Genomic DNA, 258676 nt, shown 5'->3' with positions numbered 1-258676 from the left:
TATCTTTATCACCATTAACGTTATTAGATACTATGTGTCAGGCACTCTGCCAACTGCTTTCCATGCTTTCCCTCATTTCCTCTTTGCAAAGACTATTATTACCTCCATATCTCAGGTGCATAAACCGAGGCTTGGAGAGTTGACTTGCCCAAGGACACTCAGCTAGAGAGCTCCTATAGGACTGTGCAGCGACTCCAAAGTGGGGGCAGCAGCCACTGGCAATATTACAGCTCCAGGAGACAGACAAACCCACTGAATCCCAGCTGTGAGCTCAGCACCCATGTGAGCTGGCGCACGCTCTGGCCCGCGCGGCCCCGCGCGGCCCCGCGCGGCCCCGCGCTCCCGGAGACGTTTGGTCATGTGACCAAGGCCCCGCCCCCGGTCGGCCCCGCCCTCTCCCGCGCTCCCTCCCTCTCTCCCTCCCTCCCCCTCCCTCCCCGGCCCGGTCCGGCCCATCCCCCTCCCCGCCGGCTCCCTGAGGCCCAGCCGGGTCGGGCTGCGGGCGGCCGGGTGCCGACGGCCGGACAGACGGGCGCACGCGAGGACGGACGGACAGACGGACACACGGAGGGCCGCGGGCACGCACGGCCCGGGCCGGTGCTCCGAGGCCCGCCCGGGAGGGCTGGGGCCGCGCTCAGGTGAGGTGACGGCGACGCGGGCCCGTAAGGGGTGGGCCCGCTGGGCGTCTGCGGTGCCGGCCCGGCTGGCTCCGCGGGAAGGAGGCGCCGCCCGGGCCCGGCGCGGGAAAATGGCGCCGGCGGACCGTGGAGCACGGCCCCTGTGCGGGCCCGGCCCGGAGCCGCCCCGCCCGCCGCGCTCGTGTCCCCGTCGCCATGTTGGGGAGCGGGCCCGGGGCCTGCGAGCGCGGGTGCTGGGGAGAGCTGTGGGTCCGGCAGGGCTGGGGAGGGTGCGGGACACGGTGTCTGGGGCGCTGAGGGAGTGCTGAGCCAGCCGAGGTCTGCACAGGGTGGCGCTCCAGGTCCGAAGAACTGGTGGGAGCCGGACGTGTGGTCGTGGCCGGGGTCGCGGAGAAGGAGCGTTGGGTCCAAACGGAACCGGGGTCAGGATCCGTGGGGTTAGGGGTGCAGGACCTGGAGCTGGGTTAGGCCGTGGGACCCCAGGCTGGCAGGGTGCGGAGGGGCGTGGGATTTGAGTTCAGGCTGTCAGGGCTGGGACAGTTCTTTGCGGGGGGTAGTGAAAGGGTTGATTAGAATTGGGGGCCCTTTCGGTACTGAGGCGGGTATCAGATTGGGGTAGTCCTCAGAGTCGCGGGGCAAGTCCGTGTAACTCCCAAGGGACTGAGGACATATATGCCCCCAGGATCCTCTACTCCTTATTGGCGAGAGCAACAGAAAAATGTAAGGCTTTGATGAAGAAGAGAAGGGGGATTGAGGTTTGGGTGCAGGAGCTGGCCAGCAAAAGGGATGCAGAGTGGAACTGGTGTGCAAGATGAGAGAGAGCCTCCATCAACTTAGGGAGTTGGTGTCTTTAAAAGGAGGGACCAGGCTGTTTGTGGGCGGTGACCCAAGGTGTCTTCCCAGGAAGGGGACAGCCCACTGTTTTTTAAGAGCAGTGTCACCTGGGGAGGTCATCAGAAAGGCATTATCGAAGCTGGTGAGAATGGTAAAGGAGTGAATGTGTAAAAACTACAAAGTCCTTGGATCATGTAACTATTGATTTCAGGTCATGTAGTGATTTTCGCTGAGACACAGAAAGGTAAAGTTGACTTCTCAGGATCTTACCAGTAAATGGCAGAAGTAGTACTGGAATTCAGGCCTGTTGCCTCCTCATTCACCACCACACCTTAGAGGAATTTGCCAGGTGGGAGAAAAGTGTTAAGAAGTCAAGTATGGCAGCGTATAGCAAAGAAGTATTAAGTAATTTATTTTATTTTTATGGTGAGTTTGTCAGTACAGAAACTGAGGGGGATACAGGAAAACTATAGGTAACCAGCTGTTTGATCATTTCTAGTGCACTTCCATTGGTGCAAAGAAGTTATCTTCAGGATCCTTTTGACTTCTAACTTTGTAGAGTTTTAAGAGATGCTCCTTCTCTTCTAGGTGTTTGCTGTACAGCAAAGGGACACAGAAAGCCTAAAAAAGTAACAGTGAACAAGGGTTAAGACCCAGGATCTCTGTCATGACTAAACTTTTTTTTTTTTTTTTAATTTTTGGCTGCATTGGGTCTTTGTTGTGCGGGCTTTCTCTAGTTGCGGACAGCGGGGGCTACTCTTCCTTGCGGTGTGTGGGCTTCTCATTGCGGTGGTTTCTTTTGTTGCGGAGCACTGGCTCTAGGCGTGCGGGCTCAGTAGTTGTGGCTCGCGGGCTCTAGAGCGCAGGCTCAGTAGTTGTAGCGCACGGACTTAGTTGCTCCTTGGCATGTGGGATCTTCCCGGACCAGGGCTCAAACCCGTGTCCCCTGCATTGGCAGGTGGATTCTTAACCACTGCACCACCAGGGAAGTCCCTATCATGATCAAACTTTAATTGAAGTTTGATCATGATAGTGAAGAGTTCAAAGTCCCCATGGCTATGAGAGAGTTCTCAGTCATGATATAGTAGTCCCAGGGCTCCCATATAATCAAAAAAGACTTCCAACAAAAAGGTTATGAGGATGTTCATAACAATAAGATTTTCAATATATGTGCAATACCCTTATACAGCAACACAATTCATTTGTTTTGGGTCTTTCTAATGCAGGAAGGCCTAATCTTATCTGTACCATGGGCCCCTTTAGCATCTAGCGAAGCTCATGAATCCCTCTCAGAATAATATTTTTAATTGCATAAAACAAAATATATTGGGTTATAGAGAAACCAATTATATTGAAATACAGTTACCACAATATACAAATTGTGATATAGTAATATAGATATACTTCTTTATCAGCAAATTAAGAAATCAGATCTAGTGGTGGGTCTGATAATTATATCAGATGAACATAAATAATTCTGTAAGACATCTGCAATAACTGTAATATGATCTAAAGATATCTATGATTACTGTGGCAGAATCACAGATACTGCTAATACCAGAACGGTTTATTGCCTACATTCATATTTGAAGACAATGGTAACTTTCAGTTAGAGGTTAGTGAAAATAAAGAGGTAATTTTTTTCCTATCCAAGCTCACAGACCCCCTCCCCACCCGCCCCTCAATTCTGTCTGTGGACTCCCATCTATGAACCCCAGGTTAAGGAACCACAAAGGATGTCTTCCATTCAACAGACATTTACTACGTGCTAAGATATCTATTATGTCAACCATTATGCTAGGCTCTGAGGAGTCAAAGGTCTTTAAGGCAGGACAGGGTCTTTTCAGTTTGGATATTCAGTCCCATGAGAGAAGTGAACAACTAAACAATGGCAATTCAGGATGTTAAATGCCAAAGGAGAGTTATCATAGGTTCTGAGGACACAGGTAGGCACGTCTCTGCTCTAGGAATCAGGGATGGCTTTGTAAACGAGTGAGACTTGAGATGTGTCGTGAAGGGTAGAGGAGTTTGCCAGATGCAGAATTGGAAAGAAGAGCTTTCGGGTAAGGGCATGCATTTTCAGGAAATGTAATTTAATGTGGTTGGAGTATAGTGTGTGTGTGAAAGAGTGGTTGGAGATGAAACTGGGAAGGTTGTTTGGAACCTGGTTGTGGAGGACCTTGCTAAGGAATTTGGACTGAATCCTTAGCTTTTAGAGAGGCATTCAAGGCTTTCAAGAAGCAGAGTTACGATGGGAGTTACGATGGGAGTTACGATGAGGTTAATTTTTAGGAGATAAATGGATGTGTTTTGCAGGGAGGGTAGACTGGGAGATCAGGGAAGAAGTAATGAGGGAATGAGGGCCTGAACCAAGGCAGAAGCTGTGAGCATTGAACAGAGTTAGAATTTTCAGGTATTGATATAATTACATTGTGAGTGATGAGAGAGAGGGGGAGTTTTTTAGATTTCTAGTTTGGGGTGGTGGCTGTCAAAGAGGTTAAAAAAAAGGGTGAAAGGAAAGTGAGTAAGAATTGTCACAGATAATAAGGAAGAAGATGGTTTTTGGTAGAATAATAGACTTTTGGAAACCATTGCAAAGCTGTCAAGTGTGATGTCATTTATTGCTTGAGGAAATCATATGTGTCAACAGTGAAAGACTGGGAAAGTATTCCTAGAGTATAGGAAAATCATAGCTATCAATGTCAGGGGTTGGCAAACTATGGCCCATAAGTCAAATCTGTTCCACCACCTATTTATGTAAATAAAGTTTTATTTCAACACAGGCACACTCATTTACATATTGTCTTTGGCTGCTTTCACAGTACCAATGGTAGAGTTGAGTAGTTGTGACAGAGAATATATAGCTCACAAAACTGAAAAATATTTACTTTCTGGCCGTTTACCAAAGATGTTTGCCAGTTCCTGATCTGTGTGTCTGAATGTTGGACATTAAACTTCTGATTTACCATCCAGTTCCTACATGAGAAGAATAACCATCTTGACACTGTCTTTCCGGCTGGGTTCCCCATGCTCTGCGTATCTGCAGCATGACGTAGACCCCTGAGTATTTTATTTGTATTTATTTAAATCTTTACATTTATTATTATTTTTTAAATTTATTTATTTTATTTATATATTTTTGGCTGCATTGGGTCTTCGTTGCTGCGCACAGGCTTTCTCTAGTTGCGGTGAGTGGGGACTACTCTTCATTGCGGTGCACGGGCTTCTTATTGTGGTGGCTTCTCTTGTTGCGGAGCATGGGCTCTAGGCATGCGGGCTTCAGTAGCTGTGGCACGCGGGCTCAGTAGTTGTGGCTCGCGGGCTCTAGAGCGCAGGCTCAGTAGTTGTGGCGCACGGGCTTAGTTGCTCCGTGGCATGTGGGATCTTCCCGGACCAGGGCTCGAACCCGTGTGCCCTGCATTGGCAGGTGGATTCTTAACCACTGTGCCACCAGGAAGCCCCCCACCAAGTATATTATATTGGTCAGTGATGCCAAGGTTTACTGTTTTGGGGTCCACTGTGGCAACTATGGTTAGTGTCAGGTTTTTACAGTTCAGACCTTGCTGGGGCTTGTTTTGTCATTTTTCTATTGGGTTGTCTTTTTCAAAAGATTTCTTTATATTTTCTGATTATTAATCCTTCCTTGGTTATATGTATTACAGATACCATTTCCCAATTTGTTGCTAATCTTTTTAAATCTCTAAGCTGTCTTTTGTTAAGAAGAAGTAGAGACACAGAGACACAGATGTAGAGAACAAACATATGGACACCAAGGGGGGAAAGTGGTGGTGGGATGAATTGGGAGATTGGGATTGACATGTATACACTAATATGTATAAAATGGATAACTAATAAGAACCTGCTGTATAAAAAAATAAATAAAATAAAATTCAAAAATAAATAAATAAATAAAATGGGAAAAAAAGACGTTCTGAATTTTAATAAAGTCAAATTTATCTACCTTTTCTGCCCCCAAGATTTTGAAGTTATTCTTTATATTATCTTCTTGAATCGCTATTGTTTTGCCTTTTATGTTAGCTCTCTATCTGGAATTGACTCCTGTGTGTGGTGTGAGGTAGGGTCAGTTCATTTTTTCCTAAGTACAATTAATTTTCCCAGCACCATTTATTGAATGGCACTTATTTTCAAATTGTGAGCTCTTTTTTGGTGAAGTCTATCTAAGGTCCTGTTTCCAGCTCCACTGCTTGCTAATTGTGTACCTTGGACAAGTTGTATAACCTCTTTGTGCCTCAGTTTCCTCATCTTTAAAATAAGAATAATAGAGTTTTTGTCAGGAGTAAGTTAATTCATATAATGCGTAGAACAGTGTGGCATCTAGAAAATGTTCAATAATGTTAGCTGTTATTTAGCATTATTGTTCATTTCAGATTCCTAGGCACAGAGTGGAAGCTCAATATGCTCAACACAGTTGTAGAATTAATTTGGTTTTCAGGTCAAAACAGAATGGCTGAGAGATAAGTGTTGCAGGAGATGATTCCAAGTTGCTGTTTAATTTTAGCTGCTGCCTTAGACTCTCTGCTGGAATGGAACTCCTCCCTGTAGTTCTTTGCAGTCCTCACTACTCTCTTGCTTTGTTCATTTACTTTATCATCCTATAGGCATTTGATTTTCTGGTTCTAACTTTACCAAAGTTTTAAATATTACCTCTCCTAAACCAATAAATGACATACTGGGATATTGTCAGGATGGCCAGAAATTGACAGATGAGTTTGTGAGCAAGTAAAAACTGAAATCTGTTTCTAAGGCTGAATCATTCTTGGTCATAATGAATAAATTGATCATTGAAATTAAAAGATGAGATGAAATTAAAATCATTGACTCTTTAGGCATCTACTATGTGCTGGGTACTGTATTAGAAATTACCACATTGGTAATAGAAAAGAAAACTAGCTGACCAGCTTTATGAAATACTACAGAAGAGATCTTTTTATTTGTGATATGGAGCTATTTTCCAAGAGAGTATTTGGATGACAGAGAGGAAATATAGGCATTTATTCACTTGTCAAACATTTATTGAACCCTACCACGTACATTGGGCTAGAACTTTGCAGAATACAAGGATTAATCTACCCAGGATTTCATGTGGGGTGTATATATAATGTGTTATGGAGCTGGGGTATCAGAGGATGGTACCTCAGAGGTGGCCTTTAAGCAGGACTGCCAAAAACGGTTAGGATCTTCATACGTAGAGATGAGACAGTATTTTTCCAGGCTAAGTGAAAGCATGAGTGTAGAGATGGGTGTTTAGGAGATAGTAAGGAGTCTAGTTTGGTTGTTGATCAGGACTATCACAGGGCTGTTGTTGAGGGTGAGGCTGGAAATGGAGATTGAACAACAGCAATAATAATAGCAGTAGCTCTCATTTTTTACATGGGTATTACTTGCCAGATAATGTGCCAGGCATTTCATAAGTGGCATTTCATTTAATCCTCACAACAACCCTGTGAGATAGGCATCAATTTTTATCCCCTTTTTATAGACAAAGAAACTGAGAAATAGAGCTAACAATTGACAGAGAATGAATTTGGGTCTAGGCAGTCTAATTCCAAAGCCTGTGTTCTTAGTCTCTTCATGCTATACATGGAAGGCTTTGAATCCTTTTCAGTTGTAGGCTGAGAAGTTTGGAATTGTTTGACTAGGTAATGGGAAATCATCGGAAGTTCTTGGCCATACAGTGACATAATGAAATCTGTACATTAGGAAAGTAAGCCTGGTCATGGAGTGTAGGAGCATCATGGGGAGAAAGGAGAGATGTGGAGCTAGTTTACTCTCTCCCTCCTCACTAGATTGTTTGCTCCTTAAGGGCTGGGGCTATATCTCTCTGTCCCTCTCTCCCTTCCTTCAGCTCTGGTGTCTACTTATTGTGTCGTCTGGCACATTTATTTATTTTTAAAAATTTAATCTTTTTCTACCTTACCGTGTTCTAAAAAGGACTTAAGGTCGCTGCCCAGGAGCTCAGTAAACATTTGCTGAGTTAATTAATAAATGACTAGAGGTATATATAGATGTGTACATAAAGGGAGTACTATGGCTTTGTTGAAGATAGTAAATGCAGCCTTATAATTTGGTGATAAGCTATGTTTTATATATAGACCCTATAAAAGCAAAAGGCCAGAACCACATCTTTTTTAACTTGTGATGAATTGTATATTCTGTGTCAGTTAGAGTATTAACAATCAGTTAATATTAACTATGTTAGTTAGAAACCCAAAAACCAATAGAAACAGAGAGTAGTATAGAATGGTGGTTGTCAGGGGCTGGGAGATGGGGGAAATGGGGAGATGTTTGTCAAAGGGTATAAACTTGCAGTTATAATATGAATAAGTTCTGGGGATGTAACGTACAGCATGATGACTATAGTTAACAGTACTGTATTATATACTTGAAAGTTGCTAAGAGAATAGATCTTAAATGTTCTCACCATACACCTAAAAATGGTAATTATGTGATGTGATGGATATGTTAACTAACCTTATTGTGATAATCATTTCTCTATATATGTGTATCCATCTCATTGTACACCTTAAACTTACACAATATTGTATGTCAGTTATATCTCAATAAACCTGGGAGAAAAACTGTGTCAGTTTTAATAATATTAATGATCACCAAATTCAAAGGGTATTCATACTTTAAATAGATATTTAGGTTTGTATTCAGCATTAATCAGCTGCAAATCCCCCCATACGCAAAGAGGCAACAAAAGTTACCAGTAACCAGCTCCTTTACTGACACTGAACCTGTTGAATATTAGTTCCATAGTACCATTTATGTACATTTTCTAAAGATCAGTCAGCAGCAGTCTCTCACAGGAAGAAATACTCGTTGCAAATTTGTGAATCAGATTCCTGTTTTGGATTTTACTTGGGGAAATTATTCATAAGATTAAGTCCCTTGCCATAATTTTAAATGTTATTTGGAAGTAATTCTGTGTCCCTTCTGTAAAATACAGACTTTAAAAATTCAAACATTTGGAGAAATTCAAAGACACTGGTTAACTACCAAATACCAGTAAAGGTAGGAAGATGTTAGGTAAACCAGCATTTGAGTAGACTTAAGACAAGTCAGTGGACCTTAAATAGTGGATTTATTAAATAAACATTCTTTTCCGTTGTGGATATTAGCTGTCAGTAGTATGTACATATACATGCATGCACATATCCATGTGAAATATATTGATATAATTAATATAAGTACATTTGAATTTAGAGATGCTTCCTAAAGAAAATGAGCCTTCATCTGAGTTCTTTTAGGTTATGTTTAACTCTTCAGTGTATGTGGAGATAACTCATTCAGAAGCATTACAATCAGAATGATTAACTGTGTAGAAAAAGTCAGTATATGTTGACTGCCTACCACTGTTGAGGGCTGTATACAGTTGATTAGTTTCTACCTTCCAAGAATCAAATTCATTTGGGGAAGTGAAGTGAACATAAAAAGAGGGGAAAACGTGTTTTAAATGAAATAGTACGTGCTCTGGGAGTTCAGGAGAGATCACTTCTACTTGGAGAATCAGGGAAGGCTTCTAGAAAAGGTGGTGTATTAGTTTCCTAGGGCTGCCATAACAAACTAACACAAACTGGGTGACTTAAAACAACTCTCACAGTTCTTGAGGCTAGAACCTGAATTCGAGGTGTCAGCAGGGCCACGTTCCCTCTGAGACTTCCATCAATTCTTTTTAAATTTATTTATCTATTTTTGACTGTGTTGGGTCTTTGTTGCTGTGCGCAGGCTTTCTCTAGTTGCAGCGAGCGGGAGCTACTCTTCGTTGTGGTGTGCGGGCTTCTCATTGAGGCGGCTTCTCTTGTTGCAGAGCACGGGGTGTAGGCACACAGGCTCAGTAGTTGTGGCTCACGGGCTTAGTTGCTCTGTGGCACGTGGGATCTTCCTGGACCAGGGCTCAAACCCATGTCCCCTACATTGGCAGACGGATCCTTACCACTGTGCCACCAGGGAAATCCCGAGACTTCCATCAATTCTTGACAATTCTTGGTTTGCGACTACATCACTCCAGTCTCTATCTCTGTTGTCACAGGCATTCTACCTGTGCGTCTCTGTCTCTGTGTGCAAATTTCTCTCTTATAAGGGCACCAGTCATATTGGATTGGGGGTCTACCTCATCTTAACTAATTGCATCTGTACTGATTGTATTTCCAAATCAGGTCACATTCTGTGGTACTGGGAGTTAGTACTTTAAATATCTTTTGGGGAGACACAATTCAACTTAAAACAGATGACATGATACAGAAGTATTAAATTAAAATTTACTTATTAAATGAAAGAGTAAAATTGCAACGAAATGAGTTAGGGAAAAAAGAACCAGAGGAATGATGGACACAGGAAAGCATAAGGAATATTTAGGAAATGAGACAGAGAAGTCTGGTTTGCTGGTGTATTGAGGAGTTGTGAGGAGATGAAGCCAGAGTATTGTATCAGGTCCTAGACACCAGATCTAGGATATTTGAATGCTGCTGAGTGGGTAGTGTGTGGCAGCAGTGTAGCCCTGCAGAATTTTGAAATGGTGGATAACTAATTCAAACTTTGTATAATTAATGCAAGCTTTAGGAAGATTCTATGATCAGGTGAACATGGATGAGTAGACACCCTGAAGAAAAACAGATGGTCAGTGATTTAACACACCCAGCCTCCCTTATTTGCCTATGCCAGTAACTTTTCACCAGGAGAGTCAAGATATTCCTCATATGTAAAAAACAAAAACACCACGACAACAAATGAGAGTTTTACTAGCCTCTTGGTCAGTCATCTGTGGGCACTGAGATACATCTGCTTTTTAAGATCTCTATTCAAAAGCCTCTCTATGGATTTAAATATTGATAATCATGTTCTTCATTTTCTTTCAAACCTTTCTTCAAAATCACCTATTTTCCATCGTATTTTTTACCTCTTGATTGTTCTCTGAACGCTTTTCAGTTTTTCCATCTCTTTTTAAAACATCTGACTAATGGAAAGAATTGAGGAAGATTACGTACTATCCAAGCCAATGATACTTTCTTTTTCTGTGTCCTTTAAATGATAGTTATGTTGACTTTTGTCCACAATAGGACTGTATTCAAATTGTCAATATTCATTCAAATTGTGGTCAGCAGTGCTCAGGTGCTTTTCCTTATTTGTGCCCAGGCATTTCTTCCTGATTCTATGTTTGCATTGCTTATATTTTCTCTAAGAGCGTGTGTTTTCATGAAATTTCTAAAATTATGTTTAAATATTACAGACAAATAAACACATAACGTCCTAGTCATCATATGCATACGGTCTTTTCATATAGTATTTTTTTTTTTCCCCAGTACGCAGGCCTCCCACTGTTGTGGCCTCTCCCGTTGCGGAGCACAGGCTCCGGACGCGCAGGCTCAGCGGCCACGGCTCACGGGCCCAGCCGCTCCGCGGCATGTGGGATCTTCCCGGACCGGGGCACAAACCCACGTCCCCTGCATCGGCAGGCGGACTCTCAACCACTGCGCCACCAGGGAAGCCCTCATATAGTTTTTTATAGTCTTCTTTCATTTGGCTTTATATTGATATACTTTCCACATGTCTATATAGTTAGCATTTTTAATGAGTAGATAATAAAATTTAAATACTCTCTGGTTATTTGGCATTTGGATGATTTCCAGTATGTTTTTATTTTTGATTTGCAATTCTAAATTATACTACTGTAACACTTTTTTATAAACCCCCCCATTTTTTTCTTAGAGTATATTCCCTAAAATAATTCAGTTAGGTCTAAGGATATCATTTTTTTTTTTTTTTTTTTTTTTTTGGCTGTACGCGGGCCTTGTTGTGGCCTCCCCCATTGTGGAGCACAGGCTCCGGACGCGCAGGCTCAGCGGCCATGGCTCATGGGCCCAGCCGCTCCACGGCATGTGGGATCTTCCCGGACCCGGGCACGAACCCGTGTCCCCTGCATCGGCAGGCGGATTCCCAACCACTGCGCCACCAGGGAAGCCCGGATATCATTTTTTAGCCATATTGTTATTCTGTAGAACAACTACCAGTTGTTAATATTAGATTTTATAATTTTTTTCTTCTAGTATAATAGTGGTGTGTCAGTTTTGTGGGAGTTTTGATATTTTAAATGTTTTATTATGAAAAATTCCAAACATACCAAAAACACTCCCAGAAATAGTATAATGAACACCCTTATTCAGCATGTTGCCATATGCTTACTTATATACTTACTATGTTAAACCTTTTAAAAATAAAGACATTGGACTTCCCTGGTGGTCCAGTGGTTAGGACTTGGTGCTTCCAATGCCAGGGGCGTGGGTTCGATCCCTGGGTCAGGGAGCTAGGATCCTGCATGGCGTGTGGTGCGGCCCCCAAAAAATTAAAAAAAATTTTTTTTTAAATTAAAAATAAATAAATAAATAAAATTGACATCATAGTATTATGCCTTTAAATACTGTAAGCATGTATCTCTTACAAATAAGAACATTTTCCTACATTATCACAACACCATTATCACACCGAACAAAATTATCGTAATTCCTTAATGTTTCTAACGTTAAGTCTATATTTGTTTCTCCAGTTGTCTCCATAATGACTTATAACTGCCTGGTTCAAAGTGGAATCAAATTAAGAACTATGCATTGTATCTGTATTTTGCTGTTTTTGTAGTCTTTTTTTTAAAACCTGGAACAATTCACATTTCTTGTCTGCTTCCTCGCCTTTTTCTCCCCCATGGCACTGATTTGTTGAGATCGGAGCAGTTTTCTTGTTGTATGTCCCACATCCTGGATATATCTGATTGTTTTCTTTTTTTAAACTTTATTTATTTATTTATTTATGGCCGTGATGGGTCTTCGTTGCGGCACGTGGGATCTTCGTTTACATGCAGGCTCTTTTTTTTTTAATTCCTTTTTTAAAATTTTTTTATTTTATTTATCTTATTTTTGGCTGTGTTGAGTCTTCATTGCTGCGCGTGGGCTTTTCTCTAGTTGCGGCGAGGGGGGGCTACTCTTCTTTGTGGTGCGTGGGCTTCTATTGTGGTGGCTTCTCTTGTTGCATAGCACGGGCTCTAGGCGCGTGGGCTTCAGTAGTTGTGGCATGCAGGCTCCATAGTTGTGGCTCACGGGCTCTAGAGCTCAGGCTCAGTAGTTGTGGCACACAGGCTTAGTTGCTCCGCGGCATGTGGGATCTTCCCGGATCAGGGCTCGAACCTGTGTCCCCTGCATTGGCAGGCAGATTCTTAACTACTGCACCACCAGGGAAGCCCTACATGCAGGCTCTTAATTGAGGCATGCATGTGGGATCTACTTCCCCGACCAGGGATCAAACCCAGGCCCCCTGCATTGGGAGCACGGAGTCTTGACCACCAGGGAAGTCCCTTAACTTGTTCTTTTGTTCCTTGTATTTTCCTAAACTGGAAGGTTTAAGACTTGATTAGATTCTAGCTAAACATTTCGGCAAAAATATTTTAAAAATACTCTTTACATTGCATCATATCATGAGGTGCGTAAATGTCTGGTTGTCCCACTATTGATGATAACTTTGATCATAGGGTTAAAAGTTGTGACTGCCAGATCTCTTCATTGCGAAGTTGCATTTTTTTCTTTTGTGACTAACAAATTTTTTTAAAATTTTTATCAATGATGAGTATTTTTCAATCTTGTTTGAACCAGTTATTCTTTTTTTTTTTTTTTTTCTTTGTGGTACGCGGGCCTCTCACTGTTGTGGCCTCTCCCGTTGCGGAGCACAGGCTCCGGATGCGCAGGCTCAGCGGCCACGGCTCATGGGCCCAGCCGCTCCGCGGCATGTGGGATCTTCCCGGACCGGGGCACGGTCCCTCGTCCCCTGCATCAGCAGGCGGACTCTCAACCACTGTGCCACCAGGGAAGCCCTTTCATATCATTTGACCCTTTGTTCAGTGTAGATTTGATATTTTCAAGTTTGTACTATGCATTTTAAAATTTTATACAGTGTAATAAAGAATGGTGCGTTGTTATAAAAGGTAAATTTCAAGTTTCAAAATATAACTAAAATCAATTGTAATTTAACCAAAAAAAATAAACCTTACATATTGCAAATATGTAATAGAGGGCATTTCTTTGACAGAATTTTGTGATGAGTCATGTTTGCTATTTTAAAAATCATTCTAGGGACTTCCCTGGTGACACAGTGGTTAAGAATCCTCCTGCCAATGCGGGGGACATGGGTTCGATCCCTGGTCCAGGAAGATCCCACATTGCCACGGAGCAACTAAACCCATGCGCCACAACTGTTGAGCCTGTGCTCTAGAGCCCGAGAGCCACAACTGCTGAGCCCACGTGCCACAGCTGCTGACACCCGCGCACCTAGAGCCCATGCTCCACAACAAGAGAAGCCACCACAATGAGAAGCCCACATGCTTCAACGAAGAGTAGACCCCCCTCGCCACAGCTAGAGAAAGCCCATGTGCAGTAATGAAGACACAATGCAGCCAAAAATAAATAAATTACTTCATTAATTTTTTTAAAAAAGCATTCTAAGCAGGCAAAATTGAGAAACATAAAGCTCTTGAATAAAAAATTCCTCTTATTTTTCTTTTTGAAATGGAGGTAAATCCTGAATTCATAAGTTGTTTTACAAACCCACCCCAGAAGCACTCAGAATTTATTTTTGTTTCTTGTCCTCTTGAGTGTTTCATTTGGCCGTCTTTTATATACCAATTCTTTATCAATTTTAAATAGCTATTTTTTTCTGTCATTTCTATTATAGATTTTTTTATTCCATTTTCTGCTGCAAATAATGCTCAAATAGGATTTTCCTTTCAAACCACAAAGGCAGTATAGGCTTATTGAACCAGTTGGGTATCATCTGAGGTGCACAAAGAGAAAGCCAACCATCCCCTCTTCTCCAGTTCATATCCTCCAACATACCCAACTAGCCTAATGTGATTCTTCCATGTTTTTCTCTATGCTCTTAGAAACACAAATATACATACTGATTCATATTCTGTCTTATTTTGTAAGATTTTCATGATGCCATACGCGTTATACTACAACTTCTATTTTTTACTTTATAGGGTATCATATGTTTTCTTCCATATCATTAAACAGGTATCTAATTCATTTTTTCATGCTGCATAATACTCCATTTATGTAGATTTATCTCAATGGGCATTCAGGTTGTTTCCGATTTTTCTTCCCATCACAAACAGTAGACATCTTTATACATATATCTTTAAGAAATGAAGCTTTTACTTCTGTAGGATAAATTCCCAAGTATGGGTTATTTCAGTATTATGAACTGCCAGGTTATTTTCCATAAAGGTGGTGGCAGTTCTTATTCCCGCTGGCACTGGATAACAGGTATCTTTTTAGTTTTTGCCTATCAGCTGGGTGAAAAGTGTTTTCTTATTTTAATTTTCGTTTCCCTGACCATTAATAAATTGCATACATTCATTGTCCAATTTGCATTCCCTATTCTGCAAATCATCTTTGCCAATCCTTTAACTTATTTTTCTCCTGGGTTGTTAATTTTTTACTTTTTAATCAGTTTGGGGATGCTTTTGTGTATTTCGGGTATTAACCCCTTTTTTGTCACATTGTGCAAATATATTATCCCAGCCTTTCATTTGGCTTTTGACTTTGTGGTTTCTTTGACATATAGACTATTTTAAATATCTAATCATGTCTGTCAGTCTTTTTCTTTATGATTTCTAGGTTCATGTCTTGCTCACCACCATTCCACTGAAGTTAATAATTCTTCTAAATTTTTTTCTGTATTTTTGTTTTGTTAATTTTTAACCTTAATTTTGTTTTTCTTGTTTTTGCAACTGGGGCAGAAATTTATTTCTTTGTTTTTTAATATAAATGAACCTGTTTATTATGCCATTGAATTTCTTCTGATCAAAAAATTATCTCTTCTTCATTATTTAGGGATAAGATTATTTTAAGTAATCTCTCTTGAATTTTGAAAAAATGTTTTTCTGGTTGTTCCAAGTCAGTTTGGATGCTCTATCTGTGTTTAAAAATAATAGTGTATTCATCTAATAACAGTTCTGTCTGCAGGTTTGCCGAGTGTATTCTGGGTCATCAGTAATGATGAAATGGTAGCTACAGGCTAGCTGTAGCTGAAAGCTGATCTAAGGACTCCAGTGTTTGATTTTAAAAGAAAGTGACAATTGTAAGAGCATAAAGCAAAAAAAAAAAAAAAAAAAGGGCCTGACAAAACTGTGAATGCACTTGACGCTCTGTATCCATGGGTTCCTCATCTGCATATTCAATCAACCAGGGATTGAAAACGTTCCCCCCGAAAATTCCAGGAAGTTCCAAAGAGCAAAACTTGAATTTGTCAAGTTTTTGGAAACTATTTACATTGTATTTACAACTATTTACATATCATTTACATTGTGTTAGGTATTATAGGTAATCTAGAGATGACTTACAGTATATGGGTAGGATGTGCTGTTATATGCAAATACTACAGCATTTTATATAAGGGACTTGAGCATCTGCGAATTTTGGTTTTGCGGGGCGGTCCTGGAATCAATCCCCCATGGATACCGAGGGATGACTCTATGTTAAAACAGTGGAGAATAAGAAACACTGGCAGACTCTTATTATTATTTTTTTTTACATAAACTCCATATAATTTATTTTCACTTCTCCATACATGAGGTCACAAGTGACAGAAAGAGACGAGCTTAAGCTTTTTTTTAAAAAAAAAAAAAAAAAAAACAACAACCTTTAAAGCACAGCAATGAGCACTGAGCAATTAGTGTGTGCCAGGCTCTATATTCCTTCTCTGCCTCCTCTTGTTTAACTGTTACATGAATCCTATGAAGTAGGCTATTCTCATATTTTTCCAATGATGAACCTGAAGCTTAGGGAAGTTAATTATCTGAAATTACTTGACTAGTGTGTGGTGAAGCTGAGATTTTAACTTCTGTCTGATTCCAAAGCCATGCTCTTAGAAAGCAAATGACGAACATACATTTACATTATCTGTTCTAAGAAAAATTGTGTTCTTTAGTGTTAAAAATTATGAAAATCACTGAGAGTGTTTCTCCACAAATCTACTTATTATTATTGCCTCACTTACCCTCCTTTTTTATTTTTATTTTTAGTTTTTTATTAGTTTCTGCTTTATAACAAAGTGAATCAGTCATACATATACATCTGTTCCCACATCCCTTCCCTCATGCATCTCCCTCCCTCCCACCCTCCCCATCCCACCCCTCCAGGCGGTCACAAAGCACCGAGCTGATCTCCCTGTGCTCTGCGGCTGCTTCCCACTATCTATCTACCTTACGTTTGGTAGTGTATATATGTCCATGCCTCTCTTTCGCTTTGTCACAGCTTACCTTTCCCCCTCTCCATATCCTCAAGTCCATTCTCAAGTAGGTCTGTGTCTTTATTCCTGTTTTACCCCTAGGTTCTTCATGACATTTTTTTTAAATTCCATATATATGTGTTAGCATACGGTATTTGTCTTTCTCTTTCTGAGTTACTTCACTCTGTATGACAGACTCTAGGTGTATCCACCTCATTACAAATAGCTCAGTTTCGTTTCTTTTTATGGCTGAGTAATATTCCATTGTATATATGTGCCACATCTTCTTTATCCATTCATCCGATGATGGACACTTAGGTTGCTTCCAGCTCCGGGCTATTGTGAATAGAGAATAGAGCTGCAATGAACATTTTGGTACATGTCTCTTTTTGAATTATGGTTTTCTCAGGGTATATGCCTAGTAGTGGGATTGCTGGGTCATATGGTAGTTCTATTTTTAGTTTTTTAAGGAACCTCCATACTGTTCTCCATAGTGGCTGTACCAATTCACATTCCCACCAGCAGTGCAAGAGGGTTCCCTTTTCTCCACACCCTCTCCAGCATTTATTGTTTGTAGATTTTTTGATGATGGCCATTCTGACTGGTGTGAGATGATATCTCATTGTAGTTTTGATTTGCATTTCTCTAATGATTAATGATGTTGAGCATTCTTTCATGTGTTTGTTGGCAGTCTGTATATCTTCTTTGGAGAAATGCCTATTTAAGTCTTCTGCCCATTTTTGGATTGGGTTGTTTGTTTTTTTGCTATTGAGCTGCATGAGCTGTTTATAAATTTTGGAGATTAATCCTTTGTCAGTTGCTTCATTTGCAAATATTTTCTCCCATTCTGAGGGTTGTCTTTTGGTCTTGTTTATGGTTTCCTTTGCTGTGCAAAAGCTTTGAAGTGTCATTAGGTCCCATTTGTTTATCTTTGTTTTTATTTCCATTTCTCTAGGAGGTGGGTCCAAAAGGATCTTGCTGTGATTTATGTCATAGAGTATTCTGCCTATGTTTTCCTCTAAGAGTTTGATAGTTTCTGGCCTTACATTTAGGTCTTTAATCCATTTTGAGCTTATTTTTGTGTATGGTGTTAGGGAATGATCTAATCTCATACTTTTACATGTCCCTGTCCAGTTTTCCCACCACCACTTATTGAAGAGGCTCTCCTTTCTCCACTGTACATTCCTGCCTCCTTTATCAAAGATAAGTTGACCATATGTGCGTGGGTTTATCTCTGGGCTTTCTATCCTGTTCCATTGATCTATCTTTCTGTTTTTGTGCCAGTACCACACTGTCTTGATTACTGTAGCTTTGTAGTATAGTCTGAAGCCAGGGAGCCTGATTCCTCCAGTTCCGTTTTTCGTTCTCAAGATTGCTTTGGCTATTTGGGGTCTTTTGTTTTTCCAAACAAATTTTGAAATTTTTTGTTCTAGTTCTGTGAAAAATGCCGGTGGTAGTTTGATAGGGATTGCCTTGAATCTGTAGATTGCTTTGGGTAGTAGAGCCATTTTCACAATATTGATTCTTCCAATCCAGGAACATGGTATATCTCTCCATCTATTTGTATCATCTTTAATTTCTTTCATCAGTGTCTTATAATTTTCTGCATACAGGTCTTTTGTCTCCTTAGGTAGGTTTATTCCTAGATATTTTATTCTTTTTGTTGCAATGGTAAATGGGAGTGTTTTCTTGATTTCACTTTCAGATTTTTCATCATTAGTGTACAGGAATGCCAGAGATTTCTGTGCATTAATTTTGTATCCTGCAACTTTACCAAATTCATTGATTAGCTCTAGTAGTTTTCTGGTAGCATCTTTAGGATTCTCTATGTATAGTATCATGTCATCTGCAAACAGTGACAGCTTTACTTCTTCTTTTCCAATTTGGATTCCTTTTATTTCCTTTTCTTCTCTGATTGCTGTGGCTAAAACTTCCAAAACTAAGTTGAATAAGAGTGGTGAGAGTGGGCAGCCTTGTCTTGTTCCTGATCTTAGTGGAAATGGTTTCAGTTTTTCACCATTGAGGACAATGTTGGCTGTGGGTTTGTCATATATGGCCTTTATTATGTTGAGGAAAGTTCCCTCTATGCCAACTTTCTGCAGGGTTTTTTATCATAAATGGGTGTTGAATTTTGTCGAAAGCTTTCTCTGCATCTATTGAGATGATCATATGGTTTTTCTCCTTCAGTTTGTTAATATGGTGTATCACATTGATTGATTTGCGTATATTGAAGAATCCTTGCATTCCTGGAATAAACCCCACTTGATCATGGTGTATGATTCTTTTAATGTGCTGTTGGGTTCTGTTTGCTAGTATTTTGTGGAGGATTTTTGCATCTATGTTCATCAGTGATATTGGCCTGTAGTTTTCTTTCTTTGTGACATCCTTGCCTGGTTTTGGTATCAAGGTGATGGTGGCCTCGTAGAATGAGTTTGGGAGTGCTCCTCCCTCTGCTATATTTTGGAAGAGTTTGAGAAGGATAGGTGTTAGATCTTCTCTAAATGTTTGATAGAATTAGCCTGTGAAGCCATCTGGTCCTGGGCTTTTGTTTGTTGGAAGATTTTTAATCACAGTTTCAATTTCAGTGCTTGTGATTGGTCTATTCATATTTTCTATTTCTTCCTGATTCAGTCTTGGCAGGTTGTGCATTTCTAAGAATTTGTCCATTTCTTCCAGGTTGTCCATTTTATTGGCAGAGTTTCTTGTAGTAATCTCTCATGATCCTTTGTATTTCTGCAGTGTCAGTTGTTACTTCTCCTTTTTCATTTCTAATTCTATTGATTTGAGTCTTCTCCCTTTTTTTCTTGATGAGTCTGTCTAATGGTTTGTCAATTTTGTTTATCTTCTCAAAGAACCAGCTTTTAGTTTTATTGATTTTTGCTATCATTTCCTTCATTTCTTTTTCATTTATTTCTGATCTGATCTTTATGATTTCTTTCTTCTGCTAACTTTGGGGGTTTTTTGTTCTTCTTTCTCTAATTGCTTTAGGTACAGGGTCAGGTTGTTTACTCGAGATGTTTCCTGTTTCTTAAGGTGGGATTGTATTGCTATAAACTTCCCCCTTAGAACTGCTTTTGCTGCGTCCCATAGGTTTTGGGTCGTCGTGTCTCCATTGTCATTTGTTTCTAGGTATTTTTTTATTTCCTCTTTGATTTCTTCAGTGATCACTTCGTTATTGAGTAGTGTATTGTTTAGCCTCCATGTGTTTGTATTTTTTACAGATCTTTTCCTGTAATTGATGTCTAGTCTCATAGCATTGTGATCGGAAAAGATACTTGATACAATTTCAATTTTCTTAAATTTACCAAGGCTTGATTTGTGACCCAAGATATGATCTATCCTGGAGAATGTTCCATGAGCACTTGAGAAGAATGTGTATTCTGTTGTTTTTGGGTGGAATGTCCTATAAATATCAATTAAGTCCATCTTGTTTAATGTATCATTTAAAGCTTGTGTTTCCTTATTTATTTTCATTTTGGATGATCTGTCCATTGGTGAAAGTGGGGTGTTAAAGTCCCCTACTATGATTGTGTTACTGTCGATTTTCCCTTTTATGGCTGTTAGTATTTGCCTTATGTATCGAGGTGCTCCTATGTTGGGTGCATAAATATTTACAATTGTTATATCTTCTTCTTGGATCGATCCCTTTATCATTATGTAGTGTCCTTCTTTGTCTCTTCTAATAGTCTTTATTTTAAAGTCTATTTTGTCTGATATAAGAATTGCTACTACAGCTTTCTTTTGATTTCCATTTGCATGGAATATCTTTTTCCATTCCCTTACTTTCAATCTGTATGTGTCTCTAGGTCTGGCAGACTCTTAGAATGATGGCCTAAGGACTTTTGTAATTTAGAGCCCAGATTTCATGATTTAACAGTTTCTTGTTAGACACTTAATAGAGAAAAAAAAGCCATTGTTCTCTCAAGTTGTCTTCAACACTTTCTTCAGGCAAGGCAACATTCAGTATCATTATATAACCTGCTTTTCTAGTGCTTTTAAAATGAAGTATTTCTTTTGTAAAGAAGTGTCATACATGAAATGAAAGACTTCCCTACAACTAAGAAGCTTTGGACAAATTGTTTACTTGGGCCTTAATTTTTTTGTCTGTTCCATGGGGGTATTGGACCGGATGATTACCAAGGGACCTCTAATGGTGCTCAGTCTCATCAAGTTATATTTAGGGAATTTTAAAAAAATTACTTCCTAGATTGTAGGATTTGGTCAGCTTTTCAATGTCATTTGTATATTACAGCATGGGTTAAAAGATTGGAATTCCCTTTTTTTTTTTTTTTTTTTTTTTGCCACTCTGTGCAGCATGCGGGATCTTAGTTCCCCAACCAGGGATTGAACCTGTGCCACCTGCATTGGGAGCGTGGAGTCTTAGCCATTGGACTGCCAGGGAAGTCCCCCTGCATTGTTTTTCGACTGAAGCTTTATTATGAATGAAAGAACGTGGTGGTTCACAATTAGAACATGACATATAAAGTAGTTTTTCTTTACATTTTACTTTATCCATTTACTGTGGTATCTAACAAGATGGGAAAACTCTCATTGAACCTCTGACTTAATCTGTTAGTTTATATTGTACTCAATTAAAATTATTAACTACAGTTGACCCGTGAACAACACGGTCTGACTCTGCCAGTTCACTTATACGCAGATTTTTTTTTTCAATAAATACATAGTACAGTACTACACATCCACAGTTAGTCGAATCCATGGATATAAAACCACAGATATGGAGGTAAAAAAAAAATTTTACTCAAATTTTTTAATGCTCCTGGGGTCAGAGCCCCTAACTCCTACGTTGTTCAAAGGTCAACTGTATATATCTGTGTTAGCATGAGTAGTTTTAGGGATTTCAAATTTTGCGTTTCACAAATATATTTTTTGTTTCTTATACTAAAATGTCAGGATTTAAATGAAGATTTAATGTTAATATTCCCTAATCTCTTAAATTGTCTATTATCCCTACCAAGAGCAAACCAGGGTTGTTACAGTAGTGAAATGCCAGTCTCCTTGACAGGCATTTTGTTGATCTTTTCAGGGCACTAAGGTTCTATGATTTGGCTGGAGGTTTGCATAAATTTTCCCTTGGGAACCCTGGACTTGGGAACAGGAAGCATGTAAGAGTTTTATAAGAATCTTATAAGAGGGTGTAGGGAGGATGGAATTGGATCTTAAATTAGTTGTGCCATAGCAAATTGTCTGTCACAGTTCACATTTAACTATTATTAATATACTTTTTAAAATGCCTTATCCTGAAACATTTAAGGCTATGTGGTTAAAAGGCCAACTTAATTTTTTTTTTTTTTTTGCGGTACGCGGGCCTCTCACTGTTGTGGCCTCTTCCGTTGCGGAGCACGGGCTCCGGACACGCAGGCTCAGCGGCCATGGCTCATAGGCCCAGCCGCTCCGTGGCATGCGGGATCCTCCCAGACCGGGGCACGAACCCGTGTCCTCTGCATCGGCAGGCGGACTCCCAGCCACTGTGCCACCAGGGAAGCCCCAGCTTAATTTTTAAAATACTGTAAGTGTAATATCCAGACCTAGGCATTCATGAAAATATTATTTAAATTATCCTTTCCACAATTTTTTTGTTTTCTTATATAGTAACTTCAGGAGCAGGAAACTGTTTAGCAGAGTGCCTGGTACATAGTAGGTGGTTGGTAAACGGAGGTTAAACAAATGCATCCATTGAAAGTATTCAAATTATAGTAGATTAGAAATTAAGAAAAAAGAAATTATGAGGGACTTTTTTTTAAAAGGAATTTTATTGATTGATGGATGGATTGATTGATTTTATTTGGTTGTGCCAGGTCTATTTGGTTGTGCTGGGTCTTCGTTGCAGCAGGCGGCCTCCTTAGTTGAGGCATGCAAACTCTTAGTTGCGGCATGCATGTGAGATCTAGTTCCCTGACCAAGGATCGAACGTGGTCCCCCTGCATTGGAGCACAGAGTCTTAACCACTGTGCCACCAGGGAAGTCCCTGTGAGGGACTTCTTTTTTTTTTCTTTTATAAATTTATTTATTTTATTTTATTTATTTTTGGCTGCGTTGGATCTTTGTTGCTATGCGCAGGCTTTCTCTAGTTGTGGTGAGCGGAGGCTACTATTCGTTGTGGTGCACGGGTTTCTCATTGCAGTGGTTTCTCTTGTTGCAAGCATGGGCTCTAAGCGCGCAGGCTTCAGTAGTTGTGGCCCACGGGCTCAGTAGTAGTGGCGCACGGGCTTAGTGCTCCGTGGCATGTGGGATCTTCCTGGACCAGGGCTTGAACCCGTGTCCCCTCCATTGGCAGGCAGATTCTTAACCACTGTGCCACCAGGGAAGCCCCCTGTGAGGGACTTCTTTACACATATATTTTCTATTTAAAAAATAGGTTGTGTTCTGTAAGTCTGAAATGATTTCAAAATATAAAGTTAAACTCATGCAAAAAAGTCTCATGGTGGTGGTGGTAAAGTATCAAGGGTATTGTTATTAGCCATATTTGAGAGGGAGACGTCTTGCACCTAGACAACAAATCCGGGAGATTTGTATTTGATACAAGCTGAAGAATATGCTTGTGTTTATGAATCAGATGCCAGAGGAATTCTAGGATTCTTATTTTACAAAGCTACTTAAAACATTTGAGTAGAGATATTATGTTAATGTGAAAGCATATAGAAAATAATTAAATTTCCTGATAAACAGTCCTTGAGTTTTCTTAAATCTAGAAGGAACCTGTGGTTCTCTTTAGCTCTAGCTTAGTGATCCATCCTCTCATTTTATAATTTAGGAGTCTTAGGCACAGAGAGATTGTACCCTGCTCCAAATCATACAACTTTATGAGAAGGTCACAACTAGAACTTGGGGCACACTCATCCTGCCATGCTCAGGCTAGCTCTTTTTCCTTTCTGTCAACCTGTGTTTCATTATTATAAATAATGCTAGTCTGTTCTCAAGATTTATTCAGTTAATTTTACTACTAATCATTTGACATTTGTATTGAGGCATAAAAAATGGATACTGCAATTAGGAAATCATTGGATGAGCATTAGACTTTATTTAATTTCCTTATATGGATGGTGCAACAGCTGCGATGGCGCACAGTTGTGAACCCAGGACGTCCGTGTTTTCCATTTATTTGTTTACTTGTTTGTTTTTTGCAGTAGTTGCATGTAATAAAATTTTTTTTCAGAGAATAAGGAGAGTAAATGTTAAATTTAAAAGTTTAATATTATTAACATATTTACAGTTTTACAACAGAAAGAGTAGGAAAATGACAAGAAGGACTAAGTCTGTAGCTAACTACATATGTGACCTGGGGCAAATCATGTAACTAGGACAAATCATGTAAAAGAGGTTTACTAATCTCTGTGGGACTGTTTTCTGCTGCCTTCTTAATTAGAATTCTTTAGGGGTTCTGCCCAGGACAAATGTATCTGTTTTTTGATATTTGTTACTTGAAGTATAACACACATAATGCAAAGTGCACAAATCATAAGGATAATGAATTATAAAAAGAACATACTGGGCTTCCCTGGTGGCGCAGTGGTTGAGAGTCCGCCTGCCGGTGCAGGGGACGCGGGTTCGTGCCCCGGTCTGGGAAGATCCCACATGCCGCGGAGCGGCTGGGCCCGTGAGCCATGGCCCCTGGGCCTGCGTATCCGGAGCCTGTGCTCCGCAACGGGGGAGGCCACAGCAGTGAGAGGCCCGCGTACCACAAAAAAAAAAAAAAAAGAACATACTTGTATGACCACTGCTGTTGTATTTTGAAAAAGCTTCCTTGGTGATTATGATAAGCTTTCCTTTAAAAGAAATCACTGGACTTGAGGCTGTAGGTAATCTCATGTCTTTTACAACTCTTTCTAGAGTGAAATTAACAGAAACAGTGATAAAAGGAATTTGGCCAGTCACAAAAATTTGCTTTGAATAGGTTTATTGGGATTATATATTAAGTCTTGTCTTCTGATGTTTTTCTTCTTCCTCTTTGCCCTTTTTCCTTTCTGTCTAGGTCCTGGATGGAATGGAGAGGGGTCCTACTCAACTTCTGACTATCTTTTCTGAGAGTGGTCAGAGAGTTCTTAAACAGGTCTGTTGATTCTGTAGTACACAAATGCAAGTTTGAGTTATAAAAGACTTGGTTTCAGCCTAAACAAAGAATTGAATTAGGAAGTAGACTTTTTTAAAAAGAAGCCATTTTGATCTCAGTGTCCGTAGAGTATTTTACTTTGGCAAGCTGCATTTGGCATGTGGATTGGACCCAAAGTGACTGAATTAAATAAGATCTGCTTAATATAAAAGCAGTTGTTATGTCTTTATCAGTTATGTTGAATATATATAATATGGCAGAATTCTTTATTGGTTCCATGGAAAGTACCAGGAAAAGATGAAAAGGTGAATATCTCAGTTGTCTATGATTCTGGTGGGTTATGGAGGCATGGATAAATCCAAGAAGGAAAATAATTATACTGCCCTCTTTCTAATGTTCTCAGAATTCACAACATTGGGGAAAAACAATCAAAGCTACCTTCACTTGCATATCTCTGGTTAAGGGAAGGGCAAGTATATATGGGTTTTGTTTGTTTGTTTTCTTTTCTTTTACCTCTGTCTGCATCACCGTGAATGAACTTTATCATTATTCAGACAGATAAAAACTCAAGCTTAGTGATTTCCCAAACTTGTCTTTACATTGGAATCACCTATGGAGCTTTGCAAAGTACTGATGTCTTTGTTCCCCCTCCCCACCACCACCCCCCACCCTAGATTGTGATTTAATTGGCCTGGGGGTATGGCCTGGGAATTTTTAAAAGATCCCAAAGTAATTCTAAAGTGCCGCCACGTTTGGGAATCACTGTTCTAGCTAGTTAAAGCAGATCTGGCCACTACGCACCTTGTGACTTTTTTTGCGTAAATATTTGGATAAATATATAAATAAGGGATAAATATTTTGTTTTAGAATCCTGTACTTTAAACCTAAATTCTTACTAGAATGAAAGCTCTGTAAAAGCAGGTACCATGTCTATATTTTTTTCACCATTATATCTTTAGCATTTAGAACAATAACTGACATGTGCTGTATGCTTAAATATTTGTTGAATGAGTGGATGAACCTGTTAGTCTCTAGTGAGCTGAGAGTATGCTTTTACCTAATACTCGAGTGGTCTGAGATATAGAGTGGGGTGGTGGTGGTAGTGAAGAGCCCAGCCGCTATGACTAATTTAATTGACTGGGCTCCAGTCACAGCTCTGTCACTTACTAGCTGTAAAACCTTAAGCAAGTTACTTCTCTAATACCTCAGTGTCCTCATTTGTACAATGGGGGTAATAGAATCTATTACATGGGGTTTTGGGGGGAACTAATTGAGTTAATAATACAAAGTGCTTAGAACAGTGCCTTGCACATAATAGTGTTCTGTAACTTATAGCTACTGTAGAATTCAAGACACTCCAGATTCTCTGTAGTTTGAGTAGTTTAAATATAGAGTGTTGTATGGGGGCTAAGGCAGAATAAGGGAATCAGCTGCATTAGATGTAGTTAAAGAAGACTTGACAAAGAAGGTTATTATTATTATTATTATTATTATTATTATTGGTCAACTTAATGAGGTATAATTTACATACAGTAAACTGCACCATTTAAAAGTGAAACATGTTTCAGTGAATTTTGACAGATGTACTTATTAGTTTACAGTATTTATTATGAAACACCTGTCACAACCAAGATACAGAAAATTTCCATCTTCCTAAGAAATTCCTTATATTCCTTGCAGTCTGTCCCTCCTAGCCCCTCCACCTATATATTGCTTTGCATTTTCTAGAACTTTATGTAAATGCATTGATACATTATGTTCTGTTATGAGTCTAGCTTCTTTCACTCAGCAGAATGATTTTTTTTAATGAAAATGACTAACATTTATTGAGCATTTAATACATGCCAGATATGGCTCTAAATTTCTTTTTTCTTTTTTTTTTATTATAGCTGGTGTTCATTGAGCTTTTATAGTGGGCCAGCATTAGTCTAAATATTTTATTTTATTTTATTTTATTTTTCAGCAGAATGATTTTGATATTTATCCATGTTGTTGCATGTGTCAGTGGTTCATTCCTTTTGAATGAGGAGTAGTGTTTTGTTGTATGGGTATACCATGCTTGTTTATCTATTCACCTGTGCTAGACAGTTGAGTTGTTTCCAGTATTTGATGATTGTGAATAAAGCTACTGTAAGCATTTTTGTGCAAGTCATTGTATATATTTTCACTTATTCTGGAGTAAATCCCTAACAGTTGTACTGCTAGGTTGTATGGTATATCTAACTTGTTAAGAAACTGCCAAATAATTTAAAAAGAAGTGAATGTTCAGCAGGATTTCCAGGGAGGGTGCATTAGTTATCTATTATTGCATAACAAATTACCACAGATTTAGCTGCTTAGAACAACACACATTTGTTAGGGCACAGTTTCCATGGGTCAGGAATCTGGCTTAGGTGGGCCCTCTGTTTCAGGGTCTCTCACAGGCAGCAGTCGAGGTGTCAGCCAGGACTGGAGTCTCATCTCAGTGACTGAAGAAGGATTTCCTCTAAGCTTACTTGGTTGTTGGCAGAATTAACTTCCTCAAGGGATGTTGGATTTAAGGCCTTGGTTTCTCACTGGCTACTGGTTGTCAGTTCCTTGCCTTGTAGCCTCTCCAACATGGCAAGCTGAGAAGGCAGTAGAGTCTCCTAGGGAGATGGAAGTCTCATTCTTTTATAACCTAATCATGGGAGTGCTATCCCATCACCTTTGCTGTATTTTTTTGGTTAGAAGTAAGTCACTAGGCCATCCCTCAGGGGGAGGAGGGGGCAGGGGAGATTACACTAGGGCATGAATACCAGGAGGCTGGGATAATTGGTGGCCATATTAGAAGTCTATCTACCACAGAAGACATGGCTTAGTGCCAGGCTGGGACTAAATGGGACATTAAAAAGAGTGGTGGTGGTGAGGAGTAGTTTGTGAAATTTTCTTTACCTTCCCTGTATCAAACTATATCTCTTTCTTCCTTCTGTCTTTCACATCAGCTTCTTTCCCCTTCAAGAGCAGATACATAACACAAAGATCATTCTCACAATGAGATTTTAATCTTGAGTGGGTTTTTTGTGTGTGTGTGCATGCCTGTGTGTGTGTGTGTGTGTGTTTAAAGATTCAATTAAGGCCTCTCCCTGTATCATTTAGTGTTTATATACATATGTATTTTTTAAAAAAACATTTTGTCGTGGAAATTGAGACAGATATGAAAGGAGAATACTATCATGAACCCCCGTGTACCTTTCACCCAGCTTCAACAATTTATTTTTTACTAATCTTATATCTATAATTTACATACAGTAAGATGCACTAATTTTATGCGTACAGTTTTCATTTGAACAGATATATATATCCCCACAATCAAGATATGGACCATTTTCACTCCAAAGGTACCTCATCCCTGTGTAATCAGTCCCCACCCCAGTCTCAGGCAAGTACCCATCTGATGTCTGTTACTGTAGGTTGGTTTTGCCTGTTCTAGAATATCATAGAAATATTCTTTTGATCACCGTGAAGTTTTTGAGATTCATTCATGTTGTTGCATGTATCAGCAGTTCAGAGTTCTTCAGACTTGGCACTGTGGACATTTTGGACAGGATAATTCTTTGTCTTGGAGATTGTCCTGTGCATTATGGGTTATTTAGCAGCATTTCTGACCGCTATCCACTAGAAGCCATTAGCACTCCCCTCCCCATTTGTAACAATCAGAAATGTCTCCAGACGTTGCCAGATGTCCAATAGGGGACAAAATCCCCTCCCTATACTGGCTGAGAATCCTTTCAGTAGTTGATCCTGTTTATTATTTGGCAGTATTCTCTTGTAGGGATATACTTCAGTTTATCCATTTACTAACTGATAGACATTTGATTTGTTTCGTTTACTTTCAGTTGAGGCTATTGTAAATAAAGTTGCTATTAATTTTCATAGGCAAGTCTTTGTGTAGACATGTTTTCATTTATTTGGGGTAAATACCTAGGAGTGAGATTGCTGGGTCTTATGATAAGAAACTTTATAACTTTAAACTGCCAAACTGTTTGTACCTTTTTACATTCCCACCGTATGAGAGTTCCAGTTGCTCTGCATCTTTGTCAACATTTGATATTATCATTCTTTTTAATTTTAGCCATTATAGCAGGTGTAGCTTTAATTTGCATTCTCCTGATGATCAATAATGTTGAACATCTTTTCGTGTGCTTATTGTAATGTATCTGTTCAAATCTTTTGCCCATTTTTTATTGGGTTGTTTGTCTTATTATTGAGTTGCCTTTGTCTTTTTCCCAACATGCGTACAAACATTAAGAAAATTGAAATAATGAATCAGTTTTATATACTTCTTATATTTAAAATGTGAACATTTCCCATGATGTCAAGTATTCCTGAAAACGTGAATTTTAATGGAGAAGCAGTATTTGAGTACATTTAAATTGATTAACCACTTCTGCTGTAGAGCCTTGAGCTAACTTCCAGTTTTTCACTATTATTAATATTTTGATAAACACCTTCAAATATAAATCTTTAACCACATCTCTCATTATTTATTGAGTTAGATTCCTAGAGGTTAGGATTAGGTATGATGTTAAGGAGAATGAACATGTATGTATAAGCAAAATATGAATGTTAATCTATTTCATTGTACCTTTGCCACATTTGAGTATTTCATTTTAAAGATATTTGCCATTTGATGTTGGAAGAAAGGCATATTTCATCTTCTTTTTTTGATTACTTATGAAATGAAAAAACTTTTCATATATTTATTGATGATTTTTATTTCTAATTTTATAAATTTTCCATTTGGGGGGCCAATTTTTCTGTTGGGATGTTAATGTTTTCCTTAATTTTTTTTTTTTTTTTGTGGTACGCGGGCCTCTCACTGCTGTGGCCTCTCCCGTTGCGGAGCACAGGCTCCGGACGCGCAGGCCCAGGGGCCATGGCTCACGGGCCCAGCCGCTCCGCAGCACGTGGGATCCTCCCAGACCGGGGCACGAACCCGCGTCCCCTGCATCGGCAGGCAGACTCCCAACCAGTGCGCCACCAGGGAAGCCCCTCCTTAATTTTTAAGAGTACTTTAATGTTAAGTTTATTAACCTTTTGTTATTTACAAATATAATTCCCAACTTGTATTTTGCCTTTTTACTCTTGTGTACTTTGTCCTGCAAAATTTTAAAAATAATAATGAAATTATATGATAAAATCTATATTTTGCTTTAGCTCTTCAGTCTGTGAAATGATAAATATACTATATATGAATATATAACCAGCCTGTGATTATAGTTTTATGATTTTATTTTTTATATTTAACTTTCACTTTTTTTTTTTTTTTTTTGGCCGCACCACACAGCATGTGGGATCATAGTTCCTAGATCAGGGATCGAACCCACGTCCCCTGCAGTGGAAACATGGAGTCTTAACCAGTGGCCTGCCAGAGAAGTCCCTGTATTTAACTTTTTAGTCAGAATTTTTTAGTATACATTGTTGATAAGGTCTGAATGTTTGTGTTCCCCCAAAATTCGTATGTCAAATTCATAATGCCCAATATGATGGTATTAGAAGGTGGGCCTTTTGGGAGGTGCTTAGGTCATGAGGGTGGAGCCCTCATGCAGTCATGAATGGGATTAGTGCTCTTATAAGAGAGGTCACACAGAGCTCCCTAGCCCCTTCCACCACATGAGGACACAGCAAGAAGTTGGCAGATTGTAACCCAACCACGCTGGCACAGTGATCTTGGACCTCTCAGCTTCCAGAACTATGAGAAATAAATTTCTGTTGTTTATAAGCCATCCAGTTTATGGAATTTTGTTATAGCAGCTCGGACAGACTAGGACAATTATGAAGTGAGAATTCTTTTTTTTTTTTTTTTTTTGGTTGCACCGTGGCAGCATGCGGAACTTCCCCAACCAGGGATCGAACCTGTGCCCCTGCAGTGGAAGCACGGAGTCTTAACCACTGGATCACCAGGGAAGTCCTGAAGTGAGAACTTATAAAATTTTTTCCAATTACTCAACCAGTTTGTCCCAAGTACAAAACAAAGTCATCTCCTGTAAAGAAATATGACACAACATCCATTAATGAACAATCAGAAGAGAACTAAATAAAAAGAAAAGTCACCTACAGCAACCCACAAAATGGAAGACAATATTTGTAAATCATATATCTGAAAAGGAATTTATATCTAAAATTTATCAAGAACTCTTACAATTCAGTAATAAAAAGACAAACATCCTAATTTAAAAATTGGCAAAGGATTTGAATAGATATTTCCCCAAAGAAATTATGCCAGTGGCCAGTAAACATGAAAATATGCTCAACACCTTTAGCCATCAGGGAAATGCAAATCAAAACCACAATGAGATACAATTTCACACCCACTAGGATGGCTATAATCAGAAGGATAACAAATGTTGGTGAGGATGTGGAGAAATTGGAACCCTTGTATACTGCTGATGGGAATGGAAAATGGTGTAACTCCTTTGGAAAACAGTCTGGCAATTCCTCGAAAGGTTAAGTATAGAGATAACATATAACCCAGCAATTTCACTTCTAGGTATATATATACACCCAAGAGAAATGAAAACATATCTCCACACCAAAACTTGTACACAAATATTCATAGCAGCATTATTCATAATAATGAATGGTGGAAACAACCCAAATGTCTATTAACTGATGAATGAATGAATGAATGAATGAATATGATATTTCCATATAAATAAAGGGATATTATTTGGTAATTAAAAAAATGAAGTACTGTTACTTGCTACAACACCTTGGAGAAATGAAGCTAAGTGAAAGAATCTAGTCACAAAAGGCCACTTATTTTATAGTTCTTATTGTATGAGGTATCTAGAATAGACCAGTGTTGTTTGACCTAGTCTAAAACTCTATCATTTAATGGGGGGGAGGGGTAACCCATTAAATTAATGACAGAGCATTTTATCAGAATTGTTCATAGTACTCAAATGAAGATGATGGTGACTGATAATAGTTCATCTTGATTTTGTACCTTACTTCCTTTTGAATAATCATTTTTTAAAAATAACATTTGGTGCTAATCATTTGTAACAATTATTTAGACTTAGCCCTATGTTTAACTGATTTCATTTCTTGCTTCCTATTCTCAAGGTCTTTGTTTTTGGTTAATTATTATTCAGATAATATTTTTGTGGAAAGTACATGATTGGTATACATCTGAAAGTATCATTATATTGATTTCACACTGAATGACAATTTGGTGGGGGAGGGAGCAGGATTATTAGGTCATATTATTTTTTCCACTGTTAATTCTTTAATATTTTGCCATTATCTTGTGGTCTTGCAAAGCAAAAATCTGTGGCCAGACCGAATTTTGGTCCTCTGTGTGTGACTTGCTTTTTCCTTCTTGAGTGATTTTCTTTATCCTTGAAATCTGAAAATTTCACTAGAACAAATCCAGTTGTCACTATCTTTTTAGTAATTTTGCTTGGTGTTTTGTAAGCTCTTTAGAGCTGGAGATGCAGAAGATTCTTTGACTCAGGAAAGTTTACATTTCCTTTTTAAAAAATCTTTATTATTTCTGTCCATTTGTTTCAGGGATAACAAATTATTTGAAGTTTATTTCTCTCTTCTGTCCTTGTCAATCCTCTCTCATACTTTTCATTACTTTGTCCTTTCCTTCTCCGTTCTGGAAGAATTTCTCAGATTTGTTGTCTCCACATTTCTAATTAAGTATTCTGCTCTTTACTTTTTCTAGTAAAGATTTGAATTCTGTTACAGAATATTTGTAGTTTGTACCTTTCTTTTCCCCCTGTCTTACTTCTGCCTGCATCTCAACTAGTTCTTTTCATTTCTGCCTGTGAACTTTGAACTCTTATTTCAGTGTGTTTTATCAAATTTGTTGAGAGTAATGTAGTTGATTTCTAAAATTTAACCTGTTGCTCCTTATATATTCATTTTCTGAATTACAGATGCAGAGTTTCTCTTCTTTTATGTTATAGAATGTTTTTCTATCTCTCCCCTCAATTATTCTTCCTTGAATAAGGAGAGGGGTATCCAGGTCTGGTATGTGCCAAATAGGGTAGACAGTTTCCTTCATTGGCTATTTGGTAGCTGTAGGAATTCTCCTATCAGATGTTAAACTAAAGGACTAACTGATGCACATAGTTTCTGAATACTTTCTAATGTCCAGCAGTCATTTATGTGTTTCCTACTGGATTGAGCAGGGGAAAGCCCGTCCTCTGATGTAGAAATTTGACTTTGGAAAAGAGGATTTGTTTTTTGATCATTTGAAGCCTAGGCTGCAATAACTGTGATTTCCAGAATGTAATGCTCCCAGGGCTTTTGCTCTCTCAGCCCTTCCTGCAATTGCTTTCAAATCTCAGGGTGTATGTACTACTTTGTATGTTATAGAATCTGAAGTAGAGAAGGAAGGCTGTGGGCATGTAATAGCCCTGACCATACTAAGTGAGTCTCTCACAGTAGGGTGATGTGACTTACCACTGCCATTGCTGCCTCTGGAGAAAGCTGTTTTGGAGCAGGTAGTTGGAGGAGGTTAGTTAAAAATCTGTTACCTTCCTGCTGGCTCTACTGTATCTAAAGCCCCATTCCTGCCAGCTCTTTGGCAGAAAAGTCATCTATGAGTCCAACAGTTCTTTGAGCAGCAGTCTTAGTTTCCAGTGCTGTTGATAACTCTGACTCTTAGTGTTTCCTTAAGTATATCAATGAAAAATTAGGGTGGAGGTGATGATAGAGATGAACCAGGCATTGTTAGGTAGCCTCCATTTTAGCTCCCAGCTTGGTGTTAACTTTCTGAAAGAAGGAAGATGAGAGAAGAGTGTGGAAAATAGCCACTAATGGAAGAAGGAAGAGTTAAAGATCTTGTACCAGATGAGTTCCAGTTTCTCAGGGAAATATGATAACATTGAAATCAAAGAGCCAAGGTTTAAAATAGTCTTGGTTAATCTTTGTTTTAAAGTCTATTTTGTTTGATACAAGTATTGCTACCCCAGCTTTCTTTTTGTTTCCATTTACAAGGAATACCTTATTTCATCCCCTCACATTCAGTCTGTGTGTGTCTTTAGATCATGAGTCTTTTGTAGGCAGTATGTGTACGGGTGTTGTTTTTGTATCTGTTCAGCCACTCTTCGTCTTTTGAGCATTTAGTCCATTTACATTTAATCATTAATAGTATGTACTTACTGCCATTTTGTTAATTGTTTTCTGGTTATTTCTATAGTTCTTTTTAGTTCCTTCTTTATTTTGCTCTCTTCCCTTATGATTTGATGATTATCTTTAGTGTTATGTTTGGATTCCTTTCTATTTTATATGTGTATATTATAGATTTTTGTTTTATGGTTACCGTGAGGTTCATATACAGCTATATATGTGCGTGTGCATTATTTTAAGTTCAAACACATTCTAACAACCCTGCACTTCTACTCCCCCCAACCACGTTTAATGTTTTGGCATCATATTTTACCTCTTTTTGTTTTGCGTATCCCTTAACTACTTATTGTGGATAGAGATGATTTTAGTACTATTACCTTTTAACCTTCATACTAGCTTTATAACTGGTTGATCTACCTTTACTGTATGTTTTCCTTTATAAATGAGGGGTTTTTGTTGTTGTTGTTTTGTTTTTTTGCCATGCCACACAGTGTGTGGGATCTTATTAGTTTGCTGACCAGGGATCGAACCCGTGCATTCTGCAGTGGAGGTGTGGAGTCCTAACCACTGGATCGTCAGGTAATTCCCCATAATTTTGATATTTCTAGTTGTGGTCTTTTCTTTTCCTTTTAGAGAAGTCCTTTTAACATTTCTTGTAAAGCCGGTTTAGTGGTGCTAAACTTTTAGCTTTTGCTTATCTGCAAAGCTGTTTATCTCTCCTTCAAATCTGAATGATAGCCTTGCTGGGTAGACTATTCTTGGTTGTAGGTTTTTTTCCTTTCATCACTTTGATTATATCGTGCCACTTGCTTCTGGCCTGTATAGTTTCTGCTGAAAAGTCAGCTAGCTCATGGTCCTATGAGAGTTCCTTTGTATGTAACTAATTGTTTTTTCTCTTGCTGCTTTTTTTTCTTTTTTTAGCCATGCAGTGTGGCTTGCGAAATATCAGTTCCCCAACCAGGGATTGAACCCTGGCCACGGCAGTGAAAGAGCCAAATCCTAACCACTAGACCACCAGGGAACTCCCGACTCTTGCTGCTTTTAAGATTCTATCTTTGGGGAGGGATATGGGAACAGATGTATATGTATAACTGATTCACTTTGTTATAAAGCAGAAACTAACACACCATTGTAAAGCAATTATACTCCAAAAAAGTTGTAAAAAAAAAGAATTTATCTTTAATTTTTGACATTTTAATTATAATTTGTCTTGGTGTGGACCTCTTTGGGTTCATCTTGTTTGGGACTCTCTGTATTTCCTAGATGTGGATGTCTATGTCCTTTCCCAGGTTAGGGAAGTTTTCAACTATTATTTTTCAAATAAATTCTCTACCCTTTTCTGTCTTCTCCTTCTTGGGCCTCTAAACTGCAAATGTTAATATGCTTGAAGTTTTCCCAGAGGTCTCTCAAGCTAGCCTCATTCTTCTAAATTCTTTTTTCTGTTCAGCTTGTATAATTTCCACTGCTCTGACTTCCAGTTTGCTCATCCATTCCTCTGTATCATCTAATCTACTGTTGATTACGTCTGGTGTATTTTTTCAGTTATTGTGTCCTTCAGCTCTGTTTGGTTCTTCTTTATATTTTCTGACTCTGTTAAGTTTCTCACTTTGTTCATTCATTCTCCCAAGTTTGTTGAGCATCTTATGATAATTGCTTTGCTTTGTCAGGTAGATTGCATATCTCCACTTGGTTTAGTTCTTCTTCTTTGGTTTTGTCTTTTTCCTTTGTTTGGAACATATTCCTCTATCTCCTTGTTTTGCCTAAACTTCTGTTTATTTCTGTGTATTAGGTAGCTCAGTTACATTTCCCAATTTTGGAGACATGCCCTTATGTAGGAGATGTCCTCTGGGGCCCAGCAGCATACTACCCTCTGGTCACTAGAGCTATATACTCTTGGCGTGCCCACTGTGTGGGCTGTGTGGGTCATTCTTTTGTGGCGGGGCCAAGTACTGTGGACATGCTGGTAGGCAGGGCTGGCTCCCAGCCTAGTTGGCTGCCAGGTCCTGCCTCATGGGGTGGCTGGCAACCCACTGGTGGTGGGGCTGGGTCCTGGTGCAACTGGCTACAGGGCCCCAGGGGTCTCTGGGCTGGTGTTGGCCCATGGGTGGGAGGGGCCAGATCCCTAGGGGGCTGAGGCTGGTGTTGGCCCGCTGGTGGGTGGGAAAGCCCCTGGCACTAATAGGCTAGAGGGAGTACTCCAAAATGGCTCTTGCCAGCACCAGTGTCCTCATGGTTAAAACAAGCTCCCCCATATGGCTGCTGCCAATGTCTGTGTCCCAGGTGGTGCCCCAGTTGATGCCTACCTCTCCAGGAGGCTGTCCAAGATTAGCAAGTGGTTCCGACCCAGGCTCCTTTCAAGTTACTGCCTCTGTGCTTGGAGAGCATGTGAGATTTGGCATGTACCCTTTAAGAGCAGAGTCTCTGTTTCCTATAGCTTTCTAGCTCTTCTGTACATAAGTCCTGCTGGCCTTCAAAGCCAGGTATTCTGGGGGCTCATCTTCCCCATGCAGAATCCCTGGGCTGGGGATCCTGATGTGGTTCTTTAACCCCTCGCTCCTTCAGGAGAACTTATGCAATTGTGATTTTCTTATCCTTTGTGGGTTGCCTACCTGGGGGTATGGGTTGTTTTTTTGTGTGTGTTGTTTTTTTAATAGTTCTTTATTTATTTATAATTGCTTTATTTATAATTTTATTTATTTATAATTGCTTCACAGTACTGTGTTAGTTTCTGTTGTACAACAAAGTGAATCAGCCATATGCATACACATGTCCCCATATCCCCTCCCACTTGAGCCTCCCTCCCATCCTCCCTATCCCACCCCTCTAGGTCATCGCAAAGCACCGAACCGATCTCCCTGTGCTATGCTTCTGCTTCCCACCAGCCAACTATTTTACATTTGGTAGTGTATATATGCCGATACTACTCTCACTTCGCCCCTGCTTCGCCCTCCCACCCCATGTCATTAAGTCCATTCTCTATGTCTACCTCTTTATTCCTGCCCTGCAACTAGGGTCATCAGTACCATTTTTTTTTTTTAGATTCCATATATATGCGTTAGCATACAATATTTGTTTTTCTGACTTACTTCACTCTGTATGACAGACTCTAGATCCATCCATATCACTACAAACAACTCAATTTTGTTTCTTTTTATGGCTGAGTAATACTCCATTGTATATTTGTGCCACATCTTCTTTATCCATTCATCTGTCAGTGGACACTTAGGTTGCTTCCGTGTACTGTCTGTTGTAAATAGTGCTGCAGTGAACATTGGGGTGCATGTCTCTTTTTTTTTTTTTTTGTGGTACGCGGGCCTCTCACTGTTGTGGCCTCTCCCGTTGCGGAGCACAGGCTCCGGACGCGCAGGCTCAGCGGCCATGGCTCACGGGCCCAGCCGCTCCGCGGCATGTGGGATCTTCCCGGACCGGGGCACAAATCCGTGTCCCCTGCATCGGCAGGTGGACTCTCAACCACTGCGCCACCAGGGAAGCCCGCATGTCTCTTTTTGAATTATGGTTTTCTCAGGGTATATACCCAGTAGTGGGATTGCTGGGTCATATGGTAGTTCTATTTTTAGTTTTTTAAGGAACCTCCATACTGTTCTCCACAGTGGCTGTATCAATTTACATTCCCACCAACAGTACAGGAGGGTTCCCTTTTCACCACATCCTTTCCAGCATTTATTGTTTCTAGCTTTTTTGATAATGGCCATTCTGTCTGGCGTGAGGTGATACCTCATTGTAGTTTTGATTTGCATTTCTCTAATAATTGGTGATGTTGAGCATCTTTTCTTGTGCCTCTTGGCCATCTGTATGTCTTCCTTGGTGAAATGTCTATTTAGGTCTTTTGCCCATTTTTTAACTGGATTGTTTGTTTTTTTGATATTGAGCTCCATGAGCTGTTTGTAAATTTTGGAGATTAATCCTTTGTTGCTTCATTTGCAAATATTTTTCCCATACGGAGGGTTGTCCTTTTGTCTTGTTTATGGTTTCCTTTGCTGTGCAAAAGCTTTTAAGTTTAATTAGGTCCATTTGTTTATTTTTGTTTTTATTTCCGTTATTCTAGGAGGTGGGTCAAAAAAGATCTTGCTGTGGTTTACGTCAGAGTGTTTTTCCTATGTTTTCCTCTAAAAGTTTTGCAGTGTCTGGTCTTACATTTAAGTCTTTAATCCATTTAGAGTTTATTTTTGTGTATGGTGTTAGGTAGTGTTCTAATTTCATTGTTTTACATGTATCTGTCCAGTTTTCCCAGCACCACTTATTGAAGAGACTGTCTTTTCTCCATTGTATATTCTTGCCTTCTTTGTCATAAATTAGGTTCCCATATGTGCGTGGGTTTATCTCTGGGCATTCTATCATGTACCATTGATCTATATTTCTGTTTTTGTGCCAGTACCATACTGTCTTGATTGCTCTAGCTTTGTGGTGTAGTTTGAAGTCGGGGAGCCTGATTCCTCCAACTCCGTTTTTCTTTCTCAAGACTGCTTTGGCTATTTGTGGTCTTTTGTGTTTCCATACGAATTGTAATATTTTTTGTTCTAATCCTGTGAAGAATGCCATTGGTAGTTTGATAGGGATTGCACTGAATCTGTAGATTGCTTTGGGTAGTATAGTCATTTTCACAATATTGGTTCTTCCGATCCAAGAATATGGTATATTTCTCCACCTGTTTATGTCATCTTTGATTTCTTTCATCAGTGTTTTATAGTTTTCTGAGTATAAATTTTTCTCCTCCTTAGGCAGGTTTATTTCTAGGCATTTTATTATTTTTGTTGCAGTGGTAAATGGGAGTGTTTCCTTAATTTCTCTTTCTGATTTTTTGTTGTTGGTGTACAGGAATGCCAGAGATTTCTTGCATTAATTTTGTATCCTGCAACCTTACCAGATTCATTGATTAGTTCTAGTAGTTTTCTGGTGGCATCTTTAGGATTTTCTATGTATAGTATCATGTCATCGGCAAACAGTGACAGTTTTACTTCTTCCTTTCCATTTTGTATTCCTTTTATTTCTTTTTCTTCTCTGATTGCTGTGGCTAGGACTTCCAAAAAGTCCTATGTTGAATAAGAGTGGCGAGATCCTAGTGAATCTTGTCTTGTTCCTGATCCTAGTGAATGCTTTCAGTTTTTCAGCATTGAGTATGATGCTTGCTGTGGGTTTGTCATATATGGCCTTTATTATGTTGAGGTAAGTTCCCTCTATGCCCCTTTTCTGGAGAGTTTTTATCATAAATGGGTGTTGAATTTTGTTCAAAAGCTTTTTCTGCATCTATTGAGATGATCATATGGTTTTTATTCCTTAATTTGTTAATGTGGTGTATCACATTGATTGATTTGCATATATTGAATCCTTGCATCCCTGGGATAAATCCCACTTGATCATGGTGTATGATCCTTTTAATGTGCTGTTGAATTCTGTTTGCTAGTATTTTGTTTAATTTTTGCATCTGTGTTCATCAGTGATATTGGTTTATAATTTTCTTTTTTTGTGATTTTTTTTCTGGTTTTGGTATCAGGGTGATGGTGACTTCGTAGAATGAATTTGGGAGTGTTTCTCCCTCTGCAATTTTTTGGAAGAGTTTGAGAAGGATCGGTGTTAGCTCTTCTCTAAATGTTTGACAGAATTCACCTGTGAAGCCATCTGGTCCTGGACTTTTGTTTGTTGGAAGATTTTTAATTATGGTTGCAGTTTAATTACTTGTGATAGGTCTGTTTATATTTTCTAATTCTTCCTGGTTCAGTCTTGGAAAATTGTACCTTTCCAAGAATTTGTCCATTTCTTCATGGTTGTCCATTTTATTGGCATATACTTGTTTGTAGTAGTCTCTTATAATCCTTTGTATTTCTGCAGCATCAGTTGTGATTTCTCCTTTTTCATTTCCAATTTTATTGATTTGCGTACTTCCTTTTTTTCTTGATGGGTCTGGCTAAGGGTTTATCAATCTTGTTTATCTTCTCAAAGAACCAGCTTTTAGTTTTATTGGTCTTTGCTATTGTTTTCTTCATTTCTATTTCATTTATTTCCTCTCTGATCTTTATGATTTCTTTCCTTCTACTGACTTTGGGTTTTCTTTGTTCTTCTTTCTCTAGTTTTTTTAAGTGTAGGGTTAGATTGTTTATTTGAGATTTTTCTTGTTTCTTGAGGTGAGATTGAATTGCTATAAACTTCCCTCTTAGAACTACTTTTGCTGCATCCCATAGGTTTTGGGTCATTGTGTTTTTGTTGTCATTTGTTGCTATGTATTTTTTTATTTCTTCTTTGATTTTTTCAGTGATCTCTTGGTTATTTAGCAGCACACTGTTTAGCCTCCATGTATTTGTGTTTTTTACAGTTTTTTTCCTGTAATTGATTTCCAGTCTCATAGCGTTGTAGTCAGAAAAGATGCTTGATATGATTTCAGTTTTCTTAAATTTTCCAAGGCTTGATTTGTGACCCAAGATGTGATCTATCCTGGAGAGTGTTCTGTGTGCACTTGAGAAGAAAGTGTATTCTGCCACTTTTGGGTGGAATGTTCTATAAATATCAAGTAGATCTATCTGGTCTATTGTGTCATTTAAAGCTTGAGTTTCCTTATTTATTTTCTGTCCATTGGTTTAAGTGGAGTTTTAAAGTCCCCTGCTATTACTGTGTTACTGTTGATTTCTCCTTTCATGGTTGTTAGCATTTGCCTTATGTATTGAGGTGTTCCTATGTTGGGTGCATAAACATTTATAATTGTTATATCTTCTTCTTGGATTGATCCTTTGATCATTATGTAGTGTCCCTCCTGATCTCTTGTAACAGTCTTTATTTCAAAGTCTGTTTCATCTGATACAAGTATTGCTACTCCAGCTTTCTTCTGATTTCCATTTGCATAGAATATCTTTTTCCATCCCTTCACTTTCAGTCTGTATGTGTCCCTAGGTCTGAAGTGGGTCTCTTGTAGACAGCATATATATCGGTCTTGTTTTTTTATCCATTCAGTCAGTCTTTGTCTTTTGGTTGGGCATTTAATCCATTTACATTCAAGGTTATTATCAATAGGTATGTTCCTATTACCATTTTCTTAATTGTTTTGGGGTTTTTTTTGTGGGTCTTTTTCTTCTCTTGTGTTTCCTGCTCAGAGAAGTTTCTTTAGCATTTGTTGTAAAGCTAGTTTGGTGGTGCTGAATTCTCTTAGGTTTTGCTTGTTTGAAAAGCTTTTGACTTCTCCATCAAATCTGAAGGAGATCCTTGCTGGGTAGAGTAATCTTGGTTGTAGGTTTTTCTCTTTCATCACTTGAAGTATATCCTGCCGCTCCCTTGTGGCCTGCAGAGTTTCCACTGAAAAATCAGCTGATAACCTTATGGGAATTCCTTTGTATGTTATTTTTTGTTTTTCCCTTGCTGTTTTTAATATTTTTCTTTGAATTTAATTTTTGTTAGTTTGATTAATATGTGTCTTGGTGTGTTTCCTAAGGTTTATCCTGTATGGGATTCTCTGTGCTTCCTGGACTTGGGTGACTATTTCCTTTCCCACATTAGGGAAGTTTTCAACTACAATCTCTTCAAATATTTTCTCAGACCCTTTCTTTTTCTCTTCTTCTGGGACCCCTATAATTCCATTGTTGGTGCGTTTAGTGCTGCCCCAGAGGTCTCTAAGATTGTCCTCAATTCGTTTCATTCTTTTTTCTTTATTCTGCTCCATGGCAGTTATTTCCACCATTTTGTTTTCCAGCTCACTTATTCGTTCTTTTGCCTCAGTTATTCTGTTATTGATTCCTTCTAGTGTATTTTTCATTTCAGTTATTGTGTTGTTCATCTCTGTTTGTTTGTTCTTCAGTTCTTCTAGGTCTTTGTTAAACATTTCTTGTATTTTCTCAATCCGTGCTTCCATTCTATTTCCGAGATTCTGTATCGTCTTTACTATCATTACTCTGAATTCTTTTTCAGGTAGATTGCCTATTTCCTCTTCATTTATTTGGTCTTGTAGATTTTTACTTTGCTCCTTCAACTGTGACATACTTTTTGCTGTCTGATTTTTTTCTTTTTTTATGAGTGAGATTGTGCTCCCGTTTTACTTGTTGTTTGGCCTGAGGCTTCCAACACTGGAGTTTGTAGGCTACTGGGTAGAGCTGGGTCTTGGTGCTGAGATGAGGACCTCTGTGAGACCTCACTCTTATGAATATTCCCTGGGTTCTGAGGTTCTCTGTTAGTCCAGTGGTTCAGACTTGGAGCTCCCACCGCAGGAGCTTCCACCTGACACTGGGCTCGTGAACCAAGATCCTGCAAGCTGGTTCACTTGGGTTCCTCCTGTCTCCTTGGGTGTTAGAGTCTGCCACCAGTGGCCAGCAGGTGCCCTAGTTGTGGGGAGATGCTAACTCTGTGTCTTCCCACACCGCCATCTTGACTCTGCCTCGGGGTATGTGTTTTGACTATACCATGTCTCTGTTCCTCCTACCCACCTCATTGTGGTTCCTTCTTTTTATATTTAATTGTGGAAACTCTTTTCTGCTAGTTTTCAGGTCATTCTTATAGATAGTTGCTCTGTATTAGTTGCAGTTTTGGTATTCCTGTGGGAGGAGGTAAGCTCAGGGTCCTCCAGAAACTGCCATCTTGGCCACACCTTCTAACTTCTTCCCAGCTTTAGATGACAGATGCCTCTAGTCTTTCTCCATTAAGCAAGCTGCTGACTTTTGGGCTGAAAAGATATATTTTGTCATGTTAAGGAAATGCTAGTATATTTCTATTTATTTGAGGTTTGTTTTCTGTTTTGTTTTGTTTTTTTAATCAAGAAGCCTTGTTTTACTTCATAAGAATTGGGAAGTTTTCTTTTTGCTCTGGAATAGTTTTAGGTATTATCTTCTTTCTACAAGGTTAATAGTGTTTCATTAAATCTGTGTGTGGTGCTTTCGGGGGCATTGTCATATTTACATAGATCAACATGAACAAAAGCTTGAGCAAAATAGTCTCTTGTCCTTTTAATTTCATTTCTGTGGCTGTTTTCTTATTTCTTATTTTATATATTTGGACGTTTCCCTTTTTACTTGCTAGATTAACTAGTGGTTTAACTATTTTATTGATTTCTTCCCCCCAATGTACCAGTGTTCTAATTTGTCTATGCTACTCGTTTTCTAATTAATTTGTTTTTATCTGTATTCCTTCATTTTGCTTTCTTTCAGTTCACTTTATTGGTTTTTTCCCCCTAACTTTTTTAGTCAAATGTGTAACTCTTTTTTTTCCCTGATATAGGTGTTCATGGCTGTGTGAATTTTCTTCTCTGCTGGTTTGGCTGTATTCTTTAGGTTCCAGTATGTAGTAGTCTCCTTATTTCTAGAAATTTTGCAGTTTTGGTTTCTTTTTTAACCCAAATCCAAGGGTTTTGTTGTTGTTTTAAGGTGAAAAGGCCTTTGTTTCTTTATTTTACTTTAAATTTATAATTTTGGTGCATTGTCACCAGAGTTTTTGACTGTTCTATTGTTACTTTTTAATTTATTGAGATTTTCTTTATGGCTTTTTTTTTTTCTTTTTTTTTTTGGCTGTGTTGGGTCTTCCTTGCGGTGCATGGACTTCCTCTAGTTGCAGTGAGCTGGGGGGCTACTGTTCGTTGTGGTGCGTGGGCTTCTCATTGTTTTGGCTTCTCTTGTTGCAGAGCACGGGCTCTAGGGGCACGCGGGCTTAATTGCTCCGTGGAATGTGGGATCCTCCCGGGCCAGGGATTGAACCCATGTCCCCTGCATTGGCAGGCAGATTCTTAACCACTGCGCCACCAAGGAAGCCTCTTTATGGCCTTTCTTAAAGGTTAATTTTTATTAATGTTCCTTTGGAGACTTAAAAACTGGCTTTTTCTTGAATTAAAAAATAGTTAGGAGATAGGTATTTCTCTAATAATTATTTATTAATACCTAGTACATATATCCATCTAAAATTTTGAGATTATAAAATCAATATTTGGCAATAATGTAAAACTATAGCAGTCCAGTTAAAGATATTGTAGACTGATATTTTCTTATTAAGAGGGAAATTTTTTCTGATGCATGCCAAAATTATGCAGTTTCCATGCATAATTTCTATGTGCACAATAAAGAATACTTTAGAACCTGAACTGAAAATTTAATGGAAAAAAATGTAGAGCTATTGTAGATAAAATAGGAAAAAACTAAAATCTGTGGAATATCTTTATGGAGTTTAAATACAAAATTTGAAATTCTGTTAGAAGTAGGTCTTCTATTTAGTGTATGTACAAAATATTTTTATTTTGGCTCCAAGCATTTGTGAACAGTGTGCCATGATGTTAATTCATTTTAATTTGACAGATTTATTTACTTATTTTTTAGGCTTATATATATATATATTTATATTTTTTTAAATTGAAGTATAGTTTATTTTTCTATGTTGTATTAGTTTCACAGCACAGTGATTCATATATATATATATATATATATATATATATATATATATATATATATATATATTCATTCTTTTTCAGATTCTTTTCCTTTATAGGTTATTACAAAATATTGAGTATAGTTCCCTGTCTTTGTAGGTCTTTGTTGGTTATCTATTTTACAATATATATAGTGTATATGTTAATCCCAAACTCCTAATTTATCCCTCCTCTCTTTCCCCCTTTGGTAACCATAAGTTTGTTTTCTATGTCTGTGAATCTCTTTCTGTTTTGTAAATAAGTTCATTTGTATCTTTTTTTTTTTTTTTTTTAGATTCCACATGTAAGCAATATCATATGATATTGGTCTTTTCTCTGTTTGGCTTACTTCAGATAATCTCTGGGTCCATCCATGTAGCTGCAGGTGGCATTATTTCATTCTTTTTTATGGCTGAGTCGTATTCCACTGTGTGGGTATATGTGTATGTATGTAAATATACACACACACAGCCACACCACATCTAATTTGTCCATTCATCTGTCAAGGCACATTTAGGTTGCTTCCATGTCTTGGCTATTGTAAAGAGTGCTGCAGTGAATATTGGGGTGCATGTATCATTTCAAATTACAGTTTTGTCCGGATATATGCCCAGCAGTGGGATTGCAGGTAACTCTAGCTTTAAGGAACCCATACTGTTCTCCATAGTGGCTGTACCAATTTACATTCCCACCAACAGTGTAGGAGGGTTCCTTTTTCTCCACACCCTCTCCAGCATTTATTATTTGTAGACTTTTTGATGATGGCCATTCTGACTAGAGTGAGGTGATACCACATGGTAGTTTTGATTTGCATTTCTCTAATAATAAGTGATGTTGAACATTTTTTCATGTGCTTTTTGGCCATCTGTATGTCTTCTTTGGAGAAATGTCTATTTAGATCTTCTGCTTTTTTTTTTTTTGAAAGAAAAAGATGTTTAATTTTAGATTGTCTACTTAACAATTCAAACTTGGAAGTCAAACAAAACAATAAAAACAAGATACAAACTCTATAAATATAAACCTAGATGGTTTTGAAAGGAAATATACCCAAATATCAGTAGTGATAATCTGAGTTTTGGGATTACCGTTGATTTTATTCTTTAAAAATATTCTGTATTTTTAAAGACTATAAAAATTATATATTCTTTTATAACTAGAAAAAACCCAATAAATTGTATTTTATCAAACAATTTCTCTTTGAGTAAGCTTTTTAATGTTGACTTCTACCTCAATAAGTTTTAGGAAAACATGAAAAGACCTTTGGACCTTTGTTCTTTCAGCTCTCCGCTAGGTGTTTTCACAAACTATATCTCATTTAATCCTCACAGCACCTTCATGAGATTCTTACTTCCCATTTTACAGATGAAAAATATGAGGCTCAGAGAGGTTAAGCAGTATATCTAAGACCTTTCAGATAAGCAGTGATTCAGCTGCTCACTGGCTAGCTGGTAATTTCAGTCCAGATCTGTTGAACCTTGAAATTTATACACTGCTGAGTGTCACACTGCATACACTGCATACATTAAAATTTTGAATTTTGAAAGTGAAAATTATCAATCATGTTAATTAAAATAATCATTGCTATACTGAAGTCTATATGATTTGTGAATATTGTTTCCAAATATTCTTTTCACTTTCTTTTTTTTCACACACACACACTGTATTTTATTTTTATAAGAGATAAATAAACTGACACCAAGCATTGTAAATGGATGACCACAACAAAAGCAGCAATGATTACAGTTACCAAACACGAAACACACTCATACTGTGTCATAATATTGACATTCAGTCCAGTAATCCTCCACTGTAACAGCTCCTTTACTTTGCAGTGAAAATTGATTTGTATATTTTTTGTCTCTGAGTCCTTGTGGGATTTTTTTTTTATTCAAACAGAAAGTCACAAAAATTATAATCATCCTCATCAGTCCCATGTAATTAATTTTTTTTATCTTGATCTTTTGTTAGCACTTTTATGAATTCATCAGTTTTCCATTAGAGTTCTGAAAATGCTTATTCATTCAGTTCAGCAGTATAGTCAGTTACCAGAAACCTGTACTTGTCAGTCTTTTGCATGAATTCCTTGAAGATGAAACCCTTTTATAGGAACATTTTTGCGAAAGCATCAGAGTATACCCAGAACTGTCTGTAAATGACAAAAGACTTAAAAATGACCATGGTTAAAGATTTGATGAAAGTTCATAATAATGCAGTTGACAAGGAGATTTAGTTATTTCTGAGATATACATTTTAAAGTAATAACTAGAATTATGACTTATAACATTATACCAGAACATATAAGATTCTTAGAAATTTCATGTAGTGTCTGAAACATTTATATTAACATATTTCCATACAAATAACCCAAAGAAAGTTTAGTATTGTTTTTTGTTTGTTTTTTTATACTGCAGGTTCTTATTAGTCATCAATTTTATACACATAAATGTATACATGTTAATCCCAATTGCCCAATTCAGATCTTCTGCCTATTTTTTGATTGGGTTGTTTGTTTTTTTGTTATTGAGTTGTATGAGTTGTTTTTATATTTTGGAAATTGATCCTTTGTTGGTCACATTGTTTGCAAATACTTTCTCCCATTCTATATGTTGTCTTTTGTTTACAGTTTCCTTTGCTGTGCTAAAGGTTTTAAGTTTAATTTTGTTCCATTCGTTTATTTTTATTTCTGTTACTCTAGGAGATGAATCTGAAAAGATATTGCTGCGATTTATGTCAAAGAATGTTCTAATTTGACAGATTTAGAAATCAATGTATAGGGAGGGCTCTAAGGCTTAGGGTCCCAGTTTCACAATTCTGGTATATGTCCCTTAGTTTTGCTTCTGAATTCTTCGAATTGCTTGGTGATGAGTGCTTTAAGATCTCAGGAAAAAAAAATATTCTTTGCAGATTTAATGAAAACCCTATTTTAACATTGTCTGAAGATGTCTAAGTTGACTTGATAAATTGTGATATTTGCATTCTGATGCAAGGATGGGTCACCTCTGTAATTTCTGTATAATATTGTACTTTTATTTTTCCTTTTTTTTTTTTTTTTTTTAGAGTTTTTATTTGGCTGCTACCTTAAAATACAAGCCCTAAAAATGCCAGCTTGTTTGGACTTAGAAGATGACCTGGATAAATGATAAAAATTAAGAAAGACATTTTGGTGAGTGAAACCTTATGTGAGAGTGAGTATGGCTCAGCTTAATTCCAAGCAGTGGAATGACACTACCAAAGTTACATTGCAAAAATTCTCTAAGTTTGAGTGCCTTCTGTTTCTCTGGGATTAAGACCTTGATCTCTCTTTTTTTTTTTCTTTTCTCTCTCAGGGAGTCCATAGACCTCCCAAGAGGCACATCATAAGACTTAAATGCGTTTTAAATACCTGGTCTTCTCCAGCACTACACCAAACCCAGTGTAGTTTACTGGGGCCTAGTGTTCTATCAGTCAATCTTGTGAGTCATGATTTAATTAGAAATTGAAAACTGATGGCCTGTGGGCCATATGCAGCTGTAGTGTGTTTCATTTGGCCCATAGAGTATTTTCCAGAAATGTAAATCAATTTTAAAATTTGGAGATTTTACGAAATATATGGATTTTAGTCTATTCTTAAAATTCAGAATGTTAGTCCTGGGCCTGCACAACACCTTCTGTCCCTCCAGAAAGGAAGTAATAAAGTGGAACAGAGTAGCAGCTGCTGAACATAGATGGGTATGCAAGTTTCCTATTGCCCAAACCATTCATACAGTATGTGCAAATGCATTTAATATTCAGTGTTCTTCTCTTATTTACTTTATGTGCCTGACTCCTGTAGGTATATGAATTTGTGATTTCTGAAGTGCATAATAGCGTCTTGTCTTTTTGCTCAAATGGCAGATAATCTGAATAGTCTGTGACAATCTTTTAACCATTATTCACATAGGAATCTGAATATATATAAATATACATATAAAATATATATTTAAATCAGAAAAGACTGGTGTAAGTAATTAAATATATATAATATATATGATATAAATTTATATATTTATAAATATATATGTTCAAATATGTTTATTTTTAAAACATACTGTGATTTGGAAGACGTTCATAGATAAGCTTCTTAGCATTCCTGATGTCTGGCAGAGTTTTACCATGGAGCAGTACTATGTTTCTGATATGCTTGCTTTTTCCTTTTTTTTTTTTTTTTTTGGCCACACCACATGGCATGTGGGATCTTCCCCCACCAGGGATTGAACCTGTGCCCCCTGCATTGGGAGCATGGAGTCTTAACCACTGGACCTCCAGGGAAGTCCTCTTTTTCCTTTAAAAAAAAAAAAAACAAACAATTAACTCTTTATTAAGATCAATTTCAGATATATGTAATTTATAGTACAAATAAAAATATAATGAACACCTGTATGCTCATCACCTATAATTAGCCATTATTAACATTTTGTTATATTTGATTAATCTGTTTTTTCCTCAATTATTTTCAAGATTAAATTGCAGACATCATGACATTTTACCTCAAAATGCTTCCGTATGCATCTCTTGGGACTTCCCTGGCAGTCCAGTTGTTAAGACTCTGTGCTTCCATTGCAGGGGGCACGGGTTTGATCCCTGATTAGGGAACTGAGATCCCTCGTGCCACGTGGCGTGGCCAAAAAAATAAATAAATGCTTCAGTATGCATGTCTTAAGAGACAATAAGAACATTGTGGGCTTCCCTGGTGGCGCAGTGGTTGAGAGTCCGCCTGCCAATGCAGGGGACACGGGTTCGTGCCCCGGTCCGGGAAGATCCTACATGCTGCGGAGCAGCTGGGCCTGTGAGCCATGGCTGCTGAGCCTGCGCGTCCGGATCCTGTGCTGTGCAATGGGAGAGACCACAACAGTGAGAGACCCGCGTACTGCAAAAGGAAAAAAAAAAAAAAACATTGTCCAAAAATAACCACAGCACCATTATTATCACACCTAGCAAAATTAGTAATAATTTCCTAATTATCCTAAAAATGTGCTTTGCATCTGTTTTTTTTCAAACCAAGATCCAATAAAGTACTGTACATTGCATTTGATATTTTTTTTTAAATATTTATTTATTTGGCTGCGTTGGGTCTTAGTTGCGGCAGGTGAGCTCTTCGTTGTGGCATGGACTTCTCTCTAGTTGTTGCATGCGGGCTCCAGAGCGCGTGGGCTCAGTTGTTGCAGCACACACGTGCTCTCTAGCTATGGTGTGAGGGCTCTAGAGTGCACAGACTTAGTTGCCCTGCAGCATGTGGAATCTTAGTTCCCTGACCAGGGATCGAACCCGCGTCCCCTGCATTGGAAGGTGGATTCTTCGACCACTGAACTACCAGAGAAGTCCCCATTGCACTTGATTTTTAAGGCTCTTAAGTCTCTTTTAATGTAGAACAGTTTTACCCACCCTTTTTTTCCCCTGTGACCACTGACTTATTGAAGAGGCCAAGCCAATTGTGCTGTAGAAATCCTACACTCTAGATTTGTCTAATTATTTCCTCATGGTGTTCTTTAACTTGTTCCTCTGTCTCCTGTTAAAAACTTGTTAGATTCAGGTTAAACATTTTGGCAGGAATATTTCATAGGTAATTCTGTGCACTTAATATTGTACATAATTTCTGGTTGTTTCTCTGTTAATGATGCTGAGGTGGATCATTGCGTTCAAGTGGTAGAAGTCAAGTCTTTCCATTGTGAAGTTACAGTTTTCCCTTTGCTAAGCAGCAGGTATCTGGGATGATACTTTGATATCGTGTAACTATCCAGAACTCTGTCAGATTTTCACATAGTGTTTTTTCCTTACTGATGATCCTTGCCTGAATTATTTTATTAGGGATTGCAAAACTGTGGGTTTTCTAATGATACCATCTTTTTATATTTAAGTTGGCATTCTTCCATAAAAAAAGCTTTCCTTTATCAACTGGCTCTTTGGCTCCTGAAATGATTTCATTTGAAAATCTTTTTCATTCTACCTTGGACAAGTAGAATAAATAATATGCTTGCTTTTAAAATTTCTCCTGAATATCATATTTGTTTTTAGATTCTTTATAAAAAATCAGAATAGCCCCAATAAGAAGTTAAATCAGTAGGTAATCTGGAAATTATGTGGGTGAGCAAGATAACTGGTGGTTAATCTTAGCAAACACAAAGAAATAGCACATGCTCATGATAGATGACCATAAATAAGCAAATGAGTTTCTTGAGCTAGTCACCTATACTCTTGGAGAGAGTTTTCACTGAACTACATTTTCACTCAAAGATTACTCCATTATTTTGATAATAAATCCTTAGAGTTTAAGTGGGCATTAATCTCAAAGAATATGTTATCTGGAAGAAGTTTCTTTTTTTTTAATTTTTATAAATTTATTTATTTTTGGCTGCATTGGGTCTTTGTTGCTGCACGCGGGCTTTCTCTAGTTGCGGTGAGCAGGGGCTACTCTTCGTTGCAGTGCATGGGCTTCTCATTGCAGTGGCTTTTCTTGTTGCGGAGAACGGGCTCTAGGGTGTGTGGGCTTCAGTAGTTGTGGCTTGCGGGCTCTAGGGCACAAACTCCGTAGTTGTGGTGCACGGGCTTAGTTGCTCCACACGGGCTTAGTTGCTCTGCGGCATGTGGGATCTTCCCGGACCAGGGCTTGAATCCATGTCCTCTGCATTGGCAGGCGGATTCTTAACGATTGTGCCACCAGGGAAGCCCGGAAGAAGTTTCTTTAAAAAATTTTTTTTGTAGGGAAGGCCAGTAATTTTTTTCATAGACTGACTTTCTATTTCTTGTTTTTTTTTTAAGCACCTGTATAATGCCCATAGTACTGTTAAACTGATAATTCCTGAATTTGAATTAGCTGACTTCTTGCCTACCAGTTGAGGGTTTTCCATATCTGAATACACAGACTTCGTGGCATGACCAACAACCTCTTCAGAAGACTATCAAAATGCAGGTTTTTTAGTTGGTTTTCTCCTTTCCAGTTAAAGGTTCTTTTGGAAAACATGTCTTAAATTTTAAATTCCCGTCTTGCAGTTGTTTCAACTTCGGAACAGCTGTTAAATAGCTACAGTTTTTCAGGCATTTTCAGCAATCAGACTTCTTTCTGCTGGGCAGCAGGGGGTTTTTGTTTTTGTTTTTGGCCTCACCACGCAGCATGCAGGATCTTAGTTCCCCGACCAGGGATTGAACCTGTTCCCCCTGCAGTGGAAGCGCGGAGCACTAACCACTGGACCGCCAGGGAATTTCCAAGCAGCAGCTTTTAAGCCCTAAAAATCTTTTTTAGTTTTGTTTATTTACCTCTAAAGTTCCTTAATATCTGTAAAATGTAGATGGCAGTTGACTAATGGCAATGGTATTTATAAAGGATTTTCTGAAAGCTGTTTTTTCTTTATTTTTTTAAAGCTTTCCTTTTTAAAAATTGAATTGTATACTTTTTTTTTTTTAATTTTGGCTGTTTTGGGTCTTTGTTGCTGCGCACGGTCTTTCTCTAGTTGCAGCGAGCAGGGGCTACCCTTCGTTGCGGTGCAGGGGCTTCTCATTGTGGTTGCTTCTCTTGTTGCAGAGCCTGGGCTCTAGGCGCGCGGGCTTCAGTATTTGTGGCACACAGGCTTAGTTGCTCCGTGGCATGTGGGATCTTCCCGGACCAGGGCTCGAACCCATGTCCCCTGCATTGGCAGACTGGTTCTTAACCACTGTGCCACCAGGGAAGTCCTGAATGCTGTTTTTTCTTAACCATCCAAATTACACTGTTCCTTTATAACACTGATGGTACTAGGAAAGGTTATAATTGCCAGACTGTAAGACGCTCTGCTCAAATGTAAAAGTTTTTTTCCATATTTATTTACAACAGAGAAATTTTCCCCCTTAAAATTGCTTAGGTTTGGTTTTTGAAAAGCCTTTTCTCTTGAAGTTTAGTGATTATTTTAAAAAGAAAAGTTAAACAGTTTTAAAAAGTTGATACTTTTTTTCTATTTATGCAAGTAGTATAACCATATTACAGCATATTTAGCTTTGCATTTTCCTAATGACTTACAGCGTTTTTGGAAAATAGGAAAAAAAAATTTACCAACAATCTTACCAACCTAGCACAATCACTATTTGCATTTTAGTGGGTTTATTTTCAGTCCTTTTTTTCTTATCAATCTTTTTTTAAAAAAAAGCTGTAATTATGCTTTGTATAGGGAATTTTTTTTTAATTAGAAGATTTGTGTGAGGTTCTTATGTTTCTGTACCATTCTTGCTTAACACAAATGCTGAAAATTAATGTTCATTCATTCACTTTTGGGTTAAGAATGTGATCATCAATCCCAAAGATAATGGAGGAAATGGCCACATGGTGTGGTCTTTAATATTTGTACTCTTTGGTAGGCAACATAACTGAAAACAGCAGAAAATGTGACTTCCCTAGACCTAAAAGTTAAAAAGTAATTTAGTTCTGTCCTAGACATAGTTCTTTGCCTCTGTAAATATGTGTTAACCACTTATTTTCCTTTTGCAAAAGTATTTTAAAATTTTTGTGTCTTTGTTTTGTTTCTGAATCATTATTTTCAGCTATGTGACTATTAATAACCCTTTAAAAGTTGTTTTAAATGGTCCTCATGAAAGACTTTAGGATTTTAGGTAGTCCTGCAGATGCTCTTAGTTAGGTCAAGTTGTCCTTTGCAGGTTAAAGCAGAGGGCTTTAGAAACCTTGGCTGCTCTGAAGCTTTTGTTAGGACAGGAGTAAGGGAGTCTTGGCGTCAACCCCAGTCTTGCTCTATGGGGGTCAACCAAAAGGCTTATATGAATTAATTCTCAGAAAATACCTATTTTATCTTCTTGTGATCCTTAGTTCCCTTCTGCCCATATTCTAGGCTGACCAAATAAAAGGAAGTTTATTTAAAAGTGGTATATTTTTATTTCTGGTATCTTTAAGAACTATTATAGAATATCTTAATTAAACTAGCTTATCCTCTCTGTAATTTCTTAATTTTTATAGTACTTCCTTATTACTTGGAAGTAAATAAATTATAGTTTTCATAGAACTATAATTATACATTGTTGACTGTGTAATTATGCATTGTAATGCTTTTTGTATCTTCTGTTTTCAAAGGTTTTTTTATTGTCCACTTGGCATATGCTTCTGGAATAATATTCACCATGGTTTTGGATGACCTTCCAAACTTAGAAGACATCTATACTTCCTTGTGTTCATCAACAGTGGAGGACTCAGAGATGGATTTTGACTCTGGACTAGAAGATGATGACTCAAAAAGTGATAGTATTTTGGAGGATTCCACAATCTTTGTGGCCTTCAAAGGAAATATAGATGATAAAGACTTCAAATGGAAATTGGACACAATATTGGAGAACGTGCCCAATTTGTTACACATGGGTAATTTGCTTTATTTTTCCTTCTTGTTACTCTTTGAATTGTCCTTCTGTGGTTATCTCGAGTTTTACAAAGTACAACTGTGGTTGTACTAGGTTGAAAGGCTGATTTTAATTGCAAAGTTGGAATTTTAGGATTTTTTTTTAATAGAAATGCTGTTGTATTTTTTTAAGTACATGGAGTAACTGAACATAATAAAGCATTACTTAGCATAGTAATCCTTAAATTATCTGTTCTAATGGATAGGAGTAATTCTATCTAATTTTAGCTCTCTGGTCTTTAGTTTCCTTACCTATAAAATGAAGAAGCAAGACTGGATCTTTGAGGTGACTTAAAACTTACAAAAATCTTTTACTCCATGGTTCTACTTAAAATGAACTTGAAATTTGTTCTTTTAAATTTTAGGTCAGAGGTTAACCGATAGCCTGCTGTGTGTATCCATGTGCAGCCATGTGTTATGGTCCACTTTAGTTTTTGGGTTTTTTTTTTTTTTTTTTTATGTTTGAATTTCATTGCCACTGCTTTAAAAAATGAGATATTTTACATTAAAATTCAGATTTTAGATTTGTCTTTAAACAGGAAAGGTCAGATAACATTGAGCTCTCCTATCCCAGGTGGTGCTGAGTAACAGCTGCCACTGAAGGCAGGCCTTCCCCTCACGACAGTCCCATCTGTCCTCTTCACACATTTAGATAACCTGTAGTGGTCTTGTGGGAAGTTGTGCTTGTCAACTTTGGTTTAGATGTTCTCCATATTTTCTGGGTAGCACAATTATTTAATCCCTTCAGACATAGTACAAAGCCTAGATTTTATCCTTTTATCACAGATCTTGATTTGATTCAGTGCTAACCAACTTTTTTAGGTTTTTGGGGTCTTATTCATTAGAATTGATGTCAGGAGGAGAGCTGTCTTTTTTCCCAAGGGTCTTTCTTTTACTATGTTATATAAGACTTCTCTATAGTTCTGGATTATTTAACATAGTATTAGAGACTTCTATGGTGAAAGTTGTAATTATCACCATAATCATGTCATAATATATCATATCTTAAGGGCTAGCTGCACCTGAAATTGTTCATTGCTCATTGCTCTTTTTTTAAAAAATATTTATTTGGCTGTGTTGGGTCTTAGTTGAGGCACGTGAGATCTTCGTTGCGGCATGTGGAATCTTTCATTGTGGCACACAGACTCTTCATTGCAGCACGTGGGCTTCTCTCTAGTTTTGGCGCTTGGGCTCTAGAGCTCACAGGCTCAGTAGTTGCGGCACTCAGGCTGTCTAGTTGTGGGGCGCAGGCTCCAGATCGCACGGGCTCAGTAGTTGCAGTGCACGAGCTTAGTTGCCCCACAGCATTTGGGATCTTAGTTCCCCAGCCAGTGATCAAACCTGCGTCCCCTGCATTGGAAGGCGGATTCTTAACCACTGGACCACCAGGGAAGTCCTGCTCATTGCTCTTAATTATCCACATTTTTTTCTTGTTTTTAAATTGCTGAATTAGTTTATTAATGGCTTTTAAATAAATTAGCAGACTCAGACTTACAGTTATCAGTTACAGTCTTGATCCAAAAAGTATTTTAAGTCAGATGTTCTCAAATATGATGGAAGTTAAAAATTTTGATAAAATGTAACTGTTACAGTTAAAGATTTTTCTGCAGGCTTATCATAAGTAGATAATGTCATAAGCAAATTTAACGTTTGTCTAGACCACGTAAGTATAAGGTTCCAGTACTGTTCAGACTGGGAAGAAGCCCTGAAGCATCTATACTCTGTGGTACCAGGATCTCAAGCTCCCTACCTTTTGCTGTTTGGATGCATAAATATCATGGAAAGAAAAATGACCTGAAAAGCGGAGCTGGATTCTGATGTCATGATGCTGCTAGGTAGCCACTGGATTCTGAGCAAATCTCTTAGACTTTCTGGGCTTCAGTTTCCTCACCTATAAAATAGACTTGAACTAAATATTTCATAATCCTTCCTAAAGCTCTGTGATTGTACTAACCTTCTGCTCTTAGCAAATGATCTCTTTTTTCCACATAAGAACAAGTAGACTCCATGTCTGGATAAATGTATAACGCATAATGGTTTTGGAGGTGGCAGTGGCTTTAGGCAACATGTAGGCACTTTCCTGTATCCATATATATTTCTTATTTTGAGAATAGATATTCCTGTATGACCATTTTCTCAATACTGGAATGTATAATTGAATGGAGGATACAAGAGATTTAATGTAGCTGAGTTTATAACAAAAGAGAAAATTATTTTGTATGGGGTTGTTGGGGAAAAAATGTTTTTTTATTATCTAACTGGACCTGGGATTTGCTTTCCAACTGTGAAATATAATTACAGAAAACATTACCTCCTCAATTAGTTTAACTTTTGCATCTTAATTTAAAAACATGTTCTAAAGTTTGCATTGACTTTTCAGATTTGCTGAAATATAATGTTTTCATATCCTAACTGAAATGTAGTTGTCAAATTTATGTTGCTTTTCTCCTCAGTTTGGTATGCTTCAGTGGAAATTGTTTAAAGTAGAAAAAGATTAAAAATGAGAGACATAAAGAATCAAGATTTAAGCCTTCCTTAAATTGAAGCATTTATAGGATATTGGAAGAAATGTTTGCTCCCTCTATGAATATCTTTCACAGAGATGCCCAGTGAAAATTTAAATATGAGTATTAAAATTTCAGTTGTTTCGTTTGAAGAAGTAAAATTGCTTAACATTTTATAAGTGAATCTACTATTTTCCTTTTTAGTGCTCTTTCTTTAAACAAGTTTAGTGAATTATAGCTACAGATTCCCTAATATCTTACAATTGGCGTATCTGCCAGTTAAATTTTTATAAAATTTCACTTGAAATTTGAAACTTGAATATTCTTAGCTTCTCAGTTCATATACATTGAACTGAGTCCAGAAGTAGACCTTATTCTATTAATTTAAACTTGTCTCTCCCTTCTCTCTTATGTTCCTTACTCCATCTTACTGCTTTCCATTTATTTAGTGCCTGTGGTGTGTCAGATCCTGTGCTAGATTTTTGGCATATTATTATCTCATTTAACACTCACAGTCTCATGAAGTAGTTTTTTCATGGTTTTAGAGACGAGAAAGAAGTTTCAGAAATGTGAAGTAACTTGTTCATGGTCACCCAGGTGCTAAGTGGTACAGCTGGGATTAAATTTAAAGTCTGGGCTTCCCTGGTGGCGCAGTGGTTAAGAATCTGCCTGCCAATGCAGGGGACACGGGTTTGAGCCCTGGTCCGGGAAGATCCCACATGCCGCGGAGCAACTAAGCCTGTGTGCCACAACTACTGAGCTTGCACTCTAGAGCCCGCGAGCCACAACTACTGAAGCCCGTGTGCCTAGAGCCCGTGCTCCACAACGAAGAGTAGCCCCCACTCACTGCAACTAGAGAGAGCCTGCACGCAGCAACGAAGACCCAAAGCAGCCAAAAATTAATAAATAGATAGATGGATGGATAAATAAATAAATAAAACAAATAAATTTATTAAAAAACAAAATAATAATAAAGTCTATTTGATACCAAAGCTTAAACTCTCTCAGCTACTCCATGCTGGTATTCTACCTTGTTCTTTTACTTTGTTGTTGTTGTTCATTCCATGTCTTCTGTTGGCTAAAAGATTACTAATATTATTCTCTTTCTTTCACGACCAAGAATCCAGCAAGCTAAAGGTACAGAAGGTAGAGCCCTGGAACAGCGTGCGTGTGACATTCAACATCCCCCGGGAAGCAGCGGAGCGGCTACGGATCCTGGCTCAGAGCAACAACCAGCAGCTTCGGGATCTGGGAATTCTCTCCGTTCAGATTGAAGGTGCATGTCTGGACCCAGATTATAGGAACAGTAGAATATAGCATGTGCTGCTTTGTCTGTTCCTCTCAAGTTGAATTCAGAATGCCAAATAACTCGTGTCACCTGTGCTTTACATTGCAGCATCTTAAGATAAAGAGGAATTGAGGCTCTGGTTGGGTCCTGACGCTTCAGCATCCACAGCCTCAGACTCCATTTCCTTGCCTGATGTTGGCTGTCATTCTGTCAGACTTTGATTTTACTGGTACCCTAACCAAGGACTGATTTGTCTTTTAAAGAATATCTAATTTCAGTTGCTTCCTTCCACCCAATAAGCCTTATTTAGTATTTATTTATCTAACAGAGACTAGGAGGCCTTGAACAATCCTTTTGTAGCAGTATTCATTTTTCAGATGCTTTTGACAGAATGATCTTTTAAAAATGAAAATATGGGGCTTCCCTGGTGACGCAGTGGTTGAGAGTCCGCCTGCCGATGCAGGGGACCCGGGTTTGTGCCCTGGTCCGGGAAGATCCCACATGCCGCAGAGCGGCTGGGCCCGTGAGCATGGCTGCTGAGCCTGCGCGTCCGGAGCCTGTGCTCCGCAACGGGAGAGGCTGCAACAGTAAATAATAATAATAAATAAATAAATAAAAATGAAAATATGGAGTATACACACACACACACAGCTTAAAACCCTGCTGTGGCTTGCTATTCACAGAATAATGACCAAACTCCTTATCGTGACCTCAGGCTTTGCATGGTCTGACCTCTACCTTTCTCATCTAGCCTTATCTTTTACAACTCTCCTCCTTCTTCTTTGCTATCTATTCTAGCCTCCTCAGCTTTCTTTTAGGTTCCTTGAATATGCATTTCTTCTTCCTGCCAGGAGTCCTTTGCATTGATGTCTTCTCTATATGGATATTGTTCCCTACCATTCCCCTTTCCCTTAGTTATACCTACTCAGCCTTCAAGTATCAGCTTAAATCTTTTTTTTTTTTTCCCAGCTTAAATCTTGAGGAGGTGTTTTCTGAGCTCCTTGACTAAGTCAGAGTCTTTTGTCATGTACTCTTACAAAAGTCTGGTTTTTTTCTCCCTCAGATCATTTTCTCACACTTTGATTAAAGCAGTTATTTGATGATTGTTTTGTTCCCCCATGGACTGCAAGCTCCAGTAGGGGCAGGGACCATATCTTGTTTTGCTCATTGTTGAATCTTTGCTTGCCTGTACATGTCAAGTTCTTTAATAAACATGTTGAATGAAAGCAAGGGAAGCACATATATAATAGTAACACTTTGGTTCAGCCCTCAGAATAAATGATAAATAAAATATGGTCTTTGTCATTATAAACTCAAAAGGAGCTCATGACCTTGATGAGGGAGACAAACCTGAGAGATGTAAGTACCAGGTATGGGGAAGCACAAAGGAGATTCTATCTTTTGGTACCCAATGAACTAAAACCTTCTTTTCCCCTCCTGTGTTGATGTAAACAAGGCGGCAACCAGTGAGTGATCCCAGCCTTCTCTTGCCCTGGTGGGCCAAGCCCTCCTGACCCTGTGCTTGCATAGGACCTAAATGCTCCATTGAACCTCAGTAAATGAAAGGTCAACATATTGTATGTAGGAGTGAGACACATTTTATGCAGTTAAGATTGTAGGTTGCTATGCCCCAGAATGGGCGATATCAACAAACAGATTATTTAGAGAGATTATTCAGAGATATATAGATTGAGAAATAGGGTAAATTCCATAATTTGATAAACAAGGAAATAGTGGCTTAAACAATAACCAGTTTGTTTCAAAAAAAATGTTGGATTGTCTAAAAGGATTCAGAAAAGTAAAATTAATTCACAGCAATATATTGGATGTAAGATGAACTTTTTTTTTTTTTTTTTGTGGTACGCGGGCCTCTCACTGTTGTGGCCTCTCCCGTTATGGAGCACAGGCTCCAGACGCGCAGGCTCAGCGGCCATGGCTCACGGGCCCAGCCGCTCCGTGGCATGTGGGATCCTCCCGGACTGGGGCATGAACCCACGTCCCCTGCATCGGCAGGTGGACTACCAACCACTGCGCCACCAGGGAAGCCCTAGGATGAACTTTTGGGAAGAGTAGAAGTCAAATAACTATTGGTAATAACACTATATAGGCTGTTTATGCTTTATAAGCACAAAAGCACATGTATTTTTTATAAGAAACATGTAAGCAGTTTCTTAAAAACCCCAAACATTTTACAGTCTCTCTTACCTATTTACCTGAATTAAAAGGGCTTTGTGGTAGTGTTTTCCTCTGGAGAAAGGAAACACCAGTTTCTTCTCTTAATCATACCTACTTCCTACAGATTCTTAAAAGGGTAAAATGCTGATTTCCCTTTATCATTACAGCCACAAATTAAAATACAAGTACCAGCAAGGAAGCCAAATAGATAACATATATTACAAGAAATTATGCAATTTACATATGGCAGTGATTATCACATTACAGAAAAGAGTTCTTTAACTTTTAGGGTACACATATGTGTCCCAGGTGATCTCCTTTTCTCTTTCCACACTCCCTGGGAATTCAGGCAGGAGTGAAAGTGGTGGCAATAGCTGTTGCTTTTGTGAAACTGGTGATGGGGCTGATGCCTTTTAAGTTGTAAGAGAAGGTATTGCCACTGTCGTGGTGTCTGCTGCAGGGCTGGAGGGACAGGTTGTTTCTCCCAACAGACTGTTCTCCATTGAAGAATACTCCCCGTACCCTTCTTTTGAGTTTTGGCCAGGGAGTTGGGGAGATGTCTTTTTTGAGGACGTTGTGTGACTTCTCTGTAAATTCATTCTGATTTAAAGCAGGAGTCTGTGTCAAGGGCCAGAGAATAAATTTTTTGGCTCTGTGGGCCAGAAGATCTCTGTCAAGACAACTCAGCTCTACAGTAGTAGTGCAAAAACAGCCATAGGCAATATGTAAATGAATGAATGTGCTGTGTTCCAATAACGCTTATTTAAATAAACAGGCAGCAGGCTAGATTTGGCCCACAGGCCATCCAGCAAGTTGGAGAGCCAGTAGTGTTCTCTACGTGTGTTTCCTTGACAACAGTTAGCTTACGTGCAGGTGGCAAATAGGAGAATAACAGTAGTATAGTGTGGAAATTGTGTTTCACTCATATGTGATTTTTTTTCCCCCTGGGCAAGGGGAGTTAGATTAGTAGCAATAGAAGGGTTAATTGTCCTCAAGAAAAGCCAAGAAGCCTTTAGATCTGTTGCTACATAGGTGGGAGTCCTTTCAGCTTTATTTCAGGAAAATTAAGGATGAGAAGTTACACTCAGCTACCTTCCCCAGAAGTATACCCTCAGCATTGCACGGCTCATTTCAGTTTCTCCTGTGCCCACCTTAATGGTGGCTCCACTGGCTCAAAGCTCCACTGCATCTACATTATTTCCCACCTTTAACCAGTCATTTTCATTCTACTGTTTTGGGGTATGTTGCCTACACCAATTTTTGTTTTTATTAGCGCTCTGGTTACAAAGCCGCATGGATTTTGAGTTTGCCTCAACACTGTTTTTCCAATAAAACCTATTATTTTCAGTGTGAGATTTTTATAGACTGCGAGGTTTTCAAGGAATTCATTTATCATATAGAAAAATGTCTATGATTCTTTGTAAGGTTAAAATAAGATGACTATTCATCATATAGCCAGTAAATAGCTAATGAGTGCCTACTGTGTACCAGGCACTGTTCAGTGTTTAAAGGATATAATTAAGGTGGCCATATAATTTATCATCTAAATTAGGAAATTGAGAGTAAAGGGGGTTACTGTTAATAACTATTAATTAACTGTTAATAACTATAAGTGAATGAATAAGTAACTGTTGATACATGGGATGTGCTCTGAAGAAGTAACAAGATGTTCTGGTAAGGGTGACCTCACCTTAGATTAGAAGATTGGAGAAGGCCTTTTGGGGCATGTGACACTTAAGATTACATTGAAAATTGAGAAGTTGGTTTATGTGAAGGGTGCGGGAGAACTGTTCTAGGCAGAGAGAACAACATGTGCAAAGGCCTTGAGGTGAGAAGTGGGTTTGTGTGCCTAAGAAAGTAAAAAAAATGCCACTGAGGCTGAATCCTTGTTATTGAAGGAGAAAGTATTGTGAGTTGAGGTTAGAGAGAAAGGCAAGGACCACGTCTGGGCTGTCAGTAGCAGCCACGAGCCATTTACATGATCTGATGTCCATTTCAAGAACAATACTCTTTCTACCTAGAATGTCTTAGCAAGTTTAGTGTATTAATAGTTCTTTCCCTTTAGTGGAAACCCTCAAGATCTGTATTCTCTTTTCTCTTTTCTTCCTGACTCCCATAGGCAACTTAGAACATCTTGTAGCCCCTGGTGATTGGTCACTTATTGGTAGTATATTTGTTCCCTATTACCAAGCTACCTGCCCGGTTAAAATACTTAATATTTTATCCATTTATCTAGCTGACCTAGATCAGTGACAAGACAGAGGAAACTGCTGTGCCCTCATTGGCTTCCTTCTTTATCATCTTGCTCTGTAAAACATTAAGTTAAGGAACAAGGTGAACACACCCTTTCAAATTTTCAGCCATAGGCTAGCTATACTTTTATCTGCCCACAAGGTGGTGCTGTCTTCCAGAGTAACAGTAGTCAAAGTTTGGGATTAAGCACAAGGAAGCATCCCAAAACTTGTTTCAGAGACCTTTTTATCAAGTGAGATTTAAATTGCCTCTAACTTTAGAGTCTACTCAATTGGAACACTTCTAGTGACATTACCTACCAGGCTATTGTGAGGTTCAAATGAGATACAATTTTGTAAGCGTTAAAAACCCTATACAAAATGTTGGTCTTTATCGTAAGATGTCTCAGAGGTAGATTAGTAGCAACCTGTCTACTCTTCATTGCATGAATTTCTCTGCTGCATATCTATTTATACTGCAGTCATTGAAAGGGAAATGGTATTTTGCTTACAAATATCACAGTGTCCCCATGCCATCGTATGTTCTTTCTCCATTAACACATAAAACTAAAGCTCTCGGATATCTATTTTTAAATGAAATTTGCATCTTATTCTGATGATTTCCTTTTTTAACCTACCTATCATTTTCAGGGGAAGGTGCTATCAACCTTGCTTTGGCTCAGAACCGAAGCCAAGATGTGAGAATGAATGGACCCATGGGAGCTGGAAATTCAGTTAGGATAGAGGCGGGATTTCCCATGGCAGGTGGTCCAGGTGAGATCTACTCAATTGTATGACATTTTACTAGTTTCCTTTTTTGGCTTTATTTGCTAGTGTATGATCATTTGGGTCCTGCAAGATAGGTGGGGGTTCCTGACACATTTCTGTTTATTGGTTCAGGAAAGCAAGACGTGAATCTAGACTCTCAGGAGGCTAGAATCACAGAGTATGGAGCATATACAGTCTTTGTGATCTTTTGGGCTTATGCTTAAAGGTAGATGAGCCCTGAACCATGCAGCAAACATTTATTGAGTTTTCATTGTATGACAGGACCTATGCTAAGTTTTGAAAGTAGAACTGAATAAAACATCTTCTACCCTCAGGGTGTTTATAGCATAGTGTAGCTTTCCAACTCCCACCTTTCTCTGTGACTGAGAATCTGTGAGCTGAGAGTTCTTGCATGCTTATATGTAATCTGCAGAAGTATGTGGGAGAATATTGTGTTTTTATCTATTTAGAATTTGAGAGAGTTATAAATTTTTTGCTAACTTTTTAGCAGTCCTGAAATTTCTTAGGGATTGAATGCAATATTCTGTGAGTCACAGAATATTAGAATTGAGTTGGCTCCCTCATTTGAAGTTGAGGAACCTGTGGAGTTCACAGAAAGGAAGCAATTTGCCCTGGGTCAAGTAGCAGTGGGCTAATAGCACAGCTCTAACTCCCCAGGTCAGTGCTATTTTCACAACACTAGTGGCTTTCAGACTTTTTCTGCTGCAGGATCTTTTATTCAAATAAGCCAGAAAAGCACAGCTGCTATGGTTGAAGGAGAGTAAGTACCTGAAACTATACCCAGTCATTCACCTCCCCATCTACCACAGTAGCTCTTGAAGAAATGCAGCAGAATAGAGAAGCTCAGTTTATAAAGCCATTTTTCTGAACTGTAGCTGAAGACTTGGCCATATAGAATTGGAACTAGGTTTTTATCCTGGCACTGCCATTTAGTGTTTACCTCAAGCTAGTTACTGTAACTCTCCAGGTAACAGTTTCTTCACCTATAAAATGAGATAGTAGTGCCTATAATCTTTTGAGCTCATGCTTGAAGATGGATGAGCCCTGAGCCATATAGCAAACATTTACTGTGTTCCTGTTATGTGTCAGGGCCTGTGTTGTTGGGCTGTTTTGGAGTACTATATAGTAAATGTAAAATACCCAACCTGGAACCTATAGTAGGGAGTTAAAAGATATAGTTCTCCATATAAGTCTGAGCATTTGGTGTTAAGGAAGCTTGATGAGAGGTTATAAGTGATGCTATTGCCACTACTGAAGAACCAGGGCCAGAAGAAGAGTGGGCAGAGTTTAGCCAAGTTGCATATAGTTAGTGAAAGACTAGACCTAGGATGAGACTCAGGAAATCTGGGTTCTGGTCTCAATTTCTGGCCAGATGTCTTAATATTTACTAGCCTTAGTTAGCTGTAAACATATTTAATTATGCCCTAGAAACAATGTTATAGATCTCTTCCAGCCTTAAAACATTAGGACTCTTAAAACAGTATCAACACACTAATTGCAAGCTCTCCTAGTATCTGGCAAATAGCAGGCATATTTACTAAGCATCTCTGAAAAGTGAGGGTAAATTTTAGTGATGTGTAGGTAGTTCATTATCAACATAGGAAACTTAAAAGCTTTAGGTTGAAATTAGGTTAGACTGGTATTTAATGAAGGACACTATGGTAATATATACAGTATAAAGTTTCAGGAAAAATCAATTAGTAATGATCTGTAGTCACAGTAACATTTTAACCCCTAGGTGTCTTTCTTTACTGCCAAGCATACTTTAAGAATGTTTTTTCTCTGTTGTCCATTGGGATAGTGGATGCAAACAAAATTTAACATTTGGTTAAACTAAACAGAAATTTTTCAAGGGAAAGAGACCTTAACTAGCCTCTAAAACAATAATAAATAACTCTGGAATTGTGTATCTAGAGTGTCTTACACTAAATTATTCTTAATGCCATTTTCTTCTCTTAGCATTGGCAACAGAAAGTTGACTGATAAGCAGGAGTCTTTCGTAATGAAAACCAAATCCGTGGCCTATTTTCTTTTCATAGCCTCATAGAATCCCAAGATTAGTGATTATACCATACTAGTCATTTAGTCATATGTCACTACTGATGTTTTGAACCCATAATTCTTTCCTGTGGGGAGCTGTTCTATGCATTGTAGGATGTTCAGCAGCATCCCTGGCCTCCTATCAGGTGCCAGTAGCACCACCACCTTTTTCCCCCAGTTGTTCCAACCAAAACTGTCTCCAGACATTTCCAAATACCCCTTGGGGGACGAAATTGCCCCCCCCCCATTGTGAATCATGGCTCTAGTCCAGATTCCCACATAGTGCTGGAATGTATTCTATAGTATCTCTACTGAGCATGTAGCCAGCATGCACTTAAACATTTCTGAGGATAGGAAGCTGATTGTAGACTAAAAAAACCTGTTTCTTCTTATCTCCTAAGAACTTTCTAATTACCATCTTTGAAAAATGGGGTGGGGTTCCTCAGAAACAAATCCATTTTTTTATTAATTTTTTATATACAGCAGGTTCTTATTAGTTATCTATTTTTTTTATACAGCAGGTTCATATTAGTCATCAATTTTATACACATCAGTGTATACATGTCAATCCCAGTCTCCCAGTTCATCACACCTCCACCCCCACCCCCCTGCCGCTTTCCCGCCTTGGTGTCCATACGTTTGTTCTCTACATCTGTGTCTCAGTTTCTGCCCTGCAAACCGGTAGAAACAAATCCATTTTTAACAGATAAACATTTACCTAATTGCCCTCTCCCAACTACAAAACACCTGAAAATGCTGGTTGAAATATAACATTTAATGCACAGCTGAGCTTGTAAGACAGTAAGGGAAATCCTCAGGGCAAGAAAGAAGTCAAAGAAGAAATTTGAATAGCAGTAAACAAATGAGGAGATGCTGCAGGGGCTAAGAAATTTGAGTTTTAATGGCCAAGAGGGATAAAATTTGAAGCCTTGCCTTGGGTCCACATAAAGAAGTTAGAATTAGGAATCCTTCATGAAGCCAGGATTTTCAGTAAAAGGTAGATTAGAAAACTTTCACTCTCTGGCACAAGGAGACAAATGCAAAACTTGTCTCTCTTGGTCTGGGCTCTAGCTGAGGAGTGGGAGAAAAGGTTGTTGTAGAATTGTCTTCTCTATCCTTATGCATGTTGGACATTTAATGTATTATTGAAATGACCCAGGTACAGCTAAACTAAGTTATTAAGTGGTCCTAAAGTGGTAATAATCGTTGAAGCTCTCACCCCAAACCATTGCAGATTTCTTATAAAGCCTACTCCAAATTCATAAAATTTAGAGTCCCTCCCTCCAGAATTCTAGATAATAGGAATATCAGCATGTTTAAAATTACAAAAATTCTAAGAAGAGGACAAGACGCTATCAAAACACAAAGAGAATTTGGGGGAAAAACAGAACTTATAGAAATTTAAAAATTATTGAAGTGAATAACTTATTCAGCAAATTAGACACAGCTGAATTGGAAGGTGAGTTTGAAGAAATTACCCAGAATACAGCAGACAATAAATTAAGAGATGGAAATATGAAAGAGGTCAAGAGAAGTGAAGGATAAAATGAAAAAGTTGAATATATATCTGAAAAGAGTTCCAGAAGAAGATAAAGAAATTGAGGAGGGACAATAGTGAAAGAGAGAATGGCTGAAATTTTTCCAGAATTGATGAAAGACATGAGTCCTCAGATTCAGAAGTCCAGTAATTCTGAGCCCTACAAATAAAAATAAATTCACATCTAGACACAAAATTGTAAAACTACAGAGCATGATAAACAAAGAGAATGTTAAAAGCAACTCAAAATCAAAGACCAGTTATTTACAAAGGGAAGATTATCAGACCCACAGCTGATTTCTCAGTGGCAACATTGGAAGCCATGAAACATTAGAATAATATTTTCAAAGTGATCAGAAAATTATTAACAGCCCAGAATTTTAAACAAAGCTATAGTATCAAGAGTAGTATGAATTAAAGACCTTTTTAAAGAGACTAAGAGAATTTACCATTAACAGACCCTTGCTAATTGAACTGCCCAAGGATGTACTTCAGGAAGAAGAAAATTGAACCTAAGATGGAAGAAATAAGAGCTAAGAAGGAATGGTGAGCTAAATAATTGGTAAACATGGGGTAAATCTAAATAAGCTTTGACTTATTTAGTAATGATGATCATATATGGTCTTTAGACATTAAGTCAGATATGTCTGTTGACATTTTAAAAATATCACTAAAATAATAGAGTGTATAGCTTCTAAACTAGTAGTGGGGGGGGTAGAAAGGAAAGGCATGATGAAAGAAATCAATACGATAAAATTCAGGAAAAGTAGGAAAACAGCATAGAAAAAGAAGGGTAAAAAGCAGTGGTATCATAAAATGATAAACCAAAATATACCAGTAATTAACAATAAATGCAAATGGATTATAAGCACTGATAAAAAGAAAGTGATTAATAGATTGAATAATAATCTCAGATTTAGTTATGTGCTCTTACAGGAATGATGTAAAACATAAGGTCTCAGTTCATAGTTAAAAGGATAGAGAAAAATAGAGAATCCAGATGAATATTAACCAAGAAAAAGGAGTATAACAATATTTTTATCAGATAAAAATCATTACTGAGGATAAAAAGAACCACTGTATAATATAAAAGGAAGAATTCAGGAAGATAGCTAAACTTTTGTGTTCTTAATAACCTAGGCTCAAAATATGTGAGGCAAAAATGGTCTGAATTCATATAGATAGCAAATCCTAGGGGAGATTTTAACACACCTGGGTTAGTAATTGATGGATTGAGCAAAAACTAGTAAGGATAAAGAAAGCTTGAATAATATAATTAGAATAGTTTGATATAATGGATATATTCAGAAACCATACACTAATAATTCAAGAATTCTTAATCTTTACAAGAGTAACATTTATATAAATTGACCATGTGTTATTCCCACAGCCGGTTTCAGTAAATACCAAATGTTGATAACACACAGATCATTTTCTCTGACCACAGTGCAATTAAGTCAAGTCAGTGGCCAAAAAAAAAGAAGCAGAAGAAGAAGAAGAAAAAAAACCTGACCAACTAAAATATCCCATATTTTTAGAAATTTTAAAATATGTTCTAAATACCCAGTGATTTTTTTAAAAGCAATCATGATGGACATTAGAAAATATTTAGAAGGGAATGAGAATGGTACATATCAAAACTTGTGAGATGTAGACAGTACAGCATTTGGAAGAAAATTTGAGCCCTCAGATACTTATATTAGAGCAGAACATCAACTGAAAATTAACAGGCCAAATGTCTGACTTAAGAATTGAGAAAAGGAACAGCAAAGTAATAATTTAGGAGGAAGGAAATAATAAAGGTAAGAGCAGAGATAAGTAAAGTATGAATTAAAAAACCCAATGGAACAGAGCAGCAAAACCAAAAGATATTTCTTTGAAAAGACAACTAACATTGATGATCCTGGTAAGACAAATAAAAAAGAAAGAGGCACAAGCAATGTCAGGAAAGAAAAAAAGCATACGCTTTAAAGGGTGTATTTTTTTTTTTTTTTAATTTATGGCTGTGTTGGCTCTTCGTTTCTGTGCGAGGGCTAGAGTTGCGGCAAGTGGGGGCCACTCCTCGTCGCGGTGCGCGGGCCTCTCACTATCGCTGCCTCTCTTGTTGCGGAGCACAGGCTCCATACGCGCAGGCTCAGTAATTGTGGCTCACGGGGCTAGTTGCTCCGCGGCATGTGGGATCTTCCCAGACCAGGGCTCGAACCTGTGTCCCCTGCATTGGCAGGCAGATTCTCAACCACTGCGCCACCAGGGAAGCCCTAAAGGGTGTATTTTATAGTATGTGAATTATATCTTAATTTTAAAAAATATTTATTTGTTTGTTTTCCTTATTATTTTTCGCTGTGTTGGGTCTTAGTTGCGGCACACGGGATCTTTGTTGAGGCATACAGGATCTTTTTTTTTTTTTTTCCCATTACGGCACGCAGTCTGCTCGGGTTTCTCTCTAGTTGCGGCACGCAGGCTTCTCTCTAGTTGTGGCGTGTGGGTTTTCTCTCTATAGTTGTGGCGTGCGGGCTTCAGAGCCTATGGGCTCTGTAGTTTGCCACACATGGGCTCTCTCGTTGAGGCGTACGAGCTCAGTAGTTGTGGCACGCAGGCTTAATTGCCCCGCGGCATATGGGATCTTAGTTCCCCAACCAGCGATCGAACCCACATCCCCTGCATTGGGAGGCAGATTCTTTACCACTGGACCACCAGGGGAATCCCTTAATTTTAAAAAAGAATGGAAAGAAGAGTATTCCATGAATAACTTTATGCTAATAAATTTGAAAGCACTGGCAAAGAAACAGTTTTCTGGAAAATATAATTTAAAACTGACTTAATAAGGTGTATCAAATGAAAAATCTATAAGTACTTAAGAAATTGAAATAATCTGTCTCCCTATGAATCAGTATAACCACAGGCTCAGATGATTTTACAGGTGAGTTTTACTAAATATTTAAAAGACAGATACACATATTCTTTCAGAGCATAGAAAAAGAGAAAAGATGCTTTCCAGCTCATTTTGAAGTTGTTTTAATCTTGATGCTAAAATTAAAGGACAGGAAGAGAGGATAATTATAGGCTATTTTCACTTACGAGCACAGATGCTAAATCCTAAAAAGTCTAATAGTATCAGAAATTAGAGGGACTTCCCTGGCAGTCCAGTGGTTAAGACTTCACCTTCCAATGCAGGGGGTGCGGGTTCCATCTCTGGTCGGGGAGCTAAGATCCCATTTGCCTCATGACCAAAAAACCAAAGCATAAAACAGAAGCAAAAAAAACAACAACAAAAAAACCCCAGAAGCAATATTGTAACAAATTCAATAAAGACTTTAAAAGTGGTCCACATCAAAAAAATCTTTAGGGACTTCCCTGGTGGTACAGTGGTTAAGAATCTGCCTTCCAGTGCAGGGGACACGGGTTCGACCCCTGGTCCAGGAAGATCCCACATGCCACGGAGCAACTGAGCCTGTGCTCCACAACTACTGAAGCCCACGCACTTAGAGCCCATGCTCCGCAGCAAGAGAAGCCACCGCAATGAGAAACCTGTGCACCGCAATGAAGAGTAGCCCCCACTCGCTGCAACTAGAGAAAGCCTGTGCACAGCAACGAAGACCCAAATCAGCCAAAAATAAATAAACAAACAAATAAATAAGTAAAATACTTGAAAAACAATCTTCAAAATATTTTTTAAAAATAAAAAGAAATTAGAAAGATGTGGAGCAAGAGGAGTTCTCAGACTGCTAGTAAGATTATAAAACTGGCGTAACCACTTTTGAGTGCAGTTTACCAATATCTAGTAAAATTGAAGGTGCTTATACTTCAAAACCTAGCAATTTTAAGTATATAGTCTAAAGACACTCTTACATGTCTGTGGAATACAGGACAAATACATGCACTGCAAAATTCTAAGTATGAAAAGTTAGTATTCATCAGCAGGAGAATGGATTTATCGGTTCCATAAAATAGGGCACTATTATAGCAGCCAAGATGGATGAATCTCAGAAAATAATATTAAGTGAAAAGGGAAACTGAAGAAGAATACATATAGAATGGTGTCACTTATACAAAGATTAAAAGCATACAAAAAATGTAATGCAGTTTGTGTATGTAGGAAAGATAAACATGCATGGAACTGTTAGCCCCAGATATAAGATAAGAAGGAGGGAATGGAATGAGATTGGGAAGGAGGAGGCCGCTTCTGGTGTATCTGCATATATATCTGAAGGAGGCAGGGTAGAATGTGTAGATTTAAATAAGGTAGATGGTGGTATAAAAATTTTCCATACCTTCTTAGATTTTTGAAATATTTCATTAAAAGCAAACATCGTGCCAATGCCAGTACTCTATTATAGGGATTTTTTTTTTCTCTAGGGTTAATAAGGATGACCAGCCCTGCCACTGTTATGATACCCCAGGGTGGAAATGTGTCATCTTCCATGATGGCACCAGGCCCCAATTCAGAACTGCAGCCCAGGACTCCTCGCCCTGCTTCTCAGTCAGGTATTGACCTGCAATCTTTGAGAATTGAAGAGGCTGAACTCCCTGCACAGATCATTACAAAATTCACCTCTCTCTGATGCTAAATTCCTAACTGCGCAGCTTAAATGCTGTCTTCTATGTAAAATCTGCCCAGTTTCTTCAAGCTGAAAGTCATCATTTCCTTCTCAGAATTTCTTCTCAGAATTTCTCATTATTCTTATTATTATTCTTATTCCTAAAAATCTGTTCCTTGGCCTACTTAGTCCTGCCACTCCATGACCGAGAATTCTGTATTTGTTTTGTTTTCTTATAGTTCCTCAGAATATGCTTTGGAGAATACTCCACATTTTATGTTTGGTTCTTATATCCACTTAGAATCATAAGCTCTTTCTAGACAAGATTCATTTCTGTCATCTCAGCAGTTGCTTTGCATTATAGCAAGTGCTCACAAACGTTTCATTGAATGATCCCAGAAGATTTTACTCTATATTTGCAGAATTGCCAAGACTGTAGGATTGCTGAAGGATCTAGGTTGCAGTAAGTTAATTATTGCTTTGTTGACTGTCTTTAAACAGATGCAATGGATCCACTCCTCTCTGGGCTCCATATACAGCAGCAAAGTCATCCCTCAGGATCTTTAGCTCCCCCGCACCACCCAATGCAGCCTGTCCCTGTGAACAGACAGATAAACCCAGCTAATTTTCCCCAGCTGCAGCCGCAGCCGCAGCAACAGCCACAGCAGCAGCAGCTGCAGACAAGACCCCCACAGCAACATCAGCAGCAGCAGCCACAGGGAATTCGACCCCAGTTTACTGCCCCAGCTCAGGTGCCTGTTCCTCCAGGCTGGAACCAGCTGCCTTCGGGAGCCCTTCAGCCTCCTCCAGCCCAGAGTTCTCTGGGCACAATGACTGCAAATCAAGGGTGGAAGAAGGCTCCCTTGCCTGGCCCAATGCAACAGCAACTCCAGGCAAGACCATCCTTAGCCACGGTACAGACACCTTCCCACCCTCCCCCTCCGTATCCCTTTGGCAGCCAGCAAGCTTCACAAGCCCATACAAACTTTCCTCAGATGAGCAACCCAGGCCAGTTCACAGCTCCTCAGATGAAGAGCTTGCAAGGAGGGCCCTCTAGGGTCCCAGCCCCCCTGCAGCAGCCCCACCTCACCAACAAGTCTCCTGCCTCCTCACCCTCCTCCTTCCAGCAGGGATCCCCTGCATCCTCCCCAACGGTTAACCAAACTCAGCAGCAGATGGGACCAAGGCCACCTCAAAATAACCCACTTCCCCAGGGATTTCAGCAGCCCGTCAGCTCTCCGGGTCGGAATCCTATGGTTCAACAGGGAAACGTGCCACCTAACTTCATGGTGATGCAGCAGCAACCACCAAATCAGGGGCCACAGAGTTTACATCCAGGCCTAGGAGGTGAGGAACACTGAAGCTATTTGTGTTGGTAAATTTACTAGAGATAGATCTTAGCAGAACTTCAATTTTTAGAGTTAATGGAGGGAGTGAAATAAGGATGTAATTATTTGGTTTTGTGGATATAGTGGTGACACTTGATATGACTTAGTTAACTTGATACATTATGTAGCATCTTACTGGTTATGTTTAAGCTAGCCCTCTGGATAAAAATGCAGGTAAAATTCAATATAGAGATGTTCATTTTGTTTTTCAAAATATTTTTGCTTGATCTTCTACTAGTAAATTAAAACATCCAGAAGAAACAGGATTTTATTAACAGCTTAAGCTGCTTAGCTGTTGAAAACATTAAGATTATGCAATAGAGCAAAAATGAAAAGATAAGAATAGGGTTTTGTTGGGGAAAAGGCCCTTCTGATTTTCAATTTTGATAATCCTAGTTAGTAAAATAGCATGGTGTTTGTTAAATTTGATTAAAGTATAAAGGGGAATAAGTTCAGAAATCATTACTTTTATAGTTTTATAATGCCAATGCCTGCTCCTTAGAGAGGGAATTCCACCAGTTATACCTAAAGGAGATTTATTTATTTATTTTGTAAGGTGCCTCTTGTATGAAGAAAAAGCAATGGAGCTTAATGTGTGAGAGGTAAAACGATTACAGTAAAACTTATCCATCTCCATGTTTATTATTTATTCTTATTAATCATTGATCTAGTGCACATGAATGTGCTTGGAGCTTTTCAGTAAGGTATAGAGAGTAATACTGTCATCTGATAAACATACCCCCCACCAAAAGACACCCATTGCCTACCCAGAAAAAAAACCCTTGCATCTTTAGTGCAACATAGCAAAGGCATGTTCCCATGATTTCTGGTGAAATTAAGTTGCTCATCAGTCTTTTCACTCTCTTGTAATTACTTTAACTGACATGCAGGCGGTAATATTTGAATCCTAAGAAGTTTTTAGAAAGTGCAAGAATGTTTCGGCTCCAAACTTCACTGTTCTGGGCATCTAGCCTTGGATCAGTGGAAGCTGGGTAGTCCCTCCTGCAAATGTGATTACTGATTTAATTACAATGGAAGCATGCAAATGGGGACTTGTCACTGCTAAAGAAAGGACAAATGCATATTTGTCTACAGAGCGTTTTTCAGGACATTGAAAATTTGGCCCTTAAATAAATGGACTAATACAAAAAAATTTTAAGTGAGCTTAGGTCTTAATGCTTTTCATAGAGCAAGTGATGTGCTCACCTAGGTGATCTGGCCACATCCAGGTCTATGTTATAAACTATGAGTGGGTTCTGAGATTCTCCTTATTACAGATTTGTTTTCTGAAATTAAACCTTCCTATTAAAGAAAATATTACTTTAGTAAGATTGCATCAGAGTATGGTTTTTGGTACCATAGCTGTCAGTATTTCAGCAAACCTTTTGAGGGGAAGGTGTAATGATAAATTTAATATACCCTCACTTTGACGCTCCTGTGAATTGTTTCTGATCTCTCATCTCTTCCAAAGAGACAAGCACAATATTGGGGAGAAATTTTCCACAAAGGAAATTATCATCCATTTCCCTCAATGGAAAAAAAAAAATCACCTATGTATGCTTAATATCGGGACCCAGGTCTTTGTTTTATAGTAGTTCTTATCAGTTTGTGTGAATATGAGAGAATTTAGCATATTCCTTTGGTACCTGTGTTAAAGTATGTAAAGTTTTGGGGTCCGTTGTATTACAGAAAAGTGAGCCCTAAACCTTGCTGTGACGTGGCCTCAGATCACATTTAGGGAGCAGATTGCCATCTTTTCCTTGGCATGTTCTAAGTGTAAATTTTTTAGTATTTCTTTTTCATTTTGACAATGCTCATGTAAGAGATTGTGTTGATTTTTTTAACCATCTTTCCCAACCTTATTAAAGATCCTACCAGTGTGACAGAGAGAGCTAAGCCAGTGGAGACTTCATGCAGCTCATCCTTCCTTATTCATTCCACATCTAAGCAAGAGTATAAATTTGCTAGGTAACTGCCTTACTCGTTGTTTTCTATTAAGGAATGCCTAAACGCCTCCCACCTGGCTTCTCAGCAGGACAGGCCAATCCGAACTTTATGCAAGGTCAGGTGCCTTCGACCACAGCAACTACCCCTGGGAATTCAGGAGCCCCTCAGCTGCAAGCAAATCAAAATGTCCAGCATGCAGGTTTGTTTTCTGTGATTTATTCAGCCATCATTTATTGAACATTGTGAGGTAGGTAGACAACAAGGATATACAGAGAAATAGAAGCCCTGGTCCTTCCCTTTAGTTTCAGACCTATAAATAATTATTCTTTCCGGGCAATAACTGATATACTGAAATTAGGTGAAATGTCTAGAGAATCTAGAAACACCTAAAGAAAGGAGATAAAACTTGAGGTAGAGCTGGGGTCAGCCTTTTTTTTTTTCCTGAAAAGAGCCAGATAGTAAATATTTTAGGCTTTTCAGGTTATATGTTCTCTGTTGCAACTACATAACTTTGCTGTTGTAGCACCAAAGTAGCCATAGACGATACATAAATGAATGACCATGGCAGTGTTCCAACCTGCCTGTCTGCTACTGCAAAACTATATTCCTGAACTCTGAATTCATGTTTATTTACAAACTGGCAATGGGCCTCATTTGGCCCATGGACCATAGTTTGCTTACCACTCAGTTAGTGAAAGGGCAAAAGGTGTCTCTGGCAAAGGAGATGATAGGTACAAAGGCATGGAGGCACATGGCATTTTGAACAACTGTGGCTTTTAAAATCTCTTTATAGTTCATGTTAACATTGTATATGCTGAGTGTCTGAATTCTGTGGTGTTTGAAGACCAGGCTTTAATCATTACAGGTTAGGAGGACAAATAGTGTGGAGCAGAATGGCTAAAAAGTATTTGTAAGCAACATTGTATAAGCCCAGACTTCATGTTTCTGGTTGCTTTTAGGTGACACATGACTAACCCTCTTACCCTTTCTCATTCAGGAAATTTGGACTGAGGTAGCACAAATATTTTCTGAACTCCAATCCCCACTTGGAGTTAGTTCAGTTATGTGGTTCCAACATTAATTGTAAATCACTAAGGAAGGAGAATAGTTTTAAACTTAAAAAAAAAAAAAAAAACTCTTGGAAGCTTAGAGAAGGGTAGGGCAAACTGCATGACTTCCCCTATCTGCTAATGCAAAACTATAATTCCTGAGCTATGTGAATTCATGTTTTCTATAGGAAGTTTTAAAATGGTGATAAAATCATTCATAATTCCTCCACATAAGCACAACTATTTTATTGATATATTTTTATATAGTGCCTTCCTCCCACATGCACATATTGTTTTGATTTCTCTGTTTATCCCATCTAAGAGAGCTCTACTCTGGTCTGTCATTTTCTCTTCTCCTACCCTATATTATTTCTCTTGTTAGCTTTTACTTCTTCCTGTGAAAATACTTTGTTATTTTACTCTTGCCAGCTAGACTCTAAGGGGTCAGGGATTTGATCTGTCTTGTTTATTGATGTTACCTCAGTACCAAAAATGCCTTGTACATATTAGGTACTTAATAGATAATTGTTGATGGGATGAATATACACTGGTATATTAGTGTATATAGTATATACAGTGGTCATGGAATTCAATTTAAGGCCAGTTTAGAAAATCTTCCTTAGGATTCAGGAAAAATCTGGATTGTATTAACAGTGGACAGTTTGTCCCCTGTCTCCTGGCTGGAGCATGGACTGGGCTCATAACTTCATTGTGGCTACCACTTTTTAGTCCCCATTTAAAAATGAAAAAAGGGGGGGGGATAAAATAAGCTAGAAGGTTATTCTGCAAAAAGGGAAAGATAATATAAGCAGTTATAGGAAAGTCCCAAAGACCCAACAATAAGTAAACACTGCAGCAAGCCAGGCAGTGTTCTTTGTCTGAATTAGAAATAATTTAGAAGAATAAAACATGTCCCATGTGGTCCACCAGGGACTGCCACAGAGGAGGGTCACTGAAGTTTTAACATCCTTTGTTGACTGTCCTGTCTGCAGCTTCTGAATTGTCTTTTAGTTCCACCAGAGGCTCAGCTTCCACATCAAGATTAAATAATTTTTACCACATTGGTGCAGAGGAGACCTGTCTTTAAGAAGTATTAGCTGTTCTTTTCTTTACAGTATAGCATCCAGATGTCAATCCAGATATCACATGCATAACCTTTGAGAGTCATTATTAGTTTTCCAAGGAGCATTTTTAAATGTCTTCTCAACTTTGCTGAGGTTTTCTTAAGCGGCAACATCACATTTTTTGTTTCCTGACTCATCTAAAGCAGAGCTTATTTCACTAGCCTACAGTGCTTTTCATAAATTTTCTTCATTTTAAGGTAGCTGCACATCATTTTTAAATAATGAGATGCTGCCTTTCTCTTTGTTTAATCTAAGAGAAAATAAACTTTATTGATCTTCAAAATGTTATCTTTAAGTTACCAAATAGGAGTAAAGAAACGGTTTCTCCTTCTCTATGTATGGTCACTGAGAATATATGCCACAGTCACATATCCATACTATGGAAAACTCACAGAAGTATGTTAAGCACAGCACATTTGTTTATGTTGGTCATTGGATGTGGGTGAGTTGTGTTTTTCTAATTAAGGTAATTTGAGAATCTTAATACCAGCAAGATAATAGTATTACTTTCTGAAACTGTGCCTTTTTTTTTTTAAAGGTGGTCAAGGAGCTGGTCCTCCTCAAAACCAGATGCAGGTGTCCCACGGGCCACCAAATATGATGCAGCCCAGCCTCATGGGAATTCATGGCAACATGAACAACCAACAGGCTGGTAGTTCTGGGGTTCCTCAGGTGAACCTGGGCAACATGCAAGGCCAGCCCCAGCAGGGCCCACCATCTCAGCTGATGAGCATGCACCAGCAGATCGTGCCCTCCCAGGGCCAGATGGTCCAGCAACAAGGAACCTTGAACCCTCAGAACCCTATGATCCTTTCAAGGGCCCAGCTTATGCCGCAGGGTCAGATGATGGTGAATCCTCAGAGCCAAAATCTTGGGCCCTCGCCACAGAGGATGACCCCACCCAAGCAGATGCTTCCCCAGCAGGGCCCACAAATGATGGCACCACATAACCAGATGATGGGGCCTCAGGGGCAAGTTTTGCTTCAACAGAACCCAATGATAGAGCAGATTATGACCAATCAGATGCAGGGGAATAAGCAACAGTTTAACACTCAGAACCAATCTAATGTCATGTCGGGACCAGCACAGATAATGAGGGGACCAACTCCAAACATGCAAGGAAACATGGTGCAGTTTACGGGACAGATGTCAGGACAGATGCTGCCCCAGCAAGGGCCCGTGAACAACAGTCCATCTCAGGTTATGGGGATTCAGGGGCAGGTCTTGAGGCCACCAGGGCCCAGCCCACATATGGCCCAGCCGCATGGCGATCCTGCTACTACAGCAAATAATGATGTCGGCTTGTCTCAGATGATGCCTGACGTTAGCATGCAACAAAGCAACATGGTCCCCCCCCACGTGCAGGCCATGCAGGGAAACAGTGCCTCGGGAAACCACTTCTCAGGCCATGGGATGCCTTTCAATGCACCTTTCAGTGGAGCACCCAATGGAAATCAGATGTCCTGTGGTCAGAATCCAGGCTTCCCGGTCAATAAGGATGTCACGCTAACAAGCCCATTGTTGGTCAACTTATTGCAGAGTGATATCTCTGCAGGCCATTTTGGGGTAAACAATAAGCAAAATAATACCAACGCAAATAAACCGAAGAAGAAGAAACCCCCTCGGAAGAAGAAAAATAGTCAGCAGGATCTAAAGTAGGTTGTGATAGTTTTGCCTAAAATCTTATTCATTTATTTCTATGTGAACAACTTTTTTTGATGGAAAATTTTAAACATGTATAAAATAAGAATAGTATAATGAAATTACCCCTGCTTCAAATTATCAACTCATAATCCATCTTGCCTTTATCCATGCTCTCCCCATTATCCTCTTGGTTATTTTAAAGCAAGTTCACTTTAAATATTTCAGTATGTACCTCTGAAAGATAAGGACAGGTTTTTGTCTTTGTTTTGTGTTTTTTATGACCACACGATACCATTAGCACACCTGGAAAAACTAATACTTCCTTCATATTCTCACATTTCCAGACAGTGTCCACATTTCCCTGATTATCTCAAATTAATTTTTTTTACAGTTTGTTCAAATGAGGAGCCAAACAAGGTTCATACGTTGCAGTCAACTGATATATGTCTCTTAAGTCTGTAGTCTCCAGAGGGTTGTGGCATTCAGAGCCTGAAAGGTAGCCAGTGCTGCCATACTGCAACTCCACAAAGCATGTCAGGCTTATAATGACTGTTGGGGAACCAGAAAGGCTGTATGTGTTTTGGAAATGAAAACCGTTTATGGAGACTCCTTTCTGTCTCTCAAATAGAAATGGTTTTTTGTACAGGTGCCTTTCCTTTAAAGGCTCTTTATCATCAGCAGCAGCTTAAAATCTCATGCTAAGATGATTGGACCTTTTAAATCAGTTACCCTTTTGGTAAAGGTGAGTTCTTTTGCAAGATTACAGCAGGAAGGGCAATTAATTTATATTACATTTCCTGAAGCTAAGCATTAATTTGTTATATTTTTGGCCTTGATAAAACGTTTCCAAAGGGAATATTGATTAAACTGGATTTTCTGCCCTTAATTATAAAACTGAAATTCAGAGACATTTATTACCAGAAAATAGTGACTGAGGAGTGTAAAACAGGTTAATTCAAATAAATTGCTAGAACTATAGAAGAGAATAGGGGAGCTTTAGTTAAGGAAACAGAAATGTTCAAAATAAAACCAACTGCCTTTCTCTCAGCCTTCTCACAATATTTCTTTGGTTGTACTCTAATATTATATCATATTCACTTTTTTCTTGAACCTTATAAATCAAAATTCAATAATTGTATATTAACAACCTATATTTTTCCTGAATTCAGAATTAATAACCCGTTTGGTTATCTGATTTTTCCAATAGCTCTTTCTAAGTTAAATTCTTTACTACCATCGACCTGTGTGGGAATAACATTTCTGTGGCAATATTTATTCCTCCCAGTAATCTAGGAGTAAAATTGCAAGGTTCTTCAGTTGCCATTAGTATGGATTTTTGCTGTCTGCACCAGCACTTAGGGAGATTGCTTACTTGTTGTGGCTACAGATTGTGAAAAGGGCCTTATACAGCATCAAGGCTCCTAGGAAGGGAGACAATAAGTTAAAAGTAAGAGTGCATGCTCCCAATTCTACCACTAGCTTACTATGGAACCTTGGACCTGTTTTCTAACACCGCTGTGGGCCTTTGTTTTTTCATCCATAACATGAGGTAACTGGACCAGGTATCTGAGATATTTTTTTTTAGCAATACAGTTCTTTGAAAGTAAAGGATACTGCAGAATCCTTGCCTATAATTTGAAGTGAGAGAGAAGTCATATAAGGAGCAAATTGATATAGGCATCTGCATGTGCTCAGGACCTGCTTCAGGTTCTAAATTCCCATGTGCTAGGGCTTTTAAAATGGATTTAAGGTAAGGCTTATGAAACTACAGAGAGTACAGTAAGGTAAAATACTGTCTAAAAGTGGGTGACCAGTATCAGGGCAAAGGGAAACAAAAGGTAGAAAAGAAAAGTACAGCTAAGAGTAAGATTAAAAACAAAATGAGGGCTGTGAGCACTCTGGTTCTTTGGGAATGTGGGTGTTAGTAGGTAACATTTTTTTCTTCCCCACTAAAAATTCTAAGGTTCACCCAGGTGAAAATGAAAGCATCCCAAAGCCAATGGGGATGTTTGTTAAATACACATTCTGCAACAAAATTAATTAGCTTTGTTCTGGTATTCTCCGGCTTTCTTTGTTCTCTGAATACCACTTTCATTAGCCAATCTACAGCTTCTTGCAAGGTGTTATGAATTGTTGGAGCCACCACTGCAATATTCACAGAAAAAGAATATGGACTCCCTGGTTAAATTTGATAGCTACCCTAAAGATAATGTGGTTTCATAGGCACAGTACTTTATAATATTGATAGCCCAAACTATGATCCCTTAAAACATCTAAGGGATGGATGATTACATGAAAATCATTATATCAGAAGTTTGTAGAAAACACTTCGAGTAAATAGCCATGTTATTAAGTGGATTTTAACATTTAATGAAATTGGGAGATTTTTTATGCCAAATATTGAATACTTTATCAGACTAGAGAGATGTAAATAATGCTAAGAATGATAATGCAAATGGATTTCTTCAGAAACAGGGGAGGGGTTAAGCTTAGTTTTGTGTATAAACTATACAACTTACTCTCAAATGTGTAATTTATCTTTTAGCACCCCAGATACTCGCCCAGCTGGTCTGGAGGAGGCTGATCAGCAGCCGTTGCCTGGAGAACAAGGAATTAACTTGGACAACTCAGGCCCTAAACTGCCAGAATTTTCAAACCGACCACCAGGTGATAAAATGTTAACTAAAGTTTATATGCTTGTCATCATTTATTTACAGCATTATAAGTCTTTTTTTCAAGGAAACAATAGTATTTTATTTTGTGTACTAACTAGGCTACTTTGGTTATTTAATGTGTCTAGTATTTGGAAACTGTGCCTTGATATTAAGTAAAAAAATTTAAAATATAACTTCTGAAGGCATGTGTGTGCATGTGTGTGTATGTATTTGTGTGTGTGTGTGTGTGTGTATTTTGCTCAAATTAGTCTTCATTATTTTAGGTCTTCATAAAATCAGACTAAAATGTCAAGTGCCTCTTTATTCTTGTCAATATCAAGGTTCTAGTTGGCATCAAAATGGATTAAGATTAAATGAAAAGATGTTTTCACTCTAATCCTGCTTGCCTGCCTTTCCTGCAGCCTTTCCTACTGGGGCTTTCTCAAAGCAGAGAACTACCAGGGTTTAAAATAAGATTTTTTTAATACAACTTTTATTATGAATCTTTAAACATAAAAAATATGTAAAGAGTAATAAAAGAGACACTCATGTACTTCCTACCCAGGTTAATAATAAATAGGACCAATATTGTTGAAGCCCTCTGTGTTGTATCCTCCTCTGATTATAAAATAATATCATCCTCTAAATGTTGAAAATTATGTTGAAAAGGAAAAAGTCTCCTAAAATTCGTTCATTCCAACCTAGGTATTATAGAACCAAGGCCAGCTGCCACAGTGTCTCTATACCTGGTTCCTCTTGGCCTAAGCAGTGATTTGTAACTTTATTCCCATGTGACACAGTTGAAGACACACAAGCCTGTCACATTTAGGCCACACTTCCATGTGTATACAAAGGATTATGTTTTGTTTCTTCCTTTCTAGTTCCTCCACCTCCTTTTTTGGCATGTAAGTGTAAGTGACGTTATTTTAGGAATAAACTTTAGTCCACCCTTAATTTATGTATTTTAAAAGTGAATCCAAAAAAAAAGTGAATTCATTATGATGTCAGTACTTTGTGTTATTTATTACAAATTGTTTGGGCACACCACACTTCCCATCAGTGAGTTACAGCAGCACAGTTGAGGCTGGGAGGTCACCAGTCTTTGGTGGTGGTCCAGAGGCATTATGAACAGGAAGGTGCCTTCTTCCCTCGGATACATCTGAATTCTTCTGTTAAATCCCAGGGGTTCTCACACACATTATGGCTTCCTTTCTACAGTTTGCAAACTGGAAGCCTGTAGGCTGAATTTAGCCTACGATATGTTTGAATTGTCGTGCAGCATCCTAAACCAAACAGAAACCTGAATTTAAATGCCTTTAGATAGAGCATCAGCTCTGCAGTTTGGCTCTGTCCACAGAACTACTACTGTCTTATACCAGCCCACTTCTCTTCTTCATTACCAGTCTGGCCCCTAAAGGCATATGAATTTTCATCCCTTGATTAATAAACTTGGTTTTTTATTATGTTATATGCACGTGTGTGTGTCCTAGCTTTCCCTCTCCACCATTCTGTCACAACAACCCCGATCTATCTTATCATTAATGCCCTTTGGACTGCTGCCTCCAGCTTCTGGAACCTTTACAGTAGCCCTTAACTGTTACTTTTGAGAGAGGCTGCTGTACTGTCTGTGCTGCTCTCTTTGGTATTTATGCTGTCTGGTGGCCTAATTTTAAAGAAAAAGGCATTTGTATCATAGCCCTGACATCAAGGTTTCTACAGAAATTACAGTTCTTAACATGGGAACCTGAGTTAAACCTATAGAAATACCATATGTTGTTGGCTTTATAAATGTAAAGAGGTTAGTTGGGCCTAAAACAAAAAAGGATTAAAAAGAAACTTCAAAACTGGATTCTGCACATTGTACTCATTGGTGCCATGTCTGTCATTGGCTAGAAGACATTGATTAGCTATTAAACACAGGGTGTGACCCTGTGGATCAGCAGCATTTGATAGCTGCTCTGTGAAAATCTTAAGCCAACACTTCTGACTGCCAGGGCCAGTTGTCCTTATGCCTGTACCTTCGTAAAACTTTCCTAATGTATTTTTCATGCACAGTGAAATAAATCTAGTTTGTGAAATTGTATGTATCCCAGTTATATGCCTGCTTTTTCCCACTGAACAACCTTTATTCTTTTTTTTTTTTTTTTTTTTTTGCGGTACGCGGGCCTCTCACTGTTGTGGCCTCTCCCGTTGCGGAGCACAGGCTCCGGATGCGCAGGCTCAGCGGCCATGGCTCACGGGCCCAGCCGCTCCGCGGCATATGGGATCCTCCCAGACCGGGGCACGAACCCGTATCCCCTGCATCGGCAGGCGGACTCTCAACCACTGCGCCACCAGGGAGGCCCACAACCTTTATTCTTGGTTAATGATCTTTTCATCCTTTCTGCTGATTGTGTAAGGTTTTGGTTCTAAAATGCCAAATAAAATCTTCACAAAAGAAAGAATCATTTGAGATGTTGCCTTCTAGAAATCTATAAGGCATTGTCCCTCAGTTCTTTTCCTAAAATTATTTTTTATTCCTGAGGGCTGTGCTTCTTGCTTATTCTTCAATTATGGATTCATAGAAAATATTTCTCCAAATAAAGTTTTACATGTAAGAAAGTAAACAGAAATTAATATTCGTAAAAAGAACTTCAGTGCCCTCATTTTATTTTCAATGTGTGTATCAGCTTCCATTAGCTCCTACTATTTATTGAACTGATTTACGTCGGAGGGGCAGTTTAATTCATTGGGTTTCCCAAAGAACTGAGCCTGAAGGATGCAGCATGGTGTGTGAAGCCAATGGATTGGAGTAATTTTAAATCCCTCTTCCTTAAGGAATTGAATCCTAGAATTTTATATTTTACTTCTGTTGAAAGAATAAAAAGGCTATCTTCAATGCTGGCGTTTTCAACAAAACCAAGCCTTAACAAAATTAATCTGTGCTAACAGAAAAAAAGTGACTCTTAAATGCTTCATTCACAAGTACAATGAAATATTTACTATGCTTGCATGAGACCCCAGTGCTGGGCGGTCAACTGTTTGCTGTTGATGGAGTTTTTCTCGTGTCATCTGAATGTTTGGCTGGTATAGACTTGGCCAGTTTCAGTGCATAGCACAGTGTCTATTAGAGTCTTAGTGCAGCGATGCCTCATTCAAACCCTGAAGACTGAGGAGCTCCAGGTTCTTGATGCTTTGCTTTTTGCTTCCTTAAGCAGTGTGCCTCTTTGCTTATGTCAAAGAATGAGGGGCTGCCCCTACCCCCGTGGGAACGGGCACACCTGAGCTGTTTGTGCACAGTCTGTGCAACCTAGATGAGTATTGCTTGGCTATACTCTAAAGGTAGCAAAGCTTTTCTTGCTGAAAATCTAACTTCCCTAATTTTGGGGGCTCGTTTTAGGTTATCCTTCTCAACCAGTTGAACAGAGGCCACTTCAGCAGATGCCTCCTCAGCTCATGCAGCATGTGGCGCCCACACCCCAGCCACCACAGCAGCAGCCGCCGCCGCAGCCACCGCCGCCCCCCAGTCAGCCACAGTCTCAGCAGCAGCAGCAGCAGCAGCAGCAAATGATGATGATGCTAATGATGCAGCAGGACCCCAAATCAGTTAGGCTTCCAGTCTCCCAGAGCATCCATCCCCCAAGGGGCCCCCTGAATCTGGACTCCCAGAGAATGCCCATGCAACAGAGTGGCAGTGTGCCTGTCATGGTCAGTTTGCAAGGACCTGCCTCCGTGCCGCCATCACCTGATAAGCAAAGAATGCCAATGCCTGTGAATACTCCTTTGGGAAGCAATTCAAGGAAAATGGTATACCAGGAGAACCCCCAGAATCCTTCCAGCTCACCACTGGGAGAGATGTCCTCACTCCCTGAAGCAAGTGGCAGTGAAGTACCATCTGTCTCAGGAGGCCCAAATAACATGCCTTCACATTTAGTGGTTTCCCAGAATCAGTTAATGATGACAGGGCCAAAACCTGGACCATCACCCCTTTCAACAACTCAAGGTGCAAATCCCCAGCAGCCTCCTGTAAATTCCCTGCCCAGCTCTCATGGCCACCACTTTCCAAATGTGGCTGCCCCAACCCAAACATCTAGGCCTAAAACACCAAACAGAGCCAGCCCCAGACCCTATTATCCTCAGACACCCAACAACCGCCCTCCCAGCACAGAACCTTCAGAAATCAGTCTATCACCAGAAAGACTCAATGCCTCCATAGCAGGACTCTTCCCCCCACAGATTAATATTCCTTTACCTCCCAGGCCAAATTTAAACAGAGGCTTTGATCAACAGGGCCTAAATCCAACAACTTTGAAGGCCATCGGACAAGCACCTTCAAATCTTACCATGAATAATCCTTCCAATTTTGCTGCCCCACAGACTCACAAATTAGATTCTGTGGTGGTGAATTCTGGAAAGCAGTCTAATTCTGGAGCAACAAAACGGGCAAGTCCAAGCAACAGTCGCAGGTCTAGTCCTGGGTCAAGTAGGAAAACCACCCCAAGTCCAGGGAGACAAAACTCAAAAGCCCCTAAACTTACTCTTGCCTCTCAAACAAATGCAACCTTGTTGCAAAATGTGGAGTTGCCAAGAAACGTATTGGTCAGTCCTACTCCTTTGGCCAACCCCCCTGTACCTGGGAGCTTCCCTAACAACAGCGGGCTGAATCCTCAGAATCCTACCATGCCTGTGGCTGCAATAGGGGGTGTTCTTGAGGATAACAAGGAGAGCTTGACTATGCCTCAGGACAGCGATTGCCAGAATTCCCAGGGTAGGAAAGAGCAGGTAAACGTTGAGCTAAAAGCAGTCCCTGCCCAAGAAGTTAAAATGGTCCCTGAAGATCAATCCAAAAAGGATGGGCAACCTTCGGATACTAACAAACTTCCCAGTATCGAAGAGAACAAAAATTTGGTGTCTCCTGCTATGAGGGAAGCGCCAACATCGTTAAGTCAACTTCTTGACAACTCTGGAGCTCCTAATGTGACCATTAAACCCCCTGGGCTTACAGATCTGGAAGTAACACCTCCAGTAGTTTCTGGAGAGGACCTGAAAAAAGCATCTGTCATTCCCACACTGCAGGATTCGTCTTCTAAAGAACCCTCTAATTCCCTAAATTTACCTCACAGTAACGAGCCATGTTCAACCCTTGTGCATCCAGAATTGAGTGAGGTCAGTTCTAATGTTGCACCAAGCATCCCTCAAGTAATGTCAAGACCTGTCAGCTCTTCCTCCATTTCCACTCCTTTGCCCCCAAATCAGATAACTGTTTTTGTAACTTCCAATCCCATCACAACTTCAGCTAACACATCAGCAGCTCTGCCAACTCACCTGCAGTCTGCATTAATGTCAACAGTTGTCACAATGCCCAATGTGGGTAGCAAGGTTATGGTTTCTGAGGGACAGTCAGCTGCTCAGTCAAATGCCCGGCCTCAGTTCATTACACCTGTCTTTATCAATTCATCCTCAATAATTCAGGTTATGAAAGGATCACAGCCAAGCACAATTCCTGCAACCCCACTGACAACCAACTCTGGCTTGATGCCTCCCTCTGTTGCAGTCGTTGGCCCTTTACACATACCTCAGAATATAAAGTTTTCTTCTGCTCCTGTACTGCCTAATGCCCCCTCCAGTAGTCCTGCTGCAAACATACAGACAGGTCGACCCTTGGTCCTTAACTCACGAGCCACCCCTGTTCAGCTTCCTTCCCCACCTTGTACAACTTCTCCAGTTGTCCCTCCTCATCCCCCTCTCCAGCAAGTAAAAGAACTGAATCCAGAGGAGACTAGTCCTCAGGTGAGCACCTCAGCAGATCAGAGCACTCTGCCCTCTTCACAGTCAACCACAGTGGTTTCTCCCCTTTTGACCAATAGTCCAGGCTCCTCTGTCAACCGGCGAAGCCCAGTCTCATCTAGTAAGGGCAAAGGAAAAGTGGACAAAATCGGCCAGATTTTGCTGACCAAGGCGTGTAAAAAAGTTACAGGCTCTCTTGAGAAAGGGGAAGAACAATATGGTGCAGATGGAGAAACTGAAGGCCAAGGGCTAGAGACCACAGCTCCAGGGCTCATGGGAACAGAGCAGTTATCCACAGAGCTGGACAGTAAAACCCCAACACCCCCAGCACCCACTCTGCTAAAAATGACCTCTAGCCCTGTGGGCCCAGGCTCCGCCTCAGCAGGACCCAGCTTACCTGGCAGTACTCTTCCCACCAATGTACGCTCAATAGTAACCACTCTGGTACCCTCTGAGCTCATCTCCGCGGCGCCGACCACAAAAAACAATCATATTGGCATAGCATCTGAGCCACTTGCAGGTGGCCTAGTGGAGGAGAAGGTGGGATCTCATCCAGAGCTTCTACCCAGCATAGGTATGTACTTGGGGCCTGGCATCATCTCATGTCAATTTTTGATGACCTATCCCACAAGAGAAAGCATGACTCCTTTTCTACTTGGAGGAAGAAGAATGGGCTAAATGGCAATAGTGATAGTTTCATTTATTTGAAGTACATTGGGAAATATACTTCCCTTTTAAAATCCCACGTTGTTTACATTCATTAATATGGTTCTCTCTCAGCTCCTGAAATAATCATATACCTTTTATTTACATAAAATTTTTCATTTTACAAAGAAGCATTTTCACCTGTGTTACATCATCTTCATACCAACCATGTCAGGTAGCCCTAACCCCATTCTGCGGGTGAGAAGATTGAAGCTCAGAGTTCAGTATTCATTCAAAGTCTATACTGTGAGCCTCCAGTTTAACCATGTCCCTTAAGGGTAAACAGTTTCTGCAGGTTCTCCTTACTGTGGTAAAGACTTGCTCTCAACTGTTCAGAGCAGGTTTCTCATAGCCCCTTCCTCATTGTACTCTATCCCAGGGACTCTTCCCTTCAGACTGGCTGCTCCAGGGGAGAGCTTTCTAGAAAACCAGCTTTCATGGTAATAGACATGGGAGGAGCAAAGTGGTTAAGAGATAGGCTTAGGTTGGTGCCAGCATTTACCGGCTGTTTGGGCTTAGGCAAGTTACTTGACTACTCCAAACTTTAGTTTCCTCCTTTGGAAAATGGGGACAATAGTAGTTGTAAGAATTCAATGAGATAATGTATATAACATTTTTAGCACGGGGCTAGAATATAGTAATCATTCAATAATAGGTAAAGAATTCTTATCACCTGTTTCTTTTTGATGCAATCTCTTTGAAAATTAGACCATTCCATTCATGTATTTCTAGTTCAGGTTATTTCCTATGTACTGGTAAGGTGGGCTAATTATGGAAACGTAGATGTCCTTACATCTCCCCTCCTTCCCTTGGCATCTCCCCCCGCACCCGCCCCCACACACACATACGTAATGTTCCTCCTCCTGTGAGGCTTAAGTGGTACAGAAGTTCTATTTCCCCAGAGTGGAATCAGTCAAACACTGCCAAAGCTCAAAGGACCTTTGCTGTATCCTAGGCCAGCCAATAGTGCCTGTTTATGCAGCTAAAATGCTTCGAGGGGCAGGAGGAGGGGCAGAAAGAACACAAGCTTCTGGTAGGGTCAGAGTTCAAATTCTAGCTCCACTGGTACCAGTTGCAGTTGGATAAATCCCTTAACCTCTTGTAAGCCATGTACTTCACCAGTAAACTGGAGATTGTAATTCCTACCTCCCAGAATTTATACAAAGATTCATTGAGTGGGCTTAGCGTAAAAGCCAGCACACTGCCTCACACAGAGCCCTGGAAAGGTTAATTCCCCTGCTCTCTGCCTATTCACTTCAAAACTAGAGATACAGGGAGGGATAAAGGCCTTTAAGGAGTTCTCTGCCCTTGGAGGAGACAGAGACTTCATAGGGCTGGGTGCTGTAGATTCCTGGTTCTAGTTCTGTTGATGTAGGTGAGCCCTAAGAATGTTTTTGAAACCTGGTGTAACTTAAATATATTCTCCACTATTAAATGTTTCCATTCTACTTCCTTTCAGGGAACCTCTCCCTCTGATACCAAGAGAATAATGATGAAGTTGTTAGAAAATAACTTTTATCTGGATCGTGTGTAATCCTAGAGAAATACAGGAGCATTAGGGAGATGAACCAGTAGTTGGAAAAAAAACTTCTCAATTTCAGTTAAGATTATTTCCATTCTTTTTCAAGGGGCTTCTGTGCTTTTACCTTGAAAGTGTGAGAAACCAATACTGGAGTAAAAAATAAAAGTTAAGGTACAGTTTTAAGCTTTATTAGATAAACATCCAAAATAAATTCTTAACACAAATGCATCATTGACTAAGCAGGGAGAGAAATCTACAAAAGTCACAATTTCCACATGAGGGCAAAACTTATTGTTGTAGAGTTTACCTAGGATGTTAGACTGAGTGTCAAGATGGGAGGACATAACCTTGAGTGACTGTGGCATATCTATGTCTTCAATCTTTATGGTATTGATCCCAGAAGTTCCCATTCTAGAGTACATTGTGTATTCTGTTCCATTCCTCTTCAAGGGCCTGAGTTCTCTCTGTCCTTCAAAGCCTAATTCTGATGTTTCTCCCTTTAGTATACCTTCAGATTTCTCAATCTAGAATTGATCTCCCTTGCTTTGGACTCCCATAGTACTTTATACTTTATGAATCTGCTTCATATAACTTCGCAGTTCACTCCAGAGTACCACTTGTGTATATCTTTAATACTAGACTGAGTTCCTGATGGGCAAGAAGAATGGAATTTGGTCTCTAAGGGTGCCTGGCACAGAGCCTTGCCCCTAGTAAGTTCTTGGTAATTGTTAGATAAAATAAGTAGATAACATATCAAATTGATTTGATTCATTAAATATGAATTGAATACCTGCTTTATGCCCATCACACTTGCCAGGTGCTATAGAAAAGTACACAATACATGATTCATTTCAGGTCTCAAGGAACGTAGTCTTTAGAGGGTTGAGACAATTTTTTAAATGCTAAGGTTGAATGGTATAATTGTCCTTCTGAAAGTGGTTTGGGTTGCCTACTAAAGTATGCTTTTGGGTTTTTTAGAGTACTGGACAGAACTTGACCCCAAGAAGCAAAAATTATGGGTGCTGTTGTCCTCATGGCCATATCCTTCCTTGATCTTTGCACATACAAAAAGGAAAAACAGACCCCGCCTAGCATTAGTCTTTGTTACTGAGTGTTAAGGTAGTTAATTTTTTAAGCAAGTTTTGGAATGTACTGTGCTTTCAAAGTTAACTTCAAGTGCTGCTTTCTAAGAATATGTGTATTTCAGCAGTTACTTAGCCCTTGATTCAGTCGATGCTTTCTGCTTTGTTTAGAAAAGAATGTTAAAGGCCTGTTTCTTTTCTTTCTTTCTTTTTTTTTTTTTTTCTTGCCTTAGCCCCTTCACAGAGTTTAGTCCCAAAGGAAACTCCAGCCACAGCACTGCAGGGGTCTGTTCCCAGACCAGGTAAGGCCCGCCTTGGAAAAATTTCTTGAATGGAATAGGTTACATGTGAAGGAACCACTGCTGTCCTCAGTGTGCCAGGAAGTGGCTGAAACTGTCTCATCTGTTTGCTTCAGAGCAGACTTCGGTTGAGTGGCAGAGCTTATGCAGTACTATTTGAAGTTATTTTTCCCCTGACCAGCTTGCTCTCTGACGCATTCCTCGTGTCAGCCAGGGAACTCAAGAAGGACATCTCAGTGCCCATTGTCTGCCACCAAGCCGTGGGTGGTTTCCATTGCAGAGTTTGCCCTGTTCCATGACCCTGGCACCCATAGCTGGCAGCTGACTGATTGGCATACGGTAACTCACTGGGGTGGGAGGCATTACTGCATTAAGACAGTAATTGCATTATGACAGGAGTGGAGGCTTGTTCCGAAAACCTCTGCTGCAGTGAGGTAGCCATTCCTCCAGGGAGTCAGAGTCATTTCACTCATGTCTGGATGGCATTAAGTTTCTTCCCATGACCAAGATATTGTAAATAGCACTAGGGATGGTGTTTCTGGAAGGTGGAGCCCATGGTAATCTGACAGATAACTACTGTGAAATGCTGGGTCAGCTCTGAATGCATGAGGATCTTGATGGCAATAACAGCCGTCAAGAGTAGACTGCCAAAGCAGATAAAGATTATAGATTTGTTACAGTTTAGTCTTACCTGGCTCTTTGTCATTGTAGGTTATTGGGGGATACCCCCCACAAAAAAAGAAGTATGACTGCTTTCCACAAGGAGGTTAGAGTCTCGCTGACAATACAGTTCACACACTTGACAAAATTTTTTTAAAAAATAAAAGTTTAATTTTGAGTCTAAGTCAGTAAAAGTAAGGTAGAAGTTGGGAATTCCCTGGCAGTCCAGTGGTCAGGACTCTGTGCTCTCACTGCCGAGGGCCCAGGTTCAGTACCTGGTCGGGGAACTAAAATCCCACAAGCTGCACGGGGCGGCCAAAAAAAATTAAAAATAAATAAAATAAAATTTAAAATATTTGTTTAAAAAGTAAGGTAAAAGTTGTGATTATTTTAAAACCTGCTTCAGGGTGCCATGTCCTATATGATGGATAGGACTTTCTATTGTACATTCTTTGGGTAAAACCAGGCCTCTGAAAAAATGGATGAGCAAAAAACATTTTAGCCACCCAGATTTGTTTGCTACCAACTACCCACATGATACCTGAGAAGGGTAGAAATGGAACAGATTCTTCAGAGAAGGAATTAGATAGTAAAACTCATTTTTAATGAGAAAAGGAGCAACTAGAAAGGGGAAGGGAATTCCATCTCCTGCCCCAACTCTTTTCTCCAGAATATGGACTTTACCATATCATATGTCCTCCTTCTCAGAGTAATTTGCTGAAGAATCTTGTTCCTTTTAAAAGTTTGGCTCAAATGAATCTCCTTAGAATACTGCCTACGCCAATAATTGCCTTCACCAAAACCCCTTTGATTTCCACTTATATGAATTAGCTGTGATAGTGTTAAAATTGTCAAAAGCATTGAATTTTGTTTCAAAAGAGCAAACTAACCAAAATTTTTTGTAGTAAACCTCTTTTGACTTGAGCCATTTTTAGTTTGTTGTTTTTTTTTTTTTTTCCGGTACGCGGGCCTCTCACTGCTGTGGCCTCTCCCGTTGCGGAGCACAGGCTAGGGACGCGCAGGCTCAGTGGCCATGGCTCACGGACCCAGCCGCTCCACGGCATGTGGGATCTTCCCAGACCGGGGCACGAACCCGTGTCCCCTGCATCGGCAGGCGGACTCTCAACCACTGCGCCACCAGGGAAGCCCCATTTTTAGTTCTGAGCACACATTTCCTGAGTTTCTTTGCTCCAGCAGAGACTGAGTGAGTTGGTATCTGTTTCTTGTGGAGGGGGTTCCAGGTTTTATGAGTTAGATACGGGGAGCTAAATAACAAATGAGAAGCATGGATTCTCCTCTGCCAACATCTTTCACTGAAGGCAGAGTAGGACAGCCTCTTTACGTGAAGGCTGCATCAACATGAGCATCAGAGCAATACTAATAATAGCTAATACTGAGTTATTAGTAAGTGCTGCTGTACTAAGTTTTTTATATGTGTTATTTAATTTAATCTTTTTAACTTTGAGGTGGGTAAAGTGGTTATCGCCATTTTTCAGATGAGACATTGAGCACAGAGAGGTCAAGCCATTTGCCCAAGGTCACATGGCTAATAAGCAGTGAGGTCAAAATAACCCAGTCACTCTGACTCTGCTGCCATCAAGGAGGTTACTGTGTAATAAGTAGGGTAGGTTAGACATGTACACTGAGTTTCAGGTGTTGAATTCCCTGAAATGGGGGACAGGGAAAGGACTGTGGGAGACCAGAGGCAGGAGAGATGACTGTTACCTGATGCATCAGCGATGGTCTTTTGGAAAAGATGGAACTACCTAAAGGCATATAATGGAGGAAAAAGATGTTTTCCTGCTGGTGCTTATAAAGAAGTGCCTGGTAAACCCATAGGATGCTCATTTAAGCAAAACCCTGCTAGACAAATGACAGAGATTTTCCTTTTTTAGAGGACATTGCTGAGAGGTTGAGGAAGAGAGGAACATAATGGGGTGTATAGGTGATATCTCAGAGTAAAGCAGTCTGCTCTCTAAAACTCAGGAATTCCTTTGGAGGAGAATGCATCCTTAATAGATATTTAAGACATATTGGAAGATTACTGTTTAAAAAAAATATGTCAAGAGGGAAGAGATATTCTAAGAATGAAAACAGTCTCTTCTACATGAGAGGAAGAGGATTATTTTACTAAAATAGATATAGCTGGATGAAATATGAACCAGGCAATGTAATTTAGTTACGTTGATCCAAACAGGATTACTTCACAGTATGGAGTAGAAATAAAAATAGACTGAGTAAGTATCTCATGCCCCAGACAACTGAGTTGTGTCCATGCCAACTCTGTCTCTATACCACGTTAGGGTGAGGATCCTGCTGCGCATGGAGACCCGTTAGCCTAAACAAGGCATTCAGAATTCTCATAGACACCTAGCTTCTCCCTGTGGACATACACACCAGAAGCTCCTACATCTCATTTCTGTCCTTTGTATTTTTAACAGAACTCGAGGCAAATGCTGCCATAGTCTCTGGACAAAGGTAAGATGATCACTTCTGCAGACTTAGCATGAATATGGCATAAGCCTCTTTGAAAGGTATCATCTTTCTCAACCTTTAAACCTTTCCTCACCTTGTCCTTTTCCTTCACTCTTTGTAACAGTTTTTTTCCTGCTGAAGTAGGGAGCTGTCATGAGTACCAACCCCTCAGAGGTAACATTTCTTTTAACAAAACTTGGTGGCTAAGTTTCTGCCTTTTGTGGTTGTTTTGAAAATTGGATGACATAACATTTTCAGCACTCAGCATAGTGAGTAAATAGTAAGCATTCAATACATAGGAGCTGTTGGGTCGTATGGTAGTTCTATTCGTAGTTTTTTAAGGAACCTCCATACCGTTCTCCATAGTGGCTGTGTCAATTTACATTCCCACCAGCAGTGCAAGAGTGTTCCCTTTTCTCCGCACCCTCTCCAGCATTTATTGTTTCTAGATTTTATGATGATGGCCATTCTGACCGGTGTGAGATGATATCTCATTGTAATTTTGATTTGCATTTCTCTAATGATTAATGATGTTGAGCATTCTTTCATGTATTTGTTGGCAATCTGTATATCTTCTTTGGAGAAATGTCTATTTAGGTCTTCTGCCCATTTTTGGATTGGGTGGTTTGTTTTTTTGTTATTGAGGTGCACGAGCTGCTTGTAAATTTTGGAGATTAATCCTTTGTCAGTCCCACTACTGGGCATATACCCTGAGAAAACCATAATTCAAAAAGAGTCATGTACCAAAATGTTCATTGCAGCTCTATTTACAATAGCCAGGAGATGGAAGCAACCTAAGTGTCCATCATCGGATGAATGGATAAAGAAGATGTGGCACTTATATACAATGGAATATTACTCAGCCATAAAAAGAAACAAAATTGAGTTATTTGTAGTGAGGTGGATGGACCTAGAGTCTGTCATACAGAGTGAAGTAAGTCAGAAAGAGAAAAACAAATACCGTATGCTAACACATATATATGGAATCTAAGGGGAAAAAAAGGTCATGAAGAACCTAGGGGTAAGATGGGAATAAAGACACAGACCTACTAGAGAAGAGACTTGAGGATATGGAGAGGGAGAAGGGTAACCTGTGACAAAGTGAGAGAGTGGCATGGACATATATACACTACCAAATGTAAAATAGATAGCTAGTGGGAAGCAGCCGCATAGCACAGGGAGATCAGCTCGGTGCTTTGTGACCACCTAGAGGGGTGGGATAGGGAGGGTGGGAGGGAGGGAGACGCAAGAGGGAAGAGATACGGGAACATATGTATATGTATAACTGATTCATTTTGTTATAAAGCAGAAACTAACACACCATTGTAAAGCAATTACACTCCAATAAAGATGTTAAATATATATATATATATATATAGGAGCTCTTGCCATCATTGTCATTAATAATAGTCCTTGCAACACCTTCTAAGTATAGCTGTTTGAACCTCAAGAGAAAGAATGGCAGATGGGGTCTGAGTGCAGAACCCATGCTTTTTCTTTTATACTGTGCTACCCCACATAACCTAACAAAATGAAATAAAACTGGCTTCAACCTCATTAGCCCCATGGAGAGAAGTATTATCGTATTACAAAAGTCATTCCTTTTTTAATGTAGGAATGTACTAGATAACATTTTAAAGAATTTATCATACTTGTACATCAACTTAGGTTGTAAAACCGCTTCACAGTCATTTTCTCATTTAATTATCATATCAACCCTGTGAGGTGGTTATAATAGCCAACATTTATTTGAATGCTGTTCTGTGCCATATGTTGGGCTAAAAGCTCCCTAGATGTATTATCTCATTTAATTTTCACGGTATCTATTAGGAAAGGAAATTCTGTCTTACAAATAAGGAACCTAAAGCTCAGAGAGGTTAATTAAATTGTCCAAAGCCACAGATGCAGTAAATGGTGAAGCTGAGATTCAAACCCAGGCCTTCTGCCTCCAGAGCTCTCACACTTAATGTATTACAGCAGACAAGATGGGGATTTATAGATCAAGAATCTGAAACATAGAGAAAGTTAAATATCGTGGCCAATAAATGCATAGGTAAGACTTGACCCTTGTTCTTCTGACTCCAAATTCATTGCTATTCCTACTGCCTGTCTAGTTTTATTTGGATTGGGCTTACGTTTGAATTCATTTGCATATCTCAAAGTATACACCAACTGTGTGGCTAGAGAAAGAAGAGATAATCAGACCAAAAATACCTTGTTGGTGTTTGTTCCCCAAGTTACCTGATCTTTGACGTATAAACACTAGGACAGTATTGCTGAGGCTTTTGTTTTGCCAGGAGAAAGAGGTACCTCCGTTAGGAATCTTCTTCCTCAGAGGCTTTGAACATTTTCTGGGCTCCTAGCCAGAAAGCCATCCTTACCACCTCTAAAAGGATGTGTAAATCCCCCTGACTTGCAGTTCTACCCCAGCTCCAGTCTCACCTCTCCTTGACATGCCTTGGCTTGTGTGGGACAGTGGTTAGATGTAAAGCTAGGGTAATGAACAGTGTGGCCAAATTCCCAGGCATAGTGCCACTAACAAAGGGTCCTCTGTTAGGAGTAAACGATGGAGGGGTAGGGATAGTTGACAATCAGGCCATGGTTAAGAAGCTTACAATGTATCGGAAGACACAAGACACTAAAAACATGCTGTACAGCCTGATGGGTGCTCTAGAATGCCAGACACAGACTGTGAACCCAAAAGACAAAAGAGGCAGCTCCACCTGGGGAGTGAGGTCATGGAAGACTTCCCAGAAGAGGCATCCCTGTGACCAGGTTTTTGTTTTGTTTTTGTTGCATTACTTTAGTTTCCATTCCATGTCTTACAAGTAAATTTAATCAACTTTTTTTTTAATGATTTTAACATGAGTTTTTTGAACCATGAAAGTAGTAAAAGTTTACTGAGGGTAACTTGAAATACAGATCAGAGAATTACAAAGAAGAAAATTACCAGTTAGTCAATATTCCTACAACTCAGTATTCACTGTGTATATTTTAGTTGTTCTTCTAGTCCTCTTCACGGAGTATATACAGATAGAAATAGAGTTAAAACACTCCAGTGTTTTATATATATACTATAATGTTTATCTATAGATCTAACACTATGTATTAGATATATAGTATTATATACACATATATATACACATATATATATCTCACACCCATTCATTCATATGTGGTTACATATATACTCAATATATATTATAATGAAAATGAGAGTATACTATTCATAATGTTGGTAGCTGTTTTTTTCTCCACAATAATATATTTTGAACAGTTTTTATCATTAAATAACCTTCTACAGCATGATTTTTTTCATGACTCCATTTGGATGTCCCATGGTTTAGTTAACTAATGTACTATCACTGTTAAGCATTTAGCTCTTCTATCTTCATTAATATGAATAAAATGCTTTGGCATACTTGTGTGTAATTAGCTCTGTAAAAAGATTTGTTTCCTTAGGCACCTAGAAATGGAATTGCTGAGTCAGAGGATTACACCAGGGTGTCTCAGCCTCAGCATTATTGACTGTTTGGGTGAGATAATTCTGTGTGGGGTGTGGGGCAGGGAGCCGTTTTATGCATTATAGGATGTTTAGTGTCATCCCTGGCCTCTACCCAAAAGGTGCCAGTAGCATATCCTCCCAGTCATGACAATCAAAAATGTCTCCAGACATTGTTGAATGTTCCTAGGAGGCAAAATTGCCCCCTACGGAGAATCATTGGATTGCACAGTTAATACTCCATTAGGAGTTTTTGTCCCTGTACCCTCAATAATACTGGATATTACCATTTTTTAATCTTCACATACTAAAAAAAGGGGATTGAGGTAGGAGCAATCAGTAGTAAACCCAGCAGTGTATTGTGAATATATTCTCGTGTATATTCTATAATGTGACTTGTAATATGCCATTATCTAACTCTACTAGGCTCATAGTAAATGCCAGTGTATGTTGTTAATTTCCTAGATTTTTAGGTACTGTTAATTTTTGAAGGGAAATATTCTTATCTTAGGAAAATGGTTGAGGAAGTTTGATGATTTTTGTTCCAAGTTCTTAATGTGTTTTACCTGTTTTTCCACAATCTCACCAGCATTATACTTAAATATTTTATTTTTACTAATGTAACAAGCTGGACTCACTTTTAAATTGTCAGTAATATTAGAGCATAATTGTGCTTACTGTCCCAGAGTGGAACATTGTCTCTCCAGAATGATTATGTAGTTCTTAATCTCCTGCCTTGTGAATGAAACTGTTATCTTTATTTTTTGTGTGACTTGATTCCCTCACCTCCTTGGACTTTGTGCTTCTCTCTGTCAGCAGTGAGCCCAAAGAGATATCTGAGAAGTCCAAAACTCCAAGCCGAAGAAACTCCCGAACTGAAGAGCCAGCTGTGGCTTCTGAAAGTGTGGAAAATGGACATCGTAAGCGATCCTCTCGGCCTGCTTCAGCCTCCAGCTCTACTAAAGGTTAGCTGTGGGCTGCAGAGGCTATTTCTGAGTCAAATAGAAAAATAGGGTTCTTATCACAGCAGCAGAGGACTTTTCCCTTCGTCTTTGCCTCTATTCCTCAAATTTTCAAGTTACTTTGACGTCTACTGCTTGTTTGGTCCTTCCTTTATTTGTTAGCTCATTTAACTATGTGTTTTCTCCCTGTGTGTGTGTGTGTACTTGTGTACAAGAGCAGCAAGAACATAACAGGGCAGGTTGATTCATGATCACCACTTCAGACAGGTCCTCAGTATGGCCCCACCATCTTTCTGTGTTTTTGTGGTCAACTCTTTTTCCTACTCTCTACTCTTTTTAAACCTCTGGCTCCTATTTTATGTCCTCTCTTTCAGCAGAGACTCTCACCTCTTCAAAGAGAAAACAGAACTCCCTCAACTCTCACTACCAGGACATAAATCTACCAGTGTCCTCTTTTGCTCATACTATAATAGAGCAACTGTCACTCCTTAAGTCCAAGGCCAATTCCTTCACCTGTGCCTTTGATCCCATCTTCTCTGACCTTACAGAGAATCTTACACAACCAGTTTTCTCTTCTCTATTGACTGCTGTCTCTTTTTTGGATGAGCTCTGCCCTTGGCTTCTCTGACCCAGAACTCTCAATAGTTTTCTGTCTACTTCTCTGGCTGTTCCTTCTCAGACTCTGTACACATACATTAGATATTGGTCTACTCAAACTTTTATCCTGAGTCACCTTTTCTCTTTAACTTCTATTTTCTCCCTAACAAATCTCATTCATGCCTCCCTTCTTTAGTTATAACCTTTCACAGATGACTCATAAATTTGTTTTCTAGTGCAGACCTCTAGAGATCTTAGACGACTGCACATACATCCTTAACAGGACTGCAAACTCAACATGTCTAAAAACAGACCTTTGATTTTTCACCCCTGATGTCAGGTCCTTTGCCATTGTTCCCGTACTACCATCTATCTGTCCATTAGGCATGTCCTCCTTGACACCTCTCTCCTTCACCTTCACATCCATCACAAAAAGCTGCTGGTTTTATCTCAGATGATTCAAATTCATCCACTTTTCCCCATCTTCACTGCTACCCTAGCTTAAAACCCTTCAATGGTTTACCATTATAATTAGGATTAAAGTCTAAAAGCGTCAACATAGACCACAAGGTTCTATCTGGTTTGTCCCCTGTCAACCTCTCCCAGCCTCATCTGACTTCCCTTAGCAACATCCTCTCATCACATGCCATCCTCTCATCACAAGCCTGGGTATATGTGACACCTATTGTAGGGAGTATTCGTCTATCTTCCCTCTCTTCTCCTCATTAACTTCCCACTCTTCCTACTTATCTTAGCTCAGTTGTCACTGCAATGAGGAATCATAGCACCATGTTCTTCTCCTTCATAACACCACAGTTGTAAATTTAGTTCTATTTATGTGGTAGGTAATTAATATACATACTCTGTTAGGGCAGGAGATGTCTGGTTTTGCTCACCACTGTATCCCTGGTACCTACTGTGGTGCCTAATACAAGAGGTGTGCAATCAGTAATTATTAGATTAATAACTATCTATCAACTATATATTTAAGTACTTACTGCATGCCAGGCTCTAGGTATATAATAGTGAAAAAACATATGGAGTCTCTGTCTTCCTCACATCAATTATATGCTAGCCAGAAAGACTTTAATATTATACGCATTTATGATAGCAGAGTTATATGGTACTATAGGGGCATATATTGGGTTGGCCAAAAAGTTTGTTCAGTTTTGTCTGTAAAATGGCTCTAGGAGCATTTAGTTGTCTTTAACTTCATTTGAAACAATTTTGTTAGATTTTATTGTGACAGCCGTCATATCAGCGTGCATTTTAAAAAAAAAACTTACCAAGGGCTTCCCTGGTGGCGCAGTGGTTGAGAGTCTGCCTGCCAATGCAGGGGACACAGGTTCATGCCCCGGTCCGGGAAGATCCCACATGCCGCGGAGCGGCTGGGCCCGTGAGCCATGGCCGCTGAGCCTGCGCGTCTGGAGCCTGTGCTCCGCAATGGGAGAGGCCACAACAGTGAGAGGCCCGCGTACCGCCAAAAAAAAAAAAAAAAAAAAAAAACTTAACCAAAATTGGTGAATTTTTGTGTAGCCATTTTAATATTGAAGATGGAATAAAAAACGCAACATTTTCAGCATATTATACTTTATTATTTCAAGAAAGGTAAAAACGCAACTGAAACGCAAAAAAAGATTCATGCAGTGTATGGAGAAGATGCTGTGACTGATCAAACGTGTCAAAAGTGGTTTGCGAAGTTACATGCTGGAGATTTCTCGATGGATGATGCTCCACGATCAGGTAGACCAGTTGAAGTTGATAGCGATCAAATCGAAACGTTAATTGAGAACATTCAATGTTATACCACACAGGAGATAGCCAACGTACTCAAAATATACAAATCACGCGTTGAAAATCATTTGCAGCAGCTTGGTTATGTTCATCACTTTGATTTTTGGGTTCCACAATAAACTAACCAAAAAAAAAACCTTCTTGACCATATTTCCGCATGCGATTCTCTACTGATCTACTGATTTGTTTTTTAAAACAAATTGTGATGGACAATGCAAAGTGGATACTGTTCAATAATGTGGAACGGAAGAGACTGTGGGGCAAGCGAAATGAACCACCACCGACCACACCAGAGGCCGGTCTTCATCCAAAGAAGGTGATGTTGTGTATATGGTGGGGTCGGAAGGGAGTCCTCTATTAAGAGCTCCTTCCAGAAAACCAAACGATTAATTCCAACAAGTACTGCTCCCAATTAGACCAACTGAAAGCAGCACTTGATGAAAAGCTTTTGGAATTAGTCAACAGAAAACGCATAGTTGGGCTTCCCTGGTGGCGCAGTGGTTGAGAGTCCACCTGCCGATGCAGGGGACACGGGTTCGTGCCCCGGTCTGGGAAGATCCCACATGCCGCGGAGCGGCTGGGCCCGTGAGCCATGGCCGCTGAGCCTGTGCGTCCGGAGCCTGTGCTCCGCAACGGGAGAGGCCACAACAGTGAGAGGCCCGCGTACCGCAAAAAAAAAAAAAAAAAAAAAAAGAAAAAAAAAGAAAACGCATAGTCTTCCATCAGGATAACGCAAGACCTCATGTTTCTTTGACGACCAGGCAAAAACTGTTACAGCTTGGCTGGGAAGTTCTGTTTCATCCACCATATTCACCAGACATTGCACCTTCGGATTTCCATTTATTTCTGTCTTTACAATATTCTCTTAATGGAAAAAAATTTCAATTCCCTGGAATACTGTAAAAGGCACCTGGAACAACAGTTCTTTGCTCAAAAAGATAAAAAGTTTTGAGAAGGTGGAATTATGAAGTTGCCTGAAAAATGGCAGAAGTTAGTGGAACAAAACGGTGAATACGTTGTTCAATAAAGTTCTTCGTGAAAATGAAAAATGTGTCTTTTATTTTTACTTAAAAACCGAAGGAACTTTTTGGCCAACTCAATAGCTGGGATGCTTTGTTCCCCTGTCAAGTCAGTGAAGGCTTTCTGGAGAAAATGATGTTTAGGCTGAGACCTGAAGAATGAGGAAGCATTATCCAGGCAAAAGGTATAGCATGTGCAAAGGCCCAGATCTGAGGGAGGGAATCATTCTCTCAGGAAATGCGCTGAGCTTGAGTAGCTTAGGTTAGGCAAGAGCTGGCATCCTGGCCAAGTGCCTGATATCAGCCGGGCTGCTACAAAACAGTCACGTACCATTAGGATACCAGCCTGAAGACCAGGGCAGGTTGTGGTGCACCCACACCAGATACTGACCTGAGAACTCAGGTTGATAGGTCACGTTTCTGGGTAGGAATTTCATAATGCGTCACAAGAGCTCCTGGGAGGAAGCCACAGGTCTGCAGATCATGCACAGGTAAAGAAGAGATGTAGAAGTCACCTTACCTCAGCCTGCCAGAGAGGGGAGAGGATGGGAAGGGCCTTCGCTCCTCTCCAGACATACCATGTACACCACAGCCAGGGTCCTCTTTAGGTATCCCCACTTTGGATGTAGAAGTGGAACCAACAACTTTCTTCTCCCTCCCTGGGAATCATCTCCTAGGCAAAAACCTGTTTGGAAGGAAGCATAAAATGGAAGATTCCTGGAGTTCTATGAGAAAATCTGCTTCCCCTCAATTCTATGTATTCTTTTTCCTAAAGGATCAGGGTCTTCTAGGCTTTAGAATATGGTATGTAGTTATCTTTAAAGCAGGGGAAAGAGTGCTGACCTTTAGAGATGTCATACACCAGCTTTTGGAGAATCTGACTTGAGCCCAGAGCCTCAGGATACTAAAGGTGTCATTTACAGTGCACCAGAAAGAATTAATCTAGCAGCTGGGACAGTTAAGAGATGCCGAAATTAGAGCCACTCTGTAGATAACTGCCAGCCAAGAAAAGATGGAAAGCTGGAACCTGTTTTAGAAGGGGGGTGGCGTGTATAGGCCGTACACTTAAACTGGACATTGTCCCAAGGTGATGGTAGTCATGTTGGAATGCCTGCCCCATCCATGCTTTGAGACTTAGCAACTGGCTTAGAAGAGGCTGTAATGACTCTCAGGCTTTGTGATATTACATGGAGGGATTCTGGGTCAGTGTCTCCTAGAGGATGTCAGGGTTCTGGCCAGACCCCAGGAATCACAGTCATATCTAGATCTCCACATCAGCCTCAAGCCCTCAGTCTATCAGTCTTTAACTGTTCTAGGGTAAGTTACTTTTTAAATCAGAAATGAATGCTGTAGCTCTTGATTTTTAAGTGTTAGAGCTCTTGGATCCAAATTAAAGAATTAATATGCATATTATTTGGCCTTCTATGTTGTATCCAAAAATGAACCAAAGTCATAAAATAATTTCCTGTGATTGTATTTGAACCCATACCCAGGGAGTGTCATAAAATATCAAGCTGGCTTCTAAAATCTATGTGTCTCAGGACTTCCCTGGTGGCGCAGTGGTTAAGAATCTGCCTGCCAATGCAGGGCTCATGATTTGATCCCTGGTCCAGGAAGATCCCACATACTGCAGAGCAACTAAGCCCGTGCACCACAACTACTGAGTCTGCGCTCTAGAGCCTGCGAGCCACAACTACTGAAGCCCACGTGCCCTAGAGCCCATGCGCCACAACTACTGAGCCCGCGTGCCGCAACTACTGAGCCCACGCGCCGCAACTACTGAAACCCACATGCCTAGAGCCCATGCTCCACAACAAGAGAAGCCACCGCAATGAGAAGCCCGTGCACTGCAACAAAGAGTAGCCCCCGCTCACCACAACTAGAGAAAGCCCACTTGCAGCAACGAAGACCCAATGCAGCCAATAAATAAATAAATAAATAGATAAATAAATGAAATGTATGTGTCTCGAACTCGTAGACATATATAGTGCTGGGTACCTGAAACATCTTCCTGCAGCATCAGTACTTAAAGTTTTGAAGGGAAAAGAGGGTTTTGCCTTTTCATACTCATAAGATTTTGGTCATTTATGCACAAACAAAATCAGAAACAGTCTGCGTTTTTTCATGAGAAAGCTGAGAAATATTATGAGCAGTTTATAATGAGAAGTATTGGTACTTTTTGTATTGTTGAGAACCAGTAACATTAATCATTCTTCTGCTCTGAGAACGGAGTTTGCTTATGTCATGCTAGCCAAGGCCTGCTAGACTACCAGATTGGAGCAGTTGGGATAGATGATTTCTGGGCAAGTCCAGGGAGGCCCACTTGGTTGATACGTCACTCTCTAATCTGTTGTTTTGTTTTTGGTTGGTTTGGTTCCCCCCACTGACCCCCACTGCCCTACCACTTTTAATTACAGACACAAAAATTGGCTCCCACAAATCAGTGAACTTCTTTTTAAAATTGCACTTGATCAGATGTGTTGTTTATAAATAGGCAAATGAGTAGTTCTGCTTCCTGATATGATGAGTTCCCCATTAACACAGAAATGATTTTTCTAGTTTCCCTTGATATTCTTTAGTCTTCTGTTTATAGTAGTTTTATGTTATATTTTCACCTGGGAGAAAGGATCAGTAGTTAAAAACATGAAGTTCAACGTACAAGTTTGAAACCTGGGAAAATATGCTAATAAGAGGGAAGTTCAGAGCAACCTGTAATCAGCAGCAGCTGTGGGTGTCCCTGGGGTGCCCTAAGATGCCTCTGACAGCATAGTGGGGTGATAGCTCTATCCTATCCACAGCTAGTGACTTGAGAAGCAACAACCTAAAAAAACACAGAGTATACAGATATACTTAAAACGTAAGTGTTATTATTGTAGAATAAGCATAATTAGATACATCTTACGGGAGAAAACCCTAAACAGTAACTACCTGAAACTGCACTCTTGTAGCATCATTTAGAAACCAGCCATACAGATTTTGAAAGGAAATTTCCAGAATTTTTTTACAATTAAGTAGAAATCTTGGCTAGAAGGAGAACAGTAAAAAGCGTAATGAAGTGAGCAAGGTCAAGGTCAACTTATAAAACTCCTTAGAAGGTAAAGCTCCACGCTACACCACCACTACACCACCACTACACCACCCTACACCACCACTGCCACCGCTCACCCTAGTATCTAAAAGGCTTTTTTTTTTTTTTTTCCGGTTTCTAGCACAGATCACTTGTTTACTCATGGCCTCACTCATTGATTCATCCTCAGAAGCAGAGGCAGCCTGCCAGATGATTGGGTGCTTTAGAGCAGTGACAGATGGGAACAAGCAAGGAAGGAATGGAGGGGGGAGCCTGAGGTTGTTTATTCCCCCACTCCTAACCACTTTTCCCAGCCACACATGTGTTTCTCAGACACACCACTTGATCGTTCGTATCACAACAAAGGAGAAGCTCCCAAAGTTGACCTAATTAACAGACATTTCTCTAAGGATGAACACTCAGTCAAGACAAAACCCTGTATGTTTTTACTGCAAATGACAAATTTGCTACAGTGAAAATGAAGCTTGAGAGTTGGACATAAAGGGTTGATTATGGGGAGTTGTGCACTACCTGAGACTCCGTTTATTTACATGGAATTAAAATAACACCATTGTCAACATCCTGTCAGATTTACTGTCCTCTGATTAGCAAAAGACTAATGAGTAAATCAGAGAAACTGATTCTACCACCTGGCACAAGCATCATAATCTCCCAGTAAGATGTATATATTGAAATTTCCACCTATAGAAGCCTAAAAACACTGTACGGGCCACCCCTTGGAAAGTCATCTAGGTTTCACTTCTTAGCAGTTACTTAGCTAACAGAGTGATAAAATTTTTGCTTTTTGCTCTACATTTTGAGTCTGGGTTCTCAAAATATGATACAGTACAAAAGAGAGAAGAAAAATTGCTTAGAATACTGAACCTAACATGCAGCACCAGAGAGTTCAGCCTAGTTTCTAGAAACGGATAAGTTGGATTCATCTTACACATTAATGTATTAAATAGAAAACATTTTTTTGTCCTTGATGGGAAGTAATTCTAAAACATTTTTTTTTTCGTTTTAAATCCAAAATATCTATTATGGAGCAGCATGAAGAATGAGGGTGAATTTTTAAGATCAATATGAGATTTTAAAGAAATGTTTACAGTTGGAGAGCTTCAGGCTATTGATTGTACTTTGCTGTAGAAGACTTTTGTGTTGAAAAAGTTTTTGAGAGAGTTTATACGTTGTTTGAGTTTAAGACATGAATAATACAAGAGGAATTAAAAGAATTAAAACACACTCCTTCCCTTTTATGTCACTGTTACCCTGTCACTGATATAAACCACTCAGTTCCCACCTCTTCCATGAAGCCTTCAGGCTCACCTGGGCTCACAGCAGGCTGTGGCTTGCTCTGAATTGCTTCCATGCCTTCCATACATGCACAGGTATATCCACAGCCTTGATAATACCTGGCTAGGCCATGGTAGACACTTGCTGACCAACGGTCATAGTCATGTTATTTAGAGACTTTGACTATGGCATGGCAAAAAGAGTTCCTCACTGCAAAACAATGGCTTGGCTCCAGAGGCTGTTTTTTTTTTGTGGCACAATTCACTTACTTGCTTGTAACATCACTTATTGATTTCTCACCAAAAGCACTGTCAGTCTGTCCATCATTTCATTGGGTGATGGAAACAGGTGATGGAGATTGTGGGGTTAATTGCCCAGCTAAAGCAGCTCTCCCCATCTTTGCACCTTTTTCATGTATGTTTGCTTCACCTTCCACTACCTGTATAACATTTCCCTAATCGCCAGGCCCTAGTTCACAGGGCCGAGAAGTCTGAGACCCTCTTCACACTGAGTGCCCCTTTTGAGGACCTTAGACTGATTCAGAGTCCAGTAGGGCTCCACTTAGGTCAGCCCTGGTTCCTGTGGACTGCCTAAAAGGCACTGCTATAAAGAATTGCCTCAGCTGAATATGTCCTCCTTTCTCCCCACAGACATAACCAGTGCGGTGCAATCCAAGCGAAGAAAATCCAAGTAAACAAGCTGAATGACGACTTGATATTTGTAAATGTGTGTGAATTTTACAAAAAGCGATTTTGAGCTGTGACTTTTTAAAATCCATTTCTGTACAGTTAGTTATTTTAATAATGTGGTCCTTTTCCTGGTCCCTGCAACCTGTTTCATAAAGTGCAATGGGGAAAGCAGAGTTGTTGAACCCTTTTGGTGTTGCAAGATGAAGTTCAAGGTTTCTAAAATGTTGCCATGTATTGAGAGGAGCTAATGTGATTATGTTAATAGTTTTCACATTTCCTAAGCAGCCTAGAGTACAGGGTGAGCATTTTTAGATCTTCTAATGATGTATTGTGCTGTGGAAGTACTGTGTGTGAATAGCAGTAGTGGGGCAAAAAGAATCTTCTCATTTGGAAATGTTGTACATAATTTTATTATATAGTGTTTTGGATGTATTTGTTGTAGAAATGGACCAGTGAATAAAGAGAATCTAAGGGTTTGTACAATGTGAAATACTGAATGTGTTAAATAAATGTCTTTGTCCTAGAACATAAACGTATGTTATTGGTAAGGGATTATTGGGTAAGCAAGCTCTTTCTTTGGACCATAAATGAATAGGAACAGCCTTCTTTGTGAATTAGAATCCCATCATGTCCTCATTACACTTGAGATGCCCACCTGGCAAGTTGTGGAAAATGTACATACTTACTCAACTCATTCTTGGCTTTGAAGAAACTAGCTCTTTTCAGTACTATACCAGGCACTTTGATATTGATCAGATTTCTTTTGGTTGCAAAATGACAGAATCAACTTAGAAAGGATCAAAGGTCACCCAAGACTTTCTGGAGACAGGAAGCCATCAGCAAACCAGATGGCACTCTTCTCTACCTCATTCATCTGCTTCTCCATGCACACGATGGATTGCTCCAACACAACTATGTTTACATCTCCTCCATTCAAGAGATAAGCCCAGACTGACCAGCAAGATTTTTTGTAACAGCATCAAGAATCTAGCCCAGTTTAGGTCAGGTTTCTAACTTCAGTCCATGTCCGTGGTTAAATGGAGCAGCTCCCAAATAAAAGTTGTCATTTTGCATTATGTACTTCAGAGATATCCACTATTTTCCACTCTTTGGCTGCCCTGTTTCTCATCTGCATCAGGCCTGGGGTGGCTCATCAGTGTGCCTAGGTTTTTCCCTTTCCTGGCTCAGTTCTTGCCTTAAAAATTGTGGTCTCCAAACCAGCTGCTTCTGCCCCTACCCTACCCCCAACATTCAGGGGACTTCAGTGCTTGGGGTCCTGTCTTTATCTTGGTCTGGGCCCCGGCCTTCTGCTGTCTCCTCCAGCTAGACATATACTCCATCCCTTCCCCTTCAGGGGTTCCATAACCCAGTGCCTGAGACCAAAAGGATGAATTGGTGATTCTCATGCTCTTATTTTCCTTTTTTTAAATGTGTCTTGCATTATAAGGATTCTCTAAAAGTAGTTATTTCTGAGTCACCCCACATTGTCTGGCTCTGTTACCAGCAAGCTTATCTACCCTCTTCCTTCCCTGTATGACACACGCACAACCAGAACCAAAGCCAGCCTAACAATAACACCCTAAGCCAATACTGTGTTTGAGATTGCAAAGTGCTTCTCCTACTTTAGCTATACTCAGGAAGAAAGCATAATGTGCTTTAAATAGATTTTTATTTGTTTTTCTTTATATTAACTTTTTCTCCCATAGAGGAATAACATTACAATCTAACAATCAGAATCCTGTTACACACATACACAGGCATGCCACGTGACCAGGCTGAGGCGGTTGTGTCCTTGAGTCTGTCAACATGTCATAACATGGTCAACCAGAGTCTCCTCTTTTCAGCCAGTCTCAACACACACCCAAGAGGGACGCACTCATCTTATTGGTTCCATTTGGAACTACGCAGCAGGGCAAGAGGGAAGATATAAGGGGCCGTGTTATGTCTGCCTTCAGTCCCCTCACGTAAAGCCACATGGATCTGAGGAGTCATCCAAGAGCTCTGGTGGGGTCCTCAACGCACCTAACATTATGGGTCAAAGCAAACTCAAGGTTCCAGGTGGGGGCCAGGGAGCAAGCATACTCCAAAACAGCAGCAAACTGCATTCATACACAGATGGTACCCTGATGGGGCCAGACTGGCAAAGGCTGGAAATGACACCCAGTTTGAAGAGAGATGTATTGGAGAATTACTGGAAGTTGTCCTTTGATGTAACTGGGACTCACTCTAGAAATAGGGGTCCCTCTCACTCAGTTTTGGCAAAGCGCTGGTAGTCTTGACATTAAGTAATGCAGTCTGGAACAAACTTCTACAGGGTCTCTGAAACATCAGTAAAGACAGACTCTCTAACCTCCTCCTGTCTAAGGTTGCATAGGACTTTGTGAATTCTGGTTCCCTCATGTATTCAAGTTCTGTGGTTTAAAAAGAAATCCTGAAGCATGCTCAGGGTGAAAGGCACATACACAGTCAATACAGTATGACGAGGTCTGATGCTTCAGGAGTCAGACTAGCAGGAGACCAAACTAGTGTTGGCTCTTAGAAATCTATACACAATTAAAATATTGCCGCACTCAAATGCTACAGAATCTATAGGAAAGTACAAAAACATGAGCCTTGCAACCAGCCAGGTGATTATGTTGGAGGGTTCTAGAACTACAGGAGCCTCCAGAAATATGGGTAAGGTAGGGGCCTTTGAAATTTGAGCCAAATGCCCTATAACTCACTTTTCCCCCACAGAAGGATCGTGAGCACTGCCCAGAACTGAGCCTAGGCTCCAGCTGGCAGCAAAGGAGTAAGCAAGAAGAGTTGGAGGGAGTTTCAGCTCTTGGAAGTGCTGAAGACCCTAAGCTGGCTGTGAAGTAACCAAGGAGTAGCTGGAAGAATAAAAGGGACTAGGTCGTAACTGAAGGAGAACGCTGGAGAGAGGAGCAAGGTTGTCAACTACTGGGGCCCTAGTGGACCAGCATGGGGACTTTGATCTGCTCTTACTGTAAATTTGGCTTATTCCCTTGGATAGGAGACCCCAACAGGGCTTTCTCTGTCCCTATCCCAGCATCCATGGGGCTACCCCCTCCCTTATCCATACACCCTACTGGAGACCTAGGGTTATAGGGTCAGGGAGGGCAGCTGCCTTTGCCCTCATGGGGTTGCACAGTTTTCTGTAAGCCTCAGCTTGGCTGTGAGGCCTAGAAACCTAGAATTGAATGGAAAGACCTGTGTTAGTATGTAATAGGAAATCTTAAAGGTTTCAGGGAAGAAAGAGCACACACTAAAAAAGGACAGAGGAAAGGGGAAGCAACTTGGGGCATCCCAAGAGGCTGTTGCTGGTGTCTGAGCCCAAGAGTCAATCCCACCGTGAGAAGGGGAAAGCTGGCTGCCCCTGTCCCCTTTGTCTCACCCAGATATTCAGGTTCCCTCTTCCAGGTACTTACTGGAGGAGAAGGGAAGGGGAACCATAGGGTACCCATTTCCCCCCAGCAGCCTAGAAAGGAGAGAAATGAATTTTCTTTCTTCTGGGAAAGAAAATGAAGAGAGTCTCCCCTAAAGGCCCTGAACCTGGACAGGGACTATTTGGGGATTGTGGCAGTGGGGCTCCTGGCCTCCTACTCAGGAGTGTTTATTAGCCATCCTGGCAGAGTGTGAAATACAAGGCCAGAGGCAAGATGAAGGCTGGCTGCCATTCCTTGGTTAGCTTCACCCCACAGCTTGTCCTCCCCAGCATCATCATTCTGCATTCTTATTCTGGGGTGTGTCCTTCCCCTGCCTAGAATCCCCTCTGGCCTGCATCTCTCCTAAGCTAGTTCTAGCACCTTGGGCATGTGAACAGATGACTAGGATGGCAGGGCCTTGCCCAGCCTTTACTGCTGGGTTGATGTGGGTAGGGCAGCAAGGTACTAACTAAGCCTTTCAGATAGATACAGGGACCTGCAGAGGGGTTGATTTCAGGAAGAGGTTTGGGAGGTGGCATTGTAGAAGAGGGATGTGGGAGTAGACTCCAGGCTCCAGCTTGAGAGCAGGGCTTGGCCTCTCTGAGTAAGCGCCGTGCCAGCCCCCGTTGTGCCCTGCTCCCTACAGCATCTCAACCTGTCTGTCCTGTCTACATTTTCAGTAGGTTTCCTCTTTTCCTCGATTCCCTCCACCTTCTCCCTCTAACTCACATCTCACAGTCCTTTCCCACATACCTTACCTTTCCATGCCTAGGCAACTCCAAGGAGCCCAGCCCCCAGAGGAGAGGGAAGGGGAAGACTAAAGGCAGAACCCTTTAGTCGCAGTGGGAGAATTACTGGGAATGAGTAATAAGGGAGCAGGAGTGAATGCAGTGCCAAACATTAGATAGACTGAGGCTTGTGAAGTGGGAGCTGAAGGTAGGGAGTGAGCCAGATATGAAACTGGAAGAAGACACTCTCAGAAATAGGAGTGGGCCAGAAGTAGAGGACCGGAGGGCAGGGATGGAGAATGTCAGGGCAAAGATCAGGATGGGAACCGACGGAGTGTCGGCGGTGGGGGAGATGGAGGATTAGATGCCAGAAGGGGCCAGAAGGTGGGAGGGTGAAGGGAGTGGCGGGGGGAGGTTAGAGTAGGATTAGAGGATCAGAGATAGGGAAATAGAAGGAGTGGGAGAGAGAGAGAGAGAGAGAGAGAGAGGCTATCACCCCCACCTCACACACTTAAGAAGAAGGGAGGTTGTGGTGTCCAGCCCGAAGTGGGCTGCAGGCGCCCCTCGAGCAGCACACTGGCTGCGGCGGAGGGGCTGCATAAGGGTCAGGAGTCAGCGAGGGGTTGCGGCACGGCCGGCGGAAGCTCAGTAGTTGAACTGGCGCTGGCACGGCTGGTAGACAAAGCTGCCCTGGTGCTTGGGCCGGCGTGGACGGCTCTCGCGGGCGCGGTTCTGCCGTTGCACCACTTTGGCGCTCAGGGCGTGGCGCTCGGCCCGCTGCCGGGCCCGCTGCAGGCGCCGCGCCTGGCCCGCCTTCTCCAGCAGTGCGGCCCGCGCCGGCAGAGGGGCGGCGTGGTGCAGGGCCCGGGGTTCACGGCGAGCAGGCGCCAACTCCCTGAGGGGACAGAGCGAGGCAGTCAGGGCTAGACAAGTCGTGGGGGACGGAGGAGAGCGCTGGCACTTCCCACCCTGTCCCCGCACCCTCGCACGATTTGGTCTCTGCTCCTAGGGGGGCGCAAAATGCCCTTCTTGTGGGTACCAGCCTTTCCTCCAAGCCAACGTGGAGATGCCTACCGTCTCAGCGAGCCCAAGCCTCGAAGCTCTCTCTCTCAAGCCCCGCCCTAGCCACGAAGCCACGCCTCTCCCTATCTCAAAGCCCCGCCCCTTTAACTTCAGGCCTAGCTTCATTCCGGCCCATGGGCCCCACCCTTTGCCTTGAAGACCCGCCTCTAAAGGCCCCGCCCCTGAACTGCCAGGGGGTCTCCTGGGCTCGCTCCTGCAGCGGGGACCCTAGCCTCCAAAACAAGCTTCTCTAGGCCTCCAGGCTCCACCCCCGGCCGGCTCACCCGTCGCTAAGGTCTCCGTCTGGCAGGGTGGCGTCAGGGTGCGGGGAAGGAGGTCCAGGCTCCAGCACTATGGTGCTGCCGGTCACGTAAACGGACATGCTGGGGTGCTCGATGAGGAGGTCCTCCAGGGGGCTGCTCTGGAGGCGGGCAGGCCCGAGCCCAGGCCCTTCTGCAGTAAAACAGGCCGGAGGGGTAACAAACCAGCTCTCATCCATCAAGGAGGGTGCGGGCGGAGGGCGGCCCGCAGGGGCCGGGGCGGCCCCGGGGCTGGGTGGAGCTGTGAAGCTGTCTACGTGGCGCGGGAGGGGGAGCCATGCGGAGGAGGGGGCGCAGCACGGAGGGACACACACACACACACACACCGGACACAATGGGGCAGGGAGAGAAAGGGCATAGTTAGTCCGACACGCAGCCCCGCCCGCCATACCCAATGGGCATCCACAGTCTCGACCTGCTGCCCTAGGGCGCGTGAGGTGTGGATTCCAACACTGTACCGCCAGGAGGTGGCCCCAGCTTGCATGGGATGGGGCCCTGTTACCCTCCACCTCTAATATTACTGCCTCAGCCCCAATTTGCCCAGTAGGCCCTCCCCAACCCCTTAACAGCTCCCTGCTCAACTGCTCGGCCACTTGCCCTAATGACGACTTCACAGGCCCAGGAGTCAGTCCTGGCCCCAGACTCGGGCCTCACCCGCCAGGTCAATAATGAGCCAGCCATCCACTTCATCCTCCTCGGAGACGAAGGCTTGAGGGCAGTCGGGGTCCTCGGGGGGCGCCGGGGAGCTGAAGAAGAGGCTGGTGAGGCGCTGGAGCATGGTGGGGGAGTGAAGAGGCCTCAGGGGGCTGCCCTATGGCAGTGCAGAAACCTGGGAGGTAGAGAGGAGTCAGAGGCACCACAGACTGGTCTCCCCATTGTGGCTGGGGATACCTCCCCCAGCCCCCAGAACAGTGATAAGGGTACAACAGGGATGCGTGGGAAAGCTTTGTCGTGTGTGTGTGTGTGTGTGTGTGTGTGTGTGTGTGTGTGTGTGTGTTTCCTTTCTGGTAAGTCAGCCTGCCTTCAAGCTTTTGTTTTCTGTATGACCTTAGAAGTTATTTAACTTACCTGTGCTTTAGTTTTCTCATCTGTCAAATGGCAAGGATAATAGTATCCTCCTCTCAGCCCTTATAGGAATTAAATGAGCTAATAATAGTATCCTCTCTGGGCTCTCATAAGAATTAAATGAGCTAAACACAAAGTGCTCAGAACAGCACCTGGGCACAGAGTAAGCATTCAATAAACTAATCAACTAGTTTATTATTAATAATTATTAATATTGTTGCATGCTCTAGGAGTGATATATATGACCAGACTCTGTCAGGGAAGGTTCCCCAGAGGATTAGACATCCAACCTGGACCTTGAAGGGTAAAAATAGTTCTCCAAGCAAGGAAGAAATCGCCCAGTATTGTGATTATTTATCATCACCATCATCATCATCGTCATCATCATCATCATATAGCTAACATTAATGTGCCAAGTACTATACTAAGCACTTTACCTATATTACCTCATGTAATCCCCATGATTACTCTAGGACGTGGGTATAATTATTATTACTTTTTTATAGGTGAAGAAACTGAGGCTCAGAGACGTAAGATAATTGGCCCAAAATCTCAAAGCTAGTAAGACACAGAGGATTTTAACCCATGCAGATTCCAGATCACTATACTCCATTGCCTTTGCTGGGTATCTGTCTGGATTAGGCATTTTTAACTTAGTGGCCTGGGGCCATGGTCCATGTGTATTTTTCTGAAAAGAAGAACCTTGGTTTTCATCATGATTTCCTAAACAGCGGTCCTTGACACCAGAGATTAAGAACCACTACTTGAGTCTGTGTGGCTTGAAAAGTGCTCCCTAGCAGAAATCCCACAGAACAGCTACCATCCTCACCCTGTGATCACATAGGCCTCAATTGTGTCTGTCAGATGAAGATTCCCACAGGCCCTCCCCCCTCTTACTCCCTATTCCCAAGCTCCTGCTCAAGGGCAGCATCCCTGGCTAGGAGGAAGAAGATCAGGTTGCCTGGCCCCAGGGAGACAGCAGGTCAGTGGGAGGTGATGATGGAGGGAGGGAGATATCAGACCCCAGGAGGCCTTAAGTATGAGGACTGAGGGTTTGACCAGGACTCAAGCCCTTAATCAGTCCTTCCCTCAGTGAAGATGAGGAAGGAGACCGCCTGCTACAGGAATGTAAACACCAAGCCTACCTCAGGACTAGACCTGGGCTAGGGGCTGCTGGCCAGGCCCCCTGGATGTCCCTGGAGCTTGACTCTCCACATGTCCCCGAAGGTAGCCAACAGTTTTGCTACTCAGCCACTTGTCACCTTCCTCTAAGGATGTTTCCACACTTTCAGTAAAACTCCCTGGGGGCATGTCCACACTTCCATTCCCTGGAGGCATTCTACTCTTATTGCTAACCCACCTGGGGTATTTCTTATGGTTGTTGCTACCTCTCCCAATCCCTGGGTATATTTTCACACTTGCCACAGAATCACCTAAACTCTATGCCCTGAGAGTACTAATACATTTTGCAGATCCACGGTGGGCTCCAGAAGAAAGTGCTGCCTGGGTGTTGGCCTCCCTGGTGGTAGATCTTCAGGGATTATGAAAGGTTGGGCCACTCTCAACTAGTGCCTGCCCAGCACAAGCCACATATCCCAGCCCATCTGTAGCCACAGGGAGTTAGTGACTCAGTTACCAAAAATCCAGAGAGTTTGACCCCTCCTGAAGGAAGGGAAGATTGGGGCCTTGTTGAGGCACACCCTCTTTCCAAGGACCTACTGCTTCACTGAGAAAATGAAAAGGAAGTTAATAGGTGTTTCAGGAGCCATGATATTCACCCAGCCCATTTTGCAAGCTGAGGATCAGAGGACATAAGTCTACCCAAAGACACACAGCTAGATGGTGGCAGAGCAGGCCTAGCCCCAGGTCACTGAGTATTCAGTTCGGAGTGAACACAGTCAGGAAGCCCTCAGTAAACAGCCCCCCCAAAATATAATGATTCAGGGGACATGGGGAAGTCAGACAGAAGTCAGACTTTGATCAAGTCACTGCCTCTCTCAGCTATAAAAGGGTCTGAGGTTCCTGGCACCAAGATTCATCCTGCATTTTCCAGAGCACCCACTGTGTACCAGAGTCTACTCTGGGCCTCCTCAAATTACAAACAGATTGAGGTAAGGGAGGCTTAGGGTGGGGGAAGCTCCCTGCCTGAGGTCACACAGAAAGTCAGTGACAGAGCCAGAACTGAGAACCTCACCAGCCAGCCAGTGCCTGCCTCCTCTCATGACCACTGAGGGAGGCTCCCAGGATTTTTCTTTCCCAACCCTGCCAGTTCCTGGTTCTTACACTCCCAGCTCTGCTCCAGGGAGAACCGTTCCCTTTAATAACTATAGCAGCTGTGCCCAGAATAACACTGGAGCCCCAAGCCACCTCTACCCCATCCAGGCCATGCTTGAGCAAAGTCTAGGCTGGGATGGGACTGCTGGTCCAGCCCATAGGCCCATCTATTTGGAAAGTCAGAGGCTCTCCTTCTCCTGCTCCTTCTCTGGTCCCTCTCTGTGAGCAGAGAGGGGCAGCACAAGCCTTGTAGTCCCTAGCACTAGACCAGGTCAGTCCTCTCTAGCTGACAACTCTGGGGCTGGGAGGTGAAGAAGAGCCAAACAGAGGGAACTCTCACCTCCACTCCATCCCAACATCAGAGACACCCTGAGGCAGGCATTGACTCACATTTCTGTGGTCAGAACAGCTAGGAGGCAGTGATTTTATGGGGCTTGGAAACTCCAAAGAACGGAGTGAGAGTCAGGGCCTCAAAAGGGGATCCAATGTCCAGAGACCTCCTGGAAAAAGATCCAGGAGTGAGGAAAACTAGGAGCTCTATCAAATTTGGATGGTGCTTAGCCCAAGGTAGAGTCTTCAGTGGAAGCAGGATGTGTAACTTGTTACTTGTAATGAGCTCCTACTAGCTATGTGCGCATGGCTAATGCATCTGCTACTCACTAGGTGCATGACTCTTAACTGGCTGCATGACCGCGAGCAAGCCATTTCCCCTCTCAGGGCCTCAGTTTCCCTTCCATGAAATGGGGTCTAAGACCCCTCGTTTGGGGGCTGGGAATGACGTCAGCTAAGGCACTTCACACATGTCAGGGATTCGGAGAAAGTTATGATGTTAGTCCCAGGGGTGCAGAACCTGGAGCCAGAGGGAGGGGGTTGTACCACCATCTGGCGCTGCCCCAGTGACCTGGAGCCGAAGCTTCAGCGGCCCCTGAACTCCTGACAACTCCCTTCCCCCAACCTAGACCCAGTAGCGCCTTCGGAATCTCTCTCAAGTCGCAAGAAGAAAGTAAGGGATCAGAGGCTTGACCCCAGCTCCTGGATTAGCCCAGGAAACTGGAGGACCCTCTGGTCCCGCTGCCTTTCAGCGTCACTCACCCATAGGCCCAGCCCCGACCCAGCGCCCAACGGGTCACCGGAGGACAAGCGACCTGAGCCGAGAGGGGGTGGGGGGGGCGGTGCCGGCCTTGGTGACGTCTCAATGTCATATGCAAATCGAGAGACGTCATGGTCTACCCGGCTTGCGGCAGCCAATCCGGAGACGGGAATGCAGCCCCGGCGGCCGCCGGCGGAGACAGACAAAGACCCAGGAGCTGGGGGCGCGGGGCGTGTTCCCAGGCTCCGGTAGCCCCCTGGCCAAAGCCGGTCGGAACTCACCTGGGGACTGGGGCGGTGTGGCGGGCGGAGGTGGCGCTGAGGTAGTTGTGACGCGGGGCGTCCCGGGGTCGGCGGCTGATCACAGGCGCGGCCGCATCGCGGGGGCTGGGCGGGAAGGCGGCTGGGGTACGAGTCGGACGCTCAGGGCTGCTGCGCTCGCCCGCGGGGCTTTGAGTCTGTGCAGCCGCCGCTGCTGTGCTCACGGCACAAATTGGAACGTTCAAACAGCTGATTGTGATGTCACAAAGGGGCCCGCCCGCCTCGCGTCACCGACCGGCGGAGCGGCGGCCAATCCGAGGTTGCGGATCCCCCCTCCCCGCCTCCTCCACGGTTCGCTGGCTAGTGGCTCCCTCCCCGGGATCCCGACTCCGATCCTAGGGGCGGCGGCCCGGAGAAGCGACTGCTGGAAGCTTGGACCCCCTACCCCTGGTCGACCCACGAACCTCTCAAAGAGGAGGGTTCCCACTCCTTCCTACGAGATCCCCATCTTCCTGCACTCCCTCCGCATATCTCAGCGCCCTCACCTCTCGCACTGCCCCTCTTGTCCTTTCACTTGCATCCTATATCCTATCCTATATCCCTCAGTCTCTACCCTTTTCTCAACTCCACACCACGTTCGTGCACCTCCCTCCTCCTCACCACCCTTCTCCCTGCTCTCCCTTTTCTGTCTCACCTTCTCAGCGTACGCGTTCGCTGCTTTCCCACCCCATTTTTCCTCAGCTGGGCAGGCTTGAGAGGTGGGGGACATCCCTTTTCTCTGGTTCCAGGGGAGCACCCGGCAGTATAGAAGAGTTGGTTAGGCTGACAGGAAATTTTGCGGAGTAGGACTTGGAGAGGAATTGCTCTGGGCTGAATAACCATTGAGTGCTCAGCACTGGAACGTTTACACACCTTATTAACCCATTCTGCTGCAGGGGCTGGACAGAAAAGTGACAGGACAGGGACTGGTTATTAGCCCGGATTTACACACACGGAAACAGACAAATCTCACTAACTGTTAGTATGTAGATTCATATTCAATAATACACTCAACAGAAATTATTGCCGCTGCCAGACCAGTAGCTGACATTTATTGAACACTTACTGAGTGCCAGGCACTGTGCTATACTGCTTTATATGTGTTTTGATCTTCACAACAATCCCAAAAGGTGGGTGTTATCCTCCTTTTCCAGTTGAGGAAACAGCCTCAGAGAGCCTAAGTGACTTCCCAAGGTCACACAGCTATAGTAAATGGCAGAGCCAGGATTTGAACCCATAGTTCCTGGCTCCAACTCTCTCCACTCTACATGCACCAGATTATCAAAACCCCAGAGTGCTTCAGCCTCCCCCAGGAGACGTGGGCACAGCCCTGATTTCCCCCAAACTTGCTGTGTGACCCCAAGCAAGTCATGTTACCTCTCTGGGCCTCAATTTCCTTATCTGTCAAATCTAACATATCCAGTTACCTTTTTTTTTTTTTTTTTTTTTGCTGCTGCACGCGGGCTTTCTCTATTTGCAGCAAGCAAGGGCTACTCTTCGTTGCGGTGTGAGGGCTTCTCATTGCAGTGGTTTCTCTTGTTGCAGAGCACGGGCTCTAGGCACATGGGCTTCAGTAGCTGTGGCACACGGGCTCAGTAGTTGTGGCGCACGGGCTTAGTTGCTCCGCAGCATGTGGGATCTTCCCGGACCAGGGATCAAACCCGTGTCCCCTGCATTGGCAGGCGGATTCTTAACCACTGAGCCACCAGGGAAGTCCCAAGTTTCCTTTTAGATATTCTTTCAAACTCTCCATCCTCAGGTTTCTTCCAATCCCATATTCTAGGCCCCCAGCATTTCCAGTGGCCTGGGAAATGCCTGAAAGACTACAAATACACATCCTCAGAGTCTCCAGAGGTTCTGGGTCCTTTCTTAGTAGAGCAGGGCTGGTGGGGATGGGTCTGAGAGCTGTCCATCTGGTCCCTCAGGAGGCAGGGGGTGAGCTAGGCCAGAACTTCTGCTCTGGTGATAAAATCCCAGCCTAATATCAAGCCCTAGAAGGACTCCTCAGTCCTAGCAACTAGGAGAAGGATCCTGGAAATAATACCCAGAGGCTTGACCGGGGTGTAGGGGATGTAGAGCAGTGTCTTGGCCCTTGGAGGGGTGTCCCCAAAGTATCCTCATTCTTTGCAACCCTGAGTCTCTGCCCATCACATCTGCTTCCTGCTAACCTCATACCCTTTCTTGACCTCTCGCTGACTTAAACTAAATAATCCCTAACAACATGCCTCTCTTGTCACACCACTTGCCTGCTCTAAAACCTTCTGTGGCTCCCACAGTACCATGCTCCTTAATACAGCATTTGCGGCCTTCCATGATCCAGCCCCAGTTCTCTCCAGCTTTATTGCCCTTCTTCACTTACACACACCTTATGCTAAGGTCAAACTCCTCACTGTCTCTTCAGCTCTCTCCCACAACCACACTTGGCTCAAGCTGTTTCCTGGAATGCCCTCTTCAGCCCTTTCTGAATTCAGAGCTTTCCTGTCTTCAACATTCTGCTCACCCCTTCTTCCTCTAGGTAGCCTTTCCTGTACTCACCCATGGTCCAGAGCTACCTTGATGGACAGTACAGTTATTTATTTGTTCAATAAACAGTAAGTCATGGTGACTAATTGTGTGTATGTGTTTTCCCAGGTAGATGGTGGGCATCCCAAAGGCAGGATCTCAGTCCATATACTCCCATCACTCAGCCTGTGCTGGGCCTGGCATAGAGTAGACTCTAATTAAAGGCTCAACGATTAAAAGCTAGGGACTTCCCTGGTGGTGCAGGGAAGAATCTGCCTGCCAATGCTGGGGATATGGGTTCAAGCCCTGGTCTGGGCAGATCCCACATGCCGCGGAGTAACTAAGCCCATGCACCACAACTACTAAGCCCACGTGCCACAACTACTGTGGCCTAGAGCCGGTGCTCTGCAACAAGAGAAGCCACCACAATGAGAAGCCCGTGCACTGCAATGAACAGTAGCCCCTGCTCGCCGCAACTAGAGAAAAGCCCACGTGCAGCAATGACGACCCAACACAGCCAAAAAAAAGAAAAAAAAAGGTTGACAGATACTGCCAAATAGCCTCTAGGATGTACCAATTTATACTGCTTGTAGGTTCGTTTGTTTTTTTCTACATAAATATGTCATATGATAGGACTTCCCTGGTGGTGCAGTGGTTGAGAGCCTGCCTGCCAATGCGGGGGACACGGGTTCAAGCCCTGGTCCAGGAGGATCCCACATGCCGCAGAGCAACTAAGCCCATGTGCCACAACTACTGAGGCTGCACTCTGGAACCTGCGGCCACAACTGCTGAGTCCACGTGCCACAACTACTGAAGCCTGTGCGCCTAGAGCTCGTGCTCTGCAACAAGAGAAGCCACAACAATGAGAAGCCCGCGCACCGCAACAGGGAGCAGCAGCAATGAGAAGCCCGCGCACCGCATCAGGGAGCAGCCCCCGCTCGCTGCAACTAGAGAAAGCCCGCGCGCAGCAACGAAGACCCAACGCAGCCAAAAATAAGTTAATTAATTACTATTATTTTATTTATTTATTTTTTTTGCGGTACGCGGGCCTCTCACTGTTGTGGCCTCTCCCGTTGCGGAGCACAGGCTCTGGACGCACAGGCTCAGCGGCCATGGCTCACAGGCCCAGCCGCTCCGCGGCATGTGGGATCTTCCCGGACCGGGGCACGAACCCGTGTCCCCTGCTTCGGCAGGCGGACTCTCAACCACTGCGCCACCAGGGAAGCCCTAAATTAATTAATTTTTTTAAAATGTCATATGATATACTCTGTCCTGCAGACTCACATATTTCACTCAGTAATATGACACAGGAGTTCTACCTATGTCAATATACACAGATCTTCCTCATTACAAACAAAACTAAAAACCATCTTACAGTTTCCCATTGTATGGCAGAAGAAAGCTTATTTAGTTTATCACACATTGATGGACATTTGGGTGGCTTTCAATTTTTTGTTGCCACAAACAATGTAACAGTGACCCCTCTTCTATGAATAGAATAGAATCAGAGAAGTGAATTGCAAGATTGATAGGTATACATACTTAACATTTCAATAGATGCCATCAAATTGCTCTCCCACAATGTTGTACCCATTTAACTTCCACTAACGGTGCATGAGAACCTTAGGTTTTCATCTTGAACTGGCCCCTGTGCTTTCTCCTGGATCAAAGCTCAAAGTCCCAGTTATCACTGGGATCATCCAGACCCTGAGCCCTACTCTGCAGAATCCTGGGTGGATAAGACAAGTGTTGGGAGGAATGAACACAGAAAAGGGGCAGGCTGTCCCCCACTTGCCAGATGGTCACCCAGGTGACATGACTCTCTCCAAAGGAAAGGCTACTTTGGGAGTGGGAGAAATTGAGCTCCCCTTTCAATACGAGTGTCTGAGCGGAGGTTTGGTATCAACAAATGCACTGAACTTCTACTCTGGGTGGGGAGGGTTTTAAGCTGGGTGTCTTGCCGCAGAGATGAGTCAGACCCTGTCTCTGCCCTCTCAGAGCTTGATGCTCATGGAGAAAATAGACAAGTAAACAGACAGTGACAGTTCTGTCTACTAAGTGTTGAGCTGGACTTCCTTTTCTGACAATATCTGGAACTTCCTGCTACGTAACACATGGAAATGCTGGAAATAAAAACAATAAACATCCTTTTATTTTTTTTAATTTTTTATTTTTTTATAAATTTATTTAATTTTTGGCTGTGTTGGGTCTTTGTTGCTCCATGCGGGCTTTCTCTAGTTGTGGCGAGTGGGAGCTACTCTTTGTGTGGTGCATGGGCTTCTCATTATGGTGGCTTCTCTTGTTGCAGAGCATGGGCTTCAGTAGTTGCAGCACGCAGGCTCAGTAGTTGTGGTTCGCGGGCTCAGTAGTTGTGGCACATGGGCTTAGTTGCTCTGCGGCATGTGGGATCTCCCTGGACCAGGGCTCGAACCCATGTCCCATGTGTTGGCAGGCGGATTCTTAACCACTGTGCCACCAGGGAAGTCCCAAACATCCTTTTAAATACAATCATTTAACATTTAATGGACCTGCAACCATTTGGGTTTTAACAGACATTTGGGGAGATGAAGGCTTGGGCTTACATGAAGTTAGGGATTGGAACTGTGACCCTTGATAAATCTAGGACACTTGAAGGGCTATACCCACAGTGAAAGTGCAGACTAGGGGAAAACAAACAAACAAACATCTGAGTACTAGCAAAGAAGACAAAAAGGATATATGTCCATCCTGACCTGGTCTTAGGGTGGGGCAAAGAAACTATCTTCTGAGAATTTGAAACTGCATGCCTGCCCTTGATGAGTAGAGGGTGATGAGTGTGGGGTTCATATTTACATCACCTGCATGTCTAGGAATCTCGAAGGCTGAGAAATTAACACCAAAGGAGACCTACTCCAAAAGTATCTCTCAGGGGCTTCCCTGGTGGCGCAGTGGTTGAGAGTCCGCCTGCTGATGCAGGGGACACGGGTTCATGCCCCGGTCCGGGAAGATCCCACATGCCGCGGAGCGGCTGGGCCCGTGAGCCATGGCCGCTGAGCCTGCGTATCCGGATCCTGTGCTCCACAACAGGAGAGGCCACAACAGTGAGAGGCCCACGTACTGCTAAAAACCTAAAAAGAAAAAACTAAAAACAAAAGTATCTCTCAGATGCCTATAGCAGAAACTAATGCAAATCCTCTTTGGGTCTCCTCCGTGGACCCCCCTCTTCCCCCAGCCATTGCAGGTTACACAGAATTCCTGTATATAAAGCCCTTCTAAACAGCTAATAATCCACAAGGAAAAAACTGATGAAATACACGAGGAAACAATCCACCGTGAATAAGATTCAGTAGACACAATGAAGAGAAGAATCAGACCCCCAAGAACTTCAGGTAACAGAATTATCAGACAGTGATCATTAGAGTGCAGGTTAGAGGCAGCTGCTAAGTGTTTTGGAAGCATATAGAAAGAACTGACTCCTTGATGAAATCAAAGTCTTCCTAAGAATGAGCCTTGAAGGATAAGTGGGACTTTGCTAAGTGAGGACAGATGCTGTTGGGTAGCTGGTGGGGTGTACAAAGCATAATGTACCAAGGCAATGACCACTGATAGTTTATTTTTTCAGATGCAAATAGGGCAGAAAAGTAGGGGATGAGGCAAGAGAGGTAGGTAAGGGGATAGATCATGCTGGCCCTATGGACTGTCTCAAGAACTTTCAGTCTTCAACTAAGTGTACAAGAAAGCCAGTGAAGGGTTTTAAGTGAGAGGTTAGTGATGTTCATTCATTCATTTGTTCATTCATTCAACAATAAATGTCAGACATGGAGAATGGTTGGAGAATGGAGGGTGGCATCAGGAGACCAGTCAGGAGAGAATAGCAGACATGTAGGTGAGAAATGCTGGTGGCTTAGACCAGGGTGGTGGCAGTGAAGATGGAGAGGAGTAGGTGGATTTGACTGATATTTAGGTCAAAGCTTGAAGGTATATAAGGGGTGGGAAAGTGGGAGGTATCAGGGCTGATTCCTAGGTTTTTGGCTGAGCAACTGAAAGATTAGTGCTGCCATTCACAGAGATAAGGAATTAAGGAGGAAGAGTGAGTTGTTGGAAAGAAGACACTGAGCTCAGTTTTAGATAATTGGAGTTTAAAGTGACTTTGTGATAACCAGGTGGCAATGTCTAGGAGGTAGTTTGATGCATAATGTCTGAATCTCAACAAGAGAAATCTGGAAATTTCTGAGCTGGAAATAAAGATCTGAGAGTCATCAATATACAAATGGTAATTGAAGTCAGGGAAGTATACGAGAGTCGAGAGTCCTTTGGGAGGCTGAGTTCCATCTTCTGTTGTATTGGTTAAGAGATTTTGGTTGCAAGTAACTAATGATCCAACTCAAACTAGATTAAATTAGAAAAGGAATTTGGTTGAAATGTCCATCAATAATCGCTGCAGGCAAGGCTTGATCCAGTGGCCCAAATAATGGAACTAAGATCTAGTCTTTTCTAATTTCTCCAAAACACTTCCTAGGAGTTGGCTTAATTTTTGACAGGCCCTCTCTTTGTGAACACAGTGATACTGTAAGGGAATGCCTCTGCCATGGCACTGCGATGACCTTGCATGTATTCATTCATATAGGCCACACTGGCAAAGGTATGAAAAGCTTATCTAAGTCTTGGCAGAATGCCTTGTGATCCTCCCAGAACATGAGAGAATGGAAGGCTTGTAAGGCAGTGAGGCCACCTTCCACTTGCCTCCCTATCTCCCCTGGGAGGCTGCCTTGAGACGGTTTTCTTATTGCTTCCCAGGCTCTGATGAGCTATGGGGCTTTCTGCCCTCCCTACTCAGAATGGAGCTGCAGAATATAAAACCTGTTAAATGAACTCTAGGATTGGCTCCTCAGCAATAGGGTATCCTACAACCCATGTTACAATTGTTCAGCCCCTTTTGTTTCAGTGTCATCCTTTTTGGTTTGTGGAACAAGGATCACAGGAAGCTGGCTTGTTCTTCTTGCTGTCTATGTAAATAATAAACCATTTAAATCAAAAACTGGCTCGTTGGGAGCAGTAGTTGTCACGCTGTACAAGATGGGTTTTCCTGAAGCTGCCAGTTCTTTTAGAACTCATCAAATTGAGGCTGCTCCAACCAGCTCTGCAGTTGATGGATTTAAGGCAAATCTTGTCTTTAAGGAGATTGAGAAGAAGCTTGAAGAGGAAGAGGAGCAGTTTGTGAAGAAAATCGGTGGTATTTTTGCCTTCAAGGTGAAGGATGGCCCTGGAGGTAAAGAAGCCACCTGGGTGGTGGACGTGAAGAATGGCAAAGGATCAGTGCTCCGTAACTCAGATAAGAAGGCCGACTGCACAATTACAATGGCTGACTCGGACTTACTGGCTTTGATGACTGGTAAAATGAATCCTCAGTCGGCCTTCTTTCAAGGTAAATTGAAAATCACTGGCAACATGGGGCTGGCTCTGAAGTTACAAAATCTTCAGCTTCAGCCAGGCAAAGCTAAGCTGTGAAGAACTCTCTTTGCCTACCTTTGAAAATCAAGATGAGATATATAGATATATATCCATATATTTCATTGTCAGAACTTAGATTGAAACTACACATTGGCAAATAGCTTATTTGTTTTTAAATGGGTGTGACCAATCCTGTTTTTCCTAAGCTCTGGGTGAATAGAACCTGATGGTGTACTACTGCTTTGCTGAATTGCATACAACTGTGCATTACAAAGTTAATATGGTAATTATGGTTTGGGGTAAAATTGAGTTTTATTTGTTTTTTTGTTTGTTTGTTTTGCGGTACACGGGCCTCTCACTGTTGTGGCCTCTCCCGTTGCGGAGCACAGGCTCCGGACGCCCAGGCTCAGTGGCCACGGCTCACGGGCCCAGCCGCTCCGCGGCATGTGGGATCCTCCCGGACCGGGGCACGAACCCGTGTCCCCTGCATCGGCAGGCGGACTCTCAATCACTGCGCCACCAGGGAAGCCCTAAAATTGAGTTTTAGAATAAAATTAGGAATAGCAAAATCCAAAAACTATGTAAACAAAAGCTCTCATTTTGCTTATAAAGTATATTTAAGGATTATTCTGCTGAAGATTCAATTTAAGTTTTCCTTGGGAGAACTAGGGAAGAAACAGAATACCAGTAGCTGGCCAGTAATTAGTGTTGTGCACTTAATGACCTTAATCTGTTTTCCATTGATAATTTTTAAAATTCTGTACTGGGATGTTTTTTTTTAAAAATCTTTACAGTTTTGCATTTCATGCCAGCAAAACAGTATTTTCTTCCCAAATCAAAGAAATATGATCAAAGCTTGGGAGAAAAAATATATAGCTGAACACAGACCTATTTTTTAAAACAAAAATATTTTTAAGTGAGTTTCCTTCTTGGAAAAAAATCAATGTATTAGAATCATAAAACACTGTTGTTGAAAATAATTGACCAAATAAAGTTTGCTTTGAGATGCACAGTTAAAAAAAAAAAAAAAACTGGCTCGTTGTATCTTTACTGGTAGAATCAGTCAGGCCTTAGCCTTGGCCTTGCTTTACTTTGTCTTATATGTATAAGTTACCAGCTGCTCCTGGGTCTGGGTGCTTCCAAGCTCAAACCCGAGGAAAAGAAAAGGCCTATTGCCCAAATGGCTCAGTCCAAAATTCCAGAACTGAATCTTGTTGGCTCTGATTGACCTGATTTGGGTCATACACTCATGCCTGAACCAATCACTGTGGCTAGGGATTTGGAATGTATTGGTCAATTTAAGCCATTTAGGGCTCATTCCTGGAAATGAGTGAGAGAGTGAGGTCAATCTCACTCAAATCACCTGGCTGAGAATTCAGGGTCCTGTTAGGAAAAGGGAAAGAGGGAATGGATACCAGAAAGCAGTAAGCAAAGCTCACTATAGCTGTCTCCTTTCCCAGAGCAGTGTGTATTTGCGGGGAGGGCATGAGAGATCTGGATGCATAATTATGGAGGGTGTGGCTCCTGAAGAGTGAGAGAGGTTCAGAGAGAAGAGGCCGGGGGAGGGAGAGCCAGTCTTTAGCCTTTGGAGGCCTAGTTTACATCTTGGTTTTCCTAACAGGATGGCTTTTGCAATAGTGGGCAGTTGTGGTAGGGAACATGAAGGAAATTGAGAGGGCTTGAGGTACTAGCTCCCAGAAACGTGTCCCCAGGGCATTATGTAAGACCAGATCTCTGGTTCCTTTTAGGCCCTTGCAATACTTGGGTCCAGGGGTTGAGGGGGAAACTGGTGCGGATATCCCAAGGGGCCTCACCAGAGACCCAGCCCAGGAGCAAGAGGCAGCCAACATAGGAGACAAATGCTGAGAACCATGATTTCTGGGCCTGGTGCCACCACTGACTTGGTGTGCGATCCTGGGCCAGGCACTGCTCCTGCCTGGGCCTTAATTTCCCACTCTGTACGATGAACTAGACCAGATCTTTCTTACTTTTTCAATCTCAAGGATGCCTTCATTTTTCCCTACATGCCACCGTCTTCAACTCACCCCCGCTTGTTGAGTTGTTATTGTTTTTAAGTTTTTATATAATTTATTGTCTTCTGGTGAAAAATCTGCACAAACACAGATCAAGTCAGTGCTGTATCTTTAATCCTTCCTTTCACTTTTATAACAACCCTGACTTTTTTCACTCTGTTTATATATTTCTTTTGCTGATTTTCTTGAGTTCTTTCCTTCTCATCCAGGCCATATCTTACAAATCTCTGTTCGGGTTGATTTCTCTTTGCATAATCCAAGAAATTGTAAAATTTATAAAAGTCTGTTGCTTTGCCACCACCAAAATGGCTTCAAATCTGAAGACAAAGACGTCTGGTGTGTTCTCTTGGTTACATCTTGGTTAGTTTTTCTCAAATTCTGTCTTAGGTACTGTTGCCTTCCCAGGATAAAGGACCACTATGACCATTTGTTTCTGCAGAAATAGTTGGTATGTCATGAATTTCCTTGCCTGGCTGGTTACTGTGTCACATAATGGTGGCTGCTCAGGACTTCCTGGGTAGCTCAGTGGTTAAGAATCCACCTGCCAACGCAGGGGACATGGGTTTGAGCCCGGTCTGGGAAGATCCCACATGCCAAGGAGCAACTAAGCCCGTGCGCCACAACTACTGAAGCCCGCGTGCCTAGAGCCCATGCTCCGCAACAAGAGAAGCCACCGCAATGAGAAGCCCACGCACCACAACAGAGAAGCCCCCGCTCGCCGCAACTAGAGAAAGCCCGCGCACAGCAACAAAGACACAACGCAGTCAAAAATAAATAAATAAATAAATAAATTAATTTTAAAAAGCATTAAAAAGAAAATGGTGGCTGCTCATCAGGCAGCCAGGGAGGAAAAAAGCCCTGTTTAAAGATTTTGTATACTCCTCAATCTGAGATTGTTGCTCTAAGTTTGTCTCAATTTTTTATTAATGAAAGTCTCAGACCTTTACAGGAGCCAGGGTCTGAGTGCCGGGGATAAGAAATAGGGGAATTTGGGAAACAATGGATCAATGCTTCCTCCAAAATATCTCTTGAATCCACCCTTGAATCCTCCTGAAGTCTGGTTCCCCAGGTTTCTCTTTAACCCGGTTGAGCTCCCTCATAGCCTCCTAGTTAATTTCCTTTATGGTAAAGATGGCCAAAATCAGTTTGCTATTTGGAGTAGAAAAAAATGTACTTGATAGATTGTAACTCCATAGCCTAGTGCAGGATCTGGCAATGGTGGGTGTTCAATAAATGCTAAAGAAAAAACTACCCAGGTGTGTGGCTTAAAGCTGGTTACTCAGAGCCTCAATTCCTTCTTCTCTAGGTAACCCATACATCATCTGGGATGTCAGGAGAGAAATCACCTTGTTTGCTCCTTTATTATTTCCCTCACTTCAATTCTCTACCCTTCCTTCTCAGCTACAACAACAAAACAACCCAACCTAGCTCAATTCAACCCAACCCAAATTCCTCTCATCTTCTCACGCATAGAAGCTTAACCACAACATCTGGATCCTGGTTCTGCCACTTATTAGCTGCATGACCCCAGACAAATGACTAAATCTCCTTGTGTCTTAGTTTCCTCATCTGCATGTGGTGATGGGGAAATTATAGTACCTGTAGTATGTGTGTATGTGCGTTTGTATAATTTTATATATATATATAAATATAATTTGTATTGTAAACAGCATGTAAAGCGCTTAAAATAATACTTTGCACACAATACGCACTGAATATTTGCTAGCTATTATTATTATTTTCATTTTTTTTTTGCATCAACTACTGGATACCTAGGCCTTCAGGGTAATGTCTTTCAGTGTATGGCTCCTGAACCACCAGCATCAGGATAATCTGAAGAGATTAAGAATGCAGGTTCCTGGGGCTTCCCTGGTGGCGCAGTGGTTGGGAGTCCGCCTGCCGATGCAGGGGACACGGGTTCGTGCCCCGGTCTGGGAGGATCCCACATGCCGCGGAGCGGCTGGGCCCGTGAGCCATGGCTGCTGAGCCTGCGCGTCCGGAGCCTGTGCTCCGCAATGGGAGAGGCCACAACAGTGAGAGGCCCATGTACCGCAAAAAAAAAAAAAAAAAAAAAAAAAAAGAATGCAGGTTCCTGGGCTCCACCCCATACCACAGTCTCTAGGGAAGAACTAGGAAATTTACATTTAAAAAATACATTTCCCAAGTGATTTTTTAAAATTAATTAATTTTTGGCTGCATTGGGTCTTCATTGCTGTGCATGGACTTTCTCTAGTTGAGGCCAGTGGGGGCTACTCTTCGTTGCGGTGCGCAGGCTTCTTCTTGTGGTGTCTTTTCTTGTTGCGGAGCACGGGCTCTAGGTGCGTGGGCTTCAGTAGTTGTGGCTCGCGGGCTCTAGAGCGCAGGTTCAGTAGTTGTGGTGCTCCGGCTTAGTTGCTCCATGGCATTTGGGATCTTCCCGGACCAGGGGTCGAACCCGTGTCCCCTGCATTGGCAGGCGTATTCTTAACCACTGTGCCACCAGGGAAGCCCTGTCTTTCATCTTGTTTATGGTTTCCTTTGCTGTGCAAAGGCTTTTAAGTTTAATTAGGTCACATTCGCTTAGTTTTGTTTTTATTTTCATCACTCTAGGAGGTGGGTCATAAAAGAGCTTGCTGTGATTTATATCAAAGAGTGTTTTTCCTATGTTTTCCTCTGAGAGTTTTATAGTGTCCAGTCTTACATTTAGGTCTTTATTCCATTTTGAGTTCATTTTTGTGTATGGTGTTAGGCAGTGTTCTAATTTCATTCTTTTACATGTAGTTGTCCAGTTTTCCCAGCACCATTTATTGAAGAGGCTGTCTTGTCTCCTTTGTATATTCTTGCCTCCTTTGTCATAGATTAGGTGACCATAAGTGCGTGGGTTTATCTCTGGGCTTTCTATCCTGTACCATTGATCTGTATTTCTGTTTTTGTGCCAGTACCATACTGTCTTGATTACTGTAGCTTTGTAGTATAGTCTGAAGTCAGGGAGCCTGATTCCTCCAGCTCCGTTTTTCTTTCTCAAGATTGCTTTGGCTATTCAGGATCTTCTGTGTTTCCATACAAACTGTATAATTTTTTGTTCTAATTCTGTGGAAAATGCCATTGGTAGTTTGATAGGGATTGCATTGAATCTGTAGATTGCTTTGGGTAGTATAGTCATTTTCACAATATTGATTCTTCCAATCCAGGAGCATGGTATATCTCTCCATCTGTTTGTGTCATCTTGGAGTTCTTTCACCAAGTCGTTCTTGATTATGCAACCTGTTTCATTTCTTTCACAGGTCTTAAATTCCTTATATATTTATTTAATATTTTAATTACTATAGCTAACATTTAAGCACTCACCATAAGCACTTTTCATACATTAATTAATGAAGTGGTGTGCTACTTATGCTTATCAATGGCACTCCAAACTCCAGAAACCCAATTTGTACTGTTTGCCCATTTCTATGGTGTAAAGACTCCCATAGGTTGGGATTTTAAACTATCAACCTGAAGTTGCTGAATACGTATAATACCATTATACAGTATTTGCCATAGTGATAATAACAGTGGTAAATAAACTCAAGACCACAGATAAAACGAGAGTGTAGTAAAATAATTAGGAAGTGATGTGTTTTTAGTATTTATTATCTTGTTTCTTACAAAACTTGTGTAATTTTAAGCTTATATAATTTAATTTTTGATAATGGCTGTGTTTAAAAGCAACTAGCAACATTTCTAAGCATTCCTCAATCGTTTCTAGCTACCCCACAACAAGCCAACAACCAGCACATTCTTCAGATGAGGGACCTGAGGCACAGAAAGGTTAAGCAACTTGTTCAAGGCCGCAGAGCTAATAAATCTGTAACTGTATCCTCAGAACCCAATACAGTGCCTGGCATATAGTTTGTAGTCTATCAACAAGTGTAGAATAAATAAATGAACACATATTTAATACTCTTTTAAAAACATAAAAAGGGAAAGAAACATTAAAAACATACACACAGGAGTGAAATTAACAACTCTTTAAAACTCGCTCACAATCCTAGAACGATTACTGCCTTCACCTATCTACTTTCAGCAGCACTTCGGCTCCTGGGCGCTGTTAGAATTCACCGGCTACCTTAGGAGACGTCGCCTAGCACTTTGCTACGATCTCGAGTCGCCCCGCTGTCCGTCGTCCCGCCCTATTTCGCCGCAAGGTCTCCTGGGAGTGGTAGTCCCCAGTCTCGCAGCTCCGGCGGCAGTAGCTAGGCGCGCCGGGCCGCGGAACTACACGGGGCGGTGCACAGGTCGAGAGGCTCTTCCACCTCGCTTTTCCCTTCCCGCCTGTGCGCCCGCCCTAGCTATCATGGCGGCTCCCTTGACCCTGGTGCTGGTGGTGGCAGTGACCGTGCGGGCGGCCTTGTTCCGCTCCAGTCTGGCCGAGTTTATCTCGGAGCGGGTGGAGGTGGTGTCCCCACTGAGCTCTTGGAAGAGAGGTGAGGCCACCGGCTCGAGTAGGCGGCTAGGCCCCGCCTGTGCGCTCCTGGCCTCTGTGAATGGGAGGCGGGGGCAGTGGCCGCAAGCTCAAGATTCTGGGGGAACTGACCCGCTCTCAGGAGACGGCGGGAGGGCGGGGCCTGAGAGCGGGCTGCTAAGGGGGTGGGCGTGGGACTGTGTGGTGAGGTTGGGGCACTAGGGGCCGGTCACCTGCGGGGTGGCGATCTGAGGGGGTGTGTCCCACTCGGGTCCTGAGCTGAGTAGCGTGGTCTGAGGAAGGGTCGGGATGAGGAAGGGGCGTGCCGGGTGGGGGGGATTTGGCGCGAGATCGCAATGTGATGTTCCCCTGGGGTGTGGGATGGTGTGTGACGGGGGACCAGTCTTGCCTAAGCGAGGAGAGTGTGTGAGTGAGCGTGATTAGAAGCTTATTCTCAGTCTGGGACTTTGAGTGCATCTTTTCCTACTGTGTCTTTATAGTTCTTCAAGTTCTTGTTTACGCTGGCGCCTACGAAGAGACAGAATTTGGGCCAAAGATCCATAGGCTAGTGGGAGAGATAGATAATTATAATAATAATTATAATCATTTGTGAAAAATGTACTTCCTTTGTACGTCCAGTTCCTCCTTTGGAGTTCTGACCCTGAAGAAAGGGTCCCCTCCTTTTCCAGCTTCTTAAAGCTGTGGAATTCGAGCTAACTCTTGAAGGATGCAGAGTTTGGAAAGGGAGATTAGAAAAAGGGGAGTTCCAGGTAGAAGATAAACAGGATCAAGAAATGTTGAAGGATGTGAAATGTCCGAAGTAGGGGAGTAATGGGATGGGGGTTAGGTTAGGGCCAGAGTTTGAAGATATTTTTTGAAAACTGTCTTCCTGAAGTATGGACATGTAATAAGTGTAGAGCGCAAGGAATTTTTACAAACTGTATATGCCCATATAGCCAGGACCCAGATTAAGAAACAGAACATTACCAGCACCCCACAAGTCCCCCTCATGTCCTCAAACTTTAAATGCTAGAGTTTTGATGTTGTCCCGTAGATATTTTGGAATGGCGTAATGAATGGATGTTTTATGAATAATTAGAGCTAAGTTTCCTAAAAATACTTACTATATATCAGAGACTATGGTAAGCCTCATTTTATCCTCCAGTTTTTCTGTGTGTTAGATGGTGTTATTTTCCCCATTTTACCGATGAAGAAACTGAGGTTTGGAGAAGTTAAGTAATTTTCCCAGGTTTCCCAGTTGACAGATGGTAATAAAGATAGTTGTAATTTATATGTGTGATGGTAAGAGCTTAGACTTGATATCTTTGCATATAATATTTGAGTGTAATTATTTGTTGAACAAACTGAATTGTTTGTTGAAGCCACTTGTTTCCAGCTTTCTTTTGGATTCCAGCAGATCCATCCGTTTATTTGATAGTGCAACTAAAATGTATACAAATTTCTTGCTTGATAAAATGCTTGACAAAATGTGCTTCTCAGTCCAATAAAAATAATAATAACTAACACTGATGTAATGCTTTCCACATGCCAGGTACTGTTCTAAGCAGTTTAGGTATGTTAAAAAAAACATTTAATTTCTACAATGGCTTTTTTAAAAAATAAATAAATAAATTTATTTATTTATTTTAGTTTTGGCTGCATTGGGTCTTCATTGCTGCTTTCTGTAGGCGCGGTGAGCAGGGGCTATTCTTCGTTGCAGCGCACGGACCTCAGTAGTTGCAGCACGCCGGCTCAGTAATTGCGGCTTGTGGGCTCTAGAGCACAGGCTCAGTGGTTGTGGCGCACAGGCTTAGTTGCTCTGCAGCATGTGGGATCTTCCCGGACCAGGGCTCAAACCTGTGTCTCCTGCATTGGCAGGCCGATTCTTAACCACTGTGCCACCAGGGAAGTCCTCTACAATGGCTTATGATGTAAATACTATTGTTAGCCCCACTTTATAGATGAGAAAATTAAAGTACAGAGAGATTGTTACTTGCCGAAAGTCACATAGATAATAATATTATGTGACTAGCTAGCAATCTTTAGACGTGGCTGTTCCACCAGAGTTCACTGTATACTATCTTGTCAAGAATAATTTTGGAACATTTCTGTCATATTTTGGTGTTTCCTCAGCCTTTGACCTAAAGATTGGGAATTATTATGGGCTTAGCTTCTTGAGTCAGGATAGAGCTCAAACTGTGAGTGCTTGTTTAGAAACCCGTTTCCAATGCAGCTGTGAGAGTCAGGGTCAGGAGGAACACTTCTGATAACACTACTTAAAAAAACAAAACAAAACACTTATTGCTAAATAAATACAGAATTAGTAAACTGTGCACAGCAGTGTATTGCACAGTGCATTATAAGGCAAACACTTTTGTAACCATCATCCAAGTCAAGAATCAGAACTTTGCCACTTTTCCTAGAAGCCTTTCCATATACCCCATCTCAATCACAGCCTCTTATCCCCCTCATAAGTAAACCATTATTCTGTTTTTTATAATAATGACATCTTTGCTTTCTTTTTGTCTTATTACCCAAATGAGCATCCCTAGACACTATAGCTTAGTCATGGTCTTCAAAAAAAGTTTATGTATGTCTTTTAAGTCTCCCTTAATTTTAAAATTTCCCATCCATCTCATCCTTTTCTTTAGTATTTATCTGTTTAAGAACCTAGACCATTTGACCTGTAGAGTTTCCCATAGTTTGGATTTTCCTGATTGTATATTCATGGTACAGTATAACACATATCTGTCTGGTTTCTCCACTGCAAAATTACTATTTTCCCTCTTTATTTTTATTTTTTGGCCATGCTGTACAGCTTGTGGGATCTTAGTTCCCTGATCAGGGATTGAACCCAGGCGCTGGCAGTGAAAGCACCAAGTCCTAGGCACTGGATGGCCAGGGAAGTCCCTATTTTCCCTTTTTAGGTAGTAAACATTTGGGGGATATACTCTGGGGCTCTGTAAACATCCTGTTTCTCTTTAACTTTTTGCCCACTACTTTTTGCATTTATAGTTTGGTCTTCCCTGCAGCAATCATTACTGTGGTGTTCTAATGGCGACTTTTCTATTTCCCTCATTCCTTCTTTTTTTTTGTTTTATTTTTATTTATTTATTTACTTTATTGAAACATAGTTGATGTATAATATTATATAATTTATAGGTATATAATATAGTGATTCACAGTTTTTAAAGGTTATGCTTTATAGTTGTTATAAAATATTGGCCATATTCCCTGTGTTGTAGAATATATTGTAGCTTATTTTATACATAATAGTTTATACCTCTTAATCCCCTACTCCTATATTGCTCCTCCCCCCTTCCCTCTCCCCACTGATAACCACTAGTTTGTTCTCTGTATCTCTGAGTCTGCTTCTTTTTTGTTATATTCACTAGTCTGTTGTATTTTTTTAGATTCCACATATAAGTGATATCATATTTGTCTTTCTCTGACTTATTTCACTTAGCATAATGCCATCCAAGTCCATCCATGTTGCTGCAAATGGCAAAATTTCATTATTTTTTATGGCTGAGTAGTATTCCATTGTATATATACATATACCACATCTTCTTTATCCATTCATCTGTTGATGGACACTGAGGTTGCTTCCATATCTTGGCAATTGTAAATAATGCTGCTATGAACATTGGGTGCATGTATCTTTTCCAATTAGTTTTTTTTTTTTTTTTTAATATATACCCAGGAGTAGAATTGCTGGGTCATATGGTAGTTCTGTTTTTAGTTTTTTGAAAAACCTCCATATTGTATTCCAAAGTGGCTGCACCAATTTATATTTCCACCAACAGTGTAGGAGGGTTTTCCCTTTTCTCCACATCCTCATCAACATTTGTTATTTGTTTTCTTTTTGATGATAGCCATTCTGATAGGTGTGAGGTGATATCTCATTGTGGTTTTGATTTGCATTTCCCTGATGATTAGCCATGTTGAGCATCTTTTCATATGCCTGTTGGCCATCTGCATTTCCTCTTCAGAAAAATGTCTATTTAGTTCTTCTGCCCTTTTTTTTTTTGGCCACGCCGCACAGCTTGTGGGATCTTAGTTCCCAACCAGGGATTGAACCCGGGTCATGGCAGTGATAGCGCCGAGTCCTAACCACTGGACTGCCAGGGAATTCCCATATTTATTTATTCAATTATATTTATATCAGTGTGAACTCATGGGTATTTGTTTTATTCTCTGGATTATAATCCATACTACTTTGGCCATTGGGACCTCTTTCAGTTGTCTCCTTTGTCCTTTTGACATACCTCCCTCCTACTTTTTTTTTTTTAAGCACTGTATTACTTTCTGGAACCACAAGATGCTCCAGGCTTACCTTGTATTTTTCTTGGTCCAGCCCTAGAATTGACCACTTCTCCAAGGAGCCCTTGTTCCTTCTACTGGAGAATATCATTTAGAAACCAAGATCTGTATGCTAGGTGTGTTTTTTTTTTTTTTTGCAGTACGCGGGCCTCTCACTGTTGTGGCCTCTCCCGTTGCGGAGCACAGGCTCCGGATGCGCAGGCTCAGCGGCCATGGCTCACGGGACCAGCCGCTCCGCGGCATGTGGGGTCTTCCCGGACCGGGGCACGAACCCATGTCCCCTGAATCGGCAGGCGGACTCCCAACCACTGCGCCACCAGGGAAGCCCTAGGTGTGTTTATTGCTACTGGGATGACACTGTTTCTTGGGTCCTCTAGGCTAGAAATATAAGGATACCACTTGTTTTGAACAAGCTGAATGCTTACCCTTCTTGGTATGGGAAGCTCAAAGACAGTGTTTGTCTTCTACTAGATGATATGCTTTTATTATCAGCCATAGGAAAAGTACATCAAGGTAACTAAATAAATTCTTGCTTATCTGATTTATGAGTTAAGAGTTGAGAGACTTTATGAAAAAGAAAAGCACCAACACTGATGTTTTAGAATAATTGGCCATGATTAGTTAGCTTTTATGGTCAACTATTCTAAAACATTAGTTGTTAGATATCATCTCCTTGGGTGTCCAGTAAAGCTGTTAGTGAAGGGTTTAATAGTTGTGTTACACAGCAGCCTCCTTATGTGGCTCCATGAGGGAAGTTTCTCTCTGGTCCTAGGATAAGGACCAGTTACAGTTGTCTTGAGCATCGGGCTTTGTTTTATTTTATAGACATCATGAATTATGTAAATGATAGGTTTCCTTCTAGGGTGGGTCTGTAAAATTTAAAGCCATACTTATGGCTCACTCATTACAAATAAGTAGTTCTTTTAAAAACAGGCTTTGTAAGTTTGATTTTGTTTTGTTTACTCATTTTTGAATAGGTAATTCAGTCTTATGGTTCAAAAATCAAAGGTGCAAAAGTCTGTATGACTAAAAGGCATCTTTCCACCGTTTTCCTATACCACCCATTTCTGTTTCCTGGAGGGAACAGTTTCTTACGTATATCAGTTTTCTTACATATACTTCATGCATTTATAAGCTTACACTTTATAGGTTTTTGTGGCTCTGTTTTATGTTTTTCTTATTCTTTTTCACTCTTTTAAAATTAGTTTTCCTGTTGCTTATTAATAATTATAAAGTAATACATGCTCATTGCTAAAGACTCAGAAAGTGAAGAAAAGATAAAAGAAACCAAACATCTTCTATAATTTTATCACCCAGAGATGGTCACTGTTAACTTTTTGTTTGTTTATTTTATTTGTTTTATTTAATGTTTATGTTTTGTGCTTATTTTGAGGCATTTCTCATTGAATACATATTTATTCTCAAATAATTAAATGAATGCTGATTAATATTTAAAATAAAATTTGATCATATTTTACATTCTGTGTTATGACCTGTTTTTCATTTTAGAATATTTCATTGACATCTTTCCTTCAGTAAATATAAGGTTGGCCCTTGAACAATCCAGGAGTTAGGGGCACCGACCGACCTTCTGTGCAGTTGAAAATCCAAGTATCATTTATTGTCAGCCCTCTATATATGCTATTCCTCTGTACCTTTGGTTCCTCCATATCTGAGGTTCCGCATCCACAGATTCAACCAACCGCAAATTGTGTTGTACTGTAGTATTTATTATTGAAAAAAATCCATGTATAATTGGACCCATGCAGTTCAAACCCATGTTGTTTAAGGGTCAGCTGTAATATATCTGTAATATACTTCTTTATTTTAACTCTTAATTTAAAAATAATTTTAGATTTTCAAAAAAGTTGCAAAAATGGTACATAGAGTTTGTTTACCCTTCACCCAGCTTCTTTTACTGTTAATATCTTACATAACCATAGTACAATGACCTAAACCAGAAAATAAACACTGATACAATACTACTAACTAATCTACAAACCTACAGGATTTTTACCAGTTGTTCCAGTAATGTCCTTTTTCTGGTCCAAAATCCAATCATGACCCCATTATTGCATTTAATTGTTATGTATCCTTAGTCTCTTCCCATCTGGGACGCTTCCTCAGACTTAACATTTTAAAAGAGTACTGGCCAGTTACTTTGTCTCTCAGTTTGGGTTTGCTTGATATTTCCTCATGATGAGATTGAAGTTACGCTTTTTTGGGAAGGATAACACATTTTTGGCATAAGGACCACAGAAGTTTTTTTTATCCCCATCTCGGTGAATCATGTCAGGAGGTACTTGATGTTGATAATGTTAACTGGTCAACATATTACTGGTGATGTTAATGTAGGTCACTTGAGTAAGGTAGTGAATGCCAGGTTTAGCCACATAAAATCATTATTTTTCCCCTTGCAAATACTGTTTCCAATCATTTTTACCCACTAATTTTAGTATCCATTATTGATACTTGCCTTTCAAGATTATTACTGTGAGGTCTGCCAAATGGTGATTATCTATTTCCGTCTTTCCTTCTACATTTGGTACTTATAGTTCTCTTTAAGGAAGAGTTTTCTTTTCTCTTTCACTTGTTTATTTATTCAACTATTTATAGCATAGTATGATTTTTAACTATAAAGTGCTTCTCTCTATCTATCCACATATACATATATGTATATACATCACAATTCATTTACATAAATCTCGATTAATGAACGTTGGGGTTTTTTAAATTTTTTGGTACTCTGAGCATGATTATGAACATATTTCTTTGGGCACCTGTCCAATTATTTCCATAGGATAAATTGCCCTAAGAGCAATTGTTTCTGGGGCAAAAGGCACACATTAAAAAAGTACCTGTTGGGGCTTCCCTGGTGGCGCAGTGGTTAAGAATCCGCCTGCCAATGCAGGGGACACGGGTTCGAGCCCTGGTCCGGGAAGATCCCACATGCTGCGGAGCAACTAAACCCGTGAGCCACAACTACTGAGCCTGTGCTCTAGAGCCTGTGAGCCACAACTACTGAGCCCACATGACACAACTAATGAAGCCCATGCGCCTAGAGCCCATGCTCCACAACAAGAGAAGCCACCGCAATGAGAAGCCTGCACACCGCAATGAAGAGTAGCCCCCGCTTGCCGCAACTAGAGAAAGCCTTCCCGCAGCAGTGAAGACCCAACGCAGCTAAAAATAATAAAAAGAAGAAAAAAGTACCTGTTGCTTGTAGAAAAATTAATACAAATGTCACTCAAACAATCAACATATGAGAGTGGCTGCCCATTTTCCTTCTCTGTGGACATTTCTCACATCTTCTAATTTGTTATCTTATTGTTTTTATTTATTTATTTTTTGGCTGCGTTGGGTCTTCATTGCTGTGCGTGGGCTTTCTCTAGTTTAGGTGAGCAGGGACTACTCTTCGTTGTGGTATGCAGGCTTCTTATCGCGGTGGCTTCTCTTGCTGCGGAACACGGGCTCTAGGTGCGCGGGCTTCAGTAGTTGCAGCACGCGGGCTCAGTAGTTGCGGCACATGGACCCTAGAGTGTGTAGACTTAAGTAGTTGTGGCGCATGGGCTTAGTTGCTCCGAATCATGTGGGATCTTCCTGGACCAGGGATCTAACCCACATCCCCTGCATTGGCCACCAGGGAAGTCCTGTTATCTTATTGTTTTTTGGAATGGGGCAGAATATATATAAATGAAACACTTTTAAAAAAATTTATTTTTCTGGCCACACCATGCGTCTTCCAGGATCTTAGTTCCCTGACCAGGGATTGAACCTCGGACCCTGGCAGTGAAAGGGCCAAGCCCTAACTATTGGACCGCCAGGGAGTTCCCAAACAAAACACTTTTTAGAGTGGGTGGAAGTTACAAGGAGATCAAAGGAAGTTTATAGTTTAATATAAAATTTTCTCATAATGAGTGCTGCCCCACAATGAAAAGAGATGCTCTGTATAGAAAAAAGTTGACCATCATCTGAAATCAAGATTTAAATTCACTCGCTGGGAATGAGGTAAAGGGGGTTAGACAAACTGTGAAGCCCTTCTTGTTCCTGGGAGTATCTAGCACTTTGTATTATGGCCAGTCTGCATGTGTCTCTAAAGTAAGAGTGAACTTGGATGTCTTACTTTTCAGTGGTTGAAGGCCTCTCACTGTTGGACTTGGGAGTGTCTCCGTATTCTGGAGCAGTATTTCATGAAGTAAGTGTTCTTGTTTTCTTTTTTGGGTACTAAGAGTAGTTTATAGTCACAAATGCCAAAGCCTAACTCTGTTTTGTACAAACATTTAAAGAGATCTATTTTTGAAAATCATACTTAGAAACAGCCCTTTTTTAGATGGCCTCTGCTTAAGAGGAGGTTTCGCAATTGCAGTGGAGATGATCCAGATTAAGATTGTAATTTGGGGAAGCAGATGAGACTTCTGCAGAAGTTATCATTTTTATTGGCAAATAAATTGTAAACAGTTCCCAGTTCATGAATAGGTTATATGCTAATTGGCATGTAATTAGTTCTTTGGAACATACTTTCCCATGAAAACTGTGCCAGCAGTGTTGGTTTCTTAGAAAGCCCACAAAAGCCATTTAACCCATAAAATTAGTTCTTAAGAATAGTAAAATGACTCTTAGTTCACCATCATCTCTCAACAGCTTCCTGACAAGTCTTTCTGCATTCAGTCTTGCTCCTTTACTTCTTATTCTGCAGTCAGAGCCATCTTTCTGAAATGTGCATCTGATTTTGTCACTGTCCTGCTCAACACTGATCTCAGGATAAAATCCAAACACCTTAGGATGCATACAAAGCCCTGTGGGCCCCGCTCATCACCCCAACCACATGTCTTTCCACTTTGCTCTCCCCACTTTTATTGGCTTTATCATTTAGAATAGAAGTCTTCTAATTTGGCATTTTTACCCCTAATTTTTACAGTTGTCTCCCTCATACCTACTTTGAGAACAATTTTTTTTGGTTCTTCTATCTAGTCTTTTTAAAACGTTCAACTTGATTCTCATGGAGATAACAACTCTTGCATTCATATTTCATTATCTTTGTATTACTATCTAATTGAACCATAATAACAAGAACTACTAGCAGAAACAGGTTAGGAACAATTTAAGAGACTCTTAATGAGCACACAATTCAATCATTGGGAATGGATGTGTGTGGGCATATGCAAGCATAGCCCACTAGCCAGTGGTATGTGCTGTGGGCCTTGGGCAGTATGTTTTCTAGACAGACTAGGAACCCTCTGAGAGAGTTCTGACATGCTTTTATTATGCTCCAGCATCATATTCTCTCACCTGTATCTTTGCTCATGTTGTTATCTTCTTATGGAGGGCCATTCTTCCTTCTTTTTGTGGTTGACTCTACTAATCAGATATTAGCTTTGGTTTTGCCTCCCCCAGAAAGCCATCCCTCATCACCTTACACTAAGTTAGGTGTTTCTCCTATATCTTCCAAAGCATCTTGTGCTTATCCTTTTCATGGCTCATATCATACTCTTGAAATTGCCTCTGTAGTTATTTTACCCACTGTGATGTATGCTCCTCAGAACGTGTTCTGGCACCCTATCATCACTTATTCCTAGTGCTTAGGTCTGTATCTGCGTGTGTATTCCAACCCCTCCTTCCTTTCTCTATTTCCTTTAACAAAGATTTGTTAAGTACACACCAAATGCCAGCTACTCTGCTAGGTGCTAGGGATATAAAACAAGACACAGTCCTTGGCGTTATTATACTTGTATTTCTAAGAGAAACAGACAATAAGTTAGTAAAAAAGAAACAGATTTCAGAGCAAAGAATGTTGCCAGGGATAAAGAAGTTCGCTTCATCATGATTAAGGGGTCAATTCGTCAAGAAGACAGACTTAACAATCCTAATGTTTGTGCACCTAATAACAGAGTTTCAAAATACATGAAGACTGATAGAACTGCAAGGAGAAATAGACAGATCCCCAAATAGTCTGAGATTTCAGTATCCCTCTGTCAATGACTGATAGAACAAGCAGACAGAAAGTCAACAAAGATATAGAAGACTTGAACAACACACCAACCAACTTGACCTCATTGACATTTACAGAACATTGCATCCAATAACAGCAAAACACATAATCTTTTCAAGTATACATTTGCAAGATAGACCATATTCTGAGCCATAAAGCAAGGCTCAATAAATTTAAAAGGATTGACGTCATACACAGTACATTCTCTAACCTCAGTGGGCTTAGAAAAATTAATACCAGAAAGATACCTGGAAAATCCCCAAATATTTGGAAACTAAGTAACATATTCCTCAATAACTCATGATCAAAGAAGAAATCAGAAGGGAAATTAGAAAGTATTTTGAACTGAATGAAACGAAAACACAACCTATCAAAATATGTGGGATGTTGCTAAAGCAGTACTTGGGGGAAATTTATGGTGTTAAATGCCTGTATTGAAAAAGAAGAAAGGTCTCAAATCACTGACCTCAGTTTCTACCTTAAGAAGCTAGAAAAAGAAGATAAGCTCAAAGTAGGCAGAATAAAAGGAATAATAAAGATCTGAGAGGAAACAAATGAAACAGAAAGCAGAAAATATTGAAAGTCATGGAAACAAAGTTGGTTCTTTGGGATGAATAGTAAAATTGGTAAACATTTGGGAATGGTGGATATGTTCACTATCTTGATTGTGGTGATGATTTCATAGGTGTATTCATAGGTCAGAACATATCAAGTTGTATACTTTGAAAATGTGCAGTTTATTTTATACCAACTATACCCCCATAAAGCTAAATTTTGAAAAATATGATTTCACTTAAATGGTAAGTGTATGTAGAAAAATAAAGCTGAGTAAAAGGATAAAGACTGATGGTCATGTGTATGGCTATTTTAGATAGTGTATGTAGGGAAGGCACTCTGAGGAAGTGAAATTTGAATAAGAGATCTAAATGAATCAATCAAGCCATATGATAACCCTAATTTGGAAATGAGCTTGGCATTTGTGAGTTGCAGAAAGATGGCCGGTGTTGCTAAGGCAGAATGAGCAAAGAGGAGAGTAACAGAGATAAGCTGTAAGAAATTAGGGGTCTGATTATGTAGGACTTTTTACAGAAATGGTTAGGAGTTTGGATTTTCTATCTATCTATGTATCTATCTTTTTTCCCCACTTTTATTGAGATATAATTGACATACAGCGCTGTGTAAGTTTAAGGTGTACAACAGAATGATTTGACTTTTATACATCATGAAATGACGACCACAGTAAGTTTAGTGAACATCCATTATCTCATAGAGATAATAACATCAACGAAATAGGAAAAAAATTTTTTCCTTGTGATGCAAACTCTTAGGAGTTACTCTCTTAACAACTTTCATATATAACGTACAGCAGTGTTAATTATATTTATCATTTGTTGTACATTACATCCTTAGTACTTATTTATCTTATAACTGGAAATTTGTACCTTTTGACCATCTTCATCCAGTTTCCCCTCCCCCTCTGGTAACCACAAATCTGATCTCTTTTTCTATAAGTTTGTTTCTTTGTTTTTGAAGTATAATTGACCTACAACACTATGTTAGTTCCTGATAGTGGCTGGATATTTCTATACATTTTTATTTTATTTTTTAAAATATTTATTTATTTTATTATTTATTTATTTTTTTGGCTGCATCAGGTCTTAGTTGCAGCACATGGGGTCTTCGTTGAGGCGTGTGGGATCTTTTGTTGTGGCACAGGCTCTTCGTTGTGGCATGAGGGCTTCTTTCTAGTTGTGGCGTGCAGGTTTTCTCTATATAGTTGTGGTACGTGGGCTCCAGGGTGTATGGGCTCTGTAGTTTGCCGCACGTGGGCTCTCTTGTTGAAGTGTGTGAGCTCAGTAGTTGTGGTGTGAGGGCTTAGTTGCCCTGCGGCATGTGGGATCTTAGTTCCCCGACCAGGGTTGGAACCCGCGTCCCCTGCATTGGAAGGCAGATTCTTTCTTTCTTTTTTTTTTTTTAACATCTTTATTGGAGTATAATTGCTTTACAATGGTGTGTTAGTTTCTGCTTTATAACAAAGTGAATCAGTTATACATATACATATATCCCCATATCTCTTCCCTCTTGCATCTCCTTCCCTCCCACCCTCCCTATCCCAATCCTCTAGGTGGTCACAGAGCACCAAGCTGATCTCCCTGTGCTACGTGGCTGCTTCCAACTAGCTATCTATTTTATGTTTGGTAGTGTATATATGTCCATGCCACTCTCTCACTTTGTCCCAGCTTACCCTTCCCCCTCCCCATGTCCTCAAGTCCATTCTCTAGTAGCTCTGTGTCTTTATTCCCATCCTGCCCCTAGGGTCTTCATGACCTTTTTTTTTTTTTTTTAGATTCCATATATATATGTGTTAGTATACGATATTTGTTTTGCTCTTTCTGACTTACTTCACTCTGTATGACAGACTCTAGGTCCATCCACCTCACTACAAATAACTCAATTTCGTTTCTTTTTATGTCTGAGTAATATTCCATTGTATATATGTGCCACGTCTTCTTTATCCATTCATCTGTTGATGGACACTTCGGTTGCTTCCACGTCCTGGCTATTGTAAATAGAGCTGCAATGAGCATTGTGGTACGTGACTCTTTTTGAATTATGGTTTTCTCAGGGTATATGCCCAGTAGTGGGATTGCTGGGTTGTATGGTAGTTCTATTTTTAGTTTTTTAAGGAACTTCCATACTGTTCTCCATAGTGGCTGTATCAATTTACATTCCCACCAACAGTGAAAGAGGGTTCCCTTTCCTCCACACCCTCTCCAGCATTTATTGTTTGTAGATTTTTTTGATGATGGCCACTCTGACCGGTGTGAGATGATATCTCATTGTAGTTTTGATTTACATTTCTCTAATGATTAATGATGTTGAGCATTCTTTCATGTGTTTGTTGTCAATCTGTATATCTTCTTTGGAGAAATGTCTGTTTAGGTCTTCTGCCCAATTTTGGATTGGGTTGTTTGTTTTTTTGATATTGAGCTGCATGAGCTGCTTGTAAATTTTGGAGATCAATCCTTTGTTAGTTGCTTCATTTGCAAATATTTTTTCCCATTCTGAGGGTTGTCTTTTCGTCTTGTTTATGGTTTCCTTTGCTGTGCAAAAGCTTTTAATTTTCATTAGGTCCCTTTTGTTTTTATTTCCATTTCTCTGTGAGGTGGGTCAAAAAGGATCTCGCTGTGGTATATGTCATAGAGTGTTCTGCCTATGTTTTCCTCTAAGAGTTTGATAGTGTCTGGCCTTACATTTAGGTCTTTAATCCATTTTGAGTTTATTTTTGTGTATGGTGTTAGGGAGTGTTCTAATTTCATTCTTTTACATGTAGCTGTCCAGTTTTCCCAGCATCACTTATTGAAGAGACTGTCTTTTCTTCATTGTATATCCTTGCCTCCTTTGTCATAGATTAGTTAACCATAGGTGCATGGGTTTATCTCTGGGCTTTCTATCCTTTTCCATTGATCTATATTTCTGTTTTTGTGCCAGTACCATACTGTCTTGATTACTGTAGCTTTGTAGTATAGTCTGAAGCCAGGGAGCCTGATTCTTCCAGCTCCATTTTTCTTTCTCAAGATTGCTTTGCCTTTTCGGGGTCTTTTGTGTTTCCATACAAATTGTGAAATGTTTTGTTCTAGTTCTGTGAAAAATGCCATTGGTAGTTTGATAGGGATTGCATTGAATCTGTAGATTGCTTTGGGTAGTAGAGTCATTTCCACAATGTTGATTCTTCAATCCAAGAACATGGTATATCTCTCTATCTATTTGTATCATCTTTAATTTCTTTCATCAGTGTCTTATAATTTTCTGCATACAGGTCTTTTGTCTCCTTAGGTAGGTTTATTCCTAGGTATTTTATTCTTTTTGTTGCAATGGTAAATGAGAGTGTTTCCTTAATTTCACTTTCAGATTTTTCATCATTTGTGTATAGGAATGCAAGTGATTTCTGTGCATTAATTTTGTATCCTGCAACTTTGCCAAATTCATTGATTAGCTCTAGTAGTTTTCTGGTAGCATCTTTAGGATTCTCTATGTATAGTATCATGTCATCTGCAAAGAGTGACAGCTTTACTTCTTCTCCAATTTGGATTCCTTTTATTTCTTTTTCTTCTCTGATTGCTGTGGCTAAAACTTCCAAAACAATGTTGAATAATAGTGGTGAGAGTGGGCAACCTTGTTTTGTTCCTGATCTTAGTGGATGGAAGGTGGATTCTTTACCACTGGACCACCAGGGAAGTCCCTATACATTTTTAAATGATCACCATGATAAGTCTAGTTGTCATTTGTCACCCTACAAAGATATTATGTAATTACTGGTTATATTCCCCACACTGTACATTTCATACCTGTGACTCATTTAATTTCCTTTTTTTTAAAATAGAATCATGGATTTTTTTTTCAAATTTATTAATTTTTTTGGTTGCATTGGGTCTTCGTTGCTGCACATGGGTTTTCTCTAGTTGCATCGAGTGGGGGCTACTGTTAGTTGCGGTGTGTGGGCTTCTCATTTTGGTGGCTTCTCGTTGCGGAGCACGGGCTTCAGTAGTTGTGGCATGTGGGCTCAGTAGTTGTGGCTCGCGGGCTCTAGAGTGCAGGCTTAGTAGTTGTGGCACTCGGGCTTAGTTGCTCTGTAGTATGTGGGATCTTCCTGGACCAGCGATCGAATCCGTGTCCCCTGCATTGGCAGGCGGATTCTTAACCACTGCACCACCAGGGAATTCCCTCATTTTAATTTTCAACTGAAAGTTTGTGCCTCTTAATCTCCCTCACCTATTTCTCTCCTCCTTCACCCCTCCCCTTTTTCTATCTTTTAATATAACTGTTTTTAATGTCCAGAGTTTGTAATATGAGGGCCACAGCTTTCTCCCATATTCAAATTGATAAATTCTCAGTTGGCTGGTGAGGCCAGTTGGGATACTTCTTGTCTAATTTGGTTTCTAGGAAGACTTCATTCAAGGCCTTAATGGTTACTGATCAAATGGAATTGTATATTTCACCAGCTTTCTCATATTCCTTAATCCTGGCCTTTGAGAGAGACAAAAACTCAGCACAGCATTTGCGTCTTTTTCTTCAGCATCCACCTGGACAGTATATTTATGCTGTGGCACGAGAATCTTCAGGGCATTAAACTTCTTTTCAAAGTCATCTGCCAAGCCAGGCTTCACCACATTGGCCTTGTAGTAAGCCTAGTCATAGCAAGTAGATTCTCAGATAGAGTAGCCAACCTGGAGATGAGGGTCTCATTGCAGGGTTTCAGGGAATTAGCAGTGGCCTTTGGTCTTGGGGTATGATCTCCCCAAAAGCTACCCAGTTAGCAGCTTCCATTGTAGACTTTCTCCCTCTTGGATCACTTGCTCTGGGGGAAGCCATGTCATGACCAACCTTAAGGAAGCCTTTGTGATGAACTGAATATTGCTGCCAACAGTCAAATGAGTAAGCTTGGAAGCAGATATTTAAGCTCTTTTAGATATTGCAACCTCAGTCGACAGCTTGGCTGCAATCTCAGGAGAGACTCTGTGCCAGAACTATCCAGTTAAGCCACTCCTGGATTCCTGACTCTCAGGCACTGTGTGAGATAATAAATGTGTGTTGTTTTAAGCTATTCAGTTTTTGGACAGTTTGTTACACAGAAATAGATAACTAAGATACCTAGGGAGTGAATTAACATAAATAATTCCAGGACCTAGAGCACTCTAATACGTCAAGGTTGGGATGGGGAAGAGGAACTAGCAAATATAGCTGAAAAGGAGGAAAATCAAGGGAATGTTCATGGACGCTAGATGACCATGTAATTGCTTAAGGAGGGAGTAAAAACTATGTCAAATGCTATTTCAAGGTTGAGAAAATTTAGATTGAAGATTGATGATTAATTTGCCAAAATTGAGACTTTGGAGACTTTGGCAACAGTAATTTCAGTGGAGTATAGGGACAAGAGACTGATCGAAGTACATTGAGGGAAAGATGTGGAAAGACAGAGTATAGACAACCTTTTTGAGGAGTTTTACTCTAAAGGAGGGCAGAGAAATGGTATGGTAGATGGGCGGAGATGGCTAGTGAAGATTTTTGAAATATGAGGATCTGCATATTTGAATGCTCATGGGAATAATTCTGTGGATAAAGAAGTTGATGTTGTAAGAAAGAGGATTGAATGAGCAATGTCTTTGAGGAGGCCAGAAGGAATAGGATCACCAGTTCACAGGTGGAGGATTTGGTTTTATTTATTTATTTATTATAAATTTATTTTATTTTTGGCTGTGTTGGGTCTTTGTTGCTGCGTGTGGGCTTTTTATAGTTGTGGCGAGTGGGGGCTACTCTTCGTTGTGGAGCACAGGCTTTAGGTGCACAGGCTTCAGTAGTTGTGGCTTGTGGGTTCTAGAGCGCAGGCTCAGTAGTTGTGGCACACGGGCTTAGTTGCTCGCGGCATGTGGAATCTTCCCAGACCAGGGCTCGAACCTGTGTTCCCTGCATTGGCAGGTGGATTCTTAACCACTGCGCCACAGGGAAGCCCAAGGAGGCTTTGGTTTTAGATAGGAAGAAAGGAAGTTCATCCGTTGTTAATAAGAGAAATGTAGAGAATTTAGATACAGATAGAGGAAGTTGGTCGACTGGGTAGTGGGAAAATAAGGTGGTTCTCATTTAATTGCTTCTCTTTTCTCAGTGACATAAGAAATGAGATTGTCGGCTACAAGTGAGAACTGGAGAGAGAAGTTGGAGGTTGAGGAGAGGGGAAAATGTGAAATAATCCTTTCAGAAAGAATATGTCAAATGAATAAATGGAAGAGCTATATCTAGCCACTTAACCATCATTTAAAATGTTTTTTCTCTGGGAAAATATTTTCTTGGATACAGTGAGGGAGCCTAGAATACATTCTTACTCCTCATCACGTGCGTGCATGCGTGCATACGTGTGTTAAGGGGGATAAAGGCCGGAGGTAGGAATTTCTAGCTACTAGAAGCATGTTAACTCTCTATACCTGTTTAAGATAACCCTATTAGGACTGTTAACCTGTAAAACTCTGAATTAAGGGGCAAGAACAGTTGCTTCCCCTGAGCATAGTGAGGATGACTTCAAACTCAGAGTCCCTTGCTCCTCATTCCTGAATATGGGTTAATTTGCTTGTAAGCTGAGCATTCATAAATCAAGAGCTACCTATATTTTAATATAGTTTTTCTAAGTAATAAAACACTATAAAGAAATAAAATTATATCAAGCCAAATGAAAAGCATACTTTTGGAGAGAAAGTTCATCACTGCTTTGTATTGTTTCTTTCTTAATCTTTAGCAGATTTTATTATCTATTTCTTAAGGAAAGGTAAGAATATGTGAAAGTGGAGAAGAAAAATCTGCACAGGAGAGAAAAAAGTAATTTAGCAAGCACAGGTTAGATGTTATGACTGCCTTCAACAGACGCTTCTGTTTTCTGTGTTTAGTCAAGTACTGCTAGTAAAATTGTGAGTTTATCCATATATACCCTACCTTGACTGGGAGTAGTCACCTAAATAGAGATGTAGCATAAAGACAAATTATATTCAGTGCATGCTTCTCTATAATAGTATGATATGCAATTAAACTACTGTGTACATGTTAGTTCATTACGGAAATGAGCCCAATTGCTGATAGACTTTTTGAGAACAGTTTGTTCTGTTATTTCTGACACCTATTTAGTGCCATTCTAAACTATCTGAAGCATCAAGACACTTTGAAAGCAGGCTATTGGTAATATAAATATCAAGTTGCTACCTCTTACAAACAAAGATAAATGCAAAAAAGAATCCATTAGTAGATAGCTGTAAAAGTTTAATTCTTTTAGAACTTTGAAAGGCAAAGCTGATTTCCCTATTTTCAAAAAGAGGTAAAAAGTTGATCTCAGGTAGCTAACATATTGAGTTTTACTGTATGCTAAGCACTATGCTAAGTATTTTGTGAATATTACCACTTAATTCTCCCAAGAACCCTGTGAAATAGGTCACTATACTTATTTTATAGCTGAGGAAACTAAGGCTCAGAGGGGAAGACAACTTGCCCAGAGGTACATAAGTGGAACCTGGTTTTAAACCTGAGTCTGACCCCAAAGCCTTGTTCTTTCTACCACACTAGCATGATCTCACGAAAAAACCTGTCAATAACCTTTACAGTATCATAAGACACATTTTTACATGTGGTTGGGAGTTGGGAAGAGGTGCTTCTGAGTCACCAGCATGGGCTCACTAAAACCAAGTCATGTACTTTCCTTCTGGTGTGGTGGATTGGTGAACTGGCTTGTAATAGCAGACCAACTGTCCTGCCTAGAACAACTAGAAAAGCAGGAGGAATACAAAAAACATCTGTTTGATGGCATTGGAAAGTAGCAAGATAACCAGGACTTGGGGGGCTGAGATCCCAGAGTGGAAATTGCAAAAAGTGACATCGACAGTCTGAGCTGCTTTCTCCTTGATGTATTTACCAATTTGTAAGTGGCACAGGCTGAGGGAGTAGAGAAAGAGAACAGAAATTGGATGGTAAGAGGCTACAGACCTAAGCAGAGCTCTTGGCAGTCTAATGGTGCTGGGAAAATACAAATTCAAGTGCACTTCCAACCAAGGTGGTAGGGCTCTGGCAAAGGACTTGGCTTCTAGTTGGGTCCTCTAAAGGACTACACTCAGAGAATGAGGGTAGACCATGTATAGACTAGTCTTACAAAGACTGAAGCCAGCTTCTAATTAGCTTAACCCCTAATTAGATTAAGGTGATACAATTCTAATTATCAATACTTGCCAGAAGCTTAAAGAAACCCTTACTGGAAGAAAATCCAGAACCTCTACAATTTCTTTTGCACCGTGTCTGTCATTCAATTAAAAGTTACCAAGCATAATAAAAGATAGAAAAAAATAGGCATTAAAAACAGACTCACAGGTGATCCAGATATTGGAGTTGTCAAACTTGGACTTTAAAATGACTGTGACCTGTCATTGATATGTTCAAAAAATAAGTGACAAGATAGTGAATTACACCAGGGAACTGGAATATGTAAAAATGATCAAAGGGGAATTCTAGAACTAGAAAACATAATAACAAATTAAGAATGCAGAAGCCAAGGTTAACAGCAGATTACACAAAGCTGAAGAGAAGATTAGTGATCTGGAAGATAGAAAGTAACCATACTGAAGCTTGGAGAGAAAAGGATAGAAAACAGAGGAAAACAAAGCGATCTATGAGATATAGTAAAAAGGTTTATCATACGTACAAATAGAGTTTCAGAATGGGAGGAGGGACAGAGTGAGGAAGACACAATATTTGAAGAGATTAGTGGCTGAAAATTTTTTAAACTTATGAAATATTTCAATTCAAGAAACTCTGTAAGCCCAAGCAGGATAAATTCAAAGAAAACACACATCGTAATAAAACTGCTCAAAACCAAAATGGTTAAAAGCAGCCAAAGAGGGACAATTATCTTTAAAGAGAAACAAGATGGAAACTAACTCTTCAACAAAAATGAAGGCATCCAGAAGACAATAAAAAGGTATCTTTACAGCACTGAAAGAAAATATCTACCGACATAGAATTCTATACTAAGTAAAATATCTCTAGAAATAAAGGCAAAATAAACAGGTTTCCAAGCAGATAAAAATTGATAGCATTTATTGCCAGCAGACTCACATTTAAAAAAATACAAAAAGGCAGGATTATGATCCTGGACAGTCTCATGGAATATAGGAAGGAATAAATAACAATGGAAAAGGTAAATATATGGGTAAATCTAAATAAGTATTGACTGATAAAACAATAATAATAATGTATTTTGGGTTTAAAATATATGTAGAATTAAAGCTATAACAACAATAACAGGAAAGGCCGAGAGTAGCTATATGGAGTTTAAAGTGTTCAGAGGTCCCTTTATTGTTTAGGAAGTGGTAAACGTAATCATTTATATTATACTTTAATTAAACTCAAAGACATATGTCATAATCTATAAGTTAACCACTCAAAGAATATTAGCTAAATGTATAACCAACAAGCTAATAGAGGAGAAAATGGAATAATAAAAAATAGTGAAGCAAGCAAGAAAGGAGAGAAAACAGCATAGAGAAAATGGGACAGATGGAAAATGAAATACTAAGACAGTAAACTTAAACACACATACATCAGTAATTGTATTACATGTAAATAGACTAAAATCCAGCTAAAAGATAATGATTATCAGATTGGGTTAAAAAATAATTATATACTGCTTTTAAGAAACACATTTTAAATATATTAAGACACATGAAAAAGTAGAAAGTAAAAATATAGGAGAAGACATATCACGCAAACATTACCCCAAAACAGCTGATGTAGCTATACTAATATTAGATAAAGAACACTTTAAGGCAAGAAACATTGCTAGAGGTAAAGAGGATTATTTTATAATGATAAAAAGATCAACATCCAGAAGATACAGTAATTCTACACATAAATTCATCTTACTACATAGCGTCAAAATATATAAAGCAAAAGTGACATGACTAAAAGGAGAAATAGACAAATCCACAGTCAAAGAGGGAGATTTTTAACTATCTACCTCAGTCACTGATATAACAAACAGACCAAAAAAATCAATAAGGACATAGCAGAGTTGAATAAATCCTTAACAAACAACCTAGATGTCATACATAGAATATTACACCCTTAAATGTTAGTATGCACATTCTTTTCAAGTGTTTGTGGAGCGCTTATCAAAATTGACCATATTATGGACCATAAAGCAAGTCACAACACATTTTTTTTTTTTGGCGGTGCCGCGTGACATGCTGGATCTTAGTTCCCCAACCAGGGGTTGAACCCATGCCCCTTGCAGTGGAAGCTTGGAGTCTTAACCACTGGACTGCCAGGGAAGTCCCCACAACACATTTTAAATGATTGAAATAATACAGAGTATTTTCTGTGACCACAATAATAAATACATTACAAAAATATAAAAAGAAAACAAAAATAATTTGAAATTACACTATAGTCTCAATTAAAGAAGAAATCTCAGGGGAAATTAGAGTATTTTGAACTGAATGATGTTGATAAAACAACATATCAAAATTTGTATGATGCAGCTAAAGCCATACTCAGAGGAAAATTTATTGCTTTGAATGAATATACAGTTGACCCTTGAACAGCACAGGTTTGAACTGCACAGGTAGGTCCACTTATATGCAGATTTTTTCCAATAAGTACATACTGCAGTACTGTACAATCTGAGGTTGGTTGAATTTGAGGATGCAGAACCATGGATATGGAGGACCAACTGTAAAGTTGTACTCTGATTTTTTTTTTTTTTTTTTTTTTTGTGATACGCGGGCCTCTCACTGTTGTGGCCAACCCCGTTGCGGAGCACAGGCTCCGGATGCGCAGGCTCAGCGGCCATGGCTCACAGGCCTAGCCGCTCCACGGCATGTGGGATCTTCCCGGACCAGGGCACAAACCCGTGTCCCCTGCATTGGCAGGTGGACTCTCAACCACTGCGCCACCAGGGAAGCCCTGTACTCAGATTTTTAACTGTGTGGGGGTTAGCACTCCCACGTTGTTCGAGGGTCAACTGTTTTAGGAAAGAAGACTAGGACTTCCCTGGTGGCGCATTGGTTAAGAATCCACCTGCCAATGCAAGGGACATGGGTTCGATCCCTGGCCCAGGAAGATCCCACATGCTGCAGAGCAACTAAGCCTGTGCACCACAACTACTGAGCCTGTGCTCTAGAGCCCACGAGCCACAACTACTGAGCCTGTGCTCTAGAGCCCGCAAGCCGCAATTACTGAGCCCTTGTGCTGCAACTACTGAAGCCCGCATACCCTAGAGCCCGTGCTCTGCAATAAGAGAAGCCACCGCACTGAGAAGCCCGTGCACCTCAATGAAGAGTAACCCCCGCTTGCCACAACTGGAGAAAGCTTGCGCACAGCAACGAAGACCTAACACAGCCAAAATAAATAAATAAACAAAGAAATTTTTTTTAAAAGTCTAAAAATCAGTGATCTAGGTGTCATCAGAAAAAGATAAAGTAATTATCCCCAGAAGAGTTTGAAGAATTGTATATTGTAAAGTTTAGAAATTAAAGAAGTATAATAATCATTAAAGCCCAAAGTTGGTACTTTGAAAGACTAATAAAATTAAGAAATCTCTGGCAAAATTTGTCAAGATTAAAAAAAAGAAGATGCACATTACCAATATTGGGAATGAAAAAGGGAACATCACTATAGTTCCTGTAGACACTAACAAATAAAATATTATAAACAGAGGCTTCCCTGGTGGCGCAGTGGTTGAGAGTCTGCCTGCCGATGCAGGGGACACAGATTCGTGCCCCGGTCCAGGAGGATCCCACATGCCGTGGAGCGACTGGGCCCGTGAGCCATGGCCGCTGGACCTGCGTGTCTGGAGCCTGTGCTCCGCGACGGGAGAGGCCACAACAGTGAGAGGCCCACGTACCGCCAAAATATATATATATATATATATATATATATATATATATATATATATATATATATATATATATATATAATGAACAATTTTATGCCAAAAAAATTGTAAATTTTTGTGAAATGAACAAATTCCTAGAAAACCACAAGTTACCTAAACTGGCTAAGAAAAAAATAACAAATCCAGATAGTGTTTTATCTGTGAAAGAAATTGAATCTGTAATTTAAAATCTTCTCTCAAAGAAAACCGAGGTTGAGATGGCTTCATGGTGAGTTAATTTTCCCAGCTGTTTGAGGAGGAAGTAACACTAATCATATAAAACATCTCAGAGAACAGAAGAAGGGAAAATATTGTGCATTTTATTTTATGAGTTCAGCAATCCTGGTCCATTATGGAGTTTCCCATGCCTATTACATATGTCTTAAAAGTAAAATTCACCTCATACCTTTACTGTGTAAACAGCTCTTCACCAGGTATTTAACACATATTAGATTTTGTTTATTCTCTTTACTCAATTCAGCAGATAGTCCCAGTGGCACAAAGTGATTCAAGTGATGCTAAATAATTCTCCCTCATATGTATGCTGGAAAACTAGCATAGAACAATATTCTAGGAAAGAAAGAGATTTTTATTGACAGAATAGCCTCCTCCCTACCCCCTACTCTGGAAGCTGATAACATTAACTTTTTTTTTTATTAGTTTCTGCTTTATAACAAAGTGAATCAGTCATAAATATACATCTGTTCCCACATCCCTTCCCTCTTGCGTCTCCCTCCCTCCCACCCTCCCTAAACATTAACTTTTAACTTAATGTATGTGTTTTCCTCCTGCAGACTCCATTAATAATATACCTCTTTCATTTCCTGATTGACTATGCTGAATTGGTATTTATGGTAAGTAACCTTCCACATAAAATCAATACGTATGTATTTTTAATTTTAGAGTCTTTTTTTTTTTTTTTTTTGGTGGTACGCAGGCCTCTCACTGCTGTGGCCTCTCCCGCTGTGGAGCACAGGCCCCAGACGCGCAGGCTCAGCGGCCATGGCTCACGGGCCCAGCCGCTCCACGGCATGTGGGATCCCCCCAGACCGGGGCCCGAACCTGCATCCCCTGCATCGGCAGGCGGGCTCTCAACCACTGCACCACCAGGGAAGCCCTTTAGAGTCTTTTTAAATAAATTTATTTTATTTTTGGCTTCGTTGGGTCTTCATTACTGCATGTGGGCTTTTCTCTGGTTGCAGCGAGGGGGGGCTACTCTTCGTTGAGGTGCGCAGGCTTCTCACTGTGGTGGCTTCTCTTGTTGTGGAGCACGGGCTCTAGGGTGCACGGGCTTCAGTAGTTGCAGCATGCAGGCTCAGTAATTGCGGCTCGTGGGCTGTAGAGCGCAGGCTCAGTAGTTGTGGCGCACGGGCTTAGTTGCTCCGCAGCATGTGGGATCTTCCCGGACCAGGGATCGAACCCATGTCCCCTGCATTGGCAGGCGGATTCTTAACCAACGCGCCACCAGGGAAGCCCTAATTTTAGAGTCTTTTATCTTCTTGTTTTTAAGGGAAAAAAAAACTATATTAGGAGCTCAGGAGTTTCTTAAAACATAAAAGCAAAAAGCTATCTTAAATGTGAATTCATAGAACTGTGATAGTTTTATGGATGTGAGGAGTAGTCTCTGGCATCTGACCAGTTCCAATTCCTTATACTTTTAAAATTTGATTTCTGGACTATGTAGTCTTGAATTTCTAGCTTCAGGGTTCTATGATTGGCTTTAATTGTGGTGCCAGTATAGAGGGCATCCTGAATTTCCTAAGCATTCTGCCAAGACATTCTGTGCAGAGGACATAGGCCAGATGAGACTTTAAGGGCAAGAACCTTCAAAATTGAGAAAACAGGGCTATGGTTTTTTTTGTTTTTTTTTTTTTTTGCAGTACGCGGGCCTCTCACTGTTGCGGCCTCTCCTGTTGCGGAGCACAGGCTCCGGACGCGTAGGCCCAGAGGCCATGGCTCACGGGCCCAGCCACTCCGCAGCATGTGGGATCCTCCCGGACCGGGGCACGAACCCGTGTCCCCTGCATCAGCAGGCAAACTCTCAACCACTGCGCCACCAGGGAAGCCACAGGGCTATGTTTTGAGTGTAGAAATTTGAAACACTTGCCTAATTTAGAGTTGAAAATCTGGGTCAAGTAGGAGGTCCACTGAGGTCTTCATTAATAATTATAATGGCTGTGGCTTGTTGAGGGCTTACTGTGTGCTAAGTACTTGACCTGCATCAGGCCTGCAAAGCAGTGGGTATTATTCTCATTTTATAGAAAACTTAAATAACTTGAGATTACAGAGCAGATGTGGGATACCAAACTGATGTAAGCCTCAGTGGGTCCTAGTCCTCAGAGTTTTCTGGTCAGACCTCCCTGAAGAGGCTTTATCTTTGTAGTCAAAGTGAGGGTTGAGGTTCTACCTGAATGTAAGAATTCAGTACTGGATAGTCCATCACCATCCCAAAACTCCAGACTCTGGCAGCATTCCATTACTCCTATACTAATTAGGTTCATTTCCTTTTATTTCTCTTTCTCTTGACAGATAACTGATGTACTCACTGCCATTGCCCTGTATTTTGCAATCCAGGACTTCAATAAAGTTGTGGTGAGTAGTCAGTGGGTGGGACAAAACCAGTGAAATTCAGTAGCCTGATGATCTCTGTTATCACAAAAAATCAAAGGTCGTGTACTTAAAGATCAGCTGTCTTAAAATCCTAAGAAGTGGGAGTGAAGCTTCTGGCTTGTTCAGCCATCCCTGGAATGACCAAACCCAAACCAATAAGACAGCTTTACTAATATATATAGAAAGGTCAGCTTAATCTTCGTGGCTTAATATCCACTCACCTATCCAGGTTCAGACTTTTTGGAGTAAATTGGAGTAAATAGAGTTGAACTACTGTTATATTAATGAAGGCCCTTAAAAATCTTCCATTATTTTCACCAGTTTTTCTTTCCAAAAGAAAATGAATACAGCTTTTACTCACTGTCTTATGCCCATCCAAGGTAAAACTGGATCCCCAATGTAGTTTCTATTTCCCTGCAGAGAGTAATCTTAATTGGAAAATTTGGCATGTATTAAATACCTATTGAAAACCATATGTAATAGCCAAGGAGAATTGTGTAGTGGGACCATTCTCATTTTCCTGGGTTCTGAGAGAGTTAACAGATTAACCATGTGTACTATCCATGTAGTTATTTTAAAAATTGTCTGCAGTCCTCATTGACTGGCTGGGAGCCACTGAGAGGATTTAGACTGGAGTGAGTGAAGGCTGCATTCCATTGATGTTGTCTGTTTGTGGTTCATTTTCACTTCTGTTACCAAGTAATAGAACCAGAATTAGCAGTCTGCCTTTCTGTGCTCTGGTCATCAGTAACATAAAGTGGGTGAATTCTAGAATTTTAGACCGCAAAGAGATTTTTAAAATATCTGGACTGAGGGTCCTTAATTTGGGGTCCATTTTATAGGCTTAATGGGTCTATAAAGCCCTTGAAATGGTATGAAAAATTGTGTGTGTATGTGCATATATCATTTTTTCCAAGAAGAAAGTCCATAGTTGCTATCAGTGCTCAAGGAGTCCTTGATTCCCCCACTTAAGGGATTAAGAACTGCATATTAGAGACTTAACATCACTAAGACCAGGGAGTATGCATCTTAAGCTAATGGAGCATTTGTGACAACATGGGTGAACCTTGAGGACATTTTGCTAAGTAAAATAAATCAGACAGAGACAGACAAATACCGTATGATCTCACTTATATGTGGAATCTAAAAAAGTCAAACTCATAGGAATAGAGGGTAGCTTGATGGTTGCCAGGGGCTGGGGGGTGGGGGAAATGGGGAGGTGTTGGTCAAAGGTACTAACTTCCAGGGCTTCCCTGGTGGCACAGTGGTTGAGAGTCCGCCTGCCAATGTGGGGCACCCTGGTCCGGGAAGATCCCACATGCCGCGGAGCGGCTGGGCCCGTGAGCCATGGCCGCTGAGCCTGCGCGTCCGGAGCCTGTGCTCCGCAACGGGAGAGGCCACAACAGTGAGAGGCCCGCATACCGCAAAAAAAAAAAAAAAAAAAAAGAATGATCAAAAAATGTGTCTAAGAAGGAAATAGATGGAAGGAAGGACAAGAATTTACTGGGTAAAAAAAACAATAATGAAGACTTATTTGGGGACTGTTACAACAAGACGGATTGATTCACATGTTTCAGTGATTAGAATGGACATCTTTGGAGGCCACTAGTCTGCCTATCATAGTGTGCCTGGTACTTTTACTTTCAGCATCCTAGTGGGCATGTCACCGGTGGTATCTCCTTGTGGTTTTAATTTGCTTTTCCCTAGTGACTAATGATGTTGAGCATGTTTTCATTTGTTTATTTGCCATTTATATATTTTCTTTTGTAAAGAGTCTGATCAACTTGTTTCCCATTTTTATTGGCTTATTATCTTTTTATTAGTGAGTTTTAAGTTTTCTTTATATATTCTGGATTTAAGTCAAGAACAAATAAAAGTTTTATAAAAAAATCTATTAAAAAAAACTTAGGGGGTGAAGGGTCATGATGTTTACAACTTACTTTCAAATGATTCTGGAAGAAAAATGGTTCCCGTGTGTGCTTTTGTCTCTGTGTGTGTGTGTGTGTGTGTGTAGAGATAAAGAAAATGTGGCAAAATGTTAACAGTTGGTGGATCTACGTGTTTTATTGAATTATTCTTTCAACTTTTCTGTAGTTTGAAAGTTTTAAATATAAAACACTGGAGAAAAAAATAGCATGTATATATGGGATATATGTGAATACCTAAGGGAGGTTTGGTAGCTTTCATCTAAGAACACAATCAGATCTTTTCAAAGAAAACATAAAACTGAAATGTGTTGGGTTTTGTTTTCTGAAATGTGTTTTAATGAAAGTTGATTAGAGGTGCTCCCATCATATGCATTCCTTTTTTTTTTTTTACTGATCAGCTGTCATATACTCCAATTAAAACAATTTTTAAGGGGAGGAGAAGCTTATGGGGAAATAATGAAACTAGGTTTCAGTGAGTTTCTTAACAAAGTCAGCTTCAGTGTCAGTAGAAGAGATACTTTTAATTTAGTGTGTCAGTAATTTTAATTCATTTCTTAGTTATTTCTGACTTTATATGGAAACATATAGAGATCTCTTTTTTTTTCTTTGTGTGATTTAAAGAGGGAGAGAGAAAACTGAATGAGCTATTGTCAATACCCTGGTTTTGAGCACACCAAGGCAGGGTGTGCTCTCTGTTATCACCAAGATAAAACTTTATCACCAAATAAAAATTTGGAATAGTTTTGCTTCTCCATCCTCAGAATTCAGCCTACTAGAACATTAGGTTTCTTGGTTAGAATAAGAGTTTTATTTACCCTGTGTCAAAAATTAACTCATTCTAAATGGCAGACTTTGATGATACTAACATACTACTGTTGACTTGGATAGAATATTAGCACATTTTCCCCCAAATCTTTCCCAGTTTGTCAGAATGGGCCCATATCATATAGTCTGGAAGTATTTTAGTCTTGCTAGAATTTGAGACTTTTTATCACTGGTAATGAAGCTGTGTCTGCACCGAAATGCATCCTGGTAAACTATGGTGCAAAGAGGGAAGACTCCAGCCCCACCCCAATCTCCAACTTGAGCATGTGGAATATGAATGCTGATTGATTGTGACCAGTTGATTCTCATGACATTTTACATCTGCCTCACTTGACAGAAGCAATGTTAGTCTAGTCTGTCCTTTGCTGAGACTGCGCTTATTTGGAACTCAGAATTCATGTTAGAAAGCTGCAGGTGGTTTGATAGGGAGTGATAAAAACGTGTATCCCCTACTATGCTTAGAGGGTTGTGAATTTGGAGGATAGGTTCCTGAATTTGGAATGTGCTGAGGCTAACAGTTGGAGATACAGTGGGGGTGGAATATTCACCCCCCCACCTATAGGTTTCGGGGATGCAAAGGGGTGTAGACACAGCTTCAGTGATTAGAAGAATCTCTTTATTTGGAGTAGGGGAATTATGTCCTTGCAAAAATCAACCTTTCAAGGGACGGGGAAATGGCTGCATGGGGTAGTGAGTAAAAGGGAAGGAAAACTCCACCCTGGAGATTTTTTTTAATTCAAAAATTTCTGCTAAAATATAACATACATATGGAAAAGCTGATTAATGATTACAGAGGTAACACATTCAGGTAATTACTTTTTAGGTCACTTTTAACCTCTTCTGCTTTAAATCTCATTGTTGTTGAGGCTGCTGAATATACCTAGAAATATACCTATCTTTGGATTTTAAATTGTACTCTTTAACCTTATTTATTTATTTTTGGCTGTGTTGGGTCTTCATTGCTGTGGATGGGCTTTCTCTAGTTGCGGTGAGCGGGGGCTACTCTTTGTTGCGATGCCCGGGCTTTTCACTGTGGTGGATCCTCTTGTTGCAGAGCATGGGCTGTAGGCGCGGGCTTCAGTAGTTGCGCTGTGCAGGCTTCAGTAGTTGTGGCTCGCGGGCTCTAGAGCGCAGGCTCAGTAGTTGTGGCGTACGGGCTTAGTTGCTCTGCGGGCATGTGGAATCTTCCCGGACCAGGGCGCGAACCCGTGTCCCCAGCACTGGCAGGCGGATTCTTAATCACTGCACCACCAGGGACGCCCCTCATTTATTTTTATACTTCTAATATTTTCTTGGTGTGTGTGTGTTTAATTTTCCTTAAATTTTTAGCCACTTTCCTGTCTCTAACTGGATGCATGGGGATGTTTTAAAGGGATTTTGTCTGTGCTTAGGGGATCTGAGTCAATATTGAGTTCTAAGGCCAGGCATAATGGTACCTGTGCTGGTGAGATTGGGGGAGACAAAAGAAAGGTAGCATCGAATCTGGGGACTGCTGACCTGACTGCCCTTCTCTCGTGGAGACTCTCCTTTCATAAAATCTTTGGAAGATTGGGGTTACAAGGAAGTATTCTTTCCTTGTTGGCATAGTGTCACCTTTGCCCAGGGCCTACACATCCCTGTTTAACTGCCTGCATCTCTTACTGTAGTCCTGCTGGCTGGCTTCCAGCCTGGGGAATGGGCCTGTATTCCCATCTGTCTCTCTGGTTGCTCCTGGGTGAACTCCCTGTTTCCTTTTTTTTTTTTTTTTTTTTTTTTTGCGGTATGTGGGCCTCTCACTGTTGTGGCCTCTCCCGTTGCGGAGCACAGGCTCCGGACGCGCAGGCTCAGCGGCCATGGCTCACGGGCCCAGCCGCTCCACGGCATGTGGGATCTTCCCGGACCGGGGCGCGAACCCGCGTCCCCTGCATCGGCAGGCGGACTTTCAACCACTGCGCCACCAGGGAAGCCCCCTGTTTCCTTTTAACAGCCTTCTTTGTGGCTCTCACACCCTCCAGGTGACCTTCTTTTTGCAGTTGAACTCCAGAACCCTTAGCTAGTGGGGCCTCCGTTTTCCACCACTGTTGCAGTTGTCCTCATTAACTGCTTTGTTTGCTAAGCCAGCCCCCTTCTCTCTGATAAAAACACCTTAGTTTATATTTTGCCCTTTTAATTAAATAACCCCAGCTGTGAATGGCAGAATAAATCTTACTGATGATAATTCCCACCACTTAACTTAGACTCCCAGAGAGGATCAAAGGGAGGCTTTTGAAGTTTGTTCAGGTTTTTTGATTAAGCCTCTACCTAAACCTCTGCAAGAAATCTGTGGTTACCTGTATTTCTGTGATGATCCTGGGATTTTCTTTTGAACTGAAAGATGGCTCTTAAAAAAATTTTTTTAGTTTAAAATTTTTAATATCCAAAATATCTAAGACATGCAAAAATATATAAAGAATAATACATGGGCCTCCCTGGTGGCGCAGTGGTTGAGAGTCCGCCTGCCGATGCAGGGGATACGGGTTCGTGCCCCGGTCTGGGAGGATCCCATATGCCGCGGAGCGGCTGGGCCCGTAAGCCATGGCCGCTGAGCCTGCGCGTCCGGAGCCTGTGCTCCGCAACGGGAGAGGCCACAACAGTGAGAGGCCCGCGTACCGCAAAAAAAAAAAAAAAAAAAAAAAAAAAAAAAATAATACATACTGTGAACCTATTTCAGCTTAAAAAATAAAACATTTTACATATAGTTGCCTCTCTCTGATACTTTCATTCTCCTTACTCCTTCTCTCCAGTTACCACTGTTCTGAATTTAGTGTTTATCATTCCCACACATGGCCTTAACTTTTTGTGCATTTGTAAATATACCTAAGTAACATATAGTGTTATTTTGCATGCTTTTAACTTTATGTAAATGGTGTAATGCAGTATTCTGTTGCCATCTGTGTTTTCATCCTTAAATCTTTAATCACACACTACTTTGGCTTCTCTGAATTACTCTTGTTTTATAATAGGTTGCAGCATTGATTTTATACTATCTAAGATCATTAAATCAGCAGGGCTACCCATTTGGGGTTCAGAGGCTTTTTCTATCTGTAGTGTGACCCATGTTTGCTTATAGGGTTGCCTAACTTTTTTTCAATCTGGAACACACCCATGAACTTGTTGGGACACACACAGGGGAAGGCAAGAGCTTTCCACCCCCATGTCACTCCCTCTAAACTCTCCGGCTGCCCAGCCACACCCAGCCTTCCTCCTCCTTCTCTTCATCATGGTCATTTCCCACTTCCTCTGTGGAAGTCAAAAACTTGAAACAGGAGAGCTCGGAAGAAAACCCAGGACACTGTGACATTCAGGGGATCGTTCCACTTTGCATGAAAATATTTCGCTTTGATGGAACTTTGGAATCCTTAGGCCACTGATGATAGCTCTTAAAAATGACTAAAAACTGCTTTGCCATTCAATCATTCATTTAGCCATTCAACAGATATTTATTGTTTGCTCACTGTGCCAGGTATTGGCAAATAAACATGGTCTCTGCCCTCATGGAACTTATAGTATAGTGAAGGAGAAAGATAGTCAGTCACATAAATAAATTAAAAAGTTCTAACTGTGAACAGTGTTATGAGATTTTTACAGTCAGGACAGTGAGTGTGCCTTCCTGAGGAAGTGACAATTTAAGATCTAAAGATTATGTGGGAGTTAACTAGGGAAAGAGAAGAAGAGGTTGTTTGTTCTAGGTTAAATGCAAAGAGCTGGGAGCAGGAGGGCAGTGGCATGTTCATGGTGCTTGAACCCAGAAAGTGAGAGGTGTGGGGAGTGAGTGTGAAATGACCCTGGAGAGGTAGGGCCAGGTCAGGCAGGCCATGTGGGCCACGGAAGAACTTTTGTCTTCATCCTAAAAGCTATGGGAAGTTATTTGTTTCATGTGTTTTGTCATTTTTTTTTCCAGTTTAAAAAGCAGAAACTCCTCCTAGAGCTAGACCAGTATGCCCCAGATGTGGCCGAACTCATCCGAACCCCTATGGAAATGCGTTACATCCCTCTGAAAGTGGCCCTCTTGTAAGTATTCTCTGACAAAACAGGGCTCAGTGCCAACGAATGTGAGGAAAATCTGATGAGACTTTCTCATGTTGTTTGTTGTATTTTTGGAGATTTGCAGTCTTAGTCATCAAGTATTTGCTATAGTTCTGTTGCACAACTGGGGCTCTGGCCAGGAAAAGAGACAGAGCCATCCTGTCTCTGTTGGGACAAAGCCTCACACAAGTACATGCACAATTGACCCTTCACAAATGCTTTTTCACTCGATGCTGATCTGGTTCCAGCCTCCTTGTAACCAGTGTTTCTAAAAAAAAAAAAAAAAAAAAAGTTTTCCAGTTGTGATATATGGATTGCATAAAATTCTGATCTTTATGCAGCAGTTATTTCAAGCAACTCCTATGTTTCATGTACAATTAATCCCCCATTTGTAGTTCAGAAAACTGAAGTAAAGTACCAAACAGACCCATCCCAGCTGGATGACCAGTATGAGAGAGTGGAACTTACTGAGGCTCTATGAAAGAATTCTTTAGGAGTACCAGTGCTGCCTATAACTTTAATTTTTTCAGGTTATTCCTGTTTATATTCCTGAGATAGGCAAATGGGAATAATTATTCAGTCAACTAATAGTAAATGTTAATAATATACTAGTTCCTAAGGATACACCGTAAAACAAGGCAGAGAAGTTTCCTCATGGAAAAACATGACCTTAGAGCTTCAGATTTAGAAGGGGCCTTATGAGGACAGTTTATTCAACCCTTTGCCTTGTGTGTGACTCTCCTATTCAGTATTCCAGATAGGTGGCTGCGTAGCTGCTTCTTGAACATCACCTGCTATTTAGAAATGGCTTTTTTTCTCCTCCCACCAAACACATTTGAGGTATCGGTTCATATCTATGTATTTCAGAAATATTGGTGGGAATTACCTAATAGAACCAGAGGTATGGCAACATTATGAATCCCTTATGGACTCCTATGTCTCCAGGGGGTAGTTTTGTAATAGCAGCAGCCATTTCTTTCAAGGTTGTAGAACAAGCCTATCTGTAATTGCTGAAAAAAAAAAATCAACAATTTCTGGGCCTTTGGCTTTAGAACTGCTAATCTTACAGCTCTGAGAGGTATTGGATTTAAGGTCTTTATTTGTGCATAATAATTATAATCTCTCCCTGAGACACTGGTATGTTTCTTCCTATCTGATAATCAGAATTATGTAACTGGTCTCCCTTTTCACTTTGTCTGCCAGGAAACTCAGAGCCAGATTTAAAGCTGATTACTGCAGTGTTGTAGAAGACCCATTTGTTCTTTCCCTAGCCTTTACTTTTTCCTTTTATTTATGCTTTCCCTGGTCTTGATTCTTTATTTGTATTTTAATTTTGCTCTCACTTTTTATTATCTGTTCTCATTTGAGCTGCCTCAAGTCTTTTGTGGAAGCAGGATAAAAATAAATAAAAACACAGTTATGACCGTATAAGATTTCCCTATTCAGCATTTCAAATTTATTTTTTCAGTCCATTCCTTCCCACCTCAGGAAAAGACTGTTTCAGTTTAATACCCTCCCAGTGGAAGTTCAGGTTGTCCTGTGAAGTTCAATGGCCACTAGCTTACTGAATTCAGCAGATACTTATTCTGTCCTTTGGGTCTGGCTTGGTGGATATAGCTTGGCTGCTAAGAGGACTAAACTTAAGCTGCTCTCACCTCTTCAATGGGGTAGCCTATGTCAGAGCTTAGGAAGCTGATTGAGGAAACAGTACTTTCCTGGTTTTCAGAGATAACTGTAGCCATTCCTAAAATATATGGCTCTGTGGGAATTGGTAGAATTTTTATCATTTTTGAAGCCTGAAGTAATAAAAAATGTAGGCTTATTGCCAGAAAGACCTGATTTTGAATGTATTTATTAGCTTGTAAAACCTTAGGCTACTTAACCACTGAGTCTCAGTTTCCTCATCTGCAAAATGGGAATGATGTTATAGCTGGTTTACAGGATCCGTGTTGATGAAATATGATGGTTTTCCATATAACACATAGCACAGAATAGGCAGTGAATATTTAGTGCCTTTTACTCACTGGCCACAACCCCACTCCATCCTCTTTTACTTAGGAAAACTTATTTCTAAGAACTTGCCTTCCCTTGAGTATGGTTTTAGTAAACCTCTTAAACTTCCTGGCTATGGTGGCCAGGACTCTCTGGTCCTTTGACCAGGATTACTAATGCCAAATATGTGTGTTTTTCCCCAGCTATCTCTTAAATCCCTACACGGTCTTGTCTTGTGTTGCCAAGTCTACCTGTGCCATCAACAACACCCTCATTGCTTTCTTCATTTTGACCACGATAAAAGGTAAGGCCCCAAAGGAAAGTACAAAGTTCAGTCCCTAATTTGTGCAGGCTTTTGTAACACTTATGCTGTGGATTAAAAAAAAAAAAAAAATACAACACTTAAAAACATTTTTTAAAATTACACAAGTAATTTTATAGAAAATTTAGATAAGCCAAGAGAAAAAAATTAATTAAAACATCCTGAAATTCTACCACTCAGAGAGTCACTGTTAACATAGTTTAAACAAAAAACAAAAACTTCTAAAAGGCTTACAATGAGAAAAGCAGTGTTCTGCCCCTTTCTTCCCATCCCTCGTTCAACTTCTTTGAAGGAACTACTTTTTTTTTTTTGCTAGTATTTATTTCCATATTTCTAAATAAGACCTCATATTGCTGTTTCATGAATTATAAATTTTAGACATTATCTATTGTATTCTTATTATGGAAGATAAAGATTTAGCTTTCTTGTACCAATATCTTCACTTCCCCTTTACCTGGTTTTCCTAGAGAAGTTATGTCACAGCTTTGATTAAATCAGTAGTTGGTACCTGTATTTTATGACAGTATATATATTATTCACTGCTGGGAAAAGTAATAACTATGGTTATTTTTTCTTTCTTGTACAACCTTTTATTTTTTCTGGGGTTAGTAATTGTGGGGTTTTTGCTTGTTTTTGTTTTTGTTTTGCTTTATCTTTCTGTACCAATCACTTTTTCCCCCAATTGCTCTGCTAGGTCTTTCAAGTGCCTAACAATACAGGCATACCTAAGAGATATTGTGGGTTTGGTTCCAGATCACAGCAATAAAGCAAATATTGCAATAAAGTGAGTCACACAAATTTTTTGGATTCCCAGCACAGATAAAAGTTATGTCTAAACTATACTATATTCTGTTAAGTATGCAATAGCATTATGTCTAAAAAAAAATGTACATAGATTAATTTAAGCATACTTTATTGTTAAAAAAAATTAGCCCCTAATAAGAGAATCAGCCCGTCCTTTGGAGCTTTGAAGCCAGGCACTGACTTATCTTTTCTAGCTATGAAAGTCCTAGATGGCATCTTCTTCTGAAATAAGGCTGTTTCGTCTACATTGAAAATCTGTTGTTTAGTGTAGCCACCTTCTTTAATTGTCTTAGGTAGATCTTCTGGATAACTTGCTGCAGCTTCTACATCAGCCCTTGTGACTTCACCTTGCATTTTTATGGTCTGGAGACAGGCTTCTCTCCTTGAACCTCATGAACTAATCTCTCCTAGCTTCAAACTTTTCTTCTATAGCTTCCTCACCTCTCTCAGCCTTCATAAAATTGAAGAAAGTTAAGGCCTTACTCTGGATGAGGCTTTGGCTTAAGGGAATGTTGTGGCAGGTTTGATCTTCTCTCCAGACCACTTGGACTTTCTCCATATCAACAATAAGGCTGTTTTGCTTTCTTATCATTCATGTGTTCACTGGAGTAGCACTTTTAATTTCCTTCAGGAACTTTACATTTGCATTACCACTCGGCTAACTGTTTGGTGCAAGAGGCCTAGCTTTCATCTTATCCCAGCTTTCGACAGACATGCCTTCCTCACTAAGCTTAATTATTTCTAGCTTTTTTTTCCCTTTTATTTATTTATTATTTTTGGCTGCATTGGGTCTTCGTTGCTGCGCGTGGGCTTTCTCTAGTTGTGGCGAGTGGGGGCTACTCTTTGTTGCGGTGTGCAGCCTTTTCATTGAAGTGGCTTCTCTTGTTGCAGAGCACGGGCTCTAGGCGCATGGGCTTCAGTAGTTGTGGCACGCGGGCTTCAGTAGTTGTGGCTTGCGGGCTCTAGAGCGCAGGCTCAGTAGTTGTGGCACATGGCCTTAGTTGCTCCGCGGCATGTGGTATCTTCCTGGACCAGGGCTCAAACCCGTGTCCCCTGCATTGGCAGGCAGATTCTTAACTACTGTGCCACCAGGGAAGCCCTATTTCTAGCTTTTGATTTAAAGTGAGAAGTATGCAACACTTCCTTTGACTTGAACACTTAGAGGCCATTGTATGGTTATTAATTGGCCTAATTTCAATATTAGGAAGGAATAGGGAGGCCTGAGGAGAGGGAGAGAGGTGGGGGAACAGCTAGTCTGTGAAATAGTCAGAACACAGACAACACTTATCAGTTGTTTGCCATATTATGGGCATGTGGTGCCCCCAAACAATTAAAAGAGAAACATCAAAGATCACTAATCACAGATCACTGTAACAAACATAATAATAATGAAAAAAATTGAAATATTGCAAAAATTACCAGAACGTGACACAGAGACACAAAGTAAGCAAACGCTGTTGGAAAAATGGCTCTGATAGACTTACTCAATGCAGGGTTGCCACAGACCTTCAATTTGTAAAAAACACAATATCTGCAAAGTACAGTAAAACAAAGTAGGTCTGTAGTTTAAAAAAAAAATGTTAAGTACATCAAATAGTTTATTGGTTCCATTATTATTCTGGAGATCTGCCTCACACATCCTTCATTCTGTACCAATCTGTCCTGGTTGTTGTCTGGTCTTGATGCAAAGCTGTCATAGTGGAACTTTTCCTTATAATTCTCTTGTATTGTATCCCTTCTTTCCTAGATTCCTTTTTTCGTTTACTGATTTTTTTCCTCGGTTTTGCTAAAGTACTTCCTCTAGTAGTTTTCTAAGAAAGGGTGTGTGAGATACATATTTTGAATCATTCCACACATGAAAAAATGTGTTTTTCTAACTTAGCACCAAATTAATAGCTGGGGCAAGGTATAGAATTCTAGACTGGAAAAAATTTTCCTTCAGAATTTTGAAGGCATTGCTTCACTGTGTTCTAGCATCCTGGTTGCTGTTGGACAGTTAGAAGCCATTATACATAAACTAATTTTTTCTTTGAAAAATTTAAGATCTTCTTTTTATCCTCAGTATTTTGAAATTTCATGATGCTATGTCTACTTGGTTCTTTTTTTCATTCATTACTGGGTACTTGGTAGGCCCTTTCAACATAGAGACTAGTGTCCTTTAGTTCTAGAAGATATTCCACTACTGTTTTTCAAATTCTCTCTCCTCTTTGTTTTCTCTGTCCTCTCGTTTGGGGTGTCTATTGGATATTGGACTTTTTGAATTGATCTAATTTGTATGTTTTATTTTCTATTGATTTAAGTTCTTTCTTGGTCTCCAGTTGTTTCTTTGAAGCATCATTATTATTTTATCACCACGATATCCTCTCATCTCTCTGAGTTTTCTTGATTTTGTTTTTGTTTTCAGTTTCCATTTGTTCTAAGCATAATCTCTTTGTCTTCCTGGATTCCCTCTGCCCCGCCTTTTTTTTCTGTTTGCTTGGGCTCTGTCTTTCATATAGGTAGGTTTTCTCTTATTTATGGTGATCCTTGGCTGTCTGCTTATTATTTAAGAATGTTAGAAGGATGGGGTATGTAGGGGTAGTCACCTGGCTGCACATAGTTGAGGTGAGACCTGGGGTTCTGTCTGGTCTGTATACAAACGTTCAGCTTGATTCTCATCTCTGTAACTTACCCCCACCTGCCGTAGTATCTGATACCTTCAAGGTGCTGGATCTCTCAGAAGTTGTGTGGGGTTAGTTGGCCAGATTTTTATTGGTATTCCTCTCTGCAGGCCATTGAGCTGTAATTTCTTCCATAATGCTCAGTCATTTATCCCTCTTCCTCCTGCTTTTAATGTTTCCACTATTATGTTAAAATTTATTTTGCTATAGTCTCTTCTGTTAATTTGTTATTTAAGACTATTTTTAATGCTTTATTGTCATTTTAGTGAGGTTTTTGGAGGGAAAGATGATATACATGTGATTAATCTACCATTTTTCACTAGAAGTCTATTAGCATTGGAGGTATATATTTCCAGATTTTTCCCTCATTTTTCTTTTACACTTTTAAATATTGTATCAGTTAACTGTCATCACAAAAATGTTATTTGACAAACCACTCCAAAACTCAGTGGCTTAAAACAACAATACGCATTTACTTAGCTCATGTGTCTGTAAGTCAGATAGGTGTCAGCTGATCTAGGTTGAATGTGGCTAGGCAGTTTGTTGGTTTCATCGGGGCTCATTCATGCATCAGCAGCTGACTGTAGTTGGCTCATCTAGGCTGGGCTCTTCGCCACATGTCTGTCATCCTCATGGACCAGGGGACTAATTTAGGCATATTCTTCTCATAGTGAAGACAGAGACACAACTGCGAGCAAGCCCAATCAGGCTTGAGCTTTTGAAGTTTCTGGTTGTATCACATGTGCTTACATCACATTGATCAAAACATAACATATGGCTGATCTCAGGTGTGGGTATTTCCATCCTGTCCACAATGGGAGGGCACTGCAAAGTTATATGGCAAAGAACCTGGACATAGGGAGGGGTTAAGAATTGGGGCCAAAAATACAGTCTACCCCATGTCAGTAAACATTTAGTCTGTCATTTTTCATGGCTGCTTACTGTTCCGTTGTGTTGATGAATAAATAGAAATTCTTTAACCAACTTCTACTATTAAATATCTAGTTAATTTCCCAGTTTTCAGCTGTTTAAATAATACTATAGTTAATTTTCTTTCTTTTTTTTAATTTTTAATTTTTAAATATTTTTGGCCTCATCATGCGGCTTCTGGGATCTTAGTTCCCCAACCAGGGATTGAACCTGGGCCACAGCAGTGAAAGTGCTGAGTCTTAACCACTGGACTGCCAGGGAATTCCCATACAGTTAATTTTCTAATGTAATTTCTAACAGTAATTGTCACACGCATGTTCAATTATTTTCTTACTCTAAAGTCCTAGAAATAGAATTATTGTGTCACTGCATGTATACCTTCTTTAGGATTTCTGAAATTTATCACTAAATTGCCTTCAAGAGTTTTACCAACTTATACTCCCATAAGAAGTGTATGAGAGCTCTTATTTCCCTACATTATTGCTGAATAATTTGCACACTTAGGAAATAAAGACTCAAAAGTTGTACATAGGACCTTTTACTTAGAGTTTACTTACCTTTTCTAGGGTGGCACATGGGAATGACTTAGGTCTTCATAAGACATTGCTTCTCTTGGAGTGGTTGTAGTTAGTCTTTCTGTAGGTCATTTAGTTTAACTTATTATCAAGTTACTTGAAATGACTCTTTGCTGTCTGTGAACATCCCCTGCCTCAGTTCCTGTTTCCAGAGTGTCCAGCTCAGGTAGACTCATTTATGAAGGTGCCTGGTGTCCATTAAAGTAAGGACTGTATGAGGCAGCCTGGCAGAAGGGATTGAGCACTGGCCTTTGGAAAAGTCACCTTTAAAATAGCTGAGCACAGAAGTAGAAAGACTAAAGACATGCCCTCTGAGGTGTGTATGATAGAAGTCTCACACAAAAATGTAAAGTATGCCATTTTAAGAACATCGTTCAAAAGACCCGTTAAGTCAATGGAATGATTTTGTTTGGGGGAAAAAATGTAAATAAGTTATATGTCACTCCTTTGCAGCCACATTGTTTTGGTTCCACAGAAAAACATTTTTTTATTATGTCACTCTAGATTTCTGTCAAATGAATTTTATGAACATTTTTGTAATATTGTATGCACAATTTTAATTTTATTACTTGTTTCATATGAATCATGAATGACATTAGTCACATTTGTTAATTTCTTTACATCAAAATTTAAGTTTTTTAAATTTTAGGAGTAGTTCAAGTACTTGGTAAAAATAAAAGAAATTCAAACATATGAAATGAGAAGTAAAAGTCTTTTATCATCCCACCCCACCCCACCTCCACTTCCATTCCTCAAGTATATTTGTCATGGGGTCCCAGGCCTTCCCTTTTGCTGGACACTTAAATTATTTTCCATTGTTGGCAGCTGTAAGTAGAGACCGTCGCAAGTAACATTTCTAATCTGTTAAAATATTTGAAGAATTCTATTTTAGTTAGGTCTCTGAACTATTCTCTTTGAATATATTAGTAATCCCTATTAGCAGTATATACAAAGTTCAGTTATAAAATCTGCAGGTCATATTTCTATATTTCACATTTGTACCACATAATTAGATATTTAATAAAATTTGTGAAGGAATAATTCACTCTTTATTTAAAGAAGAAAACAGTTGGGAGAATTCGCAAAAGAAGGGATCTAAATGACTAAAAACTATGAAAAAATATTCAACTCCTTAGATAACTAATAAAGAAAAGCAAATTGAAATAACAAAGAAGTGTTTTTTTATTCCCTTTCAAATTGGCAAAGATTTTAGAAGATAATTCTCAGTTCTGGCAAAGTGCTATCAAACTGGCATTTTCCCACATGGCAAGTTGACTTATAAATTAGTACAGCCCTCTTGGGAAGCAGTTTGGCAGTAGTTCAAGTGTTTGTTCTTTTGATTTATGAATTTTAATTTTGATAACCTATCCTAAAGTAGTGCAGAATTACAGACCAAGCTTTATGATGCTGAGTCATTAATTGCAGGATTATTTATAATGATTAGAAAAATTGGAAAATACTTCAAAGTAGAGAGAGGAATGGCTAAGTAAAACATGGTTTGCCCATGTAATTAAAGAAAATACAGTTTACCCATGCACATGATATTTGAAAATAATTGTAACTTATGTGAGGATACATTTATTTTTTAAAAGCTGAATACAAAATTGTGTATTTTAATAAAGTATAATCTCAACTATGTTAAAACTACAACACAAATAGAAATAGATTCCAAAAGAGTAATACTTGTTTCTGCAGAGTAAGTTCGTGAGTAATTTTTATTTCCTCCTCATATCTGTTTTTTCCCAAAGTTTCTTCAATGAGCACATAATTTAAAATAAATTAAATTGATTGATAAGAAGATAGGGACATTGGAAGTAAACTAGGTACCTCTCTCCCCAGACTTCCGTGGAGCAGGTGCCCCCACAGAAGGGAGTGGCCTCATTTGCTTTGTCCCCTTGACTCCTTCTACTTGCCCTCCTTTGACTTCCTTTGTGGCAGCCCAGGGTTGCCTGGGACACGCTGAGAGCCACAGGCCAGGACAAAGCCTGGGCCATTGTATTGTGATGTCCTTGTTGGAGTGTTGGCCAGAAAACTCAAATCTGTGGGCAGGGTTGATGTTTGTTTAGTGGAGCAGCTTGGGTTTTACTTCAAAGGTTGGGGCTTTGGTGAAGGAGCGAATTAAAATACTCCATCCCTCTGAAGTCATCTTCATTAGGCTTTCAAAAGGAAAACAAACAGGTGTTAATAGGTACTCCTGCTTATTCACTGTTGGTGTTTGTCCACAGTGAGATGCTCCAGACTAGAAATTCTTGAGGTTTGCCGCCCAAGGACCCTTCTGACTCTCCTTATTCCACCAAAAGAGGCCTGGGTGACAGGACTTGCTTCCCAAGGAAAAAGAAGAATCAGTACTATCAGAAGTGGTTCAGAGTAAGAGCTCAGGCTGCTGTGATGTCAGACAGATGTCAATGAAAAAATGTTACCTGCAAAATCAGTAAACAGATGTGTCACAGCCCTCAAGCCATCACATTACAGCTGCCCCTATGATGAGCCCCGAGGGAACTCAGGATAGAAACAGGATGCTCCCCATCTAGAGGTCAGCCACTGCAGCCACCCCTGAAGGTGCACACTGAGGAGACTCAGGATGAGAAAACACAGGCCCAGATAGCTGAAGTGCATATCAAAGGAATGATTTCAGAGAGCGCAGATGCTTGCATCTTCCCATACATAGAAAAGCGCTAAATTCCTTAACGTGAGATACCTGGTTTTCTCTAATTAACAGTAATCTTTTGATGTTCTGACTACATGGTCTTTGTTGCAAAAACTACTATACATCTTGGCTCCTCTCTTACCTCTTTGGAAGCAGTCTCTCAGAGCTATCTGAGATGCTGTGTCCCAGGCTTAAGTCCTCAGTTTTGTCCACCAAATAAAACATAACTCTCAACTTTTAGGTTGTGCATTTTTTTTTCAGTCGATACAGATCTGGTAGCGAATCCTAGTTCTAGCACTTCCTGGCATTATCACTTTAAGCAAGTCACTTAACTGTTTAGGGCCTCAGTTTCCTTGTCTATAACATGGGGACTGAAACAGTCCCTACTGCATAGAGTAAATGTAAAGAATAAATGAGATGAGGAGGAAAAAAAATGAATGAGATGGTGCATGTGAAACACTTAGCATAGTGTGGGAGCATGAACTAGATGCTCAGTAAATGGTGGTCCTGATTGTTACTCTTGATAATATTTAAAGATATTAACAGATCCCTCAGGACTTCCTCTTGGGAGAACACCAGAATCACAACTAACTGCTGAACAATCATTGACAGGAAGACACTGGAACTCACCAAAAAAGATACCACATGTCCAATGACAAAGGAGAAGCCACAATGAGATGGTAGGAGGGGTACAATCACAATAAAATCAAATCCCATTACCACTGGGTGGGTGACTCACAAACTGGAGAACAATTATAGCACAGAAGTCCACCCACTGGAGTGAAGGTTCTGAGCCCCACGTCAGGCTTCCCAACCTGGGGGTCTGGCAATGGGAGGAGGAATTCCCAGAGAATCAGACTTTGAAGGCTAGCAGGATTTGATTGCAGGACTTCGACAGGACTGGGGGAAATAGAGACTCCACTCTTGGAGGGCACACAAAAGAGTGTGCACATCAGGACCCAGGAGGAAGGAGCAGTGACCCCACTGGAAACTGAACCAGACCTACCTGCTAGTGTTGGAGGGTCTCCTGCAGAGGCAGGGGGCGGCTGTGGCTCACCATGGGGACAGGGACACTGGCAGCTGAAGCTCAGGGAAGTAATCCTTGGTGTGAGCCCTCCCAGAGTCCACCATTAGTCCCACCAAAGACCCTGTAGGCACCAGTGCTGGGTCGCCTCAGGCCAAACAACAAACATGGAGGGAACTCAGCCCCACCCATCAGCAGACAGGCAGATTAAAGTTTTACTGAGCTTTGCCCACCAGAGCAACACCCAGCTCTACCCACCACCAGTCCCTCCCATCAGGAAGCTTGCACAAGCCTCTTAGCTAGCCTCATCCACCAGAGGGCAGACAGCAGAAGCAAGAAGAATTACAATCCTGCAGCCTGTGGAACGAAAACCACATTCACAGAAAGATAGACAAAGGGAAAAGGCCAAGGACTATGTACCAGATGAAGGAAGAAGATAAAATCCCAGAAAAACAACTAATGAAGTGGAGATAGGCAACCTTCCAGAAAAAGAATTCAGAATAATGATAGTGGAGATGATCCAGGACCTTAGGAAAAGAATGGAGGTAAAGATTGAGAAGATGCAAGAAATCTTTAAAAAAGACCTAGAAGAATTAAAGAACAAACAGAGATGAACAATACAATAACTGAAATGAAAAATACACTAGAAGGAATCAATAGCAGAACAACTGAGGCAGAAGAACAGATAAGTGACCTGTAAGACAAAATGGTGGAAATCACTGCTGTGGAACAGAATAAAGAAAAAAGATTGAAAAGAAATGAAGACAGCCTAAGAGACCTCTGGGACAACATTAAATGCAACAACATTCGCATTATAGGGGTTCCAGAAGGAGAAGAGAGAGAGAAAGGACCCAAGAGAATATCTGAAGAGACTATAGTTGAAAACTTCCCTAACATGGGAAAGGAAATACTCACCCAAGTCCAGGAAGCGCAGACAGTCCCAGGCAGGATAAACCCAAGGAGAAACACGCTGAGACACATAGTAATCAAGTTGAGAAAAATTAAAGACAAAGAAACATTATTAAAAGCAACAAGGGGAAAAGGACAAATAGCATACAATGGAACTCCCATAACGTTAACAGCTGATTTCTCAGCAGAAATTCTACAAGCCAGAAGGGAGTGGCACAATATATTTAAAGTGATGAAAGGGAAGAACCTACAACCAAGAATACTTTGCCCAGCAAGGATCTCATTCAGATTTGGTGGAGAAATCAAAAGCTTTACAGACAAGCAAAAGCTAAGAAAATTCACCACCAAACCAACTCTACAACAAATGCTAAAGGAACTTCTCTAAGTGGGAAACAAAAGAGAAGAAAGGGCTCTACAGAGGGCTTCCCTGGTGGCGCAGTGGTTGAGAGTCCACCTGCTGATGCAGGGGACACGGGTTCATGCCCCGGTCTGGGAAGATCCCACATACCGCAGAGCGGCTGGACCCGTGAGCCATTGCCGCTAAGCCTGCGCGTCCGGAGCCTGTGCTCCGCAACAGGAGAGGCCATAACAGTGAGAGCCCCGCGTACTGCAAAAAAAAAAAAAAAAAAAAGGGCCTACAGAAACAAACCCAAAACAATTAAGAAAATGGTAACAGGAACATACATATCAATAATTACCTTAAATGTGAATGGATTAAATGTTCCAACCAGAAGACACAGGCTGGCTGAATGGATACAAAAACAAGACCTGTATATATGCTGTCTACAAGAGACCCACTTCAGACCTAGGGACACATACAGACTGAAAGTGAGGGAATGGAAAAAGATATTCCATGCAAATGGAAATCAAAAGAAAGCTGGAGTGGCAATACTCTTATCAGATAGAATAGACTTTCAAATAAAGACTGTTACAAGAGACAAGGAAGGACACTACATAATGATCAAGGGATCAGTCCAAGAAGAAGGGCTTACCTGGTGGTGCAGTGGTTAGGAATATGCCTGCCAGTGCAGGGGACACAGGTTCGGACCCTGGTTCGGGAAGATCCCACATGCCACGGAGCAGTGAAGCCCGTGATCCACAACTACTAAGCCTGCACTCTATTGCCTGCGAGCCACAACTACTGAAGCTTGTGCACCTAGAGCCCATGCTCCACAACAAGAGAAGCCACTGCAATGAGAAGCCCGCGCACTGCAAGGAAGAGTAACCCCTGCTCGCTGCAACTAGAGAAAGCCTGCACGCTGCAATGAAGACCCAACACAGCCAAAAATAAATAATAAATTTATTAAAAATATACAAGAAGAAGATATAACAATTATAAATATATATGCACCCAACACAGGAGCACCTCAATACATAAGGCAAATGCTAACAGCTATAAAAGAGGAAATCAACAGTAACACAATAGTTACTGTCGTAACTATCGTAATAGTGGGGGACTTTAGCACTTCACTTACACCAATGGACAGATCGTTCAGACAGAAAATTAATAAGGAAACACAAGCTTTAAATGACACAATAGACCAGATAGATTTAACTGATATTTATAGGACATTCCACCCGAAAACATCAGATTACACTTTCTTCTCAAGTGCACATGGAACATTCTCCAGGATACATCACATCTTGGGTCACAAATCAAGCCTCAGTAAATTTAAGGAAATTGAAATCATATCAAGCATATTTTCTAACCACAACGCTATGGTTTATTAGAAATAAATTACAGGGAAAAAAACATAAAAAACACCAACATATGGAGGCTAAACAACACAGTACTAAATAACCAAGAGATCACTGAAGAAATCAAAGTGGAAATAAAAAAAATACCTAGAGACAAGTGACAATGAAAACAGAACAATCGAAAACCTATGGGATGCAGCAAAAGCAGTTCTAAGAGGGAAGTTTATAGCAATACAATCCTACCTCAAGAAACAAGAAAAATCTCAAATAAACAATCTAACATTACACCTAAGGGAACTAGAGAAAGAGGAACAAACAAAACCCAAAGTTAGCGGAAGGAAAGAAATCATAAAGATCAGAGCAGAAATAAATTATATAGAAACAAAGAAAACAATAGCAAAGATCAATAAAACTAAAAGCTGGTTCTTTGAGAAGAGAAACAAAATTGATAACCCATTAGCTAGACTCATCAAGAAAAAGAGGGAGAGGACTCAAGTCAATAAAATTAGAAATGAAAAAGGAGACGTTACAACAGACACCGCAGAAATACAAAGGCATCCTAAGAGACGACTACAAGCAACTCTATGCCAATAAAATGGACAACATGGAAGAAATGGACAAATTCTTATAACCTTCCAAAGAAGAATCAGGAAGAAATAGAAAATATGAACAGACCAATCATAAGTAATGAGATTGAAACTATGATTAAAAATCTTCCAACAAACAAAAGCCCAGGACCAGATGGCTTCACAGGTGAATTCTATCAAACATTTAGAGAAGAGCTAACACCCATCCTTCTCAAAGTCTTCCCAAAAATCACAGAGGAAGGAACACTCCCAAACTCATATTATGAGGCCACCATCACCCTGATACCAAAACCAGACAAAGATACTACAAAAAAAGAAAATTACAGACCAATATCACTGATGAATATAGATGCAAAATCTTCAACAAAATACTAGCAAACAGAATCCAACAACACTTTAAAAGGATCATACACCATGATCAAGTGGGATTTATCCCAAGGATGCAAGGATTCTTCAATATATGCAAATCAATCAATGTGATACACCATATTAACAAATTGAAGAATAAAAGCCATATGATCATCTCAATAGATGCAGAAAAAGCTTTTGACAAAATTCAGCATCCATTTATGATAAAAACTCTGCAGAGGGCTTCCCTGGTGGCACAGTGGTCAAGAGTCTGCCTGCCGATGCAGGGGATGCGGGTTTGTGCCCCGGTCCGGGAAGATCCCACATTCCACGGAGCGGCTGGGCCTGTGAGCCATGGCCGCTGAGCCTGCACGTCCGGAGCCTGTGCTCCACAGCGGGAGAGGCCACAACAGTGAGAGGCCCGCGTACCACAAAAAAAAAAAAAAAAAAAAGAACTCTGCAGAAAGTGGGCATAGAGGGAACCTACCTCAGCATAATAAAGGCCATATATGACAAACCCACTGCAAACATCATTCTCAATGATGAAAAACTGAAAGCATTTCCTCTAAGATCAGGAACGAGACAAGGATGCCCACTCTCGCCACTCTTATTCAACATAGTTTTGGAAGTCCTAGCCATGGCAATCAGAGAAGAAAAAGAAATAAGAGGAATACAAATTGGAAAAGAAGAATTAAAACTGTCACTGTTTCAGATGACATGATACTATACGTAGACAATCCTAAAGATGCCACTAGAAAACTACTAGAGCTAATCAATGAATTTCGTAAAGTCACAGGATACAAAATTAATGCACAGAAATCTCTTGCATTCTATACACTAACAATGAAAGATCAAAAAGAGAAATTAAGATAACAATCCCATTAACCGTTGCAACAAAAAGAATAAAATACCTAGGAATAAACCTACCTAAGGAGGTAAAAAACCTGTACTCAGAAAACTATAAGACACTGATGAAAGAAATCAAAGATGACACAATAAGGTCTCATTGAATGCGGCAGCAGCTTTCCAGATTGCTGTTTTCTCCTCCAGTGGACCCGGGCCTGCGCTCCAGCATGTCTAAGAGACCTGCAGTTGGCATTGATCTTGCACCACCTATTCTTGTGTGGGTATCTTCCAGCACGGAAAGGGGGAAATAGTTACCAGTGATCAGGGGAACCGAACTACCCCAAGCTATGTTGCCTTTACTGATACCGAATGATTGATTGGTGATGCTGCAAAGAACCAAGTTGCAAGAATCCCACCAACATGGGTTTTGATGCCGAACGCCTCATTGGACGAAGATTTGATGATCTGTTGTCCAGTCTGATATGAAGCATTGGCCCTTTATAGTGGTGAACGATGCAGGCAGGCCTAAGGTTCAAGTAGAATACAAAGGAGAGACCAAAAGTTTCTATCCAGAGGAGGTGTCATCCATGGTTTTGACAAAGATGAAGGAAATAGCAGAAGCCCTACCTTGGGAAGATTGTTACTAATGCTGTTGTCACAGTACCTGCTTACTTTAATGATTCTCAGCATCAGGCCACCAAAGATGCTGGAACTATCGCTGGGCTCCATGTACTGCTGCTGCTGTTGCCTATGACTTAGACAAAAAGATTGGAGTAGAAAGAAATGTGCTGATCTTTGATTTAGGTGGTGGCACTTTTGATGTGTCAGTCCTCACTATTGAGGATGGAATCTTTGAGGTGAAGTCTACAGCTGGAGATACCCACTTAGGTGGAGAAGACTTTGACAACCGGATGGTCAACCATTTTATTGCAGAGTTCAAGTGCAAGCACAAGAAGGGCATCAGTGAGCACAAGAAGGCTGTCCGTCGCCTTCTTATTGCTTGTGAGCATGCTAAGCACACTCTCTCTTCCAGCACCCAGGCCACTATTGAGATTGATTCTCTCTATGAAGAAATCAACTTCTATACCTCAATTACCTGTGCCCGATTTGAAGAACTGAATGCTGACCTGTTCTGTGGCACACTGGACCCTGTGGAGAAAGCCCTTCGGGATGCCAGGCTAGACAAGTCTCAGATCCATGATATTGTTCTGGTGGGTGGTTCAACCTGCAACCCCAAGAATCGGAAACTTCTACAGGACTTCTTCAGTGGGAAAGAACTGAATAAGAGCATCAACCCTGATGAGGCTGTTGCTTATGGTGCAGCTGTCCAGGCAGCCATTTTATCTGGAAATCTGGAAAACAAATCTGAAAATGTTCAAGACTTGCTGCTGTTGGATGTCACTCCTCTTTCCCTTGGAATTGAAACTGCTGGTGGAGTCATGACTGTCCTCAAGCGCAACACCACCATTCCCACCAAGCAGACGCAGACCTTCACAACCTACTTGGATAACCAGCCCGGTATTCATTCAGGTTTATGAAGGTGAGCGTGCCATGACCAAGGATAACAACCTGCTTGGCAAGTTTGAACTCACAGGCATACCTCCTGCCCCCTGTGGTGTTCCTCAGATTGAAGTCACTTTTGATATTGATGCCAATGGCATCCTCAATGTCTCTGCTGTGGATAAGAGCACAGGAAAAGAGAACAAGATTACCATCACTAATGACAAGGGCCGTTTGAGCAAGGAAGACATTGAACGCATGGTTCAGGAAGCAGAGAAGTACAAAGCTGAAGATGAGAAGCAGCGGGATGAGTTGTCTTCGAAGAATACTCTTGAATCCTATGCTTTCAACATGAAAGCTACTGTTGACGATGAGAAACTTCAAGGCAAGATTAATGATGAGGACAAACAGAAGATTCTTGGTAAGTGTAATGAAATAATCAACTGGCTTGATGAGAACCAGACTGCAGAGAAGGAAGAATTTGAACATCAGCAGAAGGGGCTGGAAAAAGTCTGCAACCCCATCATTACCAAGCTGTACCAGAGCTCAGGAGCCATGCCAGGAGGAATGCCAGGAGGAATGCCCGGGGGCTTCCCTGGTGGTGGAGCTCCTCCATCTGCTGGTGCCTCCTCTGGGCCTGCCATTGAAGAGGTTGATTAAGACAACCTAGCATAGATTTAGCATTGTTCCACAAAACATTGAAGAACCCAATTTTGTAGCAAATTCCATAGCAGTTTTAAAGTTGAGCTGCTGTAATAAACTCGGCATTCTTTTTTTTTTTTTTTTTTTTTTATTTTATTTTTTTTGCGGTACGTGGACCTCTCACTGTTGTGGCCTCTCCCGTTGCGGAGCACAGGCTCCGGACACGCAGGCTCAGCGGCCATGGCTCACGGGCCCAGCCGCTCCGCGGCATGTGGGATCTTTCCGGACCGGGGCACGAACCTGTGTCCCCTGCATCGGCAGGCAGACTCTCAACCATTGTGCCACCAGGGAAGCCCAACTCGGCATTCTTGATAGTTGAACATGGAATATGTGCACAGGGAAAGGAAATAACACTGCACTTTACAAGCACTGTATTGTAAGTGGAAAATGCAATGTCAAATAAAACGGTATTTAAAATTGGCACCATAAAAAAAAAAAAGAGGACACAAACAGATGTAGAGATATACCATGTTCTTGGATTGGAACAATCAATATTGTGAAAATGACTGTACTACCCAAAGCAATCTACAGAGTCAATGCAATTCCTATCAAATTACCAGTGGCAGTTTTTACAGAACTAGAACAAAAAATCTTAAAATTTGTATGGAGACACAGCAGACCCTGAATAGCCAAAGCAATCCTGAGGGAAAAAAAACAGAGCTGGAGGAATCAGACTCCCTGACTTCAGACTATACTACAAAGCTACAGTAATCAAGACAATATGGTACTGGCACAAAAACAGAAATATAGACCAAATGGAACAGGATAGAAAGCCCAGAGATAAACCCACACACCTATGGTCAACTAATCTATGACAAAGGAGGCAAGGATATACAATGGAGAAAAGACAGTCTCTTCAATAAGTGATGCTGGGAAAACTGGACAGCTACATGTAAAAGAATGAAATTAGAACACTTCCTAACATCATACACAAAAATAAACTCCAAATGGTTTAAAGACCTAAATGTAAGACCGGACACTATAAAACTCTTAGAGGAAAACATAGGAAGAACCCTCTTTGACTTGACATAAATCACAGCAAGATCTTTTTTGATCCACCTCCTAGAGTAATGGAAATAAAAACAAAAATAAATAAATGGGACCTAATGAAGCTTAAAAGCTTTTTTTGCATAACAAAGGAAACTATAAACAAGATGAAAAGACAACCCTCAGAATGGGAGAAAATATTTGCAAACGAAGCAACGGACAAAGGATCAATCTCCAAAATATATAAACAGCTCATGCAGCTCAATATCAAAAAAACAAGCAACCCAATCAGAAAATGGGCAGAAGACCTAAATAGACATCTCTCCAAGGAAGACATACAGATGGCCAAGAGGCACATGAAAAGCTTCTCAACATCACTAATTATTAGAGAAATGCAAATCAAAGCTACAATGAGGTATCACCTCACACCAGTTAGAATGGGCATCATCAGAAAATCTACAAACAACAAATGCTGGAGAGGGTGTGGAGAAAAGGGAACCCCCTTGCACTCTTGGTGGGAATGTAAATTGATACAGCCACTGTAGAGAACAGTATGGAGGTTCCTTAAAAAACTAAAAGTAGAATTACCATATGACCCAGCAGTCCTACTACTGGGCATATACCCAGAGAAAAACATAATTCAAAAAGACACATGCACCCCAATGTTCATTGCAGCACTATTACAATAGGCAAGTCATGGAAGCAACTTAAATGCCCATCAACAGATGAATGGATAAAGAAGATGTGTTACCTATATACAATGGAATATTGCCATAAAAAGGAATAAAATTGGGTCATTTGTAGAGACGTGGATGGACCTACAGACTGTCATTCAGAGTGAAGTAAGTCAGAAAGAGAAAAACAAATATCGTATATTAACACATATATGTGGAACCTAGAAAAATGGTACAGATGAACCAGTTTGCAAGGCAGAAATAGAGACACAGATGTAGAGAACAAATGTATGGACACCAAGGGTGGAAAGCAGGTTGTGGGGAATGGTGGTGGGATGAATTAGGAGATTGGGATTGACGTATATACCCTAGTATGTATAAAATAGATAACTAATAAGAACGTGCTGTATAAAATAAAATAAATAAATAAAAGATCCCTCAGGATTGACAGGGTCTTCCTGAGCTTTCTGGTTTTTTTTTTTAATTTATCTATTTAATTTATTTATTTTTGGCTGTGTTGGGTCTTTGTTGCTGCGCGCGAGCTTTCTCTAGTTGCGACGAGCAGGGACTGCTCTTCAGTGCAGTACGCAGGCTTCAGTAGTTGTGGCACATGGACTCAGTAGTTGTGGCATGCGGGCCCTAGAGCGCAGGCTGATTAGTTGTGGCTCATGGGCTTAGTTGCTCCGCGACATGTGGGATTTTTCTGGACCAGGGCTCAAACCTGTGTCCCCTGCATTGGCAGGTGGATTCTTAAGCACTGAGCCACCAGGGAATCCCCTTCCTGAGCTTTCTGGAGAAAACTGGGAGAAGGTTAAAATGAGAGGTTCTCTTCCTGGAGCCCAGCCCTGGAAGAACATGGCAGAGTGATGAACCTGAGCTCTGATGGGCCCATCACTTCCATATGAGGTTCCTCTGCGTTAAATGAGGCCTTACCCATGAAGAGAGTCTTAGAGGACCCAAAGGCCCAAGGACCCTAGGACGAAGCAGCCTGGGGTTTTGTCAGATCAACCCAAAACCTGCTGGTTCTAGTTACCTGTGCTGTAGCCTCAAGCAAATCACACAGCCTCTAGAGCTTCAGTTTGATTCCAGAGATAAGATCTGCCTCATGGATTAGTAGAGGAATAAATAAGAAACACAGAATGCTTAGCATGATTCCGTAGCAAAACCCGCTCAACAAATAGTTGCCTGCTTATTGTGATTTTTATGGTACAGCCATAGATTGAGAATCAAGAAGGTAGCATAGTGCTGCAGTTACAGACTGGGGGCTCTGGAATGAGACTGTCTGGTTTCAAATTCTATCACCATTCACTAGTTTTGTGACCCTGAGCAAATAAAGTCTCTGTCCTTCAGTTTACTTACCTGTGAAATGGGGATAGTAATTTTATCCGCTCCATGGAGTTATTGGAAGGACTAAATGACTTAATACATGTAAAATGCTTATAGTCGTGGCTGGAACAGAGTATGTGCTCAGAGAATTGTCATCATCATCATCACTGATGTGGATGGACTACTCTGAGAAAGCCTGTGCTGTTGAAAGAACACTTGGCAAGGAGTATAGAACACTGGGCCAGGCCCTAGCCCCTCCTCCTGCCCAGTAGTCTTGCTTGCTCTCAGGCCCTAGTGCAACTTCCTCTTCTCAGTGTCCTGGGAGACCTCAGCCCTTTTGGCCACATTCCTGTCTGTCCCACTGCCTGTCCTGGTACAGGTCCCTGTCTGTGACCCAGTCTCCTTATCTTGAACCAGTTTCCATAGCTCCACCTCATCTACATTCCTCCTCTGTCCTGTAGCTCTGCCACCCACCCAGGCCCAAGTCACTTCAAGGTGCAGTCCCTGGAGGCAGAGTGTTACCCCAGGCTTGTGGCCCAGGCTTGTGGCCGACATGCTGACACCAAAAGAGAGTTGGGAAACATATTCAAAGCTAGATTGGATAGATAATGAAATTCCCTGATGCTGTAGCCAGTGCGCGTATACATTTGACTGATTTACTTTAGTATTCTTATGATAAGGCCAAAGACTAGAGCTTGTACAGGAAACCTAGTGACTGGGTATCTGGGCCATTCTAGCAGATAAATGGTAGATTATATCTTTTTTTTTTGGTAAAATTCACAGTCTTCTTGGTTAGATGAGCAGGATGCCCTAGCTCTAGCCCAAATGAGGCTGCCACTTCAGGCATTATTTGAGACATCATGTCTAGGCTTGTAGACATGTTTTTGATTGACTGTGCAAGCTAAGCCTTCTCCGATGCGACCCCTACCTACCTGCTTGCTGAGACTTTTTAGATTATAACTTTTTTGTTGAAGTATAACACAAACAGAAAAGTGCGCAAATCATTAGTGTACAATTCAATGAATTTTCACAAAATGATGAGTAACCAACACTCACATTAAGAAACAGGGATGTTACCAACATCCACAAAAGCCCCTTTTCACCCTCTTCCAGTCACTCCTTCCAACTCTGTTTTTGCCATGTTGAGCTAATTACAGTCTGTGCCCCTCCACCCCCAGCACACCATTCTTTCCCTCGCCCTCCTACCTGTGCACATGCTCTTCCCTTGGACTGCCGGCCTCATCTACTCATTGTTCAAAACTCAGGTGTCAGCTTACCCTGATGCGCTCCGAGTACTTCCTTTGTACTTTCCTCCCGTATTTTGTCATTGTTTACTGGGAGCTCCCTGAGGACAGAGACTGTCCGAGTCACCAGTCTCCCGCACCCAGCACGGCTTGGTATAAAGCAGACACTCCAGAAATGTTGGCGTGTTGCATGGTTCATCTAAAATATCTGAAGACACCTTTTACTTTTTTCTTCCCTGACCCTGCCCCAAGCACATAGCCTCCTCCTGCCTTCCTAACCCATTCTTCTTGCCTCTTCTAGTTTCTTAAAAAAACATGTCAGCCCTGAGTCTCTTGTGTGCCTCCATCCTCCCCCTCACTTTTGCTCAGACTGTGCATGTGCCCCAGCATCCCACACACCAGGCTCCTGACTGTTGCAGCACCACGTTTCTGCCCCCAGACCAGAGGCCTCAGCCATCCAATAGTTTACTCCGCATTCTCTGTGCTGGCTCCCTACCACAAGTCCTCAACTGCTATTCTGCAGGCTCTGTTTTATTCAAGAGTCAGATTTATTTTGTGCTTTGCCCACGTTTCATTACTCTGTGTTGTTTTGTTTCAATTATTTTTAAAAATATCTTTATTGGAGTATAATTGCTTTAAAATGTTGCGTTAGTTTCTGCTGTACAACAAAGTGAATCAGCTATATGTATACACATATCCCCATATCCCCTCCCTCCTGCCCTCCCTATCCCACCTTTCTAGGTCGTCACAAAGTACTCTGTGTTTTATACTTCATAAGTTTTTCTTCCTCAAGAACATTGGTTTCAACCAGAGTTATGATGGTGATCATTTCACAAGATGTACACATAGCAAATCATTATGTGTATACCTGAAACTTATATAATGTTATGTGTCAGTTATATCTCAATTTTTAAAAAAAGAACATTGGTTTCCTACTTGGATTTTTAAAAAGGATTTCACATGTATCACTGAATGATATTCATTCATTCATTCATTCATCATGTGTGCCAGGCACTGTGCTAGGTGCTAGAGATTCTAAGTTGAGAGGTTTATTGCCTTTGAGAAACTCACAGACAAATGGGGAGAGAGAGAAACATCAGCAAATTATTAGAAGACAGTGTCAGTATTGAATGAGAGCATTGAATGAATTAAGAAAATGGGCACTGGAATCAGCTCAGTGATCCCATTACTTAATGTGATATGTTACTTAGCCCTTCTGTTTCTGTGCCTTGGTTTCTTCACCTATAGAGCTTTCACATACAGAGGATAGGTGCCTGGCACCTAGTAAGTGATCAATAAATGTTAACTATAATCTACTATTATTAGCTTCTCTGCTTAGGCCTCATAGAGGAAATAACATTTCACTGGTCACTGAAGGATGGGTCTCTACTAGAAGGAGAGCAGGAAAGGACGGCTAAGAATAGCCTGATAACAGACACAGAGGAATGAAAATGCATGATGTTTTCAGAAATTGGGGAATGATCCAGTGTAGCTGGAGGACAGAGGATGTGTAGGAGATGGTGAGAGATGAAGCTGGAGAAATAAGACCCAGATAGTGAAGGGTCTTGTTTGCTGCTGGAGTTTGGACATAATCTGATAGATGAAGTAGAACCCTCAGAAGTCTTTAAAGAGGGGCTTGAATCAATCTAAACTGTCTTTTTTTTTTTTTTTTTTTAGTAAAGTTTTATTTGCGTACAGCTTGCACATTTGTTTACATGTTGTCTGTGGCTGCTTTTGCACAAGGGCAGAGTGAGTAGTTTAAACTGTGTTTTAAAAGGATCCTTCCAGCACCTCTGTGGAGGATGGACTGGATGGGAGGGAGGCGGGGAGACCATTGAGGAGGAGAAGGAAGAGGCTGCTGAAAACTCCTGGTGAGAAACAGTGAGAGTGACAACTGCAGTCATGGATGTTCCAGAGGTGGGTCAACAGGGCATGGTGACTAGTGGAAGGCATGTGAGAGTGGGAGGGGCCTTGAATAGCTGAGGTGTCTGGGGAGATGCTGATGCCACTTACTGGTAGACTAGCAGAAGGAACAGATTTTTCCTTCCTAATGATTTCATCCAAGGAAGGAAGGCTGCTTCTTCCTGATCTTGGGAGCAAGTATTCTAAAACACAAGTCCATTTTTTAGCTAGGAGCTGTTTCTTCTCTCTTGGACCTTATAAATGGTTAGCTGCTCCAGACAAGTAATTACTGATCGCAGGCAATTAGGGCAGGAAGTGGCTGTGTTTATTTCACTCCCTGATGTCTCCTGGGGGAGAGAGAGGTGAAAGTCATGTGTTTGTTTCCACCACATTTGTAAGAATGGATGGAACTGGAACATTATCCTTCCTCTGTTAACAGACACATGGGCCTCTTCTCACTCCCACCACCACCAATCTCTGTAGAAAACAGTGTTAAATTTAAAAGTTCTTTCCAGCTTTTCCCCTCTCTTTGCTGGTTTCCCCCAAAATATCGTTCAACTTTTTGGCCTAATCAAGGAATTCTGAGTCCACCCTAGCTGTTGGGCTCCAGAATAGCACCTTTCCCACCACTGCCATCTCCCTGTCTCAGAGTTGACCTAGTTCTGGTTCGAGGTGTGTGGGGACCTCTGCTGTTAGCACAGCTTGGCTGGGCATGATCTGTCCCTGCTCAGTCATATTTACAAGTACCCTGGATACAGAACATCATGTTGACACTAACCAACATGATGAAATAGCCCATCCCATAGAGTTCTGTCCTTGGTCTTTTACTTCCAGCTTCCTCCTTTCTCTGCCTTCCTTCCACTTTCTTTCAACCAGGAATTGTTTCTAGCTGGTGAGTTTCCTTGGTTTGAGGGATGGAGGACTCAAAGTTCTTTTCTCTCCACTTACTCTTCTATGAAGTAGTCACATTTATAACCCTCCCTCTTCCAGGGTGGCTCTTAGATGTTTCAAGTACAGATCTTCCTTGACTTCTGATGGGGTTATGTCCCAGGAAACCCCTTGTAGGTTGAAAATATCCTAAGTTAAAAATCATTGAATACACCTCACCTACTGAACATCAGAGCTTAGCTTAGCCTAGCCTACCTAAAATGTGCCCAGAACACTTACATTAGCCTACAGTTGGGCAAAATCATCTAATACAAAGCCTGTTTTATAATAAAGTGCTGAATATGTCATGTAATTTATTGAATCTGTACTAAGAGTGAAAAACAGAATAGTTATATGGGTACAGAATGGTTGTAAGTGTATCAGTTGTTTAACCTCGTGATAGAGTGGCTGACTGCAAGCTGCAGCTGCAGCTGCCCAGCATCACGAGAGAATATGTACTGCATACCGCTAGCTTGGGGAAAAAAATGAAAATTCAAAATTAGAAGTATGGTTTCTACTGAATGCATATTGCTTTTGCACCATCATCAAATCTAAAAATTGTTAAGTCAAACCACTGTATATACACCACTTTGGTGGGCAAAAAAGTCCTATGGAACATCTGCTTCTGTTTGTCTTGGGAGCTGGGTTGGGAGGGGGTAAAATTCCCTGGACTGTGTGGAATGAATAATTCCTTCTTTTAGGAAACACCATTGAGAAGATGTCTGTTGTTTTCATTAAAAGTTGACCCCACCCTAATAAGAGTGACCATGAGCACTGTTACTTGATGAAATATTATCATTATAGATACCAGCCTTGGACCATCAATTGAACTCTACTGATTTCTGGGCCACTTTAAAATCTCTGTTGTAAACTGGGTTTCTCTAGCCTTGATTTTAGGGTACTCTGTTGTCTTAAACCATCTGAAAGGGAATAGCTACTTGTTTTTTTTTAAAAAAGATATCATTTTTTTCTTACATCCATCTAGTTTTTTTTTTTTTTTGCGGTACGCGGGCCTCTCCCGTTGCGGAGCACAGGTTCCGGACGTGCAGGCTCAGCGGCCATGGCTCACGGGCCCAGCCGCTCCACGGCATGTGGGATCTTCCCGGACCGGGGCAGGAACCCGTGTCCCCTGCATCGGCAGGCAGACTCTCAACCACTGCGCCACCAGGGAAGCCCATCTAGTTTTTTTTTAATTGAAATATAGTTGATTTACAATGTTGTATTAGTTTCTGCTGTAGAGCAAAGTGATTCAGTTATACATATGTATATATCCTTTTTCATATTCTTTTCCATTATGGTTTACTACATGATATTGAATGTAGTTCCCTGTACTATACAGTAGGACCTTGTTGTTTATCTATTTTATGTACAGTAGTTTGTATCTGATAATCCCAAACTCTCCTAACTTATCCCTCTGCCTCCCCCCTTTCCCCTTTGGTAACCGTAAGTTTGTTTTCTATGTCTGTGAGTTGTGTCATATTTTAGATTCCACACATAAGTGATATCATATGGTATTTGTCCTTCTCTTTCTGACTCAGTTCACTTAGTATGATAATCTCTTGGTCTATCCATGTTGCTTCAAATGGCATTATTTCATTCTTTTTTATGGCTGAGTAGTATTCCATTGTGTATATATGCCACATTTTCTTTATCCATTTATCTGTTGGTGGACATTTAGGTTGTTTCCATGTCTTGGCACTATTACATAGCAGCACTATTACATAGCAGCACTATTGTAAATAGTGCTGCTATGAACATGGGATGCATATATCTTTTTGAATTACAGTTTTCTCCAGATATATGCCCAAGAGTGGGATTACTGGATTATATAGCAACTCTATTTTTTAGTTTTTTAAGGAACCTACGTGCGGTTTTCTAGTGGCTGTACCAACTTACATTCCCACCAGTAGTGTAAGAGGCTTCCCTTTTCTCCACACCCTCTCCAACATTTGTTATTTGTAGACTCTTTAATGATGGCCCTTCTGACCAGTGTGAGGTGGTACCTCATTGTAGTTTTGATTTGCATTTCTCTAATAATTAGCGATGTTGAGCATCTTTTCATGTGCCTATTGACCATCTGTATGTCTTCTTTGGAGAAATGTCTGTTTAGGTCTTTTGCCCATTTTTTGATTGGGTTGTTTGTTTTTTTGTTATTGAGTTGTGTGAGCTGTTCGTACAATATATTTTGGAAATTAATCCCTTGTCAGTCACATTGTTTGCAAATATTTTCTCCCAGTCCGTGGGTTGTCTTTTTGTTTTGTTTATGGTTTCCTTTGCTGTGCAAAAGCTTCTAAGTTTCATTAGGTCCCATTTGTTTATTTTTGCTTTCATTTCTATTGCCTTGGGAGACAAGATATCAGTTTTTTTCTTATGACAAAAACAAAGCATGTTTATTATAGGAAGTTTAGAAAATACAGAGAAACAATAATGAAAAATCATCCATAATCCAACCACCCAGAGAAAAACACTGTGAAATCTGTGGCCTAGCCTTTTAGTTTAGGTTTTTTTTTTGGCCGCACCATGCATCTGTGGGATCTGAGTTCGCCGACCAGGGATCAAACCTAGGTAGGCCCTCAGCAGTGAAAGAGCAGAGTCTTAACCACTGGACCGCCAGGGAATTCCCACCTTTTAGTTTTTCTAAAAATGTATTTATTCATTTTTTTAAAAAGGGGTTATAGTATGTATCTCTTTTATGATCTTCAATTAATAGATTGTGATAAACATCTTTCCATGTCATTGAAGATTCTTTATAACATCATGTTTAATAATTCTACAGTGGTCCATTTTATGTAGGGAATAGGGACATTATTAATAAAAATTAATATATTTTAATTTGAAAAAATAATAAACATATGGCCTGAAGAGAGTACATAAGGAAGAGATGTTATAAAAATAATGATGGGGGCTTCCCTGGTGGCGCAGTGGTTGAGAGTCCGCCTGCCGATGCAGGGGACACGGGTTCGTGCTCCGGTCTGGGAAGATCCCACATGCCGCGGAGCGGCTGGGCCCGTGAGCCATGGCCGTTGAGCCTGCGCGTCCGGAGCCTGTGCTCCACAACGGGAGAGGCCACAATAGTGAGAGGCCCGCGTACCGCAAAAAAAAAAAAAAAAAAAAAAAAAAAAAAAAAAAAAAATAATGATGGGATGTTGCAACAAACAAAAGCATACATTTCACAGCTCTGAATCACATAAGCAATAATTGTAGGCTTAATCAATTGGTAAGTTAAATAGGACATGGACGTTAACAGACTTGATTCCTTTATTCATCTTCGGGCTAAAGTTTTGTAAAATCTTTCTGGGTCTGAAAATTTTACAAGAAATATACCTGTGGTATCTCAGGTTGCTAAAGGTAAGTGGTTTTGACTTCCTTGGTTTCCTTTCATGAGAAATCAAGCGAAGATCCTTCCACTCCTGTGAGTTTGCATAGCATCTTATGCACCAGGAGATATTTGACAGGTGATTATTTGAGCATTTATGGAAAGTTTCTTGTATTGGGGAGTTGCTGAATCTAATCCTAATTGATGTGGCTGGATTATTCCATATATTTATTTCTTTTTACATTCCATATATTTATTTCTTTTTACAGGTAGTGCCTTCCTCAGTGCTATCTTTCTTGCCTTAGCAACATACCAGTCTCTTTACCCACTCACCTTGTTTGTCCCAGGACTCCTCTATCTCCTCCAGGTAAGCACTTGCTGGTCAGAAGCCAACACTCAGGTGACATTTAATACGTGGCCTGTTCCCTGCTTAGGGGAGAGAAGGGCAAGGCACAATAAAGGCAGTAAGACTGGGTCCCCAGTTCACATTTGCTTGCTTCTACTTGAAAACACAAAGAAACTTGACTCACTTTAAACAAAGTGGACCTAATGATCATTACGTTCTAATTATACATATCATTGCAAATGTGTCAGTGCGTTTCATTTTCATGTTTGTAATCGGGATCTACCAACCAATCTTGCATTCTCCTTTTTTCACCTAATATTCACAGATCCTTCTCTGAGCCCATTTAACTATTTTGTGTAACCACACTCACCTCGTAAGGTTCTTGCATGGATGAAATGTAGTGGGTGCACCTCTTGCAATGTTTGGACCATAGTGGGTGATCAGTAGTTTAATTGAAGAATACAAACTGCTGACATTTACTGAGAACATACTACATGTCAGTCACTATGCTCAACACTCTATAGGCATCTTCTCATTTCAACCTCAGAAGAACTTTATGGGGTAGGTCATATTATTAGCCATATAATAATCTAGTATTAGCCATATTAGACACATGAATTGCAGCTGGAATGTAGGGCAGTTTAGTCACTTGTCTGAGGTCTCACAGCAGCAAGTGACTGCCAGGAGGTGAGCCTGGGTGGTCTGGCGCAAGAGCCTGCTCTCTAACCTTAATGTCTTTTCTACTCAAATAAGAATACACACATCTCCTCAAGAGCAAGTAACTGCTTGCAGGTCCTGCATGGTCCAAATCCATTCTTAGAAGAGAAACATTTCTTGAAAGCGTATGGAGGACAATGCCAGGATTCAAACCAAGAAATGTCTGCTTTCAGAACCCTTGTTCTTAATTATAAACACTGTTGCTGAAACTGAGTGTATGCCTCCATTTATTGAAATAGACCATGTACTTGTCATTTTAAGTGACTTCATGTATCTTTGTGTTGATGTTGATGTACACAATGATACATGTTTAGCTTGATCTTTCTCCTATTTGGGGAATTTGAGATGTGCCCTAGTTGACACTAATACAAATAGTATAGACATTTGTTTTTAAGTTACTTCCTTAAGGTGTGTTCCTCCAGCTGAATCGTTGGATCCAAAGGTGTGAGAAGTTTTATAGTTCTTATGAGGCAAGACCAGAGTGTTCACCAGAAAGCCGGAGCCAATTTGCAGTGCTGCCCACCATCAGTGTCTGAAGTGAAGTGAACCACTTCCTCCCAGGTTGCCAGCACTGGCTTTTCAAATTCAATTTATGATCACTAATTTAATAGATGTACTATCATACTGTGAAGTTATTTCACTTTGATTTTCTTTTTAGATTCTTGTTGAATGCAAACATTTTCCCACATAACAATATGCTGTTGGTATTTTCTTTCTGGCTTCATATTTACAGGTTATTCTTTAGAAAGTCCAAGCACCAAGAAGAATGCATGCAACCAAATTTTTGTGCAACTATTTATTAAATACATACTATAAAAAATATGTTTACTGATACACATGAACTGACCAAAAAATTTTAAACTCTTTGTTAAGGCAAATACTAAATACTACCTTAAGTAAAATAGCTTTTGTTTAAAACTCAAGGAAATTTCCTCCTGACAACAATGGACAGTACAACTGAGTCATGAAATCAAGCAGCTCAACCAGTCACTTTATTCAGTCCCTCCCTCTGCCAATATGTACTGAGCATCCCAAGTCCAGTATGCTAGACACTATGGTAGACTCTGCAGATAAAAAGCAGTTGAAGGCTATGGAGCTGGGAGTGCTGCGGGAAGACTGCTCTGGCAGCAGCCTTTGTCATGGTGTGTAGTGAGGAGGAGCCGAGGTTGGGAAAGGTTAGGCCACTGTATTAGATCGAGTCAGAGGGCTTGGTCGGGGGCCCAGACCAGTGTCAGGGGAAATGGAGAGATGAGGGACTAGATGCAGAATTCTAGGGAGTAGAATTGGCTTTGCTGGCAGCCGTATGTATGTGGTGAACAGGACTGGAAAGAGTGAGATGAACTTCAGGACCCATTTATGTAGAAATTACAATCCCAGCCCATACGATATTTACATGTTTTTATATAAGTATATGAAGTGGCCTTGAAAGGCAGTAGGGCCTTGTGAGTCATGTAGTAGTGAATTTGGAAAGTTAATCCAATCACATCCAGGAAATAAACCCACTTGTTTAAATATGAGGGAGGGAACAAAAGAGGAAATTATCTTTAGGTATGAGTTTCTCACAGAGACCCATAGGCTCCAAGGAGAGAAACTGGAACTAATGGGTGGGAACTACAAGGAGCCCAGTATGAGGTGGTTCTGGGATAGCATAGGGTGCCTCAAGTGAGATGAGTTCCCTGTGGATCAGAGTGTTTAGGCCACATACCGAATTGCCACATATTGGGGAGTTGTAGCAAAGCTGTTAGCATCAGCATGGGTAGCTAGACCTGATAGTCTTAAAAATCCTTTCATTCCCCAAATTGAATTGGATTTGATAACCACAAGGAAGTGATACGTCTGCTCTTGCCGTTATATTTTTCTCAGAGTTTTCAGAGCCCTCCGTAGGCATATACATCCCTCTAGGAAAGGTTATGTAATGTACATAAGAGCACAGGCTTGACTGGGACATCTTAAGATGGAAAGCAAAGTAGTCTTAAAGACTAATGGTACTATATCAAAAGAACAATGGAGCCAGCCCAAAGGGGCTTCTACTGGCTAAATTTAGTATATTCTGAGCATCAAAAGAATAATTACTGCAAGTAATTGTAAAACACCGGGTAAATAAGAGTCTGTGTGTCCATAATGATGCTCAGAAAAGGGGGAAGGAGAGAAAAAATGCATATGCCATCATTAGATATGGCTATTTTTATCAATTTCTTGCTCTGAAAATCAATACTTAAATGGAAAGAACTAAGCAGTTACCCTTTCTTTTTATTTATTTATTTTAAAAATTTTATTTATTTATTTGGTTGTGCCGGGTCTTAGTTGCTGCAGGCGGGCTCCTTAGTTGTGGCACACGGGCTCGTTAGTTGTGGCATGCGAACTCTTAGTGGCGGCATGCATGTGGGATCTAGTTCCCTGGCCAGGGATCGAACCTGGGCCCCCTGCATTGGGAGCGCTGAGTCTTAACCGCTGAGCCACCAGGGAAGTCCCATACCCTTTCTTTTTCAAAGGAGCTATAGTTCTTCCCTAGCTAATGAAGGAAAGTTCTTTACAGAAAATTGCCAGCTTATAACTGTAGAAGGAAGGATAGAATAGTAAATCATCAGTGAAATTATTAAATCTAGCAAAGATCATCATTGGACGCTAAAGTCATTAAATGAAAGATTTTTGGAGAACAGAATATTTGCATTTGCATGGTGCCAAAATAGTACCCCCCCTCCCACCTCTAAATTATTTGCTAAGAGCAAAGGGAAAAGTAAATCTTTACAAAGGAGTGCTCTGGCAGTCACCACCGTAACCAGGTAATCTAGCTCAGCATCACTTACGGTGGAACGGCCTGACATGATATGCTTCATGATGTGATGCAGTACAAAGTACACAATGTCAGCTCCAAAGTATTTTTACCCAGAATGTTAATCTTCATTAAGCCTTTAGATCTGACTTCTGGTTTTTAGGAAGTAAAAGAGCAGAAGAACAAGTTAAATGATACTATGAGGAAATAAATAACCAAAATATAGGACAATCTATAAGACAGCTGGTCTGCTTCTCTTCAAAAAATCAATGTCATACAAAAGAAAAAGTGAGGGACTGTTCTAGATTAAAGAGACAGTAACTGACTGGAATGGGTGAGCCTTGACTGGATTCTGGTTTGGAAAAAACAGTTATAAAGGATGTTTGGGGGATACTCAGAATATTTTGAAGATAGATTAGATATTAGATGATGATAGGAAATTGTTAACTTCTTGGATGTGATAATAGTATTATGGTATATAGGAGTATGTCCTTATTTTTAGGAGCTGTATGCAGAAGTCTTTGGGGGAGAAGTGTCATGATGTGTAGAAAATTCATACACACAGAAAAGTTTATATATGGCAATGTGTTATGGTTTAATCTAGATGACAGACATATGGTTGATTATTGTATTATTTTTTCAACTTTTCTGTGTGTTCGAAAATTTTACAATGAAAAGGAGAGACATTAGAATACAGGCCCTGAAGTTGTCTTGGCTTGGATTCTGCTTAGCTCTGTGACCCTGGGAAGTGATTATTTAACTTCTCTATGCCTCAGTTTCCTCATCTGTAAAATGGAGATAATGCAATAGTAGCTACTGCAAAGGGTTAATACATGTCAAGTATTTAGAACAGTATGATACAAATTCAGTAGATATTAGTTATGGTTATTAGTATTCAAATGTTCATAGAAAGGACATGGTTACCAGTGGGGAGATACGTGGGGTGATAGGGGGAAGAGAAAATAATTCATTTTCTAGAGTCAAAGGAACTGTAAACATTAGTTTGTACTTACCCCTTTGACACTACAAATCTGCCTCCATTCTGCTGGTACTATTTCTAGAGGGTACAAAAGGCAGGTGGTAGACAAGCTAACGTCTGATCAGTGCCAAAGGCAAAGCTGTTTTTCTCTTCCCTACATGAGACACAGAAAGGCTTCATGATCAAAGGCAGGGGATGCTGCATCTGGCTCCCTGGTGAGTCACTTCTGAGAATGGTAGTTTGAGCCCATCTGGTCCCTTCCCCCAACTTTACTCTTCCTCTGACCTTGGCTTACAGCCTAGTTTCCAAATTAGAGAGAAGCTTAAAATGTTATGATCTGATAGCATGCAGAATACAATAGCCCTAAAGTGCACAGGACCAAGAGGCTACAGTGAAGGATACGCCAAGTGCACAGGACCTCAAGGCGGAAGCTGTGAAGCTGGCAGAGGGAGGTTCATGCAGTCAGGGAAGTTTCTAGTCCCCTCCTTCCTTTTGCTTGGGATTCCTTAGATGGTTTGAGGTCCTTATTTTCTTTGAAAGAACAGAAACCAGGGTGAAATAACCTTGTGAGTGTTCTTATGGTTTTTGCTTTAATCTAATCTGACCTGTCGTCTTTGAATTGAAAAAGTTAATTCTGTGATTTCTATATTTCTGGAGCTTGGAGCAGGTCACATGATACTAGCTTGCACTAAAGAAGCCAAACCCAACCAGGTCTTTCTTGCCAACTGGGCCCTTCCCCAGGCTTTCTTTGGGGCCTTATTTAGAATTTGCACATCTTACTCCTTCTTTCCCCAACAACGTTCTGTTAGCTCTTCTGATTCCAGGAGGGGGCCAAAGCAGAGGTGGCAATGCTCTTACCTTCCTTTCTTTCTTTTTATTTATTTATTTATTTATTTATTTATTTATTTTTGGCTGCGTCGGGTCTCAGTTGCTGCGCACAGGCTCTTTGTTGCAGCACGCGGGCTTCTTTCTAGTTGTGGCTTTTGGGCTCCAGAGCATGTGGGCTCTGTAGTTGTGACGTGGGGACTCTCTAGTTGTGGCACGCGGGCTTAGTTGCCCCACCAGGGATCGAACCTGAGTCCCCTGCATTGGAAGATGGATTCTTAACCACTGCACCACCAGGGAAGTCCCCCTTTCTTTTTAGAACAGGTAAAAATGAGGGTAAGGGGTTGATCATGCATTTGCAATAAACTTTTTACCAGTTTTATTGTCTCTAGTATACCTAATCCTGTAAAATATATCTCCTGGGTCTCATTCTGATATTCTAAGAGTTTAGATATAAAAACTTTTGTTAGATTTCAACTCTCTTTGAGAGTTTTTTCTGATAACTAACTTTTTCCTTTTTTGTACCATGTCCTAGAAAGAAAATTGTTTCTATATAGAAAATGCTTTTCTCCCTAGTACTTTAGAGAGTTGGTGGGGGAGGGAGATAATTATACATTTCTCCTCTTCCTTATTATAGTTTGGCTTTTCCTGAAGCAATCTGAGAATTTTCTTACTTCTCTAAATATTTTTATGTGTTAACAACAGTGTGACTTCTGGGATACAACTACATACTGGTTTAATTTTTCAGGTTGAGTGTGCACATAGCCCATGGACCACATCTGTCCCACAGATGTGTTTTATGTAACCTAAGTGTTTATTTGTCAATATTTTTAAAATTCATGTTAAAAATGTATATTTCTGGCTTCTTCTGAAAAATTGGAAGGTCTGTCTCCTTTAGTTTACCACAATCCCTATGCTTCATCTCAATCACACTTCATTCATTTGTTACCTGCCTGGCTCCTTTAGGTATTTGAGTGTGTGTGTTTGTGTGTGTGTGTGTGTGTGTGTGTGTGAGAGAGACTGTGTCTGTGTTTATATCCACTAAAAGATGTAGAAACAATGACCAACCCAGTATCAGTGATTACCCTTGGAGCTCAGATTGTAATCTTACTATTTTTACCCATTAAAAGAAACTAGGGTTTCTTAGAGAAATGGCTGATTCTATCTTTAGGTCAGGAAATGTACAGGATGATCCTGTAACGTTGTGATACCAGATAACAAGGAAACTATCAAAGACTCCTGTGGAATCTAAAAAATAGTACAAATGAATGTATATACAAAACAGAAACAGGCTCCCAGATACAGAAAACAAACTTGTGGTTACTAAAGGGAAGAGGGAAGTGGGGAGGGACAAATTAGGGGTATGGGATTAACATGTTTTATGTATTTTGTATTTCATTTTTACAATAAAAAGTTTTAAAAAATTGATCTGAATGTTTAAGGCACCATTCTTCCAACCCTTCTACTTACATACTTTTCATTTTAAGTCAACATTTGCTATTGAGCAAAACAGGTAGGTAAAATGAATGCTCAGTCTGTTCACTGGGAAATTTGCAATGTGGACCTCTAGATTAAGTTTGGCTCTAGGGTTTGTAAATAACAAGCCATCAAAGGATTGCCTGAGTTTCTCTTCTTAAGAATTTCAGGGGCTTCCCTGGCGGCGCAGTGGTTAAGAATCCGCCTGCCAATGCAGGGGACAAGGGTTCAAACCCTGGTCCAGGAAGATCCCACATGCCGCGGAGCAGCTAAGCCCGTGCACCACAGCTACTGAGCCTGCACTCTAGAGCCCATGAGCCACAGCTACTGAAGCCCGTGTGCTACAACTACTGAAGCCCGTGCACCTAGAGCCTGTGCTCTGCAACGAGAAGCCACTGCAAATAGAAGCCTGTGCACTGCAATGAAGAATAGCCCCCGCTCACCACAACTAGAGAAAGCCTGCATGCAGCAATGAAGACCCAACGCAGCCAAAAATAATAAATAAATAAAATAAAATAAAAGAATTTCAGGTGTGCCTTACTTTATGTAACAGGAGTAGTCCTAAAAGATTACTTATTCTTTAATTGAGGCAAATTTTTGTAAGTAGACTCAGTAAATATTCTACATTATATTTTCAGGGCTCTGTTACCCAAAGCCAAACCTGACTCCGAGACCAAGTCTTAAAAATTATACCTAAAATTTAATACACATTTTATAATCACAAATTTGCAGGCGGGGAGGAAACATTTCCTACTCAAACAACAACAATAACACTTCAGGTCCAATAAAGCACTGAGAACATGGCAGCAAACCAAACCTGGGAGGCTGCTAATGGGATCTGTGAAGTTTGAAAAGCCTCTCATATCTTGGGTATGTGCTCAGGAATCTACTAAAAGAACCACTTTGAACAGTACCTGATTCATTTCTTCATGGATGTCTCACTTCCCACCTTATTTCTTTTTAAATGTCCTTAGTAGGAAGGAAGGGGGAAACAAAACCTTTTTGCTTTCAAGGGTTTTGGGGGTTTTTTGTTTGTTTGTTTCTCCCCTGGGCTATGGTTTTCTCCCTCCCTCCCTCCCTCCCTTCCTTCTATACTAGATGGCAGTATTTTTGAGGAAGAAGAGAAGATCCAGATTATCAAAGGCAGGTAGAAGTCTAGAAGGGAACTCAGAACCTGTGTCTTCCTCTGTAAATGTATCTAGGGATGCCTCCTCTTTGTTGAATTATTTTCCATCCCCAGAAGTGTACTATTTTCTTAAAACTTTGTTCTTTCAGAGCAGTATTGTCAATAGAACTTTTTGTCATGATGGATATGTTCTGTACCTGTATATTGTCAGTACAGTAGCCATGAGCCTCATGTGGTGATTGAATACTTGCAGTGTGCTAGTGAGACTGAGGAACTGAATTTTTAATGTTAATTAATTTCCATTAATTTAGATTTTTAATTTTTTTTATTTCTTTTATTTATGTTTGGCTGTGTTGGGGCTTCGTTGCTACGTGCGGGCTTTCTCTAGTTGCGGCGAGCGGGGGCTACTCTTCGTTGCGGTGTGCAGGCTTCTCATTGCGGTGGCTTCTCTTTGCTGTGGAGCATGGGCTCTGGGTGCGCGGGCTTCAGTAGTTGTGGCACGCGGGCTCAGTAGTTGTGGCTCACGGGCTCTAGAGCACAGGCTCAGTAGTTGTGGTGCACGGGCTTAGTTGCTCCGCGGCATGTGGGATCTTCCCGTACCAGGGCTCGAACCCATGTCCCCTGCATTGGCAGGGTGATTCTTAACCACTGCACCACCAGGGAAATCCCCATTAATTTAGATTTAAATAACCACATGTGGCTAGGGGACAGCACAGTTTTTGTTGTTGTTTTTAATTTAATTTTATTTTAAAATTTTTTTTATTGTGGTAAAAGTCACATAATATAAAACATACTATTATAACCGTATTTAACTGTACAGTTCAGTGGCACTAAGTACATTCACATTGTTGTGCAATTCTCACCATCATCCATCTCCCGAATTTTTCACCTTTCTAAACTGAAACTCTGCCCCAATTTAACACTAACTCCCCATTCCTCCTCCCCACCACCCCACCCCCTGACATCTACCAATGTACTTTGTGACTCTATGAATTTGACTCTTCTAGGTACCTCGTATAAGTGGAATCAAACAGTATTTATTGGGGCTTCCCTGGTGGCGCAGTGGTTGAGAGTCTGCCTGCCGATGCAGGGGACACGGGTTCGTGCCCTGGTCCGGGAAGATCCCACATGCCGCGGAGCGGCTGGGCCCGTGAGCCATGGCCGCTGAGCCTGCGCATCCAGGGGCTGTGCTCTGCATCGGGAGAGGCCATGGCAGTGAGAGGCCCGTGTACGCCCCCCCCGACCAAAAAAAAGTACAATAGCATTATGTCTAAAAAAAGTACATATCTTAATTAAAAAATACTTTATTGCTAAAAATTGCTAACCATCATCATCTGAGCCTTCAGTGAATCATAATCTTTTGCTGGTAGAGGGTCTTGCCTCAATGTTTTGTTTTGTTTTCTTTTTGATTTATTTTTTTTAATTTAATTTATTTTTTTATACAGCAGGTTCTTTTTAGTTATCCATTTTATACATATTAGCGTATATATGTCAATCCCAATTCATCACACCACCACCACCAGCCCCCCCGGCGCTATCCCCCTTTGGTGTCCATACGTTTGTTCTCTACATCTGTGTCTCAATTTCTGCCCTGCAAACTGGTTCATCTGTACCATTTTTCTATGTTCCACATATATGCATTAATATACGATATTTGTTTTTCTCTTTCTGACTTACTTCACTCTGTATGACAGTCTCTAGATCTATCCACGTCTCTACAAATGACCCAATTTCATTCCTTTTTATGGCTGAGTAACATTCCACTGTATATATGTACCACATCTTCTTTATCCATTCCTCTGTCAATGGGCATTTAGGTTGCTTCCATGACCTGGCTATTGTAAATAGTGCTGCAATGAACATTGGGGTGCATGTGTCTTTTTGAATTATGTATTTCTCTGGGTATACATGCCAGTAGTGGGATTGCTGGGTCATATGGTAATTCTACTTTTAGTTTTTTAAGGAACCACCATACCGTTCTCCATAGTGGCTGTATCAATTTACATTCCCACCAACAGTGCAAGAGGGTTCCCTTTTCTGCACACCCTCTCCAGCATTTGTTGTTTGTAGATTTTCTGATGATGGCCATTCTAACTGGTGTGAGGTGATACCTCATTGTAGTTTTGATTTGCATTTCTCTACTAATTAGTGATGTTGAGCAGCTTTTCATGTGCTTCTTGGCCATCTGTATGCCTTCTTTGGGGAAATGTCTATTTAGGTCTTCGGCCCATTTTTCAATTGGGTTGTTTGTTTTTTTAATATTGAGCTGCATAAGCTGTTTATATATTTTGGAGATTAATCCTTTGTCCGTTGCTTCATTTGCAAATATTTTCTCCCATTCTGAGGGCTGTCTTTTTGTCTTGTTTGTAGTTTCCTTAGCTTTGCAAAAGCTTTAAGTTTCATTAGGTCCCATTTGTTTATTTTTGTTTTTATTTCCATTACTCTAGGAGGTGGATCAAAAAAGATCTTGCTGTGATTTGTGTCAAAGAGTGTTCTTCCTATGTTTTCCTGTAAGAGTTTTATAGTGTCCAGTCTTCACATTTAGGTCTCAAATCCATTTGGAGTTTATTTTTGTGTATGGTGTTAGGAAGTGTTCTAATTTCATTCTTTTACATGTAGCTGTCCAGTTTTCCCAGCACCACTTATTGAAGAGACTGTCTTTTCTCCCTTGTATATCCTTGCCTGCTTTGTCATAGATTAGTTGACCATAGGTGTGTGGGTTTATCTCTGGGCTTTCTATCTTGTTCCGTTGAACTGTGTTCCTGTTTTTGTGCCAGTACCATATTGTCTTGATTACTGTAGCTTTGTAGTATAGTCTGAAGTCAGGGAGCCTGATTCCTCCAGCTCCGTTTTTTTCCCTCAAGACAGCTTTGGCTTTTCGGGTCTTCTGTGTCTCCATAAAAATTTTAAGATTTTTTGTTCTACTTCTGTAAGAAATGCCATTGGTAGTTTGATAGGGATTGCATTGAATCTGTAGATTGCTTTGGGTAGTATAGTCATTTTCATAATATTGATTCTTCCAATTCAAGAACATGGTATATCTCTCCATCTGTTTGTTTCATCTTTAATTTCTTTCATCAGTGTCTTATAGTTTTCTGCATACAGGTCTTTTGTATCCTTAGGTAGGTTTATTCCTAGGTATTTTATTCTTTTTGTTGCAATGGTAAATGGAGTGTTTCCTTAATTTCTTTTTCACATTTTTCGTTGTTAGTGTATAGGAATGCAAGAGATTTCTGTGCATTAATTTTGTATCCTGCAACTTTACCAAATTCATTGATGAGCTCTAGTAGTTTTCTGGTGGCATCCTTAGGATTCTCTATGTATAGTATCATGTCATCTGCAAACAGTGACAGTTTTACTTCTTCGTTTCCAATTTGTATTTCTTTTTCTTCTCTGATTGCCGTGGCTGGGACTTCCAAAACTATGTTGAATAATAGTGGTGAGAGTGGACATCCTTGTCTTGTTCTTGATCTTAGAGGAAATGCTTTCAGTGTTTCACCATTGAGAATGCTGCTTGCTGTGGGTTTGTCATATATAGCCTTTATTATGTTGAGGTAGATTCCCTCTATGCCCACTTTCTGGAGAGTGTTTATCATAAATGGACGTTGAATTTTGTCAAAAGCTTTTTCTGCATCTATTGAGATGATCATATGGTTTTTATTCTTCGGTTTGTTAATATGGTGTATCACATTGATTGATTTGTGTATATTGAAGAATCCTTTTATCCATGGGATAAATCCCACTTGATCATGGTGTATGATCCTTTTAATGTCCTGTTGGATTCTGCTTGCTAGTATTTTGTTGAGGATTTTTGCATCTATATTCATCAGTGATATTGGTCTGTAATTTTCTTTTTTTGTAGTATCTTTGTCTGGTTTTGCTATCAGGGTGATGGTGGCCTCATAATATGAGTTTGGGAGTGTTCCTTCGTCTGCAGTTTTTTGGAAGAGTTTGAGAAGGATGGGTGTTAGCTCTTCTCTAAATGTTTGATAGAATTCACCTGTGAAGCCATCTGGTCCTGGACTTTTGTTTGTTGGAAGATTTTTTTTTTTTTTTTTTTTTTTTTTGCGGTACGCGGGCCTCTCACTGTTGTGGCCTCTCCCATTGCGGAGCACAGGCTCCGGACGCGCAGGCTCAGCAGCCATGGCTCGCGGGCCCAGCCGCTCCGCGCCATGTGGGATCCTCCCGGACCGGGGCACAAACCCGTGTCCCCTGAATTGGCAGGCGGACTCCCAACCACTGCGCCACCAGGGAAGCCCTGTTGGAAGATTTTTAATCACAGTTTCAGTTTTATTACTTGTGATTGTTCTGTTCATATTTTCTATTTCTTCCTGTTTCAGTCTTGGATGGTTATAAGAATTTGTCCATTTCTTCCATGTTGTCCATTTTATTGGCATAGAATTGCTTGTAATAGTCTCTTAGGATGCTTTGTATTTCTGCGGTGTCTGTTGTAACGTCTCCTTTTTCATTTCTAATTTTATTGATTTGAGTCCTCTCCCTCTTTTTCTTGATGAGTCTGGCTAATGGTTTATCAATTTCATTTATCTTCTCAAAGAACCAGCTTTCAGTTTTATTGATCTTTGCTATTGTTTTCTTTGTTTCTATGCCATTTATTTCTGCTCTGATCTTTATGATTTTTCCTTCCGCTAACTTTGGGTTTTGTTTGTTCTTCTTTCTCTAGTTCGTTTAGGTGTAAGGTTAAGTTGTTTATTGGAGATTTTTCTTGTTTCTTGAGGTAGGCTTGTATTGCTATAAACTTCCCTCTTAGAACTGCTTTTGCTATGTCCCATAGGTTTTGGATTGTTGTGTTTTCATTGTCATTTGTCTCTAGGTATTTTTTGATGTCCTCTTTGATTTCTACAGTGATCTCCTGGTTATTTAGTAACATGTTGTTTAGCCTCCATGTGTTTGTGTTTTTTACGTTCTTTTCCCTGTAATTGATTTCTAATCTCATAACGTTGTGGTTAGAAAGGATGCTTGATATGATTTCAATTTCCTTAAATTCACTGAGGCTTGATTTGTGACCCAAGATGTGATCTATCCTGGAGAATGTTCTGTGTGCACTTGAGAAGAAAGTGTAATCTGCTGTTTTTGGATGGAATGTCCTATAAATATCAATTAAATCTATCTGGTCTATTGTGTTATTTAAAGCTTCTGTTTCCTTATTTATTTTCATTTTGGATGATCTGTCCTTTGGTGTAAGTGAGGTGTTAAAGTCTCCCACTATTATTGTGTTACTGTCAATTTCCTCTTTTACAGCTGTTAGCAGTTGCCTTATATATTGAGGTGCTCCTATATTGGGTGCATATATATTTATAATTGTTATATCTTCTTCTTGGATTGATCCCTTGATCATTATGTAGTGTCCTTCCTTGTCTCTTGTAACATTCTTTATTTTAAAATCTATTTTATCTGATATGAGTATTGCTACTCCAGATTTCTTTTGATTTCCATTTGCATGGAATATCTTTTTCCATCCCCTCACTTTCAGTCTGTACATGTCCCTAGGTCTGAAGTGGGTCTCTCATAGACAGCATATATATGGTTCTTGTTTTTGTATCCATTCAGCAAGCCCGTGTCTTTTGGTTGGAGCATTTAATCCATTCACGTTTAAGGTAATTATTGATATGTATGTCCCTATGACCATTTTCTTAACTGTTTTGGGTTTGTTTTTGTAGGTCCTTTTCTTCTCTTGTGTCTCCCACTTAGAGAAGTTCCTTTAGCATTTGTTGTAAGCTGGTTTGGTGGTGCTGAATTCTCTTAGGTTTTGCTTGTCTGTAACACTTTTGACCTCTCCATCGAATCTGAATGAGATCCTTGCTGGGTAGAGTAATCTTGGTTGTAGTTTCTTCCCTTTCATCACTTTAAATATATCATGCCACTCCCTTCTGGCTTGTAGAGTTTCTGCTGAGAAATCAGCTGTTACCCTTATGGGCGTTCCCTTGTATGTTATTTGTTGTTTTTCCCTTGCTGCTTTCAATAATTTTTCTTTGTCTTTAATTTTTGCCCATTTGATTACTATGTGTCTTGGCGTGTTTCTCCTTGGTTTTATCCTGTATGGGACTCACTGCGCTTCCTGGACTTGGGTGGTATTTCCTTTCCCATGTTAGGGAAATTTTCGACTATAATCTCTTGAAATATTTTCTCGGGTCCTTTCTCTCTCTCTTCTCCTTCTGGGACCCCTATAATGCAAATGTTGTTGCATTTAATGTTGTCCCAGAGGTCTCTTAGGCTGTCTTCATTTCTTTTCATTCTGTTTTCTTTATTCTGTTCTGCAGCAGTGAATTCCACCATTCTGTCTTCCAGGTCACTTATCCGTTCTTCTGCCTCAGGTACTCTGCTGTTGATTCCTTCTAGTGTATTTTTCATTTCAGTTATTGTATTGTTCATCTCTGTTTCTTTGTTCTTTAATTCTTCTAGGTCTTTGTTAAACGTTTCTTGCATCTTCTTGATCTTTGCCTCCATTCTTTTTCTGAGGTCCTGGATCATCTTCACTATCATTTTTCTGAATTCTTTTTCTGGAAGCTTGCCTATCTCCACTTCATTTAGTTGTTTTTCTGGGGTTTTATCTTGTTCTTTCATCTGGTACATAGCCCTCTGCCTTTTCATCTTGTCTGTTTTTCTGTGAATGTGGTTTTTGTTCCACAGGCTGCAGGACTGTAGTTCTTCTTGCTTCTGCTGTCTGCCCTCTGGTGGATGAGGCTATCTAAGAGGCTTGTGCAGGTTTCCTGGTGGGAGGGACTGGTGGTGGGTAGAGCTGGGTGTTGCTCTGGTGGGCAGAGCTCAGTAAAACTTTAATCTGCTTGACTGCTGATGGGTGGGGCTGGGTTCCCTCCCTGTTCGTGGTTTGGCCTGAGGTAACCCAACACTGGAGCCTACCTGGGCTCTTTGGTAGGGCTAATGGCCGACTCTGGGAGAGCTCACGCCAAGGAGTACTTCCCCAGAACTTCTGCTGCCAGTGTTCTTGTCCCTACGGTGAGCCACAGCCACCCCCCCGCCTCTGCAGGAGACCCTCCAACACCAGCAGGTAGGTGTGGTTCAGTCTCTCCTGGGGTCACTGCTCCTTCCCCTGGGTCCCGATGCACACACTACTTTGTGTGTGCCCTCCAAGAGTGGAGTCTCTGTTTCCCCCAGTCCTGTCAAAGTCCTACAATCAAATCCCACTAGCCTTCAAAGTCTGATTCTCTAGGAATTCCTTCTCCCGTTGCCAGACCCCCAGGTTGGGAAGCCTGACATGGGGCTCAGAACCTTCATTCCAGTGGGTGGGCTTCTGTGGTATAAGTGTTCTCCAGTCTGTGAGTCACCCACCCAGCAGTTATGGGATTTGGTTTTGCTGTGATTGCGCCCCTCCTACCGTCTCATTGTGGCTTCTCCTTTGTCTTTGGATGTGGGGTATCTTTTTTGGTGAGTTCCAGTGTCTTCCTGTCGATGATTGTCCAACAGCTAGTTGTGATTCTGGTGTTCTCGCAAGAGGGAGTGAGAGCACGTCCTTCTACTCTGCCATCTTGGTTCAGGCTAGCCTATTTCTAGCTTTTGATTTAAAGTGAGAAGTGTGCAACACTTCCTTTGATTTGAACACTTAGAGGCCATTGTAGGTTTATTAGTTGGCCTTATTTCAATATTGTTATGTCTCAGGGAATAGGGAGGCCTGAGGAGAGGGAATGAGACAGGGGAACAGTTGGTCAGTGGAGCAGTCAGAGCACACACATTTATCAATTAAGTTCGCTGTCTTGTATGGATGCAGTTCATGGTTTACCAAGGCAATTACAATAGTAACATCAAAGATCACTGATCACAGGTCACCATAACAATAATAATGAAAAAGTTTGAAATATTGCAAGAATTACCAAAATGTGACCCAGAGATATGAAGTGATCAAATGCTTTTGGAAAAATGGTGCCCATAGGGTTGCCACAAACCTCCAGTTTGTGAAAAACGCAGTATCTGTGAAGTGCAATAAAGCAAAGTGCAGTAAAATGAGGTGTGCCTATGTTATAACTTTGTTTTCTGTTTCTACAGATTCTACTCTTACTTTTATTATTTCCTTCCTTTTTTTTGAAGTGTATTCTGTTCTTTTTCTAATATCTTAAAAAGGATGTTTATTTATTTTCAGCCTTCTATTCAAATATGGTTAATATGGTTGTATGTTTCCCTCAGAGTACTGTTTTATCTGTGTTACCTGAATAGTGATATAAGGTATTTTCATAACCATTAATTTCTTCCTTTTTTTTTGGGCTGTGCTGCGTTGTTTGCGGAATCTTAGTTCCCCGATCAGGGATCGAACCCAGGCCCCCAGCAGTGGAAGCACGGAGTCCTAACCACTGGACTGCCAGGGAATTCTCTTATAACCATTAATTTCTTTTTTTATAACTTTTTTAAAAAAATTAATTTATTGGGCTTCCCTGGTGGCGCAGTGGTTGAGAGTCCGCCTGCCGATGCAGGGGACGCGGGTTCGTGCCCCGGTCGGGGAAGATCCCGCGTGCCGCGGGGCGGCTGGGCCCATGAGCCATGGCCGCTGGGCCTGCGCGTCCGGAGCCTGTGCTCTGCGATGGGAGAGGCCACAGCAGTGAGAGGCCTGCGTACCGCAAAAAAAAAAAAAAAAAAAAAAAAAATTATTTATTTATTTTTGGCTGCTTTGGGTCTTCATTGCTGCGCATGGGTTTTCTCCGGTTGTGGTGAGCAGGGGCTACTCTTTGTTGCAGTGTGCAGGCTTCTCATTGCGGTGGCCTCTCCCGTCACGGAGCACAGGCTCCAGGCATGCGGGCCTCAGTAGTTGCAGCACACGGACTCAGCAGTTGTGGCTCACAGGCACTAGAGCTCAGGCTCAGTAGTTGTGGCGCATGGGCTTAGTTGCTCCACAGCATGTGGGATCTTCCCGGACCAGGGCTCAAACCCGTTTCCTCTGCATTGACAGGCAGACTCCCAACCACTGCACCAGCAGGGAAGTCCCAACCATTAATTTCTAACATCAAAGCTATCTATTATCATTCCTTCTTTGACTCCTGAGTTATTTGCAAAATTGTTTAACACTTTCCTAATGTATTTTTAAGTTATCTTTTTATTAATGATTTTGAGAAATTGCATTATGGTCAGAGAATGGGGTCTGTATGATACAGATTCCTTAAAGTCTGTTGCTATTGCTTTATGGCCTGATTCAGGTATGTGGTCAGTTTTTATAAATCCCCCAAAATGTTTTAAATGAATGTGAATCCTCCAGGTACACTGTTTTATCAGTGTATTTGTCTTTTTATATTATATAAATTTATTTATTTTGTTATTTTATTTTATTTATTTATTGTTTTTGGCTGCATTGGGTCTTCGTTGCTGTGCACGGGCTTTTCTCTGGTTTCAGCGAGTGGGGGCTACTCTTCGTTGCAGTATGTGGCCTTCTCATTGTGATGGCTTCTCTTGTTGCAGAGCAGGGCTCTAGGCGAGTAGGCTTCAGTAGCTGTGGCACAGGGGCTCAGTAGTTGTGGCTCGTGGGCTCTAGAGCACAGGCTCAGTAGTTGTGGCACACGGGCTCCGTAGTTATGGCTCACAGGCTCTAGAGCGCAGGCTCAGTAGTTTTGGTGCACAGGCTTTGTTGCTCCATGGCATGTGGGATCTTCCCGGACCAGGGATCAAACCCATGTGCCCTGCATTGGCAGGCAGATTCTTAACCACTGCGCCACCAGGGAAGCCCGAGTGTATTTGTTTTTTAAGATCTTTTGTGAACAAATTCATGAAGTGTGCTATTCATATTTCTACTTCATTACTGATTTTTGTCTGTTAGATCTACCAGTTATCCACTGATGATGGATTTGTGTATTTTTCCTTTGTAGCTCTGTCCAAGTTTGTTTTATGTACCTTGAGACTATGTTATTAGGTACCTGCAAGTTTAGAGCTGTAATATCTTTCTGATGAACGTTTTATCATGATAGAACATCTTTATCTCTGCATTACTTTTTACATTAAAGTCTATTTTATTTGGTAACAATAACCAAACTAATTTTCTTTTGGTTAGTGTTTACCTAGCATATATTTTCAATCCTTTGATTTTCACCTATTCTGTGTCCTGTGTTTTCCAGGAGGGATCTTGAAGTTTAGTCTGATAACTGCTGCTTGTCCTTGAGATCCTTAAATGTACCACTCTGCCTTCTCTCCCAGCGGCAGTACATACCCGTGAAAGTGAAGAGCAAAGCCTTCTGGATCTTCTCTTGGGAGTATGCTACGATGTACTTGGGAAGCCTGGTGGTAATTGTTTGCCTCTCCTTCTTCCTTCTCAGTTCCTGGGATTTCATCCCTGCAGTCTATGGCTTCATGTAAGTAATGACCTCATTAGAAAACCTCTGGAAGCTAATTTAGTTTTCACAGCTCCATCTGGAATCAGAGGGACAGCAAGCACAGGCAGCATCTAGAGCAGTGGTCCTCGAACTTTAGTGTGCATCAGAATCACCTGCAGGGCTTCAACACCCAAACTGCTGGTCTCCACCTCCAGAGGTTCTGATTAAGTAAGTCTGGAGTAGGGACCCCAGAATTTGCATTTCTAATAAATTTTCAGGTGATGCTGTTGCTGCCAGTCCAGCGAACACTCTTTGAGGACCACTGGCTTGATCTAGTGCAATTAAAGAACACTCTCTGGGAACATCCAAAGCCTCTGACTGGGAGGTTTTGATTCAATCCCAAACAGTAATGGATGTATTCCTCTATTGCAAGAGGGTCTCCAGCAGTTTTAAAATAAAGCCACCTTCAATATGTCAGACTTTTAGAGAAAATCAAAATGGGTTTGCAGCATGAATTCTGCAGGCATTTCCACATATTCTGTCTGTGGTATGCTGAGGAAGATAACTGCCCAAGCCTGAAGGAACTCACAGCTCAGTGGGTGATAGACACTTATATCTGCCAGGGTGGGAAAGGGATCTGTGGCAGGCTCCCCTTTGGGATTCTGGGCTGCTTATTTGTGTTAAATCCTGGCTGAGCCTAACAATGACTTAGTAACCTTCAGCTTTTCATGCTCTGCCTCAGATAAGAGTTTGTAATGCCGATGAATAACTTTTCCTAGTCTTCTGCTGGTCCACAGATTGTGTTCTTTACCTCATTTCACAGAAAAGGAAATGTAGTTACAGCAGGAAGCAAAGACTTGCCCTGGGTGGAGGCCTTCGTCAGAGAAATCTGACCATGAACTATTGCCTCTCTCTCCCTTTCCATGCTTCACTTGTTGTACTTTTAAAATTGTGAATTGACATCAGTTTCAACCCCGTATATATTCTTTAATGTAATGTAAAAATTGTAGAGCGGCCAGAATTGCAGCCAATCTTTATCTGATATAACCAGACAAAAAGTTTTCCAGTTAAACCCTTATTTCTCAAACAAGGTCTGGGATCCTAGCCAGAGCCTGGCAGTGGCTCCTCGGGCCCCTAGACGTCTCACTGCAGTGTCAGGCACTCAGTCTTCTCGCTCCTGCTGTGGGCATGTGGAACAAGAATGGGCAGGGACAGGATCTTTGACCTTGTCTTCCAGACAAGTCTTTAGAATGCTCAAAATAGGTATTGTTTACTTCAAACCCATTCCTCTTTTGCTACAGTGCTGGGTCTCTCCTGGTTTTGAGCACATATATCTTGGACAGTAAAAGAGGGGCTGGTCTTTTGATTTCTAGCACGAATCCCTGCCTTGTCTCAGCTCTTTGATGCATGCCAGAGTTTGGTTCAGGCAATATTTTTTATGGGTTATTATTCTCTGTGTCTCTGCCCCTTGTTTTTGTTAATTACGTATATCCTGGTTGCCTGGAGAGCCCCTCACATCCTGATCTCTGTGGAGACAGTCATCCTTGACTGCCCAGCAGTGACCAAAGCCTTCAGGAGAAAACCAGGTCAAAGCAGATCATTCATAACTTCTCTGTGTTTTTTCTCTCCCTTTTTTATCTTTATTCCAGACTTTCCGTTCCAGATCTTACTCCAAACATTGGCCTCTTCTGGTACTTCTTTGCAGAGATGTTTGAGCACTTCAGCCTCTTCTTTGTATGTGTGTTTCAGATCAACGTCTTCTTCTACACCATCCCCTTAGCCATAAAGCTAAAGTAAGTGGTTGGACCTGCTGGTTTTTTGTCCACAGAGTCATTTGTAGGTTTACAGGTGCCCTTCAAACTGGGAACATCTGCTATCGGGTTTGTGCCATTTTTGCCCAGGGAACCCTGCCCTCAGTTGCTTCAGTGGCTGTACACAGCAGTAGAGTCACACATGAATACAGGGTGCAGAGACAGTGCTTTGGAGCTCTATATTTCCCCTGGCCTCACTTTGGGGTACTTGAACCCACATTGCTGCTGAGCCCAGTCACTGTTTTAAACAAGAGCAGTGTTGGGGTGCGGAAGGTATCCTTGGAAAAAATGGATCTTTTTGGGTGTTCATCAGCATCCCAGTGACAGTTTGCTCAAAGGGACTCAGGATGTATCAGTTGGGAGGCTGGCTACCTGCAGCTCTGTTTAATCATCTGATCAGTTTCCCTCAAAAAGGTTGCCTATAAAGCTGTCTTCTGCAGTGTAAGAGGGCTAACATGTGTTGTCCATCCCACCTTTCTAGGCTTTTTGACAATATTCATGCCTAACCCTTCCAGCAACTCTTGGAGGTAGGCATTATGTTATCATCACTTCCATTTTATAGTTGAGGAAATTGCCATCCAGAGAGGTGGAACAATTTTCCCAGAGTCACGCAGCCAGTAAGCATGGAGCTGGGATTCAGACCCAGGTTTGCATGGCTCCAGAATCTATGCTCAGTCCCCTGCACCATGCCAGGCTCCTGAGAGAAATCACTTACAGTAGGTCCCAGAAATGGTTCTATTATCCTAGCTTCAGAGAAGGGAAAACAGGTACCAATAGGCATAGATATGCCTGTGTGGTCCAGGGAGGCTGGAAGAGTTTGATTTACATTTTAAGAGCTTGAGTTCTCTGCTCCAACCTTCCTGCCATTCTCCATGGCCAGTGAACCAATGCACATGGTTCCTATTCTATAAAAGCTCAGAGTCGATGTTTCCTTCCCATGACATAGCCTTGGCCTGGTATCTGACAGAAAACCATTCTTCCTTGGCCCGGCAGGCTCCAGAATTCTGGCAGCCTTACTCAGCCAAGCTCTCCAGCTGTCTGTGGTCCACATTTCCTGCCCTTGTTCTGGTCAGGCCCAGCCACTGGGCTGAGAGAAGCAGGGAGCCCGGAGCACCTTTCATCACTCTGTGTAGCCAGCTCTCCAGCAGCTTCTGTTGTTGGCACGTGAAAGGCCACAGACAGCTCCTGGGTAGACAGTAGCACCACCATGTTGTGACACTCTCCCCTCCACCCAACCCCGGCCAGGACCTCAGAGTTGTGGGGACAGAAGATATGAAGATACCTGACCTCCTCTGCAGCTGCCCTCCTGTGCCTGGATATGAAGTTCCACTCTGGCCCCTGCAGTGCCAGCTTTGTGAGAACAGGCCCTCCAGGGCGCCTCTCCCCAGGCACTGTTGCAGGGGGTTCTGGTCTCCATGTTTTTTGGCACTACATTGTCACTAGCCTTTTCATAGGAATGGTGCAGCTGTTACCAGCTACCTAAGAAGCCCAAAGCCAGTGACTTGGATTAGCTTTAGGAAGATGCTCACTGGGGTAGCTGGACCCTTCCTAGAGGCTACAGGACTGCGTGACTTTGCCAAGCTGAGTTTCTCAGTCATTTGCTATATAGTGTTTGGGTGCATACACGTTTGTCTCCACATCTCAGATTTATACCCATTGAGTCACCCTGACCTTTGACCTGCAAAAGGAGAATGCCATGCCAATAACCTGAAGAAAACCTACATGAGCTGGATATCCAGGTCCTGTGCGGAAGTAGGCCACGTGCATGTTGTTTAGGTGTAGCTGAGCAGCGTGCACACCTTGCTTCTTCCTGTTGGCTTCCCTTCGGCACTTGGTCAGCTCTCGGAGGAGCACAGGAGATTGAGTTCTCTCTCATCCTCCCTTATCAGAGCTGTGATCCTGCTGGGCAATCAGGAGAATAGCATTGGTGGTGCTTAGGGGTTCTAGAGACAAACAGCTCCATCACTTACAAACTCTCTTATCTTCTCTGAACCTGATTTCCTCAGCTGCAAATGTGGTGACAGCATTGCCTATCTAGAGGGGTAGTTGAGGTGTAGTGAGGATCGCATGTAATGATGCAAGAAAAGGGCCTGGCACAGAACTCTGCACAAGTGAGGGTTCAGGAAACGGTAGGCAGTGTTACTAGTTTAAGGTAACAAGAACTCCAATTCCAGCCCTTAAGAGCAAAAAGCTGCATGCAGCTCTCAGTTCTCTTTCTGGAAAGGAGCTCCTCATAGCTAAAGATCTGTAGTCCCCACTGACCCTGTTGTCAGAGAAACAAAGCATCAGCAAGGAGGCACCTCCTGCCCTGGGTCCAGTGTTAGAGGGGCCTCTGGCGTGGGTGGCTGCCTGATAACTCTGACAAGCAGTCATTTAAGCCCAGTAATAAAGGGCGCTGACTTCATGTGTTCTCGTCCTCGGCGGCTCCTGGCGGAAGGCCCAGAGCTGGCGGGGGTGGGGCTTGATCGAAACGTCTCTGTGGGCTCTTTCTCTACTGTTTGCTGGGCTCTTCTCACCACCTCTGGGTATCTCTGGGTCCCTGAAGTTTTCTGCTCTGCTGCTTGGCCCGGCCCCGTGTCTTGTGGGTAGCAGAGCCAATGCCTCCATGAAGTCCCCTGGAGAGTATTTTTGGGTTTCAGGGATGGGGTCAGGAGTCTCTGGGCTGGGCCTGGTCCCTGACCGATCTCCCTCTCTCTGTCTGTCTGCCCTGTCTTACCCCAGGGAGCACCCTGTCTTCTTCATGTTCATCCAGATTGCCATCATCTCCATCTTCAAGTCCTACCCGACAGTGGGGGATGTGGCTCTCTACATGGCCTTCTTCCCTGTGTGGAACCATCTCTACAGATGTGAGTACTCCCACCTCTCACCCCCTGGTGGCAGATTTGTGTCACCTAGCCCCGATGAAAACAGCCAGGGAAAAAGGAATTGATAGGCATTTGCTGGGCATCTGCTGTGCTGGCAGCACCAAGAGACAGTGACATGAGGCACAATATCTGCCTCCTAGATGCTACGGACTAGTGATAATAATACTAGCATTTATTGAGTGCTGTGTACCTGGTCACTGTGATTCTAAGGGTGTTACGTGCATTAGCTCATTTTATCTTCACACCAGACTTTGAGGAAAGTATCCCCGTTTGCAGATGAGAAAACTGAGGTACAGAAAGGTAGAGCCACTTGTTCAAGGTCACATGACTGGTAAGTAGTATAGAAGGGCTGGCATTGGAATCCAGATGTGTGATCCTCCAGCCAGCACTGTCCAGTAGGGCTTTCTGTGATGATAGAAATGCCCTGTGTCTGCACAGTCCAATAGAGTAACTACTAGCGTGACTGAGAAACGGACTTTTTAATTTAAATTTACGAAGCCACACATGGCTAGTGGCTGTCGTGTTGGACAGTGTGGCACTAGGCCTTGGCTTACCATTTCCCAGTGCTGCACTGAAAGGTCCATAGAAGACAGATAGGCAACACTAGACTTCCGACCTGCTGTGAAGACCTCTTTAAGCTCTAACCATCCCTTCCTCAGAAGACAGCCTAGCAGTGATCTGGTTGTGCTTTCTAGTATTTCCTAGTGTTTCCCTGAGTCGGGCTCTTTGCCCTCTGTGTGGGTTCTTTTCAGTGTTTGTGGGCTCCCTGAGGGTAGGCTCATGACTCACTTGCCTCTGTGTCCCCAGCACCCAGGATTAAACCTGACACACAGAACAGCTCAACAAATGTTTGTGGATGGTTTTTTTTTATATATATAATTTTTATTGGAGTATAGTTGATTTACAATGTTGTGTTAGTTTCAGTTGTACAGCAAAGTGAATCATTTATACATATACATATATCCACTCTTTTTTTTAAGATTCTTTTCCCATATAGGCCATTACAAAGTATTGAGTAGAGTTCCCTGTGGTATACAGTAGGTCCTTATTAGTTATCAGTTTTATATATAGTAGTGTGTATATGTCAATCCCAATCACTGTGGATGGGTTTTTTAAACCTCCCTAATAAAGAGGCAGTGCCAGTGACCCAACACCACTTGATTCTCTAAAACAGGAAGGGAGCTGTTGAACTTTCCTTGCACAGCAAAGTATCAGGAATGAACTCAGGGCAGGCAGGCTTCAGAGGAAGTAAGTCTTTGTTGTTGTTTTGGGGCTGCTGAGTGTCAACCAGGAAGTGAAACTGACCAGCTGCTAGAAAGAAACCTGTCTGTAGGAGTTAGCCTCTGAGCACAGGTAAACAGGTGAGTGGGCAGGACAAGCGGGGCTGCTCCTCCAGGTGACTCCTGGTGGGGCAGTGACCAGATGACCAGACTGGAAGCAGGAAGTAGCATCTTCTGTCTGGCATTCTCATTGCACAGACAAGAATCACCCAGTCCAGTGGGCTCAGAGTCAGCTTGGCAAGTCACAATAGCAGAAGACATGTGAACATACCCCAGTTTGTGACAGGGTGGGTCTTGGGGATGTTGATTCTCTTTCCCCCAAAACGGATCCCTTTTTAGCTGTCTTCCACACAGGGCATCTCCCCCCGATAAGACCTTTCATCCCATATTGCTGAACACAGTCTGGAGCCAGCACCTTGAGTCTGAATCCTGGCTTTCCCATTACTAGCAAGTTATGTAACCTTTCTGAGCCTCCCATTATTTCATCTATCAGATGGGGGGAATATCTTTCATGAGTGTTTTAAGTTTGAGAAAAAATAAATGTAAATAGCACCGGATTTATTAGTAGTAGTAATAGTTCCACAGAGGGGTCTGCTGCATAGTTTCATGATCAGAGCTTCAGGCTCAGTAGCCAGTCATTCAGAGTCATTGAAATAAACATATTTTTCAAAACTTGAAATGAACTATTTTATGGCCTCTGGGATGATGAGGCACAAAAAAATAAGGATGGGGTTTCTGGAAACCTGGATGAGCTAGTAGATGCTGTTGCTGGCTGGCTGGGCAAGTTCAGCTTGTCTGAAAGTCCTGCAGAGAGTGTTGGCTGCCACCCCTGGAGGTGCAGCTCCTGCAGCAGAGAATACTCAGGCTTGGAGTGTCTGGTTGGGGCATGACAACTGTGAGTCATTACATTCGTGTGGGAGCGTCTTCAGCCTGGTCCTGTGGACCTGTGAGTGGAGATTTTGTGAAGTCTGTATGCCTAGGTTGAATATATTCAGACTTTTAATGTGGTTAAGAATTCAGTTTAAACATGAGTTACCAGTGCCAGCATGCCTGCTCGCACATTCACCATTTTATTTTCCTGTCCTGCTCAGTGGGGAGAAGAGGCATGTGGGCCCTTCCTTGAGTGCAGGTCCCAGATACCGGGACTCAGTGGTGCTTGGGGCCAGGATGAATCATACAGACACACAATTGCGGTGTTAGGGAACAGCCTGCTGGCAGAACCCGTGCCAGCCTGCAGTGGTCCATCTCAAAGAGCCAGTTACCAAAGGGATGGATTTTGTGAGTGTGTGTGTGTGTGTTTTGTTTTTATTAAACTATTGTATAAAGATAAAAGAATATTGATTTTAAAATACTCATTAATTATAAAGAATAATAATACAATAAATTCCCATGTACCCAGCACCTAGTTTAAGAAAAGAAATATCACCACGTCCTTTGAAGTCCCTAAATCCCCTCTGTGCCCCTCTCAGTGACACTGGATTCTTTCAGTGGAATTTTATTTCTGAATGCCTGAGGCTCAGAGAGGGAAAGTGACTTGCCTGAAGTTTCAGTTTGTCAGTGGTGGAGCAACAGATCTGATGAAGTCGCCCAGTGAACTTGGTGGAGAATCTGATTCCATCTGGCCTAGCACGTCTGATGAAGGGTGAACCCTTGCGTCTCATCAGGCCCTGGTCATCTCTGACATCTCCGACACCTCCTGGTGCCTGGAACAAGCCGTCCTGTGCCCCACGTCCCTGGCTCCATCTGCTCTGGCATATACCTGTAATCCTCTAGCCTGTCATCCAGCAAGAGTGAGTAGCAGCTCCCCAGTCCTGCAAAGGTCACCACAGGCCAGAAGCCAACTGGATGCTGGTGACAGTTCCTCCAGGCACATGGGAATGTTTCTTCACAGCTTTTTGTGATTGCACCCAGGAGCTGCATGTGAACCTCTCTCAGTCTCTGCACTTGGTCACCTTCTTGTCACCCGGTCTGAAATCCAGAGTGGCTTAGAGGCATGGAACAAAGACCTACCTGCACTGTCAGGCCACAGGAGTTTTATATTAGGAATAGTGTATATTCTTTTCAGCAAAATAATTTCCAGGGGATCAGAAAGAACCACTGAGAAATGTAAATAGTGATGTTGGAGTAGAGGAATGATAAATAGATACGTTCTTTCTTGAGGTTGTAACACTATTTAATAATAATAACAATAATAATAATTCTCAGTGCACACATCCCTTTTCCCAGACTTCCGTTTCTGGGAGCAAGGACAAGGCTTCTGACAGGTCTCAGAAAGGCTTGAGTCAGGGCTTTCACCTCTCAGCTTTGAAAACCCAGAATTGTGGAAATTTCAGATCAGAAAAGAGGACCTAGCTTGCCCTCCAAGCCATGTTTCCAAATTGTAGGATTTCACGGACCACTAACATTCCAAAAAATTCTGGTGACAGAATTGCCAACTTTTTATTTTTCTGAAGACATGAAAACAGTCAACTACTAGCCATTCATCCCCATTTCATAAAGGAAAATACTTTTTAGCAACAGCAACAGGCAACAAGACACCTATCATTTCTTAAGAAAGAATGAAGCTTAAGTTGAAAACATTCAGCTTTAATAAGAACTCTGAACTATCTTCTCCTTATTCTCAGTGTGACACTGGCCAGTGAAGTCTCTGTTGCAGACCAGTATGGGCCTCTTATTTGGCAAAGGTCTGCAGCTGTAATCTAGTGGTTCACAGCCTTGGCTGCATATTGGAATCACCAGGGAAGCTTTTAGAAACCAATATGGGGTACTCCCCTGGTGGCGAGTGGTTAAGAATCCGCCTGCCATTGCAGGGATCACGGGTTCGATCCCTGGTCCGGGAAGATCCCACATGCTGTGGAGCAGCTAAGCCCATGCTCCACAACTACTGAGCCCACGTGCCACAACTACTAAAGCCCACGAGCCTAGAGCCTGTGCCCTGCAACAAGAGAAGCCGCTGCAATGAGAAGCTCGTGCACCGCAATGAAGAGTACCCCCTGCTCGCCGTAACTTGAGAAAGCCCACGCTCAGCAACAAAGACCCAAGACAACCAAAAATAAATTAAAAAATTTAAAAACCAATATAGATGCCTGGGCCCCACCCCTGTAGACTCTGATTTACTTAGTTTGGGTGAGGCTCCCCAGGTTAGTTCATTTTACAACCAGAATTGAGAACCTTATCTGTAATCCAGTCCCCTTTCCAATGCATGAACCCCAAGTATAGCATTTCAACCAAGTCATTGTACAACTGAGACAAGAGGCCTTAAGGTTCGGGGGTTTCCCCATCTCTTAACTATCCCAGAACTCTGACTTGGGAGAAGGGATTTCCTGAAGGTCAGGGTCAGAGAGGGGAAGGGAACTTCTATTCACTAAGTGCCTGCCAGGAACCAGACATAAGGTTTTTTTTTTTAAGTGGTAATTTTTTTAAAAAGATATTATTTTAATTAATTAATTTTAAATAATATTTATTATTTTATTTAAAAATATAATAAAGTGTAAAGAAACAATAATATTATATAATCCTATTGTCAGATATCCCCTAGTGAATTAAAAGGAAAAAAAAAAGTACAGTGTGATAGGCAGAATCATGTCCCCTCCTTGCCCCCCGCAAAGCTGTCCATCTCATAATCCCCAGAACCTGTGACTGTATCACCTTACATGACAAAAGGGCCTTCAGATGGGGAGATTATCCTGGGTTATCCAGGTGGGCCCAGTGTAATCACAAGGGCCTTTAAGAGTGGAAGACATAGAGGCAGCGGGTATATGGGAAATCTTTACCTTCTGCTCTGTTTTGCTTTTAACCTAAAACTGCTCTAAAAACTAAAGTCCAAAAAAAAAAAAAAGAGGAAGAGGGAGGCAAAAGAGGAGGCCATAGTGATACAATGTGAGAAGGACTTAATCCAACATTGCTGGTTGAAGATGGAAGGGGTCATGAGCCAAGAGTGCAGGCAGCTTCTACATGCTGCACAGGCAAGCAAATGGACCAGAGCCTGTGGACTTCTGACCTCCCAAAATGTAAGAAAATAAATTATATTGTTTAAGCCACTAAGTTTGTGGTAATTTGTTACCATAGCAATGGAAAACACACAGTAATACATCTGTGCCAGCTTTTCCACACAACTTGTTTAATTCATGGAACACTCCCATGAAGTAGGCATTTTAGCCCTGTTTTAGAAATGGGGAAGCTGAGACTCTGAGAAACTTGGTGGCAGAGCAGGAATTTTCACCAAAGTCTCTCTGAGGCCGAGGCTGTGCCCCACTATCAGGCTGCCTTCCCCCCAGCGGAACTCAGCCTGCCTGCCCGCGGACCACCCTATGTAGCAGGTCCTCCCTGGAGCTTTAGGGGGAGCTTTCTCCCTGGTGGGATTCCACATTCCTTCCGGGGGTAGGGGGTGAGGTTAGAGAGGGAGGGTGTCAAAAAAAGACATTTAAATCATCTAAGGAAGAGTGAGGGACATTTGAAGAGCAAGGCAGGAGACTTAAGACATGAATCGAGGAGAATGGAAACTGTATTCCTAAGACCCAGGGCTGTGGCACCAGAGAGATACTGAGAGGTTCATGCTGCCATTTCCATCCATGATTCACTAGTCAGATAGCACCCTGCTTGGGGACAGGAGAGGAGCTACTCTTGGACACCCCGGGATTGGGGGTTAGAGGGCAGTGTCTTGCTGAAGTACCTCCTTGCGGTGCCCAGAGGCATTCACAGCGTTGCCAACTGTAGCCAGCTGAGCCCACAGTGGGAGGTAGAGTCCAAATCTAGGACCTCTCGCCAGCTTTGGGTGTGAGGAACCATTGCCAAGGGTCTGAGGTCTGCGTCTTGGCACCCTGGCGCCTCTGAGTTTGTGTGTGTTGGGGAGGGGATGGCGGGGGGTTCTGCCTTTGAGCTACACCAAGCTTTTCGTGGGCCACTGTGTCCTGCAGGGCCGTCACTGCAAGGAAAGGGCCCCAGCGAGAGTCAGCCCTGGGCTAACTGACCGTCGTCTGTCTTTGCAGTCCTGCGAAACATATTTGTCCTCGCCTGCATCATCATCGCCTGCTCCCTCCTCTTCCCTGTCCTGTGGCACCTCTGGATTTATGCAGGAAGTGCCAACTCCAATTTCTTTTATGCCATCACACTGACCTTCAACGTTGGGCAGGTAAGAGTCAAGGGCAGCACAGGGACAGGGATTCATCTTGTAGCCTCAGGCATTCAACCTGGGCCCTGGGTTCTGCCAAATAAGGTTTTGGAACGAGAATGAGGTCGCATAGAGAAGGTAGGGCAGTAAGAGCAGCAGGGGAAGCTGAATTTGGCTAACGTTTGTTGCATTGAATTCTCACAGCAAGCCTGTGAGACAGTGTTATCCGTATTTTACAAATGGGAACCAAGGCTCACAGAGGTTGTCGATTGCCCAAGGTCATTGGAGGAGGCAAGAACCAAGTTCAGAAGAAGGCTCAGTTCCTGAGGCCGCCCTCTTTCTGTAATCGCCTGGGCTGCGTGGCCCCTGGAGTGGCTGCAGCATGTGAGGGCTGGGGGGTGGAGGGACAGGCAAAGGGGAGGGGAGACTTTCCAGGCTTCGCAGCAGCAGGAGCAAAGACAGAGATGAGGAATAGTTTGGTCCAGCTGCTGGGCGCGTCTGGAGCAGAAACTGTGCAGCTGGGAATAGCAGGAGAGGAGGCTGAGCGGGTCCCAGAATGAGAAGTACCAGCAAGGAGCTCCAACCTTCCTCTGGTCCAGGGAGAGCCTCTCCCTTGGTGCCATAGAACAGTGGTTCTCAGCATCAGAATCACTGGGGGTAGCTTGTTAAAAAATGCAGATTCTCGGGCTTCCCTGGTGGCGCAGTGGTTGAGAGTCCACCTGCCAATGCAAGGGACACGGGTTCGTGCCCCGGTGTGGGAGGATCCCGCATGCCGCGGAGCGGCTAGGCCCGTGAGGCTGGGCCCGTGAGCCGTGGCTGCTGGGTCTGCACGTCCGGAGCCTGTGCTCCGCAACGGGAGAGGCCACAACAGTGAGAGGCCCACGTACCGCAAAAAAAAAAAAAAAAAAAAAAATGCATATTCTCTGTTAATATGTTTTAAATCCTGTGCTTATGTTACGACTGTCACAATCACGTGGCTTTGATTGTTTAAAAAAAAAAAAAAAGCAGATTCCCTGATCCTGCTCCCAGACGCGATGATTGGAATTTGTGCTTTTAACAAGCTTTCCAGGGATTCTGTTGCAGGTGGTTTAGCAAACTTACCTGAAGTCCCCTCATCCACTGTGCTGTGTTCCCTCATGTCAGCTCTGTCCTAATTGTCGAGTCAAGGTCTTATGAGAATCACTTGTACCGTTTACCATTTCAATTGTCATTGGCACAGCCTGGCATTTCCTGTGCATAATGGACGGGATGGGAAGCAAGGCTCGCCTGAAAGACCAGTGATGCCAGTGAATAATCCCCAGGGAGATGCTTGCCTCCAAGGTTAGCTGCTGGGAAAGAAGAAGGGAGTTAGGGCTCTTGCAGTGACTGATGGATCTGGTATTTCCTGCATGGACATTTCTGGACAACTAATGTCCAGTCCAGCTATTTATCTTGGTTTGTGTACAGCAGAAAGAGAGATGGAGGAGGGCCCTGTAGCCTGGATAGGACCAGGCCAGGGGGTCTGTTCTGCTGTCACACACACAGGTTACTGATGGCGGATGCTCAGCCCCTCCTACCTGTGTCCATGCAAACAGAAATCTGCAGGATGCAACTTAGTACCTTGAATAAATCCAAAAGGTTGTTCTGGCTCTTCTGTCTTGCTGAAATCCCCTTACTTTTCCTTTGAAAGTGATGACTGGCATGTGACGGCATTGGGCCTGCCCTGGGCCTCTGGGGAGCTTGGCGAGCTCCACTGAAATAGTCCACAGCTTGCTGTCAGGTCATGAGTGTTGAGTGTGGGTCAGGAATACAAGTTGCAGTGATTATGAAGTATCCATGGAACTTGCCAGATAACAGCTTTTTTCCCTAGGGCTGCCTTTATGAGAAAAGGCTTTCTGAAATTGGCATGGGAGATGTTTGCAAGTTGTCAGGTGCCATCAAAGGCAGGAGAAAAAAAAAGGCAGGAGAAACTGAATTGTTGGAAAAAGGGGGATGGGGCTGGAGGTGGGGACCAAGGCCAAGTAGATGGAGGGTTTTAGTGGCTGAGCTATAGAGAAAAACCAGGTTGATCTCTTGGCCTTGTCCTTTATCTTTTTCAAAAATCTCTTTAAAATGTATTTTTAATCATACAAATAACACATGAATTCATTATTGCCAGGGAAAAGAAGTCAAACAAAATAGAAGCATATGGAATGAAAAGTAAAGATTCGCCTGGGTGCCATCCCTTTCCACCCTAGGGCAGATGTGATCGTTAGAATCAGTTTGGTCTGTGCCTTTGCAGACTTCCTCTGTGCGTTTACAGACAGCTGAGTCCATAAGCAAACACAAAGACATCCCACTCTAAGTACTGTTCTTTGACTTGCTGTTTTTCACTTAATGATCTCACCTTGAGATCATTTTTTTAACAGCTCTGTGATATCCCTCCTGTGGTAGGATGTCCTGTGGGTTTTATGACTGGGTAGGCCACTACTGATAGACATTGAGGATGCTTCTGGTGATTTCACTATTATAAATGGAAGAGCCCTGCATATGCCTCCACGTACTCTTATATACACATGCCAGTCTTTTCTCAGATTCCAGGTGGTGGGATTTGCTGGGTCAGAGGGCATAAGCATTGTACATTTTGGCAGATTTTGCCAAGTTGCCCTTCAGACAGGTCATACCAGCCTCCAGACCTCCCAGCAGCAGGCCAGGTGCCTATAAGCTGGCAGTTTGTTCAGACATCCAGCACACCTGTGTCATCGGCCTGCTCGGGTCTGGCTTTGTGCTCTGAGCCAGAGACAATTCTGTTGGGTCAAATGCTTTCTGGGACTGCTGGCTTTGGGCTTTGTTGCTGCTGCTGCCAGATCACTAAAGGGGTGTAGCAGAGAGAGGCACTTACTCACCAAGGCAGTCACTCGAGTCATATCCTCGTCCTGGAGCATTAACTGAGCTAGAAGAGCACCCCTCATCATGAGGGTTATACTAGCCCAGCCCTCCGGCCTGTTGGGAGCCACAGAGTGCAAATAGACATTTAGAATTTTAGTTAAATGTCACCTCCCCAGAGAGACCTTCTTTGGGGTTTCCCCACCCCACCGTCTCTTTCTTTGCCTCCTATTTGTTTCCTTCACAGCACTTACCCAATTTGCAACTCCACATTATTTACCTGCTTCTCTCTCTACCTCTCCCACTAGCCTGTGAGCTTCATGAAGGCAGAGATCCGCCTCTCCTACCCACTGCAGGGTCCCCAACCACCTGATCAGTGCTTGGCACAGAGCAGTTGTTTAGCAAATATTTGTGGAATGATTGAATGAACCAAAGAGAGCCAGGGAGAACGTCATGTGATTAATGTGGAGAGTGTAACCGCTGGAGGAATCCAGAGGCAACAAGATCACCTTCCCTGTTGAGTGGTCAGAGAAAGCCATAGGGATGAGGAATAGGGGCTGGGCCTTCCAGACTCGCAGAGGGGAAGGGGGAGAGGGTCTAGGAGGTGGGCAGGATGGGGGCCAAGTCACCCCTACTGGCTAATGTCAAGGGATGGCAGCTGTGTCCCCAGCCTTTCTCTCACTTCTGCCAGAACCTGGTCTCTGGCCAGGGAAGCCCCTGCATGTCATCCACAGCCCAATCCAGCTCAGCTTCCATCTAACCTACAGTCATTGCTTCCGGTGAGATGTATGGCATTCAGAGTGTGTCCGCAGTCCCACAGCCTGCTCTTCTCAGCTCTTCTGGCTGCAGCGGTGCCTTTTAGTCACCTGGTCCTTATTCTCCCCTCCCTGGGCAAGATCAGAGCTGTCCTGGGAATCAGATGAGTACAGATTTTTAGCAGGTGTCCAGAGTCAGGCCCATCATTGCTGAGTCCGCAGCTGAATGTAGAGAACATCTCGGCCTGGAGATTTTAAGTCCTGCTGTTTGAGTCGGTCAGTTCCATGCTTCATAATAGAAAAAATCATCAGTAATTATTAATGACAGTGGCAGGTAAACCAGTGACTTAGGCCCCATCCTTCCTCTGGGGCCATTAAATATTTTTCAGCTTGCGGCACAGATCATTTGCTAATTATAATTGTGCCTGAGAGTCAGTAACCAGGAAATAACAGTAAACCATCCATAGATGCATAGGGCTTGTGTGTCTCACACGTACATGTGAGAGAGAGAAGAAGGAGGGATTAGATGGATTGGTTGACTGCGGTCCCCCCCTCACTCCGTCACTGCGTGACCTTCAGCAGGTGATTGAACCTCTCAGGGTTGCAGGTGATAACCCCACCTCTCAGGGGGGTAAGAGGATTTGTATGTTGACACATGTTGACATGGGAAGTAGCTTGAGCAACGTGCTCATCAAATACCCAGAGCAAATTCCTAAGGAAACATTCAGACCTGGACACCAAGGGAAGGAGAACAATCCTCATCTTTCTTTTTTTTTTTTTTTTTTTAACCCTTTTCTACTGCAGGTCAGAGACCAGCAGAAAGATAATGGTCATGTAGGATTAGATGTAACCAAAAAGGAATGTTTAAAATTTAGCTTTATTAATAGTAAGGTAAAATGTTCCACTTACCCTAATTCAAGTTAAAAACAGGTAACCTAAGGAAATCTTTCCCTAAACTTATAATTAATAGTGGCTCATGTTTAAAGAACTCTTACTAGGGACCAGGCCCATGTGATCCCTTTAATCTTTTGGATCATGTGCTTGTCCAGCCTTCTGGGCCTTTCCTTGTGTGTTGACATGACCTCGTCTGCTCATGGAGGAGGAGTTTTAGCTGTGTGTGTGTTTTATTGTTGGCAGTATGATGAAAGTATGACTTTTTTTCCTTTTAATGAAACGTCTCCATGATCTCTCCTTGTTCGAACATGAGAGGAAGCTCCTTCCTGTTTCAGTCCTGCATGTTCGGACTCACCACGCCTGATGTAATTACTCCCCTACTGACAGCCCTTCAAGCTGTTTTCCTTTTTTTATTATGATGAAGAATTGACTTAATCCTCATAACAGCCCTCTGAGGGAGGCACTGCTATTATCATCTCGGATGCAAATGAAGCAGCTGAGGCTGGGAAGTCACGCAGTTGCCGAGCGGTGTGTTTATTGATACCCTGTTTCTTGTGCTCTCTCAGTAGACTGTGGGTTCCACTAGGGCAGCCCCCAGGCCTGTCTTGTTCACAACTGTATTCCCAACACCCAGAAGAAAGGAATGACCAGAAACCACAATTTCTAACCAATGATCTCACACAAAATTGCACATACATCCTGACCTCCCAGTTCCAGTCTCTGCGTTGGTCAGAGCCTGAGCCTGTGGCAGGTCCTCCTGCTGGATTCCTGGGGGGTCAGAGCCAGAACCCCCTTCCCCTCTCATCCAGGCCCCAAGAGCCCCACTCCTGCTCATGTCTGCATCCAAAACAGACTCCCTGGTGGCTCCCCTCTGCCCTTCCCAGCAGGGCCTGCCTGGATCGCTGCACAAGCTGCTGCCACCTCACTCCTTACCCCGTCCTTGTGGTGCAGACCCATAGATACTGGGCTGGCCCTGCTTTGGCTGTTCTGCCCTGAGGTCTGGGCACCAACCCTCTGGCATGTTGGGCCCCGCTCAGGACTTGCTCGTTCACTCCAGCACAAGTGAAACTGCAGTCCTGTACTGTCTCCTGGAATTACGTCTCCATTAGCCTGGTGTGTCACTCTCGGGAAGGGACCAGTGAGGAAATGTGTGGGGACGTGTTGGGCAGATCGCTAGTGATTCAGTGGCATGGAGCCCGCATTTGTGGACAGACAGGGGCTAATTTCAGGTTCATTCCCGTGGGTTGTGTATGGCCCTAACTGGAAGATTTGTTCCTCCTGACATAAGGTGCCAGTGGCCCAGGCTGGAACCCTCGTCCTCATCCAGCTGGATGTGCATGTTTGCTTTGCTTTTCTTAGCTGGTGGCATTTTGTCGAGGTCTTAGTTCATTCCTTTGTCCCTCCCGTCCTCACACTTTTAGCTCAGCACTCAGCATCCCAAGCTTGTCTCTCCCAGGCCCTTCCCCACTCCCTCTCCTACCCCCACAGCAAGAGTGACGTGAAAAGCCCGAGCTAAATACAGGGGGTCAAGGCCAGCAGGAAGGCCTGGGCTTCAGTGGCCCGAACTCCACAGTGACTCTCAGCCCCATCCCTGCCCAGCTCACTGGATCTCAGGCGAGTCACATAACTCCTTGGACCTAATTTATGGATTTGCAAATATTGGGTTGGCCAAAAAGTTCATTCGGGTTTTTAGGCTCTCTGCTAGGGGTGAATGAGACACAGTCCTGCTTCCAAGGAGCTCACCGTCTGTGGGTGAGAAAGAAAAGGAAACAGGCAGGGCCAGGGCAGCGTGATGGTGCTATAAATGGGGTAAACTCGGCCTGAGGAGCTCAGAGCTGGTGGTTACGGAAGCTTCGGGGGGCGGGCAGCCTCTAAGTGACGTCCTGAGGGGCGTGTAGGGTCGAACCAGGTTCTAGGTGGTAAGACCTGGGGGTGAGAGAGCCCGTGAGTGAGCTGTTGTGGAAGGCAGTTCTGTAGGACGGGCACCTGCCACCTGATGGGGAATGAGGCCATTTTAGGACAACAGTGGTCAGAGTGCTGAGGACCAGGCTGAGCTTTCGGTTTTAAGTGAAGACACCTGAGATCAGATTCATGTTCTGGGACTTCCCTGGCGGTCCAGTAGTTAAGACTCTGTGCTCCCAGTGCAGGGGGCATGGGTTCCATCCCTGGTCGGAGATCCCACCTGCTGCACAGTGCTGCCAAAAAACAATAAGGATTCATGCTCTGAAAACCTCCCTCTGCCAGGAGGGGAAGAGGTCAGGGGTCTGAGCTGGAATCTGGAGCCCAGGGAGGAGGCTGTTTAAACCTGGTGAGAGGGACTGGTAGCCTCTGTTTCCTCAGCCTAGAAGGGTGGTTGTGAGTGGGGAATATGGAAGTGAGTGGGGAAAACTTGTATGAATTGAACAGTGCCACCTAGACGATAATTGCCTTCATAGCCAGCTATGATCTTACTTTGTGACCTTCCAGATCCTGAGGCTGAGATCTAGTGATTTCCCTATTATTTTGCATCTTTAGAGCTAGAGAGTGGAGGTCTGTTTCTCCACCATCTCCTCCCACGCATGTCCATTCAGGCCTGAGTTGGCAGGTCACACCAAAGCCCTGTCCAGCTCCGCAAGTCGGCCGTCAGCCCCACTTGCTCCCAGTTTCCTAGATCCCAGGCAGCAAGGGCAGAGGATGCAGCACTCTGATTGCCAGTGGTGACAACCACGTGAGTTCTCCCAGTCGTGGGCTGACTGTCAAGTGTCAGCATCTCCAACACAAGCAAGAGACCGGGGGAATGGGGACATGCCTGGGGTGACAGCACCTGCTTCTCCAGGGCCCTGCAGCCCAGGGGCCAGTGTTGGCCGTGGCTGCGATCCCAAGCCCTGTGGCTTCTAGACACACTGCATTAACAGCCTTGCTAGCTCTGTTTTCTCAGACACTTGTTTTGCCTTTTCTCAAGAAACTCTCTCTCCTTGGCTAAGTGACAGAGAGTGGCTACGAAGCATGAGCATGGGGCTGTAGCAGGACTTGGCAGTGTGGGTACAGACCCCTGAGAAGGGCGTGGGGGTCAAGGGAAGGGCTAGGCTCTGGGCCTCACACAGGCAGGATGGGCATTGCAGCCTAAACGTGGTCACTTACTCCTAGGTGACCCTGGGCAAGACCCTAACCTCTGAGTTTGCTCACCTTGAGGTGGGGCTTATGAGCCCCATCCCAGGGTGTTGTGAAGATTCAGTGATGTGCTTTTTGTTAAGGGACCTAGCTCAGGGCAGATCCTCAGATGTTGGTTTCTCCATCTCTCCTTACTCCCACCCTGTAGTGGAGCGTGTTCTGACGATCTCATTCCACTTCTGATCTACCCCTCTCTGTCCCTGGCCACCCTTTTATCAGCTGCCCCATTAAATGTTCATCTTCTGGGAATTCCCTGGCGGTCCAGTGGTTAGGACGTGGCGCTTTCACTGCCAGGGCCTGGACTCGATCCCTAGTCGGGGAACTAAGATCCTGCAAGCTGTGCAGTGTGGTCAAAAAATAAATAAATCTTCATCTTCATCATGGCCCAGAGGGGAGCCTGGAGCCCTCGTGGCTGCCAGTGAGAGGAATGTGGTCTGACTGAGCCCTGGGAGGGAATCAGCAAACTGCTCCCAAGACGCCAGCCCCATGCTGGGTCTGGAGTCACAGAGCTGGAGCAGATGCCACCCCATTTGGTGGGGAGGCCAGTGGGAAGTGACTTCACTCCAGGGGTTGCATAACTGAGTGTGGAGTCAGGGAAGACTCTGGGTGTGGGAGGTGGTGATGTTGCCTCTCCAGGGATGAGAAGGAGCCTTTTGTGGGAAGGGTCATCCCATTCCGGGGGCAGGGCAGAGGCAGAGGCGCCAAGGTGTGGCCACACAGTGTTTGCAGGACCAGGCTGCGTTCAGGGCTACGGGGACACGCAGGTGTGGCGCAGGGAGAGGGGAGCACTGGAGGCTGCTGTGTGTGTGTGTGTGTGTGTGTGTGCGCGCGCGCACGATCCCTCAGGGGCCAGGAGGCTGAGGGAGGCCTTTGAGCAAGAGGGGGCAGTGGGAGGGAGAAAAAGGGGGCTGAGGTGGAATTCTGAGGAGGGGAATTGGTGGAACCTGGTGGCTGATGGCGACAGAGAGGCCGAGGGGCTCAGCCACTGTCGATGAGGGCAGCTTTAAAGAATGGGCTGCTCCGAAAGTATCCCTGGAGTAGGGAGGCTGTCCAGCAGTGTGGGTAAGCGTGTGGTGTCTGATGCCAGATGGTCTGGGTTCAAAGCCTGCCTCTGACACTTGCTGGTTGTACGACTTTGGGCAAATTACTTGAAGAACCTTTGTTTCTTCATCTATAAGATGGGATAGTTATAATGTACCTACTATGAAGGTTTATTGCAAGGATTAAGTGTTTTAACACATGTAAAGTGCTTACATTAATGCCTTAGTATTATCAGCATTTTTATTAATAAGAAGAAACTATAATAATGGACAGCATTTATCAGAGCTAGGTGTTTTTCTCTTTTCTCTCAGAGACCGACCATTAGAGTTATAACTACTAACTACCCTAGAAAGCATTTAGTCCCTAAATCATGTAATTCTCACTTTCATATAATAAACTGAAAATTCTACAACTAGGTTTGTTTTGTGTTGTTTTGTTTTTTTTGTTTTCTTTTTTTTTGGCCTCACTGCTTGGCTTGTAGGACCTCAGTTCCCTGACCAGGGATTGAACCCGGGCCTCGGCAGTAAAAGCGCCAAATTCTAACCACTAGGCCACCAGGCAACTCCCCACAACTAGGTTTTTTTATACCATAAAAACATTTTTCACTTTTGTTTTCAAATTAAAACCATTAAAAGATGAAAAAAATAAAGAATGGGCTGCTCTTCAGGTCTCTGAAAGCACAGAGGGACAGAGCAAGGACTAGGGGAGCCACCGTTGTAAGTAATAAACGAGAGTTTATCACTCGTCTTACAGATGAGGAAGATGCTGCTTAGGGAAGGGGAAGTGACTGACCCAGGGTCACACAGCCACTAACTTGCCCATGCTATTTCCACTGCTTCTTTCCCAACTTTCCCTGCCCAGACTGGGCAAAGTAGTGCTGAGTCTGCAGATGCTGTGTTGGCTGAATCCCAGGGCCTCTGGGAAATCCTTTCTCCTCAACCCAAATGGAAAGCCTCTAGGTCAGAAGAGGTTGTCTCAGCCAGCCTGTGACAGCTAGGGACTTCCCTCCGAGAGAGTGAAGCCTCAAGGCCAGTGTGTCCCCAAGATGCCCTCTCCCTGGGGACAGGGGCAGGGCACCCACTCAGGACTAGTGACTTTGGGTTCCAGACAGACCAAGCCAGCACACAGGGCTCTTTCCTTCCATGCCACCCTCCCCTGATACTTTATTATGAAAGGTTTTGCACACACAGCAAAGTTGAAACCTTGAAACCTTGAACACCTGTATACACACGACTTGGACTCCACCATTCACATTTTACTATACTTGGATGATCACAAATTATCCATTTCTCAATCCATCTTATTTTTGTAATGTACTTCAAAGTGAAGTATACACATCAGTACATTTCCTGTCAGATATTTCAGCATGTATATCATTAACCAGAGCTCCATATTTACTTACATTTTTCTTATGTGAAATTTGTATACAGTGAAAAACACAAATTTTTTTCATTTTTTTATTGAAGTATAGTTGATTTACAATGTTCTTTTAATTTCTGCTGTACAACAAAGTGATTCAGTTTTACATATATATATATATATATATATATATATATATATATATATATATATATATACTTTTTTTTTTTTTTTTTTTTTTGCGGTACGCGGGCCTCTCACTGTTGTGGTCTCTCCCGTTGCGGAGCACAGGCTCCGGTCGCGCAGGCTCAGCGGCCATGGCTCACGGGCCCAGCCGCTCCGCGGCATGTGGGATCCTCCCAGACCGGGGCACGAACCCGCGTCCCCTGCATCGGCAGGCGGACTCTCAACCACTGCGCCACCAGGGAAGCCCTAAATTTTTTTTTTTTGCCTGCTGTGCAGCATATGGGATCTTAGTTCCCTGACCAGGGATCAAACCCATGCCCCCTGCAATGGAAACACAGAGTCTTAACCACTGGAACACCAGGGAAGTCCCTACATCCTTTTTTTATATTCTTTCCAGTATGGTTTATCACAGGCTATTTAATATAGTTCCCTGTGCTATACAGTAGGACCTTGTTCATTCACTCTATATATAATAGTTTGCATCTGCTAGTCCCAAATTCCTAATCCATCCCTCTCCCACCTCCCCTCCCTTGGCAACTACAAGTCTGTTTTCTATGTCTGTGAGTCTGTTTCTGTTTTGTAGATAAGTTCATTTGTGTCATATTTTAGATTCCACATATAAGTGAGATATGGTATTTGCCTTTCTCTTTCTGACTTACAAATGGGTATTATTTCGTTCTTTTTTATGGCTAAGTAGTATTCCATCGTGTGTGTGTGTGTGTGTGTGTGTGTGTGTGTGTGTGTGTGTGTGTATACATATATATATGTATATACCACATCTTCTTTATCCATTCATCTGTCCATGGACATTTAGGTTGTTTCCATGTCTTGGCTATTGTGAACAGTGCTGCTATGAACATAGGAGAGTGTGTATCTTTTTTTTTTTTTAACATCTTTATTGGAGTATAATTGCTTTACAATGGTGTGTTAGTTTTGTGCTGAATAACAAAGTGAATCAGCTATATGTATACATATATCCCCATATCCCCTTCCCTCTTGAGCCTCCCCCCTACCCTCCCTATCCCACCCCTCTAGGTGGTCACAAAGCACCGAGCTGATCTCCCTGTGCTATGCAGCTGCTTCCCACTAGCTATCTATTTTACATTTGGTAGTGTATATATGTCACTGCTACTCTCTCACTTTGTTCCAGCTTACCCTTCCCCCTCCCCGTGTCCTCAAGTCCATTCTCTATGTCTGCGTCTTTATTCCTGTCCTGCCCCTAGGTTCATCAGAACCTTTTTTGTTTTTAGATTCCATGTATGTGTGTTAGCATATGGTATTTTTTTCTCTTTCTGACTTACTTCACTCTGTATGACAGACTCTAGGTCCATCCACTTCACTACAAATAACTCAGTTTTGTTTCTTTTTATGACTGAGTACTATTCCATTGTATATATGTGGCACATCTTCTTTATCCATTTATCTGTCGATGGACACTTAGGTTGCTTCCATGTCCTAGCTATTGTAAATAGAGCTGCAATGAACATTGTGGTACATGTCTCTTTTTTTTTGTTAGAAAAGCATTTATTTCTTTTTCATTTATTTCTGATCTGATTTTTATGATTTCTTTCCTTCTGCTAACTTTGGGATGTTTTTGTTCTTCTTTCTCTAATTGCTTTAGGTGCAAGGTTAGGTTGTTTATTCGACATGTTTCCTGTTTCTTTTTTTTTTTTTTTTTTAATTCTTATTTATTTATTTATTTATTTATTTATGGCTGTGTTGGGTCTTCGTTTCTGTGCGAGGGCTTTTCTCTAGTTGCAGCGAGCGGGGGCCACTCTTCATCGCAGTGCGCAGGCCTCTCACTATCGCGGCCTCTCTTGTTGTGGAGCACGGGCTCCAGATGCGCAGGCTCAGTAGTTGTGGCTCACGGGCCCAGCCGCTCTGGGCCTAGCCGCTCCGGGCCTAGCCGCTCCGCAGCATGTGGGATCTTCCCGGACCGGGTCCGAACCCGTGTCCCCTGCATTTGCAGGCGGATTCCCAACCACTGCGCCACCAGGGAAGCCCCATGTTTCCTGTTTCTTAAGGTGGGATTGTATTGCTATAAACTTCCCCCTTAGAACTGCTTTTGCTGCATCCCATAGGTTTTGGGTCGTCGTGTCTCCATTGTCATTTGTTTCTAGGTATTTTTAAATTTCCTCTTTGATTTCTTCAGTGATCACTTCGTTATTAAGTAGTGTATTGTTTAGCCTCCATGTGTTTGTATTTTTTACAGCTCTTTTCCTGTAATTGATATCTAGTCTCATAGCATTGTGGTCGGAAAAGATACTTGATACAATTTCAATTTTCTTAAATTTACCAAGGCTTGATTTGTGACCCAAGATATGATCTATCCTGGAGAATGTTCCATGAGCACTTGAGAAAAATGTGTATTCTGTTGTTTTTGGATGGAATGTCCTATAAATATCAATTAAGTCCATCTTGTTTAATGTATCATTTAAAGCTTGTGTTTCCTTATTTATTTTCATTTTGGATGATCTGTCCATTGGTGAAAGTGGGGTGTTAAAGTCCCCTACTATGATTGTGTTACTGTCGATTTCTCCTTTTATGGCTGTTAGTATTTGCCTTATGTATTGAGGTGCTCCTACGTTTGGTGCATAAATATTTACAATTGTTATATCTTCTTCTTGGATCGACCCCTTGATCATTATGTAGTGTCCTTCTTTGTCTCTTCTAGTAGTCTTTATTTTAAAGTCTATTTTGTCTGATATGAGAATTGCTACTCCAGCTTTCTTTTGGTTTCCATTTGCATGGACTATCTTTTTCCATCCCCTTACTTTCAGTCTGTATGTGTCTCTAGGTCTGAAGTGGGTCTCTTGTAGACAGCATATATATGGGTCTTGTTTTTGTATCCATTCAGCCAATCTGTGTCTTTTGGTGGGAGCATTTAGTCCATTTACATTTAAGGTAATTATCGATATGTATGTTCCTATTCCCATTTTCTTAATTGTTTTGGGTTCGTTATTGTAGGTCTTTTCCTTCTGTTGTGTTTCTTGCCTAGAGAAGTTCCTTTAGCATTTGTTGTAAAGCTGGTTTGGTGGTGCTGAACTCTCTCAGCTTTTGCTTGTCTGTAAACGTTTTAATTTCTCCATCAAATCTGAATGAGATCCTTGCTGGGTAGAGTAATCTTGGTTGCAGGTTTTTCTCCTTCATCACTTTAATTATGTCCTGCCACTCCCTTCTGGCTTGTAGAGTTTCTACTGAGAGATCAGCTGTTATCCTGATGGGGATTCCCTTGTGTGTTATTTGTTGTTTTTGCCTTGCTGCTTTTAATATGATTTCTTTGTGTTTAATTTTTGACAGTTTGATTAATATGTGTCTTGGCGTATTTCTCCTTGGATTTATTCTGTATGGGACTCTCTGTGCCTCCTGGACTTGATTAACTATTTCCTTTCCCATATTAGGGAAGTTTTCAACTATAATCTCTTCAAATATTTTCTCAGTCCCTTTCTTTTTCTCTTCTTCTTCTGGAACCCCTATAATTCGAATGTTGGTGCGTTTAATGTTGTCCCAGAGGTCTCTGAGACTGTCCTCTGTTCTTTTCATTCTTTTTTCTTTATTTTGCTCTGCAGCAGTTATTTCCTCTATTTTATCTTCCACCTCACTTATCCGTTCTTCTGCCTCAGTTATTCTGCTATTGATCCCATCTAGAGTATTTTTTATTTCATTTATTGTGTTTTTAATCGATGCTTGATTCATCTTTAGTTCTTCTAGGTCCTTGTTAACTGTTTCTTGCATTTTGTCTATTCTATTTCCAAGATTTTGGATCTGGGAAATAGAATCTTGGATCATCTTTACCATCATTATTCTGAATTCTTTTTCAGGTAGACTGCCTATTACCTCTTCATTTGTTAGGTCTGGTGGGTTTTTATCTTGCTCCTTCTCCTGCTGTGTGTTTTTCTGTCTTCTCATTTTGCTTATGTTACTGTGTTTGGGGTCTCCTTTTTGCAGGCTGCAGGTTCGTAGTTCCCGTTGTTTTTGGTGTCTGTCCCCAGTGGCTAAGGTTGGTTTAGTGGGTTGTGTAGGCTTCCTGGTGGAGGGGGCTAGTGCCTGTGTTCTGGTGGATGAGGCTGGATCTTGTCTTTCTGGTGGGCAGGTCCACGTCTGGTGGTGTGTTTTGGGGTGTCTGTGGACTTTTTATGATTTTAGGCCACCTCTCTGCTAATGGGTGGCGTTGTGTTCCTGTCTTGCTAGTTGTTTGGCATAGGGTGTCCAGCACTGTAGCTTGCTGGTCGTTGAGTGAAGCTGGGTGCTGGTGTTGAGATGGAGATCTCTGGAAGATTTTCGCCGTTCGATATTGTGTGGAGCTGGGAGGTCTCTTGTGGACCAGTGTCCTGAAGTTGGCTCTCCCACCTCAGAGGCACAGCACTGACTCCTGGCTCCTCAATTTGGGATGATTTGTTGTCTATTCATGTATTCCACAGATGCAGAGTACATCAAGTTGATTGTGGAGCTTTAATCCGCTGCTTCTGAGGCTGCTGGGAGAGGTTTCCCTTTCTCTTCTTTATTCTCACAGCACCTGGGTCTCAGCTTTGGATTTGGCCCCGCCTCTGCGTGTAGGTCGCCGGAGGGCGTCTGTTCTTCGCTCAGACAGGACAGGGTTAAAGGAGCAGCCTCTTCGGGGACTCTGGCTCCCTCAGGCCGGGCGGGAGGGACAGGACAGGGTTAAAGGAGCAGCCTCTTCGGGGACTCTGGCTCCCTCAGGCCGGGCGGGAGGGAGGGGCACGGAGTGCGGGGCGAGCCTGCAGTGGGAGAGGTCGGCCCGAGGCGCACCGTGCGTTCTCCCAGGGAAGCCGCCCCTGGATCCCGGGACCCCGGCAGTGGCGGGCTGAACAGGCTCCCGGAAGGGCGGTGTGGACAGTGACTTGCGCTCGCACACAGGCTTCTTGGCGGCGGCAGCAGCAGCCCCAGCGTCCCACGCCCGTCTCTGGGCTCCGCGCTTTCAGCCGCGACTCGCGCCCGTCTGTGGAGCCCCTTTAAGCAGCGCTCTTAATCCCCTCTCCTCGCGCACCAGGAAACCAAGAGGGCAGAAAAAGTCTCTTGCCTCTTCGGCAGCTCCAGAGTTTTCCCGGACTCCCTCCCGGCTAGCTGTGGCACATTAGCCCCCTTCAGGCTGAGTTCTCGCCGCCAGCCCCAGTCCTCTCCCTGCGCTCTGACCGAAGCCCGAGCCTCAGCTTCCAGCGCCGCCCGCCCCGGCGGGCGAGCAGACAAGCCTCTCGGGCTGGTGAGTGCCGCTCGGCACCGCTCCTCTGTGCGGGAATCTCTCCGCTTTGCCCTACCCAGGTATGTGGGGAGTTTCTTGCCTTTTGGGAGGTCTGGGGTCTTCTGCCAGCGTTCAGTAGGTGTTCTGTAGGAGTTGTTCCACGTGTAGCTGTATTTCTGGTGTATCCATGGGGAGGAAGGTGATCTCCGCGTCTTACTCTTCCGCCATCTTACCCGGAAGTCTCAGAAAAGCATTTATTAAATAATTTAAAAATCTGCCTGTTTGATTTGAATCTTATTCAAATATGTAGTTTTCCCTAGGCACCCATTCAACTACATGTATTACTTGCACTTAGGTTTGGTTGACTGAAAGAATCAGAGTGGAAGATGGAAGAGGAGGCAGTGATGTAAACAAAACAGAATGTTAGGTCTCCCTCAAATAAATATCCGAGTAGGTGGTCCAAAGTTGGTATCATGTTCCATAGTATCAGGAACTCAAGCTCCTTATTTCTCATCGTTTTGTAAAGCATGGCTCCAGTGGTCTAAATGGTAACATTTACAACTGAGGTGATTTGGTTGGAGAACAGCTAACACTTCACACATGCTGTCTCATAAAGAAGTTTCTCAGAGGCTGCCACGTGACATTTCTGCTTAGACTCCACTGACCAAAACTTACTAATTGCAAAGGAGCTTGGGAGATACCGTAAGCATTTATTTGGTAGTACTTCCCATATGGCAGTTACTGCTCTTAACTCCAGTGATCCACTGTTCTGATAACAGATCCGTTCTCTCTTTTTCTTTTTTTTTAAATAAATTCATTTATTTATTTTTGGCTGCGTTGGGTCTTTGTTGCTGTGTGCAGGCTTTCTCTAGTTGGAGTGAGCAGGGGCTACTCTTCATTGCAGTGCGCGGGCTTCTCATTGTGGTGGCTTCTCTTGTTATGGAGCACGGACTCTAGGCATGTGGGCTCCAGTAGTTGTGGCACTCAGGCTCAGTAGTTGTGGCTTGTGGGCTCTAGAGCACAGGCTCAGTAGTTGTGGCACATGGGTTTATTTGCTCTGTGGCATGTGGGATCTTCCTGGACCAGGGCTCAAACCTGTGTCCCCTGCATTGGCAGGTGGATTCTTTTTTTTTTTTTTTTAACATCTTTATTGGAGTATAATTGCTTGACAATGGTGTGTTACTTTCTGCTTTATAACAAAGTGAATCAGCTATACATATACATATATCCCCATATCTCTACCCTGTTGCATCTCCCTCCCTATCTCACCCCTCTAGGTGGTCACAAAGCACCGAGCTGATCTCCCTGTGCTATGTGGCTGCTTCCCACTAGCCATCAGTTTTACATTTGGTAGTGTATATATGTCCATGCCACTCTCTCACTTTTTCCCAGCTTACCCTTCCCCCTCCCCATGTCCTCAAATCCATTCTCTAGTAGGTCTGCGTCTTTATTCCCATCCTGCCCCTAGGTTCTTCATGACCTTTTTTTTTTTTTTTTTTTTAGATTCCATATATATGTGTTAGCATACGGTATTTGTTTTTCTCTTTCTGACTTACTTCACTCTCAAGATTGCTTTGGCTATTCGGGGTCTTTTGTGTTTCCATACAAATTGTGCAATTTTTTGTTCTAGTTCTGTGAAAAATGCCATTGGTAGTTTGATAGGGATTGCATTGAATCTGTAGATTGCTTTGGGTAGTATTGTCATTTTGACAATGTTGATTCTTCTAATCCAAGAACATGGTATATCTCTCCATCTATTGGTATCATCTTTAACTTCTTTCATCAGTGTCTTATAGTTTTCTGCATACAGGTCTTTTGCTTCCTTAGGAAGGTTTATTCCTAGGTATTTTATTCTTCTTTTTTGCAATGGTAAATGGGAGTGTTTCCTTAATTTCTCTTTCAGCTTTTTTTGTCGTTAGTGTATAGGAATGCAAGAGATTTCTGTGCATTAATTTTGTATCCTGCTACTTTATCAAATTCATTGATTAGCTCTAGTAGTTTTCTGGTGGCATTTTTAGGATTCTCTATGTATAGTATCATGTCATCTGCAAACAGTGACAGTTTTACTTCTTCTTTTCTGATTTGGATTCCTTTTATTTCTTTTTCTTCTCTGTAGACTTTTTAATGATGGCCATTCTGACCAGTGTGAGGTGATACCTCATTGTAGTTTTGATTTGCATTTCTCTAATAATTAACGATGTTGAGCATCTTTTCATGTGGTTGTTAGCCATCTGTATATCTTCTTTGGAGAAATGTCTATTTAGTTCTTCTGCCCATTTTTCAATTGGGTTGTTTGTTTTTTTGTTGTTGAGTCCTATGTGCTGTTTGTATATTTTGGAAATTAAGCCCTTGTCGGTCATATCATTTGCAAATATTTTCTCCCATCTGTAGCTTGTCTTTTCATTTTGTTTATGGTTTCCTTTGCTGTGCAAAAGCTTGTAAGTTTGATTAGGTCCCTTTGTTTATTTTTGCTTTTATTTTTATTGCCTTGGGAGACTGACCTAAGAAAACATTGGTACAATTTATGTCAGAGAATGTTTTGCCTATGTTCTCTTCTAGGAGTTTTATGGTGTCATGTCTTATGTTAAGTCTTTAAGCTATTTTGAGTTTATTTTTGTGGGTGGTGTGAGATGTGTTCTAACTTTTGATTTCATGCAGCTGTCCAACTTTCCCAACACCCCTTGCTGAAGAGACTGTCTTTTTCCCATTGTATATACTTGTCTCCTTTGTCAAAGATTAATTGACCATAGGTGTGTGGATTTATTTCTGGGCTCTCTATTCTGTTCCATTGATTCATATGTCTTTTTTTGTGCCAATATCATGCCGTTTTGATTACTGTAGCTTTGTAGTGTTATCTGAAGTCTGAGAGAGTTATGCTTCCTGCTTTGTTCTTTTCCCTCAGGATTGCTTTGGCAATTCTGGGTCTTTTATTGGTTCCATATAAATTTTAGGATTATTTGTTCTAGTTCTGTGAAATATGTTATGGGTAATTTGATAGGCATCACATTAAATCTGTAGATTGCTTTGGGTAGTATGACCATTTTAACAATATTAATTCTTCCAATCCAAGAACATGGGATATCTTACCATTTCTTTGCATCATCTTCAGTTTCCTTTATTAATGGAAAAACACAAATCTTAATGTACATTTCCTGAAGCCTTCTTTCACTCAGCAAGATATTTTTGAGGCTCATTCATGTTGTTGCATATAACGTTGCTTTTTAAAATAAACTTTTAAATTTTGGAATAACTTTAGATAGTACAGAGAGTTCTCATATGCCCCCCACCCAGTTTCCCACATTTTTAACATCTTATATTACCATGGTAAGTTTGTCAAAACCAAGAAACTGACCCTGGTACGTTACGACTAAGTAAACTCCAGATTTGATGTGGATTTCACCAGTTTTCCCTGTATTGTCTTGTTTTTCTCCCAGGATCCAGTCCCAGGTACCACATTACACTTAGTTGCCACATCTCCCCCATGTCCTCTGCTCACACTCTGTCTTTCCTTATTTCTTGTGACATGGACAGTCTTGAGGAACAGTGGCCAGGTATCCTGTAGAGTGTCCCCTCTGGGTTTGTCTGATGCTTTTCTCATCATGAGGCCACGTTTTAGGTTTTTGGAATGCTCAGGCAGTACACACTAGCCACACTTCATGCCGTTTACCCTTCATCATTTGGTTAAGATAGTGTTTGCCAGGCTTCTCCAGTGCACAGTTACTATTTTCTCTTTCCCTGTTCTTTGGAAGTGAGTCACGAAGTCTAGCCTACCCTCGGGCGCAGGGGGTGGGGAGTGGGCAAGAATTAAGCTCCACCTCCTGAAGGGAGAGTCTCTACATATATTAATTGGAACTCTTTTGTAAGGATTACAAAAGGAATTCTCCCTTGTTTATTTATTTACTTATTCAATCATTTATCGGCTGATTGTTTTTAATTGGATTTTTATTTTTATCAACGTAACATGTATACATAATTTACAAAGTTAAGGCTTACAAGGAAAAAGAATAGCTCCCTTAGGTCCTATAGTTATTTGTTCTGGTGCTTCTAGATTGTATACTTACTCTACTATTTCTTGATTTTTTTTCCATTTTATATTAAGTTGAACCATATGAAACTGTCAATACTCAACCGTTTTTGATCTGCAAAATTGGCAGTTTCATATGGTTCAAACTAATAACCTAGTGTTTTGACTTCCTATTTGACCAGCTGATCGTGTGTGACATTGGAGCTGGTTTGTTGTAAACTGTGACTTTGCACCTGCCCCTCATCTGACCTGGCTCGGGGATCAACCCCCACCAGCTCCAGGCTCCGCCTCCTCAGACTTGACACCTTGGGCCTGGGTGAGAAAGGGGCTGCAGGGAGTGAGGGCAGCCTTCGCTGTGGTAACTACGCCCCAGGGGCAGCTGCAGCGCAAGCCTTCAGGGGCTCCCTGGGCTCTCTGCTCTGACACCCTCAGTGGCAGAGTTCTGGGCCCTTTGCACACTGGGCCCCAGGTACATTGCCTTGCTCGGTTATAGCCACTAGTCCAGCTCTCCCAGTGTAGCCTTAGGCCAACTGTTGAACCCTTTGTGCCTCAATTTCCTCATCTGTAAGATGGGAACCATCAGCCTTCCAGATGGATTCCTGTGGTGGCAGAATGGCAGGTCCTTGTCCTGAGGCCATGGTGTGGGTTTGCTCTCTTTCCTGCCCCCAGTGTGAGAGAGGCTTCCCAGAACAGGGGTTTGGGGGTCAGAGGCTGAGATGCCAGGCTCAACCTCTGTCTTGCTATAAGGCCCTAGCCAGGTGCTCCCCCAGTTCTGGGCTTACGTCGCCCCATCTGTGCCAAGGTGATTGGTGATGATAGTGTGAGAGGCTTGGAAGTGCCTGAGGACTGGTGGTGTCTGCAGTGGTGAGCCCCTCTCCCCTCATCCTTCTGGAGGGCTGGGCCCTGCCCCTCCTGTTCCAGGCACTGGAGGTCCTGGGAGCTTGGGATGAATGGAATTGTAAGACTGGGCCCAGTGTTCGGGGGACCTTGGCAAGTCCCTGTTCCCCTCTGGGCCTCAGTGAGGGGGATGGTGGGCTGAGCTGCTAGGGCCCTTTCTATTCTGAGGCCCAGACAGAAAAGACAGACCAAGCTGGGCACAGACACCATGGTGGCAGAATCACTCAGGGACCCTGCCCAGGCCAGGGGAGGAGCCACAGTCATCAGGCAGTCTCACAGATGAATGCAAAACTGCAATTTGGACGAGTTTATGCTACCAGATAAAAGTTAATGGGACCAAGACCCAATCTAGGGTGTGAGGGAGGGCTTCTCTGTGGAAGTGATCCCTCCTGAGGCCTGAAGGGCAAGCAGGTGTTTACTAGATGAAAGGGGAAGAGAACATTCCAGGCAGAGGAGACAGCAAAGATCGTGCATGGGAAGGGAACAGGCCAGTGTGGCTGGAGCTGAGTGAGGTGGAGCACGGCAGAGGCTGAAGCACGTACACGGGCAGGGACCAAGTGCAAGGCCTCAGAGCCCCAGAGAGTTTGATCTTCACCCTAAGAGCCATGGGAAGCCTTTAGAGGACCTTAAGCTGGGATGCAACATGACCAGATTTGTCTTAAAAAGCAACCTCTGCTGCTAGGGTGGGAGGTTTGAGATCAGGAAGCCCAGAGAGGAGACCACTGTTGTTCAGATGACAGTGGCTTTGTCCAGGGTGGTAGCTGTGGGGACAGGTAGAAATAGAACTGACAGGCCCGGTGGCTTGGCGTATGGGAGGAGACAAGTATGCTGATTCTATGGCCTGAACACCTGGATGGAAGGAGGGGGATATGGGTTCCCAGTGGGAGAAGCAGGTTTGATAGGGGACTTGGCTGGGGTGGAAGGGCCAGTGGGCACCCAGGAGGTGAGACGGAGGAGCGCCAGTCTGGAGTTCACAGGCCAGGGCTTGGGATGGAAGCACAGACCATGGTAGGAGGAGGAAGGGCAGTAGGGCAACTTCTGCAGTGCCAGTGAGACCCTTGAAGGGTGGTGTAGGCCCTGAGGGGCAGGGTCCCTGGGCAGGGTCTCCCCAACACCTACCTAGCCCCTCAGAGATCCGAAGTTCAGGGGGAGGTATCACGAAGCTTCTCACATCTCTCTCTCTCCCCCCAGATCCTGCTCATCTCCGATTACTTCTATGCCTTCCTACGGCGGGAGTACTACCTCACACATGGTCTCTACCTGAACACCAAGGACGGCACGGAGGCCATGCTTGTGCTCAAGTAGGCCTGGCTGGGCACAGGGCTGCACGGACTTCAGGGGTGAAAGGGCCAGAAGCTGGGCCAAGCCCTCTAACCAGAGCTGCCAGCAGGGAAGTCCTGGGCAGATGAGGTTTGAGTCCAGGGTCACAAATATCTGGTACCGGTGAGGAGCCAAGGCTGGCAGCAAGGCCTGTGGGGAGCAGCCAGGAGCACCTCCACGTGCACGCCCCACTCTGTGGCTCCGCACACCGAGGAGCCCCCCTCCCAAGCAGGAACGGGGAAGAAGCAGACGAGCAGGGTTCGTTAGGTTGTGGCTACTTAATAAATGTGTTTTGTTATGCAAACGTCTGCCCTGGAACCACACTGCACTCCTGGAAGGGGTGGGCTTGGCCCCTAATACCACCACGGTGCACTACACACAGGCGTGGGTTTCCCAAATGAGCTCTGAGTCCACAGAACACGGGTCTGCGCACTGGTCAGCTGAGAATGGTGTGGGGCAGCCCTCCCCACTCCCCAAGCAGCTGGAGGCAAAGGGCCAGGCAGGCCTGAGCAATCTTTATTCTGCAGAGGAACAATGACCACAGATCCATACACCATGTCAAGACTGGGTGAGCCAGGGGCCAGTCCTTCAGGGGTGGGCAGGTCCAGGTATGGGCAGCACCTCAGGTCAGGGAGGGACAGATGGGCAGACAGGCAGGGGCCTAAAAAAAAAAGACAAACCACACAGAGCAGGGGTGCTAGGGGCTGCTCCCAACCTCCCCCCATCCCAGCCAGCACCCAGAGGGGCAACCCTAACATGACTGGGCCAGGATCCACCCAGGGGCAGGGGAGGTGCGGTTGGTGCCCCCTGGCTAGGATGTGGCATCCCCGCCCAGCCCACCAGGGGCAGGGGCAGAGGCAGCTCAGTTCAGGTGCCAGGAGCTCCCAGGGCAGAGCCTGACAGGGCCCCCCACTCCCAAGCCAACCCCCCTACTGCTGGCTCAGAAGCCGAAGGTTTCCTGGGAGGCGTAGACCATGTAAAGGAAGCCGTCATCGTCCTTCTCCTGCTCATAGATGTCGGCGATGGGCGTGGACACGCTCACCATGCTGTGCTGGTTCACCAGCAGGAAGAAGGCCTGCGTGGGGTTCAGCTGCAGGCGGCGCCTGAGGTGGGCGGGAGGGCAAGCCAACCGTGAGGGGCCTGGCTGTTGGGCGAGTGTAGCCCTCACCCGCTCCCCAAAATGATCCTAATCCTCCACCTCACACCCGTCCCAAGCCCTTCTAGAGGCTCTCACCTCTGACCGGACACAGACCCCAGCCCTGACCTTGACCTTTCCCAACCTCCCCACAACAGGGACCCAGCACCCGTTCCCGTGCCCCACCCCCACCCCTTCCTTCTCAGAAGGACCCAGTCCCCTGCCTGACCCCAGCAGGACCCAATCCCCCTCTGACAGCTACTGCCCGCGCACCGGATGATCTTGACCAACTCGCTCATGTTGACATGGTCCGGGACCAGGAACTTGGTCTTGTCCAGGACGGGCAGCTGCTTCTCACCCTTGTAGCGCTCGATGATTACCTGGGAGCGGGGCGGGGGATGCGTGAGCCCGAGGCGGGGCCTGGGCCGGGCGGGGATGGGAGGGGGCGGCGGAACTCACCGGGATTTTGCTGGGGTGCTGCTCGCGGATCTGCTGCACCTCTTTACAGCGATCGGCTGCAGACAGCAGTCGGGGATGAGGCCGGGCCAAGGTCCTCCTCGAGGTTCCGCCCCGCCAGTACCCGAGGGGCGGCCCCGACCCCGCCTCCCCGAAGCCCCCGCCCCCGGAGCCGTTGGGCCCTAAGGCCCGGGCACAGGACCGGGATGCGAGGCGGAGGCCCCGGCCCAGGCCCCAGCCTGCTTCCCATCCCGAGGGTCCAGCTCCAGCCGAGCCTGACGTCACGGAGCTGACGTCATCTGCGGCAGTCGGGTCGGTCGGCCAACACCCCCAGCCCCCACGCCCCCACCCCGCGCTCCCAGAGCGCCCGCCGGGCCTCACCAAAGCTCCGCCGCTGCTTGAAAGGCCGGTCTGAGGGCATCGCGCCGGCCCGGCGGGGCGCGCAGGCCGGGGCTCTGGGGCGCGCGACGAGGGGATGTGGCTGCGGTTCGGGGGCTCCGGGGGCTCCGCGCCTCGCGCTGAAGGGCTCCGAGGCTCGCGCTGAGCCCGGCGACGGCGGCTCGGGGAGGTAACTCGCCCAGCTGACGTCAGGTCACAACATTCCTTAAAGGGGAGGCCGGCGCGCCGCTCCCATTGGGCCGACGCAAAGTCCGCCCGCCCGGACCCGTGACATCACGGCGCAGAGAGCCTGGATTCCCGGCCCAGCGCCGCGAAGGGGCGGGGGCTCCCAGGGCGCGTCACGGTCCCGTGACGTCACGGCCTGCGCAGAGGTGGGCGGGGCGGGGTGGGGTGGGGTCCTTTCCCTGAGGTCCGGGCTGAGGCGAGACTAGAAAGCCTGCGAGGTCGTTGGGGGAGCGGCGGGGAGAGCGGGGGCCAGGCTGCGGCACAGCATCCTTCTGTTCCCACTGTCACTAAGTCATCTGACAGCGCTCACTCAGAGCCTGTTCTGTTCCAGGAACGGTAGGAGGCACTGGGGATGACAACACTAAACCAAACGTTCTCGCCTTCGTGGAGCTCATGGTTAGAGAAAGAAAAAGGTGGTGGTCGGGGTGGGGGCGGGGATTAAAACATGAAGACGCTTGGAGCAAGACACTAAAAAGCATAAAGGTTTTAGAAGGAATTTCTAGAATTGAAAAATAGAGCTATCGAAATTCAAGTCTCAAAGGATGAGGCAAGAAAGCCAATTAGATACAGCAGAAGAGAAAATCACTGAACTGGATGAAAGAGCGGAAGCAATTAGCCAGAAAACAAGCCAGATGGAACATATAAAAGAGGAAGTGACAGGAATGGTAAGGTGAGAAGAATAGGTTCAAGCAGCGTTCCAGAAGGAGAGAAAAGAATGTGGGAGAGGCAGTTCCTGAAGAACTTCCACAATTGATTAAAGACCAGGATCCTCACTTAAAATCCAGATCAGGATAAATAAAAATAAAATCTCATCTAGACACTTCGTAGTGAATTTGCAGAACTCTAAAGAGAAGAAATTAGACAGAAAAATATCAAGTAACTAAACTGGTAAACATGGAAGTCCATCTAAACAAGCACCTACTATGAAACATGAATGGTGACGATTAGTTTGTGGAGTACAGAGCAAGGAGCACAGGACACAAAAACAGGTAGGGCTGGAGAGGGTAATCAGAGTTTATGTGTTCTAAGAAGCTTCATTTATTTGAGAGGAGGATAATAAAGATAATTGGTAATTATCTGGCTTTGTAAAGTCAAGTCAAGTTCAAACACTTCAGAGAGATCACTAAAAGAATAGAAGGTATAACTGCCAATGCACAAAAGAGAAAAGTTTAGTAGAGGGTATTAAAATATAATTGAAGGTAGAAAAGGAGAAAAAGGAAGCAAAGTGAAAGAATGGTACATAAATGGTACAAAACCAGAGGTAGAGGGCTTCCCTGGTGGCGCAGTGGTTGGGAGTCCGCCTGCCGATGCAGGGGACAGGGGTTCATGCCCCGGTCTGGGGGGATCCCACATGCCGCGGAGCGGCTGGGCCCGTGGGCCATGGCCGCTGGGCCTGCGTGTCCGGAGCCTGTTGCTCCGCAACGGGAGAGGCCACAGAAGTGAGAGGCCCGTGTACCGCAAAACAACAACAACAACAAAAAAAAACCAGAGGTAGAAAATGTTTTACATTCATCTATTAAAATAGAGGTGAACAGATTGGCCAAGAAAAAGAAAATGCAGGTCTATGCTATTTACAAGAGGACATTTAAAACCTAAGGGCACCAAAAGTAAATAGTTGGGAAAAAAGTGTATACTAGAGAAAAACTAACCAAAAGATATACCCATAGCAAAATCACACAAAATAGGCTTTAAGGCTAGAGACATTATTAGTGATAAAGAGCATCAACACAAAGTGATGAACAATTTTCTAGGAATATATAACAATTCTGAACTTGTATGTTAGAGGTTTAAAAAAAAAAGGCTGAAAGTGTATGAAGCAAAAGTGACAGGATACAAGGAGAAATTGCCAAGTCCTTCATCACAGTGGTAGATTTTAAAACTTTTTCAGTAACTGATAGACCAAACAGCCAAAAAAAGGATATAGAAGATTTTAATACCATTAATAATTCTAATCAATTGACCCTGGTAGAACCCTGAACCCAATATGTTACTTTCAGGCACACAAGAAACATTTATAAAAAATTACCTGTGGGGAATGTGGGAAAGAAAGGAGTCAAAGACAACAGATGGGGACAGGGAGAATTACAGAGTACATTTTAGGGGAAGATCATGGGTTAATTTTGGGGAGGTCAAGTTTGAGATGTCTGCTAGCTTCCAAGCAGAGACATAGAGTAGGCCAGGCTCCAAGACAAATCTCAACAGATAATCAGATAATTAATTTCATACAGACCGTGTTCTCTGACCACAAGCAAGAGCTGAATAAACTCCAAATCTTTCGATATTTAAAAACACTTCTAGGGACTTCCCTGGTGGTGCAGTGGTTAAGAATCCACCTGCCAATCCAGGGGACACAGGTTCGAGCCCTGGTTCAGGAAGATCCTGCATGCCGCGGAGCAACTAAGCCCGTGTGCCACAACTACTGAGCCTGTGCTCTAGAGCCCGTGAGCCGCAATTACTGAGCCCGCGCGCCTAGAGCCCGTGCTCTGCAAGAGAAGCCACCGCAATGAGAAGCCCATGCACCGCAACAAAGAGTAACCTCTGTTCGCCGCAACTAGAGAAAGCCTGAGTGCAGCAACAAAGACCCAACGCAGCCAATAAATAAATACATTTACAAAAAAAACTGAAACACTCTAAAAAAAAATTTTTTTTAAGAATTTAAAAAACACTTCTAGAAAACTCTTTACTCAAAGATGAAATCATATGGAAATGAAAACTATTTAGGTCAAACTAAAAATGAGAATACATATAAAAACTCTAGTTTGGTGGGTGGGGGGACTAAAGCAGAATTTACAAGATTTGTAACCTTATCAGTGGTATTAGGTAAGAAGAAATATGGAGAATTTATGAGCAGAATGTCAAAGAATTTTAGAATGGAGTAAATGTAAACCCACAGAAAGTGGAAGGAGATAATAATGAAGAGCAGAAATTGATTAAATAGAAAACAAAAGCACTAGTATGTACCGCAAAACAAAGCTGTATCTTTGAAAAGACCAATAAAATAAACATTAATGTGCAAAAGGGATATAACTACAGATAAAGCAGAAATGACAAAAATAAGATTATAAACTTTATGCCAATACACTAAAAACTTAGATGAAATGGACAATTTTCTAGTAAAAGATAGTTTGCCAAGACTAATTAAAAAAGAAATAGACAAACTGAGTAGCCATATACAAAAAACAAAAAGTAGTCCAGATGGTTTTTTAGTTGAGTTCTCCCAAAATAATAATAATAATAAAAAAAACCCAAACCTGCATCAAACATTATACTTAATGGTAGAACACCATACTACATGATAAATGTTAAGCATTATTCCCTTTAGAGCCAAGAACAGAATTTTTAATTGTATTATTATTTTTTTTTTTTTGCCGTATGCGGGCATCTCATTGTTGTGGCCTCTCCCGTTGCGGAGCAACAGGCTCCGGACGCGCAGGCCCAGCGGCCATGGCCCACGGGCCCAGCCGCTCCGCATGTGGGATCCTCCCGGACCGGGGCACGAACCCGTGTCCCCTGCATCGGCAGGCGAACTCTCAACCACTGCGCCACCAGGGAAGCCCCTAATTGTATTATTGAACAAAATGCAAATATTGCCTGGAGGGCCCAGCCAGAGTACCAAGACAAGGAAAAGAAAGGAGCAAAACTGTCATTCACAGCCAGAAAACCCAAAGGAATCTACAAACAATAAAAGATTGCTAACTAATAAAGTCTAACAACACACAACACTAAGTTTTAGGGTAATATGGGACAATGAGAACTCTTTACACTGCTGATGGGAGTGTAAATCATTTCAGCTATATTAGGGAGCAATTTGACAAAATCTACCAAAACTGAAATGCTCATATCCTCCAAACCAGGAATTAAACGTGTGGGTGTGCACATGAGCCCAAAGAAATACAGTTAAGTATGTTTATTGGAACATTTTCAAAATAACAACAAAAAAATTGGGAGCCACCTAAATGTCCTATTAAATATCTTGTGTAACAGAACAACAGGACATTCCTGTAGTGAAAGAGGGAGAGAAGGGGTCAGCAGGCTTTCCCTTTAAAAGCACAGACTAAATATTTTCAGCTTTGCAGGCCATATGGTCTCTGGCAACTACTCAGTTCTGTTGGAGTGTGGAAGCAGGCCTAGACAATCTGAATGGGCAAGGCTGTGTCCTAATAATACTTTATTTGCTGAAACAGAAAAATTTGGCCTGAGGGCTTTAGTTTGCTGACTCTTGATCCAGAACTGTGTGTGTCAAAGTGGACACATCTCACATACACAGAGTTGCAGGAGATTGTGATCAGAGTCATTAAGAGCAGCTGAAAGAACTAGGTCTGCCATGGCCTTGAGGAAGTGGTTACTCCTTTCTTTTGTCAGGCTAAGCCTTTGGGGATAGGCCCATCCCCCAAATCCCACAGATGCTCTGTGCTCCATCTTTCTCTTACCTGACCAGTCAGCAGGGCTGACACTCCCTCCACCAGTCCTCTGGTTAGTCTGCTCACTTCTTCCTCCTCTCCTCCATCTTCCCTGAATCCAGAGGGCTGGCCTACTACTCTCTGTCTCTACTTGGAAGTCTAGCAGACACCTCAAACTTGACCTCCCCAAAATGAACCCATGATCTTCCCCTAAAATGGACTCTGATTGTAACCCTCCCTCTCTACACCTGTCATCTTTGACTCCTTTCTTTCCCACAGCCCCACACATTCTCCAGGCCCAAATCCTCTTGGCTCCACATTCAAAATATCTCCAGAATCTGACCACCTCTCACCACTTCCACTCCTGCCACTCAAGTCAGAGCCACCATCATCTCTTGTCTGTCTACCGCCATCGTTTCCTCCCTGGTCTCCTTGCTCTGGCCTTGCCCACTTGAGCCTGGTCTCACTACACTGACAAGAGTCCTCCTGTGCATACAGGTGTTGGATCATGCTATTCCTTCACGCCACTCAAAGTAAAAGTCAAAAGCTGGAAGTATGCCATGAGGCCTGCAGGATCTGCCTTCCTGCTGCTCCTCTGGGCTTATCTACCTCACCTTTGCCCCCTTGGCTTCAACTACACTGGCCTCCTTGCTATCACTATTCCGGGAATCCCAGACACACGTGTGCCCCAGAGCATCTCTGTACTTACTGGTCCCTTTCCCTGGAGCATTCTTCCCCAAGGTCTCTTTGTGGCTCACTCTCTAATTTCCAAGGTCTCCTCAGGGAGGCCTTCCTGAATGACCTTATTTAATACTGCAGCCCCCACCCCAGTCACTCTCTATCCTCCCTCCCAACACCTTGCTTAATTTTTTTGCCAGAGCAGTTATCACACTCTAATATGTTATACGCTTTTCCTAAACATTTTGTGATGAAAACTTTCAAGCGAATAGAACACTTGAAATAATTATTCAGTGACCACCCATATACCTACCAGTTACATCCTACACTTAACACTTGCTCCATTTGCATTATCACTATCTGTCAATCTGTCCATGCATCCATTTTATCTTTTTGATGCATTTCAGTAAGTTGCAATTCAACATTTGTTTATGATAAAAAATCTCAACAAAGTGGGTACAGAGGAAGGCCATATTGTTTTATAATAGCTTTATATCTCAACATAATAAAGGCCATATATGACAAGCCCATAGCTAACATCATAGTCAAAGCTGAAAGCTTTTCCTCTAACATCAGGAACAAGGCAAGGATTTCCACTGTCATCACATTTATTCAACATAGTATTGGAAGTCATAGCCAGAGCAATTCGACAAGAAAAAGAAATAAAGGATATCCAAAACTGGAAAGGAAGAAGTAAAACTGTCACTATTTGCAGATGACATCGTATTATACATAGAAAACACTAAAGACTTCACCGAAAAAACTGTTAGAACTAATAAACAAATTCAGTAAAGTTGCAGGATACAAAATCAATATACAAAAATCTGTTGCATTCCTATACACTAATAACAAATTATGAGAAAGAGAAATTAAGAAAACAATTCCATTTAAAATTACATCAAAATGAATGAATTACCTAGGAATAAATTTAACTAAGGAGGTGAAAGATCTGCACACTGAAAATTAGAAGACACTAATGAAAAAAATTGAAGTAGACATAAATAAATGGAAAGATATTCTGTGCTCATTTGGATTGGAAGAATTAATATTGTTAAAATGTCCATACTACCCAAAGCAATCTACAGGTTCAGTGCAAACCCTATTAAAATTCCAATGGCCTTTTTCACAGAAATAGAACAAACAATTGTAAAATTTGTATGGGGGTCTTCCCTGGTGGCGCAGTGGTTAAGAATCCTCCTGCCAATGCAGGGGACACAGGTTCGAGCCCTAGTCTTGGAAGATCCCACATGCTGTGGAGCAACTAAGTCCATGCACCACAACTACTGAGCCCACGTGCCACAACTACTGAAGCCCGTGCTCCTAGAGCCTGTGCTCTGCAACTAGAAGCCACTGCAATGAGAAGCCCATGCACTGCAAGGAAGAGTAGCCCCCACTCGCCACAACTAGAGAAAGCCCACGCACAGCAACGAAGACCCAATGCAGCCAAAAATAAATAAATAAATTTATTTGAAAAATAAAATAACATAAGATTTGTATGGAATCACAAAGACCCTGAATAGCCAAAGGAGTCTTGAGAAAGAAGAACAAAGCTGGAGGCATTACACTCCCTGATTTCAAACTATATTACAAAGCTATTATAAAACAATATTATATTGACATAAAAACAGACACATAGATCAGTGGAACAGAATAGAGAGCCCAGAAATAAACCCATGCATATCTGGTCAATTTACCTACAAAGAAGCCAAGAATACACAATGGGGAAAGAACAGTCTCTTCGTGGGAAAACTGGACAGCCACATGCAAAAGAATGACACTGGACCACTGTCTTACACTATACACAAAAATCAACTCAAAATAGATTAAAGACTTGAATGTAAAACCTGAAACCAGAAAACTCTTAGAAGACAACATAGATGGTAAGCTCCTTGACATCAGTCTCGGCAGTGATTTTTTGGAATTGACACCAAACGCAAAGGCAACAGAAGCAAAAATAAACAACTGGGACTACATCAAGCTTAAAAGCTTCTGTGCAACAACAAAATGAAAAGACAACCCACCAAATAGGAGAAAATTTATGCAAATCCTGTATCTGATAAGGGGTTAATATCCAAAATACATAAATAACTTATATGACTCAATAGCAAAAACCAATTCAATTAAAAAAACGAGCAGAGGATCTGAGTAGACATTTTTTCCAAAAAAGACACAGGTACATGAAAGGTGCTCCATATCACTAATCATCAGGGAAATGCAAATTGAAAACACAATGAGATAGCACCTTACACCTGTTAAAATGGCTGTTCTCAAGACAAGAAATAACAAGTGTTGGTGAGGATGTGGAGAAAAGGGAACCCTTGTGCACTATTGGTGGGAATGTAAATTGGTCCCAACGGTTCAGGATTGTTGGGGAACAGTGTCAGCTCATGGAAAACAGCATGAAGGCTCCTCAAAAAACTAAAAATAGAACTATCATATGATCCAGCAATTCCACTTCTGAGTATACTTTGGAAAACGTATTTCCTTTATCCAAACGAAATGAAATCACCATATTGAAAAGATGTAAGTACCCCCTTATGTTCATTGTAGCATTATTTACAATAGCCAAGATATGAATACAACCTAAGTGTCCAGCAGTAGATGAACAGATGAAGAAAACGTAGCATATATATACAATGGAATATTATTATTCAGACATAAAAAGGAAGGAAATCTTGTCATGTGAGACAACATGGATGCACCATAATCTCACCTATGTGTGGTATCTAAAAAACAAGCAAATAAGGGAATTCCCTGGCAGCCAGTGGTTAGGACTCCCCACTCTCACTGCCAATGGCCCAGGTTCAATCCCTGGCGGGGGAACTAAGATCCTGCAAGCCATGCAGTAGAGCAAAAAACAACAACAACCACCACCACCACAACAAACCCACACACAATAAACCAAGCAAATAGAACAAAAAAACAAGCTCATAGAGACAGAAAACAGAATAGTTTGGAGGTGGGGTTGGGGGTATGGCATGGTGAAATGAGTGCCCAAAGATACAAACTTCCAGTTATAAAATAAACATATAAAAGTCATGGGCATATAATGTACAGCATGGTGACTATGGTTAATACTACTGTAGTCTATATTTGAAAGTTCCTAAAAGAGTATACCATAAAGTTCTCATGACAAGAAAAAAATTTTGTAACTATGTATGGTGACAGATGTTAACTAGACTTATTGTGATGGTCTTTTCACAATATACAAATATTGAATTATGTTGTACACCTGAAACTGATGTTCCATTTTAGATTCCTGTCAACAATATATGGGAGTTCCAGTTGCTCTGCTTTCTGGTTGATATTTGGTATTGCCAGTTTTTAAAATTTTAGCCATTATGGTGGTCATGTAATGGTATCTCCTTGTGGGCTTAAATTTAATATGCTATATAGTTTTTAAAATGTATTTTGTTTTATTTCTCTTTCCCACTAACATGCAAGCCCCTTAAGGGCAGCATTTCCTATATATTTGGTTCCTGTGCTATCCCAGCACCTAGACAGAATGTAGCACATGGTAGGTGCTCAGTAAATACTTGTTAGGTGAGGACCTCTCCTCTGAGTACCCATTGTGTCATCTCTCTGAGTCACTGCCTACCTGAGCGTGGGTCTCCCACCTGCTCCATGTGCACAGACTGGGTCTGGGTTGATCACTGCTACTGGGCACTAAGGGGCTCTAAGAGGACTGTTCAGGATTGTTGGGGAACAGTGTCAGCTCAGGGCAGTGTCTCATCTGTGCTGTTCTGTGGCTTCTGACTGGGACACATGGGCCTGAGAAAAGGCGGAGAGCTGTCCTTGGCTGGCCTGTCACATGAAGGTGGAGCAACCCCTGGCCGGGTTGGCCACCAATTACCGTGTGACCATGGCAGGTTCCTTATCTGAGCATCTGTTTGCTCCTTTACATAACAGCAGACAGATCTGGGTCTGAAGTAGCTTTACCACTTACTGCATAACTTTGAGCAAATTCTTTCCCTCTGGAGCCTCAGTTTCTTCATCTGCAAAATGAAGACAGTAACAGAGTCTACATCTGAGGTCAAGGATCAGTGAGTGACCAGGAGGGAACAGAGTCCTGGGAAACAGGGCCTGGAATCAGATGGACCAACTTTGGTACCATGGGGCTGTGACATCTTACTTAAGGCAGTGAACTCACTTGTAAAATGGGCCTCATGTTGGGAAGACCCAGGAGGAATGAGGTCTGAGTCAGGGTCATCATGTCTGAGTAAGGGTTGGTTGTTCCTGTTTGCAGAACTCTAAATGGAATTTCCCAGAGATTGGAGGATCTGAGACCCACCCAGGGGTCCCCAAGCCTCTGTCTGGGACTGCCCCACCCTTACTCCTTGAAGTCTTTCTGGATTCACTGGGAAGTGTAGGCCATTACCACCAACCTCACTTCCCACATGGGACCTTGGACCTGGCCTTTCCTTCCTCTGGGCCTCACTCCCTTGGTCCCCTTCCCTCCCTCTAGCCAAGGGAGTGCTCAGTTCTCACCCCACCTCCCTGAATGACAGGGCCAGGGTTGCCACCCCCTTCCCCTCCTGCTGTGTCCTTAGCCCCTGCCCTCCCCAGATGCTGGCCCTTAGAGCTGGCCGGTCACCTGGTGAGGTTGCCTCCCCTTGGCCTTTCCAGCCTCCAGCTGCTCCTCAGCATTCTCACCTTGCCTTGGCCCTCAGCTTTCCTCAGCCCTCTCATGTCACCCTGGTCATGTCCACGTTCACACCCATTAGTGCCTCCAACTGACAGTGACTCCCAAATCCCCACCTCCTGCCCTTGACTTTCCTTTCAGGCCTCCTGAACAAAGAATGTTTAGGCTTCTCAAACTTCTCTGAAAACTCAAGCTCAAAATCTCCTCTGAATGTGTTGAAAAACCTGAGATGACCTATCAGTTTTGTTTTCTTCTTGGAAACAACCTCCTACCCCATTCAGCATGTCTTTCTAGGTTTACTACCCAGCACCCTCACCACCATCCTGACATAACCCTTTTGACTTTCTCTCGTGTTGGAGCCTCAAATTGCCTGGATACCCTGCTTTACACTCTTTCCTTCACTCCCTTATTCTGATGTACATTCTTCGGTAGCTTCCTGAGAAACGGTGCATAGCAGATAAATACACATGACCTTCTATTGTCCGAAAATATTTACCTTATTCTTACACTTGGCTAATAGTTTGGCTGGGTATGGAACTCTAGGTTGTAAATTATTTTTAATCAGAATTTTGAGGGCATTCTCTTCTAGTTTCCAATGATGCTGTTGTTGTGATTTCTAATCCTTTGTACCGTTTTTCTTTTTTCTCTCTCTGGATCGTATCTGTCCATAGTGTTCTGAGATTTCATGATGATGAGGCCTGGCATGGGTCTTTTTAAAATTAACTGCTCTAGACACTCAGATCTTTCAATGTGGAAACGTATGTCCTTACTTCTAGAAAATATTCTTATAGTCTCTTGTTGATAATTTTCTACCCCTCTTTCTCTTTCTGGAACTCCTGTTAATCAGATGTTGAATATCCTGGACTGATCCTTTAATCTTCTAAACTTTTCTCTTCCATTTTCTTTTTTCCCACCTTTTGGGAGATTTTCTCAACTTTATCTTGCAACTCTTCTGTTGCATTTATTCCCTTCACATTTTTTATCTTTCAAAAGTTATCTCTGAATGATATTTTTGTTATAGACTCCTGTACTCTTAACCAGGGCATGAAGGACTATGCCAGTGGTTCTCAACCCTAGCTGTATGTCCAGGGAGCTTTTACAAACTGATGATGTCCAGGGCTTACTCTCAGGGATTATGATTTAATTGGTCTAGGGTAGGGCCGAAGCATAGTTTGGTTTTTGTTTTTTCAATTGGTCATCTCATCTTCACTAGAAATAAGCTCTTGCCACCATCTCCTTTATGTCTAGACTGAGGCCTTGGGCATAGCAGGCATTCACTAAATAACTAAATGAATAAACAAATCAAGCACTCTTTTGCAAAGGAAGATTGCAAAATAAGAACAAGTTACAGGCAGTCTGCTACTTTTGCTCATGTTTTTCCTAAATATATATGAAAACCCAATACTTGAAAGTCAAACAACAGTCTTGCATGTCAAAAGTACTTAAACCCAGAGAATTAAAAATGATGAAATTCCTTATTCCACCTCACCTTTAGGCAAGTCTTTAACAACATATTTCTTGTGAACGAGGATGTTAAAGTGTAATTACTTTCCTCTCAGTTTCTGCTGAGACCCCAAGGCAACACTTGCCATATGGCAGGAGAGGAACAGGACCAATGCAGGACTGAAAAACAAGGTGTCCCAAAGTGAATTCACAATTCTGCATCATCTTTAGCCTATAAAAGAGCTAGAAGTTAAGAGGACAATTTTTAGAAGCTGTGGATGTACTTGAGTCTCACCATCCATGGAGGGAGGTGGTAGGGTGATTCTACTTCACCTTGAATCAATAGAGAGGGAGTGTGTAGAGAGGGACCCTGAGAACCAGGAGCCAAAAGGAAAGTTATAAGGGGCCAGTCAGAGCAAGCACATCACCCAAAGTAAGGGAATGGAAGGTTGGGGATGCACAACAGAAGCTAACGGGGATGGGGGGGGACAGGGGCAGGTTTTTGAAAACCCGTGTAAAGTGGACCAGAAGCACAAGTGCCAGCTTTGAACACGCACCAGGCTCCGAGAGGAAGGCGCCACTTCACAACAGTGTTGAAGAAGTATGAACTTTCCTCCCCTCATCGCACTCCCCGTAGCAACATGGGCAGCACAAGGCGGGGGGAGGGGGGAGGCCACAGCCAAGCACTTGTTGCCTCTCCACTGCCAGGGGCAAGACTGGCAGCGGGCCCAGCCTGGGGAAGGGGTGGCTTCTATCTCCAAACACCATTCAAAAGTTTTGTTACACTGGACTGGATGTGTCATCTACCGATGGGAGAAGCCTGGGACTTGCCCTACATGCCATCCAGGGGCAGAGGAAGAGCAAGCCCTAGAGAATAAAGATAAAGACAGTGGGAGACCCAAATAAAGTTGGCCTTTGATCCAGCTGAGCTTGTTTAACACAATGGTATTAGGACTAGCACTTTGAATGTGTTTGTGTTATCTTCTTTCTTGATTGAATATGATCAGTTTAAGTTCACCGACATTGGATTGCATCAACCAATTTGATGTGCTTGGCAATTTAATGATTTCTACCTGCTGCAGTGATCAAATTTATGAGATCTCCACTTCTTTTTCTTTTTTTTTTTTTCTGGTAATTCACCAGAACCTGGATTTGGTGTGGAAAGATGGTTTAGGATTCTCAATGAAAAAATATACAAAAGTGCAGTTGGTTTGAGAGTCAAATATATGAAAGGGGAGAAAGCCTATAATTCCTGGAGTGCTTTTAGAACACATTTTTGGAGAAAGGCAATACCAGCTCACAGAGAAACATGAGAATTCCAGAACAGTGGCAAGTACTGAAGTGGAGGAATAAATGGTGAAGGCAGAGGACAGCTGCAGCATTTTCCTTGGGAGGCAACCATTACCTGAACTGCAGGCCCCTTGCTCAGGGACCCCAGCTATATATCACACCTGAAGGGAATCAGACAGGGGTTACCTCTGAGAGCGCTTTCTGGGCTGATGTGATCTTGAAAGGGGGGATTGTGGTTGACAGGTGTAAGCGTTTGTTACTTAAGTGGTAAACTCAGGATCTGTGCATTTCACTGAATGCAAATCTTACCCACTCCCCCAAAAAAGGTAAACAAACTAATGATACGCATGTTGAAGTGTTTAGGAGTGTGTACTGTCTGCAGCTGTACTTTGAAATGCATCCAAAAATTGGATGCATGGATGGATGGATGGAGGAATGGATAGTTATGTGATAAATACAGCTAAATGTTATTGTAGCAATTACAGAATTAAATGGAGAATATAAAATTATTCCAACTTCTCTGTATGTTTAAAAATTTTCGGGACTTCCCTGGTGGTTCCGTGGTTGAGAATCTGCGCTTCCACTGCAGGGGGCGCGGATTTGATCCCTGGTCGGGGAACTAAGATCCCGCATGCCAAGCAGTGGGGCCAAAAGAAAAAATTTTTTTCTCATAATGTTGGGAGCAGAAACACCCTGCTATTTTGGCAAATATACTTCTGAAACCCAGAAGCCATGCCTTTCCCTCCCGCCCAGGACAACGTCAGTTTCTAACCTTAGTAGTTATTTTATTCCTGTACGCTTGCTACTTTTAAGTACAGAAACACTTGGGTATTTACATGTGCTGTACCATTATTTAGACTTCTTAACACCTGGAGTTTAGTCCAGGGTACATGAGTCCATGCTGCATCACAAACTGGAATGAACACAAGGCAAGCTTCCTGAAAACCCATTGCCCATCTTTACGTTCATGGGTCATCCGGTTTGTCCCAAAGCCAAACGGAGCCAAACTCTCCTCAGGACCTTGAGGGAAGTTTTATGATGGAGAACTTTAAGGCAAACAAGAGGGGGTGGTTGAGGAACTAAGCAAAGAGAGGAGGGCCAGGTCCCCAAACTCTTTCTAAACTCTTGCTCTGTTGCCAGACCTCCCTCTCCCCTCTATAGAAACCTGACCTCTCCTCTGGGGTAATTTATGTTATTCAGACCATCTTCTCCCATTATTCTTCTTGGAGAAACTCCAGACAAAAGGACAGCAGAAGTTTAGACTTGGATCGAAGCCTCAACAGCCTCTGAGAACAAAGAGGAGATAGTGGTGGCCATACCTCACTTTCCTTTAAACCCGGCATCTCTGAGGTAATTACTGATCCAGTGTCATTTTGCTGCAGTCCTGCAGTCACCGCCTCCCAGGATGTGCTTCCTGGTCCACAGGGACAGGGACAGCATGCAGTGATAGCTCAGAGAATCAGTTTTACTTGAAGATTTGGGGAAAAGGATTTAAAAGGATTATTTCTATATTAACACAAACATATCGATTATGGAGTGGAAAATTCCTATGATCTTTCACTAAAATAGATTTTGAAGAAATTTTGCCGAGCCCTTATAAACTATACTTCTAGGCTCCCAAGGGTACATGTTTTACTCCTCTGATACTGTTAAGAAACTTCACTGGAAAATTTAGAAAAGCATTTTTGTTGGATGGAAGAACTCACACTGTAGTCGGGGGTTACTGCCGGGGAAGGGAGAAGGATAATGAAGGGGAATTTCGAGGTTTGCACTATAGTTTTAAATCCTTTCCTTCTGTAACAAGAAACAAAAGGCAAAAAGAGAACCTAATAAAAAATAAATACATGTAGTTTCTGGGGAAAAAAAATCCAAGTGCTGCTGGATGACGAGTGGCCTACAGCCTCACTGAGTATCCGGTGCAGCCCCTCATCCCCACCGCACCCCAGGACTCGAGTCTAAGGGAAGGT

The 258676-nt window shown here is 41.8% G+C and overlaps 5 protein-coding genes and 2 pseudogenes across 11 annotated transcripts; 4 read left to right on the top strand and 3 right to left on the bottom strand.

The window, feature by feature from the left end:
* Positions 1–53422: 53422 nt before the first annotated feature.
* Positions 53423–106584, top strand: NCOA6 (nuclear receptor coactivator 6; the record flags this gene model as incomplete). Of its 2 annotated transcripts, XM_079720173.1 has the most annotated exons (13): positions 53423–53672; positions 57334–57489; positions 62559–62681; positions 70630–70758; positions 71313–72158; positions 74199–74345; positions 76858–77974; positions 80509–80630; positions 83997–86957; positions 89926–89994; positions 93093–93129; positions 97445–97593; positions 106014–106584. In XM_079720173.1, the coding sequence occupies 13 exons, from the start codon at positions 53438–53440 to the stop codon at positions 106055–106057; spliced, it is 6135 nt and encodes a 2044-aa protein (XP_079576299.1). In that variant the 3' UTR covers positions 106058–106584. The 2 variants fall into 2 exon arrangements, with proteins under 2 accessions (XP_079576299.1, XP_079576300.1); XM_079720174.1 differs by lacking the exon at positions 83997–86957 and having other exon boundaries at positions 53438–53672.
* A 4269-nt stretch (positions 106585–110853) lies between these two features.
* TP53INP2 (tumor protein p53 inducible nuclear protein 2) lies at positions 110854–112368 on the bottom strand (the record flags this gene model as incomplete). 2 transcript variants are annotated; one of them, XM_079719218.1, is made up of 3 exons in its annotated part: positions 110854–111103; positions 111555–111843; positions 112245–112368. In XM_079719218.1, the coding sequence occupies 3 exons, from the start codon at positions 112366–112368 to the stop codon at positions 110854–110856; spliced, it is 663 nt and encodes a 220-aa protein (XP_079575344.1). The 2 variants fall into 2 exon arrangements, with proteins under 2 accessions (XP_079575344.1, XP_079575345.1); XM_079719219.1 differs by having other exon boundaries at positions 111555–111723.
* Positions 112369–123875: 11507 nt separating this feature from the next.
* Positions 123876–124307, top strand: LOC307062904 (sterol carrier protein 2-like; the record flags this gene model as incomplete). 2 transcript variants are annotated; one of them, XM_079718816.1, is made up of 2 exons in its annotated part: positions 123876–124001; positions 124132–124185. In XM_079718816.1, 2 exons carry the CDS (start codon positions 123876–123878, stop codon positions 124183–124185), a joined length of 180 nt encoding a protein of 59 aa, XP_079574942.1. The 2 variants fall into 2 exon arrangements, with proteins under 2 accessions (XP_079574942.1, XP_079574941.1); XM_079718815.1 differs by having other exon boundaries at positions 123876–124307.
* A 6290-nt stretch (positions 124308–130597) lies between these two features.
* On the top strand, positions 130598–242345 carry PIGU (phosphatidylinositol glycan anchor biosynthesis class U). The gene is made up of 12 exons (XM_079718695.1): positions 130598–130728; positions 139160–139224; positions 154270–154329; positions 156005–156067; positions 162758–162867; positions 165078–165178; positions 191072–191202; positions 209131–209345; positions 210956–211099; positions 213839–213963; positions 220250–220392; positions 241913–242345. The coding sequence occupies exons 1-12, from the start codon at positions 130599–130601 to the stop codon at positions 242024–242026; spliced, it is 1401 nt and encodes a 466-aa protein (XP_079574821.1). The 5' UTR covers position 130598; the 3' UTR covers positions 242027–242345.
* Positions 145894–146346, bottom strand: LOC307062567 (ATP synthase subunit d, mitochondrial-like; annotated as a pseudogene). Its single transcript has one exon. The product of its transcript is annotated as an ATP synthase subunit d, mitochondrial-like (transcript).
* Positions 173657–180427, top strand: LOC307062590 (heat shock cognate 71 kDa protein-like; annotated as a pseudogene). Its single transcript has one exon. The product of its transcript is annotated as a heat shock cognate 71 kDa protein-like (transcript).
* Positions 242346–242535: 190 nt separating the features above from the next.
* MAP1LC3A (microtubule associated protein 1 light chain 3 alpha) lies at positions 242536–244230 on the bottom strand. 2 transcript variants are annotated; one of them, XM_079720289.1, is made up of 5 exons: positions 244014–244230; positions 243636–243691; positions 243450–243556; positions 242975–243144; positions 242536–242702 (listed from the first exon to the last, which is right to left on the bottom strand). In XM_079720289.1, the coding sequence occupies exons 1-4, from the start codon at positions 244051–244053 to the stop codon at positions 242982–242984; spliced, it is 366 nt and encodes a 121-aa protein (XP_079576415.1). In that variant the 5' UTR covers positions 244054–244230; the 3' UTR covers positions 242536–242702; positions 242975–242981. The 2 variants fall into 2 exon arrangements, with proteins under 2 accessions (XP_079576415.1, XP_079576414.1); XM_079720288.1 differs by having other exon boundaries at positions 242536–243144.
* Between the last annotated feature and the right edge of the window lie 14446 nt (positions 244231–258676).

Source organism: Hyperoodon ampullatus, assembly GCF_949752795.1.
Source record: "Hyperoodon ampullatus genome assembly, chromosome: 14".
NCBI lineage: Eukaryota > Metazoa > Chordata > Mammalia > Artiodactyla > Ziphiidae > Hyperoodon > Hyperoodon ampullatus.
Note: the sequence above shows the minus strand (reverse complement) of the source record. Positions and strands in the feature narration are given on the sequence as shown.

Coding starts and splice junctions, on each gene's coding strand:
- PIGU (XM_079718695.1), top strand. CDS start 130,599: ATGGCGGCTCCCTTGACCCTGGTGCTGGTGGTGGCAGTGACCGTGCGG. Junction 154,330..156,004: donor ATGCTGAATTGGTATTTATG/GTAAGTAACCTT, acceptor TTCTCTTGACAG/ATAACTGATGTACTCACTGC. Junction 165,179..191,071: donor CATTTTGACCACGATAAAAG/GTAAGGCCCCAA, acceptor TTCTTTTTACAG/GTAGTGCCTTCCTCAGTGCT.
- MAP1LC3A (XM_079720288.1), bottom strand. CDS start 244,053: ATGCCCTCAGACCGGCCTTTCAAGCAGCGGCGGAGCTTTG. Junction 243,692..244,013: donor CAAGCAGCGGCGGAGCTTTG/GTGAGGCCCGGC, acceptor TGCTGTCTGCAG/CCGATCGCTGTAAAGAGGTG. Junction 243,557..243,635: donor AGCACCCCAGCAAAATCCCG/GTGAGTTCCGCC, acceptor CCCCGCTCCCAG/GTAATCATCGAGCGCTACAA.